Below are 288,358 nucleotides of genomic sequence, written 5' to 3'. Positions count from 1 at the left end.
TCTACAGAGAGCATTGTTAAAACACTTTAAATATATTAAGGAGTTAATCCTCAAAAAGCCATATGGGGGCTTCCCTGGTGGCGCAGTGGTTGGGAGTCCGCCTGCCGATGCAGGGGACACGGGTTCGTGCCCCGGTCCGGGAAGATCCCACATGCTGCGGAGCGGCTGCGTCTGTGAGCCATGGTCGCTGAGCCTGCGTGTCCGGAGCCTCTGCTCCACAACGAGAGAGGCCACAACAGTGAGAGGCTCGCGTATCGCAAAAAAAACAAAACCAAAAACAAAACAGAAAGCCATATGAGATCGGTACTATAATCCCCATTTCATAGATGAGGAAGATGAAGCACAGAGAAGCAAATTTCCAAAGTCACACAGCCTATGTACTGGCAGAGCTGGAATTTGAAGCTAGACAGTTTGGCTCCAAAACCTGTGCTCTGATCGATTATGCTATACTGTCAAAGTCAAACGTAAATGACAAATTGGAAGAAAAGAAATATTTGAAACTCATATCACAAAGGGTTAACCTCCCTAATATATTAAGAGCTCCCCCTAAGAAAAAGGCCAACAACTCCATAGAAAAATAGGCAAAGCTTATGAATAGACAGCTCACTGAAATTAAATACATATACGAAAAATGCAGATTTTAAGTCTGCTGAGATACCACTTCTCACTGACCAGATTGGCAAAAACCCAAAAGTTTGACAAAACACTCTTCTGAGGCTGTGGGAAATGGCCTCACATCCATTACTGGGGGGAATGCAAATCAGTATAAGATCTATGGATAGCACTTTAAAATGGCAAACCTATATGCTTGGCAATTCCACATCTAGAAATTTTTCTCCAGGTAACTCTCCCATGCAAAATGGCATTAATGCAAGGCTCATCTTGCAACCTTCTTTGTGACAGCAAAGTCCTGAAAACAACCTTAATGCCCGTCAACAGAAACTGGTTGAATACATTTGGCACTTCCATATAATGGAATACTTTGAACTTTAAAAATGTTGAGGAAGCACTGTATGGCTTGATATGAGACAATTTCAAGATACATGAAGGAAAAAAGTTGCAGAACAGTGTGTGTGACACATTATTCTCTTGTGTATATTCTTTTGTGTAAAAAGAAAAAGAAAGGAATATTTCTTGTATTGACTTGTACAGATATAAAAAAATACCTTTGGGGCAAATAGGAAAGGGGTAGATGGAGGGCAAGGATGGGAAGGAGAGCTTCCTTGTATACCTTTTGCATTTTTTGAGTCTTGAACCACATATTTGTATTTATTATTTTTAAAATTTAACAAAGAATTTTTAAAGGAAAAAAGAAAGGCCTTTCAGAGGAAGGGTCATTTTAGGACTCTCTGGCTCCAAGATGACAACTCAATGGTCCTGTAATGAGATAGACTCTTAATGAATCCATCAAGGCTAAAAAAACAAAAGGGACATTAAAGATCCCCATGGGTGCAGGGAAATCCATTGCCTTTCCCCATTACGCTCCTGAGGCTCATTCAAAGCTAAGACTCACGGGCTTCCCTGGTGGCGCAGTGGTTGGGAGTTCGCCTACCGATGCAGGGGACGCGGGTTCGTGCCCCGGTCCGGGAGGATCCCACATGCAGCACAGCGGCTGGGCCCGTGAGCCATGGCCGCTGAGCCTGCGCATCCGGAGCCGGTACTCCGCAACGGGAGAGGCCGCAACAGTGAGAGGCCCGCGTACTGCAAAAAAAAAAAAAAAAAAAAAAAGCTAAAACTCAGGCATCACTGACATCTGGTAACATAGGTAACCGTGGGCAACCAGGCTTCTCTCATGGTTGTCATGGCAACGGTGATGTTCCTACAGTTGGGTTTTCATTGTGAGCTAATTATCAAGCCTTGTGGTGGGCTCCTCCACATTTGCTGTTATTTACATTAATGAGGGTTATGTATGAGCTTAAATCAGCTGCAATTTCAATCAAACTGTTAAGAGAGGCTGCAGATTGAGTCAGATTTACATATCGTTCCAACAAGGCTGGCAAACCTTTTGAATTGTATGCCTGGTGCAGTTCAGGGATGGGGGACCACTTGCACAGCAGCCATCAAGCCGCTGGATGGCCAGAGACCTCCCATGCTCCAACCCAAGATGGGCAGTGCTGTCCTTTCCTCCCCATCCACCACAAGTCATAGGAGCAGACCCAGCAGGCTCTTGGTTTCAACCCAGTATATAGAGCAAAATTTCTGATTTATCAGAACTTTGTTAAACCCATAGCCCTATATAATTAGCCTTACTTTACACTGGAGAAATCTCAAGTTTCTGCTGCCCAGAGCATCTCCCCTGGAAAGTGATGGACCCAGGATCATTACCACATCTCCGAGCTCCTTCCACTTTTGCTATCTCACTCAGGGGCTGGAGATGAAAATTTTATTTGTGTTTGAAAGTAACACTGATCTTCATAAAGTTCATGTGTCTTAGTGAAAAGAACAAGTGCTTCTGCATCTACCAGCCAGAGGTCAGTAGGAAGTGGCTTGGTCCTGGCAGCCAAAGATCCTGCTTGTCTCTGACAAGCTGCCAGTGACTCTTAACCCCATACACACCTTTAACCCCTGATTGGAGTGGATACATTATGCTCACTGTTGACTGAAAAAAATTGCACAACCTAAAAGTTGAGAATTGTGTTTTATTTGGAGGACTTACGGAGGACTTAATCCTGGGATACATACAGCCTCTCAGATAGCTCTGAGGGACTATTCCAAAGAGGTGAGGGAGGAGCCAGAATATATGGGAGCTTTTGCAAAATAAAAAACAAAACAAACAAAGAAAAAAACCCAGGTGGTCAAACATCAAAGATTACTGCTAATTAAAGAAAACTCTCAAGTTAATGAATTTAGCACTTGTCTATGCATGGGAAGATGCAAGAGCCTGGGCTTAATGAAATTATTCCTTTGATAGGCACCTTAGCTATCTAGGGCCAGTATCCCATTTTTCTCCATCCTGAATCCCCTGAGGGTGCATCATTGGGGCAGCTGCAGTGGCTAATTGTTTGATGGCAGCAACTTCCTTTGTTTATTAATATGACAGGTGCCAATCTTTGTCCACATCACCCACATTCAAATACATTTCCATCTCTCCCTGTGCTGTATTATTCGATTCCTCTGCTACGTACCCTCTTAGAAGTGAATCCATTTTGATGGCCCATCATTGAAATACAATTAAAGGAAGGAAACAGAAGAAAGGAACTATCTGGTAGGGTTCTTTTGGTTGTTTTTATTTTTTTTGGCCATACCTTAGTTCCCTGACCAGGAATCGAACCTGTGTCCCCTACAGTGGAAGCTCGGAGTCTTCACCACTGGACCGCCAGGGAAGTCCCAGAACTATCTGCTGTTCGGAAGAAGCATTGACTGTTTCCCAACCTGTCCACACTCCTGCCCCAAGTAGGTGACATATGGCTTCCTTTGAGCCTCCGTCATGTGGGGCTGCTCCAACAGGAAGAGTTGGGGGTGAGTGAGGAGGACAATGGGGGCAGGGACCACGCGCTGCTGTTAGCTTTGACTGGTTCTGCATGTGTGAGTCCCAGCAAGCAGCTTTTTGGCTTCAGAAGGAAGGAGGATGGTGTCAAAAAGCCATAGAAAAGCTCCACATACATTCTACCTCTTATAGTTTTGTTTGGATCAACCAACCCTTCTTGACAGGCAAAAATGTGCCCTGAAGAAGTTCCACTCAAGGTAGCCTTCATCCTCAGGGCAAAGGTTCTTAACCTGGGATTGAGCCATATATCCCTGGGTGGGTTTCCAATACCAATGAACCCAAGGATAGTGTATACAAAATGTTCCACATGCAGCAGGTGTGAAGCTGTAGCCACCAATTCGGGTGTGTGAGAAATTTAGCAATTCTTTACTTTTGCTCAACCGATTTAAATCTGTGTCTAAACGTTATACCTTTGGTTTGGCCAGAAATTCAGACATTATTGGTCCTCCTACCATACTATCACCTCTACCTTTATCCCGTTTTGTGGTGGTCTTGGCTCACGTGCAGCAAAGAGGCATTAGGAAGTCCCCTTGGTCATCGGTTCATACTGTTTATCACTGAGATGTCTCCTGTTCTAGCTCACATGGTTCTCAGATTCTGGAACCCTGCTGTGTCTGTGCTACATTTGGGCATTGGCTCTCCAGCATCCCCTCTGAGGACTTAGATCCTAGGTACCAGTGGGAGCCTTCAGATCCTTGACCTCAATACTAGGATTTAGAACTGAATTTGTGGACAGCAATAGGATATACTGTGGGAGAGGGTGATATAAAGCAGGGGTCTTCAAACATTTTTGAAGGGGGAGTGTCCCCCCAAAAGAGTTTTATAAATCTGTGTCTCTTCAGAAATTTTAAAGTTAGCATGCAAATGTTTTCATTCCCCAACTACATAGTTGCAAATTACATAATTTCCAATATATTAAAAGAGCAGCATTTTATTTTTTCTTTTAAAGTTATCTTTTCCAACTTTTTTTTTTTTTTTTTTTTTGGCTGCATTGGGTCTTCGTTGCTGCTCACAGGCTTTCTCTAAATGTGGCAAGAGGGGGCTACTCTTCGTTGCAGTGCACGGGCTTCTCATTGCGGTGGCTTCTCTTGTGGAGCACGGGCTCTAGGCGCGCAGGCTTCAGTAGTTGCAGCATGTGGGCTCAGTAGTTGTGGCTTGCGGACTCTAGAGCGCAGGCAAGGTAGCTGTGGCTCACGGGCTTAGTTGCTCCGCGACACGTGGGATCTTCCCAGAGCAGGGCTTTAACCCATGTCCCCCAAATTGGCAGGAGGATTCTTAACCGCTGTGTCACAAGGGAAGTCCCAAGAGCAGCATTTTAAAATAAAATTGTTACACTACGCTTTTAAACATAGCCAGTAGAATCTAAATATAGTGAGTTGATACCCATCATTAGTCTTTTAAGAAATACATGAATGAGCTCTTCATCAAAAAGCAAAAAACTTTTGTCAGTGCTCCCCAGCTAAAAATGATCAGAAACAAAGCTGTGTTTATTGACTTTTCGGAGAACACTTACCATGGGGAACTGTGGGGCATCTCAGTGTCAGGGTATTAGAAAGGACCCATAGGATTTGGCTCGTGTTAGGTACTTTACGGAGAATTCAAGGAAGTGGGTCTTTGCTCTGAATTAGATGCTGTCAGGATGCAGTGGTAATTCTATGTCAGGTTAAATAAATCTTAGCTAGAAGGAGGGAAGAATAAGGAAGACTAAAGCTTTAATTGGTAGACAAGCAATCACTCGTAGCTGGGAGAGCAGAATTATATTAGTTTTCTTGCTTCATACAAATTACCGCAACTTTAGCAACTTAAATCAATACCATTTAAACTTTTTTTTTAATTAATTAATTTATTTTTGGTTGTGTTGGGTCTTCGTTTCTGTGCGAGGGCTTTCTCTAGTTGGGGCAAGCGGGGGCCACTCTTCATCGTGACGTGCGGGCCTCTCACTATCGCGGCCTCTCTTATTGCGGAGCACAGGCTCCAGACGCGCAGGCTCAGTAGCTGTGGCTCACGGGCCTAGTTGCTCCGCGGCATGTGGGATCCTCCCAGACCAGGGCTCGAACCCGTGTCCCCTGCATTAGCAGGCAGATTCTCAACCACTGCGCCACCAGGGAAGCCCAATCAATACCATTTAGTATCTCACAGTGTCTGTGGGTCAGGCTGGGGCATGGCCTAACTGGGTCCTCTGCTCAGGGTCTCACAAAACTGGAATTCAGGTGCTGACCAGGCTGCATTCTCATCTGGAGGTTTGACCAGGGGAGGATACATCTTCAATCTCTCTTAAGTTGTTGGCAGAATTCATTCCTTTGCAACTGTAAAATTCATGGCAATGTGTTTCTTCAAAGTCAACAAAGGACAGAGACCCTCTGCTGATGGAGTCTCTGCCATCAGGGAAAGCCCAGACCTTCTGCTAAAGGCCTCCCTTGATTAGGTCAGGGACACCCAGGAAAGTCTCCTTATTGATGAATTCAAAATCAGCTGATTAGGGACCTTAATTATATCTGCAAAATTCCTTCAGCTTTGCCATAAAATGTAAAATAATCATGGGAGTAATACCCCATCAGCTTTATCAGATTTGATTTGCTAAAAGCAAGTCACAGGTCCCACCCAGTCAAGGGGAGGGGACTACACAAAGGCAAAACTCCAGGGAATGGGAATCATGAGACACCCCTCTAGGGGTAGTTACCATAGGGGTATTTGGGATTATTTTGGTTCGCCCAGTGACTTTGTTTTGGTCTCTGTTTAGACAAGATTATAACGTGGTCCTATTTCTAATTTGGCTCACATCACCAGGTCACAGAGTGACACGGTCTGATGTTAGTATACTGTGAGATCGTCATGATACCCAGGAGAAAGCCACATGTCAGGCTGTGAGTGCCAGCTCAGCTTCTAACAACACTGAGGCCAAGCTTTTGGCGTCAGGCTAGCCCCCCAGATGTGAGAGGTTGCCTCTTGCTTACTTTTACAGCTTTCCTTTGTCCCTTGAATAGTTATTTCTCTTTCACTTCCCCCATAGAATTATATTCTAATGTAATCATTTATATTTTGTAGACCACTCTATCAGACTATTTAGCAGCAAAAATATGAATATAAAGTGAATATTTTTATTTTCTGTATAAGGCTGTTAAAAAAATTCTTCCAGTTTGAGTTGGCACTACAATTATGATTAGTATGAAATTGATCAAAGTAACATAGAGATATACATGCTGACATATAATTTTTAAATATGTAAAGTTAAATTTTATTAAAATGTATCTACTAATGAAATGTATGGGACTGGTTTTATTTCCAATCAATTCATTCATTCCTGGATGAATATTAGCAATTACCAGCATGGGAACAGTTCAGCATCAACTCTATTTCTAATTTGTGTTTGTCTAGATGCAAGTACTGAGAAATCTTGTTCATATAAATAAATAGTTGGAAATGGAAGACTGTCTGTTAAAGTAATGTCATTCAAGTCTTTGAACTTCTGAATTATATGCCTGTCGTGACATTGTTAAGTTAACATTTGTTAAACAGAGCCCTGAGGTGTTGAATGTTCAACAAAGTACCACAAGGTAGTTGAAATAAAGAAGTTTATTACTCAGGTTCTGGAAGAGGTACCTAGTTCAACACCAATATCTTTGAATCAACCCTTTGTTGATAGCTTAAAAGTTTGCAGGCCCAGGGCAATGTGCCAGAGTTAGATCCAGGATGGGCAAGAAGTAGGGAAATGAGGATTATGAGAGAAGAAACAGGAAAGGAAACCCTGTGCTTTCATCTCAAAAGAGTTCCCAAAAGGAAGATCAATTTTCAGAAGAGAATGCATATGAAAATAGAGGGTCTGGAAATTGAGTCCCTTAAAACAATCCCCATATACTTTGTAGAATGTACATCGAAGAGTAATCCAATTTGGAGATACTGATCTAAAGCATTCAAAGAACTTTATATCTGAAGAACGATAAGAAATTGATTAACCTTAAATTTTGTTTAGTATGTACACCAGGATATCTAGGGTAACCACTAAAAGAATAGATATTCTTATACAGACACAGAATGTCCAAAATACAGGGCAGGGGGCAGGGTAAGTGGACTAGAGATAAGAGGAAAAACAAAACCATCATCACCCAGAAGAAGGCAAGAAAAGTATGGGGTAGAGAGGGAGAGCAAACAGAAAAAGCAGGAGAAATACAGTAAGATATAATAAGGTGGTAGAAATAAAACTGAATAAATCAGTAATTATAATAAACTTAAAGGGCAAAACTTTCCAATTAAAAGACAACGATTTTTCAGACTAGATTTTATTTTTAAAAAAAATTTAGTTATACTTGCTATTTTAAAGAGAAACCAGCTCCCTCAAAAGGTGGGGTAGTAGGTCAGAAGTCCAAAGATTGAAAATAATATAGCAGGCCAACACTAAGAGAAAGCTGACATCTTTGTATTATCAGACAAAACAGGCAGTAAACAAAAAGATGACAACAGGGCTTCCCTGGTGGCGCAGTGGTTGAGAGTCCGCCTGCCGATGCAGGGGACACGGGTTCGTGCCCCGGTCCGGGAAGATCCCACATGCCGCGGAGTGGCTGGGCCCGTGAGGCATGGCCGCTGAGCCTGCGCGTCCGGAGCCTGGGCTCCACAACGGGAGAGGCCACAACAGTGAGAGGCCCGCGTACCGCAAAAAAAAAAAAAAAAAAAAAGATGACAACATAACTACATAATGGTAAAGGGTTCCGTTCATCAGAGAGATGAGTCTGACTTTGTAGGCACATAACATACAGAGTAAAAATTAACACACCTGCAAGGAGAACTTGATAAATCCACCATCAAATGGGAGACTCTACCTTCCTCTCTCAGTAATGGATAGATTAAGGCAACAAAGAAATAGTAAGAATACAGTAAGAATCATAAGAATAAAGATGCTACCATTAGCAAGTTTGGCCCAGTGGACATACATGGAACATGGCACCCAGCAAACAGGGAATGGACACTGTTTTCAAGAACACGTGGGACATTTACAAAAAGCGGCCCTATGCCAGGCCAGCAAGGTTAGCTCAAAAAACTTCAGGGGACTGACCTCATGCAGACCACACACTCTGACCGCAATGCTCCTAACAACTACACAGAGATAATAAGAAAAACCCCGTGGTAGAAAATTTAAGATACACTTCTAAATAACTCATGGATCAAAGAAGAAATCGTAATAGAAATCTCAAAATATTTGGACGTGAACCACAACAAAATAACTACACTCTGAGACATGTGGGATATAACAAAAATATTTAGATGGAAGTTTACAGCCTTAGAAAATAAGAAGGTCACAAAATTAATGTGTTAAGCCCCAACCTGTGACTCTAGGACCCACCTCCCACCCTTCTTGTCTCCTCGCTTCTCCCTGAATCTCCCCACCCCTGACCCACACCACCCCCTCCTCCTCTTCCATGTGCTAACTGAACTCTTCCTGGGAGCCAGGCACCACCTCCTCTCCCACCATCTTTAGCACCAGTTCTCTGAAAGTGTTCAGACTGCCTCCGGTATATTATTGGAAATACCTGGGGTGGGCAGTACCCACTATAACCCTCTTCAACTGTATTCATTCATTCAATAGTAACAAATACCTTCTGACCATCGACTATGTGCCCAGATGGTCCAGATGCTGGGGATACATAGATGAAAAAAGCAAGCCCAGTCCTTGCCCCAGAGCAAGGGTCCTCACTGTGTAGCCCTCATACAAGCCTCATCAGCATCAACTGGGAATCTCTTGAGAAATGAAATTACCAGGTACACCCCTCACTTACTGGATCAGAAACTCTGGGGTGGGGCCCAGCACTCCGTGCCTTAACAAGCCCTCCAGGTGATACTGATGTGCTCTGGAGGGGTTTGAGACCCACGGCCCAGAGGAGCTCAAAGTCTGGCAAACATAAACCATAATGCAGTGGGTAGGTGCAGCCACCAAAACGGCCATGAAAGGAGCCATGAAAGCCTGAGACGGACACTTGCCCTGGCCTGTAATGTCAGGGAAGAACCCCCAGGAAGGAGTCACGCCTCAACTGGGCTCTGGAGAAAGAGCTGGTCAGGCAACGCAGAGCAAGGAAAAACCTTCTAGCGTTTGAGACAGAACAGTGCACAGGCCAGAAATAAAAGAACGTACAGTGTGCTCACAAAACGTACTTGTCACTGATAGCCAATGTCCAGGGCACATCTGTTGTAGTGTTAATGTGCCAGCATGATTTTATAGTCATCGAAGAGAGAAGGAGGACTTGATAATCTCCCAGCTTTTAATGGGGTGAAGGCCAGCTGAAAGCTTGGCAGATGGGCCTGCATTGTTCGGGCACTGATGAAACCATGGAACAGATGAGAGCGATTAATGCAAACAGATACTTTAGTAATCAAGAAACATTCATCCTACGGGAAGGCCTATCCATCACCCCTGATCCAGAGGCACCGGCCCCTTGGGACCCAGACCGAAACATCTATTCAGACAAGGCCTATCAAATTCATCTCAAAGCAGCTCTCCTTGCTGCTCCAGACTGCTTTAAAGGAGCAGTCACTCAGAAGCCTGAGCTTAAACAGCCACTGGGAGGCATGGTGTAAAGTCAAGGCTTTTTCCTTAAATTCATCTGGATGGAACTTTTTCAGGTCAATCGCTGAGTACCGCATAGATCTGATCACTATACAATTGATAAGATTCAGTTATGATAAAGTCCCTGGGGTGGTCAATGAATCAGACCCATAGTTAATCTTTACTGACAGTCAAGAGAATTAATCAACCGGGTTTAATTTGGGTCTTATTGACTTAATTTTTTGTAAGAGTAAAGCATCCCTCCTTGTGTGAGCTCTACAGGGAACTAATCTCTTCTCCCTCTGGACAGGTTATTTGCTTTCTTTTTAACATTCTTATTTAATAATACATAACGCCTGGTACAAAATTCAAAAGATATAAAAAAGCACCCAGAGAAAAGTACATCATTTAGTTCCCTCCCCCAGAGGCAGCCTTGGCAACTGTGGAAATCACGTATGTCTCTGCCTATGCCCTGGTTTTTGTTTTGTTTTCGTCACATACCAAAATTAAACCAGTCTATACAGTTTTCATTACCTTAATATTCTATTGTGGTGATTGTTCCATATCAGTACAGATGGAGAGGCCCTATTCTTTATCACTGCTACACAGTATTCCACTGTAAGATTAAGCCTTTTTTTTTTTTTTTTTTGCAGTACGCAGGCCTCTCACTGTCGTGGCCTCTCCCGTTGCAGACCGGGGCACAAACCCGCGTCCCCTGCATCGGCAGGCAGACTCTCAACCACTGCGCCACCAGGGAAGCCCTATTTATTCATTTTTATTTTATTTATTTATTTGGTTGCACTGGGTCTTAGTTGCAGCAGGCAGGCTCCTTAGTTGCAGCTCACAGGCTACTTAATTGCGGCTTGCCAGCTCCTTAGTTGTGGCATGTGAACTCTTAGTTGCAGCATGCATGTGGGATCTAGTTCCCTGACCAGGGATCGAACGCAGACCCCCTGCATTGGGATCACAGAGTCTTATCCACTGTGCCACCAGGGAAGTCCCAGATTATGCCTATTTTATAAATTTATTTATTTATTTATTGGCTGTGTTGGGTCTTCGTTTCTGTGCGAGGGCTTTCTCTAGTTGTGGCAAGAGGGGGCCACTCTTCATCGCGGTGCGGGGGCCTCTCACTGTCGTGGCCTCTCTTGTGGCGGAGCACAGGCTCCAGACGCGCAGGCTCAGTAGTTGTGGCTCACGGGCCCAGTTGCCCCGCGGCATATGGGGTCTTCCCAGACCAGGGCTCGAACCCGTGTCCCCTGCATTGGCAGGCAGATTCTCAACCACTGCACCACCAGGGAAGCCCTATGCCTATTTTATATCACTGATCCCCTACACATGGATAATTAGATGGCTTCCAACCTTTTGCTATTTCAAACAATGCCGCAAATTAAATCCTTGTATAAAAATTCATTCTCTGTATGAAAGGATAAACAAAATATGGTATATACATACAATGGAATTGCTCAACTTTAAAAAGGAAGGAAATTCTGACACATGCAACAACAGAAATGAACTTTGAGGACATTATGCTAAGTGAAACAAGCCTATCACAAAAGGACAAATACTGTAAACTTCCACTCATATGAAGCATCTAGAGCATTCAAATTCATAGAGACAGAAAGTAGAATGGTAGCCGCCAGGAAATGGGGAGTTAGTGTTTAATGGATACTAAGTTTCAGTTTGCAAGATGAAAAATGTTCTGGAGATGCCTGGTGGTGATGGCTGTACAACAATGTGAATGTACTTAATGTACACTAAAAAATAGTTAAGATGGTAAATTTTATCTTATGCGTATCTTACCACAATTTTTTAAAATCCATTTTCTGTATTCTTATTAATTCATTCATGCATTTGTCTAATCATTCCATAAACCTATGTGTGCCAGCATCACACAGAGTTATGTAAGGACTTATCCTTGAGCTAAGAAAGACAAAAAGGAATTAAACAGGTAAAGAAATGACATGGGGACATTCCAGGCAGAAAGTTCAGGATGTCAAAAATCAAAAAGCTGCACTAGAGAGAAGAGGATGGAGAGGTAAGCAGGGGCCAGACATAACAACCTCAGGTAGGGACTTCCCTGGTGGCACAGTGGTTAAGAATCTGCCTGCCGGGCTTCCCTGGTGGCGCAGTGGTTGAGAGTCCGCCTGCCGATGCAGGGGACACAGGTTCGTGCCCCGGTCCGGGAGGATCCCACGTGCCGCGGAGCGGCTGGGCCCGCGAGCCATGGCCGCTGAGCCTGCGCGTCCGGAGCCTGTGCTCTGCAACGGGAGAGGCCACAACAGTGAGAGGCCTGCGTACCACAAAAAAAAAAAAAAAAAAAGAATCTGCCTGCCAATGCAGGGGACGTAGGTTCGATCCCTGGTCTGGGAAGATCCCACAGTCCTTGGAGCAAATAAGCCCATGAGCCACAACTACTGAACCCACATGCTGCAACTACTGAAGCCCGCGTGCCTAGAGCCAGTGCTCCACAATGAGAAGCCACCGCAATGAGAAGCCCACACACTGCAACGAACAGTAGCCCCCGCTTGCTGCAACTAGAGAAAGCCCACGTGCAGCAACCAAGACCCAACACAGCAAAAAAAAAAAAAAAAGACCTCAGGTACCCTGCTAAAAAGAGGGGGTTTTATTCTGTAAGAATAAGTAAATATTCTGAAAGGTTTATACAGCACATCAACCTAACCTGTGTGTTACAAGGGCTCTGGCTTCTGTGTGGAGGCTGGATTCGAGAGGGCCGGGCAGGAGGCAAGACCCAGAGGAGATGGGTGAACAACCCTGCCAAGAAATGATGACAGCCTCCACCAAGGCTCTCACATGCACACATCCACACAGGCCAGGCACAGACATTCCCAAAAAGGCCACATGAGCCAACACTGTTGGACCACAGGACCTACTGCGGCCACCAGTGTAAGACCTCTCAGCTGGTCATGGCGATGTTGTTAATGAAGTCCCCCAGAGCATCAGACGAGCCAGACCCTGGTTCACTGACTGCTGCCAGACAAGAGCCACAGAGACTGAAGCTGAAAAGGAATCCCTCTGTCCTGCTTTCCTCCAAGGGGCGAATAGTAGCAGTGAAGCCTGGGGAATCTTGACCTGTCCAGACAAAGACAGAAAGCAGGAAACAGGTGGTAGTAAATTAGGGTATAAGTTGCTGCTCTAGCAGTTTTCAAAGTGCGGTCTCTGGACCAGCCACACCAGTGTCTCCTGGGAGCTGGTTAGAAGTGCAAACTCCCAGGCCTTCCTGAATCAGGAACGTAGCATAGCCCAGCAAGCTATGCTTTAACAAGCACAGGTGATTCTGATGCAAGTTCAAGCTTAAAACCATATCCCTAGAACGTAATTCACCACAGGTGTCTTTTAAATAGCATGTTTCGGGCTTCCCTGGTGGCGCAGTGGTTGAGAGTCCACCTGCCGATGCGGGGGACACGGGTTCGTGCCCTGGTCCGGGAAGATCCCACATGCCACGGAGCGGCTGGGCCTGTGCACCATGGCCGCTGAGCCTGTGCGTCCGGAGCCTGTGCTCTGCAACGAGAGAGGCCACAGCAGTGAGAGGCCCGCATACCGCAAAAAAAAAAAAAAAAAAGATATACCAAGAGAGACCTTCCAAAAAATACTGGGTATCAAGTTGTCCTGGGGCCTTTAAAATGAGAGCATTAACCCAAAAAAAAAAAAAAAAAATGAGAGCATTCACCGGTTGTAGCATAACCAGAGAGCATTCGTCTGTGAATTTGGATGTGTTATTGAAATTCCAGGAGCCCCACAGGAAGCTTCTCTAGCTACAAAATATATTTTCTGCCATTGAAGAGAGTTTTGTTCAGTCCTTCTGCAACCACTACAACGATTCCAGCTTTCTTATGGGTACATTCCATGTAATAAATGGCAGAAACACAGAAGCAGTGGGGCACAGTGGAAAAACACAGGCTCTGTATCCTGGTGTTGAATTTCATGTCTCTTTACTAGTGACCTTGGGAAGGCAGCTTACACACCCTTTGCTCAGGTATCAGGTAGGCAGTGTTGTGAGTGCCTACTACAATACCTGAAACAAGGCAAATACTCAACAATAATGCATTATTCATGCATTGATTCACTTCTAGTCCGGGAGTACAGCCACAGATCTCTGTAAAGCGCAATCAAACGACTGAGAGTGGGCCCAGCGGTATAATAAACATCAGTGACCACTAGATGGCAATAACGGTGCTAACTAATTGGTTATTAACGTTGGTCCTCAGAACTCAGCACTACTTCTGTTACTGGGTTTTTGCTCCTTCATTCATTCCACAAGTATGTATTCAATGCCTGCTATGTCCCTGGCACCACAGTTAGGATACAAGAATCCGCAAAGGAAGACATAGTCCCTGTCCATGGCCCTTATGGTCTAGGTGAGGAAATGGACAGAGCATCTCAACAATAAAATAACACACCTGGGCTTCCCTGGTGGCGCAGTGGTTGAGAGTCCGCCTTCTGATGCAGGGGACATGGGTTCGTGCCCCGGTCCGGGAAGATCCCACATGCCGCGGAGCGGCTGGGCCCGTGAGCCATGGCCGCTGAGCCTGCGCGTCCGGAGCCTGTGCTCCGCAGCGGGAGAGGCCACAGCAGTGAGGGGCCCACGTACAGCAAAAAAATAAAATAAAATAACACACCTTAGTCAGTGCTGTGAGGTAGAGGGGGAGAACCAGCCTGCTGGGGAGCGGGGAGGCATCCCTGAGAAAGGGACGAGGAAAAGGTGGAGGAGCCTAGATCCCAGGAAGAACAGGAGTCGGTAGGTAAGGGGTGGGAAGGCAGTGCTCAGGCAGATGGGATGGCCTGTCAGTGGCTCCTATTGAGCAGGACGACTGTTAGGCCGCTTGGCTGGAGCCCAAAGAGCAGGGGTGCCGGATGGGAACTGCCCACCCTGGAGGGACGAGCAGGAGACAGGCCATGCAGGGCCTTTGTTCTCTGGGGGGATTTGGGTCTAGATCCAAACAGCAGCAGGAGCCCACTGATGGGTTTCAAAGCTCAGGAGGGGAGAGAGCCGGATGACTGGAGTGTATTTGCAGTTGACAAGGTCAGATTTGCATTTTGACCGGGTGACTGGGTCTGCTCTGGGGATTCAGCCGAGGCTGGAGCCTAGTGGATGCCCCGGAGAGCAGTTAGGGAACTACCATTGGAATCCAGGGAGGAAGGATTAGTCTTGGATCAGGGTAGGGGCACAGAGTTGAAGGGAAAGGGACTGAGAGATGGGGGAAGTACCAGAACTCAATGGCTAGAGTTTGTGCAGAAAAGTGGGGTGCCAGAGATGGCTCCCCAGTGTCTGGCTCAGACAGGCCAGCAGGTGGAAGGGAAACTGAAGGAGGCAAGGGGTCTCAATTGGTGACTGGGTAGTAGAAAAAGAAAGTCATGAGTTCACTTTTAGACATGCTGACATTGAGGGGTTTTTGAGATATCCAAAGGGAAATTCCAGAAGGCAAAAGAAACTTTAAGTCTAGAGTTCAAAGACAGCTGGGCTGGGATGAGACCACCAGGGCATGAAGACAGGAAAAGAAGCAAGGCCCCCTGAGACCAACAGCTTGGGCACTGGAATACAGCAATTGTCCACCGAAAGAGGGATTTGCTGAAGGCGGCATTAGAAATCTGAGACAGAGATTGGGATAGAGATAGGGAAGGTTTCAAGAGAATTAAGGCATAAAAAGAACAAAGACTCGGAGATAAGTATAAGAAGGATGTGACTCAGTTCCCTTCCCAGCAAATGGCTCTCACTTTTCCCAAACTCACTCTCAGAGATGAGGGATGGCTCCTTTCCGTGGTCCCCAGTCGCTGCAGGGGCTGTTTAAAACGCCGGGTCCAGAAACCTGCGGGCTACATTCCGGACACCTTATCACACAGTCAGCCTTCAGTTTACATGCCTGTGGGAGGAGAGGGGCCTGGCCCAGCAGGTCAGGGGCTCTGAAGGAGGGTTCTTAACATCTGAGAGACATTTCCCTTGTCCTGTCCTGTTTCAGACGGCTAAAGCATCATCAACTTGACCATCAAATCAACACCTTGTACACCTTAAACTTACACACTGTTATGTGTCAATTATATCTCAGTAAAGCTGGAAAAAAACAATTGACGAATCTAGGGGATATGGCTGTTTATGAGACTATTCTTGTAATTTTTCAGTAGGCTTGAAATTTAAATAAAAAGTGTTGGGGCATATAAAACTATCTGGCGGGGAGAGTGGGTATGAGTATAGATTAAACAAGATTGACCATTAGTTAAGAATTCTTAAAGTTGGTGACAGGGGACTTCCCTGGTGGTCCAGTGGCTAAGACTCCACGCTCCCAATGCATTTGATCCCTGGTGAGGGAACTAAATATCACATGCGGCAACTAAGAGTTCGCATGCCTCAACTAAGATCCCACATGCCACAAATAAGACCCAACACAGCCAAATAAATGAATAAATAAATATTTAATAATAATAAAATAAAGTTGGAGATGGGAACATAGAGTTTCATTCCATTATTTTCTACTTCTGTATATTTAATGGTTTTTTCATAACAAGTTTTTTTTAAAATACGGTTGCCCTGTGGAGTAAAAGATATGCAAAGTACCAGCACATGGTTGTTTGGTTAGTGGAATCGTCCTTAATCCCTTCCCATTTATTTTCACTTGCCCTTCTGCCCTAGGGAACACAGATGGCCCTACAGTGCAATTTTCTTTTCAGATTTGCTGTAAGTCGTAGTTTGTTGCTGTTGTTGTTGTTTTAATTTCGTCTTGAAACAGCTGAAAATTGCTGATGACTTATTGGAAGCTTTGCACAATTCTTGGATTTAAGGGCGTGACAGCTGAATGGACTTCCCTTCCTGCAGGCATACCAACCCTGAGTCATAGAAAGCCACAAGAATGCTGGAGAGGTAAATGCAGAAAGATAGAGGTCCCCCTTAATTGCACATTCACCCCACACTGCTCTGGCCAAATTCTGAGGTGTCCAGACTCCTTCCTCTTGGCTACAGGGGCAGGGGTGGGCTGCGGGGTGGGGGTGGGGGCACTGGTACCTCCATTGAGAAGTGTCCCTCCACTTTGGAGGCAAGTGCCTCATCTCTTGCCCCACTCTTCCATCACCCCACATTCCTGCCACGTTAAGGCAGTTCCAAGGTGGACTTGGCTCTCTCCCACGGGTATGTTTTTGCCCTTGATCATGCAGTAGCTCACACCTTAAATGCCCCTCCCAGCATTTCCCTAGCAACCCTGCTTTTTCACTCACCAGCTGGGTGAAATTAAACAAGCTAGTTAACTTTCTAAGACTCTCTTTTCTAAGGGGTTATTAATACCTTCCTCCTAGAACTGTGTGGAGGATCAGGAGAGATGGCATATAGAGATGGCACTTATCACAGAGAAACAGCTCGACAAATATTTATTATTATTTAACACTTATCAGACTCTACTGAAATTATCTTATTCCCACATCTTTTCCTTGCTAGACTGTAGGCTCTTTGAGGACCGGAAATGTATCTATTTATCTTCTTTGCATCTCTAATGTCTATCGTAATACCTGGTACATAGCAGATGGATGGACTTGCAAATGTGCAAGAATCCTATGAGGGTCTGGTTTCTTTTTGTTTCAAAATACAGCTTCCTGGGCCCCAGCCCTATTGGAGAAGGGGGCCTGATTTGTTCACAGCAATGACAGCAAGGAGTGACCCTCTGGGATCTTTATCAGTAGCTAACCTTCATCTCTAACATGGATCTTTGCTAAATCATATGTAAAGTGCTACTTCAAAACAAGTCTTGTCCTACCCTGTATGAGTTTCCTAGGGCTGCAGTGACAATTTACCACAAACTATGTGGCTTAAAGCAACAGAAATGTGTTCTCTCCTAGCTCTAGAGGATAGAAGTCCAAAATTAAGGTGTTGGCAGAGCCATGCTCTTTCTGAAGGCTCAAAAGGAAAATCTGTCCCACACCTTTCTCTCTGCTTCTGGTGTTGCCAGCACTCCTTGGCATTGCTTAGCTTGGAGACACAATATTCCAATCTCTGCCTCTGTTGTTACATACTCCTCTTCTGTGTAGTCAAAACTTCCTGTCTCCCTCTTATGAAGATACATGCGATGAGAATTAGGGCTCACCCCGACAATCCCAAATCATCTCCCCATCTCAAGATCCTTAGTCACATCTGAAAAGGCTTTTTTTTTTTTTTTTAAACCAAATGAAGTAAATTCACAGGTTCCAGAGACTAGGATGTCTTTTTGGGGGGAAGCCATCATTCAGCCTCCCACACACCCGAACACCATCAGATTAAATTGAGGCAGATTTATAAGCTTCCCATGTGATTCTAATGTAGCTATGAAAACCATTGAGATGGGCACTTCTCGGTTTGCTGAATGAATGAACAAATGGCTTCCTCTACTGTAGAAAATCTCCCTCTTCTTCCATCCACCTCCTTCACTGACTTTAGATATAGACTCCCAGGCAGAGAGACCCTCCTATAATATCCCACTCCTAAAAAGGTCTAAACACACACACACACAGTTTTTGGAGTTCCTGACTCCAGAAATACAATGGGCCACAGACACCTACCGTCAGTGAAGAGTATGCCCCACCCCCCATTTAGTTCCCGTTTGTTCATGATGCAGGTTTCCTCGGGAGGGTTAGATGTCTGCCCAGACTGCCCAGTTTCTCCTTTGTCCCCAGAAACACTTATGCAGTACTGGACTGATTCACCCAGGAAAAACTCATGATCCACCATTTGTTTATAGTTTGGTTTGATTAAGAGATTAAGGCTATTGAAACATTGGCCCCAAGGCCACTATGGGACTCCTGAGTCCAAGTATATTGTAACACTGGGCAACCTGAGGGGAGCTAGGTGCCTTCTCTGGGCTTCTCCCAGCAGGGCTTCTGCTGTGGGGTGACAGGCTGTGGTATGCTGATACATGTTTAGCAAGCAGTTCTCCAGGGCAAAAAACCTTGGATCTGTAGTGTTCACCTATTTCTGGGGAATAAATAATCCCATTGTGACCAATTTCAAGTTGCCAAAATGATGTCACTGAAAGTGCAGTTGGGAAGAGATGTGCACCATCATTCCCACCAGCTGACCCCAGCATGTCACTGCAGCTCCCAGCCACTGATTTATGGGAAACTCAGTCTCCTCTCAGAGAAAATTTGCAGGCCCAGGAGCTGGACAATGTAGCTTTTAGAGGATCACTACAGAGAGCCAATTTCCTAGTTTCAGAGATCAAATACTACTGCTAGGAACAAGTGTCTATTCACGCATCTTTACAATCCCTTCCAACAATAAAGTTCTAGGCACAAAACAAACACTGACATCTTCCTCCTTTGAACTGTCATCAAGCTTTATTCCTACATGTCTTTTTTTTTAAGTTAAGATTTATCTAACATTGGCTCTGTGCCAAGCCCTGTTCCAAGGCAATGAGAAGCCTGTGCACCGCAAGGAAGAGTAGCCCCCGCTCGCCACAACTAGAGAAAGCCCATGTGCTACAATGAAGGCCCGATGCAGCCAAAAATAAATAAATAAAATAAATTTTTTTTAATTCTTTTTTTTTTTTTTTGGCTGCGTCAGGTCTTCGTTGCAACATGTGGGATCTTCATTGCGCCTTGCGGGCTCTTTGTTGCAGCATGCAGGCTTCTCTCTAGTTGTGGCACGTGGACTCCAGAGTGCGTGGGCTCTGTAATTGTGGCATGCAGGCTCTCTAGTTGTGGCTCATGGGCTCAGTAGTTGCAGCATGCAGGCTTAGTTGCCCCACAGCATGTGGGCTCTTAGTTCCCCGATCAGGGATCAAACCCACATCCCCTGGATTGGAAGGTGGATTCTTAACTACTAGACCACAAGGGAAATCCCCTTCATGTATTTTAGATATAGATTCATGTAAAAATTAAAAAAGCATTATTTATACATAATTAATTGTAAACGGAACCTAATAGATATATAAATATACTGATAAAATTCTTCACAGTGATAAGTGTTGGGAATAACAGCACTTTGCCATCTCTACTGAAAGAGCTCAAATACCTTTGCAATTAACAATCAATGACACATCAATACTCCTCAGAGGCTAGGCATTACATTTATGGTCTGTTTTATGGTTATTTTATAGCTGTTATTAGTAATGCAAATAAGAACAATTTGATGCACCATACAGTATGTCATGAAGGGACCAAAATTAGACGTGGTCATTGTTCAAAGGTTAAAAATAGAAACTAAATTTCTAACTAATAAGTATTTCATTATTAATAACATAACAATACTTCAAATTTATAGAGCATTTTATGTTTAAAAGTCAGTCACGTGTAGTCAATAGGGCACATGGAATCTGCAGTCAGACCTGAATTCCAATTGTGTTTTCAGTTCTAACACTGTTCTGAGTACAATTTTTACCTGTTTAATTTTATTTGGAATAAGATATAGATTCATAGTGATGAAATAAAATTCATATCTTACGGCAAGACAAGAAAATTTAAACATAAGTTTTTTTCTCTGCCCGTTTGGTCCTCCTCCCTCTGGTTAGTGTATGTTGTCCATCTGCATTACCCAGACCTCCTTAGGAAATAACATTCTTTCTTAATCTCATAAAGGGTCACAACTCCTTAGGAGACAACCATCCTTCTTAATCTGGTAAAGGGCCATGATGACCCATGACTCACTTTGTACATGTAAATCTGGATCTTGCAAACTGTCTATAATAATACGTCATTTGACAAATAACGCTTTCGTCTCAAAAACTTATATAACTGTGCTTTGACCTCGAACAGGTGGAACAGTCCGCAGAGCTTTCTGAAAGTGTCTCCCAGGTTATAACCCTCATGTTGGCTCAAATAAAATTTTCCATTTCTTTCTTACATCAACTACAGATTAATTTTTCATCAACAATGTGGCAGACACTCAAAATTTACAAAGACTTACAGAGGGGAAAAAAAAAAGCTCTTCCCAACTCAGTCCTTCTAGCAACCTGCCTCCTTTCCTCGGAGGTAAGGCAGCATTAACTCTTGATAGCCTTCCAGGGATACTTTATGCGTATGAAGTACAAGCAAATACAATAGCACATGTAAGTTGACACCATTTTATACAAATGTTACCATTTTACACACATAGGATATTTGCTACAGTTTCCTCTCCTGTAAAAGGGCGTGGAGAGGATTACATCACAGAATTAGGTAAATTCCTAACCCTAGTGCCTGGCACGGACTTTGCACTCAAAATCACAGCTTCCCTTTCCTTACTCTTAATAAGGCTACGAGGTAAGGGGTGTTTAGGGTGCCTCAGAATCACGCAGTGCTTGTTAATCACAGATCGTCTCCCGGCCCCTCAGGGTTTCCAATTTAGCAGGTCTGGCGTTGGGCCCGCTATTTGCATTTCCAACCAGCCCCCAGTTGCTGCAGGTGGGGCTAATCAGAGTCATCTGACCACATCAAGGCTTAGTGGGAACTTAGATGCCCCAGATTCCAACGCAGGTTCTGCCTCTTGACCAAATTACTCACTGGGCTTCGGTTTTGTTTTCTTTTTAATGAAACAATGCTTGTCTCAAAGGCTGTTGAGCATTTTAAACAAGACACAACATATGCAGAGGCCTTTCTCATGGCAAACGCTCAAGAAGTGAAACGTAAAAGGAACGTGGATAAGCTGGTAAGGCGGGGATCGCCCGGAACACAGGAATCGTGGCCCTTGGCTGCACTCAGACCCCATACGTCGTTCCCCACCCCCTGCCCGGAAACGGACGGGCCCATGCACGCGCTCGGGGCCAAGGAGCCAGCTGGGATTCGGTCTGCGGGTGGAGGGCAGAAGCCACATCTGAAGTGAGGTCGGGGGCTCCTGTTTGAAAGTCCTGAAACACCGAGTGCCGCGTGCCGAAAATTCCTGGATGCAGTCGTATGGGGCTTACTGTTTAAACTGCGTGTAAAGATACCGATAACCCTCATTTAACCCCTGTGGAAACGTCCGCGCCCAGGGCTGGGTGCACACACGCTCCGCCCCTGAGCGCGCCCCGCCCCTGGAGCACGCCGCTGCGCTCGGCCCAGGGACTCGCCGCGGCGCGCGGACGTGCGGCCGGCGGGTAAAGAAATGGCGAGGGCCGGGCGGGGCGGAGTGCGGCCGGCCGCCAGGGGGCAGCCGCGCGTCTGCGGGCCGCGGCCGGCTGGAACCGGTCTGGCCGGAAGTTGGGGCGGTTCCTCGGCTTCCGCTGCTACGCGCCACGTGGCCGGCCGGGAGGGCCAGGAGCAAACAACAAGATGGCGGTGGCGGGGGGGAGGGGGCGGTCTCATCGGGGGCCCCTGAGGACACGGGTCCCTTAAGGATGGCGTTGGGTGGGCGGCATGGGCTGAGTGCTGCGAGGTCCCTTTTGTCTAAAGTACGAGGTCACCCGGCCGGGCCTGCGCAGGGCCGCGGGTAGCAGCACGAGGCCGTCGGGCCCTCCTTCGGAGCCCGTGGGCCTGGACCCTGCCCCCCGCCCAGGGTCACCGCGGCGCGTTAGCCTGAAGCCGCCGGCTTGCTTCTCATTCACGGCCCGTTTTCTTTTGTCCCCGCGTTTGCCGCTCTCTGCCAACCAGGGACGGGCAGAAACGCCTTCCTCAGGGCGTTTTCGTTCTTAAGGAGAGATTAGGTGCTGCATATCGAGCCTGATTCGAAACGCACTCTTTCCAGTAGTTCGGACTGCCTCCCTTCTGATGAAGGCAAAAAAAACTACCCTTAGTGATCTGGGCCTTGGTAGCTTCCTGACCCTGTCCAAGCGTGGTCTGAGTTTGACTTGTACACAGGAGCTGCTCTGGGAGCTCCAGTGTGTGGCAGTCTGAAGTTCTGTTACTTCATGTCTGCCACCTTGGATGTGTTTTCAGAGAGGCTAATGTAGATGTGGGTTGTTGCATATTATAAAATGCAGGAAATAAAGCAAAATTAACTAGTTAAAGGCCCGCAGTCTCCCGTTGGTGCCCAAGGATCTGGAACTGAAAGACCGAGCTCTTCCATCTCTGCCTGGCCAGTCGCCAGGCTGGGATTTCATTTCTCATCCCGTTTCATTTTACATGAGTTGGACGCTGGAGAGCCAGTGTGGGTAAAAATAGTTAACACAGTCATTCGGCTTGTGGTGGTATATTTAGAATAAAGGAGACGTTTGTCCTTGGTTGTTTTTTTTTTAATAAATTGCTCATTTTAGAGTTAGGATTCTTTGTCTCTCATTCTCGCTAATTTGTGAGGCTGTTGGCAGACCTGAAACGATGTGACTGTTTTGTTTTTAAATAATGAAATTTGCCTCCGAAAGGTTTGGAAGGTTTAATAAAAATTTCTGAATGTAACGAGGGCCCTGCTACAGTGACAAATCTCAGAAGGACATTCTTTCTCTGTGAAGGAGCCCTTATCGTTTCCTCAGTCTGGTAGAGATTTTAACACTTGTGCTGTGATCAAAACTGCGTTGCTGTCTAGAAAAAGTATAATGGGATCGGGAAGGGGGAAAAGAAAAAAGCATGCTCACGGTTTTAGTTTTAAGGCTTAAATGCGGATTTTTTTTTTTTTTTTTAAACCCAGAGATTTGAGAGAATTTCCCTTCGGCCCCTCCATTTTGTAACCGTGCCTTCAGAGGTTTCGCTTCAGACTTGTCCATCATTTGGCAGAAAAGGGGCTGGACAGAGTTTCCAAAGAATACTTTTACCTGGAGGCGTTAGAACCTTCCCTTCCTGAGCCTGGGAAAAGAATGCAGCTTCCTTCACAGCATTTCTTCTGAAGGAGCCTGCCTCGTGTTTATGTTTTGCAGTGATTACCCGCTTCTCTGTCTCGTTTTGTACATACAATTCAGATAGAAACTTGGGCAACTTTTTCTGCAAATGCCCCTGATATACAGGAGCCACAAGAATTAGCATCCTCAGGCCTTCAGTTATTTGCTTCCACAATTTCACTAGCACTGCCATCCTGTTAAAAGGAGAAAATGTATTTTAAATTTTTTAATATTTTATTATAGCAAATTTGATTTTTTTTTCAAAAAAAGGAAAAGTAAGTAAAAAGAAAATTAAAAGAACTGTAGTCTGACAATTCAGAGTACTTGTCCTTGTAGGCATAGACTGAAGTTTTGGGGAGCTTATGTTTGTACAATTTGGTACCTTCTTCACTTGACTTTTTAAAGTATATTGTTTTAGTTCATATTACTTAAAACATTATGCTCAACACAAAACATAAATAATACAGAAGAATACAAAGAAAAAATCACTGCCATTAGCAAGGAATAACCACTATTAAACAAATTGTAGTTGTCTTAAAAGAACACTAAACCTAGTTTGTAACCTACATTTTGCATTTAGCCACTTGTACGTTCTCTAAGGTCAAATAAGAATCTTCATGATTTTTAGAGCCTGCATGATATTCTATCAGATGAATATACCATAATTACCCACTAGCTGTTCTCTTACTATTGGACACCAAATTTGTTCGCTATTTTTTGCTCTTATAAATATAACGTTGGGATGAGTACTTCTATACAAAAAGCTTTTTACAAATTTCTGTAGAATACAGCTTACGATGAATCTGAACTTTTTCAGGTTGGTTGATACATATTTGACTCCCCAAATTATTGAATTCATTGTGTTCTGTCTGGAGTCTGCAAATGACTGTGCATCAGCATTCCAACCGAGGTCAGATCCCATCTGTCTTACTTTTTTTACCCTCACTCTTCTAAATTTATTTTTAAATTATAAATCATATATTCTTTGTTATTTTTGTCTCTTCTTTTTTTTAACTGAAGTATAATTGATTTACAATGTTGTGCTTTGTATATTATTTTTGATATGAGTGTGTGTCTAATAACTACCAGACATGGATGTTTAACTTCAAGTTAAATATTTAAGAGGAGTCCCTTCATTGTCAACCTATTAACGATACAGAAACCTCTTTTCCTTTTAACAAGTTACTATCTATGTATAGATGTGGTACAAAAGAAACTAATTCCTGGCATTTTCTTTCCAATGTGCAGCAAATATAAAAACTAGTTCTCCAAAATTATCTAATATAAATGAACTTTGGGGGTGGTTTTTTTTTTAGGGTAAAATCGTCTAAACATCATCTATCATCATTTTATTTGTTATTTTCAATTGTTTTATTGTGAGTATACTGCTAAAACTTTATCCACAGGACAGCAAAGACAGCTCTGTTCAAAGCAAGGTGACCAGATAATTGTTTCTCCTCTATATTAGTTTAATGATACTTGGATACTCCTTACCAGGAAACCATTCCATAGCCTATTCTTCCAAAATCAAACTCTATTTCCCACAATCTTTCCTCTGCTCTCTAAAAATGATTTAGAAAACACGGAGAAGTAAAGATGAATAAAACAAACACCTGAATAATCGGAAAATATCAATCAGCACCCTTTACATGATCATCTTAAAACCACCTCAGAGAATGTGACCCTCTTTTGGGGGGGTAATGTCAGTTCTGATCACCACATATACTTTAATCAACCCTAGTTTCTCTTTAGATGAAGTCCTTCTAATTACTATACTTGGAATAAGATACAGTCCATTAAAATGGAGAACATCGTTTAAGAATATTCAAAAGGATTGGGGGCTTTAAGAGCTACTGTATATGGCAATCATTATTATTCTGTAATAGGCTTCCTGTTAGTGACAATACCCCAGTGCAGAGGCTTATGTCTGGAAATATAGCATTTGAGGCCAGTTACTAAATAGTCTAATTCTACAGATAGACAGCAATAAACATACAAAGATTTTTTTAGCTACATCAGCCCTGTGTGTCTGAGATTGAAGTCTATTATCAGAGGTTCACTCACTGTCATCCTTTCAAAACAGCTCTAGACTTGTTTGTTTGTTTGTTTTATCATTTAGATTTCATAGCTGACACCCAAGGCAGTAAATGGATGAGTATTTTTCATTTTAGTTATTTTAAGGGGCATTGAATTTGAACAGCTTTTGGAGACTATAACTCTTAGAAACCTGTCTCCTAGGAGCTGAAGTTTAAAAATCTGCTGATATTGGACTTCCCTGGTGGCACGGTGGTTAAGAATCCGCCTGCCAATGCAGGGGACACGGGTTCGAGCCCTGGTCTGGGAAGATCCCACATGCTGCAGAGAAACTAAGCCCGTGTGCCACAACTACTGAGCCTGTGCTCTGGAGCCCGCAAGCCACAACTACTGAGCCCGTGCACCGCAACTACTGAAGCCTGTGTGCCTAGAGCCCGTGCTCTGCAACAAGAGAAGCGACGGCAATGAGAAGCCGCAACTAGAGAAAGCCCATGCGCAGCAACAAAGACCCAACACAGCCAAAAATAAAATATAAGTAAATAAATAAATTTATTTTAGAAAAATCTGATATAAATGAAGAAGTTGGGGGAGAAGAAAAATTATATTTTATTTCCAGAGCCTTTGAAAACATCAAGATTCCACTCTCAGCAGGGGAAGGAAAAGTTCTTGTAAATTTGCCCCTTAACTCAGCACTACCAAAACTCAAAGAGGGAATCTAGGTTGTCTCCTGTCCTAGACTTTAGGCCCAGAGTCTTGGCTGCTATGTTGGCAAGTTGTGGGCATGTTCCAACAGGGTCAGGGCTCACCAGGCCTCTGCATCACTACCTTCTAGTCTCCCTAATCTCCCTCTCTTCCCCATATTAAATACCCCTAAAGCCCTGCTCTTCATTCTTTCAAGGACCCTCGAAGCAGCAATTATGAACTGGGGCTTGAAAGTCAGAGGAAGTCAGAGTTGGGTTCTAGATCCGTCATTTACAAACTGTGTTACCTTGGGCAGGTTAACATCTCTGTGCAGGATACCTCAGTATCCTTCCCCCAAATCTGGGATATTTCTTTCTTTGTTGGGAGGATGAAATGATGGACAGTATGTAGTGCTTAGGACAATGCCTGACACAAATAAGCTCTCAATTGATGGGAGGGATTGTTAACCCTTCTGCTTCCTGAATCCACTTTCTACCTGTGCTCAATTCCTCGTTCTGTTTTGGCCAGTTGCCTCCTGATGGGTCTCCAGCCCTCCAGCCTAGGTCGCTGAGCTGCTTGCTGTTCCTTTTACCATCTTCCCTTTAAACATGCTCTTTGCTCTCTTATCTGCCTAGTAAATGCCTCCTCATTCATCAAAACTCAACTCAAACCTTACTATCCTGATGATGAAAGTATAAATTGATATAACTTCTTCAAAGGGGAATTTTTACAAAAACGATCAGAATTTAAATGCACCAACCTATGATCCAGGAATTCTACTTCTAGGAATGTATCCTATGGATAACCTCACACATGGGCAAAAAGGGAATGTATACAAAGATAGCAGAAGACTGTAAAATTCTACATGTCCAATGGAACACTAGTATAAAATTTTTTATTTATCCCTACAATGAAATATTATAGGGTTATTAAGAAGGAGTGAGCAGTTCTATATGTACTGATTTCCAAAATATATTGTTAAATGAAAAAAATCAAGGTATAAAGAGCTGAGTAGAAGATGCCTCCATTTGGCTGAAAAGAAGAGGGAGGATGATGCATTTATATTATATTTATATTAATGGAATGGTGGTGGTGACCTGATGAGCAGTCAAGGGTCTAGGTGAGGAAAAATTTCCTTTTCACTGTATACTTTTTTGCTCTGTTGGGAAAATGTCTAACTATTTGCATAAATTTCTTTAAATTAAAAAAAAATACCTTAATTCCAGCATCTATTCATTTTGGGAAGGCTTGGCTGGCCGTCTCCCTCCCTTCCCAGGGAGTTTCTACCTCCTTCTTACTCCCTGTGTTTTGAATGTAACTTATATCCTATTTTATTGGATGTAACTGTCCACATGACTGGTTTCCCTGCAAAAGCCAGAGCATCTAGCAGGTAGGTTTTTGGGGTTTTTAAAATAAACTTATTTATTTATTTTTGGCTGTGTTGGGTGTTCGTTGCTGCACATGGGCTTTCTCTAGTTGCGGCAAGCGGGGGCTACTCTTCCTTGTGGTGTGCGGGCTTCTCACTGCATTGGCTTCTCTTGTTGCAGAGCATGGGCTCTAGGCATGCAGGCTTCAGTAGTTGTGGCACGTGGGCTCAGTAGTTGTGGCTCGTGGGCTCAGTAGTTGTGGTGCACGGGCTTAGTTGCTCCGCGGCTTGTGGGATCTTCCTAGACCAAGGCTCAAACCCGTGTCCCCCACATTGGCAGGCAGATTCTTAACCACTGTACCACCAGGGCAGTCCTACAAGTTAGGATTGATACTGTATTCATTTTTATGTTGTAAGAATCCATCACAGGGCTTCCCTTGGGGGCGCAGTGGTTGAGAGTCCTCCTGCCGATGCAGGGGACACAGGTTCGTGCCCCGGTCCTGGAAGATCCCACATGCCGTGGAGTGGCTGGGCCCGTGAGCCATGGCTGCTGAGCCTGCGCGTCCGGAGCCTGTGCTCCGCAACGGGAGCGGCCACAACAGTGAGAGGCCCGCGTCCCACAAAAAAAAAAAAAAAAAAAAAGAATCCAGCACAAGATGATACACACACACACACACACACACACACACACACACACACACACTGGGTTTTGTTTTTTTTGGAAAGAATGAATTGAAAAGGTCTCCTATCACTGTCTCTCCCACCACGGCCCTGATCATATTCTGGTTGTCCACAGGAGAATCTGAGCTCTGTCTAGCATCACCTTTATAATCAGGCCCAGCTTTTATTATCCGACATTCCCAGCAAACCCTCTTGCAGCTCCTGCTACACCTAACTTTTCACTGTTTTTGTAGTTGTTGGTTTGTCTTGTTCTGGTTAATTTTTTTACAGTGGACAGTGTCTTCACACTCCTTGCCTTTGCACATGTAGTTCCCTCCACTAATGTCCTTTCCTACTTCAGCAGCTTAGTCTCCTTCATTTAAAATCACTTCCTCTTTGAAGCCTTCCTGTTTTTCTCCTGCCTTAGTCAGATAAACTTAACGTTCCCATGAGTCTCTGATCAAACTCATCATCACTGGTAGTTATTGCAGTTATTTTACCTGTTAGTCCCCGTGACAAAAATAAGGATTTTTCAAAGACAGGGATTTTTACCTTGTTTATCTTACTCTTCCCAGAATTTATGCCTGCCATAAGGCAGGCACTCAATCAGTATTATTAGTTGGATGAATGAACAAGACAATAGTAAATTTTTCTAAATATCAGCCCTTCATGATATTTCGAAGGGCTGCACGTGGTGGCCATCTACAACTTATTTGGGGCAATATACTTGTATGCTGTGTGTGTTACATTCACATCTCAGCCTGGCACCTTGAACCAGAAGCTTTTGGTGGTGTTCACCACTCTCATGCAGATGGAGAAATCTAACTGCATATACCCTTTTTAAGCCCCTTAAAGCAGGATTGTTAAATTTAACAAAGAAAAATACAAGTTGCCCAATTAAATTTGAATTCCGATAAACAACAAAGATTTTAATGTGATTATGTCCCAAATCCCACTTATACTTATAAAAGTATTCATTGTTTATCAGAAATTCAAATTTGACTGAATGCCCTCCTGTATTTTGTCTGGCAGCCCTACCTCAAAGACCGAATTCCCAAACCCTGTCTTCCTGCATTCAGACCCAGTAATTCTTCTTAAAAAATGTTATGAACTATGCAATTTTATCATCTTTATTAAATATAAGCAACCAAAATCTACCAACTCTGCTTACTAAAATTTTCTGCATATTGAAACACTTTGCCTTCTTCCAAAACTCTTTTATTATATTTTAACCATCAGATTTATATTCTAATTTATTTGAATTTAGCCTCTTAGCACTTAACAGTAGAATTATATCTGAGAGGGAAAATCCAGATGACTCTCTACATCTGAAGTCTCTATTTTTTTTTTATTAAATCTCTATTCTGCAGTAAATTTTAAGTGACAGGAGATTATCTCTGGGCTCGGTAGGGCGATAGGGCCACTCTCGACCATTAGAAACCCCGCAGCGCTGTTTGGGCTGTAAAATGCCACTTCCCTGCGGAGGAAAGGTGGTAGCCACACTACCCAGCGCAGTCACCTGCACTGGCCAGCCCTGCAGCCACTAAGTATTATTACAGACTAGGTTTTCCACGACGAGACTATTTTAAAAATTAGAAACATCATCTTATCTGAAATGGGGCATTTTCCTATTTCAGTTTCTTGGCATTGGTAAACGATCCTGTTAGCAAAAAGAAATGCAAGCACCAAATGCAGCTGCACCTATTTTTGTTTCAAAGGCACAGTTCCCTTTACATCAAATCACATTCCCCTGCAGCTTCAGCATGGATGACGACTCTACAGGACACAACTTCTGGTTACATGTAATTAATTAGTTTCCCCCGGGGTTCTGGAAACTAAGATAATGTCACAAGTGTATCCTTTCTTAACATCCAAACTTAAAAATTACAGGCTAAACAACGTCCTAGGTGTCTAAATCCATGCAAAACATTTGCTTAGCACTCCCATGTCTCAGCTCTGCGTTCTGAAAAACAAGAAAGGTTCATCAAAAATTACTAAGAAGTGGCGATTGTAATGTGAAGGATAAAAAGGGACGTGTTAAAAGGGGACTGGAGTGAAAATGTGGCTTAACATGGCCGAGAAGCATGGGGGAAATGGCTCAGTTGGGAGTGGAAAATCAATTTGCCAGGGCCATGATAAGACTGGACCATCACCTCCACAGTTTTGAGAATCCATTCTGACTCCCCCACTACTGTCTGCAGCCAGAGCCTGAGGACAGGAGGAGTAGGTGGGTACGCCTGATGCCAGTTCACAACCGAAAAGACAACTGCCACCGAGCAAACCATCCGAGGAGGAACCGAGAGAAGGACGGTCTTTCATCCTTTCAAATGGAATGAAGAGGCTTAAAATGTGAAGAGCTTTACTTCAGGGAAGACCAGTATCTCCATTTCATCCAGTTGTTTCCAGGATGGCTTCTAGTAAATATTGCTTGGTAAGGGGACTCATTCCAGAGCCACGGAGAATATATATTAGACGTTTACGTTACAAAAACCAGGAGAATTATGCTATTTATCTATCTGTTCGTTCCGAAAAGTAAGACAGCACTAAACTACCGCTTAACTTGTAAATCAGAAGAGCTTCCAACATGGAGAAAAATTCTTTGACGACTAAGAAGCAGGAAAGAAATCCCACAGATTATTTTTTCCACTGTAAAAACCGATCTACAAAAGGATAAATTTTCTGATGCATGCTAAAGCCACCCTGTTGCTTCTTACACACGTTTATTCTGGTTTTTAGTATAATTTGTCAATCCGTTTGTCAAAAAATGAGTTTGCTTCAGAACCCAATCATTTTTAAACCTGTTGCATAGTCAATGTGACATTATTCATGAAGTTGTTTCTTGCGTCCCGTTCTTGTGTGTTCAGTAGCTTTCTGCCTCAAGAGTCGGTATTTCAGATGTTTAGTTTTCTTTTCTCAACTCGGTTAAGAAAAAGCCTGTCCATTCCGACATTACTTGCCTAAGTATAGACTAATGCTGCCCTGGAAACTGCGAACTAAATTTTATTTCCTATAGGAAGATAAAACGGACACGCCGCTTCACAATTTCGTCTACAAGGGAGACTAGCGCCGACGCTCCAGGCAGGATATGTGCGGGCGCCTTTAAAAGGAAGCGCAGTAATTTTCCACCGCCCAGCCAGCCCTGCCCACGCGGTAGGTGGCTGGGCGCCGCGGAGTGCGGCTGCGCGGCGCGCGCCTCCCGTTGCCTGGAAACCACCTCTTCCACCCCCGGAGCCTGAAGCTCTTTTGTTTCCAAGATGGCCTCTGAGTCGTGTCGTAATGCGCTAGGTACAAGGCCAGTTGAACACTCTTGAGTTTAGCAGAAAGCAAGACCCGTATGGCTAGCTTTAAGGGTGTTCTGTGTCAACATTTATTTACTTTTATAAAGTTACAAAAATCCTTTTAGTTATGTTGTCTGGGTGGGAAAAAAAATCAGGGAGTGCCTCAGGGTGTATAAACCATGGTCTCTTAGCCTTTCCGTGGTAGGGCTTTTGGCTTCAAAGTTGGTCATACATTTGTTTATTTTGATAAGATCTGGTTTTTCTTGCTAAACTAGCTCAGGAAGAAGTCTTTTTAGATTTAAATTAGACTATGACGTTTAACCACGGAGACCGTATAATTGCATGGAGCTCAATTAGGGTAATAGCCCCTGACTCTGTCCCCGCCCCTTTAAAAATACCTGTTGATTTTTCTACTTTTCTTTTTCTTGAGAAGTTAGTTTATGCCCAAATTAATGGTACCATTATAATTACTATAAGATTGTAAATTCCTCTGGGGATAAGTAACTATGTTTTCTCCATCTTTGTATCCCAGAAGTGTTTCTGCCTATAACAAACCTTCAAATAATGTTGTTAAAAAATTCTAATTAACTACTGAGGCTTTCTACTCTGCAAAGCACTGTGCTATGAAGTAGGTACCCTCATTTTGTCTCCCGTTTACAGATAGAGAAACAAAGACACCAGCAGGTTAAGTACCTGAAGCATCACAGCTAGTAAAGGATGGAACGGAGGGTCAAACCTGGACAGTCTGAGAGCCTGTGCTTGCCTGCCATTGTGCTATACTGCTGTCTGTAAATACTGCAGAGAGTACATGATATCTTCTAATTGCAGCACTTCAGAGAGGAGTGTGAAAGTCTCTTTCTCTGAAATATGTTCTGCTTTGTCATGAATAGACTTCTGGCATTTATATCAGTCAGGGCATTTAGATGCTTACCATACCCTGAGCTGAAAGACCCAAACCCAGCCAACCTTGGTGGCAGGTGTTGAGGAAGTACAATTAAAAACAAAATCTCCTGCCAACCCCAAAAACCTCTCCACAGAAGCAGAAGAGAAAGAAAACCGTTTTACTATTGAATAAGCATTAAACCAAAATACTATGTGCATCACAGGCACAGTTAGAGATTGCAAAGACAGGAAGGAGTTTCACTTGTACATAGCTAAGCAGATATATGCTATTACTACCTGTTCTCAAGATAAACAATAACTAGTAGGAGGACTTGACAGCACCATTTATCACATAGTTCATCGTAAGTTCACCTCGGTAATTGGCAGCTGCTATCTGTGTCAACTAGTTTATCCAAAGGAAAGATTAACTTCTTATATTTTTACAACAGGAGGTAGGTTTGCAACTTGGAAACAGGGACCTACTGAGGTTAGACTCCTACTCTCCCAGGGAGAGTAATCTTTCCACAGAGAGGAAATAGGGATGTTATCTTCCTTGATGACTCCATTTCAAAGAGATGGCTCCCAGGTCATTGAGAGAGACGTTCCTGTGTTGTAAAGCTGGCAAGAGGCTTATTTAGCTTTTAAAAAGGTTTGCGTAATTCTCAAAGGGACAGAGAAAGAATTTACAATCACAATATTTCTAATGTAAATGGTGAAAGAAACAGGGTTGGGGGAGGGAGAGTCTCTTTCCCTTTCAGTGCTAAGGAAATTTATTTAGTTATTTAGATTTGTATTTACCCTGACACAGGATACAGAAACAATTCAGGCTAGTTCTTCCAATCAAAGAGTCAGCTTGCATTCAAATTTTCACCTCACTGGCCCATCATTTTCACAGACATAATAGTCAGCCAATTATAGGAAGCCAGGAGAAGTGTATTACCAAAGGTTGAGGGTTGAGTTTTCTATTCTGATTCAAATTCTTACTTCCTGGTTTCTTTGAAACGACAGCTAATTCCTAGCAGATGCTGAGTGAATATGCGTGCTGCACCAGCCAGGAGAAAGTGTCCAAGAACTGCCAAACAGACAACTTGGCTTTGATGTTTTTTGAGTTCAGTCTTCAGTCTTTAGTCCTCCTGCAGATGCCTGACAGGGAGGACCTCTTCCCTCCACTGCCCTCCTGAGTCTCGAACTTGTATCTTAGCTTCTTTAACAAAAGGCACTGGCTGCTTGTGGCTCCCACACCTGAACGTGTGCTGATGCCTCAGCCTGGACCACCACCTTTCTCCACCGTTTCTGCTTGCTTGGCTCAACTAGCAAGATAGCTCAGCTAGACCATCCTTCTGGAATTCTTCCCTGAACCTCTTCCCTACCCACTCACCTTCCTCTGATTTGGTTTCCCCGGGCTCCCAGACCACTTGGTAATTTCCCCTGTTACAGCACATACATAGATATGTGCGTGTACTCAAGTATGGTAGTCCACAAACTTTGTGAGAGCAAAGATCTTTTTTTTTTTTTTTTAATCGTTGTATTCCCAGCATCTCACAGCAGAATACCTAGATGAGTAGGTCTGAGATCTCAAACTGGTTACGTTTTTGTTTGGCTTTTTCTCAAATTTATTTTTAAAAATTTCAGGTCACATTTCAAAATCTGGATTTGCATACAAATCAGTGTCTTTGACTTCTCTTGAAGAATAAGATATGGCCCCTCTGGGCCTGTTTCCACATAGTAGCTGGCGCCTGGTGCAGAGATGGTCCCCTCTGGCTGAGACACGAGCTCTTCACTTTATTTCAGTCTTTGCCACTCCCTGTTGCGTCCTCACTGAGGCCCAGTGTGAGGTGTCATTTATATTGAGTGTGCCCTGATATTTTTCTTGGAGTGAACTATCTCTCAGTACCAAAGAGAGAACAAGACTAAAGCATCTCTTTCAGGAATTATGGGAGAGAGCTCATTTCTTGGTGGGAATGAAGAGTTGCCTCTGTGTTTATTAGGCACATAAAAAGTGTCTATCTCCATTTTTCTTAAATCCACCTGCTTTGCTTAGTTACATTATCTTCTTGGCCCCTATAGGTATTTGAGTTTTTGACTCTTAGGATAGATACTCAAAAGCTGTTTGAGGAAGGAAGGAAGGAAAGAAAAACAAGTTCGGCAAATGGTTAAGATTGCAAACTTTTAAATCCAGCTACTTAGACTTCCCAAACTACCACCTTTAGCCAATCCTTCAATGTCACCCTGAACATCTTTTTAAAATATTTGTTGCATTTTGGTTGGGTGTGCACATGATACTCAGATCCCTATAGCAACTACCTTATCAAAAACCAGTGAGATAAGTTCATATATATGCCCTCTGTCCTTAATGACTCAACAGGCATAGAGTCAGGCACACAACGAAAAAAGGCTCATTTATGCAGGTAATTAATTTTCCAGAGCATTATCCACAGCACCTTATGTATGACAGACAATGTTTGATGGGTAGAACTGAGAACTATTTTGTAAAACTTAGAAACAGGAGGAAATGATTAGTCCTGTTATTATCAATCCTTACCCATCAAAATGAGCATCTAAATATATATTGTCTTTGTAAAGATACATGCACTGCAATGTTCATAGCAGCACTATTTATGATAGCCAGGACATGGAAGCAACATAAGTGTCCCTCAACAGATGAATGGATAAAGAAGATGTGGTATATTTATACAGTGTAACATTACTCAGCTATAAAAAAGAGTGAATTTTTGCCTTTTGCGAGAACATGGACAGACTTGGAAGGCATTATGCTAGGTGAAGTAAGTCAGACAGAGAAAGACAATACTGTGTGATATCACTTATATGTGGAATCTAAAAAGTAAAGCTAGTGAATATTGGGTTGGCCAAAAAGTGCATTCAGTCTTTAAGTAAAAATAAGACACATTTTTCATTTTCACCAAGAACTTTATTGAACAACGTATTCACCCTTTTGTTCCACTACCTTCTGCCATTTTTCAGGCAACTTCATAGTTCCACAAAACTTTTTATCTTTTTGAGCAAAGAACTGTTCCAGGTGCCTTTTATAGTCTTCCAGGGAATTGAAATTTTTTCCATTAAGAGAATTTTGTAAAGACCTAAATAAATGGAAATCTGAAGGTGCAATGTCTGGTCAATATGGCGGATGAATCAGAACTTCCCAGCCAAGCTGTAACAGTTTTTGCCTGGTCATCAAAGAAACATGCGGTCTTGCGTTATCCTGATGGAAGATTATGTGTTTTCTGTTCTAATTCTGGACACTTTTCGTCAAGTGCTGCTTTCAGTTGGTCTAATTGGGAGCAATACTTGTTGGAATTAATCGTTCGGTTTTCCGGAAGGAGCTCATAATAGAGAACTATCTTCCAATGCCACCATACACACAACATCACCATCTTTGGATGAAGACTGGCCTTTGGTGTAGTTGGTGGTGGTTCATTTCACCTGCCCCACCATCTCTTCCATTCCACATTATTGTACAGTATCCACTTTTCATTGCCCGTCGCAAATCGTTTTAAAAACGGAACGTTTTCAATACGTTTAAGTAGAGAATCGCATTGTGGAAATACGGTCAAGAAGGTTTTTTCCGCTTAACTTATATGGAACCCAAACATCAAAGCGATTAACATAACCAGGCTGGTGCAAATGATTTTCAACGCTTGATTTGGATATTTCGAGTATGTTGGCTATCTCCCGTGTGGTATAATGTTGACTGTTCTCAGTTAATGTCTCAATTTGATTGCTATCAACTTCAACTGGTCTACCCGACTGTGGAGCATCGTCCAGCAAGAAATCTCCAGCACAAAACTTCGTAAACCGCTTTTGACATGTTCGATCAGTCACAGCATCTTCTCCATACACTGCACAAATCTTTTTTTTGTTGCATTTCGGTTGCGTTTTTACCCTTCCTGAAATAATAAAGCATAATATGCCGAAAATGTTGCTTTTTTTCTTCCATCTTCAGTATTAAAATGGCTACACAAAAATTCACCAATTTTAATGTCTTTTTTTAAATGCACACTGATATGATAGCTGTCACATACAATCTAACAAAATTGTTTCGAATGAAGTTAAAGACAGCTACGTGCTACTAGAGCCATCTTATGGAAAAACTGAACGAAAATTTTGCCAACCCAATATAACAAGAAACAGATACAGAAAACAAACTAGTGGTTACCAGTGAGGAGAGGGGAGAGGGGAAGGGCAAGATAGGGGTAGGGGATTAAGAAGTGCAAACTATTATGTATATTATTAAACATTATTAATAATAATACATATTATTATTATGTATAAAATAAATAAACTACAAGGATATATTGTTCAGCGCAGGGAATATAGCCAATATTTTATAGTAACTATAAATGGAGTATACCCTTTAAAAATTGTGAATCACTATGTACACCTGAAACATATATAATTTTGTAAATTAAAAAAAAATACTATCTTTTCTCTCTAAACACCAGTGAGATGAGAAGTACTGTTGCACGTACAGAGTAGAAGGATATTATTATTCTGTCTCGCATAAAACATACCAAGACAGCAAATCCATATTTAAGAAGTTATAAATGTTGTTTTTAATTCCAGAGATTTAACAGTGCTTTTGTTTTCAAGGAAAGATTTAAAATTATTATCTCCTTCTAAATTCTCATAGCTTAGAGTTACCTTGTTTGAACAACAATTCTATCTGGTTTAGTGGAGTAGAAAATCTTTCTGAACACCTGGAATGTTCGCTATCCTGTAATATTATTGCGTGTGGAATGATGATGTGGAGTCAAGGCAAAGTGTTCCTTTCTGCTCCACACCTGCTGTGACATAATAATATATAACTCAAGTCATCTTTCCCCTTCGCCTTGCCCAGGATTTTAAAGTCATTAAATTATTGTTTTGCCTGGCCTTATTAGTCCTTTCCAAATGTGTAGAATTATTAGGGCCGTCGTTGGGGCTTGGATCAGTTAGGAAAGCTTCACAGTTAATTCTGACAAACCCTGCCCTTAAGAACCCCCAGTTTTCCTTTTAGGCTCACTTACAAACAAGTCAAGGTATACAACGGGGTTCTCAAGGGAAAGGGTGCATCAGATAATCTTACATCTATTAAACTCATTACTAAAGAATTCTATGGAGAAGGAGAAAAAACAATCAGCTATGCAAAATGCTTTTACTTTGGACTTGAGAAAAACAGAATGAACCCACCACCCACTAGCAAGGACCTAAAGCAAAGTTAGAGTCCTAAGACCCGTGTTTTCATGAAAAGACTAAGTAGGGATGAGAAGGTGGCTGTACCAATGAGAAAATGGAAATAAGTCTCCTCAGAGCTTAGAAGCTGCCCCTAAATTAATTTTCTTAATTCAATTTTATTTATTTATTTTTTGCTGCTTTGGGTCTTCGTTGCTGCATGCGGGCTTTCTCTAGTTGCAGCAATCCGGGGCTACTCTTTGTTGCAGTGCGCAGGCTTCTCATTGCAGTGTCTTCTCTTGCTGCGGAGCACGGGCTCTAGGCGCATGGGCTTCAGTAGTTGTGGCACGAAGGCTTCAGTAGTTGTGGCTCGCAGGCTCTAGAGCACAGGCTCAGTAGTTTTGGCGCACGGGCTTAGATGCTCCGTGGCATGTGGGATCTTCCCCGACCAGGGCTTGAACCCGTGTCCCCTGCTTTGGCAGGTGGATTCTTAACTACTGTGCCACAGGGGAAGTCCCTAAATTTAAATTCCAGTCTCTGTTGGAAGAACCAAACCACATAGCATATAGTAGGGTTGTGTTTGTTCTACTTGTTTGAAGTCATCCTCCAGATGTTTCCACAGTTATGCTTTTTTATGGTGTTGGTACAAGGACCACAAAACCTTTAGTAGCTAAGGAAGCTCATTGGTAAATAGATTAATTGTATATGATATAAGACAGGCTCATTCAGAGAACTATACATTTCCTTGTGGTTAGATGTGAGAAACTGAAGCCTTGATTATTGCCATTTCTCTAAGCCTGCTGCAATAATTGTGTCCCGTCTACAAAAATGAAGTAATACTTAATCTTTGCAGATTTTCATTCACTTCAAAAAGGGTATTGCAAATACTTTGATACCTAACCTTATTGAAATTTATTCAGGGCTGTTACTTTATTTGATGAGAAAAAAACACTCTGCTGCATGCTTACCTCCCAGGTTCAAGTTAGAATCCAGGTCCTGGATCTACACAGGATTTTCTCCTAACCTTTCTATATTTATTTCTTTTTTTCTATGTTTTCCTATTTTGAATATTTTCCTTTGAACACCCCAAAATGTAGTTAAGTAGAAGAAAGAGGCCAAAGCAGCAAGAGTTCAAAATCTGTTATCTATGACACACTTGCAGAACGGTAGTCAAATGTGTGGTCTGTCTCTCAAGCTTTTGCACTGAGATATCTCGTGAAAGGCAAAAGATCCCACAGTCCAGGGAAATGTACTGATCCAGTCTCCCAAGGAGAGTAAACCTCGCTGACACCAAGGAAGGGCTCCATACACGAAAATGTGAGGTGGGGCGTGATGATTAATACCTGCTTTAGAACCAGGAGTGGATGACTACAGGTCTTAAGTTTAGCCACAGGAAGTGATTGGTCAAAATTTCCGTTTATACAAATCACCGGTAACGTAAAATCCAGTACTGTAGCCAGCCAGGCCACAGGCTTAGGCGGACTAGAGGTTTAAACTAAGTTTGCTTCTTTTTATAGGACCGTCACACAAGCTGTAAATCAAAGGACCCCTGGCTTTAGGCCTCTTTCTGTTTGGGGACAGTACATTTAAATCCTTTGTCCCCAGAACACCAAGTCAAAGCAGTAACCTTGGCTACTACTGCTGCAGATTTCCAGTTCTATATTCAGGTTTAGAAAACTGGTTATGGTGAAAGGGAAAAAGCGATTTCACTTTGCCGCAGTTATTGACACCGAGAAGCACTCCTAAGACTGTTCAGAGGGGAAACAATGAGTCATTCATGCTGTCAGCCCAGGTGGTGCATGAATTCCAGACAGGCCGCTGAGTTAACCCCTGCAGGCCTCCTCTCGGCCCTGGGCTTCCCACAGCCTCCGGGGAAGCAGGGCGGCCACAGAGGGGCCCTGTGCTGGGCAGCAAGGCCCAGCCAGTAACCAAGGCACTACCTCTGCAGTGTCAGTCCCAGGGGGCCTCTGAGCTATTTGTCACCATGTGATTGGCTCCAGGAGAGGGGTGGAGAAGTGAAAACACTCTGCCCAGGATATATTTAGTTGAAGTGCAGCTGGGGAAGCGCTTGAACAAGGGAGCTTTTGTCCTCATGCTGAAGTGTTTTTCTTAACTCCCCAAGGGTGGAAAACTCAAGCCACCCACTCTATTTTCTCTTCTTTGGGGGATGTTCTTATTCTGAAAGTTTAGAATTATCTGGGGCTTGTTGTCTACAAGGAAACTGAGCAACTCTGATGCAGCGTTGACACAAAAATTTCAAGCAGACACCCCTGTTGGAAGACACAGTTAAGAGATTAATTAAAATGCAGATAATTTCCGAACACATTATATGTGTTTACCTTCTTGCAATTAATTTTCTTTTGGTTCAAACAGGAAATTAGGTATTTTCAAATGTCTTTACTGGGACAAATTTATGGAGTTAAAAACATAATTAAGTTTTATAAGCTGACAGAACCCTGTTTCACTTGAGTTGATTCACACTTTCCAGTAATGAAAGATTTACTTCTGCGCTGATGAGCACAGCTTCTTTGCAACAGATCACTGATGAGCCATGTAATGGCTCCTGCTCATGTCCTCCTTGGAAGACCACTGAGAACTGCCACCCTGCTATGAGGTTTTGCAGCCACTATGTAAGTGTTGTATATCAAGGGCACACTGCCTACTATTGAGAAGTAGCACAGGAAATATTTTACATGAAAATCCCATTTGCAGTTACAAACCAAGGGCAAAAACTTCTGGTCAAGAAGCTCATGGTTTTGGTGATACTAGAAAGCCAGGCTGTCTTAGTCAGGATTCTCTAGAAAAATAGAACCAATAGGGTGTGTGTGTGTCTGTGTGTGTGCTGAGAGAGAGATTGCTTGATTGATTGACTGATTGATTTTAAGGAATTAGCTCATGTGATTATGGAGGTCAAGTCCAAAATCTGGAGGGTAAACTGACAGGCTGGAGACCCAGAAAGAGCCAGTGTTGCAATTCAAGTCCAAAGGCAGTCAGCTGGCAGAATTCCCTCTTGTTTAGAGCAGGTCAGCCTTTGTTCTATTCAGTCCTTCAACTGACTGGATGAGGCCCACCCACATTATGGAGGGCAATCTGCTTTACTCAAAGTTCACTGATTTAAATGTTAATCTCATCCAAAAATATCTTCACAGAACCATCCAGAATAATGTCTGACCACATGCCAGGCACCGTGGCCCAGCCAAGTTGACACATGATATTAACCATTTCATAGGCTAACACACTCATTTTGAAAAATTCACTTGTTAAATTACAAAGTTGCTTATCAGGTTGAAGCTGTCATAAGGGTATAAAAAAATGGGTAAGATAGGATCTCTGTTTTTAGGAATCTCCCTCTCTCTCTCTCTCTCCCTTCCTCCCTCTCCTCTCTCAGGAGGCTTGCCCTGGAAACCCAGGCACAGTGTTGTGCAGAAGCCCAGGCCACATGAAGAAGCCATGCATGTGTATTCTAGACAATAGCCCCCAGCCAACACCAACATCATCTACCAGATGTGAGAGTAAACCAGCCCTCTGGGGCTCCCGTGCCAGCCTTCAGTCTCCCACCTGTGCCCAGACATGATGGAGCCAGCTGCACCCTGTCTCAATCTCTGACCCACAGAAACAGTGAGAGATTTTTTTAGAAGTTAATGCTATCTTAAGCTACTAAATTTCGGGGTAATTTGTTACACAGTAATAGGTAACTAACATATAAGATTATGGTTAACTTTGTAAAAAACTACCAAACTGTTTTCCAAAGTCATTTTAGCATTCTGCAATCCTACCAGCAGTATATGAGGGTTCCATCTTTATTATTATTTTTTAAAATAAATATTTTATTTATATATTTTTGGCTGCATTGGGTCTTCGTTGCTGCACGTGAGCTTTCTCTAGTTGCGGCGAGCGGGGGCTACTCTTCGTTGTGGTGTGTGGGCTTCTCATGGCGGTGCCTTCTCTTCTTGCGGAGCACAGGCTCTAGGCTCACAGGCTTCAGTTGTTGTAGCACACAGGCTCAGTAGTTGTGGTGCATGGGCTTAGTTGCTCCACGGCATGTGGGATCTTCCCAGACCAGGGCTCAACCCCATGTCCCCTGCATTGGCAGGCAGACTCTTAACCACTGCACCACCAGGGAAGCCCTGTTCCATCTTTATTAACACCTGATATCCATCGTTGAAGTCTTTCTCGTGGGTGTGGGGTTGTTTCTCATTGTGGTGTTAATTTGCATTTTACTGATTTGCCACACCTACTTTTGATCAGAAATATTATTACCCAACTTAGAAACCAACCTTATTTACCATGATATTTCATAGTCACATGTCATAAAACCAACTCACCCTTGCCCCTGATATCAGAGAGCTTGTGCTGACATTTCCAGTTTGTTTTAACAATAATTGCTACTACAATGAATCTGTATAGTTAAGAATTATCCACATCGGCATTTGTCAAGTTAGTTTGCAAGCCCCTGGAAGAGTGAGGAATAAAAGCCATCTAGCCACAGATGTGGGACTCCTGGGCCTAACAACACCATCATCTGTTGTTAATTGGTATTAATTTTTTTTGAGAAATGCTACGTGCCAGGCATTTTACATGTAGAAGTTCACTTACCACAACACCACTATGAGGTCCATGTTATTATCCTCAGCCTATTCCTAAGGAAGAGGAGGTTCAGAGAACCCAAGAAAGTTGGCTATGACCACACGCTGAATTTGAACCCAATATCCTTTTACTTGATCTAAAACAGATTTCTCCTCACTTCTTTCTAATTTTATACCAGAATGTAAGAAGATATGTTGGCCTAAAGTTAACAGTGTAAAATATTCTAGACTGGGAGTTGGGAGATTAGGTCTTACTCCTGGCTCTGTCACTAATCAATGGTCCCCTCTTGGGCCAGTCCCTCTGTGGACCACACTTCCTCATTATTAAAAATAAAAGGTTGGGTTAATAAATTTTCCAGCTCAAAACTCGCTATATACCAGGCACTATTCTAAGCATTTTACAAGTGTTAACTTATTTATATCTCAGAAAAGCCCTATGATACAGGTACTGTTGTTTTGCCCATTTTACAGATGAGTAAACTGAGGTACAGAGATTAAATAACTTTCCCAAAGTCACAAAACTAGAAAATGGTATAGCTATGGTTTATTTATTTATTTATTTATTTATTTATTTATTTATTTTGACTCTACCGTGTGGCATGTGGGATCTTAGTTCCCTGACCAGGAATTGAAACCACGCCCCCTGCAGTGGAAGCTCCGGGTCTTAACCACTGGACCACCAGAGAAGTCCCAAGTTGTTTATTCATTTGTTTGTTTGCCAGTATAGCTATGATTTCAACCCAGGCTGTCTGGCTCCAGAGGACATGATCTTACTCAGCTAGGCAACATTTATGGAAAGCTTAATTTTATTTTATTTTTATTTTATTTTTTAAGGAAAGCTTAATCTTAACAACAACTTTATGATATCATTAGCAGCATTTTTCTCTCCCCATCCTCACCCTCCCTCCTACTCTTTGAATGAAAACACTGAGGCTTTAAAAATTTATGTCCCTTGGAACTTCCCTGGTGGCACAGTGATTAAGAATCTGCCTGCCAATTCAGGGGACACGGGTTCGAGCCCTGGTCCGGGAAGATCCCACATGCCACATGCAACTAAGCCTGTGCACCACAACTACTGAGCCTGCACTCTAGAGCCTGCGAGCCACAACTACTGAAGCCCATGCGCCTAGAGCCCATGCTCCACAACAAGAGAAGCCACTGCAATGAGAAGCCCACACATAGCAATGAAGAGTAGCCCCCGCTCGCCACAACTAGAGAAAGCCTGCGCACAGCAACGAAGACCCAACGCAGCCAAAAATAAATAAATAAATAAATTTATATTTAAAAAAAGTAATCATGTCCCAAGTCTCACAGCCAGTCAGTGGCAGAGCCAGAATGGGAAGCCCAGACGGCTTGTCATCAAAGTCTGGGGTGAAGTGTCCCCAGGAGTCAGAGCGCTAGAGAGTGCGAGAGACCACAGCTCTGCTCACCCCTGGGAATCTTGCCAAAGGCCCACATGGAAACACCTACAGTGACCTGACATGGCCACACCTTCCACTCCAAACTCCATCCTGGCTGGTTTGCCCTTCTTTCTCTTCCTCCCCTCTTACCAAAACAGTTGCCTGGAAATTAGAAATTAGATCTGCAAATGCCCAAGGGAACCTGCCCTGGGGCACGGGTGGAGCGGGGGGCCTCCCAGAACAAACACTGCTGCAGGCTCTTGGGGTCTCCCCAGCAGGTCCTCACTGTGATGTGACCTGGTCTCCCACCCTCCAGACCCAATGTTGAATTCATTTCCTGGGATTCACAGGAGAAAAGGGAGCTTAAGCAGCCTGAATACTATAGTTCTGCTGCCTTGAAAGTCTGGCTTTGTTTCTACTTTTTCTAGGTAAGTAATTTTTTTTTAATGGCAAATATACACATGATAAAAACTCAACACAAAAAGCATATTATATCTAGTGAATATGATTCTTCATTTTAACCCTGCCCCTATCCCCAAACCTTAAGCCAACCTTTCTTGTCCTTCCAGCCAAAGATACTCTGGCATGTATAACCACAGAGGTATATATTTTTAACCGCACATACCATACACTATTCTGTGTCTTCCTTTTTATTTTCATTTCTAATGCTCAGTATAGCTTGGAAATTATTCCTTGTCAATACCTAAAGCACTCTCTTGCTTTTTTAAAGGAGCTGCGTAGATTCCTATTGTAGGGCTGAGTCATAATTTATCTAACCAGTCCCCTGTGAGAGCGTTTAGGTTGCTTCGAATCGGAAGCTCCGACAAGCCAGCACCGTGAATCTGCTTGTTTTTTTGTTGCAATGCCAGGTAGGCCCCTCTGAGATCTTTAATGTCACCTGTAGGGGGAGGGAGGGCAGGAGGGGAGTTGATGACAAGCCCTCTCCCAGCCAGCAAGGCATACATTACTGCTGGAGTTTCCTCCTTGGGGCTGTAGTCAGAAGAGAATTCATACAGCTACAGCGGGGTACAGCTCAGAAAAAGCATCCAGACGGCAGCTCAACTGATCACTGATATCTGGCAGCAACAGCAGCAGCGGTAATGAAAACACACCACAACTTTTCCCAAATATGTCTGGCCAGCATGCCACTGCCATCTTTTCCAGCAGGACCTTCAGTCCCGGGGACTGGGCTGATTCTGTGACTTGTGCCGCTGGAGGCACTGCTTATAATCCAGGGACCAAGAGATAGGGAACGAATAGGATGGGGTTCTTTGAAGGTTACCTACCCGCAGCAGTTCCTCCTGTGAAAAGACCAGGGCATCCTGATTCAACTCAGTTCCCCTATTCTCTTTGCTGAAATCAGAGCTTTTGGTAAGGCTAGTGGTTCCTCCTAGAAAAGCTGACAGCTGAATGTCTGCTTCTGCGCAGCTTTGTCTGAAGATGCCTCACTCGACTGACTGCCAGCCCTGGGTGAGCCCCTCCATGATTTTCCTCCCAAAGGGAGACACCAACACTGAGAAACCACAGCCCCACTGCAACCCCAAAATACATTCAGCCAGGACAGAGGAGAAACCTTCTTAATAAGGTGTCCACTGTTAACAACAAAAATTAGTTAAAAGTGACAAACATAAAGCCATTGATTTCCCCCACCAACATTTTATTGTGTTTATTCCATACAAAAAGAGGCATTGAAAGAATTAGGCAGTGAACACCCATCTAGCTACCGCTTAGATTCTGCAACGAACATTTTGCTGGATTTTCTTTCCTTATGATACATCCTTCAATCTCTCCAAGCCACTGATGTCTGAACCTTTTTAAAAACCTGGCTTAAATATTCAACTCATTTGCTTTTAAAACTTCAGAACTGGAAACGTAACGCCTTGTTTAGTGAAAACAGAATAATTTAGTTCCATTCCAAATTAGGCTAGTAGGGAGGAAAGAGTGAAAGAAGGTTAGAGGAGAATGGAGAGGGAGAATGTGGCCAGGGAAGGCAAAGAGAGGGTGAGAGATGAGAAGGGGCCGCAGAGGGAGGGTGTGAAGACACAGGGTGTCTTGGGATTTGCAAATGAGTGTGGATGAGGTCAAGAGCTGGGGTGCAGAGGTTTTATACCCAGGCAGCAGCTGCTATGCGGTGAGGGTAATGCTGAGGCCCAGAGTAGCTCCCAACACCGAGCATACCTGTTGACCTCCCCCTGCCACGGTCAGGACAGCCACAGGCAGCTGCCCCAGCACTCCGCATGGAGTCCTGGCCATGGAGCTCAGACAGCGGTCAAATGGAAGAGATCTGGGATTTGAACCCCATCCGTGTTATCTACTCCTGACACACAAGACCTTGTACGGTTACTTAACCTCTCTGAGCGGCTATATTCTAATCCATAAAATGGGCATATTAAGAATATACACAGGGCTTCCCTGGTGGCACAGTGGTTAAGAATCTGCCTGCCAATGCAGGGGACACGGGTTCAAGCCCTGGTCCAGGAAGATCCCACATGCCACAGAGCAACTAAGCCTGTGCGCCACAACTACTGAGCCTGCGCTTTAGAGCCCGCGAGCCACAACTACTGAAGTCCACGTGCCTAGAGCCTGTGCTCCGCAATAAGAGAAGCCACCGCAATGAGAAGCCCGCGCACTGCAACAAAGAGTAGCCCCCGCTCGCCACAACTAGAGAAAGCCTGCGTGCAGCAATGAAGACCCAATGCAGCCAAAAATAAATAAATAAATAAGAAGGGGGAAAAAAAAGAATATATACCTCATGGGGTATATGTGTGTGTGTGTGTGTGTGTGTGTGTGTGTGTGTGTTGGGTAGGTAAACAGATGAATGCATATATGTAATAATGGTTAATGTGTTGCATGCCAGATGTCTGCCAGGCATTGGGAGAAACGGCTTACACACTTCATCTCATCCCATCCTTATATGAGCCCTAGGAGGTGGACTTTATTATTGGCCTCATTTTAGAAATGTGGAAACTGAAACTCAGATTGGTGAAGTCACTTCTTCAGGTGGCCCAGCTGGTAATGGTGGAGCCAGTTCAGGCCCCCCTGCCTGCAGAGCCCCCATGCTGTGCTGCCCTCAGCACCCTGCCTGGTACAGACCTTATAACACGTGACTAAACAGGCCCGCCACAGAGGGTTCTTGCAAAGTCAAAGTGAGACAACCCACGTGAAAGTGCGAAAACTACCACATCCTTTAAAATGTTTGTTGAATGACTGAATGAATGTTGGTGAGCTCATCAAATACTTGTCATATTCTTCAGGGGCTTTCTCCAATCATTAACTCTATGGACGCTTCCCTGTGATGGGGATAACAATGAGGAAAAATCTCCCTAATCCCGCACTATACAAATGTCAGGTTTAACAAACAAATTACAAGGGAGTTGATCTTCTTTGTGTTCTGACCTCATTGATGTAACAGCAACATCAAACCTATTATATTTTTTGCCTGTGATCAAACGATAGGGCAGCAGATTACAAATGCCAGGGTCTAGGGCAAGCCCTTCCTTCTCCTGCCTGCTCCAACCTGGCATTGGACTTCTCCAGTATGCCAAGGGCAACCCAAAACCCAGGACAACCCCAGAGAGCAGAGCCGAGAGCCTCTTCACCCTGTGTGACTTTGGTAAGGCCCCTCCATGGACTGGTTGCAGTGGGATGCTTTGCGTAGTTGTTTTTCCACTTTTTGTGATTGACTTCCCTTTCAAAACTCGTAAAATAATAACCCTATGCATTTATCCCTAACTGTAATAAAGATACATAGAATAAAGAAGATCATCTATGGAAAAGTACTTTGAAAGTTTCTTTACAATTTTTATTCAAATGCAGGACTTAAAAAATCAGTTCAACAGCCAAAAAATGGAAGCATCCGAATCACCTATCAGTGGCTGAATGGATAACGTAGTCTATTCATACAATGAAATATTATTCAACCTTAAAAAGGAAGGATAGTTTGACACATGCTACAACATAGGTGGACCTTGAGGACCTTACGTCAAGTGAAACAGTCACAAAAGGACAAATACTATATAATCCCACTTCTATGAGGCATCTAGAGTAGTCAAATTCATAAAGTCAGAAAGTAAGATGGTGGTTGCCAGGGCCTGGAGGGAAAGGGGAGTTATTGTTTAATAGGTATAGAGTTTCATTTTAGGATGATGAAAAAGTTCTGGAGACGGATGGTGGTGATGGTTGCACTGAACTGTACATTTTAAGATGGTTAAGATGGTAAATTTGATGTTATGTGTACTTTACCACAATTAAAAAGAATAAATAATAATCAGTTCATTGGCGTTATGGTGGTGGTTTTGTCTCATTTCTACCTTAGCCAGTTAAGAGGACATTATATTTTTCACTTTTAGTAAGATACAGGGACAGGAGCGAGGAAAGAGGCCGAGACAAGGACGAGGTACAGGACTTAAACCCGGAAGTTAGGGCTCTTAGACGCAACTGTGGTCCAAAGGTGACTGCAACTGTTTCCCTGACTGTCCTTCCCTGGAGTGGGGACCCGGTAGTTTTCAGGACTGAGTGAATGATGCCTAATTGAGGAGTGTTAGGAGAGAAGAGATTTGGAATGACAGGAGGTTCCTGGGAGGGTTTGGGACCACAGTACTGTCCTCTACAAAAAGAGGGGCCTTGGAGCCTGTCTTGGCTCCTTCTAGCTCCCATGTAGCATCGGCACCAACAAAGAAAGAGCTCAACTCATAGACCTCTGCTTTTAGACAAGACCACAGTAAGCCAATTCATCAATTTTAAGGGATATGTGATGTTTGGAGAGAGTCAGAGCAGAAAATTCCAAGGTAAGTGTTTTCAATTCACCTCTGTAGTTGTAAACACAGTGTGTTACCATTCCTCCTTTTCGGGGGGAGGGGGGTGATAATTTAAAATATCATCTAGTCTCTACAGTCTAATTTTTGTATCATGGAACACTACATCTCTTTCCAGCTTTTAATTTCCAGGACAAACTAATACTGTTTTTGTTTTTAAAGGCCGAGTCTTTTACTGTGTCATTGTAACTGGTTGTAATTTCCATTTCTATGTGTTCAGGATTGATATAAAGGAGTAAAATCTTTTCCATGCCCTTCATTACTTCTTTCTCAAAGGTGAAATTTAACTAACGTTACAGCAACATTTCCGCAAGTTATGTCCCACATGCTGATTTCCCTTTACACATTGACACTGATTGACCAAACCGAAGCTAACAGATGTCCTCTTTGCTGACTGTTGAACGTTTCCATATGCAGTAGGAGAGAGGGGGATTATTGTAGTCAGGTTCTAGTCCAGCTCTACCCCTTCATAGCTGCACGGCCTTGTGCCTCCATCGTTATAAAGTGGGGATAAATTAATACTGCTTTGGAATTGTAGAGAGGAAAAAATGAGATGATATTTACATATATATTTAATTGAAGTATAGTAGATTTACAATGTCGTCTTAGTTTCAAGTGTACGGCAAAGTGATTCAAATATATATATATATATATATATATATATATATATATATATATATATATTCTTTTTTAGATTCTTTCCCTTATAGGTTATTACAAAATATTGAGTATAGTTCCCTGTGCTACACAGTAGGTCCTTGCTGTTTATCTATTTTGTATATAGTAGCGTGTATGTAATAGGGAAGAATCTTTTGTACTCTATTACAAGTTAATCGCTAAAGGTATGTTGCCTATAAGCTTAATTTGTACATAATGGTCCATTTCTGGGAACCCTGCCTCCCAGGTAATGAACATTAAGCTAAAATACGTTTGTTTAGCTCACAGGAAACATCCTGACCAGGCCCACCTGTGAAGGGCTGCAGGGAAGAAGAAATTAAAACATCCCCTCTGGAGGCAGATGGGAACCAGGAAGTGTTTGACTTTCCTCCCTCCCCTTTTAGTATAAAAGGAGCCTGAACTCTAACTCAGGCAAGGTGGTTCTTCGGGTGCACGAGCCCACCATCTTCGGTTTGCTGGCTTTCCAAATAAAGTCACTATTCCTTGCCTCAACAACTCATCTCTGGATTTTTGGCCTGTCCTGCGGAGAGCAGTACAAGCTTAGACTCGGTAACATATATGTGTTAATCCCAAACTCCTAATTTATCCCTCCCTCGAGATGACAGCTCTAAATGTTAGCTCCTGCCTCTTCCTCTTAGTCCTTTCATTCTTGCTTATTCTCTGTGAAATGAGAATTTCTTCACCTTTTGTTTTTTTCCTTTTCTTTTCCTCCTTTGCTCCTCCTTCTTTCTCTTTCTCCTTCCTCTTATCAAGGGAAACATTACGGAAGCCACAAGAAATACAGCACACTGTTCCCTCTCCCCTGATGACAAGGCACGCCCTTCAGATTTTACTGGGCTGCCTTCCCAGATTTCTGGCCTCAAGCTAGCGATTAGCAACTGGTGACCTCAGTTGGTGCCCTGCGATCTAGATACAGGCCACTGTTACCAGCGTCTCAATCTTTATTCTCTAGTTTAATAAAATTTTCCGATTTCCCACCATCTAGTTTAAGTGCATTCCAGCGCATCTGAGGATTTCCTTTCATTGAGGAACTGTGCAGAAAAGTCCCCTTCCATTAGCTGGGAGAACTTGGCTCACTTCTTTTTTCTTTTTTTTTGTTAATATCTTTATTGGAGTATAACTGCTTTACAACGTTGTTAGTTTCTGCTGTACAACTAAGTGAATCAGCTCTTTGTGTATGTATATCCCCATATGCCCTCACTCCCTCCCACCCTCCCTATCCCACAAAGCATCTAAGTCATCACAAAGCATCATTTGCTCATTACTTTTCAATGAATTTGGTCCTCCTCACTCTCTTGTTAACAGATCTTATTTGCACCTCTGCCTCCAATTCTATGTTTTGTACTTCACTCAGCATCAAAGTAATTTCTTCTGTGAATTTCAGAAACAAAAACAGATCCTTTGTTCAAAATTTCCTTCATTCTCTTCCTCAGGCTCCCTCCCCCACACCCCTCCCGGCTTTGTTTGTACTTTGTATCGAATAGTGGCTGTACCTTCCGGAACAGTCCCGAGCTGTCTTATGCTATACAATGCAGAGAATGCATTTTCTCATAATCTGGAGTTGCTGGCGGAGCAAAAAGAAACAAACAAAAGCTGCATTTCAGGAACTTCATTTAGTGAAATACACTTCCTTTTTGTAGTTTGCCAGTGAATTTCCTCAGCCTCCCATAATATTTTGAAAGTAAATGACTATGGGAAGGGGTGGGGCTGTTAGTCAGTGAAAGGAATCAATATACTAAATCAACTGCCAGTTTCAAATGATGTTATCATTCATTCATGAAACTGTAAAAAAGAGATAAATTCACTGGTAGATGCAACTTATTACCCTAACTACTCTGTTGCCTGTCTCTCATATGGAGGAGAATAAAGAAAAAAAAAAACTGATGATAAAGGGATTGCTGTAGATTACAAACACCTCACAAACTATACTAAAACAAAGCTAATCTCTTAGAAATGCTCAAAGTGGACCCTATATTACAAGGGTTTTTTTTTTTTTGTAATAATTAAAACTTTGAGATTATATGTTTCCCTGCTTGTTGTTGAGGGGTCTTTAAATTAATTCAGCTATTAAGATTACAGGATATGTAGGCATTAAAAAGGTACTTTACATTTCTCCATACAGAGTTTCATCAAAGAATTTCATCAATTATCTTGTTTTTCTCATTGGCAGATTAGCAAACTATGGTATAAAAGATATGTGATACATCTTAAAACATACAAGTCAGCGTTAAAGTAATACCCAGAGTGACTGGTTTTAACTTCTATTCCCAGGGTCTTTGAGCACCAAATTACATTATTTTCTTTCTTTTTTAAAAAATTAATTAATTAATTAATTAATTTTTGGCTGCATTGGGTCTTCATTGCTGTGCACGGGCTTTCTCTAGTTGTGGTGAGAGGGCACTACTCTTCGTTGCAGTGTGCGGGCTTCTCACTGCAGTGGCTTCTCTTGTTGCGGTGCGTGGGCTTCAGTAGTTGTGGCACGTGGGGTCAGTAGTTGTGGCTCACTGGCTCTAGAGTGCAGGCTCAGTAGTTGTGGTGCACAGGCTTAGTTTTCCTGTGGCATGTGGGATCTTCCCGGACTAGGGCTCGAACCCATGTCCCCTGCACTGGCAGGCAGATTCTTAACCACTGTGCCACCAGGGAAGTCCAAATTACATTATTTTCTGTTCAACAAGTGTTTTTGAGCCCCCATTATGTGCCCCAATTGTGCTACACGCTGTAGAAGAATGCAAAGAAATAGAAAACAATCCCTTCCCTTGAAGAGCTTTCCACATTCAGGAAGACAAGACACCTGTGAAATCCCTTGAAAACAACTCAAGACATCTCTATGAAAAATAAGATTAAATTCACACCATGCACTTTCAAAATGTTGGCAAAAATCCATGGACATGTTGAAAAAATTCAAGATGGTACAAAAGAGTACAGTGAAAAGTAATTCTCTCTCCTACCCCTTACCCAACTGATTTTCCAAAGGCAACCTCTGTTTTGAGTTCCTTGTACAGCCTTCCAGTGACAGTATAAACATGTTCAAGCATGCATAAGTTTATGTATAATCATATACATCTATTTATTTACACAAATTCTATGCACTTTTTAAAAGAAGGCTAATCTAGAACACCTAGCCATTGTTTAGCAGTCTCAGGAAATGATCACATAGTGGGCACCCAAATATTTCAATGACTAAGTGAATGAACCATTCCTCTTTGTTAGGACGTTTTGATTTCTTGCTATTTTAATTAATCTGTGTGAAACATTTTTGTGATTCAACCCTTCTTTAGGTAGATATTCCCACAAGAGGAATTTCTAGGTTAAAGCTTTTAGGTATTGCCAGATTGCTTTCCAATAGGCTATTTACTCCCATCAGCACCATCATGGGTAGTTTCATTTTTCCTATATTTGCTAATTTGATTGATGTAAGTGTGATCTCATTGTTGCTCCTGTTTGCATTTCTTTGAATTAGTGGGGTTGGACATTTTTTTGCAAATGTTTGCCAGCCATTTATATAACCTGTTTTTGAGAGTTACCTGGTAGAAGACTCCTTTGCACATACATCTATTGGGGTTTTTCTTACTGAATGTTAAGACCTCTTTAAATACTAAGACTGGGCTTCCCTGGTGGGGCAGTGGTTAAGAATCTGCCTGCCAATGCAGGGGACATGGGTTCAAGCCCTGGTCTGGGAAGATCCCACATGCCGTGGAGCAACTAAGCCCGTGCGCCGCAACTACTGAGCCTGTGCTCTAGAGCCCATGAGCCACAATTACTGAGCCCACGTGCCACAACTACTGAAGCCCGTGTGCCTAGAGCCCATGCTCCGCAACAAGAGAAGCCACTGCAATGAGAAGCCCGTGCACCACAACGAAGAGTAGCCCCCGCTTGCCGCAACTAGAGAAAGCCCGTGCGCAGCAACGAAGACCCAAAGCAGCCAAAAATAAATTAATTAAAAAAAATTAACCATAAATACTAAGACTATTAATCCTGTTCCATGTCATTAATAAATAGGTCCCCTCATCTAGTGTTTACCTTTTGAGTGTTGATTTAATTAGCTTATTTTTGGCCTAGAAGATGTACATTTTTATTTGTTCAGTTCTCTCCGCCGAGTCATCCATAATTCATTTCATTGTCTTTGAGACTAGAATAACCTACTTATTGCATCTTTTCAAGAACTGCGTAGAAGTGGAAGGAAAGTCCATCTTATGCTTATAGCCTGTCAACAGGGGAATTTTCTAAGCATTTATTTGTAGAGGTAAGTTTAGAATTCATACCATCTTTGGATCTCAGGTATGTGGACTTAAGAAAACATCTTAGACATCCTTCTGTTAAGGACTTTGCCTTATTGGTGCAACTTCCAAGTGGGAAGCAGATCATTTGGAGTTGTCAAATGCCATTATCTTTCTCCTCTCTTTCTCTACTACGCAGAGTGGAAAATTACTAAAGATTTGGTTTCTAGCCTCTCAATTAGTTCATCTCAAGTACTTCTTTCAAACTTATCCTGTTCTCTTGGCTACAACTAAAAATGAATCTGATCGTATCAGTCAGGGTTCTTGAGAAATAGAACCAACAGGGTACACACACACACACACACACAGTCTCTCTCTCTCTCTCTCTCTCTCTCTCTCTCTCTCTCTCTCTCTCTCTCTCTGTCTCTCTCTCACATTAAAGCAATACTGGCAGTGAAGCACAGAGAGAGAGATTTATTTTAAGGATTTGGCTCACACGATTGTGGGTGTTGGCAAGTCTGAAGTCCAAAGGGCAAGCTGGAAACTCTGGCAGGATTTCCACTTTACCGTCTTGAGGCAGAATTCCTTCTTTTCCGGGAAAACTTAGATTTTGCTTTTAAGAGATTCAACTGATTTGATGAAGCATTATCCAAGGTAACCTTCTTTACCTAAAGTCAACTGATTATAAATGTTAAGCACATCCACACAATATCTTCACAGCGACATCTAGACAAGTGTTTGACCGGACTACTGGGTACCATAACCTGGGCAAGTTGACACATGAAATTAAACTTCACACTGATCTTCCCACAGGATTGACTTTCTCTCTTTATATCACACACCTAGTCTTCTTTTCCTTTAAAGGTCCCTCTCAGCCCATGCTTTCATGACCCTGAAAGTTTGTCTGTGAGTATGCAGTCCACTAGCTTTTATTAAATACATTGTAAGAATCTGTTAGTACTCACTTGTGAGCACAATCACTGCCAGAATGTTTCTATGGTTGGTTCACTGGCTATGCAAATGTACTGCTCTGAAAGTAGAATTTCAGTGAATTCCATTCTAGGAATTAGGAATACATCATGTATAGCTTTGACAATACAGTTATTGGAGAGTTTCAGATCTAATAGCACATGTGGTAAGAGGAATTGTTGAGTGTGCAGTTATGTACCCCTCGTCCGGGGTTGGTGTGGAGGCTTGGGCTAAAAACATTAGCTCTGCCCCTTATTAGTCTTGGGAAAACAAGGCAGGGCCTGGGAAAGGGAGACTGGAGTCATTAGTTAGCCAGGGTGCCACTAAATCAGGAGAATATGGAGCTAGATGTGAAAACCTGCAACTGCTCAGGAACTGGGAGGGTGATGGGTGGGAGCTATGCCATCGTAGCAATGGGGATGGAGCCATGTGGGTAGCTGCTGCTAAGCTGGTAATGAAGCCTAGCTTATGTATTAATACAAGGATTGGAGTTGGGTGAGAAAAAAGGACTTTCCAACACCAGCACTGATGGAGACAGTCCTGCATCCAGGTTCTCATCGAGACAGAAGAAGTAAAGTTGGACCTGCTTCCCTCTCAGCCTATTGAATAGGACAGGTCCCCTCCTTCGTCTCCTGGAGACTCAGGAAGTAAGAGCAGTAACAATCACCCTTCCTAAGAAATGCAGAATCTGAGGTCCAGAGAGGGTAAATCTCTCACACAAGGCCATTTACCATAACCACATTCACATGTGTTATGAGTTGTGTTCCCCCCAAATTCCTATGCTGAAATCCTAACCCCCAGTACCTCAGAACGTGACCATATTTGGAAATAGGTCCTTGCAGGTATAATTAAAGATGACGACATACTGGACTAGGGTGGGCCACTAATCCAATATGACTGGTGTCCTTAAGAAAGGGGGAAACTTGGACACAGACATTGCACACAGGGAGAAGTCATGTGAAGATGATAGCAGAGAGCAGGGTGATGAAAAATCACCGGAGAAACACCAAAAATCACCAGCAATCACCAGAAGCTAGAATAGAGGCTAGAACAGATTCTTCCTCACAATCCTCAGAAGGAACCAACCCTACTGACATCTTATCTCAAGCTTCTAACCTGCAGAATTGTGAGAATAAATTTCCATTGTTAAGCCACCCACTTGGTGGTACTTTGTTACAGCAGCTCTAGGAAGTGAACAACATGGAAGCATATATTACTCCTTTTTTTGTTTTTAATGAAGGGAAAGGTCTAGGCAATTGATTCAATTTCTCATTTTAAGTGAGAATATTTTTTGCCTAGCAAATTGAAACAGAAGCTCTTATAATAGAACAAAGATAATGGCATGAAAACTCAGACACTAAGTGTGTACTTATGCTATAGAGAAACCAACAGCTTTCTCAATGAGATAATCTGAAGGGGTATCTTCTTTTTCACATGAAGGTGTTGAGAATGCCCACAGAAACTTTGAGAATCGCTGACTTCAAATCACAATCTCGGATTGTACAGGAGTTTCAGAGACCTACTATGTAAGGGAAGCAAGAACCAACATTCAAGTTTCTCTACAATCCATCATCAAACTAAACTATATATTTTTATCTTTATTTTCATGATCATTTGCTCAGTAAGAGCTATTTTGAAAGTCACATTGCAATTTCATCTGAATGAGCTGGAGAGGTTCATTTTAATTAAGTTTTTAAAAAATTTACTGGAATTTGTAAAGATTGAAAGAATAACCAGCAACAGCCGTTGCTCAGGAAGACCTCTGGCTACACAGACATTTTATTTATTATTATTATATATATTTGTTTTGCGGTACGTGGACCTCTCACTGTTGTGGCCTCTCCTGTTGCGGAGCACAGGCTCCGGACGTGCAGGCTCAGCGGCCATGGCTCACGGGCCCAGCCGCTCCACGGCATGTGGGATCTTCCCGGACTGGGGCACGAACCCCTGTCCCCTGCATCGGCAGGCGGACTCTCAACCACTGCGCCACCAGGGAAGCCCTACACAGACATTTAAAAAATTTGTCACTCCACAGAATAATATGAAAGACAGCTAACTAAGGGGAAGAGTTTCTTGGTGAAATCTAATACGAGAAAGTTTAAAGTATCAAAGTAAAGATTACAGTCCTGTTTGGGAGATTTTTTTGTTTTTGAAACAGCAAATGGTCAATCATAAATAGTCAATCACAAGTATAAAAATGCTTAAACCAAAGGCAATTTGAACCATTCAAGGCTACCTTGGAAATTTTAGCCTACTCTGTGGTCCTTTAATATCCAAGAAAGGAATTCTGTTGACTGGTTTGAACACTGTTTAGGTACCAGAAACAGGAAGTCACTTCAATTTGCTTATTTAATTTTTCATCTTAAAGTTAAGTAACATTCCTGACGATCTTATACGAAGAGAACAAGGAAAAATATTCATAGAGAATTTCAAGCTAAAGCATACCTTCTAAAATTATTATCTAATTAAAGTACATGCTGCTTTAATGCATTTTTCATAAAAATAAATTCCATTACAACTATTTTCTTCGTGTAATAATTGCATTTCAAGGTCAAGATAATCTTAATTGTCGATAAAGATGATTGCTAACATTAAAATACTTAGATAATGTAAAAATTAACTGAATTTATTTATATTACATGCCTGAAAAGGAACGACCATCAAATAACATGTTAGGGGCTTCAAAAGCATCCAAATTCCCCAGAAAATTATGAAGCTGAAAAAATACAGGGAAATTATGGTAGCAGGCAGCATAATCAGAGGACTAACCAGGTTTCTTACCTCTCATCCTAGTACTGCACCCAAACAGGAGTCAGCCTAAGAAGCAACTAAAACAGTGATGTCTTAAGATTTCCCTGTGTTGAGAGTCCCCAAGACCGTCCCCGGGTTCAATAATTTGTTAGGAGGACTCATAGACCTCAGCATATGGTTGTATTCCTGGCTACAACTTATTACAGCAAAAGGGTACAAAACAAAAGCAAAGGGAAAGGCTCTCAGCTTGGCTCAGGCCCAGCATCACAAATAGCTCCTCTGTGACTTCTACCCTGGTTTTGATTTGTTTTGTTTTGACTTCACCCTCTTGTATTGACTCTGCTCCATCTCTCTCAAGGCTCAATTGCAGAAACATCACCCTCTGTTCCACCTTCCACTTCTCATTTTTCCTCCCTTCCCTCCTATAATAATAGTAGCCAAGTCTCATAGCACTTAAGACACACCAGGCTGTTCTAAGGGTTTTGTATACTTACTCAATTAATCCTCATACCAACCCAATAAGGTAGGTATTATTACCTCCATATTAAACAAGAGAAAATGGAGGCAAAGGAGGTTACCAGCTTCTCAAGGTCTTAAAACTGGTAAACAGCGCAGCTTCAATTCAAAGCCCTGCAGTCTGGCTCCAGACCCAAGCTCTCAACTCTGTAAGACTGCCTCTCAGACTATCACACTCTGAGCTGCACATAGGCATGTGCCCATGGCCCAACACTGAGCTGGTAACAGACCTTCCAGACACAGTGAAAAACAGGAACACTAACAGGTTTGAATAGCTGCTAGATCAACATATTAACTTTAAAATGTACGGCTTTTCAAAAGCATGGTGTAGGGGGACTGACGGCAGCCCTGCTGCTTCCTACAGGTAGGAGCATCTACCTTCTACTTTTGCTTACCCAGGTACTCACAGCTCAGGGTAAGTCTCCTTCTCTAAAAAGCTCCCCAGGCAATTCCCACCCACTCTGATCTTTCCATCTCTGGACCTCACAGAACCATTCTTATTTTGCCCCCCCATTTAGATCCTTAATCATATTCTGCTTTGCATTAGCCACAATCATTTCATAAATGCCCGTCTTGCCACCTGACTTAGATGACAGGTTCTCAAGGGCAAGGTTCTTAGCACTTATTTGTGTTGTATCCTCAATGTTCCTGCACAGGTAGGGGCTGCCATGGTGGCCTGGAAAGGAAAGCAGCAGGAGCTGAGGGGCCGTGGGACACCAAGGTGAAAGGCTAGAACACCTGCCCTCAAAGTGCGCTGAGTCTAGCTGGGAGGATGAGCATGAGAGCACACTCTAAAGTTGTAAGCGACCTAAACCTGCTCTGCTTAGAACTCAGGAAAGGGATTTAATGGAAGAGTATGAGGGAGCACACATGATAAAAAGGAAGTCTCAAGGGCCAGATTCCAAAAAGACAAGAGCTAGGAGGCTCTGGGAGTGTGCTGAACCCCCTCCTGAGAACATTATTTCTCGAATGAATCAGTTACAACCCTTCTCAGTCTTTTGATTTTCTGCTCAAGAGTCAATTGACAGGGAGTTCCACTTTCACCATATATATGTATGGTATATACATATATACATATATACATATATATACACACACACACACATATATATATATATATATATATATATATATGTATACCATATATATATATCTCCTATTGGTTCTGTTTCTTTGGAGAACACCGAGTAATACAGTGATTATAGTAAAACAAGAAGAAAGGACTAAAATTAATGACTGAAGTTTCCAGTGTCAGAGCTACATAAACTTAAGGTAACTAGAAAGAAGAAAATAAAAATGATTAGAGCAGTAATAAATGAAATAGGAGACAAACAACAGAAAAAATTAACAAAAAGGCAAACTTGGATCCTTGAAAAGCTCAACACAGTTGATAAACCCCTTGTTAGACTGCTCCAGAGAAAGAGTAAACATATAAATTAAAGACGTCATCGGTACAGGTCCTACAGATAGTAAAAGCATAATAATATTCAACTGAACAAAGGGGAGAGCAGAGGAGGGGTGAATGCGTGGCTAAGTTTGATTCATGTGCTGGTAGAGGGTGAAGATTTATGATGGTTTCTCTAGACAGTCTCCAATGAGGCAGGAAAGTTTCCCCAAAGCAAAATCAGGTGAAGGGTTGCTTAAATGGTCTAAAGAACAAAAACCAATGGCCGACATGTCAGCCAACAATGACAATATACTGAAATAAAGTGAGAATAGAGGTATGTACAAAGAGCGTATGTCTGAGAACTGTGCTCTTTTGCTCTTGAGCTGGAAGGTAGGGAACAAAGCTGGCCTTGTGCTGGAGCTGGTAGTCTCTGCTTTAAAGGTGAATGTGGAGGAGGAACTGACACAGGTACTTTGGGCCATAACCACAAAGCATATTATTTCACCGATCCTTTCATTTCCCAATGTATAGCACACTCGCTTATAAAGGGAGCAAGGACAGAAAACAAACTTCTAGGGTGAAAAAAAATCAACACGAGAGAGTTGTGAAGAATTATATTAATCGATAGAGATACATACACTTTGACCACGTTCTTCCGATATGAGGGGTATTTTGGAACCCTGGTTGACAAACTTTGAAAAAACGTTGGGCATTTTAAGTAAGGCAGACAAGCAAAAAGCAGACCTCCTCCAAAAGTAAACTCTTCACCACCACTGATTTTAACTGCTTCTGTAAAAGAAAATTACTAAAATAAGTAGCAAGAAGAATGACCTTTAGATTCTGAGAAGCTGGGAGCTAACAGGAACCTTAAAATTCACCAAATTCATTCATTAAGCAGACAGGGGTAAAATGTTAATAATAAAAGACTACTGTACCTTCTCCACTTGACTAAGTGGTCACTGAAAAGCCAGGATTATTAAATGTCTAATTAACTGAACAGATCAGAGGAAGATCTCATCCATAACAGTCAAAAGTTCTTCTGCTGGTTTTAGACAACTTCTAATATCCCTTCCTATTTAGGGCACTATATGGAAAGGGAAGCGATCCTATTACATAATTTCTCAGAAAAAGAAGCCATGTTTTCCTAAAGTGGCAAAAGGGTCTACCAAAGAGAAAAACAAAACAAGATGGAATCCCCTTGGATATAAAAGTTTACATAACAAAAATACAAATACTGTATGATACCACTTATATGTTACTGAAAATAGGCATATTCATAGAGACTGAAAGTGAAATAGTGTTTACCGTGGGTTGGGGACGGAAAAATGGGGAATTATCATTTAATAGGTACAGAGTTTCAATTTGAGATGAAGAAAAAGTTCTGGAGATAAATAACAGTGATGGTTGTACAACATTGTGAATGTACTTAATGCCACTGAATTGTACATTTAAAATAGTTAAAATGGTGCATTTTATGTTATGTATATTTTATCACAATAAAAAAAAACTTAAAAAAATATAAGTAGCAAGAATAGCAGTTTTTGACGAGATAGTAATGAGATGTCACAAATAAATTACCTAATTACACAGGAAACAAATAAATTAATGCTACAAAAAATTTTTTAGGTAAACCCTTAATTACTATTCCACAATCCATACTTTAAGAACTTAATATGTAAAATATATAGTAAGTATAATTATTATACAAAAAATAATGACATTGTAAAAAACAAATGGAAAAGGTGTTAGCCTGTTCAAAGTTATGATTATTTCCTGCGTACAAGCCTACAATCTGGAAACAGATCAGGCCTGAACTACGTCAGCTGAGTTTCACTTTGTAAAGGATATGGATTGAGAATGGGGATTACATCCTATTTCTGGGTCCTGGAGAGGCCAAGCAGTGGTCAAGGTCACTCTGCTAGCACAGACATGCTCCAAGGCCAGAACCTAGCAGGATAGATCTCGGTATGTGTTAGCTGCCGTGGGGGTTGTGAAGGCCACCATCCCATCAATGTAGGAGCTTACAGATCAAGCTGGATTTGCTAATCCCTACTCAAAGAGCAGGCTTGAAGGTGAACGATTGCTAATTATTATCCCATTTTGTGTACGGAGCTGTTTAAATGTGGTTTTTTCCTCTGTGATCTCATCTGACCATCACACTTAACTGTCCTGCAAAGAAAATGGGGCAGATATAATCATCCTTGTTTTAGGACTGAGGAAGTCGTGAGAGTGAGGTCCAGGAAGTCCAAGTCTTGAAGCTTTTAATGGCAGAGTTGAGGTCAGAACCAAAGCCTTTTGGTTACCAGGGTCCCTTTTCTCCAATTCTACCCTAATGGCAGGACTGAGATTAAGGTGAAGGCACTTGCCTCAGACACAAAATTTAAGAAGCACCAAATCGAGACAAATACTATTTTAATGTAATATTTTAAAAAGTTAAAATTAATGCTAAAATATCCCTGATGAACAAAATATCAAACATTTATTTATTTTTAAAATTAATTTTTATTGGAGTATAGTTGCTTTACAATGTTGTGTTAGTTTCTGCTGTACGGCACAGTGAATCAGCTATATGTATACATATATCCCTTCTTTTTTGGATTTTCTTCCCATTTAGGTCACCACAGAGCACTGAGTGGCGTTCCCTGCGCTATACAGTAGGTCTTTATTAGTTATCTATTTTATGCATAGTAGTGTATATATGTCAATCCCAATCTCCCAATTCATCCCACCACCCCCTCTCCCCACTTGGTATCCATACATTTGTTTTCCACATCTGTGTCAACATCAAACATTTAAATCAAGACCGGGTGTTTGCTTGTTCTCTGACCCTGCGTTATTGTGTAATGGGAATAGCTGTTTCCCATCAGCCTGAGGTTTCCAGGTCCCCTAGGCCAGCTCATCCCCCTCTCATGGGTTTATGAGGGTTGACGATGGTGTGCAAACAGATGGGGCAATGTGGGGCTTTCTACAGAGTCATGGTTTTTGATTGTAGAGGAGTATCAGAACCTGGCTGGCATCGGAGAGCCAGGGAACAGCCAAGTCCAGGTTGGATCTCACAACTGAGGATGCCAAGGTCCCTGTGCTTTGCTTGCTGCTGTACCACCTCTGTCCACTCTCTCTCTTCCCAGTGCCTATACCTACTAAAGAGAAAACATGTCAAGGAATCTCTACTGCACCCTGAAAATGATAAGAGCCCAGGTAACGTCCCAAGGAGTTCTCAGGATGGTGATACTTCTGGTTGTCTGGTCAGGGGCTATTGCATAACATGCCCATGCTCCAGGGAGTCTATCAGAGTGCCAGGGGCAAGATCTATTTTTGACCACCGACATATATGGTGTGTCCTACATTTAAGGAGCTCTAATAAGTGGAAAATTCTATTCACATAAGAAGTACATTAAATTGTGATGAGTTACTTTGGCTAAATCATGCAGAAGCCCATGCAGTATCAAGGTCTCCTAATCTATTTAATGGAATTCGATTTACAGTTGGTGGGTATTTTAATAGAACAAATCTTCCATCAGCTGTTATTTGAGCATCTACAACTGTGCAGTGGTAAACAAAGTCTAAGTCAAGGTCTCTGCCCCAGTCAAGCCACGTGGAGGCTACTCAGGGAGATATGATCCATATACCCAAATAGACAAATATTAACTTACGGTAAGAGCCCACTGACTACTGAATAACATAGCCCTTAACTCATAGAAATTCCAGGGAGGGAAAGTAGTCACTGTGGAAGACAGAAAACAGAATAGTTTGCATGAACTGGTTCTGTCCAATGAGCACAGCCCACTGTGCTCACTGGAGATGTGGGCTGCACACATTGGAGGGTTGTGCAAAGGTTAGGGGCAGTCAGATGCAAGACAGGATCACAGGAGCGTGACACCATCCATCTGGTTGAGTAGTTGCTTTACGAAGCTGGCAAAGCACCAATCTGACGCTTGAAAGTGGCTAGGGGGAGATGACTGAGAAAGAAATGGCTGAATCTCTCAGAAGAAAGCAGGGACAGCACCATGTCAGGAAGGTCCAGGTCTGAAGAGTTCCAAAAGGTGAGGGGTCAGTGTGTGATGCAGGAGGAAAGTCAAGGAGAGAAACACTTGAAATTGACAGCCATCTCTGTAGAGGAGGGAGTGTCGTGATGGCATGACTTCACAGGGGCTCTACCCATCGGTTTGTCTGATACTGAACTTGCCCTTGACCCTGCAGTCTTTGAGCCAACAGATAAAACATAATCACACTCCAATTCATCTTAGTGTGATCCTTATAATAAAATTTGGAGTATCTTTGGAAGGACACTGGGGAAACTAGTTACATTAATTGTTTTCAGAGAGGAGTGCTGGGTGGAATGGGAACAGAAGTGGGAGACTTTTCACTGTATACCCTTTGTACACTTTGAATTTTGAACCAGGTGTTAACTATTTAAACCTTTTTAAAAATCAAAACATAAAATCCACGTGTGTTGAAAAAAAATGAATGAAATAGGAAAAAATGTTTCAGGAGTACAATCTTCACGGGATCCTCCATCAAAAAACAAGCAAACAAACAAATTTTTAAAGAAACAGCCTTATTGAGGTATAATTAACATACGATAAGCTGCATATATTTAAAGTGTACAATTCGATACGTTTTGATGTGCATTTACATCTGCGAAACTATCAGCTTAAAAAAGATAACGAACATATTCATTACCTTTGGAGGTTTCCGCATGCCCTTTGATGTCCCTGTTTTACATCCCTCCCCAACCTTTCTCCCATCTCCAGGCAACAAAAGCACTGATCTCCTTTCTATTAGTTTGCATTTTCTAGAATTTTATATAAATGGAATCATATAGTACGTACTCTTTTTTTTGGCTTCTTTTACTCAAGCAGAAATATTATTGAGATCAACACTGTTGCCTGTATCAATAGCCTATTCGTTAAAAACTGTTGAGTAGTATTCCCTTTTCTTCTTTTGGCTGCGCTACGCGGCTTGTGGGATCTTTGTTCCCTGACCACGGATTGAACCCGGGCCCTTGGTAGTGAGAGTGCGGACTCCTAACCACTGGACTGCCGGGGAATTCCCGAGTAATATTCCATTTTATAGACATGCCACCTGGGTAAATATGCTAAGTATGTTTAACTGTAAAGAAACTGCTAAACTTTTCCAAAGTGGTTGTACCGTTTGGCATTTTTCACCAGCAAGGTATGACAGTTTCAGTTGCTCTATATCTTCACCACCTGGCAGAGTGTTTTTATTTTTATTCTTCCAGTTTAATTGAGATATAACTGACATATACTATTGTATAAGTTTAAGATATACAGCATAATGATTTGACTTTCATCCATCATAAGTGATTCTCACAATAAGTTTAGTGAACATCCATCATCTCATATAGGTACAAAATTAAAGAAATAGAAAAAAAATGTTTTTCTTGTGATGAGAACTCTTAGGATTTACTCTTTTAACAACCTTCATATATAACATTCAGCTGTGTTCATTATATTTACAATGTTGTACATTACACCCTGCTGGCACAATCTTTTATTTTAATTAATTAATTAATTAATATTTTAATTTTTCCTGCATTGGGTCTTCATTGCTGCACACGGGCTTTCTCTAGTTGCGGCAAGCGGGGGCTACTCTTCGCTGTGGTGCGCAGGTTTCTCATTGCGGTGGCTTCTCTTGTTGCAGAGCAGGGGCTCTAGGCATGTGGGCTTCAGTAGTTGTGGCTCGTGGGCTCTAGAGCACAGGCTCAGTAGTTATGGTGTATGGGCTTAGTTGCTCCCTAGCATGTGAGATGTTCCCGGACTAGGGCTCGAACTCGTGTCCCCTGCATTGGCAGGTGGATTCTTAACCACTGCGCCACCAGGGAAGTCCCCAGTCTTTTTTTTTTTTTCCCGGCACGCGGGCCTCTCACTGTTGTGGCCTCTCCCGTTGCGGAGCACAGACTCCGGACGCGCAGGCTCAGCGGCCATGGCTCACGGGCCCAGCCACTCCGCGGCATGTGGGATCTTCCCGGACCGGGGCACGAACCCGTGTCCCCTGCATCGGCAGGCAGACTCTCAACCACTGCGCCACCAGGGAAGCCCCCCAGTCTTTTATTTATATATTTTTAAACATCTCTATTGGAGTATAAGTGCCTTACAATGTTGTGTTAGTTTCTGCTATATAACAAAGTGAATCAACTATAAGTATACATATATCCCCATATCCCCTCCCTCTTGTGCCTCCCTCCCACCCTCCCTATCCCATCCCTCAAGGTGGTCACAAAGCACCAAGCTGATCTCCCTGCGGCACAGTCTTTTAAACTTTCAAGTTCCTATTATGCACATAGTGGCGTCTCACTGTGGTTTCAATTTGGATTTCCTCAGTGACTAATGATACTGAGCATCTTTTTTTTTGGCCGAGCCGCATGGCTTGCCGGATCTTAGTTCCCCTACCAGGGATTAAACCCGGGTCCCCAGCAGTGAAAGCGCCTAGTCCTAACCACTGGAGCGCCAGGGAATTCCCCTGAGCATTTTTTCATGTGCTTATTTACCATCTGTATATCTTCCTTGGTGAACTCTTTATTTATTTTGCCCATTTAAAAACTTGCATTGCTTATTATTATTGAATGTTGAGAGTTCTTTATATATTCTGGCTATAATTCCTATCTCAAATAAGTGATTTGCAAATATTTTGTCCCAACCTGTGGCTTTTCATTTTCTTAACAGTTTCAAAGATGAGATGTTTCTAATTGTTATGAAGTCAAGTTATGGATTGTTTCTTTTATGGCTCATGCTCTCTTTCCCCAGGTACTCTGCCCTGGTAACTCCAGCCACCTTGCTCTCCCTGGACTCCCAGCCCATCTCCTCAGTTCAGGGAGATAGTGGGGCTCTGCCTGGGTTACCCCTCCCAGTACTAAGGCTTGGAGACATAGTTGTAATCCAGACAGTAAGCTGGGGCAATAGCAGTGCTCATCTCATTTACTTCCTGCACTGAAGAATCACAGTCCTGGGCTTCCCTGGTAACGCAGTGGTTGAGAGTCCGCCTGCCGATGGAGGGGACGCGGGTTCGTTCCCCGATCCGGGAAGATCCCACGGTCACGGGCTAGGCCCATGAGCCATGGCCGCTGAGCCTGCGCATCCAGAGCCTGTGCTCTGCAACGGGAGAGGCCACAACAGTGAGAGGCCCAAATAATCACAATCCTTTGTTACCAGATGCCTAATGTCTTAAAAACCCTTGCATTGTCTTGCATTTTGTCTCTTTTTTTAAGCTGTTACAGGTGGGTATGTAAATCTGGTTCCTGATACTCTATCTTGCCTGGGAAGCACAAATTCCCTTACACACCCTTTTGAAGTTTGATAAAATTAGACTTTCTGAGTAAAAGGGAAAGAGCATTACCAGAAAAGTCTGGCTTCAAGATGGAAACCTGAGTTCAGTTGCTAAGGTCAAAGGAGAGAAAAGACACTCTTACCCTGAAGTGCTTGCGTGGACTGCAGGGGGTCCACGAACCTCCAAAATTACACGAAAAACTGCATATGTGGGATGTCCTCATTTCTGAGAGTGCCTAAAGATTTCATTAGAACTCAACGGCATGGATAATTTAAAAAATGACTATTCATCAGTACTCGGAGAAAGTCAAATTTTAAACTACACAGAGATTGAAGTTAACATTTTCACATGCTGCCATGGACCCAAGAAGATGTTAGTGAAACTATCAGATAAAAGTTACTATATGGGAATGTAAACTGGTAAAGCCACTATGGAGAACAATATGGAGGTTCCTTAAAAACCTAAAAATAGAGCTACCATATGATCCAGCAATTCTGCTCCTGGGCATATATCTGGAGAAAACCACAATTCGAAAAGATACATGTACCCCAATGTTCGTTGCAGCACTATATACAATAACCAGGACATGGAAGCAAGCTAAATGTCCATCAACGGAGGAATGGATAAAGAAGCTGTGGTACATATATACAATGGAATATTACTCAGCCATTAAAAAGAACAAAATAATGCCATTTGCAGCAATATGGATGGACCTAGAGATTGTCATACTGAGTGAAGTAAGTCAGACAAAGACAAATATCTTTCTTTCATATCAAATATGATATTGCTTATATGTCGAATCTAAAAAAAATGATATAAATGAACCTATTTACAAAACAGAAATAGAGTCACAGGTGTAAAAACAAGCTTATGGTTACCAAGGGGGAAAGGTGGGAGGAGGGATAAATTGGGAGATTGGGATTGACATATACACATTACTATATATAAAATGGATAACTGGGCTTCCCTGGTGGCGCAGTGGTTGAGAGTCCGCCTGCCGATGCAGGGGACACGGGTTCGTGCCCCGGTCCGGGAAGATCCCACATGCTGTGGAGCGGCTGGGCCTGTGAGCCATGGCCGCTGAGCCTGCGTGTCTGGAGCCTGTGCTCTGCAACGGGAGAGGCCACAGCAGTGAGGGGCCCGCATACCGCAAAAAAAAAAAAAAAAAAGATAACTAATAAGAACCTACTGTATAGCACAAGGAACTCTACTCAATACTCTGCAATGACCTATGTGGGAATAGAATCTAAAAAGGAGTGGATATATGTATACGTATAGCTGATTCACTTTGCTGTACACCTGAAACTAACACAACATTGTAAATCAACTATACTCCAGTAAAAAAATTTTTTTAAAGTAAAAAACAGAACTTGTTATAAATGTGGACAGCTAACCTTGGACAGGTTAGCTGGTATTCAGAGCAATAAAAATACATGAACTCTCCCCTACTGAAAAACTCCCCCTGCCAAAAATAAAACATGACCCAGATTCTTACAGTGGGTATCTGTTCCCTATCATTCTGGCCACACAAACCTGGGGAGGAAGGCAGTGTTTGCACAGTATTTTTTATAATGACATCTCATGGTTTGCTGGTTCAGAATCCATTCCTTCTCCTTTTGGTAGTAGCAACTCGATTTTATTTCCCCCTCACAAGTTTGTGGTGCCCATCTCAGAACTCCAGAGCAATGACAGATCTGGCCAGCCAGCCACTGCTTCAGAGATGGGCATGTGACACAGGCTGAGCCAATCATGAAACATGCTAAGAGATTTTTGGGCAGAGGTCAATAGAAGGTTTAGGAAAAAGACTTGATTTCCTGGTGGTCATTTTGCCACCACGTGGGAAGGGCCTTCCTGAAAGAAGCCGACAGAGTAGAGGGCAGAGCTGAGAGGTGGGGAGAGTCCTGATGGCTTACCTGTACTCATTCATGATTGTTCCCTCTCCCTGCCAGAGGTTACCCATTCTCCTGAGTTTTGACTTCATTTGAGTTAATCATTCTCTTTCTTTTTAAAATATAGTTTTGAAAAAACCCACCTAGATATGTCTCCCTGAACAGTTATCATTTAATTTTGAAAATCTGGTTGCAAGCACACACCTAGCTATCATGAGATATTGCCAGAGTTAGATGAAGGCTCCCAGGAGAAGACAAAGAAAACGGTCTGCAGGTTGTAGTCTGACTGCGGCTTCCCTGGCAAGTTACCAGAACCTCTCCTAGGCAATGTCATGAGTGAACCCTGGAGAAGACGTGGTGGCAGCATAGTCGGAGGATTGGTAGCACAAGCGTAGGAGGCAGGTGTGAGACGTGTGGCAGTTATGTGGTCGGGGAGTATGCTGCTCTCTTTTTATCTGCTTCTCACCTCAGCCTAGGAGTAGATCAAAGCAGACCATGTCTGTGGGGGAAGAAATAAGCCTTCAGCTGGTCTAGGTGGCAAGCCTTACAGAGGAGAGAGGAACTTTATCAATACATGGTCCAAGATAGGTCAGGTACAGATTAGAATCTGGGTCAGGTTCACCTGGTTATGAACAATGGCAGGCAGCATCCGGATGAAGCCATCGTCATGTCCGTCTCTTGGGTTACACTGCTCCAGTTCTGACTGGTGGCCGTCTGGAGCACAGCCTGGAATCTCCCTGTACCATCCACCCAAGGATTCTGTTTGCCTGCCTTCTGCAATAAATCTCCTCTGTCCTCTATCTTATGACTCCTCTTTCTTGGTTTGCTCCCTTGTGGAATCCGTTTTCCAATAGCTCCTTGAGAAAGCATGCATGAGAGGTGAAAGTTTTTGAAATTTTGCATGAAAATTGTCTTCCTCCTATCCTCCTATTTACTAGATGATTTGGCTAAGTATAGAAGTTTAAGTTGAAATTCATTTTCCCTCAGCATTTTAAAGATGTTGCTTCACTATCTTCTTTTTTTTTTGTGGTACGCGGGCCTCTCACTGTTGTGGCCTCTCCCGTTGCGGAGCACAGCCTCCAAACGCGCAGGCCCAGCGGCCATGGCTCACGGGCCCAGCCGCCCCGCGGCATGTGGGATCCTCCCGGACCGGGGCACGAACCCGTGTCTCCTGCATCGGCAGGTGGACTCCCAACCACTGCGCCACCAGGGAAGCCCCACTATCTTCTTGATTCCAGTGATGTTACTGAGAAGCCTGAAGCTGTTGATTCCTGGTCCTTTGCATGTGGCTTTTTTCCCCCTTGAAGCTTGTAGAATCTTTTCTTTGCCTCCTACGTTTTGGAATTTCACAATGATGGGCCTCAGTGTGTGTAATTCATCTGTTGGTCTTGTTTGTTGATCAGCCTTTCCATCTGGAAATTGTGTCCTTCAAGTCTGGGAAATCTTGAATTATTTAGTCGATAATTCTCTCCAAATCCTTATCTTTGTTTTCTTTTTCTGGAGTTTCTATTATTCAAATGTTGAACCTACATGACTTATCCTCTAATTCTCTCTACTAGTGTCCATCTCTGTCCTTTACGCTGTGTTTTCTGTGAGTTTTCTCCAATTTTATTATTCTTTCTATTGAGTTTTCCATTTCTGTCATAATGTTTTCGATTTCCAAGAGTTCTTTTTGGTTCTTTGAATTATTTCTTTCCTTGTTTCATGGATGCAATGTCATCTCTTTTCTTTTTGAAATACTAATGATGATTAAGAAATTTTATTTTTTGATGTCTTTTCCCTTCACCGTCTGTTTTTCCTTCAGGTTATTATTATTTTTTTCCCTGTTGGTTTTGGTCTTTATCTTTCATGTGAGAAGTTTTCTTTAGTTGTTTGCCATTTATTGTTAAGCATTTATTCCTGATTAAGAGCACAGATTAAAAGGCTGTTTGGAAGCTCTGAGTGTGGTATTGGGCCTTGTTGTGTCTTAGCCAAGGTTTCTCCCAAAGCAGAGTCCAAGAATTACACAGAGGAAGCTCATTTAGGAAGTGATCCAAAGAAGCAGAAATGAGGGGTAGTGGAAGGGAAAAAAGCAGAGAGAAAGCCAGTATAAGTGTTAGATATGTCATCCAGCTGGCCATCGCTGCAATGACTGGTGCTGCATTCCATGGGATATCCTGAGTCTTGTGGGATGTGTATCAGAACTGTCCACTCAGGGGATGAAAAAGGGAAGCCTTTGTCCACAAAGGTAGCCCCACAGATGTTATCGTCCCTGAATTTCTGGGTTCACAGGCCTGAATGCTGATACTGAGTGGTTCTGCAGACCCACATAGACATTAAAGCTGCTTTGGGACAGAAAGCAAGATTCAGGGAGGAGATAGGTGTAGATATAGATATTATAAGGAATTGGCTCATGTGATTATGCTGAGAAGTCCCATGATCTGCCATCTGCAAACTGGAGACCAGAAGAGCCAATTGTGTAGTTCTAGTCCAAGTCCAAAGGCCTGAGAACCAGGAGAGCCAATGGTGTATGTTTCAGTCTGAGTGTAGGAGAAGACCACTGACCCAGCTCAAAAACTCTAAGGTGGAGAGACTGAATTCTCTCTTCTTCTGCCTTTTTTGTTCTACTCAGTCTCTCAACAGATTGGGTGAAGCCCAATATCTGCTCTACTCAGTCTACCAATTCAAATGCTAATCTCATCCAGAAATACCCTCACAGTCACACCTAGAAATAATAGTTAATATCTGGGCAACCTGTGGCCAGTCAAATTGACACATGAAACTAACTATCCCACTTGCTCTGGGAAGCTGTACGGAACTTGATGGAACAGTGGCTGCAACTCTGGGTAGAGTAAGAGGTGAGGCCTAGAGAATTAGGGGCAGTGCACAAAAGGTGTCTGATACATTGATCCTGAGCGTCACTGAAGGGTGACCTGGTGGGAGCATGTTAGGAGTTAGAAGGTGCCCCCGTGTCAGATCCTGTGGGCCTTCCTCATAGACTGAGTAGATTTCTCAAAAAGAGTCTTCCAGGCTTCCCTGGTGGCACAGTGGTTGAGAGTCCGCCTGCCGATGCAGGGGACATGGGTTCGTGCCCCGGTCCGGGAAGATCCCACATGCCGCAGAGCGGCTTGGCCCGTGAGCCATGGCTGCTGAGCCTGCGCGTCCGGAGCCTGTGCTCCGCAGCGGGAGAGGCCATGGCGGTGAGAGGCCCGTGTACTGCAAAAAAAAAAAAAAAAAAGAAAAAAGAAAAAGTCTTCCAATCTCCGACTGAAAGGTGAATGTCACATTGCCAGCATCCTAAGAGCCAAATGGGGCAAGACAATTGGAGTTGCTGAATTTGCTGTGCATCTGGCCTCTGGATCCCCCCATCTCCAGTGTGGTACCTATGCTCTCCGTGTGCCTGACATCCTTCAGGCCAGAGACTCTCCTTGCAGAATAAATCTCCAATCTTCTGCTGGGATCAGGGATGGGATGTGGGATCTAACTGCTTCTCAAACTGCTTTCACTCAGCTCTCCTTATTTTAGCCTTCCCCTCCACTCTCAGTCTCAGTGGTCCCCAGTTCTGGTTTCTGAGCCTTCTGAGTGTAAGTCAGGTTGGATCTCAGCTTTCTCAGGCCTGCTAAATTTTTCTTTTCCTGAGTTGTACACTTTTTTAAAATTTTATTTTTAACATCTTTATTGGAGTATAATTGCTTTACAATGTTGTGTTAGTTTCTGCTGTATAACAAAATGAATCAGCTATACATATATATATATATCCCCATATCTCTCCTCTCTTGCGTCTCCCTCCCACCCTCCCTATCCCACCCCTCTAGGGTGGTGACAAAGCACTGAGCTGATCTCCCTGTGCTATGCAGCTGCTTCCCACTAGCTATTTTACATTTGGTAGTGTATATACGTCAGTGCTACTCTCTCACTTCGTCCCAGCTTGCCCTTCCCCCTGCCCGTGTCCTCAGGTCCATTTTCTATGTCTGTGTCTTTATTCCTGTCCTGACCCTAGGTTCATCAGAACGATTTTTTAGATTCCATATACATGTGTTAGCATAAGGTATTTGTTTTTCTCTTTCTGACTTACTTCACTCTGTATGACGGACTCTAAGCCCATCCACATCACTATAAATAACTCAATTTCGTTTCTTTTTATGGCTGAGTAATATTCCATTGTATATATGCGCCACATCTTCTTTATCCATTCCTCTGTCGATGGACACTTAGGTTGCTTCCATGTCCTGGCTATTGTAAATAGTGCTGCAATGAACATTGTGGTATATGTCTCTTTTTGAATTATGGTTTTCTCAGGGTATATGCCCAGTAGTGGGATTGCTGGGTCATATGGTAGTTCTATTTTTTTTTTTTTTTTTGCGGTACGCGGGCCTCTCACTGTTGTGGCCTCTCCCGTTGCGGAGCACAGGCTCCAGATGCCCAGGCTCAGCGACCATGGCTCATGGGCCCAGCCGCTCCACGGCACGTGGGATCTTCCCGGACCGGGGCACGAACCCGTGCCCCCTGCATCGGCAGGTGGACTCTCAACCACTGCGCCACCAGGCAAGCCCCTGGTAGTTCTATTTTTAGTTTTTTAAGGAACCTTCATACTGTTCTCCATAGTGGCTGTATCAATTTACTTTCCCACCAACAGTTCAAGAGGGTTCCATTTTCTCCACACCCTCTCCAGCATTTACTGTTTGTAGATTTTTTGATGATGGCCATTCTGACTGGTGTGAGATGACATCTCATTGTAGTTTTGATTTGCATTTCTCTAATGATTAGTGATGTTGAGTATCCTTTCATGCGTTTGTTGGTAATCTTTATATCTTCTTTGGAGAAATGTCTATTTAAGTCTTCTGCCCATTTTAGGATTGGGTTGTTTGTTTTTTTGATATTGAGCTGCATGAGCTGCTTGTATATTTTGGAGATTAATCCTTTGTCAGTTGCTTCATTTGCAAATATTTTCTCCCATTCTGAGGGTTGTCTTGTTTATGGTTTCCTTTGCTGTGCAAAAGCTTTTGTTTCATTAGGTCCCATTTGTTTATTTTTGTTTTTATTTCCATTTCTCTGGGAGGTGGTTCAAAAAGGATCTTGCTGTGATTTATGTCATAGAGTGTTCTGCCTATGTTTTCCTCTAAGAGTTTTATATCGTCTAGGCCTGCTAAATTTTAAGTTACTATTCATCCATCTATTTTCCAGCTTCTGAAATTGTGTTGCTCTTTTCTCTTGCTTTCCTTTCCTAATGAGTTTATGAAAAGAAAGAAAGGAAGGAAGGAAGGAAGGAAGGAAGGAAGGAAGGAAGGAAGGAAGGAAGGGAGAAAGAAAGGGAAAAGAAGTCTGTTTAGTGAAGTTTTGGGATGGAGCAAAATTAGTTGCATGCATACCATCTGCCACCTTTAGCCTGGAACTGGCAGGCACATATACACATAGCTGCCTCCTTTGTGTCCTTCCTACTTTAACTTAAATGTCACCTCCTCAGAGAGGTCTTCCCTGACCACTCAACCTGAAATTAGGCCTTCATCATCATAGCACTTATCACTACCTGGTATTTTCTTATGTATGGTCTTCTGCCCCATTAGAATATAAGCTCCACAAGAGCAGACACCTCAGTCCACGTAGCAGTCCACGTCCAGCTTCTAAAATAGTACCTGGAACATGGAAGAAACGCAATAACTCTGTTTGGAAATATTTTGAGTATCCAATGAATTTCAACCCTGTGTGTGATGTACCCTGGGAAAAAGAAAGAAAGACTGCCCTGTGTGAAGAAGGAGCAGGGTGTATCCAGAAATAAGAGAGAGGCTGCATGTAAGTCATGTGAGCATGAGCAGCAAGAGAAACGGCAAAGAGCAGGAGCAGAGCTGCTGGCAACTGAAAAGGCCTGTATTTGAAAACTGTGTCTCTGACTTGAGTCAAGGTCATCCTGGGTTTCGGCTGAGCCTCCGCGATGCGTTGGGCTGAACCTCTCAGGGAGACACCCTAGGCAAAGGTGGACACGTAGGACAGGAAACAGGGAGGAAAGCATATCCTGCTCGCTCTTCTTTAATTACTACAGAAGGAGAGGAGGACAGAAACGGGAAACGGACCTGGGGAGCTGCAGGGAAGCAGGGAGCACGGCAGGAAGCTCTGTTCTGCAGTGTGTGAGGCCACAGTGCATGGGAGATGGGAGCTGCTGCCCATTTTATGTACCAGAGATCCTTACCATCAACCAGGGACATTTCGGGGGCCGTTCACATCCCTGTAGGTACTGAGTGTTGTGTGACCTTTATTTCAAAAAAAAAACTTACAGGTGTTTAGTGTAGCAAATGACACAATAAAAAATTTTTAAAGTTACCTAATGAGTGTCAGCTTTTAGCTTAGGAGATTTAGTTTATGTTTTTTCTTTTCTTTCTTTCTTCATTAAAAAGGTAATACATTCCCATGGTTCAAAATTCAAAAGTCACAAAGCGGTATAGAGTGCAAAGTGCCCTTCTCACCCGATTCTCCAGCCTCCTCTGAGGTCTCCTCAGAGGTGAGACGTGTAAACAGATTCTAGCATCCTTCCAGAAATATTCTCTGCCCATCCACGTTTTCTTTTGGGCACGATTAAATAGGAACAGAAATACTCAGAGTGGGACCTCCCTGGCTGTCCAGTGGTTGAGACTTCGCCCTTCCAGTGCGGGGGTCGAGGGCGGGGCAGCCGGCGGGGGGTGGGGTGGGGGGTGGTGGTTTTGATCCCTAGTCGGAGAGCTGGGATCCCTCGAGCCTTGTGGCCAAAAAGCCAAAACAGAAAACAGAAGCAGTATTGTAACAAATTCAATAAAGACTTTAAAAATGATCCACATCAAAAAGATCTTAAAAAAAAAAAACTACTCAGAGCACACACATGCAGAGACCTTTCCTCTAAGTCAAGGCTAAGGGCTGTGCTCTTCATTTTCGCTGGTAAAGAGACAGCAGTAATAGGACCCAACGGAGACTGGGGGAGGGAGGGATCTCCTCTCAGTTCATTGGCAGATCACTTAGCATGAAAAAGAACTGTGGTGGAGATAGAATGTGGTCCGCCAGGTGTCAGGTGCTTTTTATTTATTTTTATTTAGGATGGAGCTAGTCTAGGTTTAACGAGGATGGCTAAAGACATGGTGTAGATGTGACAAAAGAAATTATGACTGTCATGTGTGATAGGGAAAAAAGTTTCAATGTGGCAGAGAATGGCGTTCTCTGAAGAAGGCGCTGTGTGGGATGTAAGCTTGGGAGAAGAAAGCTGTTTTCTCTAAGACACCCAAAGTGTATCTCTTAAAGGGGAGTCACTCCACAGTTGAACTGTGGGGCCCGCAATCAGACAAGGAGTAAAACAAGAGAGCTAGATAGATGGTTCCCAGGTGGCATGCCAGGAGGTTGACGGCAATCGGGTGGGACCCAGGTCTGGGGATTAAGTTAGTATGGGTCTGATATTCCCCAATTGGAGGGAGGCCTGATTCTGAAGGTGAAGCACTTCAGCGAAGTCGGGGAGGGAGCAGCTGGCAAATCAGACAGCTCCCCACAACAGGTGATCCAACTGAACCTATCTGGCAAGGGGGCAGTCTTCACACACACAAAAAAGGGAGAGGCAGCAAGGAATGGTTCTGGAGTCAGACAACTGGGTTCCATCCTGGTTCTAATACTTCTTAGCAGTGTGAACCTGGGCAAGTTAAACTCCTTGTGCCTCAGCTTCCTAATAGAGATAATACACAGAGATAATAATAGTCTCTCACAGGGGTGTTGCGTGATGACCTGAGTTAACCACCAATGAGGGCTTAGAACAATGCCTGGCGCATAGCTAACTGAATGTTTTTCAGCCATACCTATTATTATTATTTCTTTTTAGCCATACTTATTTTTAATAAAGACCTGTTCAGGCCAGTTTTGCTGGCATAGAGGTACTTGGTGATGAATCTGGACAAGCAGAATCATAGATGGATTTCAGGTAGTGATAGGAAGGGAAAAGAGGGGGTGGACAATAGCATAGCAAGAACACATCAGGAAGAATGAGGAAAAAGGGTTCAGGATGGGGCTGTTTCAGAGAAAACAGCCTGTTGCAGGTCTACAATGTTCAAAGCTACATTGTGTAAGGGAATTCTCTTGGAAGTTAAATGGAGAAAGTTTAATTTCAATTCAAGAAGCATTCTTTTTGTGTGTCCACTTGAAGCTCAAATTATATTGCTAAGGAGGATGGTCAGTCTGCATAGAGAGAACCCAAGATCTATGAGTCAGGAGACTTGGGTTCTAGTTCTAGTTCTGCCCGAAGTAGCTGATGCCGTATTGAATCAAGTTAATTAACAACTGTGTCATTTTGAAAAGAAGGGGCCAGACCTAGTTCCTAGGCCTCATGAGTATTTAACATTCTCTTATTCTAATCCAAGAACAGGGTCTCAAGAGAATTTCAGAGTTGCTCACCTTTCCCCAAGACTCCTTCCCTCAAATAAATCCGTTAAGACTAAGAGCATCTAGCGTTCCTTTCCTTTTTACCAGGTCCCAAAAGGAGCAAGATTTCTAAAATGCTGGCATTGGGAGAGAGCCACTTTTTCTTTTCCCATCCATTTCAGGAAGGTTGTTTACAGTTATTCCTTGGTCTGCCAAGAGTTGCTTCTAGATTGAAGTAGGAAGAAGTAATGAAAACAACAACAGAAAAAAGGTGAGATTTGCTTAAAAGAAGCGAAGCTTGTTTTGCCTGATTCTCTGGGAGAAGGTGGTTGGCAGGTAGACTATGATTGTTCAGGTTCAAACTATCCCTTTAACAAACACTCCCTAAAGGGTGGAATCTGGCCCAACCAGGATTATGAGATACTGATTCATAATGCCGATGGACACCGGACACACTAATAGCCTGCCTCTCATAAACAGGCAACAAGAAGCTTACAAGCCCTCAAATAAGTGGCATTTCAATTCGGATATTGGGCTAGGGGGATGCGCTGGTTTAAAAAAACTGGCCCAAACTCTGTGACCCTTAGGGAAGGACTGGTTGTTTAGAAGAAAAATCTTGAGTTCTATAGCTCCTCAGATATGGCTGCTTGCCCAAGGGCTATGAACCTGCATCTTGTTTGCTCGTCATCCTGTCAATCATTTTCCTTTTTTTTAAAAAAAGAAGACAAAAATCTGAAGTCGAAAACACCGAATTCCAAGCTTTTTCCAGGGGCGAAGCCCTTATCTCTAGGGCACTGTACTAATAATACTGGCCTGGGCTACCCCGCTCCAGGAACCCCCTAGCCTTCCCCGAGGGGTCCGCACTGCGAGGCGCAAAGCAACAGCCCAGCTCCAAACCCAAAGGTTCCATCACCAACCAATCGCCAGCTGGGATCCCTCAAGAAAACCAGAAACACCTACGGAAGGTGAATGGCATTAAGACCAGCCTATCCTCGGGGACTCAGCTGAAGGGGTGGGGTCAGAATTAGCCAATAGTATTGAAGTGGTTGTTGTTAGGCGGGAGGAAGACGCCTGCGAGCGTGCGTGGGGCCGCTCCCGGGAAAGGGTGGAAGGAAGCTCGCAGAACCAATGGCCGCGGCGGGCGGGCGGTAGTGCGCATGCGTACTGCGACCTGGGGCTGCGGGCGGGAGGCGGGGAGGATGGGGGAGGGGAGCGGGCAGGAACGCGGCGGAGGCTGCTGCCGTCGCAGCAGCTGCCGCCGCAGCAAAGAGGCCATGTTGTGTGGTGTGTGGGGCGGGGGGGAGGAGGGCCGCGGGGGGGAGGAGGAGGAGGGAGTAAAGCCGAGAGAGGAGACGGGAGAGAGACACCACACACACACGGCACAAGATGGCCGGAGAAGCAGCAGCACCTCGAGCTGTCAGGCGTTCCGCCGCGGCCGCGGGGCCCGCCGGCTGGCGGGGACTTGCGCCCGGGCGGCCCGCAGGCCCGCGGGAGCGAAGCGGCCGCGGCTGGGGCGAGTCGGGCCGCGCGCCGGGGTCGGAGCCCGCGGCAGAGGCGCCCGGGGCGGCCGGGCCCACGACGCGGAAAGCGCCGCTGCGGCAGCGGCCGCGGAGGCTCCCCGGGGCCCGGGCGGCTCGACCCGGTACGGACGGGAGGCTCGGGCGGGCGGCCCGGCGCGGGACTCGGGTGCGGGCGACCAGGAGGTGCCGACCGCGGCGCTCGGACCTGGTGAGTGGCTCCCCGGCTCCTTTTATTGTCCTTTGTCCTTGGGAGGAAAAGCAAAATGTCCTTGAGCGCGCGAGCAGGAGGGGGCGGCGGGCCGGGCCTCGCCGGCCGGCTCTCCCCTACCGGCCCCATAGGCGCCGCTCTCTGGCTCTCCGGGCGGGAAGCGCCGCGGGGCCCGGGGCTGGGGGCGCGGGGGCCCTGCTGAAGACCGGGCGGGGGGTGGCCTCGTTGCCGGGACCGGCCCCGCCGGGAAAGGGGCGGCGGCGGTGACCGCGGGCGGGAGCCTGAAGGGGACTGCGCGAGGAGAGCCCCTTTCTGTCCTGGTGAGTTATTTTGATATTTAGGGTAAAAAAAAAATCCTTTTCAGGTTGTCCGACGGGGGAGCTTTTTAACCCCTTTCCGGTGAGGTGGGAACTCATCTTCGTTTTCGAATTTAAAAGAACAATGGAACCCTGACTACGTTTCAACAAAAATAAAACTTGTTTTTTTTTTTCCTTTTGGGTGTTGGCTTTTAACTCTTTCAAAGCCGATTTTGAAAACGGCTGCAGTGTTGCAGATGAGAAGGTACTTGCTGCTTGTTCAAACCTTTATTGATGTTAAGGTTGTCTTTTAAAAATGCAAGTTGGAGGAGTGCTTCTGGTATTTCAGAAATTACGAAGACAAGTTTACTATGTCGTCAAGGCTGTTTAATGGAAATAGATTTTAATTACGGTGCTAGACGATGACGTTTGATTAAGGTAGTTTATTTTACTGAGTAATTACGCCAAGATTATTTGACATTCTGATGTTTGAACAATGATTAAATCTACTGTTCGTTACTTTTAAAAAGATCATAAGGAGCCGTTATCTGTAACTTATCACACCTGAATGTTAGACCATACTTGGGTTAGTTCCTAGACTTTTAAAAGTTTAAGTTCATCATTTGATGATTTAAAAAAATAATGTGTATTATCACAAGCCACGGTCGACAGAACTTTTACAAAGGAATATTCTGATACCAAATCTCTTTGTGAAGTTACTTTCTCGTAGTGTAAATATTAAAGTAGGACTGCTCGGTAATGGGCGATGAAGAGGAGCCATATTTGTTGCATTTGTTGCATGCATAAAAATCCAGATATGCTCAAAACGGAACAGTATTTTAATAGTGTATTTTGGTTTTTAAAAAACTTGTAGAGTCATCTGTATAGTCTAGGAATTTAAAAAAATTGTCTGAGAGGGAATTTGAGTTTAGTGATTTGAAGAACAAACCACAAATGAACAAACCTTTGTGTATTTTAGAATATATTTGTCTTCATCCTGCGGTAGCTCTGGTGTTGTAGAGGTGCAGATCTACGTAAAAATAGTGTTGGGCAGATTTATGTAGTACTTATAAAATCAAAGATACTGGTGTAATGGACTGTGTTTCTGAGGATATTTTTGTCAGTGACATTGTTTTATTTTCCTAATAGCATTCATATAGTGCTACACGTTACATCAGTTGCGCATATCTTGATTTTAGAGACTCTTGGTGTTTAGGTAACAATTTGGTTTTTCAAATCAACATTTCTGAAATTTTTGAGCACTGCAAGTCGTTTGAAATTAATATTCTGAATCTAGTTTTTTTGAATAGCGAAATGCAGAATAATTGCTAGCAGTTTAAACCTCATAAGGTCTTTTTACATGAGAAATGGGGGAAGGGAGAGACTGAAAATGTTCTAGACCCCAGTTTGAAATTGAATAAAGGACATAGATACTACATGTTTTAGATTTGCTTTAAAGACAAAGCTAATATCCCACTTGGTGGGATCAAATAACTTGTGGTTTAAAAATTTAAAGTAACCAGTGGCCATTTTAACTTCACTAATTTCTCCTGGAGGAGTTAATTTTTAATTGCTCATAATTGTAAAAGGTATTTCTAGATGGTAAAGAAAATTTTAAGTTGATTTCAGTCTTTAAAAATGGTAAACTTTTCCTTTGTTTTCGTGTATTGCTTGTCATCAAAAGAAGAATAAAAATGAAAACAAGGTCATAATCTTAAATCTGTCCAAAGATGTGAATTTTTTGTTTTTAATCTCAATGCCTTAATCTCTAGTGTTTGTTCATACAACCAAAAGATGAGGAAAATAAAGACTGATAGATATTAAGATAAATAACTGCACCCTTAAAATTTACAGGTAGCGTGTCAATGAGCCATTTCTTGAATTTGTCCAATGATCGTTGTCTCTGGAATATTTTCTCATTGTTTCATCACAGTGAAACTTTGGCCAAGAAGTGTTTAAAAATCAAAACATTGATAATCATCTTCCTTTTTTTTTTTAAAGGTAACTTACAAGATTAAAATTAGATTTGGTTGATGATGGTTCTGAACAAATACAGCTCTTATTTGAGGTAAGAGTGGGTAAATTTTTATTACTTTGACATAAAAGTAAACTTATTAGGTTTTTATTTTTTTTGATAATATATATTTTTAGTGAATAGTGATTATGAGTAAGTATCTGAAATAATTTTACAAGATCTTTAAACCTTTTCATTGTATGAAAAGTGTATCTGCATAGCCATTGTAACTTAATGTGCCTTTTGAATAGTTTAAAATACTGAAGGTCCTTTAAGCCTTTGTTTAGTTTTGGGAACAAGAAAAAATATTGTACTTTGAGGAAAACCATAAACCAAAGATCTGCTTTTTCTTTTTTGCTATTTAATATACTATGCAAACAATTTAAATCTTTTAAATATTTAAAGAAATAAATTTTTGGGGAAATTTAAGCTAGTTGCTATTCATACTAATGGATTTTAGAAAAGAATGCTTTAAAAATCAGGTTTTGTGGCATAGATTTTATTTTTTCTTTTATGTAATAAAAAGTTTTAAAACACATATTAGTATTTGGCTATTGGTGGTTCCATCAATAAATTGTTTAGAATATTGTTTTTTTTGTTTTGCAAAAGGTATGCCATTTTGAAGACTGAGACCGTGGAATTTTATCCTTGAGGATAAAGGAAATCTTTGCGATAGTCTGTATTTTATATAGCAAGTAAGTAAATGTTTTTATGCAACATCTGAAATCTAATAGCTACCAACAGAAGAATATCACTAAAGTTTGTCAGTGCGACATAAACTGTAGACCTTATCTCGAAAAAGGGATAAGAGAAAACCCATCAAATTCTTTTCCTTACATCAAAGCAGTTCTGTGTTAATGTTAAAATAGTTGATACGTGTAATTTACATCAGTAGTGAGACATTCAGTATTTTTCAATTAAATGGTTTAGAATTATGGTTAAATCAGTAGTTGAGTCATCAGAATTACTTATCTTTACAATCTGAAATGTACATTCTTTAGCCATTTTTTTGGTGATGCAGATTACGTTTTAGAAATGGCCTAGAATTTTGTATTTGCAGATCTTATGATTTATCTTAAAAGAAGTATATTTCAAAAACTTAATAGACCCTCTCATATTCTAGTTATTATGTAAAGGATTTAAAATACTCATTTTACCTGTTTTTATGAGTCTTTTTTCCATACAGGTGCAAAAATAAGTTATAGGAAACTAGAATGTGACTAAAGAGACTTCTAATCTATAGCTTAGTCTTTTTAAAGCATAAAAGGAAGAAATAATTTCAATATGTGTATGGTATTTTGACATCTTAAAATTAGATACATGAATGAGAAAAATATGTACAGAATTTTCAGGAATTACTTCTTACTCTTAACACTGAAAGGGGAAGTTACTGTCAAGCAGTATATATTAGGAAGGGATTTATCAGAGGAAATATATAATGAGATACCTTGGGAAGTTTTAAGAATAGCCAAATAAACAATTAATTAATGTAAGGGCAGGTTTACCCTTGTCCTTGTAATTTTTGTGGAAAATTCATCGTTGGTGTGGGCTTATTCTGTTGATTCAAATAGGTGATAAAGGTAATATTTTTATTGCTTTTGCTTTAGCTTTTTTTGCTTTTCAGCCCTTTTGCAGTTTGATCAGATTTGTGTTTATTATAGTGTACAAAAGAAAACCAAATGTTAGACCTTTAACAATGTTTTAAAGATGTAACATATATAAAAAAGTTAAGACGTCTTTCATCCCAAGGTCGTTTAACATAAAAATGCCAAGGTTAGGGTTTCCTCTTTGTAAATGATAGGATATTAGGTTGGCATTCAGATGAGGTTGGGCACTGTTATAAAAATTGAGAATTGGGCCTCTTAAGACACAAATGTATGTGAAGTTTAACCTAAGTTTAAGTATAAATTGGCAGTAATTTATAATGGCCTACCAAAGGCGTAATTTGAACCCATAGAATAAAAAACGAATGGTTAAAGAAGATTTGAAATGTTAAATGAAAATTTGTATCTTTTTTAGTCAAGTATTAATAATTATAAAAATAACTTAAGTGTTGTAGTAACTCCTAAGTTAATGTAATGGAGTGTAGTTTTTTTTTTATCACCAACAAGATAAAGGATTATAAGTCACTTTTTTTTTTTTAACATCTTTATTGGGGTATAATTGCTTTACAATGGTGTGTTAGTTTCTGCTTTATAACAAAGTGAATCAGTCATACATAAACATATGTTCCCATTATAAGTCACATTTTAAAAAGACCTACATGTACTTCGACCTTCATGATAATATTTAGAGTCAGTGTTTTGAAATCTGCTGCTGAGCCAAGCCTGTAAAATTGGCAATATTTTTGGTGGACAGAAATAATGGACACATGGGGGCAAATATAACTGAAGATACTGTTGTTTTAAATTACTGTATTTCATAAATACATTGTTTAGTTTACTACTATTTTCTACTTAAGAACTGAAGTGATAAATACTTAAATATTTGTTTTTATTTTAGCATTTTGAATTCTTGAATCATAAAAGTCACCTGATCAAGTTGGTGATTGGCTTGCATTGCATTTGTTATTATTGGTAATAACTGTTTAAAAAATTCCCTGGAGTTCCACAGAAATGAAAGAAGCCATGCCCCATAGTTAACAAAAGGTTTTCATGAACTACGACATAATAAGAGGTTGGATTATGTGGAATAGGTAATTTTGAATATAAATTTTCTTTCAAGTTTCGTTTACTGTTCAGTTTCTTGATTATTTAAAAATTTGGACTGCGGACAACCAATTATTTTACCTTTTCTCCTCTGATTTTCTTCTTTGTTGAGAGGCATAAGGGGAGAAATGTTAATTTGAGGACATCTCCATCTTCTGCATTAATGAGAGGTGTGTGATAGAGTGGAAAATATAACTGTGATTCAGCAGTCAGGAGACCCAGCTTCTAATGTAAATTAGCCCTGTAATCTAGACGATTTATTCACTGTGGACCTTAGTCTCCTAATTTGTATAAAGTATTTGGAGTTTCCAATTTCTTAAGATACATTTTTGCTCCTGAATTGTGTGGTAAAAAGAGAGTGTCTAGTTCTCTTAAACTGTAAAGTAGTTTTTGTAATTTTTGCATTGCAAATCATGGATGTTATTTCTTTGTTGAAGTTATTTGAATAACATGAAACCTGGGCGATAGTGTACCTGACTTTCCTAATTTTAGGTGTTCTAAAATATTAATAAATAGTATAAATGCAGGCATAATGGAAAGTTGATCTTAAAAAGCAGTTAAGGTGTGAAATTGTGTTTAAAAAACAAAGATTTAGAATGCTGCAGTGAAAGCATTGTTTTGATTTTTTTCCTGATTATTTTATTAAATAATTTAAAGATTAGTGTATTTAATGTAACATTTGCAGCTGACCATTGTGAGTATAAATGATGATTTATAGCTTACATGCTTGACTAAGCTATATAATTTCCCTTAAGAAATCTATATTTCAAAGATAAATATCCTCATCTTACCCACTGCCTTTCCCTTCCAGATTGAGCGGGCCAGTACAAACTTTTAATTTTCAAATTGACTTATTTCTGCATATAATTAACTTTTACAACTTAAATTCAGGGATATTCTGGACTTTATAAATAAAAACTATGCGATTTGATTGTTTACATAACTTTCAAGTAACATGTTTTCCTACAACGGTTTTATTTATACATTGTGTACAGCTAGATAATCCAGTGTTTTGGAAAACAATCTTTGTTTTTTGAAATTATACCACTTATTTGAAATTGAATATTTCCCAAAAAGCAATTGTATCTAATGTGTGTATTACATAGTAGTCAAAATCATTTTAATTTAGGTTATCAAGCTAAATATTTTGCTTAACTTTAATGCTTTATGAGTTGTGACAGAGTTTTCTTATGACTGTTAATGACTTTATCACTAGTACCTTATTTTTGTGGGTGGTTTCTTATATTTCACAGTGCTCTCGGATTTTATTCTTAATTAAAATGTAAAAATTGTTTTAAGGACTTTAAAAGGTGACAAAACCAAATCTAAGAAAAGCACAAATGGGCTAGTAATGATAATATTAAGACTTGACTAAAGTCGTCTTTGCCTTTTATTATAAAATGAGCAGCAATCAAAGTTGTTATTTATATTATACCTATAATTTCATACTAAATGAGGATCCTCGATACTGCAAAATATTAAAGATAGGAGTATGAGCAAAATTATCAACTTTTGTAATCTGCTTAAGGTGAACTTGGCTTACCCCCCTTTAAAGGAAGGCAGAGTACTACTTTGTCAATTTTTGGTAAGGAGATCGAGTGGTAGATTACATTGGTGTCAGTAATTTTTGTGGTGGTGCAAAGTGTGATCCAAGTCCTCTGGTTTTGATGCAGTGAGCACCCCGAGCCACATACTTGTACTGGTAGGTAGCCTTTTTATAAGCGTGTTGTCAGACTAATGTGATGGGTTTCCCTCAGACATTTCTTTCGTGGGGATTCCTTAAGTCATTTCTGCCCTTCTCTTAGGGGTTAAATCAATTTATTTTACTTGACTGATTTAGGTTTTGTCATTGTTCGGTGTAACTGTCTCCTTTATAAGATCAGATTAAATTTGGAAGCTTAATAATGCTGTGTTTCTTGTAAATTGCTTCATTTTATCAACTTGTTGGGAGGATATTTTAGCACCTTGCTCTTGAAAGAAATCTTGAAGCAGATCTTACTATTTCTTGGCTTATGACTAGTCAAAACGATTAAAGGGATTTAAATTTGGTAAGATACTCAGGAACTTGCTTTATAATTTGAAAAATTGGAAACCTTGGTCATGGAAAAAGCATTTAGGTAGCTTAGTTTTAGCTTAAATCCTAAACTTTTGCTTTCTAAAAATCCTTAAATTGATACACTTTAATATTGAACTTTTGAACAAAGCTTTTTGGGTAGTTCTACCTATTATTGTGATTATTATAATCATACTTTGGCACAGGAGTGACTGGAAAAAGTATATACCTGTATTCAATTTATTTGAGATACAGGAAACATCTTCCATGTTTATGAGGTATTTCAGTCTAACCAGTGAAAAGTAATGGTTATCAGTAACCAGATAAAAAGTAATTTTTATCACGCACATATTTTAGAAAGGGTTAGTGTTGTGTAGGTCAATATAATTAGTAGAGAAAAAAATTTGAAATTATGCTTAAGGTTTCTATCCTAGAATAGAATTGATTAAAGTACATGATATTATGAAATAAAATAGTAATATTGAAGAGTGAGAAACATGGCCTTGCCAGGTTGGTAATGGAAGCTTTCCTTTAGAAGTCTGGAAAGCAGATTAGCTGAAGGACCAAGAGATAAAATAGTTCTGTACTGTTAAGGAAGGAGTGATGTTGACTCTGTTAAACAGCTGTTTTGCAACCATGACTGCCTGTTAGGGAGCCCAGATTTTTACGTAGGAAGTTCTTGGGGCCGGAGACATAACGTGTTTTTATAGTAACTTTATTCTACAGGTGAGCCCTGTGAACAGCCAAACTTAAGATCCTCTGGATCAGAACTTTTGATTTTCTGCTTGGACTGTATTTATAAATACATGTATGTCTCGGTCTTCTGGCTAGTGATCCTGTTAAGATGTTGAAGTTTCCAAATAAATCTGTTTTTGTCTTTTTCTGTACATACAATTATATTCTTTTTGATTTCTACAGAAATATGAATCCTGAGGCTGAATTATCTAAGGGGCCAGTACAACGAAAATAGATGTTGGTGGAAGAATTTATTTAGTAAGTTTTCCTCAATTTACATGTTTAATTTGTTTTTTAATTTTAAATATGACTTTAGAAATTTTGAGTGAGTCAGAGTCTGTAAAAATATAGAGGGATTTAGTGAGGCTCAAAGCAGTACAAAAATAAATCAGCATGATTAGATGTATATGAAGTTTATTATTAAAATCTTGCACGTTAATTTACTCCAACCTTTTATTATTTTCTACTTTTTTTTAATTAAGCTCAGGCAGAGTTAAAATGGAAAAAACCCTACATTTGAACATGCTTTTAATACTGCACCCTACGACTTCCCTGGTGGTCCAGCGGTCAAGACTCCACGCTTCCACTGCAGGGAGCATGGGTTCGATCCCTGGTAGGGGAATTAAGATTGCGCATGCGCTGTGCGGCCAAAAAAACCCACAAAACCCTGCACCCTAGATCTGGGTGTTGGTAAACTCCCCCCTATTTTTATAAGTAAAATTTTATTGGAACACAGCTATGCGCTTTCATTTACACATTATCTGTGTTTGCTTTCCAACTCTGGCTACAGAGTTGAGAGTAGCTATAGCTAATGGCCACAAACCCTATAAAATGCTTAGTATTTTTTCCTGTTAGGCAACCTTGCCTACTCTTTCCCTGGATCCTTCCTTTTTGTCAACTTCACATGTGTAAAACTCAGAAGCCCTTAGGTTCTCTTGGTAATAGAGCATACTTTTAATGGATTTCATTGTTAGTAATTCAAATAAATGAAGTAATTATGAGCTTTCCTTAAACTTGAAAGGCCAACAAAAAGTTTTTCTTCATACTGGGGTTTTGCCTTGATATTAGAAGGTTTGGTTACTACTACTACTGTGGAATTTCTAATTCCCCATCTGAGAAATAGTGGGAAAAGAGTTAGTGGTTAAGACTGTAGAAATGGATTTGGATGAATTCTCAAAAGCATTTATTATTGACAGAACTTTTTAGGTATGATAATTATTTAGTAGTTGTTTCATAAAAGTAATTTTTTGAATCACATTCGGGAATCTAGATTCTAGATGATAATCTTTGCTTCTAATTGCTACTTCAACTTCTATTGTATAAATGGCTACTAGAGCCTGTAAAATAGTGAATTTTTTTTTTTTTTCGATGGGGGATGGTGAGAGCAGAGATGAAAACTTTACTAATGTAGTGTAATTTATTGACTTCATGCCTTATATTTTAAAACGATTGCCTGGCACATAGTGGATGCTCAATAAATACTTGTTGATTTATTGTATATACTTGCTATTAAACATTATCAACTAGTGTTTTGGGTCTAATCTAGTAAAAAGTGAAATTCATTATTTATAATGCTTTAAATACTAATTTTTAGATATGCTTGAATGCCAAAACTTTGACTCAGTAAAGTTACAAGAAACCACAACTTTCAATCTTTCATGGACATGTAGTCAAGTTTTAAACTAAAATGGGATAATGGGGAAGATTTGATTTGATTGTAAAAACCTTAAGTAAGATGACTCTTTCTTAGCATAGTTGAACAACATAGTTTAGCAATGTTGTGAACAGCTGGTTGGGTTTTTTGTAGTTAGTTTTTATGCCCACTTTATTTAGGACCCAGACTTGTTAATAAGTTTTAATCCTGTTGAGGAGTCAAGCTTTTTTGGTAATAAGACAAAATATGTGAAGTCAGTATTAAATGTTTTCAAATTTAAAGACAATACGAAGATTGAAATTGTCATAAGTACCAAGAAGCTTAATTACACGATGAGAATGATCATCATGTAAGCATGAATTTCTGCTTCTTATTGTAATTTTGTACCCATTTGTCCCACTGGTTTTACAGTAACAGATTGTAGTATTTATTAGAGCCACTTGTTTAAAAAATTAAGAGTCATTAATCTTTTTCCTTGTACTCTTTCCCTGTCCCGCACATTTTTTGTTGCTATTAAAATGGGGGTTTGCTGGGAAGTAGAGGTAAGGAAATTGAACCCCTGTTAAACACATCCAGTAATGAATCACTTGCTTGCATTTCAAATAACAACTTATTTTACAATATCCCAGTGTTTTTTTGAACAAATTTACTGAATTAGAATTTAAGACCTCCTTGCTCAATTTTATGTTTTTAATTTCTGGATGTATAGTATTTGGGGATTTTAAGCAGTAGCAGGTACTTATCACCTTCTTACCATAGAAGTTTTTTCTTCTTGGAAATTATCTTAGAACAAGCAATTTGTTCTTAAAAAAAGGAGGTATAAAATAGTGAACATCATAGTGGAAAAATTCTCCTAACTTTTCATAATATTAGCTTGAAGCTTGTATGTTTGATGATGGAATTCTAGATCAAACCATCATCTCTGCAGTATGTTTCCAGTAATTCACAAATCTGGAAAGATGTGGAGTAGTAGGGCTTAGATACTAAACCCTACTCAATTTTCTGTACTGATCTTATTTTAATGCAAAATGAAATGCTCTTTAAAGCAGAAAGTGTTTTGTCTTTTACAAGTTGACCCCATGATCCTAGAGCTTTCAGAGATATCATGGCCACTGGAATATAAATTATTTTGATTCATTAAGGTTAGTTTGTAGGTCCTCAGGTACTTTGGTTACTGTGGTATATTGGAGGTCTATTTATTGAGGTCCTTCTATATACCGGGTAATGTAAAAGCTATAAATGTACTAACTCATTTAATCCTCACAACTACTGCCACGTAAGGTAGGTACTACTGTTACAGATGAAGAACTGGATTTTGTTACCCAGAAAATTTCCAGGGTCAGAGAACTCATGCCTGCTTTCTTTTTCACTTTTTAACTTTGCTTATTTGCAAATTTAATTTTTACAAGAAATTGGAATTCCATGAAAATAAATGGATTTTATTCCTAAATCCTTTACTGTTCTTTTAGGTGCTTTGATATTTGAGCACTTTTGCTTATTAACAGAATTCTTACTTCTGGGTTTTCATTGGCTTTATAGGAGTGCAGATTGATCATGGCTTTCTTGTAGCATTCTTTTTCTTCTCCTCCCCCCGCCTTTTTTTTTTTTTTACCATGTTAAATATATGACAGTGTATGTGATAGCACGACCAATATGCTAGTATTTTTTAGTCTCTATTTTTGCCACACAAGCTGGTGCATTTTATTAATTAGTTTTGATATGGTTTTAATATCATTTGGCTTTCTTTTGAAATTTTTAAAAAAAATTTTAAAAAGAAATTTCTTATAGTGTCTGCGATAAGTTTTTTACCTCTTGTGGCAGAAGAATATAAAGCACGGAGTTTATCACTTAACGTACTAGATTGAATAAAGTGCACCTATAGCCATTGAAATGACTAGCTTGATATGAATGCATTAATGTCACCGTTCATCATAATAGTATTTACATTCCCAACTCATTGAGAGCTTGATCCTGCATTGTAACAGTAGAGATGGGGAGAAATTGGTTTATAATTAACTCTGCAAGAGGAATGATGGTGTTTTTATTTTTATACTTCTATATAGAAATATGTCCCTTAATTGTAAGGCGTGAACAAGTGGAAGATATTTTACTGATATGGGGAATAAATGAGTTATTTTTAGTTCTCCTTTTAGGCTGGAGAGAAATCGGCAAAAATGTTTTGGGAGGAATAGCTTTCATTTGATGCTTATTACTGATGTTGTGATGCTCATTTTCAGTATTTTTTTTAATGAGTGGTGGTGTCTCTTGGTTAATCAAATGGTTTATTAAGTAGATTTTTGTATTGTATATAATAGACAAATCCTCATTGTAGTTTTGGAATCAAGGTACTATCTAATGAGCAAAAAATGTCCTTATATTTAATAATCTCCTAGTCAGTCACTCAGACTTCATTGCTATAAATTTAGTTGGAGAGCTGCAAAATTTATAAAGAAGACCAGGGTTAAAACGTATTTTTCTAATTATGTTTTATCATGATGAATCAGGACCATTTATTTAATGGTAAAATATCCTGGCTTCCTTTAATCTCCTTACTTCAAATTATTTAAGCAATGAATTTTTTTAAAACAATGAGGAACATTTGATGTTTTTGCAATGAGAATATTTGTATTGAATTTGAAATCTGATAGCATTTTATGGCAAATATCAAATAAGGCAGGGAAATATTTTGCATTTCTGATCATTTTGTTTTCTAGTGGCTACCTATTTCCTGCATTCTCGTATATGTAGCTAAAGATGGTGACATCTATATTGGCCATTTGTGTTATCTATGCAAAATTAATTAAGATCTGTTGGACTGGAAAACTGCTATGATCCACTGCTTTGGGTTTTTTTTAATCCTTTAAGATTCTTTTCCATATTTAGTTTTATTTGAAGAAGCTTGGAAAGTTTTCTGCATTGAGATTTAGAATCCATAGTGTTGCTGTAATTTAGCCTTCCAGAATTTTTGAATTTGAATTTTTGTTTTCACTTCTCATGTAGACAGTATAACAACATTACATTTAACTATTAAAAATTTGACTCTTCACTGCCACATTTTTATGGTTACTGTGTATCTGTGACAGTAAAAGAACTTTGTTACTGGTGTGCAGTTTTGCCATGATTCTCTTATTGAGAAGTATGTGCAGCACATACAACTTTAATATAATACAGTTTTATAGTTTAAAGCTGTTATAAAATTATTAAAGCTTTGTGTATGGTAAGAGTATCTTCAAGGTGGGTGGATGTTCTCTGAAGGAATAAGATTATTGATATTCCAACAGCATTTTTTTTCTTTTAATGTTTTCATCAAGCACCCAGTCAGCTTGAAGAGTCTCAAATGGACCCTACCACTGAGAAATCAAGATGGCAGTCCACTATGGGGAATTGAGAAAAATGGATTAATACAAGAGTGCTGTGATAATATACAACCAAGACAGGGTTCTTTTAACATGGATTTCATGAAATGAATGAAGATATAGGTTTCTTACCCAGCACAAATGGACAGTGAATTTGACTTTCTAGAGACTTTGTATCATTAAGAACATTTTTGACATTTGGAGAAGAAAGATGGCACATTAACAGATGATAGTTTGTATGCCTGGAATCTTTTGCAGTTTGATCTGTATGAGTATGATCTTGTGGAATGTTAACTTTAATAAAATTTCTAACACTTTAAAATTTCTCAGTTTGGGCTTTTTTTTTTTAAGCTGAAGCTTCATTAAATACTCGGTGTCGCCTTAAGTAACACTTTGACCTTTACAGTTGCCCAGCAGTAAAGTGTACTGAATAAAGCTGGTAAAATGGAAATGGTGTACTGGAAAATGTTTTACTTGGTTAATATTTGTCTTTTTACAAAGTTGTGGAAATTTGTGCTTTAAAAGATGGTTGTCCAGTTAAGATGCTATTTTATGCTTTCTTGAAACATCTTACAAAATAGGTTAACCAGTGGGTAATAATAGAATGTTTAATTTGCTGTGAGATTTTAATGAACTTTTAAAACAAAATGCCTTTTGCCTCAAAATTCAGCATGAGTGATACAATATTTTTCTGACTTTGTTTTGATGGAAAAGGTCCCTTTTACCTATACTTATTAAATATTATAAATAAAACATCTTGCAGAATATCTGAACACTTAAATTCAACTGAATCCTCCTATTGTCTTAATATTAGGTGACGAGATGTTGGATTTATAAGGGAAGGTAGGGAGGTCCTTAGGGTATTCACAAAAGGACTTGAAATTTTGGTGTCAATAATGTCTGCAATAGATTTTATGAAATAGGATTGATTACTGTATTTTTATTACTCTGTACATTTAGGAATTTAGAATAAATGAACCACACTATGTCATAGATAACTTACGTTTGAATCCTAGGTGAATACTGGTTTCATTCATTGATAACTAAAATCAGTTTCAGTTACTATTATGGGGTGTAGTAGGCTTTTGATAAACCAAATGGATTGTTGATTAAATTTTCCCGTTATACAGAGAACAAGTAGCAGTGCAGCTTTAATTTTCTTTTGGTGAGAAAGTGTTAATCATACCATGTTTGTGATTAATGTCAAATAGCAGGGTATACATGTAGATGATCAATATATATGCAGTATTTGTTCTCATTGGCTGATTTGAGTTGGTTGGTTTGTATAAATCAAAATTGAGATTTTGATTTTGGTAGAGAATTATCTTGTAGAAAGTATGGGATTGAAGCTGGGTTTTGATTATGGATTTTACATTTACCTAGGTGTGACATTGTTGCTTTTGTTGGGTATAGATCTAAAATGGATTTCTCAGTGAGGGAAGGACAATTGTTCTGGCAGATAATAATGTTGAGTAAGGAATGTTGATTTGATTTTTTTTGGATGTGTGAATGTTTTCTTGGGGTGCTTGTTGAGAAAGTGTTGAATAATTTGGTTTTGGCATTAGTAAATTTGTTTCCTTAGATCTCACGGTTTTGATATTTAGGAGAATTTGCCCTGTGACATTACTTTGATAACTTTCCATCAGATATGACAGATTGTTATTAGTTTACCATTGTTGAAATGGATATATACTTAGAATTTGATTAGATATACAAGGGAATGGTTGAGATATATGTGTTGTGTTGGTTTTGGAGGTGGAGTTTCTTGGGTTTGTTTTTTCATGGTAGTTCCATGCTCTTGAATTTAAGAACATTGTTTTGCCCCAAATCAGTGTGGTATGAGAATTTTTTGGGTAAGGTTTTGGCAAGGTTATATAATGGGTTAAAGAATTTTGTGAAAGTACGAAGAAAATTTGAGATTCTTGAATAAAAACTAGTTACATTAATTTTTGCCCTAATGCAACTGAACACTAGGGAGGCGCTCTTGAGTTGTACCCCTTTCTTCCAGTTGGGATGGAAAATTCCCCCTTAAACTTAGTCCTTAGATAATTTTTAGGCTTCCTAAAGAAGACAAGACTTGAATTTAATTTATTAAGTTGAGGTTTTGCTTTTATTTAGAAACCATTTTACCCATGGTGGGGGGTAGTTTTTAAAAAGATTAATACTTAAGCTGAGCTTTATATACTCTAAGAATTATCCCTCTTTCAAAATGGCTTGATAAAACACCACTTCCTGTCCAGAGAGGAAGTTATTTTAGCTCAAGGACTGAAATATTTAGCAGATCTTTAGACAAAAGGAACAAATTACATTTCTCTCTGGCTTAAAAAGGGTGCTTGAGCCAGAGGGGGTTAAGAAACCCTCCCCCCTCCCCCTGATGGGGTGGTCTGGAGGGGCAGGGAGAGGTGGGGGTAGGGGTCCTTAGGCTCCCTGGGATGGAGGATCTTTTTTTTTTTTTTTTTTTTTTGGTGGAGATGAAGGGGTGGGTCTATGGTACATCACCTGAGTTGTGGGGTAAATGTAGAGAGTGTCAATCAAAGGCAGAGCTCTCAGAGCTGGGAAGGAGGCTCTAGATGGCGGCTGTGCCTTAGAGAGAGCGCGCTCTGCTCCCTGCCTTCGCCTCACTTTACGCAACTTTCCCTAACTTTCAGGCAGCCTCAGGGGGCCCCCGCAGCCCCCTGCCTGTCCTAGTGACTTACTGGGGTCGATTCGAACCTTTTTTAGGGAGAAAAGCAGCTTTTGGGAGCTTTCTTTTCGTGCCTTGTTGGAAAGAAGCAGCCGTACTGAGAGCCCAGGTCGTTGTTTTTTCCAGCTTAGAAGCCATGGCGCACCTCCATTTTTGTGCGCTCTCCTAATGAGGTTTTTTTTCTTCCGGACCCGTTTTAGGATTAATTGTTGCTGTATTTTTTTGACCAGTTAACATATTTGAGGATAATTTTATTTATTTTTTGTTTTTTAACGGAGAATTTTGTTTTTATTTTTAATTATTTGGATCTGATATTTTTCTACTACTAGATAGGACTCTTGCTTTGGACCTACTACATGGATCAGGTAAGTTCATGATCATTAGTGATAATTTAAAAGATTTATATGTTTATGTTTGCTTTATTTTCTGTAAATATGAGAAATTCCTGGATGACGCAATAAGATACAGAGATTGTTATTTGTATCCAGTGTGTTACTTTGAGAAACTTTCCTTATTGATAGTGATGATTCTCCCTGTTCGGTTTAGCCTGTTTTTATGTGTTTTTTTTTAAAGAAAAAATAGAAATATTTTGCTTTTTGGTGCTTAACCGCTGTTGTGTTATAACAATATCGTTACATCGTCAGGACTTTGTTCCTGATAATAAAATCCATCGATAGAAGCTGGGACCTTACCTTTCTTTCAACTTTTGACAGTAAATACCTGGGCACAGGACTTCAAAGCAAACACAGATTCCCCCTCCCCCTTAATATTTAAGAATTAAAAGATGATGAGAAATAAGGACAAAAGCCAAGAGGAGGACAGTTCGCTACACAGCAATGCATCGAGGTATGAGCTATCAACTTTCTTCCTTTTTTCTTTTTTTTTGGGGGAAACCTCAGCTTACATTGTTCACCTTGACAGACAAGGATAGCTATCTGTTTTATTTTAAGTATTTTACTAATTTGGATTCGTTTTTTAAAGCGTGACCTTGAGATTGCTAATATGCCACACCCTAATTTTTTGGTAGCAATTTATGAAAGTTAAGTTGTGACTTAAGGCCTCTTACAGCAGTCAAAAGGTAAGGTACCTTTATTCAAGGGGGCCTTTCCTGTAAACTACAGTTTTTTTGTCAATAAATTTCAGATTTTAGGTTTTCGTGCTGTAGGAAAATGACCTTGTCGGTTTAGCCATTGCTGCATTGCACCATTTTACATACAAGGCAAATTTTTTCTTTGAAGAATCTAGGATACCCAAACTTGTAACTGAAGGCCATAGAGGAGCCTTGTGGTAGTAAATTATAGTAAATAGACATTTGAGAAAGTTATATGAATGAAAAAATGTACATTTTAAAATGAAATTGCAAAAAGGACCCTTTGACTGATGCCTCTCAGTTTATATTTTTATTTGACTCTGTATTTCTTTTGATACTCTTGACATTTTAGGAAATTTTGATAAGATTTATCAAAACCTTTACTCTCGATGATTACAGTTCCTGCATTTATGAGATCAGACCTGTGATCACAGAAATCTTGGAGTACTATTAATATGCTTTTATTTTGTGTTTGCTACTGATTGTAATTGTATGTTTTATATTTAAAATACTTTATGGTTTGCATTTGTATGCTTATATTCAGACAGTGCTCTCTGGTTGGTAGATGTAGTATTTTATCCTTGCATTTTAGTTGTAGCTGCTTTAAATTTATTGATTTATTTCGACAGAGTCGCCTGGAATGCTTTATCTCCTGAAGCTTACAAATGTACTGTTTGTTCAAATCATGATTTGTTTCACATTTGTTGGAGTTCACCATATTAGTGACTAAGTAATAAAGCCTCTAAGATGTTTTGTTGTATGAAAAGCCTCTAAGATGTTTTGTATGATCTGTATATTAATTTTTTAAAGTATATATGAATGCATTTCTTGATGTGTGTTCTATGAATTGTCATGTTATAAATTTTAAATCATGCATTTAACAAGAATTTGATTGGTTATATGATTTTTTTCTCCCCAGCTTTGCTCTTTTATAATTTTATATAAACAATATACTTTATTATTAGGTTAGTGATTTGAAAGTTTTGAAAATGGTTTTTTAATAATGTTAAATTTTTATGTTTTATAAGACTTAAAATATTTTGACCCTTGCTTTTAAAAATACCTTTCCAAATTCTTTTGCAAATTGAGTTGTCACATAGTTTGGATTACTGTCTTTGGAATTGAATTGCCCATGTATACCTAGGTTAGATTTAGGACAGAAAACTTCTCTACTGATTCTAAACTGACTTTTCTGAAAAGTGATGGTGATTTGAACAAATAGGAATCCCCAGGTATCTTTGACAAATTATTAAAGATTCAATACCTAAAATTGGTACTCCCTTGAGTGTATGATTTGCATATCTCACATGGGTTTTGACTTTCTCAGGCAAGGTTTGTGGTTAACATCATTGATCAGACTCTGCTTTCTAATTTAAAAAAATTAAGCGGTGTTGTTATTCTTTCTTTTAATGATACTCTGACCTGGAAAACTACATGGAAGTTGCCATGCATTTGTCTCCTGGTAATGAGGTTGCAGCTTAACTAGAGGCATGCACTGTACTTTTAAATGTCTTTTTTTGTCACGTATATTTTGATTCATATACCTGATGAGTGTCAAAAAATATTTGAGAGACTCCTTGAAAAGAAGATGGAGTGTTAAATTACTTTTACCCCAAATTGCATACCTTAATACATGCACATAATTATGACATCACTTCCTTTTAAAATTGTAAAGCTATAGAATGTTAGTGGTGTTTTATTGTAGTAGATTAATGTTATTTTTAAGTGAGCTAAAATTAAGGTGACTGTTATGGTAGCCAGAACTTGGTTCCTTAATCCATCAGAATTTCTCCATAAGGACCTAGTTTCTGTGGCATAAAGTCTATAGCGTTTAGGGAATACTACAGATATCCACTTTTGCAGCCTGAGCCACAGGAGAGGAAGGGAGGAGTTTGCAGGTCAAGTAAACTTTTTGGTCTGAGATTTACTTCAGGACCTGAAAGAATTGAGTGTAAATTTAGGTATGGCTGGTATGCTCCAGTTTTTGGAAATAATGGCAATACTTAACAGTCATTTTGTAAGATTGTTGTTCTTTTGAAGTTAATGCTTAAGTATAATGTTATACTTTGTATATCATGATTTTTGAAGGTTAAAAAGTTCACTTTCAAAAACATGATTTTAAAGATACTTGATATCTAAATTTTTAAATATTTGAAACAAAGTTTTCGTGATAGACATATATAGAAATGTATACCACACACTTACCTAAAATAATTTGCGGTTTGGGGTAACCAGTAATATCACAAAATGGAAAGAGAAGGAAATGTGAATGGAACTGCACACAAAGAGCTGTGTGTTTTAGGACGCTGCGTTTTCAATTTATCATAACTGAAACAGTTTATTAAATTTATCTCCAAAACGTCTGCCTCTGAACCAGATTTTATTTTGATAACCTGAGGTGCGGGCAAAATCTTTTTAATCAGCCTTTTAGTTGTTACTTTAAAAGGCTGGGGACAGTTAGAAGTTGGCATAGTGCAGTTGCTTGTGGAGTGGAACAGGGAGTTTTTTAAGTGGCAGCCATTTTATGATGCTGATAATTCTTAGGAATCGGGATTTTTTGAGAAGATTGAAAATAAAGCGAATTGAAACCTGAAATACCGAAGTATCTCCCCCCTCCTCCTTTTTTGTTCTTTGGTACTGAAATAAAGGGCAGCTTGGTAGTTAGCGCCGGCAGCAGCTCTCTGAGCCCCTGGCATCTTGGTGCAGGTCCAGCTCAGTCACAAAATGGCTGTTCCTTTGTGCCGCAGCGCTGACAGACATACTGCATTGCACTGTGTACTCGCCAAACAGCAGGAAGTTGCCGTGCCGAGTTCAAAGGCCGGCCGGCGCCGGCGCCGACTGCTGATTGGCTGTGCGCGCGCTTGGTAACAGCGGGTCAACAGCGGCGGCCTGTGGACAGGCTCCGCCCTGCGACGTCAGGCGCCTCGTCGCCGGGAGGAGCGAACGCAGTGACGTTAGGCTGCGTGCGCAGCCTACGTCGTTCCTCTTCGCCTAGGCAGCCGCACGCCAAGGGGCATGGGGGTGGGAGCGGGGGTGGGAACGGGGGTGGGGTGGAGGGGAGGGGAAGGGAAGGCTGTCTGGGACTTTCCGGTGGGCGCTCTCCTGCGCGATTTCGCCCCAGGCGGCGCCCTCCATCCAGCCCTGTGGCCGTCTCCACCCTGCAGCGTGTATTTTTTGCCCATCCCTAGGAATGGTTTTACTCATTTAGAAGCGGCTTATGCTTTTGGAGAAAGTAAAAGGCACTAATCGGAAACCTTCAAGTCGAAACCTGCCAGTTTTTATCGTTTTCGCTTTCCTTTCTCATATCCTAGCGGGTCTTTTTTTTTTTTCTTTTTTGTGTTCACTGTGAAGAGATTAGTGAGTTTGTTACGATTGACCAAAAGCGTTTCACTATCAAGAGGAGATATTTTTATTTTAATTGAAACTTGTTAACGGTGTTACAGCTGTTGTTTAATACATGGCTCATAAACAAAGGGAAGATTATTTGAACTTGTCCCCGTGCATTTTTACTTGGTACCAAACATTTTCTCAATTGGCATTTGATGGAGAAAAACTCAGGTCAGTATGTGCAAAGTGATTTATTTTTAAGATTAACAACGGGATAGTTAAGTAGAAAATAGCTAGAGATATTCACCTGACCAGTAACTACTAGGTTACTAATATTAGGTTAACTTAAACAACAGAATACAGCAATAGGCATCCATAACTGTGCAAACAGGTGTTAGAAAACAACTCTTCTTAAGTGTTAAAGCACTTGCTGAAGAATAGTGACTCCCAAAGCTTGGCCAGTAGTGGAATTACTTGGCAAAATCTTAGGAAACTTCTCAGATCCCCCATTCTGGAAATTTTAATTCAATCCTGGTAAACTTGTTAAAATGCTGTAATGATGCTCATGGTCTGCCTTGTTTGGAAACCCTTGCAAGGATTTCTGGTTAAAAAAAAATCATAGCTTACCAACGGTGCCTGTAATTTGGTCACAAGTAATGAATTTAAGTAAGAAGGAAAGACTATATTGGTGTTTTCGTAATCGTACCCTGGTGAAAAGTTTTTTCTAAGCTTTTGGAGTGTTTTTAGCAATAACTGGAATGATCTGTCACATAGTTGGCAATAGTTCAGAAGTTTTTTATTGAGTAAAAGTATGGTACTTTGAAAGAGATGTTTACCTGGGCATATCATGAGTTTCTGAATAAAGTTTATAGAAGATAAAATTCACTACATTATTAATTGGTTTTGTAGGTTCGCATAGTCTTGGTTCTTTACGAAGAATTCTTTGTGGAAACTTCAGGTGAAATTGGGTTTTCAGTTTGTTTTATAGACTCGTTCATCAAAGCTTCTGTAAGTGATTTTTAAAGTATATGCTCAAATATATATGATGAAATTTTTAACAGTCTTAGGGACAAATACTTAAGAAATTGATGATCATTAACATGTTAGCAACTTCTGAAGGTGGATATAAAGCAAGAAGAAGAAAGCTTCTTTCTGTGTATTGAGACTGAATTCTGGTTAGTTGTATTAAAATTTTATTTGCTAAATACCCTAAATTAAAAGATAGAATTAAGTAACACTGCAGTGGTGTTCCAGGATATGAACTGCTCTGTTGTAGATGTAATAAATATTGTTACTATGTGAATTAAAATGAATATTATGATATGGCAGTATATCTGTGAACAGTTTGCATGCCACTTGGAGCCAATTAACTTTAAAGAACCAGAGTATTAGGTCTGTTCATTGAGCTTTCTATGGGTTTTCCTCCTGTGTGCAGAATGTAATGAAATGGCAAGAAAAATGCTGATTAATCTTTCCTCTTTCTTTTGGATTCTTGTTTTGAAAACCTGCAGTTTCCCGTTGATATTTGGCTCTTTGGAGAGTAACATCTTTTGTAAAGGTTAAGCAGTTGCAGGAAGGTGGGCAAACAGTATTTCATAAGAAGCTTTAGTTATAAAAAGTTTTAGCAAGTTGTTGTTTGAGAGATGAATCTGGAAGTTTAGTTGAATTTTACCTGACAGTATGTGAAACTCACAGATTTTATAATTGATTGGTTTACTTACCCCTTCCCATATATAGCAAACCCTGACAACTGTGAGAGATACCTCCTACAACCACCTATTTTCAGACTCCTATCATTCATTACTTGTGACCAAATTACAGTCACCATAAAATGTGGCACAGTCAACTTGCTCCTGACATAAAAATTAAGTGACTGCTCTGTGTGACATTTGGTAAATTTATTCTGGGCATGAGCATCAGTTTTTTAAGGTCTTTTAGCTTTTTTGTTTGTTTGTTTTGAAAACCTTAGAACTCAGTTGACTTTCTTAAGGAGGGCGTTTTAGCGAAGAAAGTGTTCTTTTTAATCACCCAAGAGTTATTTTGCATACATATAAAAACAACTATGTTGGGCTACTTAGCTGGTGTTTGGTACTATAGTTGAATAATTCCCTCCTGCATTTCAACCTGATTGATTGGGCACTGAATTCAAATTCATACCTCACCAAAATTGCCTATTACTACTTCTTTGGAACTTTAGTGTTATTAGTATAAATCCAAACAACAGAAGTTGACACAATTCACCAAATGCCCAGGGTCTGTTTTATGTTTATTTTGTTTTCAGTAATTTAGCACAGTGTTGGAGCACATATTTTATATGTTACGACCTTGCCCCTAATCAGTCTAAACTAATTGATAAGGGAAGTCTGGGGGCAGAGACCCTTTTATTAAAAGCTCCTCTACTGGGTGTATTGGAGGTGGGGGGACAAGGCTTTGCTTGGTGAAATAAATCATGGAGAATGTAGGTGTATGGAAGGCACTCATGCTGCATTTCAAAGCAGTTCCAATTTAGCATCTTACTGTTAACATGTTTGGTTAAGTCCCTTTTTTTCTTCCAGTTTTATTGAGATAATTGACATACAGCACTGTATAAATTTAAGGTATACAGCATAATGATTTGACATACATACATCATGAAATGATTACCACAATAAGTTTAGTGAACATGCATCATCTGGTAGATACAAAATTAAAAAATTGTTTTCCTTGTGATGAGAACTTTCAGGATATACTTTTTAAACAAATTTTCTGTATAACATACAGCAGTGTTAATTATATTTATCGTGTTTTACCTTACATCCCTAGTACTTATTTGTCTTATACTGGAGGTTTGTACCTTTTAGCTATCTTTATTCAATTCCCCCTCCCCACAGACCCCTCACTACCCCCCCATCCCCCAACCCTGCCTCTGGTCCACAAATCTGATCTCTTTTTCTGTAAGTTAGTTTGTTTTTGAAGTATAATTGACCTACAACATTATGTTAACATGTTTGGCTAAGGTCACCATTTTTGTTATTTTAGTGATAGCTTCTGGAGAGTCCCCACAGTTTAGGGGAAAATGTAATTACTCTGATATTGATGGGGAGAGTGTTGCAGAAGAGCAGCAGCTGAGGCATCATTCTAAAGATAGTCTTGATTTTATACTTAGGATCCAGTTCTGATGAGTTATTTTGTAATTTGTGAAGTCTTCAACTGTTCCTTCCGTGCCGAGCAAGAGCTGTGTACAATGATGGGCACTAGTGCAGCATTTACTTTAGTACTGAAAACTTTTCTTCCCAGTTTAGGCTAATGAAGTACACTGTTGGAATTTTCTCATTTCTGAAGTGTGGATATGGGACTTCCCTGGTGGTCCAGTGGTTAAGACTCCGAGTTTCCACTGCAGGGGGCTCGGGTTCGATCCCTGGTCGAGAACTAAGATCCCGCATGCCGGGCGGCATGGCCAAAAAAAAAAAGTGTGGATAATGACAGTCTTCACTGGGTTATGAAGATTAAATCACACAATGCCTATAAAGTATGTAACAAAGAGAGACTGTTACACTGAAAGTACTCAGTAACTGCAAGCTGCTAGTAATATTTTATTACTAATGCTTCATCTTTCTTTTTCTGTTCTAAGTCCCTCTTTTTTTTTTTAATAAATTTATTTATTTATTTTTGGTTGCATTGGGTCTTTTGTTGCTGTGCGTGGGCTTTCTCTAGTTGCGGCGAGCGGGGGCTACTCTTCGTTGTGGTGCTTGGGCCTCTCATTGCAGTGGCTTCTCTTGTTGTGGTGCATGGGCTCCAGGCACGCAGGCTTCAGCAGTTGTGGCTCACGGGCTTAGTTGCTCCGTGGCATGTGGGATCTTCCTGGACCAGGGCTCGAACCTGTGTCCCCCGCATTGACAAGCAGATTCCTAACCACTGAGCCACCAGGGAAGTCCCTCTAAGTCCCTCTTTAAGAGCCAGGCTGCCCGTGAGGTTCTGTGGCTGGTGGCCTAGCCTCCCACAGGAGTCTGGTCTATTTAGGCAAGTTAGGAGAGAGGTTTGTTAAAATGATTTTAGGAGGCAGATCCTCTTTTAGTTAGTTGAAACCTTGGGTGTATTTTGCAGTTAATCCTTTAATTGTTTTTATTTTTAAAATTTATCCCCCTGAGAAACCCAGCCTTTTGAAAGGAGCATATGACTCTTTCTGGAGTAGACCAGCTTGTCTGAGTCATAGCCCTCCTCTTGGCAGTCACTCTGAGTAGATGCCTTATTTCCTCCTTCTGGAGCTGGTAATTATTGCCCTGGTTTACCCTCTGCCTCATTTCCCTCTCAAGCTGTACAAGAGTGAATAATTAATACCAAGGTGCAGTGCTGTTTGGATATAAATGTAACTACAGTAATATTTACAACAAAATCTAATTGGCGGGACTTCCCTGGTGGCCCAGTGGCAAAGAATCTGCCTTACAGTGTAGGGGATGCAGGTTTGATCCCTAGTCAGGGAACTAAGATCCCACATGCTGCGGGGCTACTGAGCCCACACACCTCGACTAGAGCCAGCGTGCTGCAAACTACAGAGCCCACACGCTCTGGAACCCGCGTGCCACAGGTAGAGGGAAGCTCGTGCACCACGACGAATATCCTGTGTGCTAACAACCAAGACCCGACGGAGCCGAAAATAAATTAAATAAATAAATAATAAATAAATCTTAAAAAAAATCTAATTGGCTGTAGCTTGCTTTTACTAATCAGTCTTCACCATAGCGGCATTTGATTTAACATAATGCCTAATGTCCAGTTTATTCTGTTAGACCCATAGTCTCATGATTTGTGTTTTGGGTTTCCTCTGCTTTCTTCATTTCCTTTACTTTTGGTTTGAGTTGTTGAATTCTATTTTTTGTTTCTACTTCAGACCTTGGAGAGCTTCTAAAAATACCAATGTCCAGCCCAACCCCTGTGATTAATTTTTAAAAGCTCTCCATGTGTTTCCAATTTGCATGTGTTTCCATATGTTTGCATGTTTCCCCGTGTGTTTCAAATCTTCTGATGGAGCACTTGTTACATTTTTTTCTAATCCTTTGTCTCTCCATTCCTTGTCCTATTTTCTCAGTTCCCTTTTTAGGGCAGCTTGAATTTGGAGGTCTGGAAGCAATGGGGGATGGGGTGCTGATAAGGGGGAGTTGTATGCTTGATGGAAGAGGAAAAGTTTCCATTTCAATGTCATGCCAGATCCTGCTGTAGCATACCTTTGAAATGTTTATACTAATGGGATTTTTTTCACCTCCAATTGCTTTAAGTTCTAGTGCTATCTCTTCGTTACTGTGATTGTCTACTTGAACCCGTTTAGAGACCTCCAAAAGTTTGGATTCCAGAATTAACTTTGAACAGTTACATTGCATTCAGAATTCCTTTTCCCCATAGCTGATAAAGGTAACTTAGGGCTAGAGCAGTGGCCCTGGCTTGTGCTGTGAATCAGTTATTTAGAGTGATATTTGTCACCCACTGGTGGGTTGTGAATTGTAACCAGCGTTAAAAACAGAACAAGAGAATAGAATATAAAAATAAACCTCAGGGTATTGCATTTGTATGAGTTCTTTCTTAGTCCAGTCGTGGCTGGTAATCTTTCATTTGGATTTTGTCATGAAGGAAAATAACATGTGGTGAATACCAGGGTAGATTTGCATTTTATTGAGTGTTCACTGTGTCAGGCACTGTTTCAAGGAGTTTTGAATGTATATTTTATTTAGTGTGAGGGTTAGTGTAGCAGAAATGATAGTGACCTCCTTCCACTAGCATTCCCAGGTTAACTGTCACAGAGCTTTCTTCTTTTGAACTTCTGTGGGTGGTCCTGCGTCCTGCTGAGCTCTTCTTATACTCATGTCATCCTGTTCCTTCAGTGGGGTTGTACACTTAACGAGGATTTATAGTTACTTCTCCTTATAGTTACTTCTCCTATCCGTTTATTCTGGTTCTGCTTACAGTTGCGCAAACCAGTAGATGAAATGATCGTTGAGATTTTTCATTGAAAACTGCATTGATTGTTTTGGAGAGATTCTATAATCGCTAACAATAGTGCCTACTATGAGCCTGCAACTTGTTCTAAGTCCTTGATATGTGTTACTTTGAGTTGTCCTCACATCAGGTCTGTGAGGTAGGTAGGATTATCACCCGTCTTTTGTAGATGAGAAAACTGAGGCACAAGGGGGAATAAAGGGTAGATAGAACTGGATTCAGACACGGGCAGTTTGGCTCCAGGATTAGATAGGTAAGAGGAAACTATGTAGGTGATTGGGGAAAATAGTAAAACTGTAGACTAATTCTGTACTCTGTTTGTCTTAAAAAACTTTACATTTTTAAAGAAACCAAAAGCTGAAAATCACTGGTGTGATTTATGCCAGAGACAGATTGCTTTTCAAAAGGCGGTGATTTTACATGGAAAGATTCAAGTTAACTTGTATCCAGTGATTTCCCCTGGGGGTAGTTTGAGAAACCCATGGGGGAGTAGTAGGAGGAAAGGTGGTGGGTGGAGGGGTGCTGGAGACGAGAACCTGGCCCTCCTCTGGTTGGACAGACTCCAGCACCACACATGCACTTTGGATTTGGCCACAGTTTGTAGAGACTGAGCTTTGCTTCTAATTTTTGTTTTTTGTTGTGGTAAACTTTGTTCCAGCATAGGCTTTGCATCAGAATCACTTGTGAATTTAAAAAACCCAGGCCCATACCTGATTGGATTTAGGGGGTCTTGTAGTGGGAGGGGAGGGAGGGAAGAGGAGAGAGAGGAGGGGGGGGAGGGGGGAGATTGTCAGAAGGGCTCCAGGTGTGTCCATTGCAAAGCCAGCGTTGCGAACACTTGTCCTATAGACATGCCCTCTGGGGAAATGGTTCCTGAGTGTGGTGGCTGTCAAAAACCTTAATTAGAGGGCGCCTTCAGTTTCAGTTGATAATGCTGGTTGATTTGACCTTAAAATGGAGGCAGTATATGGCTGGTGGTAAGTTGTCATTTTGAGGGAAGGGGGTGATGGGTCAAATCCTTGCAGTGTTCCAGTTCCCTTGCTTGATTAAAAAGTTTGTTTCCTCTAAATTTAGCTTTATATAGGCATTTAAGTCCCCAGATTTACTTGCTAAGAATCACCTGGGGTGCTTGTTAAACATATTCCCAGGCTTCTTCCCTGGAAGTTTTGAGTTCAGTCATTCTGGGGTGGTGTCCAGGAATCTGTATGTTGAACAACAGCCTCCCTTGATTCTTGCACTGAGGCTGGTTTGGGAAATAAGGGCTAATGGAACGGGACTTTGGGTCTCTTTTCTGTTTCTTTTTAGCTGTAGAATCTCGGGCAGGAACCTCTGAGCTTGTTTCTCTATCTTTAAAATAGGAGTAAGGGTATATAGTATGTCTCTCTTGGGGAAGTTAGAATTAAGTAAAATACTGTTTTTTATAACACTAGTTTTCAGCTTGGGGACACCACCTCCTCCCCCTGCAAGACTTTTGGCAGTGTCTGGAGGTATTTTGGGTTCAGGTCGGGGTGCTGCTGGCATCTAGTGGGTAGAGGCCAGCGATGTTGCTCAACATCCTACAATACACAGGACAGACCCCTTATTCCCCCCCAACAAAGAAACATCAATAATGGTGAGTGTGAGAAACTGGTCTAAAACACTAAAGTGCTTGCCACAGTGAGTGTTGGCTGTTATTAAGAAAGTTGGGAGGCCTCACTTTTCCTTTTCTGTGGCCTGATTCAGGGACTTCACTTTACTTCCTATGACAGTGTGGTCGTAAGTTCCATATTTACTATTGAGGTTAGCAGCCAGGACTTTTAAATCTCCTTTGAGCTTTGGAGTTGCTAACTTATAAAAGTCTAAAACTGTAGCCTGAAAGTTGTTAATAAGGAAAGATAAGACTCAAAGGGCTGAAAGGAACTCCTGGTCAAATAAGTTCATCTAACCTCAGGGTTCTAAATGTATGTAAATACATCAGTTGGTATGGTAGATTATAGGGAGAGTTCTCTCTGTAACTGCCTTTCACCGCATGAAGGGTTAGTCTTCCATGTTGTTACCCGAGTAGAAAGCTTGCCTCGCCTTTTATGTTAATCCTTAGTGCTCTGCCAGACCCACATTGGGATAGGTATTTGCCAAATGAATATTTAATTTGTACCTTACCCAGGCTTCTTGTTATAATTCCCTTTTCCGTAATGATATGTATGCCTGGGTTCCATTTGTTTAATGCTTCCTAAACTATGTAGGACTACTCAAATGTTTACTGGTTATTGGGGAGCAGAGTAGCATAATAGAGATAAAGGTGACTTCTGCCTGGTACCAGTTGAAAATTTTAGAAATATGGTTATTAAAAGTAGATTTTTCCTCCATTATCATTGGGTTTCTTAATCTTGGGGTGGGGTGGGCTGGTTTACTGATGGGACTGAATTAACCCTTTATCTTCTGAAACTACACAGCATTTTTGTGTGTATTTTGTCTCTTACATATATGTACTTTTTTCCGAAAAGAGGATCCTTAGCGTTTCCAGTGTTAAAGTGAGTTTCAAAAGAATTGCCGAATCCTAGGAAGGTCTACTCCGGAAATACTGATCAGTTCTTCAATGTTAGAAACAGCGCTTTTTTGAGAAATTAAGAAAAATTCAGGGAAGTTCAAAGAATAAAAAAGTTTTCAACAAGTTAGATATAGTTAAAATCCTATTCACCCCTTTTCCCTAGTCACTTTCATGAACTTGGCATATAAAAACCTTGGCATTTTTAAAATGCACATGGTTCATGTAATATATTTTGTGTTTAAAAAAATTTGATAGTTTTGAAATTGTCATATTGATATTTATAGATCTGATTCATCCCTAGTCTTAAGTGTTGTAGTTAATTGCATAGTATGAATGTTTCACATTTTATTTTTGCATTTTCATACATGAACATTTAGGTTATTTCCTTTTTTTTATCTTATGAGCAGAGCTCTGAACATTTTTATACTTTCCATCTCCTGCACACATTTGATAATTTGTTTAGGTTATATGCCCACTGATTAACTCACACGATTCATGCATATTTCTAGGGTAATATGCCAAATAGCTTTCCAAAGCTTCTACTGATTACTTTTTCAGTAATGGTATATGAGTACTATTTTCCCTACTTTCTCATCATACTTTAATGTTAACCAGACTTTAATTTCTGCCAAGCAGATTAATGTAAAATAATATTTTGTAAATACACTTCCCAAATTACCAGTGAGGTTTAATTACCTTTTTATATGTTTATGGGCTATTGCAGTTTGGGTTTTGTAATTGTCCATTTCCTTTGCCTAGTTTTTTATTGGATTTTTCTTTGCTATGTAATTCTTCATATGTTGTATGTATAAATCCTTTGTTGTGTATACATTGAACTTTCTTTTCTCAGTCTCTTACTTGTCATTGAAACTGGTTTATAATGTAGCTTATTCTTAAGAATCATAGGACCTGAACTAGAGGTGGAGGAGATCTTAAAGATACTGTTCAATTTATTTAAGGAGCTACATCCAGTATTTTTTTCATCAGTAAGAAACTCGTGACTTAATCTTTGCCTTTCTATCCTCTTATGACACATAGAAGTGACTTGTCCTGCACCACCCTTGGAATGATTCTGGCCTTAATCTCTTGTTGGGTGGTTTAATAATGTTTAACTGATTATGACAGGGACAGCAACACCACTTCGAGGTTAATAGTAGTGTGGATTTCATAATTCAGGCTGTGGGGCTGGGGGGTGACATACACACACTTGGGCTAGGCCTCTTATGTAAAATGAAGAGAAGGATTAGAGGGGAATGTTTGCAAATGGCACAGAAGTGCTCCACAAATGTTAGCTATTTTAATATTGATAGAACATAGTCTGGAGATAAACTTTATGGAATTCCAGTGTAGATGGCTTTGCGTTTTTACCATATTTTGCTTTCACCACCACCAGCAAAACAAAAAAAAATACAGCTCTGCCAAGCAGTTCAGCCATTTTGTAAGTTTAGGAAAATAAACAGTACCCAGTAAGTGCTGAAATGGCAGCTCTTGGGCCGAGAACCCGCAGGCTTGCTCTGTAGCGAAGTGTTGCTGTGCTGCCCTCTTGTGGTTATCTGGGAAGCGGTGATTAAAAATTAAAAATGGAACAATAGCTATTAATGCTGCTTGCTTTCAGAGTCCAGTTGTAAGAGACACTTAATCACTCCATTTTTGCCAGCTTCAAAAAGGATTTTGAACAGATGTCAAATCTTTTTTATCAGTGAGTGAAAAGAAGTAAGCTTTTTTTTAAATAAGCATTTTTCTATTGGAATTGAAAAACTCCCAATTTTGACTTGCCCCTTTTATTTTTGCATTGTATTTCCCTTGTGATGATTGTTCAATCAGAAATTATAAAACTTGTTTGCAACTTAGGTTTTGAGTAATTTTTAGGTAAACTTATTTTTCATGAGGATTCTGTATTTATGGTGGTTAATCATTCCTGGAAATTCCATTTTTAATTGCCTTATAACTGTTAATGCCATTGGAAATCAGGTAATTTTATTACTTTAGGTGAAAGCTTAGCTAAAGGACTACTCACCCACTAACTTGATTTGTCCCTTTTTTCAGTCCTGTGGACATCCCACATCTCCTACTCTAAATCAACATTACAACTTAATATTGATAGTATTTATTATTATCATTCAGCATTAATAGTGAATCTGCATAATATTTCAGGAAATATCCTGCCTTTGGAATGAATAATTAGACCATCAGTGCCTTAAATGTGAAGGTATTTATAGTTTTTTCCTAAATATTCTTTTTCTCTTTCAACATTTAGAAACTTGTCCTCCTAGGAGAAGTATGCAAATTAATTCATTTATGTCTTTATTGAGGCTTATTTTTAAAAACGTTTTTTCCCCCGAATATTATTTTAGGTCTCTTAAATCTGAATTGTTTTAGAAATGATGGGGAAAAAAAAAACAACACTTGGTCTCACCCTCATTCATATCTTTAGCTCATTTTGTATAGGATTGGGGATACTTAACGTCCCTTGCCTTGAATTTGACTCGTTTGGTTGGATTTTTTATGAACCATTTGAAACATTAAAAAGATTAATACTTACATAACAAATGACTATGAACTCAACCACTCAGCCTCAGTCATAAAACCCACCAATATCATTTTTTTTTTTCCTTTGGTCTGCGTCAGCTCTTAGTTGAGGCGTGCAGGATCTTTATTCGTTGCGGCGCAGGCTCTTCCTTGTGCGCGGGCTTCTCTCTAGTGTGGCGTGCGGATTTTCTCTCTCTAGTTGTGGCGCGTGGGCTCTGTAGTTTGCGGCATGGCATGCGCTTAGTTGCCCTGTGGCATGTGGGATCTTAGTTCCCACGGACCAGGGATCAAACCCGCGTCCCCTGCATTGGAAGGTGGATTCTTTACCACTGGGCGACCAGGGAAGTCCCCCACCAATATCATTTTCTGATTACATCTACCTCCCTCAACCCCCAGAGGTAAATACAATTGTAAACTTGATGTTTATCTTTTCTTGGGTTTGACTTTCAGAGTTACTAATTTTTTGTTTTTTAATTGCACCAGTAAGTAGTTCATGGAATCCACTAGGTACTCAAATAACCCATCTCACAGAGTAAACCACTGTTAGCAATTTGGTGATTAAAACGTATTTATGCACATAGACATAGATGTGTTTATTACCTAAAAGGTGTTATATGTATTTTTATGTTTCCAGAGGTCACTTTCCTACACAAACACAAATACAGAGCTGCACATGAAGGCATATATACAAAGATATTATAGTTTTATTGGTTATAGTGAACAATTTGGAAATCTAAATACTCAGAAATACAGAGATATGGAAGTGTATCACGGATATTTGTTGCTGGTTGGTTAAGAGAACAGTTTAAAAATAGCCTAAATGTTCCATTAATAAGGGGGCAGTTTAAATAAATGTAGTGTATTCATCCTATGAGGCAGTTCAAAGAGAATGAGATATTCGTATACACACATATGCCCTGATGTGGGAGTTGGCATTGCATGTTTACATCATATTTGCAATGATTTATGTCACAGGTTAAAAGAGGGCACAGGCCTGAGATGATCTAGGACGGAGACCCAAGCCATGGAGGCCAGAGCCTACACCTTTTAACTGTACTTCCTCTTTTATCCTCTTGCCCGGTGACCACCTTCTGAGTGGTCACAGGTGGAGAAAAAGTGACTTAAGATGCCTTAGTCAGCTGGACTAGTCAGCTTTCCTGTGCAAAGGACCAAGGAGTCAGTAAGTATAATGAGGCCTTGTAGGTACTCAGTCGCTGTTACAGGGATGCCTGACTGGTTTTGGATGTTGTGTAACAGGGATAAGGTTTATTTTCTGAGTCTCTAAGGCTTTGAACTCTTGTGGTAAAATAGAATATGAGCTTTTTAGAGCCACACTTGAGGTGGAATTCCTGCTCCCCTCCCCGACTCCCCCAGCACTTTCTAGTTTTGTCATTGACCAGGTTATTTAAAACTTCTCAATTTTTTCATCCTTCACATGGGAATAATAGTGTCTAAAAGCGTTGTTGTGGGAAATAAGCAAAGTGAACATGTAACGTACTCAGCGTATTGCCTGGCACCTGTTTAGATGATAGGCAATTAATAAATGGTCTTCCCCTTCTGCTCCCCTTCCAAGGTAGACGCCCTCCCCCTCCATTTATTCTCACTGCTTTCTCATCTTAACTAAAGTCCCCTCAACTGCATTGTGCTTGCTGTGCATCACACTGGACATTCCCAGTGTACTCTCCTGTTCATTCTGTGGACATGTTTGTCAAGTGATAGGGCCTCATTTCTAGTTTGGAAGGGAGTGGTGGTGAATAACAAAAATACAAAGCCTCTCTCTCTCTTTTTTTTTTTTTTTTGAGCCTTTCCGGCTTCGTGCCGTGTGTCTTTTATCTCCTGGTTGCTAAACTCGGGGTCCTTTCTGCTGATGTTACTCTAGGTTGTGGGTTGCTGCTTGCCTCCTCCTCTGCTCTGCCTCTCCTAAATGAAAAGATAGTTTTTAAGCGGAAGAGTTGAGTGAGCTGTACACTTTTTTCCTGTAGAGTCCATCAACTTTAGTCTTTTTGCTTTAGAGTATCCTCACTCCTACCAGCATGCCCATGAATTACTTTTTAACTATTGGAGAACAGAGGGTGGTATATTGCCTTCAGTCTTCCCTGGCCGCCTTTGTGTGTGTGTGTGTGTGTGTGTGTGTGTGTGTGTGTGTGTGTGTGTGTGTGTGTGTGTGTGTGTGTGTGTGTGTGTGTGTGTGTGTGTGTGTGTGTGTGTGTGTGGCTTCTGCTTTCATCTACCTACTTACCATTGCTCTTTCCTGGGAGGGGTTTGGAATGAGGAAGGGGTGGGGGTGTGTGGAAGCCAATGGCAGTCTTCATTGGGTTAGGCTCTTTGTTTATTCTTTTTTGTTAAGTTTACCAGGTCTGGGACTCACTGCAGGAGATTTCAAGGCAGGAGTTCTGGTTTGGGGTTCATGTGTATGTTTTCATTTGCACCTATTTTTGAGAACCACTGATTGGATAATTGCAACCAGATTGCATTTTTATTCTTTGGGTGACTCTGCCTTGGTTTGGTTTTGTTCTGCATTGGTTGCTTTTCTGTTTGTTTGTTCGTTCGTTTCATTTTGGTTTGGTTTTGTCTCTTAAGGAGGGAGGGACTGATGATGAACAAATAAGACTTAGTGGATTTCAGGCAGATGGACCTGGTTTCAAATCCTACCTGTGTCATCTTGGGAGAGTTATTTAACTACTTCTGAGCTTCAGTTTTTCCTCATCTGAATGAAGGACAAAATAATATCCCCCTTTTAATTTTTTTTTAAAAAAGCTAATCTATATAAATTAGGTGGCATATGGCATCATGTACCTACTCAGGAAGTGGTAGCTATTAGGGATGTTGAGAATGGGACTAATGACATTGTTTGCAAATAAGACTATAAAAGTGAATTAGAAAATTTTGATCTTGTATTACCAAATTACTGTCTGCTGTCATATTAACACTAGGATTTTTATTTTAAAACAGATTTATGTGGCAGTTCTTAAATATTTAAATTTTTTTTTTTTTTTTTTTTTAAGTCATTCAGCATCTGAAGAAGCTTCGGGTTCAGACTCAGGCAGCCAGTCGGAGAGTGAGCAGGGCAGCGATCCAGGAAGTGGACATGGCAGCGAGTCAAACAGTAGTTCTGAATCTTCGGAGAGTCAGTCAGAATCTGAAAGTGAATCGGGAGGTTCCAAATCCCAGCCAGTTCTTCCAGAAGCCAAAGAGAAGCCAGCCTCTAAGAAGGAACGGATAGCTGATGTGAAGAAGGTATCGGCTTTGCTGTACAGTACAAACGTGCTGTCAGCTAGGACCAGCTGACAGACCTTTGTTTCCCATGGAAAACTCCTTAGTGTATCTTGATAATGAAAACTCATCTACAGCCACCTTTTCTAATAATATACTGTCTGTGGGTCTAAATGGGGAGTGCTTTCTGCTCTACTCGTTAGACACAGGGCTATAAGGAAAATAATTACATAAACCATCAAATTATAGGGCAGAAAGACCAATTTTTGTTATTTTGGTTTTTAACATTTAAAAAAGGTGGTTAAGGGCTTCCCTGGTGGCGCGGTGGTTGAGAGTCTGCCTGCCGATGCAGGGGACACGGGTTCGTGCCCCGGTCCAGGAAGATCCCACATGCCACGGAGCGGCTGGGCCCGTGAGCCATGCCGCTGAGCCTGCGCGTCCAGAGCCTGTGCTCTGTAACGGGAGAGGCCACAACAGTGAGAGGCCCACGTACAGCCAAAAAAAAAAAAAAAAAAAATTAAAAAAGGTGGTTAAAATATGTATTTTTTAATACAGCACTGAATTATACCAGAGAAAGTCATTCACAGCTGATTGTGGAATGCAGTTGTAGTGTGATGGATAATCCCAATTCAAGAATAAGGGTAGTTTTTGTTCTATTGAAGAATGGAAGGAGAAATACTCCTCACAGAAAAGAAATTATCTGTACCTAGGCAATGTAGGTATTTGCTTAACGAGAATCTTCCAGCAGAGGACGCAAAAAGGCAAAAATTGAGTTGCATAGCATTTTTTCATTGATGTCCAAACTTTGGGATGCATCCTTTTTGGGGAAGAATTAATGACTTGGTCTAGTTAGTCGTGAGAAATGCAGCTGATGTTTTAAAATTCCCTTTTGAGAGAATTAAGTTAGAATCACTGAAAATATAAAAAAGATTGCTTTTAGAAATTTAGAAGTAAAATGTCTTAAAGAAACTAAAAGCTTTATGCTAAATCAGTTTTTCTTCTAAAATACAAACCTACATCTGCACACAAAGATTTTTGTAGCGATACAAACAATTTAAAGTTACCTGCAAGTTTTACAAAATAGCTTCAACAATCCTGAAATTAAAAAACAAAAACTGCTTTTATCTCTTGAAACAGAATTGGGATTAACTGTGTTATTTCATTTCTTCTATTCCCAGCGTAGTCATTGCTTAATGGTAAGTGACGCTTAAGAGCTGGTGGGAGGTTGGGGAATGCTGATAGTAGTGTTAGGGATAGGAAAATGAAAGCTGTCCTTGCTAATTAACTCATCACCAGAGAAGTGACCTTCTAACACTCAAGTGTTGTGCTTTGTTGTCTGCTCAGTGTGTGGTGACCTTTCACAAGAGACATTTCAGGTGGTGACCTATTTCAGAAAGACCCTGAATGTCGAAGTACCACTTAGAGATCTTCTCTGAGTGTCATTCAGCTCAGAAATTTACCTGCAGAAGGTCTTGCTTGGCCACCTTTTAACTTTCTTCTGTACAGGGGAGAGTTCTTTACTTGCAGAGAGTAAAAGAAGCCATAGAAAACACGACTTGCGTCAGGTCTTTAAAACTTTGCTGAAATCATGCTCACTGTCTGGAATTCACAGTTTAACTGTAAGACCATATACATATATATATATATGAAACTCTCTTTAAAGAGATAAAGGGGAATAAGACTGAATTTTAAGATAGAAGTACAGCTTTAGGCAGAAATATTAAAGTTAAGGTGATAAGTTCCAAAAAGTTAATAAATACATAGATGAATGTACTAGCCAGTTAGAATGACTGGATTGTGACTTTAAAAATTATTATTCTAAAATGAGCTTCTAAAGAAAGCTCTTTGTTTTCTGTACACACTTCCCTTTCACATGGTAGCTTTTTATTGAATAGTTGAATTAGATATCATTAGCCCTTAAAAGGACAAACAGGAACACAAGATGATTTTAGGATGTATGTATTACAGTATATACTGTGATGAAGTCCCAACAGGTGAGCCAGAATGCCTGTCTTTTTAAATGGGAAAACTAATTGATGTAGTGCCATTTAAAGCATTGAGCCACCCAGTTAATAAAAGCTCCATAAATACCTGTGCTGAGTCATTTCATAGCTCTAGGAGAGGTCCAAGAAAGGATGGGGGAGGGGTTGGCAGGCAGCGCTAGAGCAAAGCTCTTTGCTGCCTTCCTTTCTCTGCCCCATTTGTTCAGAGTGTTTGGCATGTGCTGCCTCTTTTGCCTAGATTTCTTTCTGCTTGGTTATTACTGACTCCTGGTTGGGCCTTTTGTCCTCCAACTCATATTATTCTAAGGTTGTTAAGGATTTTCTACTTTTATAAACTGAATTTATAAACTGAGGATGCTGGATTACATGATTATATGGCTTCTGGTTCTAAAATGCCTCTTCCTAGAACATCATGCTTGTTACCTTCGGAGGCCTTGTTTTTCTTCAGCTTACTTGGCTTTTTTTTTTTTTTTTTTTTTTTAAAGGCACTGTTGATTATGTCCTTCCTTGGCTTAGTGACATTATGTGTTTTTGGATCGTCTTTCATCATTTTTGTCTTTTTGGGGGTCCACTTTCCACACATTTCACGATGAGCCTCAACCTGTGGCTTCTCCTCTTGCTTCACTCCAAATATTTTCATGACGTTAGCTGTCACCCGTGTTTCGATGACAAACCCACATTTCTAATCTTGGCTTTTTCAAGCATCTCTTCTGTGTTTACCTCCTGTTGAGCATCTTCACTTCATTGTTCCACAATCCGTTCAAATTCATTTTGCCTGTAGGTGATTGATTTCATTAAAAGAACACACAACATACCTGTTAATAGTTATCTGTGGGAAGGAGAGTGAGGCTAGGGGTCAGACTTAATTGTTAGAGGTGGAAGAAGGGGGGCCTTTTATAATTTTTTATATTTATTGATTTGAGTCTTTTAATAAAATAGTGTCAGTATATTGTGAAAAAAATGTTCTCCTCAACTGATTCCTCTTTAAACTTTGTTTGATCACTAGTGAGGATCCTTACTAAAAATCAGGTCTTAAAGGCAAAGGGTTAACTACTGTTAGAGAATAAAATGAAGTGTGCTAGAGCAAGGGTGCCACTGGGTCTCATTCTGAGAACTTCTAACTAAACATAAGAAATACCGAATTTGCCTGTATCTGGCATGTCACACATCCTGAGGAATTAAAAAAATATGCAAATGCACTGATTCTTATTTAATGAGAGTTGGTGGTGGGGCCCTGCTGATTTTTTTGAGTTTCTCAGATGAGTCTTGTGCAGTCAAAGCTAAAACTGAAAGCATTAGGGACTTAGAATTCATCAGTAAATATTTTGTCTTTAGTGGAAGCAGTTGTTCTCTTATGTTGCCATATTATTCAACTGTAAGTTTATATTTTAACAATGGGTAAGCAGTGTGACCTCTAGTTTAAAGCCATTTAGTAATGAAGAGGCATCGTTACCACTTTAATGAGTTCTCGGATAATACGCCTTATTCTTTTTAAAGATGGTCCTTCACTGTCTCATAAACAAAGCTAACAAAAAACCCCTTTTGATATATAACCAAATAACTAATTGAATTCTCTTAAATCGAAATACGTATTCCAGTAATGTAAATAGTAAATGGGGGTCAAGAAAAAACGATTCACGCGTGGTCTATTAATTTTACAGATGTGGGAAGAATATCCTGATGTTTATGGGGTTAGGCGGTCAAACCGAAGCAGACAAGAACCATCACGATTTAATATTAAGGAGGAGGTAAGAAAAAAAAAATGTTTCAAGGTGATACATTCAGACTCCTTAACTATCTTATCCTTTTTGACTCTGATATGTATTACCATTAACGAGACTGAACTTCAGGCATGGGAGTTAAGTGACTCGAAAGTGAGCTTTCTCAATCTAATACAGAAGAAAAGCCACACGTGGCTTTTAAAAAAATAAAATTACCAGAAAGATCATGTTTTGTGATGCTCTAGTAGAGAGTTAGATCATTGAGAGAGTTAGATCATGTCATGTGAATGCTCTAGTAGAGAGTTAGAGTATTATATAGAACTGGCCTCAAATTCTCTCTCTTTTTTTTAATGTTTCTCATAGTGCATTTGATTATAGCAAGAAGTTTACTTTTTAAAATACCTAGTTTCTAAATCTTCTAGATTTTGTTACCTGGGTAACTAAGCACATGTAACAATGGAAGTAGTTTCAGATTTACTGCTGAGAAAGGAAGGAGAGTTTGCTTAACTTAAGTATTTTATTTTACCTAAATGGTTTAAATTTGGTTCCTAGTTCATTTTTAATGTGCAGTATAAAATGTTTAACACATATTTACTCTCTGATCAAATTGTCAGAGATTGAATAGATTAATGGTTTTTAAAATTAGTGTTATGTACTGGGTTCTGTTGTTTCTATAGAATCAGACCTTTTCTCAGTTTGTGTGATGTTTTTATGGAAATCCTCTTAAGTTTTACCTCTATGTTAGGTTTATAGACTGCATTCTGAAGACACGTTCTTTGGTCTCTCAGTGAAATGTCCCCTCTCTGCATTCTTAGGAGAACTTTGCTATTCTTAAATATATAATATCTTTCTGACGGAAGTTAAATATTAGTAGCCAAAGGTTAGTGAGTTTGGGGTAGTAAATACACTTAAAAAATTTAATTGACCGTAACACCTTCATTGCGTTTATGGTGTTTTATTTTCAGTGACCTCTGAGCTGGTTTACCTTAGCTACCTTTCTTTTTTCCATGTTTGTTATAACCAGCCGCATCTTTTCTCTTTTGTGTATAAATTAACACATTCTCTGTAGGGCACAAGACTAACAGCAACGGGAGTACTTTGCCAATTTGCTTAACTTGGGAGAAAAAAGAGTTGTTCAAATGTCTGTGACTGTAAAGTTACTTGGCCTTGTGCTTTTAGCAGAGGGCTGCTGGCTCATGACTGAACATGCTCTTTAATGAGTCTGAAATGAAACAGGTCCGTAGTCACCGCCTTTAATGGCACACTAAACGTGTGGCATTTTTGTGTGACAGTCTATATCTGCAGCATCCAGTTTGGTCTCCATTAGACATGTGTCTTTTAAAATGTGTATTAATTAAATTTAGGTAAAATGAAAAATCCATTCCTTGGTCACACCAGTCACATTTCAGGGGCTCAGTCACATGTGGCTGCTGGCTGCTCTGTGGGCCACTGCAGATACAGGACATGTCCATCATCACAGAAAATTTTATTGGACTGTGTTCTTTCAGAAGTCAAGCTGAAAAAAATATTTCCTGGCGTTTGTGTTCTTTCAGAAGTCAAGCTGAAAGAAATATTTCCTGGCGTTAGAAGTAACTCGGCAGTAACAGACAAATTGATTTTCAAAGCAAAAGAAAAGGGAGCACCACCAATCAGATGCTTAGATTTCTTTCTGTCTAAAAACTCATATTGAATATATTGAGTAGATTGTTGAACCAGGGGGTAGTGTTATCCCTAAGAACTGTGAATTAAAGTCTGTAATCATTTTTTCCCCCTCACACACTGAAGGCAAGTAGCGGGTCTGAGAGTGGGAGCCCAAAAAGAAGAGGCCAGAGGCAGCTGAAAAAACAGTAAGTCTTTCATGGGGGAAATTACTTAATTTCGTAGTTTGGAGCATGTGAGCATTTCTGGGACTGCCTTCATTGTGTCTGTAGCGCACCCCAGGGCCCAGAGTCCACTTCTGTCTCTTGCTATCCTGGATTCCTGTTCATCTGAATCTGCTGCAGCAGCAGTGGCATTTGAAGCCCAGGATTCTTAGTTTTTCACATGTAGGTGTTAGGCTACTGTATTGGGCAAACCCCAGCTATTCTGTCTGATTTGCCCAGTTAGCCCAATTATTTTTTTTCTTAAAAATGTGCACAAATATCAAACATATAGGCATTTGGTATTCTATTGTAGATAAACAAGGAACACATTTAAATTGGCTGTTTTTCCTATTCATTTGTTCTTTGTGTTGGCATGGCAAAGTTATATTGGTTGGACACCCATTTTAGTATGAAATTTCACATTGTTGTTTCCATGTAGTTTTACTATTGCAGTTCATACGCCAGAAAATTTTAATTCATGGGCTTAATATGAAATCCCTTTATGATATAGATTATATATTTGTTATTTTAAAACTTAAAAAATTCTACTTACGGTAAAAAAAATTTGACTTTTTTTTGGTGGGGGAGAAATAATTAAAAAAACCTTTCCTGGGGGGATGTGTGGGTCCCTTTGACAAACTGAATTCTACAGCCTGTCTCAGAAGAATACTCAAAACCCTGCACACAAATTCAGGGGGTTCTCATGGTAAACGATTGTCCTTGGCTCCCACTGAGAGCCCCAGTTATATATTCTCTGTTTTAAAGTATTAGTGATCGTTAATTTAAGTGTTTGGCCTAAAGCAAAGTAATGTGAGTTTTTAAAATCCATTTCCTCCTCTCCAAAATAGAGTAATACTTATTCTGCTGACCTAACAGGGTTATTAGAAACTATGCTAAGGAAAGTCAAGTAGTATTTAATATTGCCCTGCCCACAGGGCGTATGATTTTCATTTGTGTTTTAAATATTTCGTTAGAGTTGGAGAAATGATAACTGTAGGCAAGCCTGTACTTCTTGGCAGCTCAGAAGGCTCTTGTTCCCCAGTCCCAGGGCCTGCTTGGGAGACTCTGTTCTCAGCTTCCCAGGCTAATGGCCTTTTGGGGGCTTTTGGGAAGTCCATGCATGTGCTTTTTCCTCCACCGTCTGGCTACATTCTGCTGGTCTCTTGGCTGGAATCTAAATGGGCTGTACTTGAAAACGTGAACTCCTCATTTTTTTTCTTTCCTTTTTTTGGCTGTGCTGCATTAATTGCCCAACCAGGGATCGAACCCGTGTCCCCTGCAGTGGAAGCGTGGGGTCTTACCTACTGGACCGCTGGGAAGTCCCTGAACTCCTCATTTTAATGGCTTTATCTGGGTGTGGAGAAGCCTTCCATTTTTTCAGTCCCTGTGTAACACATCGGACTTACTCTTTTGACTGGCTTCTATATTTATTTTCCCTCTCCTATCAATCCTGAGAGCTCTCCAAAGTTGGCAACTCTCAGTGGCCTTCATGGACCATTCTTTCCCTTGAGTAGAACCTTTTCATTCCTTGTGGGGGGTTTGTGTCTTCTGTGATGCTGCTTTTCTACCCCTGGCCGCTTCCATAGGAACTTAGCAGAAGCTGAGGTTCTCCTCATGCTTGTTTATTTGGGCCCTGGGCTGGCCTCACTTCTTGTCATCCTCTGGGCAGCTGGAGAGTACTAGGGCTTATGGGGACCTCTTCCCTTCTAACATTAATTAGAGGAGGTCCTACAACTGCTAAGGCTCAGGTTGCAAGGCATAGCACTACAGGGGCCTCTGTGATCTGAGCAACGGTAACAGAACCCAGTGTGTGTGCACATGAATTTCAGAATTGAGAGACTCACTCAAAGGGAGTGGAAATTTGGAAATATTAGCACAGAAAAGTGTTTTTCTGAAACCCTGCCCTGCAGATTGTATCACAGATTTTAAAATTTTTAAAAGGAGCCATTTTTAAACTTTTTCTTGGAATTAATTTCAAACTGTAGCAAAATTGTAAGAATAAGAGTAGTACAAAGAATGCCTGTGTACGTTACTGAGATTTACCGTTGGTTACCATTTTTGCACCATTTGCTTTATCGTTGGTGGGTGCTCTCCTTATATATTGCACACATGTTTCAGACTAAGATTCATACATCAAGGTCTTTCACCCCCGAGTTCTAAGTGTGTATTTCCTAAGAATAAGGATGTTTTCTTTCATAAGCACAATACGGTTTTAACGTAAATAGATTTCACATTGCTACAACCCCTTTGTCTAATTTATATTCCCATTTTGTCAGTCAACCCAATAATGTCTTTCATAATATTTTTCCACCTCCAGGACAGGATCCAATCTAGGGTTAAATATATGTTGTCAGGTTTCATTAATCCAGAGCATTTTCACAGACTTTCTTTGCTTTTATGACATTGACACTTCTGAAGGTACAGTCTTGGAAGGGAGTAACTCTCCTTGAGTCATGTGAATTAGCATTTTAAAAGCTTAGAAGAGGAAAACATTTTTTGAATTAGTTGGCAGTGTTGAAAATTGAGGGATGGTATGTAAGAATCTAGATTTCTAGTTTTTGAGAAAAGCTGTCGGTGCTGCCCCATATAACACTGGTCTTTGAAACCTTTGGAGAGGCCGTGAGTTCTCCATTTGACCCCATTTACGGTCCTTACCTGGCCCCAGTGGGTATTTGAGATTGTAACCCCTGACTTAAAGTCATACAAACAAAATTTTGAGTTTTGCTTCACCCACTCATGCTGTTTTGATCATTGAACCCTTTTTTATGTAGTCGCTATTCTTGTTATCCTAATTTGTGAAATATTGTATGGGATTTCTCCTGACTCGTTACGGTCCCAGTAAAGCTTAAGCCCACTGTACAGTGGTTCCAAAGCCCTCTCTCCCAACTGGAATCTAAAAAAGTATTTCAGCTGTAATCATTTGAAGTTATTCTCCTGGGATTATAGTTATTTCTCCCTTTCCATTGCTTTGAATTGAAAGTCTGTCACAGTCCTGTGACAGTGGAAGAGAATCCTCGTTAGCCCCAGATTTCCCCTTTTCACTGGGAATTGGTACTGAAAGGCATTCTCTACGGGAAAATCTACTGAAAATCAGTGACGTTAAAGCAACTCTTTCCCTCTTTTCCTTACCTGCCTTCTAAAGTGGAGGAGAAAGGAGTTCCCTTCTTTGAGCTCTTAGAGACAGTTAATAGGAAGCCTCAATGGCTCTTGACCAGAGTTTAGGCCCATTTTATTTAAAAATGGCTTTTGTTCCTTCCCTCCTTTACAGTTCAGATTTGATTTGTGTCCTACCAACCACCTTTTCTTAGTAAAGGAAGAAAACTATACCCAGTTAACTTGCATTCTGACTTTTTCCTATCTATTTATATTGCCTTGAGGCCTCAGTGGCCAAATCTTGGTAGTTTTCTCCCCAGTTCCCAAAATTTTGGCAAAAATTCCATTGATTCCCTTTTAGGGAATCCCATTGATGGCCTCTTAGAGCTGAATCTGGCAATTCAAGTCTCCTTTAATGTATGAAAAATATTTTAATCACGATCTTATATTTTAGACTTCTCTTCATTGTAGCCCAGCATATAATAATACAGCTTAGTCAGGGAGTCTCCCTCATAAAATTTGCATTATATGAGAAGCTAGCAAACTAGAAGTGGACATCGGTTTCACCGTTGGAGAGCCAGGGTTGGGCAGTAATCTTTTTGTAATTGATTGCCTTTTTCACCCTTTATACAAAATGACTTAGTATTGCTGGTTGTAACTTACTTTTTTTCCCCCTCTATTCTGGAAAATTAAAATGAAGTTTGAAGTAATCCAGCCAATTTCAAATACACATACATAAAACTCATTTAGATCTTTTAGGCCTCTGATTGTTCAGATCCTCCCAGAATGTGTAACCCTGGCTTTAATGTTTGCAGATTCTGTGGTCTTCAGTAGGTTATGGTTGAGAGTAGGCAGGGTTGGGGATTTGACATGTACCAAACAGCTTGTTCTCCCTGGTCTTGAGTTTCCCCCTACCTGGGAAGAGGCCTTTGAACCAGACAATTTGCTAATTTTTTGTACATTCTTTTTTTTTTTTTTTTTTTTTGCATTACGCGAGCCTCTCACTGTTGTGGCCTCTCCCGTTGCGGAGCACAGGTTCTGGGCGCGCAGGCTCAGCGGCCATGGCTCACAGGCCCAGCCGCTCTGTGGCATGTGGGATCTTCCCGGACCGGGGCATGAACCCGTGTCCCCTGCATCGGCAGGCGGACTCTCAACCACTGCGCCACCAGGGAAGCCCTTTGTACATTCTTATATTGGGAGATTCTAAGTCCTCCTGGTTGTCTGTAAGTCTACAAATCTGCAGTTTAACTGGAAAACTAGACTCAACATCCATTCTCTCAGTGTTTACTGCCAGTTTAGTCTCCTAAAGTTATGGAAGTGGTCCTTATTAGCTACCCTGATAAAGATTCTCAATTTCTGGCAGAGTTATATAAATTACAAATAATACTTGACTGTGGATCTTTCTCATCTGATCTGCTCTCCCTTAGGTCTTACGTGCATGTTCTTTCAAGCTTGTTTCCTGTGAAACCACTTCTCTCCAGTTTGACTGTGTGAGTTCCTTCTAAAGGGTAAACTGTTCTGGACTTGGCCCAAGGGAGACTGTAGCCTTAGGTGCCAATCTCCCAATTGCTGGAGACATCTTCCTTTTTTCCTTCCTGGTCGTCACCATCTATTCCTTGGATTCCTTAGCAGACATTTATTGTACGAGGCTCTAGGCAAGAAGCATAAAGCAGGTTCCCAGAGTATAGTTCGCTTTAAAGAGAGAGTGAAGGATATTAGGTGACAATAGTAGGCCTTAATATCTTACCAGTCTGCTTCCGAAAGCACCCTACCTGTCTGACAGTCTGATAGGACTCATTCTTTAATTATTTCTTTATTTAACAAAGATGTATCTCCATTTGCCTGCCTTTGTGCTAAGCTCTGGTACAAAGATACCCTGCCCACATGTAGTGACCTACTATTAGGTAAATGGATATGAAATGGTAGTGCCAGTAGAACTTGAGTAATGTACGTAGAAGTGCTCCACTGCCTTTTCATGGAAGGCTTGAAAAACATTTTTTCCTGTGATGTTTCCACTAATTCAAGTGCAGGGTGGCTCCTGGACCTTTTAGGAAGGTTCTTCCACTATTACTTGGACTTACTCTCCCATGAAGAATATTGATTTGACTTTGCAACTTGGCAAGCGTTGTCTTTAGCATAACCTCATTTTCTATACACAGACCCAGAGACACAATGGTAATTGTTTTGTTTAGAGAGAACCCCAGGTTCTTGCCTATTAAGTTTTTTTTTTTTCCTCTAGATATTTCATGCCCAGTAGCTATTAAATATGCTCCTTCCTTCTTCCCTGCAGGTGAGAAATGAGCTGAGTTTATGTGATGTCTTGTTTGGTATTCAAGTAAATTTCAAAAACTGTTTGGGGATAGTAGGGCACGGCACCTATAGGGTATGGCTCTCCCAAGTCTTCTACGATCTTGAGGAGCAAAAGAATACCTACTGTATTTAATAATTATTAAAAACTACTTCATTAGTTGAACAGGTTATTTAGTAGGTAGTAGATTTATCATTGAAAAATAATTTTGGGGATTGTTTTCTCAGTGTATTCTAAAGATGTTAAAATAACTAGTATAGTAGTTCTCAAGTCTCTCAGCATCATCTGAATTTGTTAACATTCAAATTTTTAGGCCTCACATTACACCTACTGAATCAGAAACTGGCTGTGGCCCAAAAATCTCTTTTAATAAGCCCTTGAGGTGGTTCTGATCCATGCTAAAATTTGAGAACCTCTGATCTAGTATATATTATGGCTTCAATCTGGTCAATGATAGTAGTAAATAAAAATAGAATATTAGAGATTTAGCAGGATTTTTTTTTTCAGAACAAACGGTTTAAAAAATACAGCCTTAGCTTCCATTTTCATTTATTTTTGATACCAGATATAAAATAGGAATAGATATTACACAGCCTAGGAAGGAACACAACCAAAATTTAAATGGAGCTAGAACGAATCTTTTAGCATAATATCTAAAATATACATGTTCTGCCTTTTTGGCTAATCAGATTGTCAGATTTGTCAGATTCTTCAAGCTAAACAAATCTTGAAGAATTCTTTTAGAAAAAAAAATTTTGCTTTGCTTTTGATCACAGAGAAAAATGGAAACGGGAGCCCTCAGAAGATGAACAGGAACAAGGCACCAGTGCAGAGAGCGAACCAGAGCAAAAAAAAGTGAAAGCCAGAAGACCTGTCCCCAGAAGGTGCAGTGTTTGCTTGAACATCTCTGCTTCTGGTCGAGCTTAGTTTGTGTTAGATTGAGAAGGACGATGTAGTGCTAGCCCGAAGGCCTTAATTGATGGGGTACAGTGTGTTGTGATTCCGGATTTTGAATGTCTGGTTAACTTCTTGCCAGCCTGCATCATTAGCAAGTAATTCGACTACTGAGCTACTTATATTGATTTTGTGTGTTTGCATGGTATGTAGCTCAGAGTGGATCTTACTGTTCATACTCCAGGCAGACTAGTTATGAGGAACGAATGTATCTTCCACTCTTAAAAAAAGCTCCCTGTGTATTTGACTAGTGTACAAGTTCTTTTTGGGAGAACTAATTGTTAAGTTTAATTGGCTGGTTCAAAGCATACTTTACTGTTTATTATCCTGTTCTCATAATCTTTATAACGTTAAGCAGAGAATCTGTGCAGGGAAGGAAGTAGGTGGAGATGAGAGGAAACTGGTAATTTTTGATCAGACATATGGCAATGAAAGGTACTGGTGATGGAGAACGGAAGGCAGGAGGCAGAGAGGCCCCAGGAAAATTTACCTCCTTGCAGTATTGCTTAGGATGCTTTTGGCAAATATTGACTTTGGGCCAGATCCCACTCACCACCTATTTTTGTATGGCCTGCGAACTCAATATAGCTTTTATAGGTGAACATTTGTAGTTTGGTGATGGGGAACACTAAATTTGAACCCTAGCGAAGTGAAATGTTATCCCTTCAAAAAGAATTCTGTTCTTCTCATTAGTAAATGCTGTATCACACAAAAAAGTACTCAATTATTATTATTTTATTTTGACTTTCGTCAATAAAATATTTGTTAACATTTATTTTCTCTTGTTATATAAGTACCTATTTAGTGGCCTCAACTTTGCCTCTTGTCTGAGAAAGTAAAAGATACTTATCCTCTAGCCATTTACAGCAGACATGTGTCTATCCCTGGCTTAGGACATTGTACTTGACCCCTCACCTCCCACCCCAGCAGGGAAATTCATCAGTGAGTTTTGTCTCCTTTCTTCTCAGTTTCAGTTCTCAGGGCTGGAATCCACTCCAGTTCTGTCTTCTAGATTTTTACCCATCATTTATTGAGTCTCTGGTCATCTGTCTGTGTAGTGTTGGTTATGGCAGGTATGAGAGAAACAGGTGATAATGATTGTGAGTTTCCATCTCCCTCTTTCTCCTTTCACCTTTTTACCACTGATGGAGAACTTGGGGATTTCCTTTTGAGAGCTCCTAGTCTGTGGCTCTCAGTCCTGGCTGCAGGGAAGTCAATAGAGGGGCCACCTCCTCAGTTCGTTCCATTGGTCTGTGGCAGGGCACAGTCTCTCAGGTAGCGTTCCTGGTATATTTAATGTACATAGGAGAAAAATATATGTGTAGTTATTTCTTTTCCTTTACTTCCTTTATACAGATTATAGCATTCCATGCATCATCTTCTGCATTTTTCTTTCATTATCTTGGAAATCTTTCCTTATCAATGCACAGAAAACTCCCTTTTTTATGGTTGCGTAGTATTCTGTTTATTGAACTAGTTCCCAGTTGATGAATGTTTAGTTTTTCTAATCTTTTGTTATTGCAGATACCACAGTGAATACCTTACTGTGTCTGTATCAGTCTATATCTGTAAAGTCAATTCCCAGAAATAAAATTGTTGTATTTGTAATTTCTTTTTAAATAAATTAATTTATTTTATTTATTTATTTTTGGCTGCGTTGGGTCTTCGTTGCTGTACACAGGCTTTCTCTAGCTGCGGCCAGTGGGGGTCACTCTTCCTTGCCATGTGCATGCCTCATTGTGGTGGCTTCTCCTGTTGCGGAGCACGGGCTCGGCGCAGGGCTTCAGTAGTTGTGGCTTGCGGGCTCTAGAGCGCAGGCTCAGTAGTTGTGCACGGGCTTAGTTGCTCCATGGCATGTGGGATCTTCCTGGACCAGGGCTCAAGCCTGTGTCCTCTGCATTGGCAGGCGGTTTCCCAACCACTGCGCCACCAGGGAAGCCCTGTCATTTTGATAGATATTTCCAAATTGCCCACCAGAGAGCTGTCATCCGTAGCGTGCTGCATGTGTATTTTTATGTCAGGTGATCTTGAGGAATAGTTGAGAACCGTTGCCTCAGAACCCACAGTACAGTTTTCTCTTCTTCCCTGCAGGGAATTGGTTCCAGGACCCTTGTAGATACCGGAATCTGCAGATGCTCAAGTCGCTTCCTTATATAAAGTGCTATAGTATTTTCGTATAATCTATGCATCTCCTTCTGTATACTTTTAATCATCTGTTGATTACTTATAATACCTAATACAATGTAAATGCTACGTAAATAGCTGCTAATGCTCAGCAAATTCAAATTTTACATTTTGGAACTTTGTGGAATTTTTTTTGCAAATACATTTTTGATCCATGGTTGGTTGAATATGCAGATGTGGACCTGCAGATACAGAGGGCTGACTGTATTCCTATAAATGACTGAAGGGTGTTAGCAGTAGAATCACTTTCATGTTTCTAGTGAAGCAGATCTCTAGTGAATTAGAATCTCAGGGAATGGGACCTGGGAATATTCATGTCTAACATTCCCCGGGTTAATTCCTATGTATGAACCCTGCTCTGGGAAATAACAGTTATATAGATTTGAAGTAGACAACAGATGATAAAGTAAGGACTTCGCCATTTTTTCTTTTCTCATTTTAGAGCAATGCCCAAACCTCGTGTTAAAAAGCAACCTAAGACGCAGCGTGGAAAGAGGAAAAAGCAAGATTCTTCTGATGATGAGGATGAAGATGATGAAGCTCCCAAAAGGCAGACTCGCCGCAGAGCGGCTAAAAATGTTAGGTAGGTGATGCCCCAGAAGGTTTTCATTAGTGTGAAGGGAAGGTGATAGTGTAGTTGGCTAGAGCCTGGTTCTGATAAGTCCAGGATTAGGCATTTGATAGGTAAAAATAATGACCTGTGTCTTGAGGTTGTATTCGGAAATCTGGTCAGGGTTCTTGCAAAAAGAATGGTTCTGGCCAATAGGAATATGGAAAGAATAGTGATAACTCATTTCAAGCCTTCATTCCTATGAAGAGAACTGCTTTATTTCAAGTCCATGTTTCGTTGAGGTGGTAGTGATGTTATCTTCATTTCATGACATCCTTTTTTAGGAAGGACATTAGGATTGTATTTTCACTTTTGAATTGCTGTTTGAATCAGCCAAATTCTTTTGTTTCAGCTTATGTATTATTTGGATATAATAATCTTATCAAGCTTACGATACGATATGAAGCATTAATAGAAAATGAAATAAAGGAATAGATATATGCAAACATAAATATTTTACTTTATATGAATCAAAGGGTATTTAATTTCCTTTTAGAGGATATGCAGGTTTCTTTTGGTCTACTTAAAGATGGTGAAGCTGAGTCCTGGAGTTATTAATAACCTGTTCAATGTATCCAGTTAATACTTTGAAAGCTAGGACTAGGTTTTGAGTATGTTAATATGTAGCTTAGCACTTTTTCCTCCTACAGCTGTACTGCATCCAGAATTGTGTTTTTCTCTTCTGTAACCCCCAAACCATTTGTTGTTAATATATGGTGGAAGGTTACATTTTAATATTTTATTACCAGGAAGTATGCTCAGTAACTTGAGAATACTTAAATTTCATATTCTTGTTATTGGGAGACAAAATGCAGGGTCGATACATTCAATCTTAGATGTATTGCTCCGCTTTTATCTAATGGAATACTAGTAATTTTTTTCATTTATCGTGCATTTTCTTTCTTTGTAGTTGTTTCCTTGTTTATACATAGTAATGACCTCATTAAAAAATGAAAACAGGGCTTCCCTGGTGGCGCAGTGGTTGAGAGTCCGCCTGCCGATGCAGGGGACACGGGTTTGTGCCCCGGTCCGGGAAGATCCCACATGCCGCGGAGCGGCTGGGCCCGTGAGCCATGGCCGCTGAGCCTGCGCGTCCGGAGCCTGTGCTCCGCAACGGGAGAGGCCATAACAGTGAGAGGCCCGCATACAGCAAAAAAAAAAAAAAAAAAAAGAAAACATAGGAGTGTCTTTGTAGTAGTTTTCTATGTCTTGCTTACAGAAATCACTGTAGTCAGTTTCTATTTTGAAATATGTTAGCCTTCCTGCAGCTATCTGTGAACATGCATTAATACTTTAAGCAGGAAAAAAAAATGAACTTTGAGCCCATTTTATCGTGGCTGATCTGCACAACAGCATGTTGCAGCCAAAAGGGTATGGTTCCTCGTCCTAATGATACTATGTATGGTGGTGTTTGAATCTGAAAAGATAGTTTCGCATTTATTCGGCATTATTCCTCATGCAGTTATAAAGAAGACGATGACTTTGAGACTGACTCAGATGACCTCATTGAAATGACTGGAGAAGGAGCTGATGAACAGCAGGATAATAGTGAAACTATTGAAAAGGTCTTAGATTCAAGGCTGGGAAAGAAAGGAGGTATGTGAAGACAACACTTCATTTTTGCCATAGGTGGCAACAGATGTTATGGCAGGGAGTCCAGATGTTTAAACAGGAATAGAATTAAGGATCATCATTGCCTCAGGCACAAGGAACAGCTTACTTTTTGCCAGATTTCTTAATGCCACCTGTGGCCAGGGACCCTTTCCCTTGGCCTTTGCTTTTAGCTCCTTGAGTTACTTCTTCTGCTCTTTCTGTTTCTGCTTGCATGCTTCACCTTCCTCGTCCATCTCCTTAGCCTGATCCTTGGGTTGCTTCAGGGGCTTCTTGACACCTTTGCGGCCAGACATGACACCTGCTGCCCCTTCCCTGCCATTGGAAGCTAACAAATTAGTTTTTATATCTGCTCAGTAAGGCCCAAATTTTATGTATTGAGCTCTGAAGTGATGAATTTCAGTCCATGCCCTTATTTGTTGTGAAATGTGGAAGTTTTTCTGACCCACAGAAAAACTGACCTGAGACTATAGGGCTGTGTCCCATATGTCTTTGAGATTTTAAAATTGAGCTGGTTAAAGATGTTTTAATATCTTAAAAACCAGTGATGCAGCAGAGATTCTTGATTATTAACATTAAGTAAATCTACCTTTAGTTACTTGTTTCTGAATCTCCTTGTGATAAGTGTCAAACGTGTTAAATACATATTTGGACAGTAGTGAAGAATTTTTTATATCCAAATTGAGATATCTCACAACTCAGTTTTTTAAAGTAACCTTTCCATATAGGAAATATCAAAATGATACATAATTCATTTTTCTTTGTCTTTTTTTTTCATCCAGGCTTACTTGAGGTTAAGAGAATCAACAGGGAGTTTTGGGTGGTTGAGTAATTGGGGAGATTTTAAATTCTCTTACCTTGTTCTTAATATTCCTGGAGAGAGAGACAGATTTGTTTTCTGAGTTAGTAGGGACCAAAACAAAAGGATATTGCTGTTCCATTTTTATTGTGTTTGGATACAGAGATTTCTTGGATTTCACCAGCAAATTTTGTAATGTTTTAAGTAGTGAAAATTGGGTTTGCATCATGAAAATATTTGAAATTGTTGAACATGTTCATTCTGTACATTCTGTATTGTTTGTGAATTTCTGCTTATTTCGAGTCAAAGGATTTCGGTGCTTCATCCATAAAGAGACTTTTTAGACATTTGTGTATTTGGGAAGCTTTTCAATGTCTGGTTTAATATGCTTTTTAAAATTTAACTGAATCCTTTTTCAGCCACTGGAGCTTCTACTACTGTATATGCAGTCGAAGCTAATGGAGACCCTAGTGGCGACTTTGACCCTGAAAAGGATGAAGGCGAAGTCCAGTACCTCATCAAGTGGAAGGGCTGGTCGTATATCCATAGCACGTGGGAGAGTGAAGAGTCCTTACAGCAGCAGAAAGTGAAGGGCCTAAAAAAACTAGAGAACTTCAAGAAGAAAGAGGATGAAATCAAGCAATGGTACATTATCCATCCTGGATAAAAGAAATACATTTGCAGCCTGGAGGAAGGGAAGGTTTTTAACTAATCCATGGAGAACACAGCTATCTAGAATATCAAATTTTGCCTTTAGCATCTGAATGGACGTGGAGGCATCCACGATTACGTTTTATAAAACTGAGAGCTGAAGATAGTATATATTTTTGTGTGTAGCCACCAAGTCTGTAGAGTTTAATAATAACTAGCTTATGGAGCATTTTTCGGACATGATCTCATTAATCCTCACAGTAATCCTATGAGATTTGTACTGTTGAACAAAATGTTTTTTTGTGGGAAGAGTGAGGTACAGAACGACTCTGTGAGAGGGCCCAGGATTGGAATTCTGGTAGCCTGAGTCCAAGGCTAACGTACTTAAGCACCTTGTTACTTTCTGTGGTTGTCCTGGGGGGTAGCTTGGATGTCAGGAGTTAATAATCTAGAACTCTCTGGGTTATGATATACTTAAAACTAATCTTGGTTTTACACAGTTTACAGAAAGGATGTGACAGAGATGTTCTGAAACTGTGATAGCCTGTTGTTTGTAGTTTACTTACAGCTTTGAGCATGTTAGGTTGCATCTGAGACATACGTGGGGTCACAGCATACACACAACTAAACTGACAAAAAGAAGCATAAGTTCCCCCCGAAGACATATGTGTCAGTGTCATGTGATGAGGTTATTTTGTGTTAGGAATAGGGACAAATGGGTTCCAATTCCTGTTTTATTACTATGCAAAATATGCTGCTTCAGTAAATCAGAAATTTTTTTCTTTGAGTTGAAAACAAAAATATGTATCCCTAAGATATGGGCAGTTTGTAAAGCGATTAGAATTTTAAAAATGCTTGAAAGCTATAGTAGTGTTCAATTTCAGGTTGCTGGTGTTGTCGTTTTATAAGTATGAATAACTGGTTTTCTAAAAAAAGCCACATTTAATCACGCCTAAAGCCCATACATATTTGAAAAAAGGCAGGTTTTCTTGTAAATCTGGAAGAGTTTTATTGTCCTTGTCTATTCAGATATATGAATTTATCACATGAATTCATCACCCAAAATAGTTATTTTTAGGTTTCTTTATTAATGGGCCACATCAGAGAGAACAACTGGTGTGTCCTAGAAGTCTAAGGTTTTTAGTGTTTTCTATAAGTCTTACGTGTTTTTCTTAAAATCTCTGGCCTAATTATTAGTAGAAGATTATTAAGGGGCATATGAAAGTAAAGACTAAGTTTCCTTTCCTACCTTGACTTTGCATTGACAGATGTATATGGATCCCCCAAATCTAATAAGTATTTATTTTTTCTGTCTTCTGTCCAGGTTAGGGAAAGTTTCTCCTGAAGATGTGGAATATTTCAACTGCCAACAAGAGTTGGCCTCAGAGCTGAACAAACAGTATCAGATAGTAGAAAGAGTAATAGGTAAGTACATGGAAACTCATCTAAGCAGTGTTTGAGCTCCAGGAATAATAGAACTTTTTCTTTTGGGAGTAATGTATATATATTGAAAAAATGCAGGACTTCGCTGGTGGCACAGTGGTTAAGACTCTGCGCTCCCAGTGCAGGGGGCCCAGGTTCGATCCCTGATCAGGGAACTAGATCCCACATACATGCCACAACTAAGGAGCCTGCCTGCCGCAACTAAGATCCAGTGCAACCAAATAAATAAATAAATATTTTTAAAAAATGCATTTTTGTAGGTATACTTTTGGAGAATAGACAGATGCCTAGATTTATTTTGAAGGAAAAGCTAACAGGCTTTGCCAGTAGATTTTAGATTACTGGGGGGGAAAGAAAGAGGTGGCAAGGATGGTGCCAAGATTCTTGACCTGAGCAAATAGGAGACTAGAGGTACCATTTACTGAAATAGAAAGAATGGAAATCAAGAACTTATTTTGATATTTGTCAGTTTGATATACTTCTCAGTCATCTAAGTGGATAGTATTGTGAAGGCTGTAGCATATATGAGTCTGGAGTTTAGAACTCAGTCCGGGCTGGAGATTTAAATTTGAGGATATAATCCATATGTAGATGGTATTTAAAGCCTAAGGTTTAATGAGATAATCAAGAATGTGTACGTGGTGCGAGTAGAAGTCAGAGGGCATTCTAGCTTTCGGAAGTCAGGAAGAGAAACCAGCAGAGGAGAGTGAGAAAGGACAGCCAGTGAGACAGGGGGAGAGCCAGGAGAGGGAGGTGTGCTGGGAGCCAGGTGATTCACGCGGTTCGGGCAGGAGGAGGCGCTGCCAGTCAAAGAGGACTGGGACTTGATCCTTCAGCTTGGCAGCAGGCCTGGCCCTGGGGAGATGGACCCATGAGGTGGTGGGGCTACAGGCCTGATGGGGTGGCTTCAGGGGAGAGTGAGGGGACAGTATGAAGAAAGCTCCCCCGGGGAGCCTTGTTGTAAAGGGGGAACAGAGAGATGGGGTAAGTGCTAGATAGGCTGCTTTTTCTTTTCTTTTGTTAAGATGTGAGATAGTAGAGTATATTTGTACTCTTATTCATAGGACCTAAAATGTCACCGTTTTCTTGGTTATGGTGATAACTTACCCAGCTTTCCATTTATTTAGCAGTGAAGACGAGCAAATCTACACTGGGTCAAACAGATTTTCCAGGTAAGCAAGACAACTTGTTTATAAATACTGTTTAGCATTTAAGAGCAGTTCATGTTTTGCAGAATATTTACAGCTTTGCCACATGGTGTTTCCTTGGTTATACATAAAACAGAATGTCACTCCTCTCCTTTAATTGACAGTTGCTGATCTGTAAATTTTTATATGTGAAATAGCTCACAGTCGGAAGCCGGCACCTTCCAACGAACCTGAATATCTATGCAAATGGATGGGACTGCCCTATTCAGAGTGCAGCTGGGAAGATGAAGCCTTGATTGGAAAGAAATTCCAGAGCTGCATCGACAGCTTCCATAGTCGGAACAACTCAAAAACCATCCCAACAAGAGAATGCAAGGTGTGGTGACTGCTGGCTTTTGAATTTTCAGGGGAAAGGTGTATTGCTACAAAGGGTTGGCCACATAGATAGATGTTGGGAAGAGAGAATACCACAAAAGTAAGTGATAATTCCTATTTTGAAGTGAAAGAAAATGACTTAACCTTGACATCAAAGGAAAATAATTAAAACAAAAGGAGAGGATGAGTTGTATAATGGCTTTGCTGACTTCTTTAATCTTCTTATTTACACAATCAGATATATCTAATATGGAGATATTGTAGAGAATACTGGAAAGAATTAAAGCACTTTAAAGAGAAGTGACGGGAAAGGGGAGTGTCTGAATTCTAGGTTATAAACTAAATATATAGGCTCTTTTATTTGCTAGATTGGTTGTACAGTTCCTTTTCTTTCTTTGGAATTCATTCCCTGTGTAAATTGGTATGCTTGGGTCCTCAGTAGTAAATGTTTATGTAAGACATGGCCTCTCTCTCCAAGAGGCTGACATTCAAATTCATGGCACCAAACCTCTATCTGTGAAAAGCAGTGTGTAACTGAAGGTCAATGAGTGTGATAAAGACTATTCCAGAAGTAGGAGTCACTGAGCCACAGGGATCATTGAAGTGGTTTTAAAATGAGGAAATTGTGGTGCTTGAAGTGCCCTGTCCTTGAAGACTTGATTGGAGCTGGTTAGACAGACAGAAGGGGGCCCAGGTTATTGGCCTCCCGTGAAAGATATTAAGAGAAAGATGTTCTTAGAGTCAGTAGGAGGACCACCGGACCTCAGGGTAGGAAGAGAGGGAGGTGATATTGGCGAGTCAAAGTGTGTATGTCTTGAATACCTTGGAGAGTATTTGGATTTTATTCTGTGGGTCTTCATAAGCCTACCCTCCTGAGCAGAGCAGCAGGCAGGAAACAGTATTTCGTTTAGAAAGTTTCATCTAACGGCCATGTGTTGGAGACCAGAGTAAGCAGTTGTTAAAGCCAGAAGGTCCCACCAGGAAGGTGTCGTAGAAGCCCACAGAGGGAGAATTAGTGTGAGGATGGGGGAAGTGGCAGCAGCTGGGGGGTTGGATGGGAGAAGCACTGTGGGGCAGATGTGGCAGAAGTGGACAGCCAGAGGCATCTGATTCCATTTACTGCCCGCTGCTCACAAAGGAGAGCTGCAACTAACAATAATTACCTTATCAAATACGTTATTAGGACGACACTTCTCATAATGGGGCACTATTCCAGAGAGTGCTAATTTTCAGAGAAATGCTCCCAGAAAAAAACACTATTGTGGCCAAATAACTTTGGGAAATATTCCTGAATGAGTTTCTCCTGTAAGTTCACAGCATACACAAGAATGTTGAAAAGTCATGAGCCGTGAAATTTATATAAGTTTTTAATCCATTGTTTCCCAATGCTATTTAATGATGTTCGCAAACTTACTTCAGGAAAGGAGCAATGACTAAACATTATTTCGGGATGCAATCTGGCTTTGGGAATGCAGACCACAATGCAAGAGCTCGTGGTGGGTTGGGTGTGTTTGGTGATTCAGATGTGAAATTTAAATTCTTACGCTTTGGTGTAGAGCACAGAAATCATGGCTAGCATTTTAACATAGGAACAGGAGGAAGATTTTCTTCAAACCTGGGCTTTGTTAAATTTTGCATTTCAGGCCCTGAAGCAGAGACCACGATTTGTGGCTTTAAAGAAACAGCCGGCATATTTAGGAGGAGAGAATCTGGAGCTCCGAGATTATCAGCTAGAAGGTCTCAACTGGCTTGCTCATTCTTGGTGCAAGTAGGTAGAAAAATATGTTTGATGTTTTCTCTACTGTTTCTGGCTTTTTAAAACTGTTTGGTATAAAGAATTACTTCCTTTTCTTGTACATTATAGAAATAAAAAAATTATGTGATTGAAAGGAGCCACTTCTGGGAGTTTTTATGTATGTATAATTACCAGTTTAGTCTGAAGTAAAAAGTACTTTGTTATTTAGTTATTTGGGGGTTAATTTCTCATAGCCAGAGACCTATGTCTTACTATGTTATTTATGAGTATAAATAGCAAGGTAATTTGCCCATATCTTTAGTGGGGAAGGAGTTATTCTCAGAAGAAAGAAGAAAATGTCTTTTTTCCATTCAGTTGTCTTTCTGAGCCAGGGAAACCTTTAATTTTACATAGTGGTGCTGAAGAGTGATGTGACCCCCACCCCCCCTATTGCTGTACAGGCCATCCCTTGTAGAGGAAGTTCTCTGACAGTTGGACTTGTGAAATTATCCTTTACTTTTTTGTAACAAGATCACCATAGTCTTGGAAAAAAGAAAAAGAGAGATGAGACAATGAGGTTTAAAGGTACTTTGAGGCTGTACTCATAAATTTTATTCACCAAATTCAATCGCAAATTCAAGTAGTCCCTAATTACTATGTATTAGGGACCTAGGTAGGCCTGGAGAATTTTTTTTTAAGATTTTATTTATTATTTATTTATTTTTGGCTGTGTTGGGGCTTAGTTGCAGCACGTGGGATCTCTGTTGAGGCATGTGGGATCTTTCGTTGCGGCATGCGGGCTCTTTGTTGTGGTGCGCGGGCTTCTCTCTAGTTGTGGCATGCGGGTTTTCCCTTCTCTAGTTGTAGCATGTGGGCTCTGTGGTTGTGGTGCACGGGTTCCAGACCACGCGGGCTCTGTAGTTTGCAGCACGTGGGCTCTAGTTGAGGTGCGTGAGCTCAGTAGTTGTGGTGCGCGGGTTGCCCCGAGGCATGTGGGATCTTAGTTCCCTGACCAGGGATGGAACCCACGTCCCCTGCATTGTAAGGCAGATTCTTTACCACTGGACCACCAGGGAAGTCCCAGGCCTTGAGAATTTAATAGTGAACCAAGACAAGACAGGATTCCCCTGTCTTCATGGAACATACGGTGTGAGAAGTACCTTTAATGTGTGTCTCCAGATTCCTTCCCCCACATGTAAACTCTTAATTTCTTAGTGTTTTATGGCAAAGCAAGAATTCTTATTTCAGAATTAGACTACAGCCTGAAGACAAAAACATGCCAGCTTCTTTTCTCAATGCCGAAAAGATGGTTTTTAAGTTACAGAGGTGCATTTACAATGACTTTCCCAATTGAACCATGTACTACTCTTTGTCTTGTAAAAATTTATGTAATATTTAACGTTCAATATGAGAATCAGAGATCTTGAGGAGATTCAATTTCTGTGACTGAGAATGGAGTGGAGGTCTGATGTTCTAAATTCCTTGAAAGTTATTTTTGTTTCAGAGAATAGTGAGACCTGATCTTCCTAAAGGACGGTTATAAGCTAGGTAGAGCCTTAAGGAGTTGTTAACTAACCCTCTTGTTCTGTAGTTGAGGGCTCTTAGGAGCCCTTGTCCAAAGTCACACCATGTAGAGTCCTGAGCCAGCATTTTCTACTTTAAACTGACTAATTCAGAATCAGCTGAAAAGGGCGCAGGCAGCTACTAGGCCCTGGTCATGGGAACCTTGAGTTAAGTAACATGCTGTTTTGGTCTAGTTCCAGAAAAGCAGGCAAATCAATCCAAACTTCCTTTCATGTGTATAAATGGACAGTGGCAGTTTGCTAGGGAGAGGAAATGTTGGAGAAAATTAACCCTGTTTCCTCCCCAGTGGTGTGAAAAGGTGAGAGAAATATGAGGAAAATTACTCAAAGGAATCTCTTCTTGGTGAATTAAATGTCTTGTTTTTCTAATCGATTAAGTTGTCTTTGACTTGAATATTGGTTTTAGTTCTCTCCGGTCCACTGATTAAGCATGTATTATATATGTGTAAACCTCCCATGGCCTGATTTTCAAGAACCTTGTAATATTTTCAGACTTATGGCATACATGCAGTCCTGGTTTTCTGTCAAATGGGCTCTTTTCTATTTCTGGAACATACTTTCCTAACTCTATTTCTTTCAGTTTAAATTAACTTAATTTACTTAAAGGTTTTTTCTTAATATCTTTACAATACTTTTCTATTAGGATCCTGTTGAAATCCTGCCTCCTGCCTGTCTCCTAGAGCCTTGTTTCTCAAAGTGTGGTCCAAGCCATAGACCCATAGCACAATATCCAGAAGTACTTGTTAAACAATACAGATTCTTGAGCCCTTCCCCAGATACTCTGATTCAGTAGGTCTGGGGTGGGATTCAGAGATCTGATCTGCCGCCTACCCCTGCTGCAGAGTAGTGTATTTAAAACAAGCTCCAGCATTTAGGTCTAGGGAGTAGTGTATGTAGCATTAAACAACCCAGTGGCCTGCAGTGGAATGGGTGGGCACTTTGAACAAAGGCACATGACTGTCAGCCTGTAGGGTTCATCAGCAGTGGGGATAGCCCATCTGCCCTTGCTTTCTGTACTGATGGAACCCAAGGTCATGTGCTTCCATACACCAATATAACAAAACCTGCCTTCTCTGTTACAGGGGATAGATGTAAAAGACCAAAATGCAAGATAAAGAACATATAGTCTGAATAGGCTCTTGTAGTAATCCAAACCTTGATAATACTTAGATTACTTGTTACTCGACTGTCTTATGTAGGAGAGTTAATTGCAGAGGAGAGGAAAGACATTAGAGGCTCACAACCCATGTCTTGCTTGGTGACATTGTGAGGCATTGATGCCTTTGCTGTTTGTGCACGTACTGTTTTTTTGTGAACTAATGATCTTTTTGTTTTTATCTTCTTCTTTCTGCAGAAGTAACAGTGTAATCCTTGCTGATGAAATGGGCCTAGGAAAGACCATCCAGACCATATCATTCCTCTCCTACCTGTTCCACCAACACCAGCTGTATGGCCCCTTTCTTATAGTCGTCCCTTTATCCACCCTCACCTCATGGCAGAGGGAGTTTGAAATCTGGGCACCAGAGATTAACGTAGTGGTTTACATAGGTGACCTGATGAGCAGAAATACGGTGTGTAAACAAAAAGAATTGGGATAGAATCTGTGTTATAAATGTATTTTTGGAAATTGACCTAAAGCCATTATAGCCTTCAGTAAAATTGTGATTCTAACACGGTGCTATGCCCCTGATATTGGGAGATTGATGTATCCCAAAAATACAATTCAGTTAGTCTTAAAAACATATGCTTACTTTGTAAAGAACAGCAACAGCAGTACATGAATGGGAATCTCTTTTAGTTGGATTGCAGTATTAAGTTTTTCTTTCCCCTGTACTTTCAAGACCACTTTATTTATAAAGGATTATAAGATAGAGTTAATGCCTTGTGGAATGTTAATATTATTTTTGCTATTTGAGCAGAGAGATATTACTGAAAATAATTGAGTTCTTAGAGTTTGTTTCCTAACCTTTTAAAATAGTGAGGTGGCATAACTTACAAGAAAGAAATAAAAGGACAGTGAGCCATTTCAGAGCTGCAGAAAAGAGAATTATCTGTCTGATATCAAAGTTAACTTGAGCATCAGGAACTTAGACCACATGGGCTTAAGTTTGTCTTTGTCTGGCAAATCTTTTTCTTGATAACAACTTTTTTTAAGGTACTTACTATGTGCCAGGCCCTGTGCTGGGTGCTTTATGTATATTACCTATAATCCTTATGATAATCTTCAAAGTAGATGATATTCTTTCCAATCTCCTGTTAAAGAAATTGACTCAGAGAGTTTAACACTCGTCCCCAGGCCAGCTGGAATGTGACAGAGCTGGGATTGGGACAAAGACACGTCTGGTCCCAGACCTTTGCTTTTTTACCACTGTGTGTATGTTGGAATAAACTGTTTCTAGGGGATTGCTTATAATAAGAGCAAGCCATCAGGAGTCCTCAACGTTTGAGAGAGATGTACAACCATATATTACCATGCTAATGCAAATTCATTTTTATTAAATATTTTCATTAAAATTTTCTAACCTAAACTCTGGCAGACTTCATTGCTCTAATTTTGAGTTTCTAAGTCTATAGTAGTTCTTAAGTTTGTTAATCCATTCGTTAACCATTAAAAAAGCTCTAGATTGTGCAGAATTGCTTCAAGCACTACTGCATTGAAAGGTGAAGACAAAGAAAGTGAACTCTAAAAAACTGTGAAATCAGGGACATTTTCTTTTCTTTCCAGTACTCCTTTTCTTTGTTCTTCTTCCCACTTTGTGGTGAGTCCCTGCAGCTCTCCTTGACTTGTCCTCCAGTTCTTAACTTGACAACCAAGCTGTAGGAGCTCTATCATGGGCCATTGTGCTTGCTGGGTGTCCAGTTAAATACATTATATTATACCTCAGTACGAATGTTAGTTTTTGTGTTCCTTTGCGTTGACGTGATTTTCATTCATATTAAATTGTATTTTCATCCTGTAAGCCTCCCTTTCCTTTTTCTTGGGGGCCACATCTTTCTGCTGTATGATTAATGAAATTTCTGACCAAGCCAGAGGTTGGAATTTGTTTTATTTACTAATAAAAATATGCCCTACCCAAAGAATGATCAAATTGTATTTCCTTAAGAAAGTTCTCATTCTGGGAGATTCCCTAGATAAGTTCAAGTTACCAGGGTTTTAATTGCTGATGAAATGCATTTTTGTGGTCAGATATATTGGGAGTGGAGGGGGGCAGAGGGAGGTGACAATTTATTTGAATTCTGGCAATAAAGTTTTTGCTGCTCCACGATAGATCTTTTAATTCTAACTCATATTGCTCTATACTTTGGTTGCTTAGGTCAGTTTAGAATGTATAAGGTATTCATTAAATTCTAATCAGATTTAATTTTTATTTGGTATATTTATTGCATCTGTCATAAGACTTGCTGGTGATATAGAAAGGTAAAGGTAGAAATTATATCTTAATGATTGTTTTCTCTTACAGATACGAGAATATGAATGGATTCACTGTCAGACCAAAAGGCTGAAGTTCAATGCACTTATAACAACATATGAGATCCTCTTAAAAGATAAGGTGTGTAATTGGTAACCAAAAGGCTAAATTTTGGAGTGTGACTTGTCCAAATGATGGGGTCTTTGCCTCCCCCTTGCCATGTTACTTTTCTTTTCGTATTTAAAAAAAGCAAACAAATGAACAAACAAAAAAATCCATGAAGAATATTAAGGTTATTAAAAAATAAACAGAACCTTACAGTTGAAGGGGACCTTGGGTCACCTAAGCCAATTGAATTAAATAGGTGAAAGGGTATTGAGGCCAGTAACTTACTGGAGATTCTAGTGAGTCATTGGAAGCTGGTCTTGAGTGCCCTCTCAGGTACTTCCCATCTTATTATTAAGCATTTCTCCAGAACAGATGTTGTGTAAGGGTCTCTGAGGAGGAGGACAGAAAAATGAATCTCTTAAAATTATCTCCTTCCCACAGTTACTAAGAAACGTATGTGCCAGGTGATCCCAGTGGTGATAATAAGCATAAACAAGTGCAATTTGGTGGCTCTTGGTGTTTCTGTGCTTCAAGGTTGGGGTGGAGAATAGGCAGAGAAGAATCTTGATTAAGGAGAGACTGCAAAATCATGTATTTTTTGTTTTTGTGTTGTTTTTGCCCAGCATACCAGTTTTTGTGTTTTCACTTTGAGGCATGCAGCAAAACCTGGCCTAAAAGACCCCCCTGTAGCTTTTAGAGGATGACCTGCTCTTTTGAGTAGACGCCAATCTGTTAACTAACGGAATAAACAGAAGAGTCCTGATATATTTTAAGTCAGTGAAGAATAAATGTTTCTATGTATACCTTCGTGATGGTATTTGTACAGAGATAATTAACACTTGAAAGTACTTTTGGGTTCCCTTCTGACCTGGTGGCTCGTTCTGTTTTGTTTTTACTTTAGACTGTGCTGGGCAGTATTAACTGGGCCTTTCTGGGAGTGGACGAAGCCCATCGGTTGAAGAATGATGACTCTTTATTGTATAAAACTCTGATTGATTTCAAGTCCAACCATAGGCTCCTGATTACGGGGACCCCTCTTCAGAATTCCCTCAAAGAGCTCTGGTCCTTGCTGCACTTTATTATGCCGGAGAAGTAAGCTCCTTCCTATGTGTTTCAAAAGATGCTAGAATGTCTGAAATGCCAATGCTCTTTAACTTTTTTAGTAAACCTTAGGGAAAACAGATGGCATGGTTTGGGGAAAGCAAAGCATTGAAGCAGCAACAAAAGTAGTAAAATGTTTCATAACAAATGATAGAAAGCTCAGAAATCAGTCTGTTAAGAAAGAAAGTATACTGTCTACCAAACATTTGAATCATTTAATGCTTTGGGGGAAATAATTGATAAATAGGAAACATCACACCTTCTCCCTGTTGTTATAAGGTGATCAATATAATTGGAAAAAGTATACGAGGTACACAATCTGACAAGTATTCAAAAATATCTTAAATCTAATCTTTTGATAACAATAGCACTGGGTTTAGGTCTCATTAAAATCTAACTTAGTAAAGAATTGTGGAATGTCTTTACTGAAAAGATTTTTGTGGGGAAGATGGTATGCACGTTTCATAAAACTTAAAATTATCCATTGGTGTTCAATGATACTTAAAATGAAATCTAAATTCTTTACCCTGATTTGGAATACCCTACTTAGTCTGACCCATCTCATACCACTTTCTCCATTACTAATTGTGCTCCAGCCATTCTGGCCATCTTTCTGTTCCTTTAACATGCCAAGCATTGCTATTCTTTTTGTCTGGAATGTTTTTTCTCCTCCTTATCTTCATATGGCCAGTCACTTATTAACATCTTTGCCTCAGCTTATATGACCACCTCCTTTTAGAGGTCTCCTCAGACCACTGAACCTCAAGTTCCTTGTCAGACATGCTTATCATCCATACCCCGTTTTATTTTCTATATGGCACCTCTCTCTTTTTCATTTATTTCCTCATTCATACCATGTCATTAATTAAATTATGCATTCAGAAGTAGCAGAGATCTTATTTACTTTATTCATCCGTGATCCACATTGCCTAGAATGGTACCTGGCATGCAGTAAACAGTTAAATTGAGAGTTGTCAAATTGACAGGTAAATGCTCCACAGTTTTGTTTTTTTTTTTAATTTAGAAAAGACTTGAGTGCCTACTGTATGCCATAAACTGAACAAATAGAGAAATGGTCCCTTTCCCCATGTGTTACCTTTTTTTTTAAATAGCCTATTGGGATATAATTTACATACCATAAAATGTACCATTGTAAATATACAAATTAATATTTTTTTAGTAAATTTATAGAATTGTGCAACCATCACCATTATCTACTTTTAGAATATCTTCCTCACTGAAAAAAGTTCCCTCTCGTCTGTTTGTAGTTAATCTCTGCCTCAACTTCTAGCCGTAGGCAATCACGAATCAGCTTTAATCTCTAGAGAATTTACCTTTTCTAGAAATTTCATCTAAATTGAATCCTAATAAGTAGTCTTTTGATTTTGGCTGCTTTTATTTAGCATAATAATTTTGAGATTCTCCCATGTTACAGAGTTTATTAGGAGTTATTTTCTTATTATGGAGTGATATTCCATTGTATGCACATCCAGTCACCAGTTGATGGATGTTTGGATTGCTTCAGTTTTGGGTTATTTTGTCTTTGTGTGGACGTATGACTAGATCTATAGGAGTGAAATTGCCAGGTTGTTCAGAAAGTGTACATTTAACTTAAGAAACTACCGGCTGTTTTCCAAAGAGACTGTACCATTTTGTATCCTCAGCAGAAATGTTTGACTTTTCTAGTTTGTCTGTATCATCACCAATACTTGGTGTATTGTCAGTCTTTTGGATTCTAGCTCTTCTGGTGGATGTGTAGTGGTATCTCATTGTGTTCTGACTTGCATTTGTATAATGACTAATAATGTTGCACATCTTTTCCTGTGTTCATTAGCCATTTGTATATCTTTGGTGAAATATCTGTTCAAATCTTTTACCCATTTTTCAATTGGATTTTTTGCCTTCTGAGTTGAAGAGGTTTTTATTTTTATTTTTTAAGTAGTCTATATTGAAGTGCTTTATATTAGACTCAGATCTTCTCTAAGTAAAGGCTGTAATACTTCATTTCTCCAATGCAGGTGGATGCCTTTTATCTTTTGCCTTATTGTACTGGCTAGAACCTCCATGTTGAGTAGAATTGGTGGGAGTAGGATGTTACAGAATTTTTGTTAGGTACCCTTTATAAGGTTGAGGAAGTTTTCTTGTAATTCCTAGTGAGTGATGGATTGAGTGTTGGATTTTGTCATGTGCTGTTCTTTACCTGTTGAGGTGACCATGTGGTTTTTGCTGTTTATTCTACCAGTGTGGTATGTAACATTATTTCCTTTTTAGATTAAGCCAACCTTTTATTCCTGGGATAAATCCGAGTTGGTCAGAATGTTTAAGATTTATGTTACTTGTTTTTAAAATATTTGATTGGGATTCACCAGTGTTGCCTTGTGAGCTTTAGCTTCTGTTTGTGGGAAAATTTTTAATGACTATTTCTGTTTCTAGTTATAGGTCTATTCAGGTTTTCTATTGCATCTTGACTTAGTTTTGTTAATTTGTGTCTTTCTGACAATTTGTTTATTTCATCTAAGTTGTCTAATTTGTTGGCATAAAGCTGTAGTATTTCCTCATAATCCTTTTAATTTTTGAAGGATCAATACTGATCTAAATAATTTTTTGATTATGGCAATTTTGTGTCTCTTCTCTTGGTCTTTTTAGGTAAAGCTTTTAACAATTTTGGGGATGTTTTCAAAGAAACCAGCTTTGGACGTTATTTTTTTTTTTCTCTATTTTAGAATTTCATTTATTTCTACTCTCATTTTTATTATTGCCTTCCTTTGTTTTTCATTTAATTTTCTTGTTTTCTTAAGATGGAAGCTTAGATTATTGATTTAAGTCTCTTTCTTCCTTTTCTCAATATAGGTACTTAAAAGTATAGGTTCCCCCCATGTCCTGCTTTAGCTGCATCCCATAAATGTTGATATCTTGTGTTTTTGTTTTCATTCAGTTTCACCTATTTTTGAATACCTCTTTTGATTTTTTCTTTCATGCATGGCAGGTTTTTTTTTTGAGAAGTATGTTATTTAATTTCCAAATATTTGGAAATTATTAATTATTTCCCAAATGATCTGTAGTTTACTTTTATCTTAGAGAACATGCTTTAAATGAATTGTTACTTGTTATATGGTCTAGTATGTTTTCTGTCTTGGAGAATATATTCCATGTGTACTTGAAAAGAATAATGTTTATTCTGCTTTTGTTGGGTAGAATTCTATAAGTGTCCATTAAGTCAACTTGGTTAATAGTCTTCCTTCTGTATCTTTGCTGACTTCATGTCTAGTTGTTCTATCAGTAATTGAGAGTGAAGTATTTTAATATTTAACTACAGTTGTTGAATGACCTACTTCTTTCAGTTCTGTCAGTTTGGGGGTTCTGTTGTTAGGTATGTGCACATTTGTATTTGTTAGATATTTCTGATTTATTGACCTTTTTATCATTATAAAATGTCCCTCTTTATCTTTAGTAATATTTCCTGTTCCTTAGGTCTATTTTGATTTTCTTATAGCTCCTCAGCTCTCTTCTGGTATCTGTTTGCATGGAATACTATTTTCCATTGTTTTACTTTGAACCTGTTTATTTGGGTCTAAAATGTGTCTCTTATAGACAGCATACAGTCGGAACTTCCTTTTTTCTCTAGTTAGACAATCTCTCCCTTTTGGTTGGAGTATTTAGTTCATTCACATTTAATGTAATTATTGATATGGTTGGATTTATGTCTGCTATTTTGCTTTTTCCCTCTGTATGTCATATTTCTTTTTTGTTTCTTTCTTACCACCTTCTTTTGTTTCAACAAGTAGTTTTTAGTTTTCCGTTTAGATTCTTCTGTTAATTGATTTTTTATAGTTTTATTTTGTAGTGGTTGCTCTAAGGTTTTTAGTATATACATCTTATCACAATTTTCTTAAAATTAATACTGATTTAATTTTGGTAAAATATAGGAACTTTCTGCATCATAGTTCCATTTTCACCTCCTTCCTTGTGTTGTAAACCTAGGGCATCCAAGCTTCAGTAGTTGTGGCTTGCAGGCTATAGAGTGCAGGCTCAGTAGTTGTGGCACATGGGCTTAGTTGCTCTGAGGCATGTGGGATCTTCCTGGACCAGGGATCGAACCCATGTCCCCTGCCTCGGAAGGCGGATTCTTAACCACTGTACCACCAGGGAAGTCCCTTCAGCTTTATTTTTTTGGTTTTTTTTTTGCGGTACGCGGGCCTCTCACTGTTGTGGCCTCTCCCGTTGCGGAGCACAGGCTCCGGACGCGCAGACTCAGTGGCCATGGCTCACGGGCCCAGCTGCTCCGCGGCATGTGGGATCTTCCCGGACCGGGGCACGAACCCGTGTCCCCTGCATCGGCAGGCGGACTCTCAACCACTGCGCCACCAGGGAAGCCCCCTTCACCTTTATTTTTGAAGAGTAGTTTAAGACTCTTCAGAAGATGGATAGAGAAACTTGACTACTCTGATTATGCATACACTCACTATAGCTGTTAGTAGAACAGGCCTAGACTGTTTCCTTTTTTGCAGGTATCCTCACTATAGTATGCTTCTGAGAGAGGAGGCCCGTCTGCACCCCTGCTCCCTATGCCTTCCGTTAGAACAGGGTTTCTCAACCTTAGCACTATTGACATTTTGGGCTGGATAATTCTTTTTTACAGTGGGGGCTCTCCTTTGCATTATATGATGTTTGACAGCATCCTTGTCCACTACCCACTACATGCCAGAAATGACTCAGTTGGGACAACCAAAAATGTCTTGCAGCATTGCCAAGTGTACCCCAGAGGGGCAAAATTACCACTAGTTGAGAAGCACTATGTGAGCGGGTTCCTCAGTTCTTCCCACATTGCTCATTCTGTCATCCTCCACCCTCCCCACCCCGTCTCACTGCTAATCTTTTGCCTGTCCTGTTTCCTGCTCACCTGGATCCTCTGTTCCTTCCATAGAGCTCTGTTAAGTCAACAGTAGTCACCTTTCTGAGGAGGGAGGCAGTTGCTCCCTTCTCTTTTTGAACTTGTATCCATTCTGTAATGAATACCCTGTCCATCATGTATTAGCAGAAGCCCATGTTTTTATAAAGTGTGCTTTTCAAAGGTTATATGTGCTGTAAAACAAATAGATAATGTATAAAAGTTTAGAGACAGTGGGGGTATCAATTATTAGTTATTAATCTTTGTTTTCTGAAATGGATGAGAGAATTTTCATGTATATTACTTTATAGTTTTTATATTGTTTTCTCATATCTGATTTTTGATATACTCTATACGTTTAGCCTCAGATTGTAATAAGAATATGCTATCGTAGAGAGATGATGAAAATGTGTCTCATATCACACGGTTAATAAGTGGGTGGACTGAGTTCAGTTTCTGGTCTTCTGTGACCGAGGCCAATGTCTTTTAAACTTCAAATTCTAAGAGAAATAGTGCATCCTTCATAGCACCACTGAGATGAAGTAAAAGCATTCTACGTAGTAGGGATCTTGAGGCACTGTGGGAACATATGTGCTTGATATTTAGAAAAAGAAATGTGATGCCTGGTTTCCTCCAATGAATGATTAGCTAAGATTTGCCCTTCTGTACTTGGCTACTGAAGTGGATGGTAGGGATTTTGGCTCCTAAATGGCCATAATTCATTTTTTGTTGCTGTTAAGCACCTGTGGCATTCCACCCAGCATGGGCTACGTTTTGGAAAGAGAGGAACTTTGAATTACTTTTTCCATTAGAGATGATCCTTCAGATAGTGTCTGCCAAAGTTTTCCATATGGCCAGTTGGATTACTTATTGAAGGATGGATTGGGGTTAGAGATGCACTGTGTGTGTGTGTAAGAGAGGCTTTTCTCTTTGCAAACTTTGTTTTTAAAACATTATTATTTTCAAACATTTTTAAAAAAACATTATTTTTCACAAAGATGCGTGTATAAGAAGGAAACCCATTAGTGAAGGAGTGGAGATTTTCCTTTATTTCTGCCTGAGCTTACTGTGTGGATGACAAATCCTGTGAAGTATTTTCCCCACCCTTAGCGGTAGTTTCTGAGGTTCATTATGGCTCTATACAACCATTTGTTCTTTTTAAGGAAATGATCCACTGAAGAATTGTTATTGTACAGAAGAGAATTAGGTTTGCTCAGGTAACTTCTGGACTCTCCCCTCCTCAACTGTGATAGGCCGTTGTTCTCAACATCCAAAAGTTAGTCGTCTTTTTAACCAACTAAAATGCTGTTTCCTTTGTGCAGAGTCAGTCTGAGCACCTTTCCTGCATGGCGGCTCTGGCCGGGAGCCTACCCTTACTGTATGTTATTAGTACCCTTAATATAGGTATATATCAGTGAGCCACTTTGTTTTGTATGTAGTATTTTGCAAAGCATGGAGCTTGGTATTAAAGATAGAGCTATGACTACATCAAAGAGTTCAGCTTATAAAGATAATCATGTGCAAATATGTACTTCATGCCCACCCTACAAAATAACTCAGTTTGATAATTTTCAGAGATCTTACCTCTTAGTGTTGAAATCTTTTTTTACTTTTGCTTCTGCTGTCTAGGCCAGTCTGTGAATTTTTTTGCACTTTTCCTTTCACATATTTATCTCATGACTTCTAGTATAACATTCTCACTGCTTTGATTTAATTTTTTTCTTTGCTATTCCTCAGTAGAGTGAGCTTCTATTTTTCTAAAATCCCAAGGTCTGGAAAATTTAAATGATCAAAATTGTTTGTACTTTGGTGAGAGACATGTTAAATACAGAAGTTGATTAACAGGGAAATAACTAAAATAATGACTCTCTAGGCTGTGGTGTGGTATCATTATATCATTATAAGTTCACCACGATGACCATATACCTTTTATATATGTGGTGTTATAAATTGACGGTTGTCTATTGCAGGGAACAGCAAACTTTTTCTTAAAGAAACTGGTAGTAAACATTTTCAACTTGTAGGCATTATGGTCTCTGTCACAGCTACTCATCTGCTGTACAGACAGAAAGCAACCACAGGTAGTTCATAAACAATTCAATGTGTATATAAAGAAATAGTATCTCATATTAACTCCTTTAACGTAGTAAGAGTACACTAGGTGGGTGAAAATATTTGTTCCCTAAAACAGTAGGGGAAGTAAGTCTTTTAAAAAAAAAAAAGTTCATTATTTAAGTTTTTAGACTAGTAAAGTTTTAATTAATTATAATATGTGTTACATAAATTAAAACATTCTCTTGAAATTATCTCCCAGTTCTTCAGAAAATGGCCTGATATATAGTGATGGTCCCTCATTTCCAGTTGCCTCATGCATTTTGTGGGTGAGATGGTATTAAGATAGCTTAGTTTACATTGTTCCTTTTAATCCTCTTATCAGTTTTAACTCCTCATTTTATTTTATGTTCTTAGAGTATCTTCATAGCAGTGTGACAAAATACAGTTTACTTTAGTTTTGTTGAGCTAGAAGCATTAATTATGTTTTTAGATCTCTACCCCAAAAGATCATTTTGTCTGCTTCTCCGAGCACGGTTGTTTCAGGCATTACCAGCTGTCACTAGGGCCGATACTGATGCCCCTAGTGCCTGGTGAAATGCTTGGCCATTCATGAGTTCAGAAATGACAATGGCAGCAGACTCTCTGGACATCCTTTAGCCCGGTGACAGTGTTGGCATTTGCTGTCTTTGACTTTCTGTCTTCTCAGAGAGCGTATTACATAGCTCTTGGTAATGTCGAGTCACTGAGTTTATTATTCTGGGACTTCACTGGCCTCAGCAGAGCTGGGCCTCCTGGTGTCAGAAAGCAGACCATGGGGCAGCACCTCACCCACTGGGCTCCAGTCTGCACACAAAACTAAACAACTTCTTCCAAGTGCTTTGCTGGCTTTCTAGTAGCAAGTCAGAGCATATTTTCCTAAGCCTCATGAAATAAATTTCTTTCAGTTTTTATTTTTGAAAGAAATTTGATCATAATGTCCCGTACTGGATTTCTGCCACAAATCCTTTAGTGACCCAAAGATGGTTAAATTAAGATTTAAACAGGAGAAACTTTTATCTGTAGAGTTCAGGCAAAATTATTACGGGTGATAACATTTTAAAATTCATTAATAAATTTTGTGTCTCCAAGTTCTATTAGTATTAAGTTGTATCACTTATATTGCTCTTCTTGTCTGGGGGCTGTCACTTGTTTACTGTCATTATAATCCATTAACTTTTTAATCTATGAGCAGTGAGGATTACTGATGGAAGCTGTATAACTTGTACCTCTGACTAGTGATAGCTGTAATATCACCACTAATTATTCTTTGACCTCTGAATTTTGTTTTCCCAGTAAATTGCAGCTTATTAAAAGATACCTTATGATTAATTTTTCTGCCTAACATTTTATCACAGTAACTTATTATGTTACTTACATACTACTTGCATGATATACTGAAATATTTTGTGAACTCTAGATCCAGTCTCAGAATTGGAAACCTGCTGTTATCTAGTGTAGACTGATGGAATTGATTGAGTTGGTTTTCCCTTGCCTTTTTGTTTTCCCCTCTCTTGTATTCAAGAGCTAGTGACTGATAAAATTTATTTTTCCTTATAGGGAAGACTCATTTTTTTTAACAGATTTTTTTTCCTATTTGGTTCCTTAAAAAAGAAATTTTAGTTGGAAAAATGTTTTTTTTCTTCTTTGTAATTAAGTAACACTATACTATGTCATCTCTAGGTTTGAGTTCTGGGAAGATTTTGAGGAAGACCATGGGAAAGGGAGAGAGAATGGCTATCAGAGTCTTCATAAGGTGCTAGAGCCTTTCCTTCTCCGGAGAGTGAAAAAAGATGTGGAGAAATCCCTTCCTGCCAAAGTGGAACAGATTCTCAGGGTGGAGATGTCAGCCCTTCAGAAACAGTATTACAAGTAAGTTATTGGCTGGGTTAAGCCTGAGTGGGATTAGGATCAGTACCAGGGGTACTTCCCTGGTGGTGCAATGGTTAAGAATCCGCCTGCCAATGCAGAGGACACGGGTTCGATCCCTGTCCGGGAAGATCCCACATGCTGTGAAGCAACTAACCCTGCGAGCCACAACTACTGAAGCCTGTGCACCCTAGAGCCCGTGCTCCACAGCAAGAGAAGCCACCGCAATAAGAAACCCATGCACCACAGTGAGGAGTAGCCCCCGCTCGCCACAACTAGAAAAAGACCAAATGCAGCAGTGAAGACGCAGCAGCGCAGCCAAAAATAAATAAATAAAATAAATAAATTTTTTGTTTTAAAAAAAGATCAGTACCAGGGGGCTCCCCTGGTGGCGCAGTGGTTAAAAATCTGCCTGCCAATGCAGGGAACATGGGTTCAAGCCCTGGTCTGGGAAGATCCCACATGCCACGGAGCAACTAAGCCCGTGCGCCACAACTACTAAGCCTGTGCTCTAGAGCCTGCAAGCCACAACTACTCAGCCCACGTGCCACAAGTACTGAAGCCCGCACACCTAGAGCCTGTGCTCCACAGCAAGAGAAGCCACTGCAATGAGAAGCCCGTTTACTGCAACGAGTATCCCCCGCTAGCTCGCCGCAACTAGAGGAAGCCTGCGCGCAGCAACAAAGACCCAACGCAGCCAAAAATAAATAATAAGAAATAAATAAATAAATTAAAAAAAAAAAAAGATCAGTACCAGGAAGCCATGAGATACATAACCGACAAATAAACTGCCTTTTCCAGTGAAGCCTCAAGACAGATTTAAGTAGCAATTTATTTATGGTCAGAAAGAGGAAGATTTACTGTTCTTTCTTTTTTAGGTGAGAATTTGCACAGTACTTTTCATTATCTTAGTGGTCTGAAATATATGTTCTTAGGCTTATCCCCCTGCTAATAAACAGGCATGTTTTACTCATTCTCTTCTCTGCCATTCATTCAGTCATTTGCTTCAAGTTCTGCAACATGAGAGGCATTTTGCTAGATACTGGAAATATGAACGTGAATGGAATGTGTTCCTGTCAGAAGCCTGTGGTTTAGTAGAGAAGACAGACTAGAGACAAATAATACAAAGTGTTGTTTATAACTGAGGCATATGCAGGGGAGTGTGGAAGTTCAGAAGGAAAAGCACTCACCTCTGTACCAAAGGGTGAAGACTCTTTTCTTCTAGCACTCCAAGTGGCATGGGCAGGTTATGGACTTGGTTTAGGTTATAATATGTTAAAGGTAAAATGGTGGGTTTGAGACAGAGGGTGGTATATAAGGTACTTGTCATGGGCTTTCAGTTTTGATGATTTAAAGTTGGACCTGGAATGATTGGAAATAATTGTATTGTCATGAAAATTACAGTCTTTTAAAGTTAGAGGTCTGGTAATCTTTCTAATGATATTCCTTGCTTTTTTTTTTTTTTAACATCGTTACTGGAGTATAATTGCTTTATAATGTTGTGTTAGTTGCTGCTGTATAACAAAGGGAATCAGCTGTATGTATACATACATCCCCGTATCCCCTCCCTCTTGCGTCTCCCTCCCACCCTCCCTATCCCACCCCTCTAGGTGGTCACAAAGCACTGAGCTGATCTCCCTGTGCTATGCGGCTGCTTCCCCCTAGCTATCTATTTTACCTTTGGTAGTGTATATATGTCCATGCCACTCTCACTTTGTCCCAGCTTACCCTTCCCCCTTCCCGTGTCCTCAAGTCCATTCTCTATGTCTGCGTCTTTAGTCCTGTCCTGCCCCTAGGTTCTTCAGAACCCCCCCACCCTTTCTTTTTAGATTCCATATATATGTGTTAGCATGTGGTATTTGTTTTTCTCTTTCTGACTTACTTCACTCTGTATGACAGTCTCTAGGTCCATCCATCTCACTACAAATAACTCAATTTCATTTCTTTTTATGGCCGAGTAATATTCGATTGTATATATGTGCCACATCTTCTATTCCTCTGTCGATGGACACTTAGGTTGCTTCCATGTCCTGGCTACTATAAATAGTGCTGCAATGAATGTTGTGGTACATGACTCTTTTTGAATTATGGTTTTCTCAGGGTACATGCCCAGTAGTGGGATTGCTGGGTCGTATGGTAGTTCTATTTTTAGTTTTTTAAGGAACCTCCATACTGTTCTCCATAGTGGCTGTACCGATTTACTCCCTACTTGTTCTTAATTATTAATTAATACAACTGAATAAAAACAAGAATTTAATTTTCAAAAATTACTATCCAACTTCTTTGCTTAACACTGCCTTGATTTTTTAAAATTTTTTAAATTTTTTTACATCTTTATTGGAGTATAATTGCTTTACAATGCTGTGTTACTTTCTGCTTTATAACAAAGTGAATCAGTTATACATATACATATGATCCCATATCTCTTCCTCCTTGCGTCTCCCTCCCTCCCACCCTCCCTATCTCACCCCTCCACGCAGTCACAAAGCACCGAGCTGATCTCCCTGTGCTATGCTTCCCACTAGCAACCTACCTTACGTTTGGTAGTGTATATATGTCCATGCCTCTCTCTCTCTTTGTCACAGCTCACCCTTCCCTCTCCCCATATCCTCAAGTCCGTTCTCTAGTAGGTCTGTGTCTTTATTCCTGTCTTATCCCTAGATTCTTCATGACATTTTTTTTTCTTAAATTCCATATATATGTGTTAGCATATGGCATTTGTCTTTCTCTTTCTGACTTCACTCTGTATGACAGACTCTAGGTCTGTCCACCTCATTACAAATAGCTCAATTTCGTTTCTTTTTATGGCTGAGTAATATTCCATTGTATATATGTGCCACATCTTCTTTATCCATTCATCCGATAATAGACACTTAGGTTGTTTCCATCTCCGGGCTATTGTAAATAGAGCTGCAGTGAACATTTTGGTACATGACTCTTTTTGAATTTTGGTTTTCTCAGGGTATATGCCCAGTAGTGGGATTGCTGGGTCATATGGTAGTTCTATTAGTAGTTTTTTAAGGAACATCCATACTGTTCTCCATAGTGGCTGTACCAATTCACATTCCCACCAGCAGTGCAAGAGTGTTCCCTTTTCTCCACACCCTGTCCAGCATTTATTGTTTCTAGTTTTTTGATGATGGCCATTCTGACTGGTGTGAGATGATATCTCATTGTAGTTTTGATTTGCATTTCTCTAATGATTAATGATGTTGAGCATTCTTTCATGTGTTTGTTGGCAGTCTGTATATCTTCTTTGGAGAAATGTCTGTTTAGGTCTTCTGCCCATTTTTGGATTGGGTTGCTTGTTTTTTTGTTATTGAGCTGCATGAGCTGCTTGTAAACTTTGGAGATTAATCCTTTGTCAGTTGCTTCTTTTGCAAATATTTTCTCCCATTCTGAGGGTTGTCTTTTGGTCTTGTTTATGGTTTCCTTTGCTGTGCAAAAGCTTTTAAGTTTCATTAGGTCCCATTTGTTTATTTTTGTTTCTATTTCCATTTCTCTAGGAGGTGGGTCAAAAAGGATCTTGCTGTGATTTATGTCATAGAGTGTTCTGCCTATGTTTTCCTCTAAGAGATTGATAGTTTCTGGCCTTACATTTAGGTCTTTAATCCATTTTGAGCTTATTTTTGTGTAAGGTGTTATGGTATTAGATCACTCCCTAACACCATACTTATACTTTTACATGTACCTGTCCAGTTTTCCCAGCACCACTTACTGAAGAGGCTGTCCTTTCTCCACTGTACATTCCTGCCTCCTTTATCAAAGATAAGGTGACCATATGTGTGTGGGTTTATCTCTGGGATTTCTATCCTGTTGCATTGATCTATCTTTCTGTTTCTGTGCCAGTACCATACTGTCTTGATTACTGTAGCTTTGTAGTATAGTCTGAAGTCAGGGAGCCTGATTCCTCCAGCTCCGTTTTTCATTCTCAAGATTGCTCTGGCTATTCGGGGTCTTTTGTGTTTCCATACAAATTGTGAAATTTTTTGTTCTAATTCTGTGAAAAATGCCAGTGGTAGTTTGATAGGGATTGCATTGAATCTGTAGATTGCTTTGGGTAGTAGAGTCATTTTCACAATGTTGATTCTTCCAATCCAAGAACATGGTATATCTCTCCATCTATTTGTATCATCTTTAATTTCTTTCATCAGTGTCTTATAATTTTCTGCATGCAGGTCTTTTGTCACCTTAAGTAGGTTTATTCCGAGATATTTTATTCTTTTTGTTGCAATGGTAAATGGGAGTGTTTTCTTGATTTCACTTTCAGATTTTTCATCATTAGTGTATAGGAATGCCAGAGATTTCTGTGCATTAATTCTGTATCCTGCTACTTTACCAAATGCATTGATTAGCTCTAGTAGTTTTCTGGTAGCATCTTTAGGATTCTCTGTATGTAGTATCATGGCATCTGCAAACAGTGACAGCTTTACTTCTTCTTTTCTGATTTGGATTCCTTTCATTTCCTTTTCTTCTCTGATTGCTGTGGCTAAAACTTCCAAAGCTATGTTGAATAAGAGTGGTGAGAGTGGGCAACCTTGTCTTGTTCCTGATCTTAGCGGAAATGCTTTCAGTTTTTCACCATTGAGGACGATGTTGGCTGTGGGTTTGTCATATATGGCCTTTATTATGTTGAGGAAAGTTCCCTCTATGCCTACTCTCTGTAGGGTTTTTATCATAAATGGGTGTTGAATTTTGTCGAAAGCTTTCTCTGCATCTGTTGAGATGATCACATGGTTTTTCTCCTTCAATTTGTTAATATGGTGTATCACGTTGATTGATTTGCGTATATTGAAGAACCCTTGCATCCCTGGGATAAACCCCACTTGATCATGGTGTATGATCCTTTTAATGTGCTGTTGGATTCTGTTTGCTAGTATTTTGTTGAGGATTTTTGCATCTATGTTCATCAGTGATATTGGCCTATAGGATAGGTGTTAGCTCTTCTCTAAATGTTTGATAGAATTTGCCTGTGAAGCCATCTGGTCCTGGGCTTTTGTTTGTTGGAAGATTTTTAATCACAGTTTCAATTTCAGTGCTTTTGATTGGTTTGTTCTTATTTTCTATTTCTTCCTGATTCAGTCTTGGCAGGTTGTGCATTTCTAAGAATTTGTCCATTTCTTCCAGGTTTTCCATTTTATTGGCATAGAGTTGCTTGTAGTAACCTCTCATGATCTTTTGTATTTCTGCAGTGTCAGTTGTTACTTCTCCTTTTTCATTTCTAATTCTATTGATTTGAGTCTTCTCCCTTTTTTTCTTGATGAGTCTGGCTAATGGTTTATCAATTTTGTTAATCTTCTCAAGGAACCAGCTTTTAGTTTTATTGATCTTCGCTATCATTTCCTTCTTTTTCGTTTATTTCTGATCTGAATTTTATGATTTCTTTCCTTCTGCTAACTTTGGGGGTTTTTTGTTCTTCTTTCTCTAATTGCTTTAGGTGCAAGGTTAGGTTGTTTATTCGAAATGTTTCCTGTTTCTTAAGGTGGGTTTGTGTTGCTATAAACTTCCCTCTTAGAACTGCTTTTGCTGCATCCCATAGGTTTTTGGTCATCGGGTCTCCATTGTCATTTGTTTCTAGGTATTTTTGTATTTCCTCTTTGATTTCTTCAGTGATCACTTCGTTATTAAGTAGTGTATTGTTTAGCCTCCATGTGTTTGTAATTTTTGCAGATCTTTTCCTGTAATTGATATCTAGACTCATAGCATTGTGGTCGGAAAAGATACTTGATACAATTTCAATTTTCTTAAATTTACCAAGGCTTGATTTGTGACCCAAGATATGATCTAACCTGGAGAATGTTCCATGAGCACTTGAGAAAAATGTGTATTCTGTTGTTTTTGGATGGAATGTCCTATAAATATCAATTAAGTCCATCTTGTTTGATGTATCATTTAAAGCTTGTGTTTCCTTATTTATTTTCATTTTGGATGATCTGTCCATGGGTGAAAGTGGGGTGTTAAAGTCCCCTACTATGAATGTGTTACTGTTGATTTCCCCTTTTATGGCTGTTAGTATTTGCCTTATGTATTGAGGTGCTCCTATGTTGGGTGCATAAATATTTACAATTGTTATATCTTCTTCTTGGATCGATCCCTTGATCATTATGTAGTGTCCTTCTTTGCTCTTGTAATATTCTTTATTTTAAAGTCTATTTTGTCTGATACGAGAATTGCTACTCCAGCTTTCTTTTGGTTTCCATTTGCATGGAATATCTTTTTCCATCCCCTTACTTTCAGTCTGTATGTGTTTCTAGGTCTGAAGTGGGTCTCTTGTAGACAGCATATATATGGGTCTTATTTTTTATCTATTCAGCCAATCTGTGTCTTTTGGTGGGAGCATTTAGTCCATTTACATTTAAGGTAATTGTCAATATGTATGTTCCTATTCCCATTTTCTTAATTGTTTTGGGTTTGTTATTGTAGGTCTTTTTCTTCTCTTGTGTTTCTTGCCTAGAGAAGTTCCTTTTGCATTTGTTGTAAAGCTGGTTTGGTGGTGCTGAACTCTCTCACCTTTTGCTTGTCTGTAAAGGTTTTAATTTCTCCATCAAATCTGAATGAGATCCTTGCTGGGTAGAGTAATCTTGGTTGCAGGTTTTTCTCCTTCATCACTTTAAATATGTTCTGCCAGTCCCTTCTGGCTTGCAGAGTTCCTGCTGAAAGATCAGCTGTTAACCTTATGGGGATTCCCTTGTGTGTTATTTGTTGTTTTTCCCTTGCTGCTTTTAATATGTTTTCTTTGTATTTAATTTTTGACAGTTTGATTAATATGTGTCTTGGCATATTTCTCCTTGGATTTATCCTGTATGGGACTCTCTGTGCTTCCTGGACTTGATTAACTATTTCTGCCTTGATTTTTAAAAATCTTTTTATTGTGCGAAATCTCAAATACATACAAAAATAGAATGGTGTGTATCCATAATCCAGCTTTTATATTTACTGACTCCTGGCCAGTAAATATATTAGTTCATCTATATCTTCTTTTGCATCCCCATTTCCACCCCCAGGTCATACGAAACATATTCCAGGTCCAAATCATAAGTGTTTCTGTATATCTCTAAAAAATAAGGACTCTTAAGAGTTAAGTAAAAAAACCCCAAAACCCCCAAAACCCCCCAAGCTCATGGAGCAGATTGGTGGTTGCCAGAGCCAGGGGTTGAGGATGGTGAGAGAAATGGGTGAAGGGAGTCAAAAGGTTACAGACTTCAGCTATGAAATATATGTCACGGGGATGAAATGTACAGCATGGTGACAATAATTAATAATTCTGAATTGCATTTTTTTTTGAAATTTGCAAGAGAGTAGATCATAAAAGTCCTCATCACAAGGGAAAAAAAGTTGTAGCTATTTATGGTGATGGATGGTAACTAGACATTGTGGTGATCATTCTGCAATGTATACAAATATCTCATCATGTTTTATGCATCTGAAACGAATATGACGTTCTATACCTCAATTAAAAAAAAGTTAAGCATAATTTCAATACTATTTTTATTATGTCTAAAAACCCCCCCAGAAATTCCTTACTATTTTTGTAATGTACAGTGAGTGTTTACATTTTCCTGGTTGTCCTAGACACAAACACACACACACACACACACACATTTTGCTTGTTTGCATTGGGATCTAAGTAAGCTCCATACATTATGATTGGTTGACATATCTCTTAAGTTTATTTTAAGTCATTTTCCCCTCCGTCCTTGTAAATTTTTGAGTGAAGAAACTGGGTTTGTGTTCCATAAATTTTTTTCACAGCCTGGATTTTGCTCATTCCAGCTCCATGGCATCATTTAATATTTTCCTGAGAACACATTGTTTCCTTTACATTCACAGATAAGTGTAGAAGGTTGGTTAGACCCAGAATCTGTGTATTTCACAGAATGCAGAGTCTATCATAGGAGGTTGTCTTCTTGTGATATTAGCAAATGTTGATGAGCATTGCCTAGATCATTAATTCATTAGGGATTACAAAGTGGTAATATTCAACTTTTGTTACTCCTTTGTTTATTAGGTGGAATACTTATGTAAAAAGAAACTTCCCCACATCAATGAGGAACAGTTCATATAGGAAAGACAGAATAAATGCATGGTTCTTTCTGATTTTCGAATTTAAAATTTTTCATCTATTTACTGTTTTTTTAAATTGAAATACAGTTGTCCCTTGGTAACTACAGGGGTTTGGTTCCAGGGATCCCCCTGGCCCTCCGCTCGGATACCAAAATCTATGGATCCTTAAGTTCCTTACATAAAATGGCAAAGTATAGTTGGCTCTCTGTATTTGCAGGTGTGGAACCTGTGGATGCGGATGGCTGACTGTACATTTGACATATAATGTTGTACAGTTTAAGGTGTGTAGCATGTTAATCTGATGCATTTATATATTTTAATCTGATGGCCATTGTAGTGATAATTAGCCCCTCTATCACATTACATGATGATCCCTTCTTTTTAGTGGTTGGGATTGTTAAATCTAGTCTCTTAGCAAGGTTGATGATTATAGAATACATTGTTGTTGTCTGTATTCACTGTACTGTGCATTAGATCTCTAGGGATTATTTACTACCCATTCCAGGTTTGTACCCTTAAACAACATCTGTCCTATCCCCCACTCCCCACCCCCTGGTAACCACTATTTTACTTTCAGTTTGGCTGTTTTAGATTCCACATATACATGATATCATACGTTACTTGTCTATCTCTGTCTGACTTATCTCACTCAACATAATGTGTTCAAGGTTCATCCATGTTGAATTTTTGACGTTTTCAAAAGAAAAAAATGGATTATCTATCTTCCTTCAAAGGTTTGACCAATGAGACTTATTGGTATGATTTCAATATTTTTGTATGATTATTGACTCATCAATAAACATATTTATTTCTGTTTTATTCTGTTGCAGTTATTATCTATACTCATGGTCTAATGGTCCCAGTTTTAGCCAGTGGGAGCTTGTTCAAGTTCTTTTGACAAAATCCAAGTTGTAGTTGATAGCTTCTTTGCTTTCTGGAATGATAAAATGCTCAGATTCGTCTGGTTCATTTCCTGCCCCAGAACTAGAGTCAGCCAAAAAGCTTCACATCCTGTTTCATTGGAAAATGATATTTGGAGGTCACAGACGGCACTGGGGGTGCTCTTTGCAACTGCAGTGGACATTATTCACTGGTCATTAAAGTGGACAGAGTTAGGAAATTTGTTTGTTTTTAAAGATAAAAATACATCATGAGTTTTGTCCAGTTAAATAGTACTACAGAAATTTTATTTGACCTTAATGAACTTATGCTCATGCCAAAAATTCGACTTCTCAAGTGCACCGGCCTAATTCACACTACACACACAGTCTTAAAATAATGGTGCCAGGATTACCACTAGCAAGATGAAGAACAAAAACAGGTTAAGGTTTTTTAAAATAGTATTTTTTTGTTTGATTTTAAAGGTATTTCCCACTAGAAATGGTAAGTGGCTTAAAGCACTTGAGATGGTTTTTCTTCTCTTTGGTTAGGTACTGACTGGATACAATAGTTTATTTACTTCATTTTAGTGGTTTTTTTTTTTTTTTTAGAGATTGGTTTGTTTAATTTTGTTCATGATTATTTCTAATATTTATAGAGTTCCGAAGGCAAAACTGCCATGCCTGGTATGTTCAGAGATATCTGGCTTCTATCCTTGTCTCCCCCATTCTAGTCCCTCTTTTCCTTAGGTAATAATTACTTTTATATTTAAAAATCTTAATGTTTATCTTTCCTTTATTTTTTAATTTTTAAAATATAAGCAGATGTTAACTTTTTTTATTGCCTCCTTGTGCAAGTGGTAGCATGCTGTATGCATTTTTCTATACCTTACTTTTTTCACTTAGTGATGGGAATCGGCTGTGCTGGAGAGCACTCCATAGTAGTTTATAGAGACAGTCCTTTCTTTTTACAACTAAATAGTGGATCTGTAGCATAGTTTATTCAACTAGTCTCCTAGTGATGGACATTTGGATAGTTTCAAATACTTTTATAAATAGTGCTACGGTGAGAATCCTTGAGAATTCCTCTTTGAGATGGATTCCTAAAAGTGTGATTGCTAAAAGTGTAAAGAAATTTCACTACTCAGAAAAAAAGCAGTTCTAATATTTTCAAACTGGGATATAAAACATACTCGTTATGAACACTGTATTATGTAAAATACCCTTTTACAACAGTTTAAATGGATATGTAGCTTCTTTTTTTTTTTTTAAACATTTATGTATTTATTTGGCTGTGCTGGGTCTTAGTTGCGGCATGAGGGATCTTTTAGTTGCAGCATGTGGGATCTTTTAGATGTGGCACGCAGGCTCTTAGTTGAGGCATGCAAGATCTAGTTCCCTCACCAGGGATGGAACCCAGCCCGCCTGCATTGGGAGCGTGGAGTCTCAACTGCTGGACCACCAGGGAAGTCCCTGTAGCTTCTATCTTTGGTATATCTAATTTATTTAACTGATATTCTAATTTGAGACAGCTTAATTTCCACTTTTATACTACAGTAAAGACTGCTTCAGTGACAGTCATTGTTTATATAAAATACATATATGTAATATATGTTCTATGAATATATATATTTTGTTGCTATTATTTTCTTTTAATATTCCTGTGTTCATCCAGGTTGAAATAGCCAATAGAATGATTAATGGTCTGAATCTGACTGGAGATGTGTGAGGGTTCCTGGGTAGGTGGCAGGAGATATAAAATAAAGCATCCCTCCCTGCCTTTTTAACCGCCCCCCCCCCCACCGCCTCCCACCCTCAGTAACACTATTTCCTTTTATAATCTGCTGGTATCCCCAACTCTCTTTCTTTGAATCTAATAATATCATTATTATCTTAATTTGCAGATGGATTCTGACTAGAAATTACAAGGCTCTTGCCAAAGGAACAAGAGGCAGCACATCTGGTTTCCTTAATATTGTGATGGAACTGAAAAAGTGCTGCAACCACTGTTATCTCATTAAACCTCCCGAAGAAAACGAAAGGGAAAATGGACAGGAGATTCTTCTGGTGTGTGCTTACCTTGTTTGTAATTGCTTTCTTAAAGACACTTTAGTTTCTATAGATGCTTTTTATCAAAATGCTCCTTTTCGTCCTTGGTAATTTCAAGGAGCATCAAAAGAAGCTTTAAAAACAGGTGAGAAAAGTCAAATAGCTAGGAAAAATCTGGAAAGTATATTGTCACAGATACTAGATAAAGAGCATTTTAGGAATTGCTTGTCAGCTAGATTGCAGAAGTCTTCCAAAAGCTTAAAGATGATTTTAAAAATATGAACTCTTATTAGAGAGGAAGGGCAAATTGAAGTATGCTTTTGAACATGATGATTAGAATGTCTTTTCAATCTTCAGTCCTTGATCAGGAGCAGTGGGAAGCTGATTCTATTAGATAAACTGTTGACAAGACTTCGAGAAAGAGGGAACAGAGTCCTTATCTTCTCTCAGATGGTGAGAATGTTGGATATCCTGGCTGAGTACCTGACTATTAAGCACTATCCTTTCCAGGTGAGGATGCTTGGTACTTGGGGTCTCTCCCTTCCTCCTTTCCTCCCTCCCTCCCTCTAGGTTGTATGCTTTGCTTGCTAAATTATCCTAAAGGAGAAAACAAGAGTTTTCTTGTTTCAAACAAATTGAGATTAAGGTTCCAGGCGGGTCTTAATTTTTACTTCCATGCCTTTAGGCTACCCTGTAATGAACAAGATCATGGGAGATTATTCTTTTTTGGTGGGTGAGGGATGGGGATAGAAGTGTTCTTAGATGGTATCTTACATCTCTGAGCCTGTGGTAAAAGTAGCAAGGAAGGAAGTGTGAACCTGATGACAGAAGCCCAAATCCTAAGAAAGAAAGAAAAAGAGAGGTGACAGTGTTTTATATTTCACCCCAAAGGAAGCTGACCCTGGCCGTGAGGCTGGGGAACTCAGGAGAACAGTATACTTGAAACCTTGCTCGTCCCTGAATATACTTTGCAGAATTATAATTTTGGGTTTTTGTCTTCATTCATTAATCTCTTGTAAGATGAGAAAAATAAGGGGGAAAAAGTTTCTTCAGCATAATATTTTTCTATGTGTTAGACAATGGGAAACTTATCTCTGATTTATTTATAGACGTGTGCAATTTACCTTGACTTTTGGCCTAATATTTTTATAATGCCTTGATTTTTTAAAAAAATTAATTAATTTTATTTTTGGCCATGTTGGGTCTTTGTTGCTGCACGCAGGCTTTCTCTAGTTGCGGTGAGCGGGGGCTACTCTTCGTTGCGGTGCGTAGGTCTCTCATTGCAGTGGCTTCTCTTGTTGCGGAGCACAGGCTCTAGGTGCACAGGCTTCAGTAGTTGTGGCACATGGGCTCAGTAGTTGTGGCCTGTGGGCTCTAGAGTGCAGGCTCAGTAGTTGTGGCACACGGGCTTAGTTGCTCTGCAGCATGTGGGATCTTCCTGGACCAGGGCTCGAACCCGTGTCCCCTTGCATTGGCAGGTGGATTCTTAACCACTGTACCACCAGGGAAGTCCTGCCTTGCATTAAATGAACTTTTTCTTTAATTTTGGATGGACTCATGCAGTTATGCTGATACTGAGGATACTTGAAGGCAGTGAGTCTCTCTAAGAAGGCCAAGCTTTAAAACTCAGTAACAGGTTTTCTTTCAGCATACCCTGAAAGGCGTTGTTATATCCACAATACTTTGTGTGGTCTTTCAGCAGTTGTCTTAGAATATAGTTAAATACCGTGGTTGTTACCAAAAATAGCACAGTACAGAGAGTCAGTGATCTCTCAGTACATCTGACCCCTGGGAGCTTTCAGGTCTAGCTCATCATTTGGGTATCAAGTAAAATAAGAATATGTTACTTTTCTCTCTAGGGAATGAGTAGTCTGGTGTCTACTCAGGTTGTCATGCCTAATGTCTTCTCTTAGAATATTGAAAAGAGGGCATTTGGGTTTTCTCATTTCAAATACTGGTTGTGAACCTGCCATTTAGACTTATCTTTCAAGGGTCAAGGCTCTCAGTAGAGTTGGTAGTCAGAAAGAAGAAAGGGGGTTCCCATGTGTGATTCTACCTGTGATCAGGTGGCTCTGGGTTTGGTGGACAGAGCGCTGAGCTGTAGGTCCTTCCACAGACTCCACCCCTCCCCTGTCACTGATCACTGGTCAGCTGACATCTGCCTGGTCAGTTTTGCCTTCGGTAAAATGAGGTAGTTTATCTCAAGTGGTGATTAAGGGGAAGTAATGTGAAAATGATTTTAAAGAGTCAGAAATGCTTTATATATAGCATACAAGTAGGAATTCTTCCGTATTTACATATTATATGGTTTCTCTATGGTGACATTGTTTTGGACCTAGAATTGACATATAGTCTAATGTAAGAATTGTATGTGCTAGTAAATGCCAGAGGCTCTCTTGAAGATACATTTTGGCTGTTTGAACACTTTGCTCTGATTTTAGAGTGTAATTTTCAGAAAAGCTGGGATATATGACTCACTTAATTTTAACATTTTCAATATTATGGGAAAATGTTTTCCAAACAAAATTATGTAAATAATTTTTTGGTTTATGGAGCACTTAATAACAGGGCAACTTTTAGCCATGTAGCTAAGGAGCACCATTTTCCTGCAGGAGCTAATTATGAGGTGACCAGTGGTACTATTTCCTAATCTCTTTGGTACGCACAGATGTAGAAGCAGACAAAGCCTCTAAGCACAGCTTGGGTTGCCACCTTTCTCCTTATGTCCTGGTGGCCATTCTGATCCTTGGATAAACCTAGATGGCCCTTAGAATCAGAAGCTTCTGACCTTGAGTTTGTAACCGGAGAGCTTGGGGCAAAGTTGGGTGTGCTGCTGAAGCACAGCCCCTGGACAGCACTTTGCCAGTGTGTTCCGGTTATTTTTACTCAGTGGGTGTTGGAGTGATGAAGGTTACAAGTCTGGTGTTCTATTTTGAGTGTAGCTGATCTTCCTACCTTATGATTTTCTTATGGTTTATTTTTACAGCGTCTGGATGGTTCCATCAAGGGAGAAATCCGAAAACAGGCACTGGACCACTTCAATGCAGATGGGTCTGAGGTATAGCATGCATGGCTTTGTTATTTGGGCAGCTTGGGCTCTGTATCAACGGGAAAGCCTTTCTAGCTTAATGTATTCTGTTTCAGAAACATTTCACAGTGCAACTCTCCTACCTGATAAGGGAAGGAGAAATCACTAAAGATGCCTCTTAATTTTGTTGTTTGTCAATCCAGAAAAGCATATGCATGCTTGTTTATCTCCCCTGGTCTGGATTAATGACAGAGTAGTTCCGGCATCAACTGAGGGTTCTCTGGTGGCTTTCAGATGCCAAATTTCTGGGCCTAGAAGAACCGCAAGGCGAGGGTTGGGGAGGGCTGGCTGGTAGGATTAATTTTGACATGTATGTTACATCAGAAGGTTCTGATCTATACTTTTTTTGCTGACTTGAGTCTTAAAAAGTATGTTTGCTATGTCTCAGATTTGTTGGACCCCGGCAGGATGTGGCTTAATTCCCTTGCTTGAGCTAATAGCAACATTGGTTAATCTGTTAAGTATCCAACTTGAATTTGGCATTATAAAGTATTTTGTTTTTAAGGTACATGTGGAAGAGCACTTAGGACAAGTTAGAAACCGTGGTAACCTTGTAATTTGTGCATATCAAACTATTAAATACCATGGGATGTGAGAGAAGAGGCGAAAAGAAGTTTAGTGTAAGTAAGGCTATAGTGGTGTGAGGAGTTAAGAAAGCCGTGGTGAGGGCCAGAGGTAGAACTAGAAGTGTTTTGGAGAGAACGTTAGAGCTTCTGAAGTCTGGGCCACTATTCTCTATAAATAGACCAGGCTTAACTTTCTGCTTTCTCAAGAGCTTTGAACACTCTTAATGTCTGTCTGTCAGTCCAGAATGGTATGACTCCTGTCCCTTGAGTAGCACATAAGCCTAGTTAGACTATGGTATTCTGCCTATTTCTCCAGCCTAAAATTTTAGTTCTCCTTGAGGAATTTTGGGCACTAATCTCTTCAGAACCAAGGCTCTGAATGGTCAAGGAGAAGAGGAATGTAATTACTAAAAACATTGATAACCATCTAATTCCATCGTCCTCTCTCTCCTCCCTATTTTCTCAACTGTAAAAGCACCATGATGCCCTACTTCATAATCCTGCTGTGACGACTGAGTGCCATACTCCACACATAGCACTGAGCGCAGGGCCTGGTACACAACAAGCACCCCATCAGTGTTACCTGTTTCTCTTCTTCAGTATTTGTTGAGATTGGTTTTGTGGTCCCTACTGTTAGTTTAAAACACAGTGTGAGTTGAATGTTTCATATCGCCCTTTCTCAAGAAAAACCTAAAGTGGCTTTCTTCATAGTTCTGTTGATTCCCCTGTCCGATGGCTAGATATAGAATAGAGATTCTTTACCATTTTCTGCAACTCTGAGTTTTTTTTTTAATTAATTTAAAAAATTACTTTATTACTGGGGGAAAGTATTATAAACATATTTAGAAATTTTGGAAGATGGTGAAGAGTACAAAGAAGAAATACTATACAAAGAAGAAAACTTCCATCCCAGAGAAAGCTTGCTATTCACATTATTTGGGTGCATTTCCATTCATCCTGGAAGAAACCCTTTGTTTCTTTCTATGTTTGCCCAATTGGGATCATACTGCATATAGTTTTGTGCTCGCCTTTCATTCAAAATTCTACTCTGAGCATTTTCCCGTGTCATTAAATATTTAAAAAAACTAATTTCTAATATTTTCTCATGCCTGTTCCATCATTTATTTGACCATTTTATTGTTCTCAGACGTTTAGCTAGGATATGAGCATATAAAAAAGATTTTTGATACATTTTGCTAAATCACTCTTTCCAAACAATTTATATTCATAATGTTTATGTATGAATATTTCCATTTTACCATTTGATAATAGGCACAAATATCTTAATATAATTCATGTTGTCTTTGATAAAGAGTGACATTGAAAATATTTCTTATGATCATTCAGAGCCCAGATTTCATTTAAGTTTTAGGTGTCTCATTCTCAAGTGTTTACCTGCAGGCTTCTCTTCAGAGTGTGGTGTTGCTTGGTATCTCCACCAAGGCTCACAGACTATGCTTCAACCCCCCTGTTGATCAGTTCTTTATTGGAATTGTTTAAAGCTCTTGTGAGACAGCTCTCTCCATTTTCATTTCTACGGCATAATGTTGGTGAATGTGACTGTTATTTAGAATGTGGAGACCTTTTCATTGCATCTGTGTATATGTGTTAAATACACCCATTTATCAAAATGTAACTCAGAACTACCAGTTTTTGAGTGCCATTTCCATGCCAGAAAGGTGTCAGTCTTTGATACATGACCAAATTCCCTGGAAATAGAAATCTGTTTGGCTTTGGTTTTCTCTGGCTCAGAGTTTATTCTCTGCCTCCTGCCCATTTTTTTTCTGAGCACTCAGATGCAGGCTGGTGTACTGTTCCTGCCCAGTCTCTATTATCATTGCTATGGAAACTGGAATATGTCAGTGCCTGGGTCTTTCCCACACACTGCTGTTCGGCCACACCTGCTCTGGTTTTCTTTGTGCATGTTCTGTGGTGATTGAGGATCCTGTGCTGTCCAGTGGTTCAGTCATGTGATCTCTTAGTACAGTGTTTCTGTATTCCTCACCAGCCTAACAAATGAATGGACATTTACCCAATAAAGTCTCCTTGCTCATACTGATTGCCTTACATGGCATAATCCACCTTTACCCAGGAAATAAGTATCTAAGCAACTTGCTGAAACAATCCTCATGATAATTAAGTTTGTCTGGTTTCTGTTAACTGCTTGTATACTAGTTTTAGCCAGGAGAGAACACCAATTCTTTTGCTCCTGTTGCCTTATCAGATTCTACTTTACTCCTTAGTTCATTGCACTGACTCTTACCTCTTAATCAAATGAAAATTCACTCTGCCATCAAGTCCCTGACATTCTTGTAGCCTCCATAAAGTTTGTCCATCATATCTCACTTTTCTTCACACCTGCAGGGGTTTCCAGGTATAAGGGCTTATTGGACTGTGAAACTGTTTCTGAGAAGGCCACTGCATAAAGTAGTATATTGCATTGTGTACAGGACTTCTGTTTCCTGCTCTCGACAAGGGCTGGTGGCCTGGGAATCAATTTGGCTTCAGCGGACACAGTTGTCATCTTTGATTCTGACTGGAACCCCCAGAACGACTTGCAGGCACAAGCCCGAGCCCACAGAATTGGTCAGAAGAAGCAGGTCAGTGGAGAGGGGCCTCTAGATATGGCTTGGAGGGGAGGGGGCAGGGGAGGTTATTCAGCCCTTTCAGGATGTTTGTAAAATGCTTTTTTTTTTTTTTTTTTTTTCCTGTTTTGTCTTCATTTCCCCAAGGGTAGATGTCTGTTTGTTAATTAGTACAGAGAAGCTGTCTTTGGAGCTGAGATGAGCTTATAGATATGAAACTATTCTCTTTTGCTGTTTGAAAAGTATATCACCAGTAACTTTCTAGCTTACTCAAAGATATATGATGAATAGACTTAGAATTGAAATTTTCCATCTATTTTATTATGGAAAAGTTGTTAAAATATTCTAACATTGTTCAAGATGGTCTACTTTTATTACACACGAACAGTATTAGCTCTGTGGTATGTTGGAAACGTACACACTTGTTTCCTTCGTAGATGAATTTCAAAGTCTGCTCTAGTACTGGGTACCTCTTTAAGTTTCATATGTGGCCAAAGATTCAGTTTCAATGAGACAGATCATTCTTTAGCAGCATTTTTATTGTTAGAACAAGGCTATAATAATTCCTTAGAGGCTATTTTATTTAAGAATGTAACGTGCTGCAAATAGTAAAAATATTGCACGTACAATACTTAAGTTGTCTGCTTGGATGGATGGCTTACAAGTGATATGCCATAGCAGAGAACAAATATTTTTTTATTTTCCCCCTTGGTTTTAGGCAGAGGTAACTTTTTTGTATGTGTGATCAGGCATAAGCATAACATTTCCTTTTCCTACAGGTAAATATTTACCGCTTGGTTACAAAGGGGACCGTGGAGGAAGAGATCATAGAACGGGCCAAAAAGAAGATGGTATTGGACCATCTGGTGATTCAGCGCATGGATACCACTGGCCGGACAGTTCTGGAAAACAACTCTGGAAGGTCCAAGTAAGTGCCAGAAAGATGGGAGAGGTAGCAGAGTCAATTTTATGTCACCATTTGGTATAATTCATTTTTCTAATAGGATGCTTTACAAGAGACATTAATCCATTAATTACCTGGAAAAGGCCAAGCCAGAACTGCAAGAAGATGGCATTTTCATTTTATTTTGCTCTCCCTGTTGCTCCTTCTTCTTCGGGTTCTTTTTTTTTTTTTCCATATCAGCTCTTTTCTTATGTGCCCTCTCTCTTTCTTTCCTGCCCTCCTCTCTTGCCTTTTGCTTTTGGCTCTACCTGTGACATATGACACAGCAGCAGCAGTGGCAGCTGTGTGCTCCCCATTGGGCTTTCATCCTGGCACAGTGTTGCCTTGGACTTTTCAGCAGTGAGAATGCACCAGATTGAATTGGTATCTATTTCTTGGTAAAAAAGTTTGTGTGGAGATTATCTTTCCTATTGAAAACAGAAGGCTATAAAAGGAAAGTAGTTAAGTTTTAGTTGGCTTTATTTGGAAACACAACTATTTCTCTTAGAGAGTTTACATTTTGACCAAATTGTTGAGTATCTTCTGAGGCAGTCCTGCAACTTGTGTTACAGGTGAGATCAAATGAGCCCTTCCTAATTAGATGATGATAATTTTCCATTAAAGAGGAAACTAGGCAGAAAAAGCTTCTTCTTTTAGTTTGGACCAGAGATGAGGAGTTTGAAAATTCATGGTGAATGATAGCTTTCTGAGTCAAAGGACAAAGAGAGAACTCCCTTCTCTCATGTTGCTAATTATCTTTCTTGCTTAACCATGTAACAGATGAATCAACAGGAAAATAATTGATTTCTTAATCTTTTGTTAGGTTAGGTTTACCACTGCAGACTCATCCTGTGGATTAAAAAACATGAAATATTTGTGAGATCATTTTTCTTGTGGCAGAATTTATATCTTCACCAGTAATTTGACCTCTTTATGAAGAATAGATATTTAGAACTCCATAGAGGTTATCTGACATTCCTAAAAGATTACAACTACATTTTATTTCTGCAGTTCAAATCCTTTTAATAAAGAAGAGCTGACAGCGATTTTGAAATTTGGAGCGGAGGATCTCTTCAAAGAACTCGAAGGGGAGGAATCAGAGCCTCAGGTAGTCAACAATAAGGGAAAAAAATTTCTTGATAAGTATCATCTGTGAGAGTCTGAAATTTTCTGGAAGCGATTCTGAGTCTGAGGCTTTTATAAGGAAATAGTAGTTACTTGCAGAACATAGTTTCTCTTTTTTTCTTACAGGGCTAAAAGCTCTTACTAAATTGACTAGGAAAGAATGAGAAAAGCATTTGAGGATTTTGTCTTTGGTCTTTTTTATTCCAATTTTATTTCTCATAATTTCTGAAGTTTCATCTTATCATTTGTATAAATAGTAGTTTGAAACATTAGATGTAAAGGACATGAAACTGAGAGTGTGAAAGAAAATGGAATATCAGAGAAGAGAGTCGGTTTATTTGCACCAGTCATTTTCAGTAAATGCTTACCACTGCTTGCCTTTTTACCATGTTTGTGTTGCTCTTGTCCTTTTAGGAAATGGATATAGATGAAATTTTGCGCTTGGCTGAAACCAGAGAGAATGAAGTCTCAACAAGTGCAACAGATGAGCTTCTGTCACAATTTAAGGTATGAAAATCATTGTCTGAGAAAGTCTTTGGCATTGATTCATGAAGCAATAATAAGTAATGCCTGTCAGTACTTTCTGGGTGCAAGGGACTCTGCTTTTCTATTTACCGAAGTTGACTCATACCCCTCAAAATCATTCTCTAGAGTTCCAAGTATGATGTGGGTATAGACCATATAGTCCTCCCCATGAGGGTCACCACTGAAGCAGTCCATCCTGCCCAGATTCAGTGGGTAGAGGAAAAGAAGTCGCTGTGACAAGGGCTGAGAATAAGCTGTCAGTGGGATAGGTGGAGAACTTGGTAGTGTGGAGCTCTGGGAGGGGTGGAGAGGTTGTGGGAGAGACATTAATAGAATCATAAGAAAGAGAGGTCAAAGGTATGAAAATCTAAGGTGACAGTTGGGAAGCTCTTGACTTGGTGGGATTTTTTTTTTTAAGGACAGTTGTGGGGTAGTTAGTGGTATTTGATAGAAAATTAAATGAGATCAGGACTAAATGCAGAAGCTGCGCACCTGATGAGTAGGAGATGACAGCATTGAGTATAGACATTATTAAAAAGCTTAGTGAAGAGAACAGTGAAAGTAATTTATGAGGATAGAAGGATCAAGCAAGGCAAAGTTTTTTAAAGGTGTTACCACGTTTCTAGGTTGAGGAAAGAAATTGAGAATAGGGAAATACTGAAGGTGCTAAGGAAAGAAGGAAAATTTGGTTGCACATTGCCCAGGAGGAGACTGGAACAGATATAATCAAAAGCACAGATGGAGGCACTGGCCTTTGAAAGAAAAAGGAAAGTATACACTTCAGGAAATAGACGGGAGAGAAGATGTAGGAGTTCCAACTGGTGACCTTAATTACCAGTAAATTAAGTGAGGTGTTAGCTGAGAAGTGGAAAAGATTTGGGATAGTCCCATCCAGGGGCCAGGAGTTGCCAGGAGGAACTTGGTTTAGGGTGTAGAGCTGAATTTAGAAGATGGGGCTTCACATTAGAGCCAGTCAGCAGGATCATATGACTTGTTCCAGAAATACTTGAGGTCAGAGAAGTTGAATCAGTTGGCCATCCCAAGGTGGGAGAATTGGCTTGGGAGGCATCGAAGAGTCATCAAAGTGGCAAAAGTTTCCCAGATTCCAGTGAGAACATGGTTGAATGGATTCATCATGGTTTGGTTCCATGCATGTTAGAGAAGCAGGGAAGACCTGGAGGTTACATTGATGGTTATGTGTGGTAGACCCGTAAGGGCTGAGGAAGAAGTGTTTGAAAGGAAGCATTATTTTGTGATGAAGTCCAAGGTTGGCCACAGGTAGAAGTTGTCTTAGTGGAAGAAAAAGGAAGGAGTTGAGTGGATCACAGAGCTCTAGGATCAGAGTTAATGTGTCTGTGGATGCAGAGGATGGAGGTGAATTGTTAGCGTTTCAACTGGATTTCACTTCTATGGCTACTGCTTCCTTCTTAAACAGATGTAATCCTCATGATGGTGTCCTGGTCTAAATATATTAAATATTTGATATGAAATAAATGGAATATTCTTCCAGGTTTGTTTCAGTTTTTTGCATTTTGTGTTCTTGTTTTTATTCCTAAGACTAATATGCAGTTTTGAGCATATGAAATTCTTACAGACATTTAGCTTCTATACTTCTGATAAAAATGAATAAGGTAACCAATAGCTACTGCTTTGAGTTATGGGTTGTTTCAAATGAGCTCTATTCAGTAGCGATTTATAATGTATAGGACTGTAAGTTTGTAATGGATTAGTATTAGGTTTTCAAATGTTATAATCTAAATAAATCTAAAATTTCTAATTAGTACATTAGAAAGTATGTATGATTTAACAGCAAATCTTTCAATAAAACTTATAAGGCAGTTTGTAGCTTTATATCTTTCCCTGTTTTTCAGTAAAATTTCTGATGAACTTTAGGATTTGGCAAGTAGATTTTGTTGAGGGGGGCGATAAGGGAGAGATGAGTAGAAAATTGATTATTTGATTATGTAATATCACAGGAGTCCTATTATCATTCATAGCATGTTAAATTAAAAACAGTGCTTGAGTTGGTGTGTTAGTAGATGGTGTTTGGGAAATAGGGAAATGTCAGACAATGGGTTGTCCATTTGTTTTAAGGTTGCCAACTTCGCAACAATGGAGGATGAAGAAGAACTAGAAGAGCGTCCTCACAAGGACTGGGATGAGATCATTCCAGAGGAGCAAAGGAAGAAAGTAGAGGAGGAAGAGCGGCAGAAAGAGCTGGAAGAAATTTATATGTTGCCTCGAATTCGGAGTTCCACTAAAAAGGTGAACAAGTAACATGAAAGATATGGAAGTATTGATACTTCTTATTTTGTTCACCTTATGTTGTTGTCCGGATGTGTGGAGGGTTCCAGGGTAGAGTTATAGGAAACCTAGCAGAGGGAAATGGAAAAATGCACAAGGCTCACGCGCATACCTATGAGCCATTTGATCTTTGCAGATTGGCTCTTTGTGAGATGGCTGGACAGGATTTGAGTTTGACAGAAGTTTACATTTTGCCCTTGAGATTAGAACCAGTAAGTCTAAGAGTTTGGTTTTAATTGGCAAAGCCTTTGCCTTTCAGAGTCAAACCTCTTTTCACCTTTAAGTGTTTGTTTATAGCACTTGGCATAAATACTTAGTAAGAGATTATATAAAGGTGCTTCAGTTTACAAAGCTCTATCATAGGCACTATCTAATTTGATTTTTGCAACAACATTTAAGTAGATAGACTGTTTTATTACCCAGTTGTTGGAGATAACAGACTCAGGTTTGTCTGAGATCCTAGTAAATCAGTATTAGCTAATAGTAGCTATCATTGAGTATTCCCTGTATGTCAGGCATAAGTTAGTGCTTTTCCACTTACTGACTCATTTAATTCGTATGAAAACCCTGTATTATAGGTGCTATTGTCCCCATTTTACAAATGGAAAACAAAGGCATGAAGAAGTAAAGTAATTTGCCCAAGGAAGTAAGCATGAAGCCACAATCCAAATATTTTTATTCCAGTTTACTTAATGACATTACAGTATGTCTGGCAGAATGACTGTCCCAAGCAGGTCTTCTTTCATCACATGCCATCTGCCTCCTTCTTTCTTAAAGGGAAATTGACTTGCCTGATACGATGGGAAGTTCTGAGTATTAAGGAGTTAAGATGGGCTGGTCTTAGTCCTTAGATCTTTTGGACCTGGCACTTGCTACAATGTGACTTTGCCTTTTCAGGCTCAGACAAATGACAGTGACTCTGATACTGAGTCTAAGAGGCAGGCCCAGAGATCCTCTGCCTCTGAGAGTGAGACAGATGACTCTGATGACGACAAGAAGCCCAAGCGCAGAGGGCGCCCCCGAAGTGTGCGGAAGGACCTCGTGGAGGGATTCACTGATGCCGAGATCCGGAGGTTAGTGGGGGCTCTGCTCTCCTTCCCCCTCACATTTGGAAGGACATGCTGTAAGCCTCAGGTTGATGGATCCCTGACATTGATGACAGGGAGGTCAGAGGAAGGCAAGGGGGACTGAGTCATGCTCCAAGGCCCCAGGATGATTCTCCCTTCTCCAAGGTTTTCCTCAGTTGAGCTCTTTCTTTTTGTTTACTTCTTGTTCTGGGTTCTGAACATTTCACAAAGAAAGTCCAGCCAAGAGGAAAGAGGCTGTTGGAGGTAAACTTGGGCTGAAACTTTCTTTTTTGTTTTTATTGAAGAATATGAATAAATACATACATACGTATGTATCAATGTGTATAAAAGAAATGGTATAAATATAAAAAATTAAAGTAGTACAGATAACCCCAGTTTACTTTCCATCAGTGTTAGTGCTGATATCAGTTTGGTTTATTGGTATATACAACATACTGTTCTGCAGCTTCTTGTCACTTATAACCAATTTTAGGCATCTTTCTATGTCAGTACTTACTACACATTTGTTGGTGTCTGATTTACACCCCTTTTCCCTCCAGAAAAATCTAAAATTATTGCTTCCAAACCACTTTTCCCCTAGCTGCCATGTTATTTTTTAAAAAGCTGAAGAAAGTAGAAAATATGAAAATGATTAACTTTATGGTCTAACCCAAATTTTAACTGTTATCAAATAGTCCTTTTAGGTCAGTATTTGAAATCACAAGGTCTTTGTTTCCCACTAAATGTTATACCTGTTCTTTTATTCTTTCTTTGTTTAATTTATTATGGAAAAATGTAAATGTATATAAACATTGCTAGAATATTAGCGCACCCCCTCCCCGGGTATTATTTTAACCATTATGAGTTTGTAGTCAATCTTGCGTGTGTGCCATATTTCTATTTTCCCCTACCCTCAGTGTTATTTTGAGAAGAATGTATATTCTGCTGCAGTTGAGTGGAGTGTCCTGTAGATGTTTTTTAAGTCTATTTGGTTTACTATTGTTCAGATCTTCCATTTCCTTATTGATCTTCTGCCTGATCTATCCATTATTGGAAATGGGGTATTGAAGGCTCTATTATTGCTGTATTGTTTATTTCTCCCTTCTGTTCTGTCAGTTTCTGCTTCATACGTTTTGGGCCTCTGCTGTTAGGTGTGTATGCTTTATAATCTGTTGTCTTGATGAATTGACCGTTTTCTCATTATAAAATGTCCTTCTTTGTCTCTAGTAACAATTTATGTCTTAAAGTTTATAACTTGGTTAGATATTAGTGTAGACACTCCAACTCTCTTTTGGTATTGTATGTGCAGTATCTTTTTCCTTTTTTATTTCAATCTATTTGTGTCTTTGAATCTAGCTTGCAACTCTTGTATGTAGTATATAGTTAGATGTTTTTCAAAAATCCATTCTATTGATCTCTTCCTTTTGATTGAAGTCTTTAAACCATTTACATTTAATGCAGTTACTTATAAGATAGAATTTATGTCTGCATTTTGCTGTTCATTTTTTATGTCTTGGGTCTTCTTTGTTCCTTTATTCCCCCATTACTGCCTTCTTTTATATTACATATTTTTTAGTATACTATTTTAATTCTCTTGTTTCTTTTATATTTTAAAAGTTATTTTCTTAGTGGTTTCCCTGGAGATTATAATTTTTTTTTAATAAATTTATTTATTTATTTATTTTTGGCTATGTTTGGTCTTGGTTTCTGTGTGAGGGCTTTCTCCAGTTGCGGCGAGCGGGGGCCACTCTTCATCGCAGTGCGCGGGCCTGTCACTGTCGTGGCCTCTCTTGTTGAGGAGCACAGGCTCCAGACGCACAGGCTCAGTAGTTGTGGCTCACGGGCCTAGTTGCTCCGCGGCATGTGGGATCTTCCCAGACCAGGGCTCGAACCCATGTCCCCTGCATTAGCAGGCAGATTCTCAACCACTGTGCCACCAGGGAAGCCCCCTGGAGATTATAATTTAATGTTTTAACTTAGAACAGTTTGGTTTGGACTAATACCACCTTAATTTCAGTGGTATTCTAAAACTTCACTCCAGTTTAGGTACGTTTCTTCCCCCTCTTTTGTGCTTTTATTGTCACACAGATTATATCTTTATAAGCCCACCAACACAGTTATATAATTATCGCCTTATGCAGTTGATAGTTAACATCATTTAGGAGAAGAAAAGAGTTACTGACAAAAATATATATACACTGTCTTTTTATCTACTTACTCAGGTATCCTCCTGAGGCTCTTATTTATTCATGTGGATTTGAGTTATTGTTTCGTGTCTTTTCATTTCTGCCCAGAGTACTCTCTTTAGTATTTCTTTCAGGGCAGGTCTGCTAGCAACAAATTCTGTCTTTTTCTTTATCTAGGAATGTCTTAATTTCTCCTGTGTTTTTTTTTTTTGCGGTACGCGGGCCTCTCACTGTTGTGGCCTCTCCCGCTGCGGAGCACAGGCTCCGGACGCGCAGGCTCAGCGGCCATGGCTCATGGGCCCAGCCGCTCCGCGGCATGTGGGATCTTTCCGGCCCGGGGCACGAACCCGTGTCCCCTGCATTGGCAGGCGGACTCTCAACCACTGCGCCACCAGGGAAGCCCTCTCCTGTGTTTTTGAAGGCTAGTCTTTATTCTTTTTCTGTCTTTCACATTGGATAATCTCAGTTGACCTTTTTTTTTTTTTTAAATGCATCTCTTGTTGTTGTTTTTTTTTAAATTTATTTTTGGCTGTGTTGTGTCTTCATTGCAGCAAGCAAGGGCTACTCTTTTTTTTTTTTTAATTAATTAATTAATTTATCTTTGGCTGTGTTGGGTCTTCGTTTCTGTGCGAGGGCTTTCTTTAGTTGCGGCGAGCAGGGGCCACTCTTCATCGCGGTGCACAGGCCTCTCACTGTCGCAGCCTCTCTTGTTTTGGAGCACAGGCTCCAGACGCGCAGGCTCAGTAGTTGTGGCTCATGGGCCCAGTTGCTCCGCGGCATGTGGGATCTTCCCAGACCAGGGCTCAAACCCATGTCCCCTGCATTGGCAGGCAGGTTCTCAACCACTGCGCCACCAAGGAAGGAGGGCTACTCTTCATTGCAGTGCGTGGGCTTCTCATTGCGGTGGCTTGTTGCAGAGCACGGGCTCTAGGTGCGCGGGCTTCAGTAGTTGCAGCATGTGGGCTCAGTGGTTGTGGCACGTGGACCCTAGAGCACATGGGCTTCGGTAGTTGCAGCGCACGAGCTTAGTTGTTCCTCAGCATGTGGGATCTTCCCAGACCAGGGATCAAACCTGTGTCCCCTCTATTGGCAGGCAGATTCTTAACCACTGTGCCACCAGAGAAGTAAGTCCCTCAGTTGACCTATCTTTTAACTGATTTTTTTTCTTCTGCTAATTCATATCTAATCCTGAGCCTCTCTAGTGATTTTTTTCATCTTAGTTATTGTACTTTTCAGCTCCAGAATTTATATTTGACTCCTCTATATAATTTCTGTCTCTGTTGATATTCTCCATTTGGTGATATATTATTCTCAAATTTTCTTTTAATTCGTCAGACATGGATTCCTTTAGTTCTTGTATATATTTATAATAGTTGATTAAAACCTTTGTCTAATAAGTTCAACTTCTGGACTTCCTCAGGGTCTATTTCCATTGAAAACCATCTTCTTCCCTGTATAGGGACCATACTTTCTTGTTTTCTGTAATATTTGTTGAAAACTAGACATTTTAAATAATACAATGTGGCAAGTCTGGAAATCAGATTCCCCCTGCCAGCAAGAGTTTTTTGTGTTTGCTGTTTGTTGTTGTTGCTGTTTGTTTAGTAACTTTTCTGGACTAGTTCTGCGAAGTCTGTCTTCTCTGTCTTTTGAAGTCTCTGCTCATTTAGCTTAGTGGTCAGCTAACGATTGGACAGAGACTTCCTTAAACACCTTAAGTCTACCAACCAGTAAATCTACCAGCCTTTGCTGAAGGGCTACTTGTGTATTTTGGGGATGTCTTCAATGCTCTGATAGGCGGTTTACAGCTCTGCCTTAGCCTTCAGCTCCTGTTTGTGCAGAGCCTCAATGCCAGCCGGAGGTGAGAGATTCACAGCTCCTCAGGTCTTCTCTGTGCCTGCACAGAGCCCTGCATATATGCAGCCTTCTAGATACCCAGGAATATGCCTGAGCTTTTCAAAGATCCCTGTGCACATCTTTTCCCCCAGGTTTCTCCATTGCAGTTTTTGGTCAGCCTGTTCATATTGCCAACTTATAATGCTGCCTCAGGCAGCTGTGGTGTTAAACCTTTGCCTCTAATTGTTTTTTGACCGATGAACTACAGACAGTGTTCTTCATACAGAGTCAGGTCAAATGAAGACAAGTCTGAGAATGGAGCTTCTCAGGGTGCTGTCAGTCAGGTCAAAATAGCACTGTTCTCTGGGGAAAGAGCTTTTGGGGAGCTCTAGGCCTGTTCTGCTCCCTCTAGTGGCTGCTGTGTTGCTTCTTTGCACAGCTGCAGTAGTTGGGAAGGTGTAGTTTTCAAGGCAGTTATGGAGCTGGGGAGAGGGCATGGGAAACAGAGCAAGTCAGAATGCCAGAGAGCTCACTGTTCATACTGAGATTCAGCCATTTTCTTGAATAAATGCTCATAAGATGGCTGCAAGCCTTTGGTTAATTTCCAGCATTCTAACAAAGTTGATTTTGACAGTTTTGCCAGTGTTCTTGTTGCTTTTACGGAGGAGCGGCTTTTCAGAGGTCCTTACTCCACCATTCCTGGAATGCTTCTCTGTCTCAATATTATTTTGAAGTAATCACAAATGGCATATTGTTTCAGATGTAAAATATTTCAGTATATATCAAGAAGAAGAAACGTAGAGTGGAGGAATAATTCTCAGGTTTGCTTTCACATATAGTACTTTCCTAATCCATGCTATTCCTTTAATATTGTTTCTTAGCTATTGTTATATTCATCCCCATTTTCTTTAATTGCTGTGCCCTCTCTTTTCATTTTTTTTCTCCATAGTATCTCTCCCTTCATTTTTATCTAACCAGGTAGTTTGGCATGTTACAGTGATGCCCTTGATATATCATGGCATCTTGCTTTTTTAGTGAAAGTCTAGTGGTTGGCTGTAGGGAGGGGAGTGGATTAAACATGGATTGGCATATAGCATGGTTTAGGCTAGAGACTTGTGGAAGGATAGATTAGATTTTTGGCTGGAGACAATGTTTGGCAGGAGGAGTCAGAGTTTCCAAAAGAGTTTTGCCTAAAAAGTTTAAAATCATATGTTTATTTTACTTTGCCTCATTACAAAAAGTATTTGAGGCAGTCCTAAAAACCTTATATTTGTATTATTGACCAGAAAGTAACGGAAAATATTGCAGTGTGGAATTGAAAGTTACAATAGTGGACTGAATAGACCACTTAACTGTACTGGATTTTATTATAAGAGGTTGTGGTTTTTAAATCATTTATTATTGAACTCCATAAACTTGTACCTTCTAAAAATGATAGTACTAGAGTTAAGTCACCATTCTCAATTATGTCGCTAAGCAGTTTCATGAGCGGTCACTGAGAATAAAGTTAATCTTTGGTTTGAATAGATTTTTAGCACTCACTATTTTAAGCTGGCCATTTTCAAAGGCCACCTTTAGTTCATTTAGTGGCAGTTGCAAGGATTGGGCCCAGTCTCTTTTTGACAGTTTTTATGGCTCATATTTCATCACACGATGTGTTTGCATTAATATAGCTGAAGTCTTTTTTTTTAATGTGATTTATTGATTATTTTCTTAGGTTCATCAAGGCGTATAAGAAGTTTGGTCTCCCTCTTGAACGGTAAGCTTAGTAATATAATAGTTCCTTATCCGCCTCTTTTTCACTTCTGTATTGTAGAGGTTTCTTTTTTTGGTTCTACTTTCCATTTTTAAGGTCTGGCACCTTTTGACAGCCTGGCTTTTAGACATTAATTTACTCACCTGCTCCAGATGACTTGGAGATCAACGAAACACATTGTACATGTAACTGTACTTCGCTTCTAGGAACCATTGCAGTGAATGAAAGTAGGCTAGAGAAAGGAAAGTGAGCACAAAGAAACAAACTAGTGCAAATAGCTTTGGGGCACTTCACCTGCTACTGTTATCAGACAGCGCATTTAGTTAATAAAGAAAGATGAACCCTTTCTCCTCTGTTTTTTGAAATTAGTCTGTTTTTGTGGACTATTCCAAGTCAAATTCTTTATGATGGAAAGTAAGTCGTCAGTCACTGTCCGAGGGTTCTTGTTGGAAGGATCAATTAAGGCATGTAGAGAAAGTGTCTTTGCAGGAGCAAGCTTATGTGAAACCAAGTGGTAGCTCACGTGACATTAGAAACGTGGGCACAGGGCCTTGAGGTATCCCCGTATTTGTCTTTCCTCAGGCTGGAGTGCATAGCACGTGATGCTGAGTTGGTAGATAAGTCTGTAGCAGATCTGAAGCGCCTAGGGGAATTGATTCACAACAGCTGTGTGTCAGCAATGCAAGAATACGAAGAGCAGCTGAAAGAAAATGCCAGCGAGGGTAAGTCAGCATGTCTCCCTCAGTGATTCTCAAAGACCTGGCACTTGTGGATTGGGATCTCTGCTGCTAAGCATCTTTTTTTTTTTTTTAAGATGAACACACTTATATCCCATGCATCCCTAATTTTTTGAGGTGTGTATTCTCACCTGCCTTTACGTGAGGTCAGTTTTTGGGTTTTTTTTTTTTTTTTTTTTTTTTTTTTGGTACGTGGGCCTCTCACTGTTGTGGCCTCTCCCGTTGCGGAGCACAGGCTCCAGACGCGCAGGCTCAGTGGCCATGGCCCACAGGCCCAGCCGCTCCGCGGCATGCGGGATCCTCCCGGACCGGGTCACGAACCCGTGTCCCCTGCATCGGCAGGCGGACTCTCAACCACTGCGCCACCAGGGAAGCCCGTGAGGTCAGTTTTAAGATACCAAAGATTTACTCACAAATGAAGTTGATTTGCAGAAGGTGCAAAGTAATGGACAAGATGAATGATTTCTTTTAATGTTACTGTAGAAAGTTTAGATTGGTTTGAATGATGTAAAGACGTGAGTGGGTAAAGCTGAGTGGACACATTGCATTTTGGCTGTAAGTGAGGACATTACAGACCACAGACATCAGTAATTATCTTGGATATACATACATGTATTGTTTTGTTGTGATAAACTTAAAGGATTTACAGAATTAGTTAGAATAAAAATAGTAGATGAATATTGTAAACCTTTTTGTTGCAATGAGACTCTCTTTGGCACTAGAATTTGCTGTAATTCGATTCGACCTGTAGTGTGTTTTGTCTTATACACCAAGAGTGCTTTTGCCTGTCCTTTAAAAGCAGGAGGTGTCAGGAGAGAGCTGAGGTCCTTGTTGTTAAAGGACACCCTTATAGTTGAACCTCAAACAAAAAGATGAGGGTGTGGTCATTCCACAGTTCACTGGACTGTGGTTTATCTGTGCCATTGCCCCCATTCTTTTGTCACCCTTCACTGACGTTACAGGAGGCTCTGTCATCTGTGGTTAAGTATTCAGGCCCTGGAGGCAGCCAGTTTACCTGGAATCTTGGTCCTGCCATTTCTTAGCTGCAAGACCTGAGACAAGTGATAGCCTCTTAACAGACTCATGTGCAAAATAGAGTAGTAGTCTGTGCCTCAAAGGGTTTGGATGGTCACTTGAATAATTCCATACATGTGAAGTGCTTGTCATCACATCTGGCTTGCAGTATTAGCTATTTCATTAAGTAAAGAAGTATTTGTGCTTTGAAATTTTCTTCTTAAGGCTGTTACTAAAAGTAATAGAATTTTTAAATCTCTTGAATATAGTCAGAAACATTTTTAGATTTTTTTTTCCATGAAAAAACCCTAAATAACTTGAGTGGTTTGGACAGTGATCCAAATATGTGCTTTTATAGCGCCAAGAATACATCCAAAAGTAAATCTTAACTTTACAGTGTTTTTTTTTTCCGTGTAACTATTTTGAATAAGTATTATATTCACATGGCTCAAAAATGAAAAACAGGTATCCCTATTTCTTGTCTCCTTCTAGAAATATAAAAATACATATGTTCAAAAAATGAATAGATACTGTTTTAACACAATGGGTTCTGTAGCATGCAGACTGTTCTGTACCTTGCTTTGTCCATCTCACAGCATATTTGGAGATATTTCTTTGTAACAGTCCCTTCCTTTCCACATGTTTCTTTTCTCTGCATGTTCACATTCTGCATCTGGTTGATTGCTTCCTTCTGGCATTGCTTAACTTGTTTCCATTTACCTGTATTTTCTGTAAATTGGCATTTAGCATATTCCTGAGTCCAGGTTAACATTTCCAATTCTAATGTAAGATTATTGATATCTCTTTGCTTAAGTTGAAAATTTTGTTCCTAAAAATGTTAACATAATCATGTATTTGTCTTATACATTATACACGTTTCCAAATATTAGTACCAATTTTACTGTTTTTATTTGTTTGTTTTCTTCTTTCTTTCTTTGGCTGTGCTATGAGGCTTGTGTGATCTTAGTTCCCTGCCCAGGGATTGAACCTGGGCCATGGCAGTGAAAGCGCCAAGTCCTAACCACTAGACTGCCAGGGAATCCCCCGATTTTACTGTTAACTATAAGACTTCTTAATGCAGAGTTTGATTTCTTTGTGTTTCTTTTTGTCCTTAAAATACACCTCATTAGCAGTACACAAAGTACTATGTTTTAAAATTATTTGAAATTGTTCTTTTCTCTGTGTGGTTATGCCACCAACTTAATATACAGTTTAGTATCTTTTGTTTTCTTTTCCTTTCAGTTTCTAGGGACTACTTTTCTCCTTTTGATGAAACTTTGTTTCTTTAATTATGTAAAACATTTGCATGGCCCAAAGTCAGAATAAAACCAGGAACACGATGAGAGAATCTTGCCTTCATTCCTGTCCCCCCAGTACTGTTCTCTTCCTCCCCTGTAGGTAATCATTTCGATTAGTTTTGGGCTTATCTTTCCATTGTTTCTTTTTAAAATTTTAAGTCTGTGTGTGTGTATTTCCTCTATTATACAGGAGATACCATACATTATATTCTGTTCTGCATCTACTTATTTTTACATATGGCGTCACTCCGTCTTACTGTGTAAAGTTCATACTTCCTTCCTTTTACAATTGCACAGTATTCCACTGTGTAGATAGATGTTAATTCAAACTTTATTGTCCCCTAGTAATAAATATTTGGGTTGTTTTCAGTCTTCTGCCACTATAAATAAAGCCACAATGAATAAATAGTTTAATGAATATGCTGTTTCATATCTCTGCCAGCATATCTTTGGGATAAATTTCTGGAAGTGGGATTGTTGAGTCCTGGGAAAAATGCATATGTAATTTGGTTAGATACTGCCAAATTCTTCATAAATCTGATACCATTTACATTGCCACCTACAGTGTATATTCATACACAACAGAATGTATTGTCAAATGTTTGGATTTTTGCCAAACTGACTATTGGGAAATGGCATCTCACTTTTCTTTTAATGAGCAATGTTGTGCATCTTTTGAGGGCCACTTGTGAACTGTCTGTACATATATTATGCCCATTTTCTATTGAGCTGTTGGTCTTAAGTTTTAGGATCTCTTTTTCTTGTCTTTTTTTAAGAAGATTTAATACAAGGAATTTAAAAATTTTTTTTATTTATTTTATTTTTGGCTGTGTTGGGCCTTCGTTGCTGCGCATGGGCTTTCCCTAGTTGCGGCGAGCGGGAGCTACTCTCCTTTGCCGTGCGTGGGCTTCTCACTGCGGTGGCTTCTCTTGTTGCAGAGCACGGGCTCTAGGCATGCGGGCTTCAGTAGTTGTGGCACACGGGCTCAGTAGTTGTGGCTCACGGGCTTAGTTGTTCTGCGGCATGTGAGATCTTCCCGGACCAGGGATCGAACCTGTGTCCCCTGCATTGGCAGGTGGATTCCTAACCGCTGCACCACCAGGGAAGTCCCAGGATCTCTTTTTCTGATAAAAGTTGCCAGTGTTCTCCTCCAGTTTGTGATATGTCCTCTCACTTTGCTATGATATTTTGTACAGAAAACTTAAAAAAATTTTATATAGTCAGATTTATCAATCTTTTACCCTATTGTTGTTTTGGATTTTGATTAGTTAAAAACATTTTCTCTACAAAACAGAAACAGACTCACAGATATAGAAAGCAAATTTATGGTTACCAAAGGGGAAAGGGATAAATTGGGAGTATGAGATTAGCAGATGCACACTACTATATATAAAAGAGGTAAACAACAGGGATTTAATATAGCACAAGGAACCTATTATATTCAATATATTGTAACAAACTAAAAAAAAATTTTTTTTTCTACTCTGAGGATATAAAGGAAGTCATTAAGATCACCCCCCCCCACCACCAATACCTATGTGATTTCATTTACTTTTATATCTCTGATTCACTTGGAGTTTTTCCTGGTATTGCATCCAGGTTTTTTGGATTTTGGATTTTTCCTATATGGCTACTATATGTCTCAACACCATTCATTAAAGATGGTTGATCTTTTTCTCCACTGCCTGATTTTTTTTTTTGTTTGAAGAGCTACATAATCTGTTATGGATTTACAATATTAGTATCCTGTTAATGGACGTTTAGCTTTCCAATCTTTTGCTTTACGGTGTTGTGGTAAATAATCTTGTGTGTATGCCATTTGCGCCATATCCTCCCACCAGCATTGACTAGAATGGCAGTGTCTGTTTCCTCTTAGTCTCAACGACATATTTTCAAATCTTTGAATTTTCCCAGCCTGAGGTTAAAAAGGCTATGTCTATGTATTTAATTTGCATTTCTCTTACCATGAATGAGGTTGAGTATTTTTCACATGGAACCATTTGTATTTCCTTTTCTGTGAATTGTCTCTTTATCCTTTGCCCATTTTTCTGTTGCAATCTTTTTATTTTACAGATGAGGAAACACAGACCCAGAGAGGTTAATAACTAGAAGTGAGAGGGGAAAGGGGACAGGGGGTAGTTTGTGCAGATCCGGGAATAAATCCCAGATTTCTGATCTTCGGAGGAGGTGCCTTTCCCGTTTTGCCACATTCTGTTCCAGAACTCATCAGTATTGTTGGGAATAGCATTTGCAAGTGAAATTCTTGTGGATTATATGAGAATCCCTAAATAATTGTTTATAATTGTAGTGCCATTTCATCGACTTGAATGTTAAAAAAACAGATCTTTTCTCAGGCTCTGAGCCATCTTTTCCCTCACAGACAAGTGTCATTATCATGCATTTCGATTTAGACTCTGGTTAGAATTGACTGCTTTGTTTTTACTTCTAGGATTACTTTAATTGGAAACTCGGGCTAGGGTAACCTTTCCATGACTTCTTTTGTTCATCATTTCAAATGTGTTAGGTATTAACTTGATCTCATACTTTTTTAGTAGAGAAGATCATCTTTTAAAGCACTTAAAAATCTGTTGATGGGTTAGAAAAGAAAAAACTTCAGCATTAATATTACTCCTTTAAAATCTTCTTTCATAAATTTTATTAATTTTAGAGCCAAAGTATAAAACAGGAATAAGAAGATTAAAATACAATTATAAACACTACTGGATTAAAAAATTCTAAATCTTAAAAAACTGAATTGTTTAGAGATTATTTTACAAACATTAATTGAGAAAATTTTCTGCCTTACTTGATTATATCTTTGAATTAACGATAAACCAGAGATATACGCTGAGGGAATAAGAGTTCAGGATTTGTTGACCTATGCTTTTTGTGAAACTTCAGCGAATTCTCACTTAACGAATATGAAATTGGTGTTCTTTAGGGAAAGGACCAGGGAAAAAGAGAGGCCCAACTATCAAGATATCTGGGGTTCAGGTTAATGTGAAATCTATTATCCAACATGAAGAAGAGTTTGAGATGCTGCATAAATCTATCCCTGTAGACCCTGAAGAAAAAAAAAAGTGAGTATAATACATGACCATGCATGGGTGGTTGTGCCATTAGAAAACAGATTTGAAGTTACAGTTATGTGTAGTTATGTAGTATTTTCATTATTTTTTCTCTAACATACCAGAGTGCTTTGCTCATTGGTGTTTATTCCCAAATCAGAAAGACCCTTCCTCTAATGTCCTCCTGCTTTGGAAATCTTTTCAGATACTGCTTAACCTGTCGTGTCAAAGCTGCACATTTTGATGTCGAGTGGGGAGTAGAGGATGATTCTCGCCTATTGCTGGGAATTTATGAACACGGCTATGGAAACTGGGAGCTAATTAAAACGGATCCAGAGCTTAAGTTAACTGACAAAGTAAGTATTTCTGTGATGCTGGAGATGTCTAGAAGATTTGTTGTATAATATTTTTATATTGATTACTTACTTTTAACTATTTTCTGGGGGGTGGGGATCAAATTGGAAATTAGAACAATAGTAAATTCCTGGGATTTCTTTATCCCTGGAAACATTACCATCTTTAGTGGACTGTGGCACTATTTCAGAGATGACAATTATAGCCAGGTGAAATTTTTGGGAAATTACAGGAGAAGCCTTCAAATTCTGATTTTTCTTGTAGGTCAAATCTCATTGCAACAAATACCAGGGTAAGATTAATAATAATAAGAGCATTCCTCGGCCTTAGTTGTTGGCACTTTCTTTAACGATATTTGAAACAGCCATATTTCAGTTCTACACATGAAGAAAGAATGAGCCATACCTTGGTATTTTTTGTAATGGAATTAAACTGTGGCTGTACTTCTCCCACAAAATCGAGCCTCCCACCCTATCCGTTGCACATCAGGCTACCAAGTATAGTAAGGCCGTGCTCAGAGCTGTAAGCAGGGAAAGCTGGCTCAAATTTTAGTAGGATGCGCTCCATGTTGTGCTCCTGGCAGGGCTTTTCCTGGCACGTCAAACAATGCTCATCCCAGGTGCAATGTTCTCAGAGGGTGACAGCACCCTGCCATAAGCACTGAGACCAAATCCAGTCTGGCCTGAGAGGTCCAGCTGTGTCCTGGCATAGCTCAGTGCTTTCCAGCAATGCTCTAAGAAGCATTTTCAATCTAAAACGAAGCTTTAACCTAGCTCCAGGGATTCCCTGCTCCTGGAAGGAGGAAATCCACGACGGCTGGGATGCTCTAGCAGATGAAGCCAACAAGCCCCTCCTACCTGAGTTGTTCTACCCTGTTAACAGCACAGGTAGGAGCCAGTGGGAGAGCTGGATTTCTCCATCCCATTTTGTAAAACGAGAACGGCTCATAAGGGATTTTCAGTGACTGGGAGCCATGGACATGAGATAGGATCTGAGGCTTTATCTGTATTTTGGGTGGTGGGGAGGGAAAGGACTGCTCAGTTGTTTGTCATCTCTGTTTATCCTGATCCACTAACCGGGCCGTGGGCCGTGGCGGGTACTTCTCTTCCTTTCCTGTTGAAGATCCTGCCAGTGGAGACAGATAAGAAGCCCCAGGGAAAGCAGCTGCAGACCCGAGCGGACTACTTGCTGAAGCTGCTCAGGAAGAGTCTGGAGAAGGAGGGGGCCGTGACGGGCGGGGAAGAGGTGAGTGCAGCTGCCAGCCGGGCACCGTCCAGGGGTCTGAGGCTCCAGCCCTGCAGGGTTAGGTAGGGGAAGAGATGCCCTCTCCAGGCATCTCCACAGAATGCTAACCCTCTCCTTGTCAGGTGTTGGTATTGAGGTTCCAGTAATGATGGTTTGGTTTGGGTGATGATAGTAATGTTCATTTAGTAATTGACCTAAACATCTTGGCATTCTCCTCAAATATTGCCTCAAAATAGTCCTCATTTCTCCCAGTGCCACTGGTCTAGACATACTGTTGCTGTATCTTTATGCTCCTTCCTCAATTTTGGAATATAGTTCTCAGTACTGCGTGAATATCACTGGGTTTGCCTGTTACTACAGCTAATACTCGGCTACTTGTAATCATGGGTCCCAGGGATAAAATGGGTAATTAGGATACACAGGTTAATTCAGAAACTGGACTTCAGTTACAGTTGCCTTACTTGCTCAGTGAAAAATTCCAACCGAGTTACTAATGGACTCATCTGAGCTTTAGCTTTTATTTCCCCAACTTTTCATTTCAATTCAGGCTTAAAAAGATGAGAATCACAGTTAGGAGATACTATAAGTTACAGCCAGTAGTAGCAGCCTTTGTGTGTGCATGTTCCTTAAGTGCTCTTAGAGCTATGCCATTTGTATTAATTTCCCTATATTATAAAGAAAGCAAATTTTAGAAAAAAATCCAATCCCATACCTTGTCCTTTTTTGCGTAGTAGTGTCATAATTAATGTCATTCTTCACATAGTGTGTTGAGGATATTCTATAAGTTAGGCTCTGGGGAGATAGATTGCATCATGGTTTTTTTTTTTTGGCGGTACGCGGGCCTCTCACTGCTGTGGCCTCTCCCGTCGCGGAGCACAGGCTCCGGACGCACAGGCCCAGCGGCCACGGCTCACGGGCCCAGCCGCTCCGCAGCACGTGGTATCCTCCCGGACCGGGGCACGAATCCGTGCCCCCTGCATCGGCAGGCGGACTTCCAACCACTGTGCCACCAGGGAAGCCCCTGCATCATGTTTTTACTTGCTTAAATTACTGTATCTGTTTGAGTAGATGAATACCTTTTCATTATTTTTAGATATAACATGCTTCTAGTTTTTTTAATGTTACTCTTATTTTATATATTATCTTTATTTATATCTTTGTACGTAAGGGTTTTTTTTCTTCTTTTGAATTTTATCTTTAGATTGAATTCCAAAAAATGGAATCAGTAGGTTCAAGGATATGGATGTTTTTGTGTGGCATAGGAGATTTATATAGTTTCTTTTTTTCTACTTCAGGTAAAATTGGTTGCACTCCTTTGAATTTTCTCTGAGTTTCCTTGTTTGAATTATATGGCTGCTGCTGTTCCAAAGAATCATGATGTTATTTGGTCATGCTTTTGAGGGACTTGATTTATCATCATTTTTTTACCCTTTCCAGGCCAAATTAAAGAAGCGGAAGCCTCGAGTAAAGAAGGAAAACAAAGCACCGAGGCTGAAAGATGAGCATGGAATTGAGTTTTCATCTCCTAGACACTCAGATAATCCATCAGAAGAGGGAGAAGTAAAGGTATGAGGCTGGATTTCAGTTGAGATTATTTTTAAGTTACATTTATTGTGCCAAGTGGTATAAAATTATCTGAATTGTGTTTGGTTTACATTCCAGAGTAGATAAAATAAAAATAGAAACTATGTTATGTCTTCGCTTAACCTGTGAGAGAGGAATATAGTTGTTCATTTAAAATCAGCAATTGAAAATTCATAATAGAAGTAAATTCGTAATGGAAGGAAATGAAGGGAACCATGCAAATTTCAGTAATAAATGGCAATTGACACTCAGCCTCATTGCTGGGAGCGATAGGGAGTGGTGGAGACTGTGGTTAACCAGGGAGCTCATGCCTAATATATAGGGGCAGCTGTTATGCAGTTCATTGTTGGGCCAAACAAAACTCATCTGTGGATCAGGTTTGGCCCAAGGCCTGTCAACTTGTAACCTCTGGTCTAAGCAAAAGGAAAAGTAACTTGCTAGCATTCAGTCTGTTGTTTCCGTGACTGAAAACTTTATGGGATTTTATTTTGTTACTCTTCAAGTGTAATTGCCCTTTGAGGTTATTTCCAGGAAGATCAGCAGTGGGTATGTGAACTAGCATGGATTTGAGTCAAGCATGCATGAATTCAAATACTAGCAACCTTACCAATTACTACCTGGCAGGTATATAATTTCTTTGTTCCTCAGTTTTTTCCATCTGTGAAATGGGAATGATAATGCCTGTGTTGAAGGGTTGCTATGAGAAATAAAGAGAAGATATAAGTGAAGAGCATCTGCCTCTACAGGCTTCACTTTAAGCAGATAGCTTTAAGGCTGTATGCTTGAGAACATGCTTCTGTGGACACAGTGATGAACCATTGGGGGCAGTGCTTTTTTTTCTAGAAAGTAAACGAGGAAATGCAAAGTTTGTGGCAAAAGCTCATAACCTTGTTTGTTTTCTAGGATGATGGCTTAGAAAAAAGTCCAATGAAAAAGAAACAGAAGAAGAAAGAGAACAAGGAGAACAAGGAGAAACAAATGAGTTCTAGGAAAGACAAGGAAGGGGACAAGGAAAGGAAGAAATCAAAAGATAAGAAAGAGAAGGTATCGATGTCATTCTGCTTACTGAGATGCCTGCAGCCTTTGAAATTCCCTTCTAGGATTTAGAAGTAGAATGGGGTTTGAGGGCCCTGAAATAATTGTCATTTTATGAGTATATCCCAGAAGGAAGGATGGGGCTGTCAGAGGGATGCCTGCACCTCTTCCTGCAGAGAGAGGGGAGTGTGTGAGTTGTGGTGTTCTTTAATATAGAAGCCTTTATTTGCTCTTTTACTGCACACTTCAGAGGGGGTGTTGGAATGAGACAGGACAGGTAACTACTTGATACATGTTCTCAGACTCATGGTAGAAAAGCACAGTCCACAGATGAATCTGAATATGTGAAATACTATCAAGAGTTAAGCTTTTGGAGTAGAAATGGGTGAAAGCCCTACTATTATTATATAATCTTCATGTTGGGGTTTTATGAAGTTCATTCCAAATCACAGAATTCTGGTACAGTGTTGCATCTTGCTGACTTCTGATGAAATTATTTTGCAATTAATCTTTAATCATTGTTAAAATATACAAACAAATAACTGCCTTAATTCAACCATCCAGTCATAGCTCTAACAGATTTCTTGATGAGCACCTTTGGAACTTTTTTATTATGCATATAAGAACAAATATAAAATAAAAATCAGACCAGACTGTATGGATAACCTTTTCTCCCCACTTAGCAATATATCACAAACAGCTTTCCAAGTGAATAAAAGTTAAAATCATTTTTAATAGATAAGGAAGATTTTGTTTGATTATAACATTTTGGAAACAGTTTTAAGTTTCCCATATTGAAATTGCTTTCAGATTTCTAATGTTATAAACTGTATTGTAACAGATACCTTTCTTTGCATCTGTGCTTCTGCAGAAAGGTATTCATCTTTTAAGGTGAAATATTTAAAAAATAAAAGCACAAAGAATGATTTAGCCAGCATCCATGTGTCCACTACCCAGATATTGCAGCTGTTGTTAACATTTTTCATGTTTACTTCAAGTGGGTTTTTTTTTGGGCTACTGTACTTGGTATCCATGCACTCATTACTGGGACTCTCCTCTGTTTCTTCTCCCAATTTCATTGCTCTCCTCCCTCTTCTCTCCGCCGTAACACTGCCCTGAAGTTCGTGTGAAACCTTCCTGCCCATGTTTTTATACTTTTACTACATATTACATAATCGTAATCAAAGCATAGTATTGTTTTATGTTTTTAAATGTTCATACATAAAATTTTTTATATGTATCTCTGTCTCCATCCTTCTGCACCCTTTCATGGATAAATGAGCTTTACCCATGTGGATTTATGTAAATTTCAGTCACTTGAAATATTTTAGTTAATACAGTTTCCAAGATCAAAGTGTACTTTCATTTTGAAGTTGCTACAAGCTACTCTGTGAGGGCTCTGCCAATTCACAATCTTAACCGCTTGATGACATTTTTATGCATTTTATGGATTAGGGAATAGAAGCCAGAATAGCATTGGTGAAGCCAAAATTATAATTGGCTCTGTTTAGAGACAGAAGTGGGAATGACATATGATTAAACTGTTAATCAAATAGGTTTGGCTTCATGATGTCTCAAAACTGAGGCCATCCTGTGTACCCACTTGTAGTGATGTGACATAGCTGAGAAGTCCAAATTGCAAGACAGGAGTACACAAATGACAATGATTCCTTGTAACTCTTTTTTAAAAGCCTAAAGGTGGTGATGCCAAATCTTCAAGTAAATCAAAGCGATCTCAGGGTCCTGTCCATATTACAGCAGGAAGCGAACCTGTCCCCATTGGAGAGGATGAGGATGATGATCTGGACCAGGAGACATTCAGCATAGTAAGTCCTGAAGTTGAGGAATTCTGGGGTCTGCAGCCACAGTGCTTGCTGCGGCTTTGCCTTTCATAGTTCCCGCCACACAGCCTCAATCGGTCTAAGCAGCATGACCTGAGACGAGGCTGGGGTCCTGGCTGCGTGAGCTGGAGCGGTGGCGAGCAGGGCCTGTCTTATGTGTTCCCGTGTTGTGGGGCTAGGAGCCAAGACGTGGCCTAGGATGTGGTTCATCTCCTCATAGGAGACAGGGCAGGTGAGGGGAGGAGTCATGGACCAAGCCTTGTATGGGGTGGAAACAGGCCAGTACGTCCTCAGGGACTTAGGCCCTTACCGGAGCTGCATGTGTATATTTCATTGTGTTGCACTCGCTTCCCTTCCCCTCCTCTCTTGAGGTCTTTTCCTTTCCCCAAACTTCCACACATCACTGTTCACTTGAATAGTTAATTTAGTTTCAGAGAGAAAGTGATCTTCCAAATCTCAAAATATTCCTGCTCTGGGGAAGCAAAGCATAGAATTTTGACCTCATCCTGTAAGGCAGTCTTCTCTCTTTTTACCCTTTTTTTCCCGTGTTCCCAGAAACCTGTATGCATACGTGTATATTTTTTTCTCTTCGCACTTATCTCATTTTTCTTAAATCTCTTTACTCTTCTTCCTGTGAGCTCTCTGAGGGCAAGTACTGTGTCTTATATAAAGTACGTGTAGATGCTAGAAGTAGCTCAATAAATGAGTAAATGAATAAATTCATTACACAACCAGCTCTCTGATCTGTTTCCTGCTTCTTCCTTAGCCCAGTGTTTAAAAGAGAAAGTCATAACTAACGCTTCTGTGGTACCATACTATTTAAAAAATTGCTCTTATACAACATTGTAAATCAACTATACTTGAATTAAAAAAAAAAAAGAAATCGCATTTACATACTGGCTCATTTACTCTTGTTTTTATATTATGGTATCTTCTAAAAATACAGAAAAATTTCAGGAAGGTAATAGGCATTGATAGAGGTACCATCAAGTTTTGTCAGGTCTGAATTTTTTAAGGCTCAGGCTATAAGGTTGAAGCTTCTGGTCATGGTTTGTTACCTCCCTAGAAGTGACCACAATTCTGATTTCATTGTAGATCAAATCGTAATTCTCATGCGTGGTTCTAGAGTTTTACTACTTAATGTCTCTAAAGACAGTAAGTAATAGCTCATATAAACAGCCAGGCATTATTAGTGTGCTTTTTGTGTTTTTTCTCCACAACAACCTATGAGGTAGGTAATTATCTCTATTTTACCCCTTAAAAAATAAGGTGAGGAGAGTTAAGTAACTTGTCCAAGATGTAGAGCAAAAATTTGAACCTATCAGTAAATGCCACACTGTGTGTATCCTGTAACTTGAGTTTCCTCCCTCAGCATGTACACTTTTGAGATTTATCCATGTTGATAATTATGTCTCTGATTTCAGTGTTTCATATTATTCTGTTTTATGACTTCCACGATTCATTCTTTCTCCTATTGATGGACATTGGGGTTTTCCAAATGTTTACTACTACAAATTGGCTGCAGTGAAATTGTAAATATTTTCTTATACACATGTGTAAGAGCTTCGCTCGTGTGTAGCTTGAGCAGAAAAGCTGGGTGTTTCTTTGGGTCTGCACATCTACTGCTTTTAGATGTTGTGGAATTAGTCTTCAAAGTGATTGTAGAGATTTGCACTCTTTACAGCAACGAATGTGAGTTCCAACTGCTTCCCAGTCTCGGAAACACTTGGTAATTTCTACCTTCTTAATTTTTGCCAATCTAAGAGGTATGATCTATTGACCAGTGGTGCTGTTGAACATTTACTTTCATATTTATTGGGCATTCATGTTTCTGGTGAATTGCCTTTTCACATCCTTTGCCTGTTCCAGGTAATTTTTCTCTTCTTACCTTTTCTATAGGAATCCTGTATCCATTCGCAATACTAATCTTTTATCTGTTACAGTCATGTATCTTCCAGTTTATTTTGTGTACTTTTAAAAAAATTAAGTACAATACTGAAAAATAAATCGTAAGTATATAGCTATGGAAATTATCACAAAGTGATGGAAGTTTGTCAGATTTTCACTCTTCTGAAGTTACATGGACATGTGCCTTAATAGTTCCTTATATTAGATACTTAGTGGCTGACAACCGTGCCCTACAGGTCAGAGAAAGTTTCTTAAATTATTTTGTGATAATTTCCTCCTCAGTTCTTAATTTTATCCTACTTTTTGGTTGTTGGACTTTGGGAGTGGTCCCTAATATTATCTTAAACTTTCTTCCATTTCTTCTTTTCTAACTCTACTTTCTTGGAGATCTCCTCAGCTTTATCTGCCATTATTTCTTTTGAGGTTTTCATTTCTCTTGTCATGTGTTATTTCCAAGATCTTTTTTCCCCATATGGTTCTCTGAATGTTTTTATATTTCTCTTAGATTTGTTTTCCATTGCTCATGTTAGATATTTTTCAAATGGCTTGGTAATCCTTGGTTGTCTGCTCGTATCTAAGAGTAGGGACTAAACATCTGATTGGAAGCTCTGAACATGTGGGTTGGGCTTGATCGACTTTGACAGTGTTCTCTGTAGGGTGATCTGGCTGGGCTGCTTCCTTGGAAAACTTCCAGTGGGGAGTCAGCATCATTTGGTTCTTCCTCTTGGGTGGTCGGATTTTGGGGACGAGAATCCTCCAGTCTCCTGACTGGAGGGTTAAGGCCTGGCTTTCTTCGTTCTAGAATCTGAGAGGCAAAAAATAAATAAATAAATAGACTGGGCAGTGGCTTATCTAATATGCATATATTCATACAGTGCTATTCTCAGTGTAGGAGCCTTGCCTCTCAACTGCCTGTGTAGCCCAGTTCAGAGACATTTCTTTTATCCTCTCCAAAGAATAAACCTCCATATCTTTTGTCGGGCAGAGTTGGAAGTCTGGGCGTCTATTATAAATCTGTTCCTCTTAGGCAGTCTTAAAAAAACAAAACAAAACAAAACAAAATCCTTATTTTTAGCCCTTATCCCTACTTCCAGAGATACTTAGCTAGCCTCTGCAGGAATTGCAGTATAAATCAGGTTGGTTCTCAGCTCTTTCCACTGCTGGGTTAGGATTTCATTGTCTCAGGTCTATTGAGTCATTTCGCTTGCTGCCAATATTTTGTTGCTGTTGCTTCCTCTCATTTTCCATGTCTTTGTGGGCTTATCTCTTCTTATGGCGATTTCTTTACTGTTGTTTTAGTGGATGGGGAGGGGGAGAAAAAGATTCTTGTGTTCAGTCTACTATCTTTGTCTGGAAACCTTTCCCTCAGTTTCTTACAAGTCTAAAGGACTTATAAATATTTTATCCTGTAGTTTTAGATAGTTTGTGATGGGAGGTTTTCAGCTTGGGTCTATAATTTTGCTTCTCATTTATCTTCATAATGGCCTTGGGAGATTATCATGCCCCTCTTGCAGATGAGGAAACAGAGCAGCGTTTTGAGAGGCCAAGTAAGCTGTAAAAGTCATCGCTCTGAGCGATGGAGCTGGGACTTGAACCTCAGGTTTTTCCGACTCTAACATTTATACTTGTTCCCCTGCCATTACCTGCTTTTCCTCTAGTGATTATGTGGCCTGGGGGGCGCTGTGTGTTCTCTGGGAATTTAGGGCCCAGTAAGCACAGCTGAAGCTGTCTTTGCTGCAGATGTTTTATGTCTCTACTCTTGGTCTGTTCCAGTGTAAGGAGAGGATGAGGCCTGTGAAAAAGGCACTGAAACAGTTGGATAAACCCGACAAGGGGCTCAGTGTACAGGAACAGCTGGAGCACACCCGGAACTGCCTGCTGAAAATCGGGGACCGGATAGCCGAGTGCCTTAAAGCTTACTCAGACCAGGAGCACATCAAACTGTGGAGGAGGTAAGCAGCCACAGCCTCGAATTGCCTGGTTTGATTTGATGACAAAGTGTGTGTTAGGGGCTCTGTTTTGTTTTATGCAACATGACACAGCCACCTAATGAAATATTTTTTTTCCCAGCAAAAGCAGTCTATTAGCAGCATACCTGCAGGCTTCAGTTTTCTTTTCCTGAAATAGGCCATTCCTCTGAGACCAGTCTTTTGAATGGGTAGGATGATGTCATTATTTTATGAGAGAAATACCGTGATACTGGATTTGCTGGCCTGTCCTCAGAATAAAGACTCAGTCTTTAGACCTGGAAGGGATAGAAACCATCTATAATTTCACTACTTCACCCATCTCAGGTTAATATTCAGAGATAATATAATAACTAATTGGTTAGTTCTCTGCTAACCTCATGAGAGGAAGCAAAGGCTAAAACCACCAGAGCTATGAGTTCTCTTCTCTTTAATAATTGAAGAGCTCTAGTAGTAATTTGGATTAAGGCAGTTAATCCAGAACTTCAGTTTGTAAGGCATTATGACTTACATATATTCATTTATATACTCACTTTTGATGTTTTAAGAAAACATGACTGGCATTTCTCAAAGACAATTGTAACATTAAGTCTCTTTCCATACTCCACAGTTACGTTGAACTCATGTATTGATAATTCATGGTTAATGAAGTATCTTTGTATAATATACCTAATATCAGTGGATTGGCTTTTGAGTGAAAAAGAGATTTAAGAAAACCTTCTGTCATGATGCTATCCATAGCATGCTTCACACCCATTAAAAAAAGAAGATCTAAGTTTTGAAATGTGGCTTGACTTTCCTTTTACACTGTTCCCAAACCAGATCCCTGTATCTAGCCATCTGGCTTTCTGTAACGAAAATGCATCATCCTAACGTATAGATCCACGAAGCTGGGCTGGATACTGTGGTCCTGGACTGCTTGTGGTTCATAAGCAGTTCGTTGCCCACTTGTGAGGAACTGTCCACGATGAAGTGGTGATTGGAAGATCAAGTATAGTAGGAATTCCAAGAAGGAATAAGCACATGCAGAGGATTAGTGAGGGAGGGAAGTCTTCTGAGGGCTGGGCAGGTACGCTCGAGCCAGCATGGAATAGCAGAGTGGACCTGCTTAGATGAGGAGAGGTCTCAGGCTTCAGCAAAGCCTTGAAAGTGGGACAGTGAAGGGCCTGGGAGGGTTTTAGGGTTTAAAGGCAGTTCGTTAAGATGACTGAAGCCCTATTACAGAAGGCTTTAGAAAGGCAGTCAGTGGTTTTCCACACTGTGCAGCAGGTTTACTTGTCCGGAGCCAGGGCAGCATCCTCTGAGTGGCATGGCGCGGTGTGGTGTGACTGCTCTCCAGGAAGTGTGGGAGGATGTGAGCCTTCCGTTCCAGCTCACGGAGGTTACCTGTGACTCCTTGTCCTACACACCCGTTTTATCAGTCACTCCCCTGTTGACAGTAATGGCATACTAGAGTGAGTGCAATGGAATTGGAGGAGAAGAATCCCTTGAAGTTTTAAGGTAGAAATGACAGGCCTTGGTGGTGACGACTGGGAGGAAAGAAGGGGCAGCAATGCAGAGGTGCCCAACCATACATAGATCCCCACCTGGGATATGGCAGCGATGACATTGCCCGGCAGAGTCCGGGGAGTGCAGAAGGTGGAGGAAGACGTTAGGTCCGGAGTCCTAGGTGCCAGTGAAATAAATTAGAGGGGTTTTAGCTGTGAGACAGACCCTCGTCTCCAGACCCCTAGGTCAAATTCTATTGACAGTAGCATTTAAAGGTGTATTTATTACTGTTGCCAAGACCTGAAAGATTATTTCTGTAACTTATTTTCTATACTTGGAGAGTATTCCACAGCAAAATTCAATAACTTGCCATCTATAAAGAGAATAGTTATTTTTAAAATCCTGTAATTCACCAGAACAAATTTTTTTTTTTTAAGGAACCTATGGATTTTTGTTTCCAAGTTTACAGAATTTGATGCTCGAAAATTGCATAAGTTATACAAGATGGCTCACAAGAAAAGGTCTCAAGAAGAAGAGGTAAAATACAAACTTAATCCTAATTCATACAAACAGATAAAAACCATTTCCACAGAAAAATTCCTTAATTACTGTTTTTTTCCTGAGGAGATGATCATAGACTCATAGGTTGTTGGTGCTAGAAAGGGCATGGGTTCTCTGCCCTTACTTTGCAGATGGAGGTCTAGGTCCAAGAGGGGGTGCAGGAGCCCACCACAGCCCAGCCTGTCTTGGATGGTGGGCTCTTTCACTGTGTTAGCTGTGCAGTTTCTCCACATGTTCCACGAGTAGTCAAACTAACACTTAAGACCCGATGGGTAAAATAGCCAATGTATTGGAACCAGACAGTGTGGAAATTCTGACAAGGAGTTGTTCCTCTGTGTTCTTACATCCTGGAATCATTTATTCACCAGGGCTTTTCTTCCATATGCACATGTCTTATGGTAGCTTATAAATGTGGCTCCTGAAAGATAACAGTTATGGGCAGCACATAATTTTTCTGTTCTTTTCTGGGCCACATGTACTTGGTGTCCTTCCAGCTTTTGTACGTAGGGTCCCAACCACTCATGTAAAGGAGCAAACATGAGAAGGTGCCCAGAAGCTGCCTCCCATTCTTTGGTGGAGGGGCATGGGCATGAAGTGATTTGGCCAATGCTGCAGGGGCAGCGTTCCTTGTTCAGGCATGTCCCTTTGCAGATCTGGTGACTTGTCACGTGGGCCCTACCCCAATTAGCCATGTAGCGCCAGTCTAGGAACATTTAATACCTCCTTCACTACCGTGTCAAGGCTGAGGTCTTATGTCTCTCATCCCCTCCTGTATCCTCAGCACCTGGAATGGTGCCAGGCGCAGGGCAGGTGCTCAGAAGTATTTGTTGCATGAGCATATCCTGTGCCCAGCACTGTGCTGAGCTGTGGAGTAGCACCCTCAAGTGGTTTATAATTTAATTTTACATGGAAGAATATGGTAGAACAGTAATACACAGGAATAATATAGTAATACTGCTGAATGTTACTGTGAATTTTATACATTGTAAAAAGTCTCTGAAAAAATAGTCAGGAAAAGCCCCAGGAGGGAATGAAATGGTTGGGGAAAGGCCCTCTAGGAAAGAGTGAAAGTTAGGATGAGTGAAGTTGGACAAATGATGTAAAGGGTAAAGGGCTTCATTAGTCTAGGTATCAGAAGTTAGGATAAGGTGAATAATCAAAGTAGTGGTCCCACTAGTTGGGGTTATAGTATACATTCACAACCTTTCTGGAGGACAGTTCAGTAAGATTTACCAAAAGACTAAAACATGTAATTCTCCTTCTAAGAATTTAGTCGAAGGAGATAATTAAGGGTTTAAACATGATTATATGGAAATGACTCGATATATCCATATCAGGGAATTTTCAACCATAAATATAATATTGTGGAAGGAAGTATTCACATAAGATTTTTACAATACATTAAGTAAAAAAAGAATATCAAATAATATTTTTGTTTAAAAAAATACGCACACACGCACGCACGCATGCGCACACACACAGCAGTTCCCCCCACTGTGGTTTGCTTTCCACAGTTTCAGTTACTTGCAGTCAGTCATGGTCTGAAAATATTAAATGGAAAATTCCAGAAATAATTCATAAATTTTAAATTGCGCACTGGTCTGAGTAGCGTGATGAAATCTCGTGCCGTCCTGCCCTCTCCCACGTGGGACGTGAATCATCCCTTTGTCCAGCATATCCACACTATACGCTACCTGCCCATTAGTAACTCAGTAGCTCTCTTGGCTGTCAGATCGACTGTTGTGGTATTGCAGTGCTTGAGTTCAGGTAATCCTTATTTTACTAAATAGTAGCCCCAAAGCACAAGAGTAGTGATGCTGGCAATTCGGATATTCTCTTACTGTGCCTGATTCATAAATTAAACTCTCATAGGCATGTATGTATTGGAGAAAACATAGTACATATAGGGTTCAGTACTATCTGCAGTTTCAGGCGTCCACTGGAGGTCTTGAAGTGTATCTCCCATGGATTAGGGGGGTCTACTGTATTATGTATAAACACGCAAAATGGCTCAGAAAGACATAGACCAAATTATTAACAGTAATTCCCTTGGTGGTAAAATTTTAGGTCACTTCACAGTTCTTATTTTTTCCTTATTATGTTTTCTGATGTTTTTATGTCAAATATTTCACTTGTGTGGTAAAGGTATGGTGTTACTTAAACATTCAGATGTTTAGCTTGATGACTTTGGCATGGGAACTAGTTCCCACTGGGCCAGTCAGGGGTTGTTTGTTCGAGTTAGCCTGAAGAAGTTGGTGGTCCCAGTTTTACATGGCCTGAGAGCAATTTCCAAGAGTGCTGACGGCCTGACCCCTGTTCCTCGCCCCGTGCAGTGACATCCAGCGGCCTGGGCCCTTTTCTGGCAGCTGCAGGTCACTGGAGATTGGCTTCTTTGTAGTGGCCTAGCAGGTTGAGCAGCAGATGGAGCTCTGAGGCTTTCCATGCCCTGGGAGCTCAGTGGAATTTACGAGCATATTTTTCCTAAGAAGGTAGTAAACAGCAGGGAAGCCGAGAGGGACTTGTCAGAAGTCAAGAGGGGAATATTTAAAGGTGATGATCTTTATACTGTTCTTGGGAATTCCACCTGGGATCCTGAGGGTCTTTGGTTTCCTTTTACTCTACAGGAGCAGAAGAAGAAAGATGATGCGATTGGTGGTAAAAAACCATTTCGACCAGAGGCCTCGGGTTCAAGCCGGGATTCCCTGATGTCTCAGTCCCACACCCCGCACAACCCTCACCCTCAGAAGCCTCATTTGCCTGCCTCTCATGGCCCACAGATGCATGGACACCCAAGAGATAACTATAGTCACCCCAACAAGAGACACTTCAGTAATGCAGGTGAGTCATTAAGTGAAGTTTTAAAAGCAGGTGCCCAGGGGACTTCCCTCGTGGTCCAGTAGTAAAGAATCTGCCTTCCAGTACAGGGGATGTGGGTTCGATCCCTGGTCGGGGAACTAAGATCCCACATGCCGCGGAGCAGCTAAGCCCAGGCGCCTCAACTAGAGAGCCTACGTGCCGCAAACTGCAGAGCCCACGCACTCTGGAGCCCGCGTGCCACAACTAGAGAGAGAAAACCCGCACGCCACAACTATAGAGAGTGTGCGACTCAGCGAAGGGCCCACGCACCGCAACTAAGACCCGACGCAGCCAAATATAAATAAATAAAAATAAATAAATAGATATACCAAAAACCAAAACAAAACAGAACTTGGTTGTTTAAAAAAAAAAAAAAAAAAAAAGGTGCCGAAAGAAGAATCACTTTTTTTTCCCAAAGACAGTAGCTGGACCTTTGTGCTTTATTCTCTTCCATCACTTTATTGTCCTCTTTTTTCTCAGTGAGATGAAGCATGAGACAAAGATCCAAAAGGCTGTTAATTCAAATCTAAGAAGAACATGACCAACATGAATAAGCAAAAGACAAATGAACGACTCAGGGAAACAATTTACGTTATATATGACAGTTAAATGATTAAAACTGCTAATATTGAAAAACTCCTTATGAATTGATAACGGAAGGATAACCAAATAGAAAAATGGACAAAGGTTAGGAATAGGGAATTCATTTGGAAGAGGAGATTCAAGTGGCCAGTAGGACAAGATGAACAGTTGCTGCTAGGGAAATGTACATTAAAGTAACAATAAATTAAACCAATTTCTTACCCATTCAGATCTGCAAAAATTAAAGGGTTAAATGCACACAAGCTGCTAAGAGTGTGAATTGCTACAGTCTTTCCAGAAAATAATCTGAAATATCTAAATACGTAGGCCCTTTTTCTGGAAGTCTGTCCTGTAGTAATGCAAACACATACATGTATCAGGATGCTGTTACAGCCTTATAATGGCAAAAAGCTGGAAATAAATTGCCCATTAATAGAAAAATGGTTAGATGAATAATAGGACATTTGTACTCTATATTATTAGCAGTTGTTAAAAAAATGAGTTGGCTTTATAGGTAAAAAAAAAAATTGGAGGGAAAAAAGAGCAACAGCAACAGCAGAATCTTTGTTGTGTGTGTGTTTAACTTTATTGAAGTGAAAATCACATAACGTGAATAAACGTAACCATTTTAAATGAACAGTTCAGCGGCATTTAGTACATTCACAATGTTGTGCAACCACCACCTAAATCAAGTGCCAAAACACTTTGCTCACCCCAAAGAAAAAACAGTTTTCATTCTCCCCTCTCCCCAGCTTCCGACTACCACCAGTCTGTCTTGTGTCTCTATAGATTTACGTATTCTGGATTCTTTGTATTAAAGGAATCACATGGAATTGTACAATATGTGTCTGACTGCTTTCACTTGGCATCCGGTTTTCAAGGTCCATCCGTGTTGTAGCATGTATCAGTATTTCATTCCTTTTTGTGGCTGAATAATACCCCATTGTATGGTTAGACTAGAATTTGTCTTTTCATTAGTTGACGGATGTTTGGGTTGTTTCTGCTTTTTGGCTATTGTGAATCGTACTGTTGTGCACATTTGTATGCAACTATTTGAGTACCTATTTTCAATTCTTTTAGATGTATACCTAGGAGTGTGGAATTGCTTGGTCATGTGATAATTCTATGTTTAACTTTTTGAGGAACCACCAAGAAAACACCTGTTTTCTGTTTTATATATTTCTGTTGTATATATTTGAATAATATATTTGTATAAGCATAGAGAAGGATGTGAAAACATACATATACCAGTTACCTTAGGCTGGTAAAAATGTGGACGGATTGGAGGAAATTAATAATTTCTCCATTGTCTGTTACTTCACTGGTTACAATGAGCATGAATTACTTTTAAAGATAAAAGTAATAAAAAGAAAACATATAGAACAAAAGCTTAAAAGAATATAGTATATATAGAAGCATAGTATAAAATTTTACAGAGTCAAGTGTTCCATAATCAAAATGAAGTATACATTTTTTTCTAAACTTCAATGTTAGGATTTCCTTTTTTTTTTTTAAGTACATTCTAATCTTCCAGTAAAATTCTCAAACTTCTAGGAAAATTGATTTTCTCCATCTTTTCCTCTTTTTTGGAACACATTAATTATAAGTATTTAAAAATTCTTGACTGTTATTTCTAATATCTGAATTATTGTGAACCATTTGTATTGTATGCTTTTTTTTTTTTCCCCTTGGTTTTCAGTCATACAGCCCTATCTTTTAGCATGTCTGGTTATTTTTGATTAGATGGTAGGCACTGTGTTTTAAAAATTGTAGAAGCCCCAGATGATGTCACTCTACCCCAGAGAGGATTTATTCTTTTCTCCCCAGGCACATAGAGTGGGAGACAGTCATCTTAATCTAGTTCTCGTTTGGTCCCCCTGTTCCTGGGGTTTGGCTATCCAGGGTACTGGACGGAGGGCCTGCTGCACTCTCTGCCCCACCCCATTGGCAGGTCTCAAACTAGGATCTTGGTTTCCTCAGCACCGTGAGACAGCCCTGAACGGCTCTGCTTTTCACAAGGTATCTAGCTTAGCTTTTTAGCCTCCTGCTCCCTGCAGATTCAGCAAATGTTCTAAGGGAAAACTGGCTGTGTGTTTGCAGTCCCTCAAGTGTCCAGTGTCCCTCTAGCTTAGAAAGGCCACCAAAAGCTCTGCCGGTGTCTCTGTTTCTCCAACAGTGGTTCTCGGCTGGGAAAAGCCCAGATATTCAGCTTCTTGCCCAGGCTCAGAGTCACAGATCTCCCCAGTGGCTGCAGAAGTCAAGTCAACTATGATTACTTCTGAGGGTTTTTTTTTTGCTCTTCGGAATCTTAGTGCTTCTAGTCTTCATTGCTTTGGCTGCTCTTTGATGTCTTTAAGCAGATTATTTTCTGTTTATCTAGTGTTTTCTTATTGTTCTTGGCAGAGTGTAATTCTGTGGCAGCTACTCTGAATTACCTGGAAGCAGAGGTTCCATGTCTTTTAATCTTAAAAATCTTAGTTCAATTAATTGAACACCATTTTATTAGTGGGGGGAGGTAATGACTGTACAAAAAGATGGCTGGGAAATGTTTCCATGTTCTTAGATGTAGTTGTATCAGTTGTACTGATTTTTCTCCTGGGATTAGACTGGTTTTATGTCATTCATATGATGTCACTGATTTTATATTCTGATCCTTTGAAAGGACTCTTCTTATTAAGCTAACGGTAGTCTTTTATTTAAACTTTGGATTTCTCATCCCTCTCCTTAATAGTCAGTACTTCCTAACCAGTTATCTACCCCATGGAGGGTTCAAGAAGAAAGAAAAGCGCCTTTTACTTTCTCTGGAAATAAATGACTTGGCCATCTCCATAGTACCACAGACCTTGACACCCTGTTTGAAGCCTACCTTTCTATTTAGTTTGAAGCCATCTTTAGATGATCCTTTCATGTTGTGAAGGTGTCTCTTTTTGTTGTTTGTTAATTTTTAGGTTGAATAGTCAAAAGTGTTTTACTTCTTGGTTCCCTGGCCTGCTCCACCCTGGGTCAGCAATGAATTTAAGCCACTGGTCGACTATATATTGTTTTAATGGTATAAATTTCTAAGCTACACAGGTTCCTTTATGGTATTATTCTCTGGCTCTGTAAAAAATGCTAGAAGGCCAACAAAATGAGTAGAGAGATATTTGGTGGCACGTCTTTAAATAAACTTTTTTTTTTTTTTTTTTTCTGTACGCGGGCCTCGCACTGTTGTGGCCTCTCCCGTTGCGGAGCAAAGGCTCCGGACGCGCAGGCCCAGCGGCCATGGCTCACGGGCCCAGCCGCTCCGCAGCATGTGGGATCTTCCCGGACCGGGGCACGAACCCGTGTCCCCTGCATCGGCAGGCGGACTCTCAACCACTGCGCCACCAGGGAAGCCCGGTGGCACGTCTTTGATCTTAACAAATTGTAGCTGGAAGATGGATTTCCCATGAGGCCACATAGTTCCTACTAGTTAAGCCTCTGTATTAGTTTCCTGAGACTGTTGTAACAAAGTGTACTACAAACTGGGTGGCTTAAAAGAACAGAAATGTATCCTGTCATAGTTTAGGAGGCAGAACTCTGAAATCAAGGTGTCAGCAGAGTTGGTTTCTTTTGGAGGATCTGAGGGTGAATCTGTTGCACGCCTGTAGCCTGGCTTATACTGCTTACTAGCAAGCCTTGGTGTTGTGGCTGTACTGCTCCAATCTGTTTTCTTTTTTTTTTTTTAATTTAATTTTATTTATTTTTTTATACAGCAGGTTCTTATTAGTTATCCATTATATACATATTAGTGTATATATGTCAATCCCAATCTCCCAATTCATCCCCCCCCAACCCTGCCACTTTTCTCCCTTGGTGTCCATACATTTGTTCTCTACATCTGTGTCTCAATTTCTGCCCTGTAAACCGGTTCATTTGTACCATTTCTCTAGGTTCCACATATATGCGTTAATATACGATATTTGTTTTTCTCTTCCTGACTTACTTCACTCTGTATGACACTCTCTAGATCCATCCACATCTCTACAAATGACCCAATTTCGTTCCTTTTTATGGCTGAGAAATATTCCATTGTATATATGTACCACATCTTCTTTATCCATTCGTCTGTCGATGGCCGTTTAGGTTGCTTCCATGTCCTGACTATTGTAAATAGTGCTGCAGTGAACTGGGGTGCATGTGTCATTTTGAATTATGGTTTTCTCAGGGTATATGCCCAGTAGTGGGATTGCTGGGTCATATGGTAATTCTATTTTTAGTTTTTTAAGGAACCTCCCTACTGTTCTCCATAGTGGCTGTATCAATTTACATTCCCACCAACAGTGCAAGAGGGTTCCCTTTTCTCCACACCCTCTCCAGCGTTTGTTGTTTGTAGATTTTCTGATGATGCCAATTCTAACTGGTGTGAGGTGATACCTCATTGTAGTTTTGATTTGCATTTCTCTAATAATCAGTGATGTTGAACAACTTTTCATGTGCTTCTTGGCCATCTGTGTGTCTTCTTTGCAGAAATGTCTATTTAGGTCTTCTGCCCATTTTTAGATTGGGTTGTTTGTTCTTTTAATATTGAGCTGCATGAACTGTTTATATATTTTGGAGATTAATCCTTTGTCCGTTGATTCGTTTGCAAATATTTTCTCCCATTCTGAGGGTTGTCTTTTCATCTTGTTTGTGTTTCCTTTGCTTTGCAAAAGCTTTTAAGTTTCATTAGGTCCCATTTGTTTATTTTGTTTTTATTTCCATTACACTAGGAGGTGGATCAAAAAAGATCTTGCTGTGATTTATGTCAAAGAGTGCTCTTCCTGTGTTTTTCTCTAAGAGTGTTATAGTGTCCTGTCTTACATAGGTCTGTAATTCATTTTGAGTTTATTTTTATGTATGGTGTTAGGGGGTGTTCTAATTTCCTTCTTTTACATGTAGCTGTCCAGTTTTCCCAGGACCACTTATTGAAGAGACTGTCTTTTCTCCATTGTATATCCTTGCCTCCTTTGTCATAGATTAGTTGACCATAGGTGCATGGGTTTATCTCTGGGCTTTCTATCCTGTTCCATTGATCTATATTTCTGTTTTTGTGCCAGTACCATATTATCTTGATTACTATAGCTTTGTAGTATAGTCTGAAGTCAGGGAGTCTGATTCCTCCAGCTCCGTTTTTTCCCCTCAATACTGCTTTGGCTATTCGGGGTCTTTTGTATCTCCATGCGGATTTTAAGAATTTTTGTTCTAGTTCTGTAAAAAATGCCACTGGTAATTTGATGGGGATTGCATTGAATCTGTAGATTGCTTTGGGTAGCATAGTCATTTTCACAATATTGATTCTTCCAATCCAAGAACATGGTATATCTCTCCATCTGTTTGTGTTATCTTTGATTTCTTTCATCAGTGTGTTACAGTTTTTGGCATACAGGTCTGTAGGTTTATTCCTAGGTATTTTATTCTATTTGTTGCAGTGGTGAATGGGATTGTTTCCTTAATTTCTCTTTCTGATCTTTCATTGTTAGTGTATAGGAATGCAAGAGATTTCTGTGCATTAATTTTGTATCCTGCAACTTCACCAAATTCATTGATTAGCTCTAGTAGTTTTCTGGTGGCATCTTTAGGATTCTCTCTATATAGTATCATGTCATCGGCAAACAGTGACAGTTTTACTTCTTTTTCAATTTGTATTCCTTTTATTTCTTTTTCTTCTCTGATGGCCGTGGCCAGGACTTCCAAAACTATGTTGACTAATAGTGGCGGGAGTGGACATCCTTGTCTTGTTCCTGATCTTAGAGGAGATGCCTCCAGTTTTTCACCATTGAGAATGATGTTTGCTGTGGGTTTGTCATATATGGCCTTTATTATGTTGAGGTGGTTTCCCTCTATGCCCAGTTTCTGGAGAGTTTTTATCATAAATGGGTGTTGAATTTTGTCAAAAGCTTTTTCTTCATCTTTTGAGATGATCATATGGTTGTTGTTTTTTTTTACATCTTTATTGGAGTATAATTGCTTTACAATGGTGTGTTAGTTTCTGCTTTATAACAAAGTGAATCAGTTATACATATACATATGTTCCCATATCTCTTCCCTTTGCGTCTCCCTCCCTCCCACCCTCCCTATCCCACCCCTCTAGGTGGTCACAGAGCACCGAGCTGATCTCCCTGTGCTATGCAGCTGCTTCCCACTAGCTATCTACCTTACATTTGGTAGTGTATATATGTCCATGCCACTCTCTCACTTTGTCACAGCTTCCCCTTCCCCATATCCTCAAGTCCATTCTCTAGTATGTCTGTGTCTTTATTCCTGTCTTACCCCTAGGTTCTTCATGACATTTTTTTCCCCCTTAAATTCCATATATGTGTGTTAGCATATGGTATTTGTCTTTCTTTTTCTGACTTACTTCACTCTGTATGACAGACTCTAGGTCTATCCACCTCATTACAAATAGCTCAATTTCGTTTCTTTTTATGGCTGAGTAATATTCCATTGTATATATGTGCCACATCTTTATCCATTCATCTGATGATGGGCACTTAGGTTGTTTCCATCTCCGGGCTATTGTAAATAGAGCTGCAGTGAACATTTTGGTACATGACTCTTTTTGAATTACGGTTTTCTCAGGGTATATGCCCAGTAGTGGGATTGCTGGGTCATATGGTAGTTCCATTTGTAGTTTTTTAAGGAACCTCCATACTGTTCTCCATAGTGGCTGTACCAGTTCACATTCCCACCAGCAGTGCAAGAGGGTTCCCTTTTCTCCACACCCTCTCCAGCATTTATTGTTTCTAGATTTTTTGATGATGGCCATTCTGACTGGTGTGAGATGATATCTCATTGTAGTTTTGATTTGCATTTCTCTCATGATTAGTGATGTTGAGCATTCTTTCATGTGTTTGTTGGCACTCTGTATATCTTCTTTGGAGAAATGTCTGTTTAGGTCTTCTGCCCATTTTTGGATTGGGTTGTTTGTTCTTTGTTATTGAGCTGCATGAGCTGCTTGTAAATTTTGGAGATGAATCCTTTGTCAGTTGTTTCATTTGCAAATATTTTCTCCCATTCTGAGGGTTGTCTTTTGGTCTTGTTTATGGTTTCCTTTGCTGTGCAAAAGCTTTTAAGTTTCATTAGGTCCCATTTGTTTATTTTTGTTTTTATTTCCATTTCTCTAGGAGGTGGGTCAAAAAGGATCTTGCTGTGATTTATGTCATAGAGTGTTCTGCCTATGTTTTCCTCTAAGAGTTTGATAGTTTCTGGCCTTACATTTAGGTCTTTAATCCATTTTGAGCTTATTTTTGTGTAAGGTGTTATGGTATTAGATCACTCCCTAACACCATACTTATACTTTTACATGTAGCTGTCCAGTTTTCCCAGCACCACTTATTGAAGAGGCTGTCCTTTCTCCACTGTACATTCCTGCCTCCTTTATCAAAGATAAGGCGACCATATGTGCGTGGGTTTATCTCTAGGCTTTCTATCCTGTTCCATTGATCTATATTTCTGCTTTTGTGCCAGTACCATACTGTCTTGATTACTGTAGCTTTGTAGTATATAGTCTGAAGTCAGGGAGCCTGATTCCTCCAGCTCCGTTTTTCGTTCTCAAGATTGCTTTGGCTCTTCGGGGTCTTTTGTGTTTCCATACAAATTGTGAAGTTTTTTGTTCTAGTTCTGTGAAAAATGCCAGTGGTAGTTTGATAGGGATTGCATTGAATCTGTAGATTGCTTTGGGTAGTAGAGTCATTTTCACAGTGCTGATTCTTCCAATCCAAGAACATGGTATATCTCTCTATTTGTATCATCTTTAACTTGTTTCATCAGTGTCTTATAATTTTCTGCATACAGGTCTTTTGTCTCCTTAGGTAGGTTTATTCCTAGATATTTTATTCTTTTTGTTGCAATGGTAAATGGGAGTGTTTTCTTGATTTCACGTTCAGATTTTTCATCATTAGTGTGTAGGAATGCCAGAGATTTCTGTGCATTAATTTTGTATCCTGCTACTTTACCAAATGCATTGATTAGCTCTAGTAGTTTTCTGGTAGCATCTTTAGGATTCTCTGTGTATAGTATCATGTCATCTGCAAACAGTGACAGCTTTACTTCTTCTTTTCTGATTTGGATTCCTTTTATTTCCTTTTCTTCTCTGATTGCTGTGGCTAAAACTTCCAAAACTATGTTGAATAAGAGTGGTGAGAGTGGGCAGCCTTGTCTTGTTCCTGATCTTAGTGGAGATGCTTTCAGTTTTTTACCATTGAGGACCATGTTGGCTGTGGGTTTGTCATATATGGCCTTTATTATGTTGAGGAAAGTTCCCTCTATGCCTACTCTCCGCAGGGTTTTTATCATAAATGGGTGTTGAATTTTGTCGAAAGCTTTCTCTGCATCTGTTGAGATGATCACATGGTTTTTCTCCTTCAATTTGTTAATATGGTGTATCACGTTGATTGATTTGCATATATTGAAGAATCCTTGCATTCCTGGAATAAACCCCACTTGATCATGGTGTATGATCCTTTTAAGTGCTGTTGGATTCTGTTTGCTAGTATTTTGTTGAGGTTTTTTGCATCTATGTTCATCAGTGATATTGGCCTGTAGTTTTCTTTCTTTGTGACATCCTTGTCTGATTTTGGTATCAGGGTGATGGTGGCCTCGTAGAATGAGTTTGAGAGTGGTCCTCCCTCTGCTATATTTTGGAAGAGTTTGAGAAGGATAGGTGTTAGCTCTTCTCTAAACGTTTGATAGAATTCGCCTGTGAAGCCGTCTGGTCCTGGGCTTTTGTTTGTTGGAAGATTTTTAATCACAGTTTCAATTTCAGTGCTTGTGATTGGTCTGTTCATATTTTCTATTTCTTCCTGATTCAGTCTTGGCAGGTTGTGCATTTCTAAGAATTTGTCCATTTCTTCCAGGTTGTCCATTTTATTGGCATAGAATTGCTTGTAGTAATCTCTCATGATATTTTGTATTTCTGCAGTGTCAGTTGTTACTTCTCATTTTTCATTTCTAATTCTATTGATTTGAGTCTTCTCCCTTTTTTTCTTGATGAGTCTGGCTAATGGTTTATCAATTTTATCTTCTCAAAGAACCAGCTTTTAGTTTTATTGATCTTTGCTGTCGTTTCCTTTCTGATGTGATCTTTATGATCTCTTTCCTTCTGCTAACTTTGGGGTTTTTTTGTTCTTCTTTCTCTAATTGTTTTAGGTGCAAGGTTAGGTCGTTTATTCGAGATGTTTCCTGTTTCTTAAGGTAGGATTGTATTGCTATAAACTTCCCTCTTAGAACTGCTTTTGCTGCATCCCATAGGTTTTGGGTGGTCATGTCTCCATTGTCATTTGTTTCTAGGTATTTTTTGATTTCCTCTTTGATTTCTTCAGTGATCACTCCGTTATTAAGTAGTGTATTGTTTAGCCTCCATGTGTTTGTATTTTTTACAGATATTTTCTGGTAATTGATATCCAGTCTCATAGCGTTGTGGTTGGAAAAGATACTTGATACAATTTCAATTTTCTGAAATTTACCGAGGCTTGATTTGTGACCAAAGATATGATCTATCCTGGAGAATGTTCCATGAGTACTTGAGAAAAATGTGTATTCTGTTGTTTTTAGATGGAATGTCCTATAAATACCAATTAAGTCCATCTTGTTTAATGTATCATTTAAAGCTTGTGTTTCCTTATTTATTTTCATTTTGGATGATCTGTCCATTGGTGAAAATGGGGTGTTAAAGTCCCCTACTATGAATGTATTGCTGTCGATTTCCCCTTTTATGGCTGTTAATATTTGCCTTATGTATTGAAGTGCTCCTATGTTGGGTGCATAAATATTTACAATTGTTATATCTTCTTCTTTGATCGATCCCTTGATCATTATGTAGTGCCCTTTTTTGTCTCTTCTAATAGTCTTTATTTTAAAGTCTATTTTGTCTGATACGAGAATTGCTACTCCAGCTTTCTTTTGGTTTCCATTTGCATGGAATATCTTTTTCCATCCCCTTACTTTCAGTCTGTATGTGTCTCTAGGTCTGAAGTGGGTCTCCTGTAGACAGCATATATATGGGTCTTGTTTTTGTATCCATTCAGCTATTCTGTGTCTTTTGGTGGGAGCATTTAGTCCATTTACATTTAAGGTAATTATCAATATGTATGTTCCTATTCCCATTTTCTTAATTGTTTTGGGATTGTTATCATAGGTCTTTTCCTTCTCTTGTGTTTCTTGCCTAGAGAAGTTCCTTTTGCATTTGTTGTAAAGCTGGTTTGGTGGTGCTGAATTCTCTCAGCTTTTGCTTGTCTGTAAAGGTTTTAATTTCTCCATCAAATCTGAATGAGATCCTTGCTGGGTAGAGTAATCTTGGTTGTAGGTTCTTCCCTTTCATCACTTTAAATATGTCATGCCACTCCCTTCTGGCTTGTAGAGTTTCCGCTGAGAAATCAGCTGTTAACCTTACGGGAGTTCCCTTGTATGTTGTCATTTTTCCCTTGCTGCTTTCAATAATTTTTCTTTGTCTTTAATTTTTGCCAATTTGATTACTATGTGTCTCGGCGTGTTCCTCCTCGGGTTTATCCTGTATGGGACTCTCTGCGCTTCCTGGACTTGGGTGGCTATTTCCTTTCCCATGTTAGGGAAGTTTTCGACTGTAATCTCTTCATATATTTTCTTGGGTCCTTTCTCTCTCTGTTTTCCTTCTGGGACCCCTATAATGTGAATGTTGTTGCATTTAATGTTGTCCCAGTGGTCTTTTAAGCTGTCTTCATTTCTTTTCATTCTTTTTTCTTTATTCTGTTCTGCAGCAGTGAATTCCACCATTCTGTCTTCCAGGTCACTTATCTGTTCTTCTGCCTCAGTTATTCTGCTATTGATTTCTTCTAGTGTAGTTTTCATTTCAGTTATTTTATTGTTCATCTCTGTTTGTTTGTTCTTCAATTCTTCTAGGTCTTTTTTAAACATTTCTTACATCTTCTCGATCTTTGCTTCCATTCTTTTTCCAAGGTCCTGGATAATAATAACTATCATTATTCTGAATTCTTTTTCTGGAAGTTTGCCTATCTCCACTTCATTTAGTTGTTTTTCTGGGGTTTTATCTTGTTCCTTCATCTGGTACATAGCCCTCTGCCTTTTCATCCTGTCTATCTTACTGTGAATGTCTCTCCATTCTCTGTCTTCATCTCTCCATGGCCTTCCTCTCTGTGTCTCTTTCTCCCAAATCTCCCTACACCTTTCTCTTAACAGGTTCTATCATTGGATTTAGGGCCCACTGTAAATCCAAGATGATCTCAACTCAAGATCCATCATTACAACTTCAGAGACCCTATTTTCAAGTAAAGACACAGTCAGAGGTTCTAAGTGGACATACATTTTGGAGACCACATTTCAATACAGCATAGCTTCCTTTCCTCTACTTCTGTGTCTTCAGTGCCTTTTTGGATTCAGATACGTGTGATTCTTCTCCTCAGGGGAAAAGGGAGGCTTACTGAAGCTAAAACAAATTTCAGTTTGGCTCTATCCTTGAGAGTTACAGAATCCAGAGTTAGAGCAATCACTTTTTACAGGAGGAGTGTCATTCTTTTGGTGTGGGCTAAGGAAGAAGAGTAGAATCAGTAGGTATAGTCTGGAAAGATTTTCAGGAACCAGGCACAGTTGATGGTACCTGCAGGTAAATAAACCTTAGATGTGTAAATGGAGGGTATTACCTTGTGGCTGTGAAACTCAGCAGTGCCTTTTTCCAAATTAATGTTTGGTGTGGTGTTTTGTTTTGTTGTTGTTTTAGTGAAATCTCATTTTAAGGGTAAGCCCCAGGTTGGAAGGTAAGCAGGTGTAGAAAATGAAAAACAGTAAAAAAAAAAAAAAAAAGAAAGAAAGAAAGAAAGAAAGAAAATGAAAAACAGTGGTTCTTGAATTTCAGAAGGAGAAAGGTGAATTTTCTTTTGCCTTAAAATTTTGGGGAAAGAATTTTGGACTCATTACTTGTATGATAACCAGCAGCAAAAAGGTCAAGAAGGAAGAAGTGTAGTGTTTGTAACATGTGTCAGGCCTTTTCAGTTTAAACTTTAGTGGAAGTGAAATGCAGCCAGTTCTTGGAATCACGAGATCATTATTTCTCTTTCTGCAGATCGAGGCGACTGGCAGAGGGAAAGAAAGTTCAGCTATGGTGGTGGCAATAACAATCCGCCCTGGGGTGGTGACAGGCACCATCAGTATGAGCAGCACTGGTACAAGGACCACCATTACGGGGACCGGCGACACATGGACGCCCACCGTTCAGGGAGCTACCGACCCAACAACCTGTCCAGAAAGAGACCTTATGACCAGTACAGCAGTGACCGAGACCACCGGGGACACAGGGATTATTATGACCGGTATGCAGAGGGCCCTCAGACACCAGGCACTGACCTCTGCCAGGGGCTTACTATTTATAGGTGGAGAGACAAGCAACAGAAACTTCATGTATTTATCAGTCAGATGCTCATTCTTACCCTGTGCCAGGCATGGTCCCAAGTCTGGTGCTGTGTTTCTGCCATCAAGGCATCTTCAGAATGTTGGGGAGAAATCATGATGTAGGCAGCTGACATTGTGTGCTGAGTGGACGGTTGAAAGAATGGATTTTTGAGTTTTTCCTGAGGGCTGAGGAAGAGGGGAGGCTGGTGATTCTTGGTTTGGGCCCTGGAGAGTCAGCTAAGCAGAGAGAGGTGGACTAGGCGTCACAGGCCCAGGCCAAGGATAGGCCCCCAGGAAGGGATGCCCAGAAGATGAACAGGTTGGATGTGGGGGTGGGGCTTGAATGCCAAGTTACAGGTTTTAAGTTTTATTCTCTGGGCCAAGGAGCCATTTATGGTTTCATCATCACATTTGTGCAGGGAGAGTTTTCTGCCGTCCTCTGAGGAAATCTAGAGAAGTGGTAGCCATTAAGTATCAGAGTCTGCAACCAAAATGATTAAGCTCTGTGCTATGGTGTCGGCCACACTAGGTGGGTACCAGCCTGTGGTCCTTTCATGCTAGGAGCCCACAGTTTAGCGGTCAAAGTCTTTTGAAGTTGTCCCTTCTCTACAACTATATAATATCATGGTATGATGGGCCAGGGTTTTGTGAGAGTAGTTGTGAGAGTTAGCACTAAGTACAGGAAGGGCTGAAGAGGTTTTATCTATTCTTCTTAATTTCAGGACTTAGCTGTATTTTAGCTTCCTAGCAACTTTGGTTTCCCCTAGGCTAAAGACATGCTTTGACTGCACCTTGAAATTAATATAGGAAAATTTCATTTAAACATCTCTGTGTCCTGCCTTCTTTTGGAGGATCTGGTAATACCAGGCTGCTTTAGCACAGCAGCTGTGGCCAAGTAGCAGCAGCCTGTTAGGAGGGGTCTGTACCCCTCACCCCCCACCCTTCTGTACCATCTTGTCTGACTCCAGTGGGCATTTGCCCTACATTCTTTTGTGTAGATCTGTATTTCCGTTTTGTATCATTTCTCTTCTGCCTGGAGGACTTTTGTGTTAGTGTGGGTCTGCTGGTGATAAGTTCTTTTAGCATTTGTATGTCTGAGGAAATCTTTATTTTGTCTTCACTGATGAAAGATATTTTCTTTTGGGTATAAATTTATAGATTGACACTTCCTTTCAGTACTTTAAAGATGTTCCTCTATTCTCTACTTGTATTGTTTCTGATGAAAAATCTGTCATTTTTCATGACAGATTTTTTTTTTCATGTCATTTTTTTTATGTCATTTTTCACTTTATCTTTATTCCTCTGTACTAATACTTCTTTTTCTTCATCACTGGTTTTTAGCAATTTGATTATAACGTGCCGTGGTATATTTTTCCTTATGTTTCTTGTGCTTGGGAATTCTTGGATCTGCACCTTTATCATTTTATCAGATTTGGAAAATTTTTTACCATTATTTCTTCAAATACTGTTTTCTGTTCCCCCACTCTGCTTTGAAGATTTCAGTTACACCTGTGGTAGGCTGCTTGAATTTGTCTCACAGCTTACTGATGCTAGGTTTACTTTTTTTAATTCTGTTTTCTCTGTTTCATTTGGAAAGTTTCTGTTGCTTTGTCTTCAGGTTCACTAATATTGTCTTTTTCAATGTCTAATCTGCCTCGAGGCCCATTTATTGATAGTATATTTTGTATTTCTTACATTGTAGTTTTATCTCTAGAAGTTGCATTTGGGTCCTTTTTTTAAATCCTCCATGTCTCTCTTTGACCTTTTGAAATCTGGTATACAGTTTCAACATGGTATTTCTATCCTTGTCTGCTAATTCTATGATTTGGGTCAGTTTCAGTTCATTGATTTATTGCCTCATTATGGGTCTTATTTTCCTGGTTCTCTTCTTTTTCATATTATTTTCCATTACAGTTTATTACAGGATGTTGAATATAGTTCCTTGTGCTATACAGTAGGACCTTCTTGTTTATCTATTTTATATATGGTAGTTTGTATCTGCTAATTCCAAACTCCTAATTTATTCCTCCCCTACATATTTTCCCCTTTGGTAACCATAAGTTTGTTCTCTGTGTCTGTGAGTCTCTGTCTGCTTTGTAAATGAGTTCCTTTGAATCATTTTTTTAGATTCCACATATGAATGATATATGGTATTTGTCTTTCTCTTTCTGACTTAACTTCACGTAGTATGATCTCTAGGTCCATCCATGTTGCAGCAAAACGACATTATTTCATTCTTTTTTATGGCTGAGTAGTATTTCATTGTGTGTATGTACCACATCTTCTTTGTCCATTCATCTGTCAACGGACATTTAGGTTGTTTCCATGTCCTGGCTATTGTAACTAGTCCTGCTATGAACATAGAGGTGCATGTTTCTTTCTGAATTATAGTTTTGTCCAGATATATGCACAGCAGTGAGATTGCTGGATCACATGGCAACTCTTATATTTAGTTTTTTAAGGAACCTCCTCTGTACTGTTTTCCATAGTGGCTGTACCAACTTAAATTCAGTTGCAGGATTCCCTTTTCTCCACTCCTCTCCAGCATTTGTTACTTGTAGACTTTTTATTGATGGCCATTCTGACCGGAGTAAGGTGATACCTTATTATAGTTTCGATTTGCATTTCTCTGATAATTAACGATGTTGAGCATCTTTTCATGTGCCTATTGGCCATCTGTATGTCTTCTTTGGAGGAATGTCTGTTTGGTTCTTCTGCCCATTTTTTGATTGGGTTGGTTTTTTTTTTTGTTATTGAGTTGTATGAGCTGTTTGTATATTTTGGAAATTAACTCCTTGTCAGTTGCATTGTTTGCTAATATTTTCTCCCATTCCATAGGTTGTCTTTTCGTTTTGTTTATGGTTTCCTTTGCTATGCAAAAGCTTATAAGTTTGATTAGGTCCCATTTGTTTATTTTTGCTATTATTTCTCTATGCCGGTAGTTTTTGATTAGATACCTAGTTAAGTGTTGGACATTTTTGTATTCCTATAAACGTTCTGGAGCTTTGTTATGAAACACAGGTTACTTGGAAACAGTTTGATTCTTTCAGATCTTGTCATTAGGATTTGTTAGGCAGAACTGGAGCAGTGCTCAGGCAAAGGCTCATGATTTCCCAGCACTGAGGCCAGGACCCTCCTGGTACTCTACCAGTGCCCCTTGGATCTTGAGGTTTCCCCATCTGGCTGGTGAGAAGAGAACAGGCACTGTTCCAACTCTGTGTGAGCACAGAGCACTGGCATCTCATCCTTCTCAGTGTTTTTTTTCTCCTGGCCTTTGGGTAGTTTCCTCACATATACACCCTGAGCGGTATCCAGCTGAACACTCGAGGGGGAACCTTTGCTGGTCTTTGAACTTCTTTCTCTTTGTAGAACTTGCTTCTCTTGCACTTTACACTTTGAACACCCCCACCCCAACGCAGGAAGTGAGGGCTTCTCCTGAGCCGGTGCTTGTAAGGCTTATCTCATTAGTTTCTCTTCCCGTAGGGATTGCGGTTCTTTGTTATGTGACATCTGGTGTCTTGAAGACCATTGTTCCATACATTTTGTCCCTTTCTGATTGTTTCAGCAGGAGAATAAGTGTAGCCCCTGTTACTCCATCTTGGCTGGAACATGGACAGTCTCTCTCTTTCCCTCCCTCCCTTCCTCCCTTCCCCTCTCCCTCTCCCTCCCTTTCTTTTATTCAGGTGAAATTCACATAACATAAATTTATTATTTTGAAGTGAACAATTCAGAGGCATTTAGTACATTCACTGTGTTGTGCAAGCACCACCTCCGTCAAGTTCCAAAACACTTTCGTCACCCCAGAGAGAACTCTGTAACCACTAAGTGGTCACTCTCCATTCTTCTCTCTCCCTAGCCCCTGGCAACCACCAGTCTTCTTCATTCTGTTTCTGTGGACTTACTTAGTCTTGATAGTTTGCATAAATGGAATCATACAGTACGTGGCCTTTTGTGACTGGCATTTTTGACATTTACCATAATGTTTTAGAGGTTCATCCACATCGTAGCATGTATCAGTACTTCATTTCTTTTCATGGGTGAATAATGTTCCAGTGTATGTACATGCTAAATTTTGTTTATCCATTCATCCATTGATAGGCATTAGAGTTTTTCCACCTTCTGGCTCTTGTGAATAGTGCTACTGTGAACATGGTATATAAGTGTTTGTTTGAATATCTGTTTTCAGTGCTTTTGGGGTATATACCTAGGATTGGAATTGTTAGTCAGTGGCAGTCCTATGTTTAACTTTTAAGGAACCACCAAAATGTTTTCTACTGCAGCTGACCTATTTTACATTCCAACCAGCTATGTGTTAGAATTGCAATGTTCCCACAGTTTCACCAACATTTATTTTTAGTGTTTTGAATGTAGCCATCCTAATGGGTATGATGTGGTATCTCGTGGTAGTTTTGATTTGCATTTCCCTGGTGATTAATGCCCATTAAAGATGTTGAACAGCTTTTCATGTGCTTAGTAGCCATTTGTGTATCTCCTTTGGAGAGATGTCTATTCAGCTCCTTTGCCCATTTTTGAGTTGTATTGTTTGTCTTTTTGTTGTTGACTTATACAGATTCTCTGTTAATAGCATAACAAGCAGTTTGCCATGGTCCTGACTAAAAATTTTAATATTCTTCACATTGAGTACGTGTTAAAATAATTTAATTAACCCTGCACTTATTGTTGCATATTAGGTTATAATTTTTGTTGTTACTAATAACTTACAAAATAATTTCTGTGGCTCTTTTTCTCCTGGGCTGGGTCGAGGAACATGAGGATGTTTGTAGATCTTGCCGGTTTTCCTGAAGGGAATGTGAGTTTACAAAGCCATCAGTGATTCAAGTGTGTACTTGTTTCACTGCAGACCTGATGAGGCTTATGTCATTTCATAGGCTGTGTTTCGCCAATAAGTATAAAATAGCCCTTTGTTACTACTTTAGTTTTGTTTTTTTCGATTCCTAGTAATGTAAGTATTTGCATCTGAGTTTCTGGAAGCGTCCTTAAATATGAGTGCACGAGGAAGAGCCAGTGGATGACGGAGGAGGGGCGGGAATCCGGCTTTGGTCTCCAGCTGATCCTTGCATCTCTGTTTCAGGCACCATCACGACTCCAAACGGAGGCGATCCGATGAATTCAGGCCTCAAAATTACCACCAGCAGGATTTCCGACGAATGTCTGATCACCGCCCCCCTATGGGCTACCACGGCCAGGGACCCTCGGACCATCACCGCTCTTTCCACACAGACAAATTGGGGGAGTATAAACAGCCCCTTCCCCCGCTGCACCCCGCAGTCTCAGATCCTCGCTCGCCCCCTTCTCAGAAATCTCCTCACGATTCCAAGTCACCCCTGGATCATCGGTCTCCTTTGGAGAGATCACTAGAACAGAAAAACAACCCAGATTATAACTGGAATGTTAGAAAAACATAAAGGACAGCTTGGAAAGAAGGGGAGTGCAAGAGTCATTAAGCACCTGGATGTTTTTGGTCTGATCCACAGGAGCCAGTTACCTAGACCAGTGATGGCGTTTCTGGACACGCTGCTGCTGTCAGCTCGCCGCTGAAGGAGCACTTCAGGGAGTGGGGGGCCTTTCGCTCGGTCCAGCTTTGATTTGGGTCACCACTCCCGCACTTGGGCACCCCATCCCATTCCAGCCTTGTCCTGGCCTCCCACTTTGATGGGTGCTAGGAGGAAGAGGTGACGTTTTGTCTACCAGCTTCACGGGCTGTTCCCCAGTGAAGGAAGAAAGGATCTTAGAGTCGTGAATGTTTTATCACCAGGGCTGGCGCGCCCTGGACCTTGGCGCGTGGTCGGGGAAGGCGCGTGTGCACGAAGGCTGCTGGGACCTGCTGGACAGCACGGGGTTTGGTTCACCATGACGTGACAGATGCTGCTGTTGGGGAGCGGGGAGCGGGGCGCGGGGGCGAGCGGGTGGGGTCTCGCATCATAGGACTTGAAGGGGAGCAGGTACCCCCCTCAAACGTGTTCTTGGGAGAAGTGACACTCGGCCTCATCATGAGACACCTGTGGTGCTGGGGGCGTGGGGGACTGAGGGGGAAACACTTCCACAGCGGCCGCTTCCCCACCAACACTAAGTTTTCCCACACTGTACATTTCAAAGGTTTGGTCTCCCAGGTGGGCCTCGCTTACCCCCTGTGCCAGGGAAAGTAGGGCCTGTGCAGCTGACTTCTGAGGACTGTGAGTCGGGCAGCATTGAAGTGGGCGTGGGTCCTGTTTGGTTGGGAGTGGGCTGCATGCAGGGCAGGCGGGGCGAGGGCTGGGTGTGTGTGGCCAGGGCACGGGAATCCCTGGTGGATTCCGATTCCTGGGATGAGCGGTAACGGTCCTGGGCCTGGCGAGGAGGGGGCTGAGGGAGCAGGCCTGCTGACGAGCTGGTTGCTGGCAGCACCAGGGCGGGCTGCTGGGGAGGGGCGGACGGGTTTCCCAGCCTGGGGGTTGGTAGTGCGGCAAGTTGGGGAGGGCCAGCGTGGCAGCTGGTCACCATCCGCAGCTGCGTCGGAGTTGCCTTCGCCCAGCTTGAAGAGGTAAGATTCCGCAGAGTCACACATCTCCTGCCGCTCATGTGGTGGGTGGACAGACACAAGTTGCCTGTGGTGAACACGTTTCCACTGCTAGTTGGAGATCATTAGAATTGAACTCAGTATCTTTTAGAATGAAATCAAGTTAAGTGTAAACCTCAGTTCATTTTTTTTTTTTTTCCAAAACAGGAAACATCCAAGGACAGGGTAACTGAGCTGTAGATAGTGAGAGTCAGACTAGAGTTGAACTGAGTCAGGATGGGAGGCAAGTTGGTTACATTCGTTAAGGAGGCTCCTTTCATTTTACTGGTTCTGGGGCCTTCCGTTCTGTTCACTTTAAATATAACTTGCCAGTAATTGTTAGAGTATCCAAAGGCCTTTCTAGATGGAGACAGAATAACTGACTTGAACATACAGTGTGCCTATACGTGTCCAGGCTCAGAGCTGCTGGAAACCCTTCCATTGGGCGTATACAGGGTTGAACTCCCCGCACTAACCCGAGGGGACTTCATAAAATCATTATCACTTACATGCTGGTATCCTGGGCAGCACCATTAATGCCTTTACTGTTGCCTCAACAGTGAAGCAGAGGTGGCTTTGGGGGACCGTCACACTCTGCTTCCCTTGGGCTCGCCTGTGCTGAGGTCCACATGAGAGTCTGGGTCTGCACAGCTCGTGAGGGGAGCTCAGTGGGCCCACCACCTCCTGATCTATTTCTCCTCCTGGTACTTGGCGTCGTTCACCCTGGGCTTGTACGACACGTGCCCGGAGCACAGCCCCAAGGGACCACAGTGGAGCCCCCGGCCACCGTCACCCCAGTGAGGACGTGTGAGACTGCCCCGTGGGGGAGGATAGGAAATCATGCCTCTGCTTTGGCCACAGGTTGGGCTCCTTGCCAACAGTACTGACACTACCTGTGTTTGTCTTGCTCAGGCCAAAGGGGACGGGCAGCCTGGCTTGCAGATCCTTGAGCCATCCACGGGCCCTGGAGGTGGGCAGGGTGGGCCCCAGCACGGCTTCCCCTGTGGGAAATTGGGTCGTGTCCTTTCAGTTAGAGGAGGCCAGGAGGAGGAATTGGAGGGCCTGCATTTCAATGCTCATCAAGGTTTTTTTTTTTTTTTTTTCCCAGAAGTTCTTGTTAGGAGATGTGAGTTATTCCCAAAGATGTCTCCTCATGAGGAAAAAGGAACTTCCTTTTGTTCACATTCAGGATTTTTAGTGCCATATGATGTAGCAAAAGGCAGTGTCAGCCAGGTCAGTGTTGAATTGATTATGAAAAGTACAGTATCCCCATAAAAGCATCTATTTTAGGTGTCGGAGTATGTTTGAAGGGTGGGTTGGGAGAAAGGCATTTCCTCATTGTCCTAAATCAGTATGAATACTGTATGCTTATATCAAAACCAGAAATTTGCACAGGTAGGAATTCTCTCACTTGTGGATGGGAGAAGCTGCCCCCGGAATCTGTGAGGATGGTATTCCGTGGAGCCTAGCTTTGAAAGATTTAGTTATTAGGTAGAAAGAGCAGGGCCTGAGGAAGAGGGAAGTTGAACAGAAACCCGGATTCACGTGTATGTCCTAGTCCTGGCAGAGGACACGGTAACTCCAGACTCGTCCCCGCCATCTGTCGCTGGCCCCGGGCTCCCCTTCCTTTTAGGCATTCCTTAACGCTCTTTGATGGGAACCCGGAACGCTTCTCACGTCCTGCTTCAGACACTCTAGCCTGATGTCTGAGAGCCGCATCAGGGTGCGCGGTGCAAACACGATTCAGTTATGAATTCACACAGTGACACTGAAATCCTACAGACCAAAACCAGTGCGTCAGCAGGAGCGGTGGCCCGGGGCCCAGTGCCAGCGCTCGCTCCTCTGGCTCATCCGAGGGCTGCCGTGTCGGGCGAGGAGAGCCAGGCCAAGGGTCCAGGCTGCTTTAGTCCATCTGTATCCCACTCGGTTGGGGACAGATGGTTTTTCTTTATTGTAAAATTGTGGACTTTTAAAACCTGTTGACTAAACAGTAATTAATTTATATTTGTGAAAAATGCCACTGTCCTAGTGATTTCTGATGTAAATAATGTTGTTTATATAGTATGTATTAAATTTTCCTACATTGTAAAACTGCTGTACTTTTGATTCTTGTATATTAAAAAGTGTTACTAAGGATTTTTAGAATTGGGCGAACACGTTGCATTGCATTGGCGTGACCCGCGACTGTGCATGCCTCCTCGTCTCCCTTCCCTTGGTTGCTGGGTCGTCAAGATTGACAGCTTGCGAAATGGAGCCTTTTAAAGTTGCGTCTCTTCCCCCTACCCAGGCCCAGTTGTGTTGTTGGGTCCAGGTCCTTTCACCACACGTTCTAGATTTTCTCTGAGTAGCTGAGGCTGACAGTCCCCCGGCCCAGCAGCCGTCGTCTTAGCCCGAGTCCCTGCACTTGATGAGGAGCTGTCGCCAGTGGCTGAGCAGAGCCGCCTTCAATTTCCCATGTTGGTCGTGCCGGGCGGGGAGGATCCCGGGGAGACCCGTGCCGGTCAGGTGCCCATCAGCAGGGGTCCCGCAGCCCCCCCCCTCCCCCCCCCCCCGCCCCGTCAAGAGGAAATCAGAACACCGGGTCCGCCAGCCTGCAGCCTTGAGGGTAATTTTACGGTTGGGCTGTATATTCTTGAAGGGGGGAAAAGAGCACTTTATAATGGAAACACTGACACAAATGTTAACTTGAGCATTTGGCACGGGGGCTGGTCCAGCTCCTGCGAGCCCCAGACAGAGGAAGGGTGGCACAGCCGTGGCCGGCGAGCCGTCTGAATAGGAGGCGGAGAAGTTTGCCAGACCCAAAGGGTTTTGCTAATACTTAGGTGACTCTGAAACCGAACTTCAGTCTTTGTGAAGGTCTTAATTGCTAATAACCAAATAAACCCGTGTGTCTGCTCAGGGCTGAGGGCTTAACTCCTGTGACTGTCAGCCCAGGACACGTGGCTGCAGGGAGCCTCGCCCGCCTGGTGGTGCCGGGGTTTTAGTGCATGCAGTGGGAGTCAGAGACTCAAGAGCTGAGGGGTCTTCCTGCCTATAAACTTAGCTCACAATCGTGTTGCAACTCACAGCTCAGCTGGAACAACTTTGGGAAATTTTAAGAACAAGTGCAATAATCAGCTTATGATTTACAATAGCAACCAGGCTTCTAAACTGACCGCTGCCAAAAAACGCCTGCGTTTTACTGGAAGGAGCAGGCCCAGGCCCCTCCCCGCTCCCTGGCAGGGCCTCACACATCTGGCATCAAGGCAAGTCCTTCTCAATTAGCGCCAACAGAAAGGTCACTTATTGAAACACAAGGCCCCGCAGTTTGCCAGATCTGTGGCTCTGGGTTCCAACCTGTGGCTCTTAAAGGAGCAGGACCAGGTTTGTCTTGGAGGCAGCCTTTCCATCACGTTTTGAGACTGGAAAACTACGGGGCTCATGTCACCTCCCAACCTGCATTTGTTCTGCTTTGGGAAGTGGGGAAGAGACATGGCTCATCGGAATAAATGCTTCTTACCCTGTAGAAAGCAGGGCCCTGGTGGGTCTGCCTCTGCTGCTGGTGGTGGGGTCCTAACCTGGGCTGAGTCTTGGGGTTTCCTGGTCGGTTCTGTGCCGTGTGACCGGGCTTTATGTGGAACACGGGCAAGTCTCTGACCTACAGACTTCTGACCTCGAAGATGGGCAGAATGACAGCCACTTCCTGAGGCCAGAGCTGCCCCGCAGAGGGTTCATACGTGCTGTCTTTTTCTTAACGTCTTTCGTGATCCAAGAGGGAATTGTCATCACTAAAGCATGGTCCCCACTGACCCCTTGCACTGGGTTGGCCTTGGGGGGCAAGGATGGTCTAGGAGGTGGGCAGGGAAGTCGGTGCCTTGTCTACTTTGGTCCTTCCCTGTGTGCAGTAGGGCCGGTGGATTTTTCACCTTCATTTGCACACGAACCAGGCAGCTCCTAGGGTTAATGTAGTTTGTAAGTGAGAGCTCCAGCTGTGGGAAAGGAAGAGGTTTGCAAGCCCCGGGGACCACCTGGAAGGAGACAGCATCCATCACTTCTCAGCTGGGGAGGGTGCAGGTAGAGGAGGGGAGGTCAGGGGTACCTAGGATGTAGCAGCCCTCACCCTGGAGCCGGCCAAATAATTGGAGCTGCCTGTCCTGGGAGCCCGGGAAAGGGGCTTCTGCAAAGCCTGCTCTGGGCGATTAAACCCAAGGAGGAAGGCCCAGCAGGGACTGGAACCATCTAAACACAGAGACAAGGCTCCCAGTCTGGTGGGGGAGACACAGCTGGGACTAGACATTCATGAGAGAGAGGTTCTCCCTGTGGGCCGGGCCCTGTTCTAGGTGGTGTGGACACGCACAGGAAGGACGGGGCCCTGCCCTCTTTGAGTTGATTTCCTAGCTGGGGTGATTGGGGAGGCAAACCCTAGGCAAGCGAACAATAAGAGGACACAAGGTCTGACAAATACCAGGGAGAAAAGAGCCAGGAGATGAGTAGAGGGCAGGGGTCCAGGGAAGGTGTGAGGACCAATGGGAGGCGTGGGTCTGTGAGCTGCACAGACTTGGCTTTGAACCAGGTGGCGTTCTTGGGCGACCTTGCTGCCTCTCCAAGCCTCCGACTCAAAGTCCGCATGAGAGCCCTTGGTCAGGCTCTGGTGGCCTGAGTGAGGTCCCTGAGGGGTCCCTGATGGGCTCGGCACCTGTCGATATTATCAAAGGGGGATGTTGGGCCATCCTGCGGTGCTGGGAACTGCACCTGGGAGACAATTCTTGCCACCCAGCTGGGGTCTGCGTTGTGTGTTTTGGGATCAGCTCCCGTTCTCCGATGGAGGGCCCTGAGCAAGTATGGTTCTAGAACTTTCCTGCAGGGGGCAGCAGATTTCCACTACAAACGGCCTGTCTCCGCCACCACCTGAACCCAACCCTGGGAGGGCTCAGCCGTCACTCCCCTGCCCCCTGGGGGCTGTTCTCCTTGGTTGTGAGCCCACACTGGAGCCAGAGACCTGGAGGCACCTGGTCCCTGCCGGAAGTGCGACGGGGCGGGGACACAGGAGAGGGCTAGAGGCTGCAGGGAGAGGCTGGCCTCACCTGCCTACACCAGCAGGAGGCCCGGGGGCCGTGCTGACCGCCACCACCCAGCCTCAGGAGGGGCCTCAGGCAGCCGGGTGGGCTCTCTGCCCCCCAGGGTTGACAGGGCAGCCCTGCTTCACGGTCACCTCCAGCCATCCTTCAGGGATACACAGGCTCCTCCCAGCTCCAGCATCTCCTCCCTCCCACCTCCGTGTGGCAGGAAGAGGGTCCGCCCCGAGCCACAAGGCCCAGGCATCACTCTGCTGCTCCCCCGTGACCTTCCCCTTAGCTCTAAGCTCACTGGTTTGGGTCCGAGGCCATGGGCAACAACCTGCCCTGCTGGCCACACTCATCTTCTCTGTCTCCCTGAGCCCCCGGCTGCAGTCAGCCCAAACTGCCCCTGCAGCCTCAGGGTCTGCTTCTAGGCCACCGTCCCCCTTTTCTCCACCTCCTTCACCTCCGCGTGCCTGTGAATCCTGTTCAACCTCAAGATGCAATTCAAGCTTGGTTTCCTCTGAGCAGCCTCCTCTGACCCTGCTCTCCCTGTCCCGTCTCTGTTCCTTCCCGGTGCCCACAGACGCCATCAGAGCCCCTGGCATACTCTGTTGCCCCCATGTTCTCATAGCCGCCATGCCCCCCTGGAAAAGTGGGGCTCCCAGCAGGGACCAGGTTTCCTCCACCTCCAGCTCTGAGTCCTGACTTTGCATGGGCCCTGTGGGTGCTGGGCTCGAAGCCTTCTCTTGTGAGGTGCCCAGAGAGGGGACCCGGGGAGAGGAGGGCCGGGGTGCTCCCTTCCCTGGAGGATGAGCATGCTGGGGGCTCGGGCCAGAGCTCAGGTCCCAGTCGGCAGGCCTCCTGGACCAGGGGGACATTTAAAGCAGTTAGAAGCCAGTTCTGGGCAGTAGAACAACTTCCCCAAGGCTTCCTGGCCTGCAGGGCACTAACCCTTCATTTGCTGGATTTTTAGACTCTCCAGGGAACGGACTGGAAGCACGATGAGGCTTTAGAAGCCTGGGGCAAATATTAAGTAGAGGCAATTTACTAGCCATGATGGTATTATTTCAGCAGCTAGCTCCTGGAAGGGTGGCTATGCTGCGGCAGGCATGCGGGTTCCTGGTCTCCGGCTGCCTCACCTGCGGAGGGAGGTACCCAGGCCCGGCCTGGAGCTCACGGTACCAGGCAGGAGGGTGAAAGAGGCAGCAAGGTCTGCGGTGGCAGTAGCAGGGTGGAGAGCCTAGTGGACTCACACAGGAGGGCCCCAAGGCCCGGGGAGGAGATCCAGGGCCCTCATAGCAGTCTGGCTGACAGCATGGGTACCAGAGAGAACATCTCACTTCAGATCAGGCTGCACCCCGACTGCTGTGACCTGGGCCAGGTGTTAACCTCTCGGGGTGGGGGTGGGAAGTGTCACCCACTTGATGGGGGAGCAGTGCCCGGCCGTGCTAAGCGCCATGCAGGGGGAGCCTTAACTGCTGTGGCCAACTCCTCGGGGCTGCTGGTCCTCAGCATGGACCAGCCTGGCCTGGGCCTGGTGATCTGGTCTGTCCCGAGGCCCAGCCCACTCCCTGCCCTGGAGAGACTGGAGATTAAGGCTCTGCGGGCCTCCCTGCCTCCTTTTGGGGCCACCTCTTCCCACATTGCTCTGGGCTCCTGTGGTCCCCAACCCCCCACCCGGGGCCTCTCTGCCTAGCCCTCTGAGCCCCGTGTCACGTCACTCTGTCCCCTGCACGGAGCCTCACGGCCCCCTTCACCTCCTGAGTTCTGCTCTGACAGTGGGTGTGGCTGGGAATCAGATTAGCTAACTGTCACCCAACTAGGTCCTCGTTCAGTGTTTCCTGAACTTGGGGCCAACAGATGTATGGTGGGGAGGGTAGTCCTTTGAGATTTCTAGAAGAATTGAAATTTTTGTATATTTTCATATTGATGGACATCTTTTTCAATCAACTGAAGCGAATCCTGGGTCATTGGGAAGGGCAGGAGGGAAAAAGGAAGCCGGGACTGGAGGGGTGTATTGGAGCCGAGGAATCAGTGCTACTTCCCCGGGGGGACAAGGGAACTCACACCCCAGACGAGCTTCCCAGGGTCAGAAGACTGAAAGGCAGGGGGACAGATGACAGGCAGCTGAGCTGGGGAGAGCCTGGCCCGGACGCTCCCACCTCCGCCCCCCTCCATCGCACGGAGAGGGCCCACTTAGGGTCTGCAAAACATCACGCATTTCTTAAATTAATGCTGTCCCTTTGCGTTTTATTGGTTTTGTAGTTTTGTATGGGCTTAATTAATAAATGTCTTGATTTTATAGTTGAAAGGAGCTATAATTACAAAGATTCTCTCCCTAAACTCATAAATTACACAATGAACTCCAGCCCTGGAGGGCCTGGGGAAATATTGGCCCCTAGAAAGCATCCATATGTCATGTATCTTTGGGAACCCCGAGCTGGTCACGGCCTTGCCTTGGGTGTGAGTGAATAAAGCAGCTTGAGTGATAGGCCCGTGAGCAGAAGCCACCACCCACAGAGGGTTGGTTGGTTACTGGGTGCCAGGCTCTGGGCCTGTTTATTGTGTTTTCTCGTTGAGTCCTCAAAAAATTGCCATGAGGTCGGATTTATCCCCATTTTCCAAGTGGGGATCCTGAAGCCCAGAGACTTGAAGTAACTTGCCCAAGATCACACAGCTCAATGGTGGAGCTCAGATTCCAACGTGGCTCCTCCTGCCTCTAAAGGCCGAGCTTGTCCCTGCCTTGTGCAATGGCTTCTCCGACTGTCACCCAAGTGCCTTTGACTGGTATTATCTTATTCTCCCGACGGCCCTGTGACCCAGGACTAGAGAGAGAGGCTCAGGGGCAGCGTGTGGCTGCTTCAAGGCCAGAGAACAAGGTGAGCGACGTGAGGACCAGCGCAGGGCCATTTCCCGCCGCCATTCTCATCCCCTTCCTACTCTATTACACCCTCTGTAAGTCATATGGGGAGGGCGGCCACACTCATCTCCTGGAGCACTGCTGTGTCCTCAACACGAAGCACAGCCCCAGACACGGCACAGGCCTCAGTGAATGTGTGTGGACTAAATGAATGTGTCCCCAAACCCACACCATGACCGGACCCACAGGGGAAGCACCAGCTGGTGTCTGTGCAAGGACCGAAGAGAGAGAGAAGGGAAGGTCAGCACCCAGAGGGAGGGGCCTGGGCACTTCCTGGAGGGATTCACCGCCCACTTCCACCCTGACCATTAGCAAAGGGCAGGATGTGTCAACTCACCAAGGCAGATGCTGGAGTTGCGCTGCCCGGCTCCCCTGGGCATTGGTCCCTGGTGGTCCAGGTCCCCGGCCTTGACTTGAGGGCCACCTGGGAGCCCTGCTGACCAAGCCCCTCTGATGGAGCCCAGGATTCCAGTCCCCTGAGCGGCGGGAAGGAGGCGGCGGGAAGGGGGCTCCGCTGTGACAAATCAGTCCTTGGATCAAACACTTGGCAGGGCGCCTGGCACACGGCAGGTGTCCAGAACAGGTAGCTGTCATGGCACTGGCTGGAGACTCCAGTCCCCATGCATTTGGGAGTGGGGTCCACGCCAGCAGCTGGATCATGTCTGGAATTGCCAACAAGGCTGACCCCAACCTGGGAAAGCTGATGGCCGCCCCTGGCCTGGGGTGACCCAGCCGAGACCCCACAGGCAGCCCGGGCTGTCTCCTCCTTCGACCCCAAGCCTCTCAGGCTTCAGGCCTGGCGTACCTTCTTTCCCATCCTCTTTCTCTTCAGGGTCTGTTGAGGTCCCCCTACCTGCCCAGACTCCAGGTGGGGGTCTGGTCCCCTGCTTCCCCCAGGACCAGAGCCTTGGCTTGATGCCAGCCCTGTTTTGGGGCTCCTCAAGGGAGGAGCAGGTGGGTGGCATGGGGTTCACCTGGAAACCAGGTCGATGGCATCTGCCTGGTAGGGCTGTTGTGAAAATGGTCAAAGGAACTGCAAGTTCAGGGCAGGTGTGGGCGTACGCATTTTGTCTGCAGGAAGACCACGTGAGGACACGTGGTCATCATCCCTCGTGGCTGGGAGAGCTGAGGCTGAGAATGACCACACGTCACCCCCAACCATGAAGATGAGGCAGGTACGTGATTCTCCCAACACAGGACTACTCCATTTAAATTATTTGATTGTTTCATTTAAAGTTCTCAAAACTCCTTGGAAGAATGTTTGAAGAATTTAAAATCCTCACTCCCTCATTTCCTTACGTCACACAGTCAGTAGGTGGGTGACAGGGCTGGGATCCTGGGCCAGGTCTGGTCCTGGAGCCTGGGCTCTTCCCTCTGCCCGGGTGTCCCCCTGCCCACACCACTGCCCATCCCTGGTCATCCAGGCCCACCCAACCCAAGGCACACACCCCCTGCCCCCAGGTGAGGGCTTGGCCTTGGGCAGGGTGGGGCTGGTCCAATGGACCAAGCACTTGCACTGCCTCCTTGAGGGCGTGCTTTGGGGACGGCCTCTCCACCCATTTCTAGCCCTCTCAATCCCTTCAGAGGCCTGCTTTCAGGGGTGTCCCCCTCAGCCCCAGCCAGGTCATCCACGTTAATAAAGTGCCCAGCCCCGGAGACGGCGGATACTGTGGCTGGACTCGTGCACAAAAGGAGCTTGGAGTGAACTTGAGACCCAGGCCTCAGGCCATTTCCAGCAGACCTTTCCGAGCATGTCTTTGTTCTCCCTGCCGGCAGATCTGCTTGGCCAGACAGTTTGCTCTGGCTAAAGGGGCCGGCCTGGGGAGGGCTCTGCTTCCTGCGGGAGGGAGGGATGAAGCGGCAGGAGGAGTTCAAATGCGGAAGAATCTGTGAGCCTTCCCAGCACTGCTCTGGGCAAGGATGGAGTGATGCCCAGCGACACACCTGCCTCGGCCTCGGGGATCCAGGCTGCCTGGGATTGCGTCCCCCAGTTCCAGAGACACCCTCGCCCCCAGCACATCATGCCTTGCACACCTGCTGCCTGTTGCAGTTTCTTAATTAAGTCCATCCTTCTGGGACCTTCCGAGCGTGTTCATTTCTGTTCCTCTCCTTCAGGGCTCTTGCACCAAACCCACGTCAGAGGCAGGAAAGGATTAAATGGTCAAAGGTGCTGAAAAGCCTGGAAAGGTGGGGAAGGTAGCTAAGAGGGAGCTGTGGAATCAGGTGGTAGAGCCTTTGGTCCCACTGATCCAGGAGGTGATGATTTCCCAGGGACAACGGGCACCTCCCTGGGATTAGGGGTCCTTAGGCTCCTGATTGGTTGCCGGGGGTTCCCACTGACCACTGGCCAGAACACCAAGCTTCTTCAGCCCGTGTGGGAGCTAGATGAAGAGCTCTTGAATTGTTTTAAGGCCAATCAGACCAAAGAGATGTGATTCCTGGGCCATATTCAAGAGATGAGCACATGGTAAAGGACCGTGAACCAAGCAGGGTCCCCACCCTGAGTGTCTGGTGGGAGACAGGTAAGTGAGGCTAAGGGTGGGCCCTTCCTTCAAGGTGCCCTCTCTCCGGACCTCATCGGTCAGCCGGGGAGTGGGCGGGTGCAGGGGCCCTCCTGGTGGGGGAGCTGCCCCAAGCAGGCTTACTGGAGGAGGGAGTCCGTGAAGGTGGTGTGAGCTGGGGGGAGGAGATGGGGAGGGGCTGACACCAGTTGGGGTCTGTGGTTTCGTTGGTGCTTCCTTCCGTGTTCTCTCTCATTTTTGTCTGTCTTCCCAAGAACCTCTGCAGCAGGACCACCGGCTTCATCCGGCAGATGAGGAAACAGGCCACAGGTCCCGCGGCCAGCAAGTGGCTGGGCCACCACTTGAAGCGGACTTGTTCCAGCCCAGAGGGGCTCCAGCACATCGTCTGGTAGCTGTGGGGAGTAAGTATGGGCCTCCCAGGCTTCCCTCCTATTCTTTTAACTTCCTTTTTTTCAAATTTTAGCATTGCTGTCCTCATCAGGATCAGAACTTTGGTCCATGTGTAATTGGGTGTTTGCCGTAAAGCCCAATCTTAGTGAAGCCAGCTGTCCTGGGCCACCCAACCCACCAGGTTCCCAAGATTCTGTTGGGTCGTGGCCTTCAGGTGTCTTTATCCCCTGAGTGACAGCCGGGAGACCCCTGCCAGTCCTCTTACCGACCACGGCTTTGCAATCGGCTCATTCAAATGTAACACATTTCCCTTTGGGAGTTTTTCTTGGAAGTTTTGTCATTTAAATTTAAAAATTAAGAACAACCCAGCTGCGTGTGCTTTCTAACGTGTCCTAAAGTAAGATTTGGATGTCGGGGTCCCGGACCTGTTCCTCCTGTGGTCCTCCCGGGCTTGGTAAGTGACACCACAGCTTCCCCGGGTGCTGAGCCCACACACCTGGAGGCAACACCTTGGTCCGCTCTCAAGTCCTCTCGTGCCCCAAAGCTCCACCTTCACAGTGAGCCCCAAAGCCCATCACTCGTGCCACCTCTGGCTCTGCCACTGCCCTCCCACTTCTGGCTGGCTTTGTGCCGCACCCCCTGACGGCCTTTCTTCCCCGCAGTGATCTCGCTCTTTGCTGGAATTATTCCTTTAAAACCAGAGTCCAGACCGTCTCCCCATGCTCAGAGCCTGCTAGCAGCTTCCTATGGCAGCTAGAATAACAAGGCCTGTCCTGCTCCAGCTGCCTGTGACCTCACCCTGCACCCTGATCCATGCACCTGGCTTCCTGCGGTCCACACCCTCTGGGCTGCTGCTGTGCCAGGGTCTCTGCACTCACCGTTCCCTGTGGAGAACGCTCTCCCCAGATCTTTGCACGGCCCATTCTCCGGATTCACGCAGGTGAACTAGTACAAGGTCCCCGCTGACCCTACCGGAGAGGAAAGCTTCTCCCCACCATCCCCCGATCCAGGGTGCATCTCTCTCGGGTCCTTTGACCCATGAACCTTTCCTTCATGTTGCTGTCACATGGGACAGTCGCTGATGTAACTGCTTGGTTAGGGACCCGTCTTGCCAACAAGAACGGAAGGGAGTGTGTACAGATCTCTGTCGCATCCCCCCAGCACCCGCAATCACGAAAGAGTTATCCAATGAATCAAGGAACACGGGCAGTTGCAAAGGGAGGAGATGGCCATTTCTGGTGGCCTCTGCATGCTGCCAGGGCGCCAGGGCTCCGTGTGCAAGGCATTTTATGAGCGTTAGCGCATTGGATTTCTGTAATGGCCTTGGGAGGTAGGTACTCCTAATTCCATTTTACAAAGAAGGAATCCAAGGTTCAAAATATCCAAGGGAGACCACACAGCGACGGGCAGAGCCAGTTTGGATGCCAAGTCAGCCTGCCGTCTGAGACCAGGTGCCCCCACCCCCCGGCCCCAGTCCGTGCAACCTCCGGCTCCACCCTGCGCGCCGGCATTGCTCTGATGAGCCCCATTCTGGCCTGGCTCAAATGGGTTCTCGGTAAGCGGGGGTGGTGGAGCGCGGAGAGGGGCCCGCAGCTCCATCTGCTAATGCGTTTACCTCCAGGCTGACTGGCCTCGGCTGAGCTGGCACAGAAGCGTCCCTGCTCCAAACCCAGCCTGCGGAGTAAGATGAAGCTGCTTCTTGGGAATCGTTTAGCGCACGACTCTGTGTTCCATATTCATGATGAAATGCAAATTTCCATGTTCACTGAGGGCAACTAGTAGCATGGTACTTGGAAAAGAATTCCAGCTGGTTAAGTTTAGGGTCCTGAACAGATTCCAAACCAAGACTCTTTTCTGGCCAGTGCCGCAGCTTTTTCATCTGATGGTGAACGAGATTTCTTTTTTTCTCTCCCGTGTGCCCTGGCCCTGGCTTCTCAATAATCTGTTCTTCTGCGCTGGCCAAGTGCCAACAGCCCTCGTTGGTTCCCCACCCCCTGCATGAGTATTCATTTCATCCCACTTTCTAGGGAGGCTGAGAGGACTATCAATTTGGGTGACTGGGTAAGATGCGTGGGGATGTCCCAGCCTTGTTTCGTCCCTTCCAGGATGGTTCTTCCTCCCAAGGCCCGGACTCCTGTGTTCTCTCTGGGAGCCTGCTTAAGAACAGGGCTCTAGAAAGTTCTCCCTTCCTATTTTTATCTTCCTCCTCGGCTTGGGATTGGTGTACATGCTCACTCTCTGGTTTTCTCGGTTCACCTCCCCGCCGAGCTTCCAGGGTCCACGTGGCCCTCTCCCCTGTCCTTTCACCCACCGTCTTACTCAACCCCTCTTGCTTTGGGATACTAGTGACACCAACACTGGACACTCACTGTGTGCCAGGCCCTGTCCTTAGTACTTCACAGGAATTAACTCACTGAATCTTCAAACAACCTTATGGGATGGACACTCCCCACTTTACAAAGGAGGGGATGCAGGCTCAGAGAGGTTGACTCGCCCAAGGTCACAGAGCTAGGAAAGTGGAGAAGCTGGGACGTGGCCTGGCTTAACTGGGCTGCTATTCTGCTGCCTGGCGTTTAGTATGAACAGCAGGGACTTTGGGGGCAAAACAGGCCTAGGTGTACATGTTGGCCCTGCCCTTGCTAAGGAACCCTAGGCCAGTCAGTCCATCTCCCCGAGTCTCTCTTTTCCCATCTGTAAAACGGGCATGCATTTGTTCCTGACTCACTGGATAACTTTATTTTTATTATTTTTTTGTTATTATTCATTATTATTTTTTTTTTAATTTTTTGCGGTACATGGGCCTCTCACTGTCGTGGCCTCTCCCGTTGCGGAGCACAGGCTCCGGACGCGCAGGCTCAGCGGCCATGGCTCACGGGCCCAGCCGCTCCGCGGCATGTGGGATCTTCCCAGACCAGGGCACAAACCCGTGTCCCCTGCATCGGCAGGCAGACTCTCAACCACTGTGCCACCAGGGAAACCCTGGATAACTTTAAAAGATGAAATGTGAAGACCTGAAGCAAGCTTCAGTCCTGTGCACACTGATGGACCCTCTGCAGTGCCACCACCCTTTCCCTGGGCTGCAGGCAAGGAGGGGGACCTTTGGGGAGGGAGGCAGCCACAGTTCCAGATCTGGGGTCCTAGACTGATGGACTCCTCCTGGATCTCAGGCCAGCCCACCCAACCTCGCCCCAGAAGGCCCTTCATGTCCCTCCCTCCACGTGACCATCTGTCTCCAAGACGGTTCCAGCTTTGCAAGGGAACCTGGACCCCTCAAGCCCCAAAGGCAGCTCATCACAAGGAGAAAAAGTAATTTTAGAGAAGCAGGGGGCTTTGGTTGTTTAATTGCTTCTCCTTCTGCAGGCACTCACAACACTCAGCTCACACACACACACACACACACAAGCGTGCGCGCGCTGCCCGCTCCCCTTTCCCTGGTAGATACACTGTAAGGGGGCAGCCACCACCAAAGTCAACCCTCCACCCCAAAAGGAACCAAAGTCCGTTCAGATAACAAACTCCAACACGTAGTCCAAAAGAAAGTAACAAAACAAAAATCCCAAACTTTACTTGCATTTAGCCATTAATAAATAATTTACAGTATGTACACGCGGTGACACTCCACACAGGTCGCAGACACGGGACACAGTGAGGGGCCCCCACTTCCAAGCAGAACGTGATCAAACACAACCAAAATAAAGTGCTTCACTTTTTACTTCCAACATAGGGACCATCTAAAAACCAGCAGGGAGGGGCTGGGGCTGCGCCTCCCACCCACCTGCCCGCCTAGCCCACGGCTTGGCAGAGAGAGGGAACCTCTCGGAGGGGGAGGCAGGGACCAGTCCGCAGCCTCCCGGGCCAGTGTATGAGAGGTCCCTGGGCAACAGCAGAGGGGCGGTCGGGGACAGTGGGGCCTGCGGGGCTTCTGGGAGGATCGCCCTCCGGGACAAGGCCGCGCCTTTAGGAGTGGAGCCCAGCTCGGTGCTGGTCCCCGGGGTTCTCTGAAACAGCAGCAGAGGTGGGACTGGTTCGGGGCTCCGCGGATGGGCAGCTTGGCTGAGGTGAGGTGGGAAAGTCTCCTGGCTGTGTGGCCACGGGGCTTAAGAGAAAGGCCTAGAAGGAGGAGATCCTGCCAGGGATGCTAAAGGCTGAGACACCTTCCAGGCCCTGCTCCTTTCCCCAGAATGCAGACCTGGGTGGACAGGGCAGGGAGCAAGGATCTGGGGGGCAGGTGAGGAGAAAGCAGAGGATCAGGGCAGGCCAGCCGGCCCCATCCGCTGAGTCTCCAGCCCGCACCCTGCGGCCTCAGTTCCCCTGCTCACCGCCTCTTGCCACCTGCTGGGGAGGAAGGAACAGAAATCAAGGGGGTAGCTCTCTGTTTAGACATTTAGAAGCAAAGACTCGACTTCCAAAGAACAGTGGGGACCGGGGGACAGGAGGATGGGCAGTGGGGGAAGGCGCCAGGGCAAGCACTGCTCAGAGCACGTGCCGACGACACGTGTCGTCCCCCACCTGCAGGGCCTGGTAACTGGGGCCTGAGCCTGTGCCCAGCCAGGGCACACGGTGGTCTCTCCTTGGCTCGCAGGGAGGCCACAGGCGGGAAGGCACCAGGAGGACACAACTTTTTGGCCAAAGGGTTACGTTAGTTTTCTAAAGATGCCAAGCAGCACCCCGGGGGTGTCCTAAAGCCCAAGAAGAAAGGATGCCCGGCCCAGGGGTCCAGCCTCGAGGCTACCTCCGCCCCCCCGGCCTTGTGTGTGCGAGTGTGTACGAGTGTGTGTGCGTGGGGTGGGCGCAGGTGGCCCGGGATGCGTGTGCAGCAGTCAGCCGGGCCTGTTTCAGTGCATTGCAGGGGTGAGGGCAGGTCGACTCTGCCCACGCCCAGTGTCTCTGTTGGGGTGAGGGCTTAGGCCTGAGGGGCTCTGATTTGCACATTCACACGGCGGGGCGGGCGGAGAGGGGCAGCTCTCCCTCTGCACAGCTCTATGTCACAAACGTCACAGCACTGGTCACCACAACCTTGTCCCGGGCCCCGCGGGAGGGGAGGGGACGTCCCACGCCCCCAGCCCTTGCCAGCAGGCAGCCCAAGGCAGCGCGGAGGTGCGTGGCCGTCGGGGCTCCTGACCCCTGCAGGGACTGCGGGGCCACTGGGAGGCCACCACCGGCCCTCGTGCAGCCGCTGACCAGTTCGGTGATGCCTCGCTCTCGGTCCTAGGTGGCCTCCAGCAGCACAGGAAGCAGGGGCAGGAGTAGAAGGCTGCCGAGGAGGGGCCAGGGGGCCGGGGGCAGCCCTGCGGCAGCCGCCCGGCCCGGCGGCTCCCGAGTCCTCTCGTACAGGTGCAGCTTGTCCTTGTTGGAGTGGAGCATCTTGACGTCCTCCAGGGCGTAGTAGGCGGCCAGCGTGAAGTTCACGTCTCCTGTGGTGAGCAGGTCGAAGACGCAGGCCTGGTAGTAGAGGTCCTCCACGGGCAGCTTCTCCTTGCACTTGGCCACGGCCGTCTCGTATGGGAAGGTGTCGGGGGCTGAGGGGGCGGGGCTGGCGGCTGGTAGCCCGTGGGCGCCGGGGCTCTCGGCGCCAGCTCGGAAGGCCTGGAAGTCGATCTGCTGGTTGAGTGGGCAGCCCCTCAGGCACAGGTAGAGGCCCTGGCTGTCCCGGTCTTCCACGGCGTTGACTACCTCCTCGGGCATGCGGACCGCGAAAGTCAGGTAGCCACCCACCTGGCGGACCACGATGGTGGTGCCGATGTACTTGGCCTGGATCTCCACGTGCTGGCCCGACACCTTCTCGGTGATCTTCAGGCTGTTGGCCCCGTGCTTGTCGCCGCCGTTCTTGGAGCCGTCGGCGAAGGCGGCAGGGAGCTCGTCCATCTCGGCCTGGTACACCTTCTGGTCCACGCACTCCTGGAAGTTCTTGAAGATGATGGTGAGCTGTGGGGCAAGGGGGCAAAGAGAGGGGGTGAGGCAGTACCGGGAACTGTGGAGGGGACAAGGCCCAGCCCCAGACTTACAATGCTCTGGACTGAGCGGAGGGATGGCAAGAGCCCCCAGGATGTCCCAGACCGCCCCTTCCCCACTGTGGTCACTGTGCAGTGCCACCTGCCCTACTCATTTAATATTTTTCTTTAAAAGAACTTGCATTTTTGCTTAAAAATTTTTTTGACTTAGGGAACTTTATACTCCTCTCCTAAATAGAAAACCAGCTCATTTACTATATACAGAGAGGAAACATAACAAGAAAAGCATGGCTAATTAAAAATGAAAGGTCGTTACCCACTGTAGTAGGCTGAAGAATGGCCTCCAAGATATCAGGCGCTAATCCCTGGAACCTGTAAATGTTACCTTATATGACAAATGGGAGCTTGCAGTTGAGATTAGGTTAAGGATAAATTATCCTTAACTTATTAAGGATAAGACATTATCCTGGTGGGCCCTAAATGTAATCACACGTGTCCTCATAAGAGGGAGGCAGAAGAGAAGGCGGGGTTTCCACAGAGGCAGAGACCAGAGGGTTGTGGCCACAAGTTGAAGGATGCTGGCCACCAGCAGAGGCCTGGAAGAAGCAACGAACAGACTCTCCCCTGAAGCCTCCAGAAGGATCGGTCCTGCTGACACCTCGATGCTAGCCCCTTGAGACTCATTTCAGACTTTCGCCTTCAGAGGTATGAGAATAAATTTCTATTTGTTTGAATCACTTAGTTTGTGGTACTTGTTACAGCAGCAATAGGAAACGAATATGGACCACAACCAAAGGACCATAAGCCACAGGCCGAACATAACAGCAGGTGGAAGAGACTGATGTTCAGAGGAAGAACGAGCAGGCAAGATCCACGCAGGCAGGCAGGCAGAGGCCAGCAGAGGCCACCGCAGCAGGGCTGCCCTGCGGGGTCTCCCGCCAGGCCTTGGCAGTAGCAGGAGGCAGAGGGAGGGGAGGGAGGTGCCAGTCAGCAAAAGGGAGACGGGGGCTCCAGATTAACGGGCAGCCCTGGCCAGGGGAGCAGCGAGGCACATTTCTGCTGGAGCCTGCAGCCGGGGTGAGGGGCTGTGCTGAGCTACCGGAGAAGCAGAGGGCTAAGCGGCTCCATCAGTAACTGTCCTCCTGCAAACCACAGACTTGCTGCATTTATTACTTCTGGGCCTGTGCGGCGCTGCAGGGAAGGTGACATTACCTCGGATTTATAGACAAGGAAATTCGGGTTCAGAAAGTAAAGTGACTTGCCCAAGGTCACACGGCCAGCAAGAGGCAGAGCTGGGATTAGGCTCTTGGTTTCCAGTCCCTGGGCATTTTTGGCCAAAAAGTCATAGGGTGGGAGGCCTGGCAGAAGGACAAGAGACCAACAGTCCGGGGAGTGATGTGTTTCCCCTGTCACCCTGGGTGAGACGTCTGGCTGTTCTTTCCTCCGTAACCCTAACCAGGAAGATGGGGTGGAGACAGGAGTGAAACTGGGAAACTCGCCCCTGCCCTGTTCCTGCTGGACTCTCAGCCTGAAGCCAGGAAAGGAGGTGGGGCGATGGGGGCAAGATGGTGCCCAGGCATCTTGGGACCTCCCGCTAAAAGCACCCCCCTCCGGCCCGGCCCCAACCTCTTCACGGCCCCCAGCCACCATTCCCAGGCCCTGTCCCCTCATCCCCGCCACCAAGCCTGGAGAAGAAGGGCCTCACCAGCTGGGGTACCACACCTCCTCATAACGTCTGTAGGCCGAAGGGGCTCTAGTAAAGGGCGGGGGGCTGCTGACGACATGTATGGTCGGCCGTGGCTGAATTCTCTGCCTGGGCACCCCAGGGGGACGTGGCAGTTGAGGGGCATGAAGATGGCCTGGACAGCTCTCGGGGTTGAGGGCAATGCAGCAAAGCACTAGGGGAATTTCTGGCCGAACAGTGGGTGTATGACAAAGGCGAGGCCCCAGACTTGCTAGAAACCAAAGAGGAAACCCAAAGCAGCTCCGATGGGGAAGGGAAGGCGGGGAGAGCTGCCACAGGACCTCAGCTCAGGCAGGAGGGTCAGGGAGAGGCCGGCCAAGACAGGCGGAGGGGGAGGTGCCGGTGGGGCATGGGCCAGGGAGTATCTGGCTGCAGTTCCGGGGTGGCTGGGGACACAGCCAGGAGGGGGAAGCCGGCAGGGGGTGGCCTTGGCTGGGGGCCCCAGGAGCAGGTGCTGAGACGCCTAAGGACTGGAGAGGGGCAGCCTAGGGGCTGCAGAAAGTTCTAGGCTGAGCAAACCCACAAAGTAGCAAGAGCTGGGCTGGAGGTGTCGCCGGCTCTGTTTCACGGCTGCTCCGCGCGTCCCCTCACGCCAGTATAAAGCTCAGGGGTGACCAGGCAGGGAGTGTACGAGGGCCCCTCAGAGGGCACGCAGAGAAGACCCCAGCCCTTCTCACCCCGTTCCTGAGAGATGTAAGGATGAGAGGAAGTCTGAGAGGGGCAGGCCACAGTATGACTTCTGGGAACTCCAGGGCACCTGGGTCCCTTCCTCCGTCAGAGACATTAAAAACTACATTCGTGGCGGAGATTGGGATTGACATATACACGCTACTATATATAAAACAGATGACTAATAAGGACCTACTGTGTAGCACAGGGAACTCAATACTCTGTAACTCAATATGGAAAAAGAATCCAAAAAGGAGTGGCTATATGTATAACTGACTCACTTTGCTGTACACCTGAACCTAACACAACATTGTAAGTCAACTATAGGCCAGCAAAATTCTTTTAAAAGAAAGACGCTGCATTTTGGGACTGCACTGGCGTAAAGACTAGTATAGTCTAGGTTGGATCATGTTGGCTTTTTCCTTCTGACTTTAAAAGGAAGGAAAGCCTTCTCGTGGCCCTAGAAGTCTTGGGGCCAAGGGACCGCGCCTGTGGGGCCTGACGGGTGTGCAGGGGGCACTCTGCGCGGTCTTCATGGGACACGAGGAGGGGCTGGTGCTCTGAGGTCGAGAGCCGGAGGCCCCGCCAGAGGCCACAGCGGGCTACAGCGGGAGGCCCGCGTGCACAGCTCCCTGAGCCCGGGGCTCTGCTTCCTCGTCTCCTCCCTGGAGGTCACAGGCTGGTCCCGGGACGAGGCTCTTCTGCTTCGCTGTGGGATGTCCAAGGTGGCTGCAGCCCCTCCATCCTGCCCCTAGCCCCACGCATCATCAAACCCCACGAAACTGCCGCTCCTTCACTGCCCAGACCTATGAACGTGGCGACTTCACAGGGATCCACCTCCTGCTGCTTCCTGTCTCCATCCTAGGCTCCTGCCCTGATGAGGCCGCCTGCCTGCCTGCTTGCCTGCGGGGGGCCGGGAGGTGGGCCAGCCGGGGTGGTCTGGGCAGTGGGTGGTCCTGCCATGGGGGGAGGGGTGTGCAATGAGGGGCTCTGGTGTCCCTGCCTGGTGTGCAGGGCCACACAGACACTGGGGGCGGGGGTGTAGGGGGGTGGCGTTCCCAGTGCCATCAGCCTCCCTGGAACAGGAAAGGCTGGTTTCGCTCTAACCGCCATCTCTTGCGGAGACAGTCTCCTGGAAGGCTGACAGGCTGCTTGACTCTTCCTGGCACCGGTGCCAGGGACTCAACCACAAGGAACAGCATGAAGGGGGCCTGTCGAAAGCCAGGCGGCTCACTGCCCACACAGCCGCAGGCGTGGCTGCCGCTCCCGCCTCGGCTGCCCCCCTTCCCCGAGGGGCTCGCGCCCTCTCCACTGCTGGGCACAGGGCAGAGCCCGAGTGTCATCAGAACTATTCATGGAGCGCCAACTGTGTGCCAGGCCTGGGGCTGGGGGCTGTGTCCACATGAGGGGAGGAAACAGCCCAAGACCCCTGTCCTCACGGTGCTCACACTGCGGGGGTGGAAGGTGATGTCACAGACTAAGCGGATGAAGGATGCCGTGTGATGGAATGGAAGTGCAACGGGGAGCATGCGAGGGGGCCGCTGTGGGGGGAGGCACTGAGATCCGAGCTCCTCTCCTCCCTGAGGCTCAAAACGGGGTGCCCCCAGCGCAGCCAGAAAGAGGAAGACAGAGCAGGGGGCGGGCATGGGAGGCAGTCCCACGGGAACAGGAAGTTGAAATGTCAGCTTGGGCTGGAAACACTAGATCTCGACCCTCCACAAGAACAGAGGGCTAGGCAGGGTTGGACAGTGAGAATACCGTGCTCCTGGGCAAGGCACCACCGCTGAGGGGATGGGAAATCACAAAAGCCCAGGTTCCACCACCTTGGGGATAAGAGCCCACACTCTGCCTGGCTCTGCTGCTGCCCCCTCCCGTGCTGTCCTTCGGGGGCAAGCTCAGGGCAAGGGCAGGCAGGAGGCCTTCCCCGGTGCTCTGTGCAGAGCCAGTGCCCCGCCCCAAGGCCCTCAGCATCCTGCTGCCCCCACCCAGCACCCATCACCAGCATCCTGTGGCTATCTCTGTGCTCCACTATTAGCCTGGGAGCTGCTGAGACGGAGGCGTCGCCGAGCACAGAGGCTAGCACAGTAGAGCTGTTTGGTCAATGTTTTCTGAATCAGCGAAGGAACACACACACCTGAGTAATGGAGGCCCAAGAGAACAGGCAGAGGCAGGCCGAGGGCACTGGGGAACCAGCCACCCATGTCTCTCACCCGGGTACCATGAGACCCCAGTCGGCCCTGAGGCCTGAAGCTGGCTTGGCCACAGACACGGACTCACTGCCCGGCCTCCAGCAGAGCCTTGTGCTGCCTCCTGGCTGATGGGGAGATAAAAGAAGGCTGCTAAAACTCTTCACCTGCTGGGAAGATCAAGGTGGCCCTAGGTCACCGCGGAAATGGGTTGGCTTGATCGAGGGGCTCTGCTGTAGAGCCCCAGACCCTTCTGGAAGCTTCATGCTGGGACAGGAAGGGAGGCGCTCCCATGCCTACTTGGGCAGTTCTGCTGGCCAGTGCCCAGCAGTGAGCCTGAAACAGAGTGAGCATTTGAAATATGTGGGCTAGGTGAATGAATGGAATACAAGAACAAATGAACGAATAAGCCGTTTGGTTTGTGGACGGCCTCGCTGAGCTCAGGGTCCCACTGTGTGCCAATAGAGAGCTGAGGGTGGTATCCAGGGGTTCTAAGCCCAGGCACCTCACCCCGGCCTGCAGGACCCACTAGTATGTGACCCAAAGGGTCCTTCTCTAGCTTTCACCCCCAGTCAAAGGGGCCAGCAAGCCCCCCTTGCTGGTCACTAACCACAACTCCTCCCAGGTCTGTTATCACATCTGATGCTTACACCACCCTTGTCAGGAGGGGTAGGCCTCCTGAGGTCCACAGCCCCCTCACGCCCTCAGACCTCCTGTGTGCCCCCCTGCCAGCTGGGGACAGGGAGGCGGGGTCCCCCTTGCACAGTGTGTTTGCTGCTGAATTTGGAAGCCGTGGCCTCAGGCTCCAGACATTCATTTATCTTGGCTCTAGGGAGGGAGGCGGGTAGGTGAAGGCGGTCGCTGCACAGAAGGCGGCCGGCACCTTGATTCAGGCCCCCCTTCGTCTGTGGAGGGCTGAGAGGGGGGAGGGGGAGGAGGGAGCCCTGGCCGCAATTTGCTGCCCACTAGGCTTCATGGCCTGCTGCCAAAGGCCTGTAAGAGCATCCATGGGGCTAAGGCCTGCTTGTTTCCTACCCAGCAGCTGGTCCCAGGAAGAGAGCCCTGTGGGCACACAAGGGCCACCGGAGCAGAGGGAGGTGGCAGGAATTTTCCTGGCTGCCAGGTCACCTCAGTGTCCTCCTCTGGGGCATGGAGGGACGAGAAGGAACAGAAACGCCCTTGTGGGCCAGCCTGGCACTACCCCACACACTGCCTTGCAACATGCTCTTCCTGGGAAAACAGACCCGCTGCCAAACCGGAAACTCCAGGGGCTCTGGTGGCCCAGGCCCCGGGGAGGTAGCGTTGTCCCCATGGCCTGGACGCTAATCATCCAGCAGCCTCCTGGACCTGAGACCACGTTCTCCGGCCGAGTCTGAATGTGAGGTCATGGGAGACCCTCCTGGAAAAATGGGAGGGAGAATCTGGAGTGGACAGGAATGTCCCATTGCCTGGGCCACGTCATGGCTGCCTCTGGCTGTGGCTCTGTGAGTAGGACTTGAGTCCTGCCACCCAGACACTGAAGCCTCCTTGGGTCAGAAGATGATTGGCTCTCGGTGGCCTCCGGGGCTCCAGATGGGAACCTCCTCTCCTGGCAGTGAGAACACGCTGGGCTCTGGAGTCCCCAGGCTCCGGTGAAATCCCAGCTTGGTTCCCAGCCGAATGCACTTTGGGTGGGGAGGCCACTTTCCCTCTTAGAGCCTCAGGTTCCGGAGCTGCCCTGGACAGACAGGCTGCATGGGTGGCCCTGGGCGTGCTCAGTGGGCTGATGCCCTGTCCTCACTTGTTCCATCTTCCCTGTGCCCAGACACCACGGCCCTCTCTGCTCTGAGGCTGCAGCCTTACTGTGTCAGCGTGGGACAGAGACAAAGGGTAGGATGGTACCCTGCAGCCCCGACTGGCACCAGCAGCATCCAGCAGCCGTGGCCTCCAACCGGCGTCCTCAACGCCCTCCATGCCCCAGAATCACTGGTGGTTTTAAAAAAAGAACACATCTGACCCCCACCCAGAGATGTGGTGTCAGAGCGGCCTGGGGGTCCAGAACCATTATCTTCTAAAATCCGCTCGGTTCGTAAATGTACAGCCACAATGAGAACCCCTGGGCAGGACCGTCACCTCCAGGAGGCTGTTGGGTCCGCTTGTCTGGGGCGGGGTTTGACTCCCACTGGACAGTAAGCTCCGCGATGATAAGGACAGAAACATACCTGCATATCGGCTCCCCTTTATTGGGATTTGACTCTGGAGTTCTACGAAAATATAATTTGGGGCAAGAAAAGACTATCCCAGAAGTTTGAAACTGAATGCTCTGGGAGTGTTTTTAAACTTTCTGGACCATTAACCCTAGTAAGAAATCCATCTTACTTACAGCTAGACCCAACGTGCACGCACGTGAACAAACGCACACAACAGAAACTAAGTTTCCTAAACGTTTACTCTTGCACTGGGAAAGCATTCACAAACTGCCTTAATATAGGCTAGGTTTGGCTATCCTGTTCTACCCTGCGCCCCGCAACCCAGACCCACCCCCAAACTATGCCTGTGTGCTAGCTTCTGACGCCAGAAGGCTGATTTCAAAGACCCCTAGTGGACGGTGTACAGCAGCAGTTTGAAAAACACCGCACTCTGGGCAAAGGGCAGAGGTGGCTCCAGGGTAGTTCACCTGACGACAAAGGACGTGCAGGACATTCCTTCCTAAATAATTTGCTCAGTTACTGACGAGAGGAACATGGCGGGTCAGGGGGCGTCTGGGTTGGGGGGAGGAAAGTCCGGGCCCTCCTGACGGCAGGGCCTGGTGCCGTGACCCGCCTCACCACCCCCGGCCCCCCTCCCCCGTACCTTGCTGGTGGCGGTGGCGGCTGAGCCAGGCAGCACCGGTGTGTTGGTGACCTGCACGTTTAGGTAATTATTGTCGATGAGCGGCCAGGCGCCCTGCACCTTGCAGGTCTGGAAACGGTCTGTGAAAGTCCGGAGGTGCGGGTCCCCGAAGAGGCCGCAGTGCGTGTAGTTGGGGGCGGCCGCGCGATTGTGGAAGCTCTTCTCGTAGTGGCAGATCTCGGGGCTGTCCGAGCGTTCCTGGCTGTCCCCCGGTGGCGGCGGCAGCGTGCGTAGGTGCGGCTGCGACGTGGGGCCATCCTTGGAGCAGTTGTGCTGGCTCATGAGGTCCTCGATGCCATGGACGGCAGAGTGGTAGGCCAGGTCCCCCCGGCAGGTGCGGGCTGTGCGCCGCGTGCACAGGGCGTAGGTGCGCAGCGCCGCGCAGAACTCGGGGGCGTCGTCCGGGGCCGGCGCGTGGCTGCCCGCCGTGGCGCTCCAGAACTCAGAGTTGCACTTGAGGATCTTGCACGAGGAGGTGGCTGCGGATACAGGAAGGGAGGAGCTGTCACGTTGGGAGTGGTGAGCCCAGGCCTCCTCCACCCCCGTGGGCCAGGGCTGCGGGACACGTGCAAGGGACAAAGGACGCCTCATCTCAGGCGTTGGAAGAGCTCCTGCAGGCGCGGAACCTGCCTTTCCCACTTTACCGATTCTTCTGCGCAGCCGTAATGACCCTGAGTGGCTAGGCCTGCGGACCTGCAGGCTGAAAGGCCTGGCAGAGGACTACCGCCCCCCCACCCCCCACCGCCTCAAGCTCTCCGCCCACCCTTGGGCCTTTGGCGTCTGTTGACACTTTCACAACTACCGCCAAGAATTTCAGCACAGCAAAAGAAATCTGGCAGGGAATTAAGCCCCACTATTCAGTATGTGTTCTGATCTCATGACCTTGTACAAATCACTTAACTTCTCTGTGCCTCATTTTACTTATCTAGAAAATGGGGTAATATAGTATCCACCCTATGAGGTTGCTGAAAGTGTTAAAGGACTGATCCCGGCACCGGGCACAGAGCAGAAGCTCAATGAATGTTGGCTAGTGTGATCATTATATGAGCCCTGGTCACAGAGGGCCTGGTTCTGTCCCTTCGTCTGCAGATGAAAGGCAGCTTCCCTCTTGGACTCCGGGGCTCCATCCCCCATTATTCTGCTCAGGAGAGCAAGCTGGGAGGCAACTGAGTGGCAACCTTGGATCGGCTCTAATTCATGCTTTTTTTTTTTTTTTTAAGGTCACTTTAAGCGTTGAGACCTTAGTGATAATTAGCTACAGATAATTATCATGCCTGAGAACTGTAACCTCAACACACCTGCATCTTGTACCTAGACACATGGAATCTGCCCTTTCCCGGCCTCCTGGATTCCTCTGCACGGCCCATAGTGACCAGAAGTGGCAGCAGGAGGTACGTTTCTAAACGGGCTTCCAGGTGCAAAGGGGCCGGCAGACCAGCTGCGAGCTGCAGCTTTTGGCGTCTCCGCCCAATCAAGAGGGGAAGGAGGCGCTTGCTCCAGCCGCTCCTGGCTCGGCCACTCATCTGGCCCTTAACCTTGGAAAAGTCAGTCTACTTCTCTGTTACTGGCTTTTTACCTATAAAATCAAGTTGTGCCTGAAAGCAGGGACAGAAGTATATGAGGGCAGGCTAGCAAAAGAACCATCCAGGCAGCTGCCCTGTGTGGCCCTGGTCTGTGCTGCCAGGCCCCGTACCTGGATGCCTGGGCCACCGAGCTCAGGGAGCTCTCCCACCTCTGCAGGTGCGGGCGCCGTTCTCCTGGAGCTGGTGTGACTTGCCCCAAGTATATCTGGTAAACACGGTGCTTGTCCTAAAATTCAGGCTTTTCCCCTAACTTGACCTGTATTTGTCACACCTCTGGTAAACAAGGTCATTTCAGGAGGTATCTCGGTGAGCATTTTTCTTTTCACTTGAGAAGTCACATATTTAAATATGTATTAGGAAAAATAAAACAGATTTGATAGAAGAGCTACAGATTTCCCATTTTAAGTGGAAGCAGCATGCTGACCTAGAGAAGCAGATCTGGTAAACGATAGGGGGTGACCGCTGTGAAGAGGTGCCCGTCCGGGGAGACCCCCTGTGTGGTCGCCCTCCCAGAGCCATGTTCCTGGCCCAGGTCTCCTCTGAAAGGCGGCTAGAAGATTCTCCGGCCCCGTCATCTTCATGATTTCCCAACTTGTAGAAGATGCCCAAGGGCCCAACATCCCTGTGGGCGGCAAATGCTACTGTGCCCTGAGTGGGAGACGGTAAAGGGGGCCTCGAGGTGGGGGTGTGCGTGGAAAGGATGCCGTGGAGAACAAGCAGTGTGGAGGAACACAGGTCAGGGGAACTGGCCGCTGCAGCTGCCAACCCTCCACCTCTGGCCTGTGGCCTCCCCGTAATGCCCACTCCGGTAGCCTCGGTGATTACAGGGGAGCTGACCTGCCATTCTGCTTCCTCAGAATTCTGGAGGTAGGCATCTCAGAGGAAACTATCCCAAAGGGACTCAGGCCTCATGCTGAGTGGCAGCTACCTTGGCTCTGCCCACTGCCCACTGGCCCACCAGCCCTGGGTCCCCCTCTGGCCTTCACCTTGCCCAGAGGACAGAAAAGACAGTGCCCGTCCCTTTACAGCCAGACCACTGCAGCACACGCAGGGCTGTGCTGGCCTCAGCTCTCCACCAGAGCCAAGCTGGGGTGGCACAGACTGAAGTCCCAGCTAACTGACTCTGTTCCAGGCTCAGTGGCCTGGGCCCTGCAGGCCTCACCTCATTCAGGGCCCCGGGCAGCCTCACAGGTGGGCACTACAGCATCCCCGCCTCCCAGAGAGCAGAGCCAGGCTCAGCGAGGCTGACTGAGGTTCCACTGTGAGGAGGAAGCAGGATATGAATCCAGCCCCTCAGACCTGAGAGCCCAGGCCCTTGGCAATGCCAAGACCTCGGACGATCTTGGTGCATTCATGATTCCCTCCACCGGCCGCTGGGTGGTTCAAAGGCACACTCCGCCACAGGTGGGCTACAGCCTCTCCCTGAGGACCCCTCCTGCGACGCTGAGAGTCTGCCACCCGCCAGGAGGCCCATGGTCCACACGCTCCGCGGCGTTGCCTCCACAGACTGGTTTCCAGGGCCTGTTTCTCAGGGTGCAGCCAGGGGTGGGCAGGGGCTTGAAGGCTGGGGTCGGGACGCTGCCCAGGGCAGGGCCAACCTGCACACAGCGTGGGACGCGTTGGGGGCGTCCCGTTCCCAACCCCCGTCATGCGTGGCTCTATTCCCCCCAAACGGGCGACGGGGGGTCTGCTGTCTGCATAGCCTTGACACCTGGGCTCAGAGCAGTGTCTCAGCTAAAGAGCTCTCTGGTGTGTCTGGAATGCATGACCGAAATCCCACTCCGGTGCCCTCAGAGAGAGTCCTCGAAGTGCCCTGGGGTCATCGAGTGGATCTGTTCAGAGCCGCACTCCTCGAATGTGCCCACCAACCACCGGGCTCTGCCTCCGCCGGGCCCAGTGGGCCTGAGGTCTGCATCGCTGTCAGGTGCTCTGGGGGTCATTTTCTCTTCAACAGCCCATCACAGAGGGGCCAAGTTGCCCGTCACCCCCCCCCCCCGGCTCCCCCGCAGGTCTGGAATGTGTGAGCGGGGCATCTTCTCGGGGGGTGGGGGCGGGGGGGCTGCAGGCAGAGGGGGCAGTGAGGAGACCGGCCTCCCGAGGAGCAAGCCCAGCTGCGACCCAGCTGCCAACACTGAGCAGCCCGGGGCACTCAGGCTGTCGGCGCTCGGAGACAAGGCCTTTCATCTCTCTGTTCACCGTGGCTCCGCCCCTTGCTCCCCCCGCCCCCTCCCGAGCCACCGGTAGCAACCGGCCACCCCCTGAGGGCGCAAGGCAGCTCCGCCCACCACCCGCAGGCGGCGACAGGGGCTGCTCTCCCGCTGCCCTCGCACCCAGGGCCTCCCTCCGGCCTCCATCCCGGCGGGGCGGTGGCGGTAGAGGGGCTGAGCTTGAAGTCCTGCCAATCCCATTTCTCAACCCTCTGGAGAACATTCTCGATGCGATCGTCCAGGGCTGGGCCAAAAGTGGGGAAGTCTGAAGGCGACGCTGGTCGTGTGGGATGGCGGGCAGAGTGTGCGCCGGAGGGAGGGTGTCTGGCCCAAAGTCCCACTCTGTCCCCTACGAGTAGTTGTGGGAATTGGACTTGACCTCAGTTTCCTTAGCTGTGAAGGGGAGGTAACACCCACCTCAGAAGCTGCTGAGGATTGAGATGTACTTGGCATGCCTGGGACCCAGTGGGCACTCAACAAATAAGGTCCCCGACAAAGGTCTCAGAGGGGGACAGATACAACCCCCCTGTGAGGTCGGAGGTTAAGTCACCAGGCAGGGGATGGAAGGGCATTGGATGGGAGCCAGCCCCTCCCTCTCCCTCTTCCCTAGCGAATCCCAGGGACTGCTCCCAGCCCTCTACCCTCCTCCTCGGGTTAGGGCCCTGGCTGGCGCTCCGGCTGCCCTTCTGCCTTGACTCAGATCAGCTGGGTCTGGCCAGCTCTTCCTGCCCACTGCCCACTCACACCCAAAGGCCCAGCCCCAAAGCCCACCTGGATCAGTCCAGGACCATGATGCCTGGGCCCACATTTCCCCGATGTCCTGGGTTTCCCCAGCTGTCCCGAACCCTTGGGCCTTGCACATCTTCCTAAGGGTCTAAGAGGAACCCCAGGCGCTCCCATCATAAGGGAGAAGCTTCAGATCAGGGTGGGGGAATGGTGTATAAGAGGCCACTGAGAGTAACGAGAGCTGGGACCAGAACTGGGGGAGATCCCCTCTGCCCTCTCTCCAGGTGGTAAGGCAGCTCTCCCAGGCCCGTCTGCCATCATTTCCTGGGGGCCTCAGGGAAGGGTGCCGGGGATGCCAGGGCTGGACAGTCCCCACGGGTGGCGAGCCAAGGGGCCCTAACCCCCATGGAGTCATCCTGCCGCCCTGTGTTCCACTCCAGTAAATCATAGACTGAAGGCTCCCCAACCCAGGTCAGGGACCTGAATGTAACCTGGCCCAGCATCAAAAGGAAAAGCTCTGGACTGTGGCGTCACCTGCCAAAGAGACCCCAGAGGGGCTGATTTTTATGTGCTGTATCTTAAAAAAAAAAAAGAAAGAAAGACCTGAATTCCAGGCAGTAAACCTTGGGCTTTTCTGATGTGAGTGTTCAAGGAAGAAGGAAGGAGAGGAAAGTCCGAGAGTTTGAAACATCTTACTGCAACTCGTGTGAGTGGGAAGAGGTAGCAAGCTTTTCTGAGCGCGGCTTCCTTGGTGCTTTCAGTGCGACAGAAGGCGGCCTGCTGCCCTGTTCCTGCCTGGCTCCTGCAGACGGCCACCTCGCCATGGTGTCACAGCAGCCCATGTGCGCACGGCCAGGTGATTAAAGTTCTCCTGAGCTCCTATTTCCATCTCAGACGCTGTGTCCTCAGGCACGGGGGGCTCTCAAGGGGCCCCTTCTGACCCTTGGTACCTGAAGCTCCACCTCAGACACCCAGGAAAATGCAAAGACCCTTGCACAGACTTCATGCTCCTCGGAAGCCTATTAGGCACGTTTGGATTTGACCAAGCCTCTCGAGACGTAGGACTTCTGGGATTAGCTACTAGGGAACAAACAGAAGAGAATGCAGAGGCTGCAAAGACAGTGGCCAGCCAGACTCACCCCCAGGAATCCCGATTCCCTGCGGCGCCCCGTGGTGCCGGACACTTGGCTCAGAAGGTGGGGTGTAGGCTGGGACCCTGGGCAACCACTGGACCCACTCGCTCCCAACTTGTGCAGGTAGGGCCAGGCCTCCCACTTCTCTGTGCAATTGACTTTGTTAAGATCACTTTATCTAATGATCACTTGGCCACCAAACTCCATGTGGGCTTCCCGAGGCGCACCATGGAATTTTAGAACCTGGGGCCTGAGGGATGCCACAGGTCACCAGTTTGTACCTCCAGCCAGCCCCCATGGCAGGAAATCTGCCTGCAGCACCCCTGCCCGGTGGGCGTCCGGCTTCCACTGCCATCGGGACTCTGCTGGGCAGGGCTGGCCCCTCCTGCTCTGGACAGCTCCAGCTGTGGACCCACAACTGCCCCCCAGGGAGATCCGTGGGGCTTTAGCCCTTCTCTAGAGCCACACAGAAAAGGCTCAAATGTAACCCTGCAAATACTGGAGATGGCCCCTTGGCTTCCCTGTGTCACCTTCTTTGGTCTCACCCTCTGGCCACTCCTCTCTGTGGGGCTCACTGAACTGTCAACCATCGACGCCCCAGCTAGCGTGCCACCTCCTGCCTGAAAATCCCGAGAATCCTCTGACTCCTACACTCTACGCTCAAAGCATCTGTGCTCCGGCACCCCACATTTGTAACCTTTCACTTCTGCAGGAGGTGGGCTCCAGACTGCCTTCCTCATGGTCTGCGATGCAGCAGAGAGAAATCACAGCCACACACGGCTTGTCTGACTTAATTCTCTTCCTTTAAATAGCAACCCAGCTCCTCTCCGAGCAGAAAGACGGGGGAGGGGGTGGGCGGCGGCAGCCAGGAGCTGGAAGCTGCAGCTGTACCAACCCAGGCAGGATGAAAATATTTATGCACCAGCGCGGCATTAGCCGCTTTCAGAGACCTCCTTTGAACTGTTAATCAAGCCCAATCTTTCAGAATAATAGCCTGATTATTACCGGCTTGTTTGCATAACAAAGCAGCCCAATAAAACTTATTTTGCTGAGCGCCACGGGGTGTGAAGGCTCGGCCCTGAGAAAGGAGTCTTAGGAATGCAGGAGCCGTTCGTCAGCCTGAACCCAGGAATAAAGACAATGCAATTTGCCACCAAGAAAAACCCAATAGACCAATAAATTACCCTCGAGCAAAGGGATTAGATCAGGTTTCAGTTGCCGTGTAGGAGGGGTGGGGGGAGCCGGGAGAGAGAAAAACCTGCCTCTTCTTAAAGGAGTATACGGCGCGTTTGAAGGCAAGCCCCACAGGCACGATGGTTTTGCCTCCGTGGTTCGCAGGGTCACTGCCTGGATTCATGGACTTGCTGAAGGTTCTGGACCCCACTAGGTGCCCGGCACGGTGCTTCCTGCCATTCCTCGAACAAGCCCCCGTTGGTTTCTGTGCTCAGGTGGAGTCAGCTACTCAGACCACCGGGATGCAGGGAAGAAGACACGGTTCATTTGAACACAGACTTAAGGATGGAGGCGTAGAGGGTATCAGGGAAGCAGCCTTTCCACCAGGTCCTGAAGGGCAGTGGGATTTGACAGGTGATGCAGGGCAGAGGTCCAGAAGCCCAAGTGGCTCCAGACCTGCTGGGACTGGCCGGAGGTGAAATGCCGGATGGTTGAGCGTGTGGCCGCAAGTTTGGGGCCAGGCACGGAAGCCCCGAGTGAAAGCCGGCGATGAAGCAAATGTCGTCAGGTTCAAACTGCTTTTCTCCACTCTGTGTGGGGCTGGGATGCAGCAAACCCCGTTTCCCCGTTCACCCAGCTCCCTGTTAGATTGCACCGCCGGGGAGCACTAGACGAGGCCCAGCCAGGTTAACCTCAGCACCACCACCCAGCCCTGGCCCTTCTTCCCCTCCAGCCGCTGCTCCGAAGTAGCCAGACCAGCCAGGTAGCGGCCCTCCTCCGGGCCCTGGGCCCCCAAGGTCCTCTTCCCTTTGTGCCTCCAGCCCCAGGAGTGGAAGTCGCTTCCTGCAACTCTGTGTGTGCCTCCGTGGTCCCTTGTGGCCTCTTCCGTCCTCCCACGCCCATCTAGACACAATCCCCTGTATCAGGTTCCCTCTGTGGCAATACCCCATGTGGTTTCTGTTTTCCTGACTGGGCCCCGATACGCCAGCCTAAGGATTTCAGACCAGATCCCGCTGACCGTGGGGAGCCCGCTGGATAACCTTCAGTAAGTACCTGGCATGATGAGAACACTATTTTAGGAAGTGGCATAACATTAAGAGGCGACGGCTTTAATTAGGACAGAAGCAGGCAGAGCAGAGGGAGGGCAGCTTCAAAGAGAATTCACTGCACAGCCTCTGTGGAAGGAGCAGCACAGAAGCCTGAGACGCCCCCTGTCCTCACTGCCCACCTGTCCCAGGCAGCGCCGATGCTGGGGCTCGCCTCTTAGCAACGAGTTGGGATGTGGGTCCCAAAAGAGGTGGGAAATGTGCTTGCGCCCCGTGGGAGACCCAGGCTGGGCACCAGCAGCAGAAGCAGTGGACAGCTCTCCACCCTCTCCTGTCCCTTAGCACCGAAGCTGGGAGGGGACAGTGGATGGATCTAGTGCCAGAATTTGGCCAGCTCTTGCCGGGGCAGTGTTCTGGAGTCTCTTTGCTTGAGAGATGCCTGTGGCCGCCGGGTTTGTGTCGCTCCATCCAGGTGTCTGGCGTCAGATACCGAGAGGAACACACCCAGGTGAGGGACTGGATTTTGCACCAGGTGCAGCCGACCCTACCTTACTTCACCCACAGGCAGCCAGAAGCGATCAGCTTTCCTCAGAGGCATTCCTCCCAGTTCAGCCTAAGAACGTTCCAAGGAACCGACCTAGCCCGTGACTCCAAAGCGTCTCTCGCCCCTTGAGAGCACTGGGACTTTTCTCAGGGGCTTCCTATAGGGACCTGCCTACCCGAGAAGAAAGCCCGGGGCAGGAGGAAGCTTCTCAGAGAATCTGCATTGGCTTAGGGAGTGGAGGAGGGGAGACGGGGGAGCAGCGGTTAACTCACTGCTAAGTGTGGGCACAGGTGGCCGAGTGCCACTCACCAAGCTGAGGCAGGAGGCGCTGCCCCCTCGTCACGCCCAGCCAGGCTGCTCTGTCCCAGCCTCCACACGTGCCAAGTCGCTGCAAGAAACCAGGCCGAGTGCCAAGGAAGAGGGCACACCCACTGGGGCCACACGGAGCCAGATCAACAGCCACAGCTGAGAGGACGTTAGAAAGCACATGTGCTCACCCTCGGGCCCAAGGCCACAAGCAGCCCTGCAGTCAGGCAGCTGCGGGCTCCTCTGGGTTAGGAGGGCCCATGGCGGGCAGGGGCCAGGCACAGGATTCCATGCCCAGACCACCCTGCCTTAGGGCAGAGAACTAAGCGACTCTGGGTTCCACGAGAAGGATGGTAGGGGCAAAGACATCACTTTTCAGGTATAAATGAAGCTTGCAGGCGAGCAGTTGGGCTTCCTACTTGGAGGCATAACCCCTTTTCCTGAGTCTAGGACTGGCTCTAGAGGTGACAATGTTCCATTCTGGTTCTGCCTCTAGTAACCCTGGGCTCATCTGCTTGGTTGCTCCGGGTCAAAATTCATTTGAAGTGGCTTTTCTCCCCCACTTCCATCTGCAGGCAGGCCTTCCTCCACCTTCCTCATGCACTGGGAAGGCACACGCCTGGCTGGTGCACACATGAGCGTGAGCCCGTGTTCATGGAACATTCCTCAGCATGGGGAACAATAATGGGCTCCTTTCTGCAGGGACTTGGGCGCAGAGGGATCACTTTAATAGGCGTCTCGGTATTCTGACTGCCCAGGTGAAGTGGTGAGTGAAATGAATAAATAAGCAAAACCCAAAAGACACCAATGTGACTTGGGAAAATTTGCACCATGACAGCTCTGCCAAAGTTGTTTTCCCAGCCTACGGCTGGGTGGCATGTGCTTTGGAACGCTAAGCCAGGGATAGACAGGGAGCAGAGAGGGCCTTTGGGAAGAGGCAACAAGGTGAGATCCATGGAAGAGCGTGGTCACTCTTCATTCTGCTGTCTAATTATATCTCCAAAGTTTCTTATTCTTTTCCCCCCACCTTAAAGCCTTATACGCTACGTAGCTCAAAGTGTAAAATGCTACATAGCACGTTTAACGAGTGTTTACCCAAAATCTGGTATATGGAAAAGGGCAGGGGTCTGGGCTGTACTCCTGGCTCTGCCACTAAGTTGTGCGATGTCAGGCAACCTCTCTGACCCTCTGGTTCCTCATCGATACAGAGGGAATGATGCTCACAGGGGAGGGGTGACCATCTCATGAGGTGACATATTTCAAGTATTTAGCAGAGTGCCTGGTATATGTGGCCACTCAATAAACGGAAGAGCTTTAAAAACTGTTGTTCTTCAAATGATCATATTTTGGAGAAAACAATATGAAGGTATTCTGTCTTGCAGGTTATTCATGAATGTCAGTTAGCGATGGTAGTCTGGGGGAGATTGGAATTTGCATTATTTTCATTTTCTTATTTATCCTTTTCGGTCTTTAGATTTAAAAATGAGTATTGTCTTTATAAGCAGAAACAAATTTTTTGAAAAAAAGATTGGGGTATCTGGACATCCCCCACCCCAACCCTGTGGTCTCTGCCTGTTGAGCAGAAAACAAACAGGCACACAGAAAACCCAAGGGTCCTGTAGTTTCCAGGACTGTGCCGGGTGTGTTTGGGGTGCAAAGAGAAGGGTATAAAGAAACAGGACATGGGGTTCCTGCCCTTATGAACAGCTCCGGTGATTTAGAAGAGGACTAAAAACCCAAGACCCAGGAAGCAACAAGGCCAAGAGGAAGCACAGGCGTCAGCAGCCAAGGTGACAGGTACCCAGGTCACTGGAGGGACGGCACTGGACCCCAACAAATGGCACTGGCCTTGGGCTATAATCTAGTGGGCATTCCCATTCCAAACTGGGCAGGGGCCTCAGCAAGGCCTGGGGGCTGCCCACTGTTAAGGTATGGTGGGTGGTGACAGAGTATGGGGAGACCTGGAGGGGCCTGGGGACATGCCAGGGAATGAGGCCAGGGATGAGTGTGGGACCAGATGCCAGAGGGTCCTCCCTTCTGGATGCTCCCAAGAGGGCCACAGAGAGCTGTGAGTGCCTGAGCAGGAGTTTTAGAGCGATTCATTTGGCAACTTGGAGCGTGAGGGTGGGGCACCTGGGAGGCAGGTCCAAGCTCAGCTGCTTGCAGGTGACAACGGGAACAGGCAGGAAAGGGTGGAGGAAGGAGGCCCAGCGCCGGGTGAACGGACAGAAGGGAGAGGCCACTTCACACCCAGGACTTAACGGTTCTGGGCAGTGGGGTCTAACAGACACAGGCCAGGCACTAGTCCAGGGGACAGGAGGAGAGTCTAGGAAGACCCGCCATCCTGGTGTGCCCAGGACTCAGAGGGCTTCTAAAAACACGGGACTCTCAATTTTGAAACAGTGGAAAGTCCTGGGTCCACTGAGATGAGTTGGTTACCCTAGAAGAAACAGTGCCTTCAGTTTTAGGCAGGTTGAGTGTAGCCAGGCATTACAACGGCATGGTACCCCCAATCACTCAACCAAACATAAATTGGGGTTTTCTGCCCACTTCTGCTGAGGGCCTTGCACATTGCACCCGAGAGGGAAATTTTAGCAGGAACCATATGACCTCCAACATGTAAAGTGGTCCCCACGCGATCCTCTCACTTCCACAGAGACCTGGGACCCCAGTTCCCCATCTCATGGAGCAACCTTATCTGAGCCCCTGGATCACCTCTCCCCAGTTCTCCTTTGGGCACTGGGGTGACTGCTAGCAATTCCTCCAACCTTGCAGAGGTTTCCCTTCTTAAACCAGAAGACCATAGATCCTCTCCTTACTCTCCAACTCATCCTCAGGGCCAAAGCGACCAAACATCTGCAGGATTTTACATCCCGCCCTCCCTGGGAGCCAGGGCTTTGCCCTGCAGGCCCCTTGGTGTGGCACACACCAGCCTACTGGCTGACGCTGCTGCCATCCGGCTCTTCCAATGGGACTCATTTCAGTCTTTCCCTCTGGGACACAAAGTCCTACTGGAAGGACAATAACATGGTAAGTAGGTTGACTTGCTTGTACGTTTTTGAATAGCAGCCCCGAGATAAATATTCTCATCTCTACAATGACACAGATGTACTTGCATACTGCAGAGGACTTGCGTCTCTGCAAGCCTTAGTTTCCCCACTGAGGACTAATCTTTCTAAAACAGCTGTGGTTTAAAAGGAAGGGGAAAGAGGAAAAAAGAAAGGCCCAGGGCAATGACTTTTAGAATAGTGGTCCTCACACTTGAGGTGCATCAGAACCCTCTGGAAGGCCTGTTACAGTACAGACTGTGCATCCCACCCCCAGAACATCAGCTTCAGTAGGTTTCTAACAAGTTCCTGGGCTGGGGGGGAGGGAGGGGGTTGATGCTGCTGGCCCAAGGACCACATTTTGAGAAGCACCATGCTGGAGTATAGCATCCATGTGTAGCCAATGGGAAACATGCCAGCATGTCTACAACATGTGACTTTGCCGGGTTCCTCTTAGAAATCTGTTTTATTAAGCCAGGGTGGTTTCAAAGTTTAAAAAAGTATCTATTAATTGTGTTTTGAAGCAGACGCTATTAGTGAAAGACTCTCCTAAGAAGGCTTTCTTGGCCTCCTGCCACCCCCCCTCCCAGCTAGACCACAGCAGTGGCCACTCTGTCCATCTGCTGAAGGCACAGCATGGTCCATGCAGACACCCTGAGAGCCCAAGGGACACCGAAGGGCCCCTGTCCTTCCACCGGGACTGAAGGAGGACGCCAACCTTGCTCGGATGAGGGCCCCGAATGCTGTCCCTGTGTCAGGACCACAGGAGGTGTGCCACGCACGCTGAGTACATGTAAACACTCTCAAAAGACACAAACCCTCTCAGTCTAGCGGAGGTTAAGGCATCTTTCTCCACATAACTATGTCCAATTTAATTTGCAGTCCTATGGGTTTACTCCTGGAAGCCATTCAAGTCGACTAGCACTGAACAAGCCTATGCTTTCACGAGGCTGCTCCAGCCAGATTCCACCTGTCTTTAGAGGGAGGGGCTGGCACACAGGGCCCCTGACTGTCTCCAGTGCTTTCTTTTTTTTTTTTTTCCTCTAACGCCCACCCAGCTGCCCAGCAGACCTGCAGGTTCTCTGACTTGATCCCCAAGCAGCCCCTCTGGCGACAGTCCACCTCTTTGTGGTGGAAATGACCCATTTCATCTCTTAAGAAACCGTCTTCTTGACCCAGGTTTCTGGAGCACACACGTTTTCAGAGCCCCCAGTGTATTATTTCATGCGGGCATACTGGAAGCTCAGTTTTCAGCAAGGTGGGCAATTTTGACTAAATGCGGCTGTCAAGGCCTCAAATTAGAAGAAACATTAGCCAGTTGGCATGACAGTGCAACAGCTATCTGCTCTATCTGCCAGGTTTTAGTTACCAGCCTTGAAGCCAAAAAGAAATGGGCTTCTTGGAAACAAGTGATGGAATTCGGGTTATGAATTCTATAACCCACCAGCTTCCCTCAGACGATGGGGGAGACTTTTAAAATAAAGTTTTTAAGATGGAGAAATGAAAACAGCAAAACTCCACTACCCAGCCCTGACAGCTCCCTCCTACCTCTGAGTACTTCCTGCCAGCCCTTCCCTTCCTCTCCCTCCAGCCCAAGAAGTTAACAAGTGCTGCCGCTTTAAGAGCGGGAAGGTGTTGTTTTAAGGGCTTCTAAGCCCCCCTTCTCAATTTCAGCTCCAAGCTGAGATCACATCCCCCATGGCAGCTAAGGGACAAAAGCTATTTATCAACCCATCTGATAAAACTTCCAATGGGCCGGATCTTTATCTGGACCAAACCGAGATGCACACACATTACAAACTTCTGCATCTCTAAAAGGGGGATTTCTTCTTTTAAGAAGAGGATCATTTCAAATTTTAGTTTCTTAGTTCTTGGGAAGGACCCAAATCAGCCTTTCAGCCGGAACCTTCTATAGGTGGGGAAACTACCTTTAAAAAAAAAAAAGGGAGGGAGAGTAGGACTCCCTGCTGCTTGACCCTCTATGGAGGTTGTAATATTCTGGGGCGAGGGTGCACCGGGTCTAAAGGCTCTTTAAGGCATTGACACCCCCCATTTTGTCTTTGGCCGGGGCATCCCCAATGGAATCCAGGGCTGCGAGCAGGTTGCGACTCTCCGGGGACGCCCTTGGGGCACGCGGGGCCGGGTGGGTTTTGGGGGGCCCCGGAGCAGGGCTGGGGCGGGAAAGTAAACGGATTCCTCCTCCCTTACAGCTGCCTTGCATGTCCTCCCACCGGGAGCCCCAACTTACAGCCAGGCCGAGTCCGGACTGCCCAGTTCTGCCAGTTCCTGAAACCCAGCTGGCTGAGGAGCAAAACAAAACAACCCAATCCCGGTCTAACTCAAGTCCGTTCTTGCAGAGCTCGGTGGAGCGCTGCGGCTGCGGGTCCGTTCCGCCTGCGGAGCGAAACAGGCTCTCATTTTTGCAAAAAAGACACCTCGGCATCCCGCAGCACAATGGAAACAGCCGGGAAATCTCGCCTTGCATCGGGGACCATTTGACCCGTGACGCTGGGTTTATTTGTATTTTTAACAAGGGGAAAATGGGTACAGAGGGTTTAACTGGCATTTCGAGGCTGTGAGTAGCATATGGCAAAAATGGAATAAACTTTCTTGAAACATTAAAAAGAAAACAGACCCGGGATTTAAGTTTCGTGCCTTCCCCCTCCCCCTCCGAAAGGGGGGGAAAAAAAAGTAAAGAAACTGGAGCGTTTGGGAAGGAACAAATGCTTCTCTGTGGAGTTGGTCTCCCTTCCCCCAACAAAAACAAGAGGTCCGGGCTCGGAGGAATTTGAAAGCAGCGATCTGCCAAAAACATTGTGAAAAACTATGGGGGATTCATTGGAAACAGATGGGCTTTTTCAGCTTTAATTCTGAAATTCTCTCCCTTTCTGACACAATAAAAACAAACAGGGGGCGACGCGGAATGTTATCAAACAGGAATAAGGGCCCTTCGAAGCCCAGTCCGTGGGCTTCCCCGCGTGGGCGAGCGCGTGGGGGAGGGACGGGGTCCCGCGGGAGGGGGCGGTCCGGGTCAGGCCTGGGACCTCAGGGGCGCCCCCAGCTCCACCCCTGGGCACCCGGCAGGTTTGCGAACTGCTGGGCGAGGCGCTGGAGAAAGTGCCCCCGGTGCTCCGAGTCCGTGCCTCCCATTCTCCCCCTTCTCGGGGGCCCCTAAGGGGCGCATCCCGGTACCCCCTTTTTCTCGGAAGTTGGGAGACGTCCCCGGCGCCTGCGACCTCCCCGCCTGGCTCTTTTTCATTATAGCCTGGGAGGGGTTCCCCCAGGTCCCCGCTGCCGCATCCATCGCGCCTTCGGCGGGACGCGGGAGAAACAAAGACGCGTGGAAATGGGAGGCGGGGGGCCGGCGAACTTGAGCTCCGACTCACCGACCTGTGGCCCGGCGCTGCGAGGAGACCCGGGGAGCGGGCCCCGCGCGCCCGGCCGGCTGTCCCCGGGCCGGGGGCTGTGCCTTACCTGCGGGGAAGCTGCAGAGAAGGAAGGCGAAGGTCGGCCAGAATCCCAGGGCTGAAGGTCCTGCCCCTCTCCCCATACCCATCCATCCAGCTCGGCCTGTTACCACTAGCCTCTCCCTGGAAGAAGAGTTCAGAAGAAAAGAAGAAAATAAATCACGCTGCGGAGAAAGGGCAGCCTCGCTCCGCCGGCGGGAGCAGCGAGCCGGCAGGCTCGGTCCATCTCGGCCGCGGGCGCCCGGCGCGCCCCCCCTCCCCGCGCGCCCCTCCCTCGCCATCCATCACCCAGTTCGCCTCCAATGTCGGCGCGGCCCCGCTGCCCCAGCCGCCTCGCGTTCCGCCCCCTCGCGCTCGGGTTTCAGCGCGGCCCGCTGGGGGCTGGGGGAGAAGAGCTGGGCGGGGACCGAGGCGGCCGGGCTGCGGCGCAGGCCGCGGGGACCTGGGGAACCCAGGGCTGGAGGACGGTGGGCGCGCCCCGGCTCCCCGAACCCCGCGGCTTTCCACGCAGAAAAGGCCCAAATGCCCCGGGACAGCCAAGGCCGGCAGAGAGCAAGAACGGCCGCGCCCCCTTCCCCCATCTTCCCTATACGTATCCAACCCAAGTAGAAACTGAGCTTGGAGAAAAACCCCAGGATCCCTTTACAACTAGACTGCTGTCCCGAAGACGCCACCGACACCCCGACCCATTGCTCTCACTCAGATGTGTCCCCAGTGCAGGAGGCTGAAAAATCCGCTTCCGAGTTGTCCGGGGTTGGGCGGGATGGCCCAATGGATGTCGGCCACTAAAGCACCTCGAGGCTCCCTCCCTACCTCCCGCCCCTCCCTTGGCCCCGGGCCACCCACCCCGCCTGGGTTCGGCCACCTCCAGCATCCCCTCCAGGCACCTCGCTGCTGCCCCAGGACTCGTACTGGCCGCGCTCCGGAGTCGGGGGCCTGCGAGCCTGACGGAGGCGGCAGGGCAGCTGCCACCCCAGGAGGTGTGGATGCAGCGGGCCCCGCGGTGCGCAGGGCCTGGACGCTCGGCGCCGCCAGGGCAAGGCCACCAAGGCCGCTCTTGGGAGAGCATCAGGGTGGTGACTTCCTTTAACTTGGTCACTTATTTTTCCAGGAGCAAAATGTCTCCTCCCCAAGATTCCCTAGGCCCCGCAGCTCTCCTGCCGCTGCTGGGATATTTAAGACTGGCCACTTCCCCTGAGAAGCATCTTTTGGATGGAACACAAATACGCCAGAGCAAGTGTTTTTAGTCAAACCAATTGCTCCTTTGGCCCCCCTCACCTCACTTCCAAGCCAACTCATCTGGTTCTTTGGAAAAAATTCTGAGTTTTTATCCAATTTAGATGTTTCTTTTAAGCACTATGGCAGTCCTCACTTGCTGAAGGCCACAGAGGCTGCAGGGCTGCGTCTGCATTTAGGACTCTGCCTGCTGGGAGGGGAGTGAAGCTCTGAAGGAGAAAGCTTTGGGCTAGGGGAAGAGGACCCTAGGTCTGTAGATGGAACCCAAAGCAGTAATACTTCTGAATCTGGCTTCTAGAAAACAAGTACGAAAGGGGACTAATGCCTCAAGCACCGCACCATGGGGCAAAAACAAGCTGCTGTTTCCTTAAGGCAAAGTGCTGTGATGGCTACTGCTGGCTTTACAATTTGGGGTGCCACCGTATTTCCCTCAAAAATGTGGGTCTCACGGGGCTTCCCTGGTGGCGCAGTGGTTGAGAGTCCGCCTGCCGATGCAGGGGACACGGGTTCGTGCCCCGGTCCTGGAAGATCCCACATGCCGCGGAGCGGCTGGGCCCGTGAGCCATGGCCGCTGAGCCTGCGCGTCCAGAGCCTGTGCTCCGCAACGGGAGAGGCCGCAACACTGAGAGGCCCGCGTACAGGGAAAAAAAAAAAAAAAAAAGTGGGTCTCAGTCCAACAGGCTCTGTCTAATTATCATTTCCCCAAACCAGGATTCATTTTAAGCCCCCGTTGGCAAAATGCTACAGGTTTGTCCAGTGAAAGGCCACCACCTCAAAATCCAGATCGCGGTTCGCGTTCCTCAGGCTTGGTCCATCCAGGAGCCAGATCCACCATTTAGTCTCTAGAATCACAGGACAGCCCTGGCACACTGAGGCAGGCACAGAGCCAGACTGCACACAGGCACCTTTGAGGTCCACCAATGAACACCCTTTGCTAGATCCTGCCTCACACAAGTTAGTTCTAAAGCTTCTCGCTAACGAGAGAGAAAGGATCCATTAGCATTCCCAGCAGCCCCGACTGTAAATTCACCACCACCACAGCTGCAGCATCTCTGGGTTGTAGAACGTGGCTTAGGATCCAGCAGAGAGGCTGTGCAGGCTTCAGAAGGCCTGGACGCAGGCCCTCCCGGTGCTGTCCTCGCCCAAGAGTGTGGACCTTTGGCTGCAGCCTCTACACCTCAGTTTCTTTGTCTGTTAAGGGGCAGGCTGATAATACTGTCACCCCAAGACTGCAACTGAATACAAGCATCCCCTGGAGATATTGAGGGTTCCATTCCAGGCTACCGCAATAAAGCGACTAATGCAATAAGCACGTCCCATGCAGTTTTTTGCTTCCCAGTGCATATCAAAGTTATGTTTACACTATACTGTAGTCTGTTAAGTGTGCAATAACATTATGTCTAAAAAACAGTATACATACCTTAATTTAAAAAATATTATTGCTAAAAAATGCTAACCATCATCTGAGCCTTCAGCGAGCTGGAATCATTTTGCAAGAGTAACATCAAAGATCACTGATCACGTAACAGACAGAACAATAAAGAAAAAGTTTGAAATATTGAGAGAATTGCCCAAATGTGACACAGAGACACAAAGTGAGCAAATGCTGTTGGGAACACGGCATGGATAAACTTACTGGATACAGGGTTGCCACAGGCCTTCAATTAAAAAAAAAAAAAAAAAGCAGTATCTACAAAGCACAATAAAACGAGGTGTGCCTGCACCATCTGGGAGGGGCACTGGGCCATGGGAGCTCCCCGGCCTTCCGGCCAGGGGACTGGCTGTCATTTTGGGAGGAGATCCAATTCCTACGGCATAAGCAAATCATTTGGGAAAGGGACGAAAAGGGCTTCCTTCTCAGAGGAGAAATGTGTGAGGCTGAATTTGGACATCACAGAAGTAGAGATTTGGCTTTTACACAGTTTAGACTATGAAGAGAAATCCAGCTACAAATAGAGCAATATGAGGTTGTGTTGACCTTGAGGAATCTGTCTATACCGGCCAAACCAACCAGCTTATTGACAACTCCACAAATCTTTGCAAAAATAAGAAATTCTTGAAATGTTGGGTTTTGGAACTCAGCACTCTATTTGCCATAGAAACTCACTTAAATCAAAGTGTAGTTGACTTCAGGGCTTCCCTGGTGGCGCAGTGGTTGAGAGTCTGCCTGCCGATGCAGGGGACACGGGTTTGAGCCCCGGTCTGGGAAGATCCCACATGCCGTGGAGCGGCTGGGCCGGTGAGTCCTGGCCGGTGAGCCCTGGCCGCTGAGCCTGCGCGTCCGGAGGAGCCTGCGCGTCCGGAGCCTGCGCGTCCGGAGCCTGCGCGTCCGGAGCCTGTGCTCCACAACGGGAGAGGCCACTACAGTGAAAGGCACGCGTACCGCAAAGTGTAGCTGACTTCAGACTGACAGCTCTCATTATAGAGTCTCACCACTTATGCATTTTCCCCTGGATGCAGTCTGGGCGGAGGGGTAGAGACCTTTTCATGCTCCTGTTCCCTTTCCGCCAGTCCTGGCTGTGGAGGCCCCACCACTGAACCCTCGCCCCCCCATCTCTCCCTCTCCATTTTCGGGGGGTGGGGTTGTGTGATGAAGGAGCAGGGAGCTTCTGAAAGGCCAGGTTTACATAAGGTTGAAGCCCTCCCAGGGGCAGCGGTGGGGAAGGAGTCTGGCTTCCCCTGCCTCTGGGTATGAACAGGGTGTTCTCAAATGCAGGGCCTGAGTCATCAGTCAATAAATACATATTTAGGACTAGTACATGCTAGTCCCTGGGGTATAAAGAAATCAATAAGACAACTCCTATCTTTGAACTGCTAGTAGAAACAGATATTAAAGAAAGGTGAGGGGTAAAACAGAGGTGAGGAGTGAACAACTACCTGGGGAGGGCTTTACCGAAAGGGTGGTGTACCTTGCGAGGTATCTTCAAGGATTCATTTTCACTAAGAATGATAGTAATAATGGCTCATGTTTCAGCGTGCTCTTACATTATGTCAGGTGCTGGCTAAGTGCTTTACATTTCTAGACACTTTAAGCTAAGGTGGGTTCTATTACTATCCCCATTTTGCAGATGAAGAAACTGAGGCTGAGTGAGTTTAAATATACACCCAATTACCAGCTAATAAACGGCAGAGCCAAGCACACCGAACCCCACCCCTGACGTGCTGTATGTGCCTTTCATTCCGATGGTGCAAGTCCACACTGGGCTTAAAGTCAAGACAGATAACTTAACAATCACTTTCAATAAGGCATAACACAGACGCTGTCGGGGAGGCACAGAACACGGGCGCCAGGGGCCTCCAGCCCAGCCTGGGGTGCAGCGTGGGAAGGGAAGTTTTCCCAGTTGGGAATGTGCCAGGGGAAGGTGGTGGGCAAGGGAGGAGGAGGAGGGCAGGGCTTCCAGGTAGAAGGAACACTGAAGAAACCGTGTACCAAGGTGTGGCTTGCCTGAGGACCTGGAAAAGCTTGAGGATGGCTATAGGAGAAAGAGGTGAGGCTGCAGAAAGAGAAAGCAGGAGCCTGGGAAAGCCTGGGAAAGGCCAGCACATGCTCTGCTAGGGTGTGCATTTTTAGCACTTGGGAGCCCCACCCAGAGCCTCACAAAGGAGAGGGGTATATTCTTTTGGGAGATCATCATGGGGGATTTAACAATAATACAAATGCCCAGGCCCCACTCGGAGCAGCTGAATCTGGATCTCGGGAGGTAGAGCCTTGGGTATCAGCATTTTTAGTCAGCTCTCCTGGGTGACGAATGTGTAGGGACTTGTAGGTTCTAAGTTCCATCACCCTCCATCAACCGTGGGTGCACATAAGACCCAGGATGAGTCAATCAGTTTATCCTCTTGGACTTAAAGTCCAGGCGAGACAGAGAACCTAATGGTTGATTTCATTAAAGCAGTGACTGGCACATGACCCAAGATGACCAATCAGAATCTGTCCTGAGACTGTTGCCATGAGGGAGGTCCCAGTTCTGATCTCTGATTCCTCCATAGGATGGGTCTGGGGATAGTCATCTGACGGGAAGGTGAGTATTGATGAGTGTTGTGGGTTGAAGCTGTCTTTGCAGAGTTGGCATACTGGTTATACTAAAATTGCATTGTGTCTGGTGAGCTTTTCAGGGACCGATGGCGATTTTCAGGGCTAACCACCCCCATGCCACTCTTCAGCACATGAATTCTCCCTGAAGCTCCTTCTTAGCTCCTCGGAGTTCCACGAGGACCTGCTCCAGCTACGGGAGCCAACAAAGTCCTTGTTTTGCTGAAACTGGTTTGATTTTGGTTCCTCTCACATCTATGCACAGATTCTTGACCAATCAGGAGGAAGCTAAGGTCCAACTGGTCCCAAGAAGTATTTTAGCCATCCTCAGAAGTGCAGGGATGTGTTGTTGATGGCTCTTAATCCATTATCCATTTACTGGCAAAATTTCTTGAGCCTACTCCCATCCCCTCCACTCTCCACCTTTGAAAAAATTTTGCCCTATACCACATTTTGAGGAACTCAGTTGCTTCATTGACAACTCAGAGTGGGACCCAATCCTTCTTTGTAATTTGTCCCTCAAAATCCTCTTTCAAACTTCAAGGGCTACACTGGGTCTGTCCATCTCAGATTTGATGAACCAGAGCTGCTCAATCTCTGCATAACCTTTAAGGTTTGATAGACTTTGATCATATCACCTTTCTGGCTTCATCTTTCCACACTGACGTCCTTAAAGAACAAAGCAGCCCAGCTTCTCAGGAAAGCCTTCTGCCTGGGTGATTACTCACCTTTCTACAGTTTTGAGACATTTTTCTAGGAGAAGGTCATAAAACTGCCAGGTTTGGGTAGAGCCCAGGGAGCAGACTATTTTTGGCTTAGTTTCCAATACCATTTCTGAACGCTTGGTCCTGCACAGTCTTGGGCAAACAAACATTTTGCAAAGACCCCCAAGATCCCTTGGGGGCTATAAACAGACTGGACACAGTCCGTTATTTTTGTAATTTGGGTTGTTTTCCTAAATGTATTAACTGAGGCTTGCCCCTGCAAAAGCTTAATATGTATCTTCTTGCAAACTCATAAACTGGTCCTGCAGTTAATCACCATTTGTTTGCCATCTCTCTGGAGAGCCTGGAACCATTTCATCTGCAGGCCTGGAACCAGTCATTCCTCCAGATGATCTATGGACATTTAAACAAAGTCTGGGAGCACCAGTGATCCTTGGGGATCCCCAATGTTTATAATTCTTCATCTAGAAAAGTACCTGTTTATCCTCTTTTTTTTCCTGTCTCTAAGGACAATTCCGATCCATGGAGATTTCCCTTTATGTTTTGGAGGAATTTACTATTGGAAATGACCTTTGGGGTGGAACTTTGTCAGAAGGAATTTTGAACGTTTAAACATAATTCATCCCTGGGTTTCTCCAGACCTGTTTCTACCTCCTCAAGGAATGCTAACAGATTGGTCCAGTTTCATGTTCTCTTTTCAGAAAGCGTGTTGTGCTTTGGCCAGTTAATTAGGACTTTACAAAATGCTTGCTGATACTACTTTTTTAGTATCTATTCCACAAAGTGGTTATTAAAAGTGACCCTTCCTGGATAGGTGGGCTTCCTTTGTTGGCAGGGGGCCCAGCATGTACGCCCTTGGGTGGGAAGGAAAGTTGCATATTTTGGCCACAAGGATATGACTGCCATTTTTAATTGCCATTGCTCCCTTCTCTCCAGACGTTCCTGGGGTAGAGGGCCACAGGCTGTCCTTGACCTATTTGTTTCCATGACAATTTAGGAATCTCCCTGCTTCTCTTCTTCCAAAGCATTTTTGGGTCTCACTGTCCTTACTCTGGCATCAAGGAACCTCTTTACTGTTGATTTCGGAAAGCCGTCCAATGTGTTCCCACTTTGGCTTATCTTGGTTTTGTTTGTTTGCTGTAGCTTTACTTTCTCTGTGTGTGCACACTACTTCCGTGGCTTATGAGCTCTGTCCCTCACCCTGAGGGACGCTTATTCTTAGTAATTAAAACATACAGATTTTATTCCAATATTTTAATGGTTTTTTGAAACACACATTTCCCTGACATTCCAACAGCTCTTCAGAAACTGAAGAGATATGTCACTTTCTCTTCGAACTCTCTCAATGGATTTAAAACATTAGCAGATTTTATTTGCTCCTGGACATGTCTTTTAATGTCTGTGATCAGGTTACTAAGATCCACCCCCCCCACCCCGACCTCCCCCCCCCTGCCCCCCCCGCCCCACTCGCACATGCAAGGCAGATTCTTTTAATTTATTTGTTTTTCTGTTTCATTCATTCAACAAGCATTCACTGAGTATTAGGCTCTGAGTGGGTTTTGGGAGTTTTCGGATAAGCAGCAGACAGTTCGCCCCCCAACCCCAGGAAGCCCAGGGGCACAGGCAGATGTGGAGACAAATAATTCTAGCTCTGAGGACTCTGAGAGGGGTGATTGTGTGGTGTCTCAGGAGCCCCACGTTTATTCCCCATCCCTGTTGCCTCAAATTAACTTGGGACTTTACCAGGCTGAAGAATCTTTTAGAATGGGGGGTCTTTGTCAGTAGCTTCTTTAACGAACTTGACCACTGACTGCAAAGCAAGACTTCATTAGTACCAGATCTGGTGACAACTGTGTCACCATTGGCCTCACACTGTCTGGTACACATCTGTCAAAATTCCACCTTGTGGACAAATCACATCAGACTGCTCCGTGGGGTAGCAACATCCCTGCTCAGGGGTCCACTTTGGAGGACCAGGTTGGCATGGGACATCAGCATGGAGTGTCCACTTCAGAAGCTTCCAGAAGCACACCCCTGCTTGGTAGGCATGGGCATATTCATGATGCTGGAAAGATATAAAAGGGATTTTTTAAAAAAAGAAAATGCTAGAACAAATTTTCTGGACTTTCTGTTTCCTTCAATCTAACATCAAATTTATTTCAAGAAATTGATACAGTAATATACACACATGTTCAAAAATCAATTTCCTGTTAAATGAAATCAGGTGACTATCCCTGGAGGCCATAACTATCAACAGTTTCATGTGCATCTTTCTAGATATTTCCATATGCACATAAGCACACATAAAAATCAACCAATCAATCAACCTATTTATCTATGTAGCTAGCTATCATTTTACCAAAAAGTATTAGCAAGCCCTCAACTGCTCCCTCCCCAGTGGGTATTTCCTTTTTTATTCTGACTTTCAGCGAAATAGCCCTATGAGTCCCTCCATTATGTCAGGAGCTGAGGACTCCAAGAAGAACTGAGTTCCCCAGCCAAAGGGGATGTATGTATGTAGAGGTAGACTTAAATATAAAACAGTCCATGTGAAAAAAGAAGCAGACTCAAAGGTACAGAGAACTAGGGGTCACCAGTGAGGAGAGGGAAGGGTGGAGAGGAAATACAGGGGTAGGGGATTAAGAAGTGCAAACTATTAAGTATAAAATAAGCTATAAGGATATACCGTACAACAAGGGGGATATAGTCAATATTTTGTAATAACAATAAATGGAGTATAACTTGTAAAAATTATGAATCCCTGTATTGTACACCTGTAACATATAATATCATACATCAACTCTACTTCACTTAAAAAATAAATAAAAATAAATAAATAAAATAAAATAGTCCATATGAGGAATGCCAAATGCCTTTTAAAACTACATCCTCTTCTCTTCTTGGACTTCAATTCTCATTCGAAAACACGTCTTCTCTCTTCTCTCATCCATAAGTCAGACAACCCTCATTTACTCCAACTTACACTGCAAAAGGCAAGTAACCTGCCTGAGGTGACCCAGCTGGCTTGGTGGCAGAGTGGGGTTTGGGCAGGTCTGGGTGACTCCCAGCTGTCACACCACCTCTGATGAGCTCACTAACTCCTTCCCAGGCATGGGGATGTTTGGTCTTCTCTCTGCCTCCACTGACCCTCGTGCATCTCTGTACTCATCCTCTTACTCAGAACAGAAGGAAGGACTCCCTTTGAGGTCCCCCAGCCTCAGCCCAGGCTGGGTTGGAGCCCTCCTGATGACATGCTAACAGTTTCTGAGGCCACATTTCCATAATTTAAGCCCCTCCTTCCGTCCTTCGCACCTCTCCTTCTTGACCTCTGAGATTCTCAGTAAGCTCCTGGGGCAGCCTCATTTATTCTTTTGATACCTCTCCCCTTCCTTGCTGACTGGGATTATAAGCTAGTACATAGCTGGAGTTTCATGTATGAAAGTCTTCCTCACTTTCCTCTTGAGCTCTTGTCTGCGGCTCCAGTGCACACCTACTAGCTGGTCTACAGTTGCAAATTCTTCTGCCTACAAAGCCCAGTACGAAAGTGATAGTATTTGTGAATTGCTTCATTGTCGGTGTTGAGATTGAGAGTTTTTAGACACTGCAGTGGATGTGGGGAAAGAGAGAGACCTGGGATTTGGAGCAGTTCTAACTCTAGCTGTGTGGTCCCTGTCCTTTCCTACCTCTGGACCCGCAGCTTCTCAATCTGCAGAATCGTGGCCTGGCTGCCCACCACATCCCACCGCCCACCCCCAGGGGGAGGGCGGTCTCCCAGCTTCACGGTCTGGTATCTCTAGGAATTCAGTGAACTAGTGTTGGCTTTGTAACTAACTGGCCTTGCCCATACCTGACTCTGAGGACCCATCCTGGGGCCTCATCTGGAACATTTCTGGGTTCTCCCAAGAGAAATGTTGCTGAGCAAGTAGGAAATGTTATTTGAAAAGTGACACTTCTGTGTTTTAGTGTCAGCATGAAATTCTTCAGCAGTCATACCCAGCAATACTACTGTATACCTGAAACCACACCTTGTAAACATTTAGTAACCTCTTGTTTTAAAGCAACTTCTGGGTACCCATACTGAGATGCACCAGGTTCCTGTGAGGGAGGACAGACCACCCAGTGTCTGCTTCTCCCCATTCCAGTAAGTTCTTGGGAGAAGAACCAACTTGGACCCATTTATCCACCAAATGGCAACTATTTGAATTGATCAGCGAGTCTGCGTCTCTCTCCCAACCAGCAGAAGGCCGCAGTATTTGGATTAACGAACAAGTCGGTGCCGAGCACAAATACCACAGACATTTAGCAACAGGAACAGAGGACCAAGTTATTCATCAAATTCAAAATTGTTTAGAATGGCTAATGCAAAGCTGAAATAAAGAAGATCCCCAGCTGATGGGCGGTGGGGAAGGGTGCCAATCGAGAAAGAACAAATGTGTTGCTTATGTGACATTATCCTCTACCACGATGGTATTCTTTTTTTCAATTTGTTGGAGGCTGAGGGAATGTCTGCACTTTTACATTACAGAGGCAATATGGCATGCTGGCCAAGAACATGCAGTCTGAACAGACTGTCTAAACCTCAGTTATCTCATCTGAAAAATGGGGATAGACTCTGGCTCCCTCAGAGGATTATTGTGAGGATTAAATGAGTTAACATAACAATAGAAAATTTAGAGCAGATGCCTGGCATAGAGTAAGTGTTGATAAGTAGTTGCCAATGTTAGTTTTATATCATGGATAAGAACCATTGTTTTGATTGTAACAAAGTATCTACTATGTACCTGATTCTGCTACAGCCTTTGTATGCGTGGGGACGGTGGGGAAATCTGTAGCGTTCCCCAAGGACTTTTATTTAATTTTTTAAATTTAAAAAAATTTTAAAAATATTAATACAATTTTTAAAGGTTACACTCCATTTACAATTATTACAAAATATTGGCTGTATTCCCCACGTTGTACAATACATCCTTGTAGCCTATCTTACACCCGATAGTTTGTGTCTCCCACTCCACCAGCTCTGTATTGCCAGCCCCTCCCCACTGGTAACCACAGGTTTGTTCTCTATACCTGTGAGTCTGCTTCTTTTTATTTTGTTATATTCACTAGTTTGTTGTATTTTTTTTAATTCCACATATAAGTGATATCATACAGTATTTGTCTTTCTCTGTCTGACGTATTTCACTTAGCATAATGCCCTCCAAGTCCATCCACGTTGCTGTAAATGACAAAATTCCATTCTTTGTTTATGGCTGACTAATATTCCATTGTGTGTATGTATATGTCAGTGTGTGTGTATATATATCTCTACATCTAATCTATCTATCTATCTATATGACATGTCTTCTCTATGCATTCATCTGTTGATGGACACTTAGGTTTTTTCCACATCTTGGCAATTTTAAGTAGCGTTGCTATGAATACTGGGGTGCACGTATCTTCTCGAATTAGTGCCCAAGGACTTTTAGATAACCTTGACTTCTGGGTGGGTTCTAAGTGCATGATCAGTTATACTCAAGTTTTATTGATCAACCACAGTCTCCCACGTAACTGTAGGGTGGTCTCAACTATGCGATGGGCACAGCTGTCTCCAATTCAAAATGAGGAGACTGAGACTCAGGGAGATTATGTGACTTGCCCAAGGTCACCAAGAATATAAATGGCAGAGAGAGGCTCAAAACCAGGCCTTGTGATGCCAAGTCCAAGGTATTTCCCACCAAATCACAGCTACTTCTCATCTTCACTGGGGTTTACTTTCTCCTGTTATGCTCCATATGTATAATGATGGGTCATTCATCAGAGATGTGAGCATGTTTAGAGATACACTGTTTTCCATAAACAAACAAAAATATTAAAATGTTTTAAGGAAAGAAAAATTTTCCTGAACCATCTCCCCTACCCCCCTAAAAACTTATGAAGTTGAAATACTTATAGATTCTTCTTCTTTCTTTTGGATGTTAAATGGTACCTTTAGGTCAAGGTTTCATAGAGTGCTTACCTGACTTAATAGCCTCTGAGTGACAGGTCAATATAACACAACAAGATGTTTAGGTAAATCTATCTACAGTATCCATTCACCGCAGTCCGTTCAGACCTCAAGCTATTCAGAGCATGTCTTAATTTAATTCAAAGCCAGATGGGCTTCCACCCCTAGAGATTGGTCATTGACCCAGAAAGGGAGGACTTACGTGCCATCTTGGTTTGGGTGCCGTTCTGGCTTGGGTTTGCTTTGCCCTCATTGACTCTTGGCCCAGGTGTGTGTATGTAGGGAGCAGTATGCTCCCTAGCAATGAACCCCCGAAGTCAGTAGACTCTGCCAATAGCGTCCACTTGCTCATGAAGAAAGCAGATGCTTGGAGTTTAGGGATCTCCTTTCTCAAAATGCTCTTAGCAGAGAAAAATAAAAGCAATGTAAAACCCACAGCATTGAAGAGGGTGGCATCTAGCTTTTCCTGACCACACGATCCTGAGATACCCAAGGATACAAAAACAAGTTGCCTCAGGATAGTAAGGGAAGCACTTTGAAATCAGTATTCCGAAATCTGAATTTCAAACTATTTTAGCTGCACTGACTGATGTAAAACAACACAAATTAAACTCCCACGAATCCCTTGCTCTGGGGCAGAATGACCTACCCACCTTAGGAGTGAGGGGTCATTAGCAGGTCTGGACCTGTGAGGGGAAGCCCTCATGAGCCTCATCACGTCTACAGGTGAGTCTGCACTCAAAGCTCTCTCTCTCTCTACTTTTTATTTTGGCCATACCACACAGCTTGCGGGATCTCAGTTCCCCGACCAGGGACTGAACCCAGACCATGGCAGTGAAAGTCCTGAATCCTAACCACAAGACCACCAGGGAACACCCATAAGCTCTACATTTCTTTTTTTTTTTTTTTAACATCTTTATTGGGGTACAATTGCTTTACAATGGTGTGTTAGTTTCTGCTTTATAACTACATTTCTTTTTGCTTGCATAAATGGAAGCCCATCTGAGAAAGTGCAATTGTATTAAAAATCTATTTATTATTTATATTCTACCTCTTTCCATGAAGGATATTAAATTAAATGTAAATGAAAGTTATATACCAAAACTTCCAAACAAACATTAATTCTTATTCTTTCCAATTAATTCTTATCCTTTTCAAGGTACCAATTGTTTTGAAGAAAGCTGGTAGTTTTTACGATTCTGTGAATGAAATATGCATTTCCACGCGCTCTTCTGTGATGAATCTGTCACATTCACACTTGTCAAGTGGAGCACAAGGTGCTGGATGGTGAGCCAGGGTTCAACTACAGACCACGAGAGAAACTGAAATAGGGAAGTTCATTACTCACAGGTCCTGGAGGAAGTACCTGGTGCACTTCTAGGGGCCCCATGGGGAAGTCAAGGCCCAGTGCAAACAGAAAACAGGACCTGGGGCACATGTCCTTTTTTGTGTGTGTGGTACACGGGCCTCTCACTGTTGTGGCCTCTCCCGTTGCGGAGCACAGCCTCCGGATGCGCAGGCTCAGCGGCCATGGCTCACGGGCCCAGCCGCTCCGCGGCATGTGGGATCCTCCCGGACCGGGGCATGAACCCATGTCCCCTGCATCGGCAGGCGGACTCTCAACCACTGCGCCACCAGGGAAGCCCTGTGGCACATGTCTTGATTAGGGTCTGTGGGCAGAGTGCTTTGGGGTTCCTGAGCTAAGGCCAGATAGGTCAATTCAAACCAAAAGAGTGAGCTTTCAGTGAACCTGATGGAGATCTTAGCTGACGGGTGCACAAGGGGTAGGCCCTGGGGAGGAGGGGAGACTGTGGGTCACGAGGGCTGGCTGCTACCTAGCGCATGAACTTGTATGAGGGGGCTGGTGTCAATTTAAGGTCCTCACAGGCCACTTGGCCAAACAAAATGGACGCAGAGGCAGCAATACCATGGGGTAGCTTAGCTGCACCCTCAGCAGTCCAAGGGACTTGTTCTTGTAAGAGTCATCTATTCTATTTTATTCTATTCTATTCTGGGGCCGAAAATGCACACTGGCAGCAAATTTCCAAGTCACTGCGATGGCCCAGCAGATGTTTCCTGAGCTAGCCTCTTTGACAGCCAGGTAAATGCATTCCTGCAAGGGGTAACCAGGAAGATGTGGTAGTCTCACAAGTGGATTGGACTTTGATGAAGAGGATAAAACGGTGGAAGCACCTTGAACAACTAGATATCATGGATTTTAAATAGCGAACCTGGAGGAAAATACACACTGTGGTCCAGATCAATTGGGAAATGTACTAAAAAGTCTGTCAGGAGACTGAATTCTCAGGTGGAGTGTTCACATTGTAACCGACAAGGCTTATACCATGACGGATGTTTAGGAAGCCATCATGGGTCAGTCTTTGTGTGTTCCTATGCTTCCACCTGGTCTCGTTTAAAGAAGTCATCAAGGAGGAAACTCCTAAAGAGGACGAAAAATTGTTTGCATCCACCTTCAAGAAGAATAAGTGTGCTAAGAAGAAGTAATGGGAGATTTCTCAAAAAACTAAAAATACAACTACAGTATGACCCAGCAATTCCACTCCTGGGCATATACTTGAAAAAAAACAGAAACACTGATTCTAAAAGATATGTGCATCCCCATGTTCATAGCAGCATTATTTACAATTTACAACTGCCAAGATATGGAAGCAACCATAGGTGTGATATATATACATGCTGGAATACTACTCAGTCATAAAAAAGAATGGAATTTTGCCATTTGCAGCAACATCGATGGACTTGGAGGGCATTGTGCTAAGTGAAACAAGTCAGACAGCAAAGAACAAATACTGTATGCTATCACCTATATGTGGAATCTAAAAAACACAACAAACCAGTGAATATAACAAAAAAGAAGTAGACTCCCAGATATAGAGAACAAACTAGTGGTTACCAGAGGGGAGAGGGAAGTGGGGAGGGGCAATACAGGCATAAGGGATTAAGACATGTCAACTATTATGTATAAAATAAGCTACAAGGATATATTGTACAACATGGGGAATATAGCCAATATTTTATAGTAACTATAAATGGAGTAAAACCTTTAAAAATTGTGAATCACTATATTGTACACCTGTAACTTATATAATGTGGTATATCAACTATGCTTCAATAAAAAAAAGAATAAGTAATGGTACCGAGCCTCTTGCTGAGGACTGAGGGAGGATATCTCTGCTCACAAGGGCAGATATAGAGTGGGTATCATCAGGAACCAGGACAGATCCTTGTTGTCAGCCAGGGCAGGCTGCTGCAGAGACCTTGAGCTCGGAGCATCTCCAAAGACAAAAAAATAAAACAGAAGTGGAAACCACATCGGATGGTAACTACTAAATGATACCCTAGTGAGATATCAATCAACAAGTTTTAGGGCACTGGTACTCATACCCACTCATCTCTGTTATGCCCTGTGGAGGACACAGAATCTGTAAGGATTGGTCTTGTTTTACCAGACTGTTGACAGAATCTTTTGTTTTCAAGTTTCTGCCAGATTTTCAGACTCTGGCAAACCCAGGGTCCTGATTCCTGAAAGTTCTCCATCTTGGAATGTTGCTTTAAACAAACAGTTGAAAAATGAGAAGTAAACTCAACCGGCAATTTTGTCATTATTTTCCACAAAAACAGTGCCTGCTACACTTTAATTTTTTACAGTAGTAATCTGGATATAATAATTTTATAAGGTACATAATGCGTATTTATGTTTGTCAAGTAGCAGTGACTTTAAATCTTTCAAATGGGGCTACAAAAGGTACTTGCATTTAGCATTTTTTCTGATTTCTGCCCAAATCTCAAAAATTCTTCTTCCTCTTGCCCACAGATTATGAAGTTTCACACCTCAGTGGGTATTCTTGCCTCCTGACCCAGAGGCTCTAGTGTGATACAGCATTTTCTACTCATAGGTCAGACCTGGCTAAGAAACTGGCATCGTTTTAAAAGATGTTCATTTGTCACCAAGGAAACTGACTTCTGCCTGACCTTGTCTGCACACCTGGGCAAGACAGTTCTTCATATTTTCCATTGCCCTGTTCATTGCTCTTCAGAGCTCTGTTGCTAAGGGAAGAGAAGCTGAAACTGTGGTGTCATTCAGTCAAAATAAGAAAAAGAGAAGCCTGTCATCTGAATGGGGCTGGATACCACAGGTGAGAAAGCCTGGGTCTCCTTCAAGTCTATGTTATGTTTGCTGAATGGATAAACAATGAATGTTGTTTGAAAAGCAAAGCCATTCTCCAGAGAGCCACAGGAACACTGCAGACACGTAAACGTGGTTTGAACTTACACTTGGGAGGTTGTAAGTCAAGTTCTAGAACAGTGATCTTTAAGTAGGAGTGCCTCCTTGTTTCACAGAAATAACAGATTCCAATAAGCCTGAACTTTGTTTATGATCAGTTTCATCTGGGTATATCCTGTCTCTTTTTCTGGATGGCAGGCTTCTGGAGAGATAGGTGAACACATCTCCTATGGCATGCCCTATTTGGGGGCCATACTTGGTAAAACCAAGTGCTTGAGCTTAATTCATTTGGTAGCAAGGCTCTAGGGAAAAAAGCACTTTAAACTCACAGAACCTTGGCTACTCCTCTGCACCTCTCTGGGCATCAGTTTCCTCTTCTGAGCAGTGGAAATGCCAGCACCTCTTCCTGCCTGCTTCCTAGAAGCAGCGAGCATCACTGTGAGAGTGACTTGAAAAACTCCCTGTCCCAATGTTAGGAATGCTGACTACCTATTCATTTTATTTTGCGTCTCCTCATCTAAGAATTCCCGTATTGGGCTCCCACAGGGCGGGTGAAGAGCCAAGTCAAGGGTCATATTAACCAGGAGCTTCTCATCCTCCATTCTGTACTATTACACCCACTGGGGATGGAGCGAGTCACGCCTTGAAGAGGCTTGTAAGGAAAGAAAGCAGACAGAGGTTTCTTAGCAAAGGTCAGAGAAGCCCTCTTTGAATAAGATGCCAGGTTACTGCAAGACCCTCTTTGTCATAAATCTAGTTATTAAATAAACACCTGCAAATGGCGAGGCAGTTTGAGATAGCGTGGGGAGTGAGCAGATAAGCCACTCACCACTCCATACATCTATTCAGAGCACAAGCACCTGTCACCTGGGAGGGAAATGATGGGAGCAGGGCTATTGAAAAAAGGAGGCTGGGACCTCCCTCACCACCACCACAGCTCAGAGGATCTTAAGGGGGCAAGGGTCCTCCCCACAAGGAGAACACCACACTGCTCTACAAGGAAGCAGACTACACTTCAGAACAGGGAGAGTCCAGCTCAGTGCTAATATCATCTGGCCTGGAAGGTGGCAGCAAAAACCAGGCACCAAGGACAGGGAGCCCCACCCACAGTCTTTGTCGGCTCAGCTGGCTGTCCAGCAAAGTCCGCCCCAGTTGCTAACTGGAGACCATGTCCCTCTCATAAAGGAGGCCTGCTTGTCACTCGCTGTGGTAGTGGAACAGCAGGAAGCCTCTTCTTTATGTAAAAAAAAAATGCCATTTTGTTATATCATACCTTTCCTGTACAGACCTGCACCAGACTCTTTCCCAATTCTCTCCTTCAGCTGCCCTTTAGAGCACAGCCAATCTCTTTTCTAGGGGTTACGGCTCAAGATTCGCCTGAAAAATCACTCATCTGTGATACACGGGAGAAGACCACGGTCCGTGCATAGGTTTTTCCGATTTCTGGGACAGATGCCCAGAGAACAGGCACAGACTCACCGGCAGGCAACATTTTACGTTATGTTCTTGCTAGAGGACCCTCAAGCCAGAAGGAGAAGGTGACGATCTCCTCGAGGTGACAACCTGCCACTCAGTACGAGCTGCAGTTCTGGCCCTTGAGCTCGGCGCGCGGAGCTGGGGGCGTCGCTGAGCTCCCGCTCAGCCGGACTGTAAATACACCTAGAAATACTCATCCCAGGACCCGCCTGCTGGTTCCTGCCTCCACGCCACGCGCCGGAATCTCCTACTTTGAGAACATCCAACTTCTCGGCCTAAAAGAAACGCGCAGCGTACCATTTCCGCTAGATGGCGCGATTTCCCCTAATCCGATCGCAAGACATCCGATTTATAAAATAAATACAATCCAACGCCTTCCGAAACCACACCACATAACAGCAGCTCGCAGGCTCCCACAAAAAACCTCAATTTGGGGGAACTGATTCTACCTCCGAGCAAATCTTATGCAATTACATTAAGAGGATGCAATCAAGAATTGCATCCGAGCGTCCCCCACATCGGCCCTCCCCCTAAATACACCTGTTCCCCTGCCCCACTCGTTCCCTGGGATGAGCCACGGCTCGGGCCGCGCGCGCAGCCGTCGCTGTGCCCGGGCCGCCGGGCCCACCTGTCCACTTAGGAACGTCAGAGCCACTCGGGGATCCTATCCCTTAAACACTCATCCCAAGCCCCTCACCTTCCTGCGCACCTGCCCTCCCAGGCGAAGGACCGCTCGGACCCGAGCTCAGACAGTGCGCCGCGTCGACGCCCCCCGGGGCAGGCGCTCCAGCCGCGACTCTGCAGCTGGTTAGGCAGCCGGGCGCAGAGCAGGAGGAGGGGGCCGGGCGAGTCGTGCCAATGGGGTTCACGGCTGGACAGCCGGGTGGCACGCTCAGTCCCAGGCTCCGCGGGCCGATTGCAACGGCCGCGCGGGAGAAAGGGAGCTCCCAGCACGCGCACAGTGGTACAGACGTTCTCCGGGTCTGCCCAACCACGCGCGCTGCCGGCTGCCCGGGGAGAGCATTTTAGGAAAAAAGAGCAAATACCAAACCACAAAAACTTTACTGCTGCCAAGAGCTAAAGGGATCGAGGCGCAGCAAAGCTCCAAATCTGGGCAAGATGGGAGCAAGATGAGACGCAGGGTTGGGGAGGACCACAGCGGTGTCGTGCCCCGAGCAAGTGGCGGCGGCGCCTCCGGGATGTCAAGAGCCGGGTCCGTCTCGCTCCCAGCCCGCGCTTACCTTGGCGGCTGCATGAGCCCCTGCAGCCCGCGGAGGGTGGCGCTGGCGGGGCTGCGGGCGAAGAGGGGGTGCCGGGGCGCCGCTCGTCGGCCCCGGGGCAAGGTGGGAGGGGTTCGGCAGGCGATGGTCCCCGCCGCCCGGGCCGGCTCAGCAGCGGCCCGGGGCGCGCCGCCTGCTCCCGGGCTGCATGCCTGCGAGCGCCTGGAGGAGCCGGCCCGTGAGCGAACGGCTAGTGCTTCCCCAGCCTAGCGGCTCGGGCGGCGCAGCCCGCGCTCGGGAGACTGCTGCAGAGTCAGGCTGTTCGGGCTAGCCCCCTCCCTCGCCCGGCCCCAGCCGGCAGCCGCGGAACGCGGCGTCGAGAGGTTCGTTTGCGCGCGGAGGGGAAGGGGCGGGCCGGCCGCCCGGGGCGCAGGCTGGGGGCGAGGCGGGCGGGGCCGGCGGGGAGGGGGCGGGAGAGGAGGTGGGGGTGCGGGCTCGGATTGCCCCGCCCGCCGCGGCAGCACCTTCACGCATCAGCACCAGTGCGGCGGTGGGGTACGCAAGCTGCAAAGTCAAGACTTCCCTAAACGCAGGGTTAGGGGGGCGCGGGCGGCAAGTGCGGCGACCCGCGAGGCGCCTCCAACTTTCCTAATCTCCCGCTGGGATGTCCTGGAGAGTACGTTTCCATCATCAGTTCCATGATGGTCCAAGGGTGGGCGGGCGCGGGGTGTTACTCTGAGGTTTCTGGAATAGACAGTCACATCCACGAGAAACGCTGCCGCTCTCTGCAGCGATGCACCTTTGTTGTACTGAGATGTTTGTTTGTTTAAGAATCTTCTTTTAAAAAATGAACATAAATGTATTAAATGTGTAATACGCGAATACGTTCTTGTGTACAATTTTACAAAGCTCAGGCATATGTAGAGTAAAAAGAAGACCATATCACATCCCCTCCCCATGACTGCGGCTCCCAAGAAGTAACCTCGGGTCAGAGTGTGCTCCGCCGTGGGTCTTTCCGGTCCTTGCTCTGCGATTTTACGTGCACACGCACGGATTGCGAGTGGATTTTCACGGGCTTTTCAAAAGAATGTTTCGCCATGCAGCGCGCATGCACACACTGGCGAGAACACGGCCACTTCGGCCGCGGTAAATTCCCCAGAGGCTTCCGGAGTCCAGGGAAAGATCTTTGCAGTGAAACAGCAAAGAGCCACCCAATCGCCCTGTGCAAATCTGAAACTCTAGCCGGGGCATGAAGTCAGCCTGAACACACAGCTCACGCCTAAATTAGCATTGCACGGTTAGAGAAATTTGCTAGTGCATTTCAAACAGGGTTATGGCCTTCGCGTTCTCACAGAAAACAAGCTGTCTTGGATTTTGATACGATGAGAAAAAACTGTTTGGATTTGCAAAATAAAAAGGTATCATCTACATTAAAGCGCGATCGTTATTTATGCTTGTGGTCTTGAGGGGTGTGGTTTTAACTCAATATTCTGTGTTTTATTGGCATTGAGGTAATCTATAGCTGGGATATAAATAAAATCCATGTGATTTAGCAGAAAGAGACTGGGTATTGGGATCGTTGGTTTCTATAATTAGCTCTGACCTTGGGCAAGAGTTTTAGCTCTGTTGGGCCTCAGTTTCCTCATCTATAAATAGAGGAGTTGTACTGGATTTTGGGGGTGGAGAGAGAGAGAGAGAGAGACAGAGACAGAGACAGAGAGAGAGAGAGAGAGAGAGAGAGAGAGAGAGATCCAGCCCTAATACTTGGTGAACAACAGACTTCTTCCTTTATCCACCTTTCAACTCAGCTCTAACCTCGCCTCCTTAGGGATGGCTCTCCCAGCACTGCACGCTTTCCTTCCTAACACTGATCTCACTTTGCAGTTATGCACTGGTTAGCATGACCCTTACCTAGTTGGGCCTCTCCCATCAGACTGTATGTGCCTTGAGGGCAGTAACCAGGACCGCCTGGGGTCATCATTACATCCCTAGCACTTATTCTAGTGCCTGGCATGTAATAGGCACCCTACAAGAATCTCTGAATGACTATCACCCAGATAGTAGATTTCTTACTGCTCTTCCAAATCCCTTGGTATTTTTAAAAGATCTGTAAGTGGAAACATTTTAAAACGAAACCTTTGGAAAGTACCCAGCAGGGTTTTTCCATCTCGGGGGGACAAACAGTCCACTGTCTAGATGAGGACAGACGATTCTTAGCCTAACCACAGGCTGTGGAGACAGCCAGCAGCTATTTACCTTGATGAGCATCAGCTCCCATGGAGAAGACAACGAATATTAATGTTACTCATTAAGTGCTTGATTAAGTTGGAACCAGGCATAGGCAGTTGCAATGCACACATGAGCACTCAGAGTTAAATGAGGCCGTGGGGTGTGTTTAGGTTGCAAATTAACAAATGTACATGCTCTGAACCAGCCATCTAGAAACATTCCTAATATCAAGCTCCAGGGAATGCTCGCCTTTCTTTACTGCAAAGGGTTTGAATTCCTTAAAAAGTTGCACAGGAAGTGGGCTAACCTGGGTTCAAGAGTTAAAAAAACGATTAAGGCTATTACGAAATAAGGGGTGGGGGGGGAATGAACGTCTAATGCAGCATAAGACTGATGTTCCTTAGTCTCTCTCTTGTCCCATGCAGAGTTGCCAAGGGAGAGGTTAAAATCTGGCTTCACATTTAAATAGGAAAACAGGAGTGCTAGGGTGTCCATTTCTCGGCCACTCTTTTTCTCTTGTTTGGAAGGGGTAGGTACTGTCCCGGATGCCCCTCCAACCCCCTTGCGGAAGCCTTCGTTTTCCGCGGAGAGCTTTAGTCTTCCAGGAAGGGTGCTGTGTCAGTGAGGCTGATGGGGCTTCAGCTGGTGGGAGGAGGTGCCACGCCAGTGCAGGGAGCGCCTGTGCTACTGGCGGGTGGGGCAATGTGCTGTCTGTTTCCAACGAGAGATGGTACCTGCTGGCGAGAGGGCACCCTCGGAGAGTGGATTCCTGGTGAAATTGATTATCCCAGCTGGCAAAACAACGTGAAGTGATTGGCATGACTCTCCACTGAGGGCTGGCACCAGGAGCTGTCCCTTTGGATTGGGTGTCACCCCATTATGTTTCTCTGGGTAAATTCAGGTTCAAAAGTAAAAGTGCAGCTTAAAGGAGAAGGAGGTCAGGAGCTGTCGTAGGAGCCTGTTAAAGGGAGGGGCCGGCTGCCACATCCTTGGCTTCAGTCAGACGCAGCGAGGCAATGGGTGCTGAGGGCTTACTTGTTTTGCATAGACGAGAAGACGTGCTAACTGGTTGTGTCCCAGAGGCATCACCTGCTCTAATAAATCTAGTGTGCTTTGTGTCAAGCAGTTATTCTACGGCTGGCACTGTGCTTGACCCTGCAGTAGGCGTTTGCTTGAGGAACACAGCCTGTGTCTGTAAGACACTTGCAGTCCAGTGGAAGAAAGAAAAGCAAAGCAAAGAGGTCTCAGTAGTTGCGGTTTGGAGGATGCCTGAGCAGCTCCATTTTTCATCTCATCAGCCCCTCTCCTCATATATTGTAATTAGAGTGAAACGTGGTGCTTGTGTAAATGCAGCTTCTTTTTTTGTCCTGACTTTTTTAAAAAAAATTTTGAATTTTATTTAATTTTTTTTTATACTGCAGGTTCTTATTAGTCATCAACTTTATACACATCAGTGTATATATGTCAATCCCAATCGCCCAGTTCATCACACCACCATCCCCCCACCCCAGCGGCTCTCCCCACTTGGTGTCTGTACGTTTTTTCTCTACATCTGTGTCTCAATTTCTGCCCTGCAAACCGGTTCATCTGTACCATTTGTCTAGGTTCCACATACATGCGCTAATATACGATATTTGTTTTTCTCTTTCTGACTTACTTCACTTTGTATGACAGTCTCTAGATACATCCACGTCTCAACAAATGACCCAATTTCGTTCCTTTTTATGGCTGAGTAATATTCCATTGTACATATGTACCACATCTTCTTTATCCATTTGTCTGTTGATGGGCATTTAGGTTGTTTCCATGTCCTGGCTATTGTAAATAGTGCTGCAATGAACATTGGGGTGCATGTGTCTTTTTTAATTATGATTTTAATTATGGTTTTAATTATGGTTTTCTCTGGGTAGTTTTCTCTGCCCAGTAGTGAGACTGCTGGATAATATGGTAATTCTGTTTTTAGTTTTTAAGGAACCTCCGTACTGTTCTCCATAATGGCTGTATCAATTTACATTCCCAGCAACAGTGCAAGAGGGTTCCCTTTACTCCACACCCTCTCCAGCATTTGTTGTTTGTAGATTTTCTGATGATGCCCATTCTAACTGGTGTGAGGTGATACCTCATTGTAGTTTTGATTTGCATTTCTCTAATAATTAGTGATGTTGAGCAGCTTTTCATGTGCTTCTTGGCCATCTGTGTGTCTTCTTTGGAGAAATGTCTATTTAGGTCTTCTGCCCATTTTTGGATTCGGTTGTTTGTTTTCTTGATATTGAGCTATATGAGCTGCTTGTATATTTTGAGATTAATCCTTTGTCTGTTGATTCATTTGCAAATATTTTCTCCCATTCTGAGGGTTGTCTTTTCATCTTGTTTATGGTTTCCTCTGCTGTGCAAAAGCTTTGACGTTTCATTAGGTCCCATTTGTTTATTTTTGTTTCCATTACTCTAGGAGGTGGATCAAAAAAGATCTTGCTGTGATTTATGTCAAAGAGTGCTCTTCCTATGTTTTCCTCTAAGAGTTTTACAGTGTCCAGTCTTACCTTTAGGTCTCTAATCCATTTTAAGTTTATTTTTGTGTATGGTGTTAAGGAGTGTTCTAATTTCATTCTTTTATATGTAGCTGTTCAGTTTTCCCAGGACCACTTATTGAAGAGACTGTCTTTTCTCCATTGTATATCCTTGCCTCCTTTGTCATAGATTAGTTGACCATAGGTGCATGGGTTTATCTCTGGGCTTTCTATATTGTTCCATTGATCTATGTTTCTGTTTTTGTGCCAGTACCATATTGTCTTGATTATTGTAGCTTTGTAGTATAGTCTGAAGTCAGGGAGTCTGATTCCTCTATCTCCATTTTTTTCCCTCAAGACTGCTTTGGCTATTCGGGGTCTTTTGTGTCTCCATACAAATTTTAAGAATTTTTGTTCTAGTTCCGTAAAAAATGCCAGTGGTAATTTGATAGGGATTACATTGAATCTGTGGATTGCTTTGGGTAGTATAGTCATTTTCACGATATTGATTCTTCCAATCCAAGAACATGGTATATCTCTCCATCTCTTGGTATCATCTTTAATTTCTTTCATCAATCTCTTATAGTTTTCTGCATACAGGTCTTTTTTCTCCATAGGTAGGTTTATTCCTAGGTATTTTATTCTTTTTGTTGCAACGGTAAATGGGAGTGTTTCCTTAATTTCTCTTTCAGATTTTTCATCATTAGTGTATAGGAATGCAAGAGATTTCTGTGCATTAATTTTGTATCCTGCAACTTTACCAAATTCATTGATTAGCTCTAGTAGTTTTCTGGTGGCATCTATGTATAGTATCATGTCATCTGCAAACAGTGACAGTTTTACTTCTTCTTTTCCAATTTGCATTCCTTTTATTTCTTTTTCTTCTCTGATTGCCGTGGCTAGAACTTCCAAAACTATGTTGAATAATAATGGTGAGAGTGGACATCCTTGTCTTGTTCCTGGTCTTAGAGGAAATGCTTTCAGTGTTTCACCATTGAGAATGATGTTTGCTGTGGGTTTGTCATATGTGGCCTTTATTATGTTGAGGTAGGTTCTCTCTATGCCCAGTTTCTGGAGAGTTTTTATCATAAATTGGTGTTGAATTTTGTCAAAAGCTTTCTCTGCATCTATTGAGATGATCATATGGTTTTTCTCCTTCAATTTGTTAATATGGTGTATCACATTGATTGATTTGCATATATTGAAGAATCTTTGCATCACTGGGATAAACCCCACTTGATCATGGTGTATGATCCTTTTAATGTGTTGTCAGATTCTGTTTGCTAGTATTTTGTTGAGGATTTTTGCATCTATATTCATCAGTGATATTGGTCTGTAATTTTCTTTTATTGTAGTATCTTTGTCTGGTTTTGGTATCAGGGTGATGGTGGCCTCATAGAATGAGTTTGGTAGTGTTCCTTCCTCTGCAATTTTTTGGAAGAGTTTGAGGAGGATGGGTGTTAGATCTTCTCTAAATGTTTGATAGAATTCACCTGTGAAGCCATCTAGTCCTGGATTTTTGTTTGTTGGAGCAAATGCAGCTTTAAGGCCAGTCTCTGGCCTTCCCTTCTAATGAGACTGCTGGTCAGAAGGCCCTACAGACTCTTTGGAGTTGACACTGCAAGGTAGAGGAGCAGAAGAGACAGAAGGAAAGTGCGCAATGTCACGGGATTTAGAACGCATGTTCATTACTAGTTGGAAGGATTGGGAAAGTCTTTAGAGAAGTGTTGCTTGAGATGGTCTCTGATCAATGGACTTGATTTTAGTGTATGGATGATAGGGAAGGAGTGAGAGTATTCCAGGCAGGGGCATGCCATGAAAAAAGGCCTGGAGATAGCAAAAGGTGGGCAAGTTCATTAAAGAGTGGTTAAATCTAGTTGGAATTCGTGTGCTGGAACAGAGATGTCATGGAGACAGCAGGTTAGGGTGATAACGTGGGAAAGCTTGGTTGCAGAACGACTAATAGGGAGCCATTGACGGTTACTGAGCAGAGGAATAATGTAAGTGAAGCTGCACTTTAGGCAGGTCAATGGAAGATGGTTTGGAGAAACAAGAGGTGGAAGACCAGCCAGAAGTTTCTATTAATCTTGGCACGTTTTTGTCAGGAGCATGACCCAGGGTGCTAAGAGTGTACTGCGAGGTATGAGGCTGGTGAAAGACCCACATGCTTTGCAGAAGTGGGAGACAGAGGAGTATCAGAGTGTCAGAGGGAGTAAGTGCTCATTATAGAGACTGGTAAGGTATGAGGACAGTCTTGGAAGGGGGTGGATGGCTATTGGACCAATCAGCGTTGTCTCCACATGGGAGGGAGCCCTAAAACCATACTGAGAAAATCACCCAATTTTCCATATTTGATAGTATGTACATGTGTTTAAGCTAAAACCCAGTGCCTATGCTCATCAGAAAAAAGAAGACTTAGTTCATTCATTGTTTCTCTGCAGCTTTCTTTCCCATAGGCCGGTCATTTGCTGTCTAGTGGTAAGGACCAAAATAAGGTAAAATAAAGGTGTTTTTTTTTTGGTTAGATAAGCAAACTGTCAGCCTCAGGAATAGAAAGCAAACAACACATGTCTTCATTGCCGTTCCACGCATTTGGACAATGGAATGAGGTGGTGGGAAAGCAGGCTGTTCTGTGAGGCTTCGCTGGCTGGCTCAGCCAGGAGGAGAGCTCAAAGGTTGGGGCAGCCACAGCTGCAGGAGAACAGCTGGGATGTGGCCGGCGAGCACATCCACCCACCGCTCAACAGCATCCACAGAAGCCTGTCCTTGACAATTCAGAAACCTTGGGGCCAGCTGGCATGCTGCGTTCCGTCACAGTGGCGTGGCCAGGAGGGCAAGGCTTGCTGACTTCCTTATCTCAAGGCAGGATCAGTTTGGGTTTTGTTTTGCTATTGTTTACTGAATGCTGACGGTGCCAGCACATTCTCTCTATGTTATAGATGCTTCCTTACTCCTCATAACACTCTCTGGGGTGGGTGCAATTCTCATTTTATAAAGAACTGAGATTCAGAGAAGTTAATGAGTTGATAAACACGTGGCAGAGTCAGGATTCAAATCCATATCCACCTGAGTCCCCAAACAGTGCATTTCCCACTAAGTACGTGGCCCATTTTCCTTACCGTCCTTCTCCACCTCTCCTGCTTAGGTTTAAGCCAGAAACATCTATACCCACAGCTCTGGGGAGCAAGCTCGTGCCTTATTTTCTGCAGCGCTGGCAAGGCTGGTGGAGTATATAAGTAGTGCTATCACCTCCAGCCAAATGCACCTGATGTCCACAGAGCAAGTTCTCCTGGTGGGATGTTCTTCTGGTGGACTTTGGAAAGCTTTGTCAGTCTGTGAACCACAAGGAAGGTCAGGGAGACATTGGGTTCCTTTCAATATTCAGATGTGCTTCCCCCAAAGTGACTGAGTCACACCCATCTCTGGGGCTCTTAGGATGGTATTCAAATTTGGACCCTTTGGGAAGGAGGTCAATGGCTGATATAAATAAATTCTCATTGATCAACTAGGGTTTTCACCTTGCTCCTTGACTAATGTACCAAAATCTTTAGTAAAATGATTCTTTAACATATGAAAGCCAGATCTCATGACCCCCAGAGTCTGGCCCTTCTGGAATAAGCTTAATTAAAAAATCTATTTCTTTCCCAGTGGAATTAATATTAGATTGCATAATTTAAAATTTGCTTTATCAATTGTTTAGCACTTATTAAGAACAAGGAATACATACTTAATTCAAATATTTTTTATAAATAAATAATAGTATGTTAAAAATTCTCATACCTCATGCATGAAGGTCTTGTTGATTTTGTTTTCCAACCCAAACTGGGTTTTATTTATATATATATATATTTATTTATTTATTTTGCTGCATTAGGCCTTAGTTGTGGCATGCGGGATCTTTGTTGTGGTGCGTGGGCTCTTCATTGCAGCACATGGGCTTCTCTCTAGTTGTGGCTCGGGGGCTCTAGAGCGTGCAGACTTAGTTGCCTCAGGGCATGTGGGATCTTAGTTCTCCGGGATCGAACCTGCGTCCCCTGCATTGGAAGGTGGATTCTTAACCACTGGACAACCAGGGAAGTCCCCCAAACTGGGTTTTAAAGGTACTCCTGGGAGAGCACCAGGCATTGCATCTAGTCCACTAATTAGACAAATTCAGCCAAGGATTGGAGTAAGGAGACTCAAGGATCTACCCATTGTCTGCAGGTATTGTTTATGGGGTTCAATTATTTTTTAACAAAAGAGGTGACTTGTATTTAAAAATAGATAGATCAGGGCTTCCCTGGTGGCGCAGTGGTTGAGAGTCCGCCTGCCGATGCAGGGGACACGGGTTCGTGCCCCGGTTCGGGAAGATCCCACATGCCACGGAGCGGCTGGGCCCGTGAGCCATGGCCGCTGAGCCTGCGTGTCCGGAGCCTGTGCTCCGCAACGGGAGAGGCCACAACAGTGAGAGGCCTGTGTACCACACACAAAAAAAATATATCATTTAGGGTAAGACTGGACTGAACAATAGGGTAATCAGGAGACCGAACAATAATATAAACTAAAGAATAAAGTTTATATTCTTTTTCTCTCACATAACAGTCCAGGGGGCCCTCCAGGCTGGTGATCCATGTGGTCATTCTATGATTCAGGTTCTTTCCAAGTCATTGTTCCATTATCCCCCAGAGCCTCATTGTGATCTGCATAATTGAAGCCATAAATAAATGGTTTCTACTTGCATCATCATTTCTCTTAATATTCCACTGGAGGAAGACATAGGTTCACTCCTAGCTGCAAGGGAGGCTGGGAAATTAATGTAGCTCAGCAGCCATTGTTCTGTTTCCATGGAACAAGGGGGCTGGGCTTTGATTTTGGTGGACAACTAGCAGCTGGGTGTTTTGTGTCAATCTAGCACGTGGCGTAGAGGAGGAAGCGCTAGCTCTGGACCCTGAAGATTTGGGTTTGAATCCTTGCTCGGCTGCTCTGAACTAGACAAGCTGCCTTACCTCTCTGAGCTTTGCTTGCTTCAACTGCTGTGCCCTTCTTAGAGGGCTATTGCTGCATGGCCTCCGTCAAGGTTGCAAGAAATGAAAACCAGCTTGAGTTAGCTTTGAGGAAAGGGAGATTTAGTTTAGGTCCAAGTCATCCCACAGAACCTAAGGCAGGAAGTATAGATGAACCTTGGTAGGGAAGGACCAGAATTAGAGCTGGAGGCATTTGATGGGAATAGGAGGAAAGACGGGAAATCTTAGGAGTCATCCATCCATTAGCAAGTACTGTTGGTTCTAACTCCAAAGTCAATCCTGACTGCACCTACTTCTTTCCCTCTCCACCTCCTATCCTAATCCAAGCCACCCCCAAGCCTTGGCTAGACCAGCGCAGCAGTCCCGGTGACTGGTCTCTCTGCCTCTATTGTTATGCTCTCAAATCTATTCTTTCACACAGCAGCCAGAGAGAAGTTTAGTAACATTAATGAGATTGTCTCCTGTTTGAGATCTGCAATGTCTTCCCACAGCACATAGAATAAAATCCCAGCTCCTTACCCTGGTTTGCCAAACCCACATGACCCAGCTCCTGCCCAGTCTCTGACCTCATCTACCACTCTGCCCCTCCTACACTTTGCTTTAGCTGCATGACCCAGCTGTATCTAATCATGTCATCTAAAGCTCGCTCCTGCCTCAGGGCCTTTGCACTAGCTGTTTTCTATGCCTGAGATGCTCTCATTGCTTTCTCTTCTTT

The 288,358-nt window shown here is 43.1% G+C and overlaps 3 protein-coding genes and 1 pseudogene across 9 annotated transcripts; 2 read left to right on the top strand and 2 right to left on the bottom strand.

Annotated features, from left to right (window-relative positions):
* The first annotated feature begins 77,951 nt into the window (after positions 1–77,951).
* LOC309959175 (uncharacterized protein) lies at positions 77,952–91,761 on the top strand. Of its 3 annotated transcripts, XM_082835338.1 has the most exons (6): positions 77,952–78,321; positions 78,686–78,882; positions 80,619–80,685; positions 81,241–81,326; positions 86,311–86,385; positions 91,093–91,757. In XM_082835338.1, exons 1-2 carry the CDS (start codon positions 77,980–77,982, stop codon positions 78,722–78,724), a joined length of 381 nt encoding a protein of 126 aa, XP_082691464.1. In that variant the 5' UTR covers positions 77,952–77,979; the 3' UTR covers positions 78,725–78,882; positions 80,619–80,685; positions 81,241–81,326; positions 86,311–86,385; positions 91,093–91,757. The 3 variants fall into 3 exon arrangements, with proteins under 3 accessions (XP_082691464.1, XP_082691463.1, XP_082691465.1); XM_082835337.1 differs by having other exon boundaries at positions 78,686–80,685; positions 91,093–91,761; XM_082835339.1 differs by lacking the exon at positions 78,686–78,882 and having other exon boundaries at positions 91,093–91,754.
* A 5-nt stretch (positions 91,762–91,766) lies between these two features.
* CHD2 (chromodomain helicase DNA binding protein 2) lies at positions 91,767–218,775 on the top strand. 4 transcript variants are annotated; one of them, XM_082835304.1, is made up of 39 exons: positions 91,767–94,185; positions 94,534–94,666; positions 112,266–112,497; positions 116,138–116,224; positions 117,983–118,044; positions 124,237–124,344; positions 127,041–127,181; positions 128,671–128,804; positions 130,038–130,263; positions 131,594–131,694; positions 132,840–132,884; positions 133,058–133,236; positions 134,879–135,003; positions 137,908–138,124; positions 140,015–140,104; positions 140,973–141,163; positions 149,835–150,023; positions 160,867–161,029; positions 161,369–161,521; positions 163,998–164,069; positions 167,116–167,265; positions 168,030–168,178; positions 169,205–169,301; positions 169,733–169,825; positions 171,938–172,108; positions 173,045–173,220; positions 178,951–178,992; positions 179,572–179,711; positions 184,980–185,118; positions 185,312–185,462; positions 186,583–186,705; positions 188,143–188,271; positions 189,193–189,333; positions 191,016–191,150; positions 194,847–195,025; positions 196,966–197,065; positions 199,714–199,927; positions 212,580–212,826; positions 217,998–218,775. In XM_082835304.1, the coding sequence occupies exons 2-39, from the start codon at positions 94,605–94,607 to the stop codon at positions 218,329–218,331; spliced, it is 5,487 nt and encodes a 1,828-aa protein (XP_082691430.1). In that variant the 5' UTR covers positions 91,767–94,185; positions 94,534–94,604; the 3' UTR covers positions 218,332–218,775. The 4 variants fall into 4 exon arrangements, with proteins under 4 accessions (XP_082691430.1, XP_082691429.1, XP_082691431.1 ...); XM_082835303.1 differs by lacking the exons at positions 91,767–94,185; positions 94,534–94,666 and adding an exon at positions 97,922–98,468; XM_082835306.1 differs by lacking the exons at positions 91,767–94,185; positions 94,534–94,666; positions 112,266–112,497 and adding exons at positions 112,563–112,770; positions 113,000–113,669.
* LOC309959196 (translation machinery-associated protein 7-like) lies at positions 128,819–130,031 on the bottom strand (annotated as a pseudogene). Its single transcript has one exon. The product of its transcript is annotated as a translation machinery-associated protein 7-like (transcript).
* Positions 218,776–235,540: 16,765 nt separating the features above from the next.
* On the bottom strand, positions 235,541–260,054 carry RGMA (repulsive guidance molecule BMP co-receptor a; the record flags this gene model as incomplete). Its single annotated transcript, XM_082833711.1, has 4 exons — positions 259,898–260,054; positions 258,993–259,108; positions 243,715–244,232; positions 235,541–236,257 (listed from the first exon to the last, which is right to left on the bottom strand). The coding sequence occupies exons 2-4, from the start codon at positions 259,072–259,074 to the stop codon at positions 235,541–235,543; spliced, it is 1,317 nt and encodes a 438-aa protein (XP_082689837.1). The 5' UTR covers positions 259,075–259,108; positions 259,898–260,054.
* Positions 260,055–288,358: the final 28,304 nt, after the last annotated feature.

The sequence above is a fragment of the Leucopleurus acutus genome (genome assembly GCF_964270905.1).
Source record: "Leucopleurus acutus genome assembly, chromosome: 1".
Classification (NCBI taxonomy): domain Eukaryota; kingdom Metazoa; phylum Chordata; class Mammalia; order Artiodactyla; family Delphinidae; genus Leucopleurus; species Leucopleurus acutus.
The sequence above is the reverse complement of the archived record's forward strand: the minus strand, read 5'-3'. Positions and strand labels throughout refer to the sequence as shown.

Bases quoted from the DNA above. Each gene is read 5' to 3' on its own strand.
- CHD2 (XM_082835303.1), top strand. From the start codon at position 98,368: ATGGCTCATAAACAAAGGGAAGATTATTTGAACTTGTCCCCGTGCATT. The intron at 164,070-167,115 runs GTATAGCATGCA...CATTGTGTACAG, and splicing joins TCAATGCAGATGGGTCTGAG to GACTTCTGTTTCCTGCTCTC. The intron at 186,706-188,142 runs GTGAGTGCAGCT...TACCCTTTCCAG, and splicing joins CCGTGACGGGCGGGGAAGAG to GCCAAATTAAAGAAGCGGAA.
- LOC309959175 (XM_082835337.1), top strand. From the start codon at position 77,980: ATGGCCGGAGAAGCAGCAGCACCTCGAGCTGTCAGGCGTTCCGCCGCG. The intron at 78,322-78,685 runs GTGAGTGGCTCC...AATCCTTTTCAG, and splicing joins GACCGCGGCGCTCGGACCTG to GTTGTCCGACGGGGGAGCTT.